Source organism: Leucoraja erinacea, chromosome 8 (genome assembly GCF_028641065.1).
Source record: "Leucoraja erinacea ecotype New England chromosome 8, Leri_hhj_1, whole genome shotgun sequence".
Taxonomy (NCBI): domain Eukaryota; kingdom Metazoa; phylum Chordata; class Chondrichthyes; order Rajiformes; family Rajidae; genus Leucoraja; species Leucoraja erinaceus.
In genome coordinates, this window is record NC_073384.1 from 15,935,424 (window position 1) to 16,223,781 (window position 288,358).

The 288,358-nt window shown below is 43.5% G+C and overlaps 3 protein-coding genes across 5 annotated transcripts in view; 1 reads left to right on the forward strand and 2 right to left on the reverse strand.

Annotated features, from left to right (window-relative positions):
- Positions 1 to 4,572: 4,572 nt before the first annotated feature.
- LOC129699352 (metabotropic glutamate receptor 1-like) lies at positions 4,573 to 190,883 on the reverse strand. Its single transcript, XM_055639051.1, has 8 exons — positions 190,085 to 190,883; positions 149,051 to 149,300; positions 60,836 to 61,071; positions 49,814 to 50,060; positions 38,938 to 39,106; positions 38,573 to 38,699; positions 35,931 to 36,861; positions 4,573 to 6,573 (listed from the first exon to the last, which is right to left on the reverse strand). The coding sequence occupies exons 1-8, from the start codon at positions 190,809 to 190,811 to the stop codon at positions 5,763 to 5,765; spliced, it is 3,498 nt and encodes a 1,165-aa protein (XP_055495026.1). The 5' UTR covers positions 190,812 to 190,883; the 3' UTR covers positions 4,573 to 5,762.
- Positions 190,884 to 235,039: 44,156 nt separating this feature from the next.
- On the forward strand, positions 235,040 to 271,950 carry pcmt (protein-L-isoaspartate (D-aspartate) O-methyltransferase). Its single transcript, XM_055639052.1, has 8 exons — positions 235,040 to 235,235; positions 248,112 to 248,216; positions 250,909 to 250,940; positions 259,917 to 260,021; positions 260,595 to 260,715; positions 266,800 to 266,885; positions 269,125 to 269,335; positions 271,110 to 271,950. The coding sequence occupies exons 1-7, from the start codon at positions 235,055 to 235,057 to the stop codon at positions 269,302 to 269,304; spliced, it is 810 nt and encodes a 269-aa protein (XP_055495027.1). The 5' UTR covers positions 235,040 to 235,054; the 3' UTR covers positions 269,305 to 269,335; positions 271,110 to 271,950.
- A 7,708-nt stretch (positions 271,951 to 279,658) lies between these two features.
- Positions 279,659 to 288,358, reverse strand: part of lrp11 (low density lipoprotein receptor-related protein 11) — a 28,489-nt gene continuing 19,789 nt past the window's right edge. For 2 of the 3 annotated variants that reach the window (XM_055639053.1, XM_055639055.1), the window contains exons 4-8: positions 287,351 to 287,470; positions 287,050 to 287,247; positions 281,931 to 282,101; positions 281,638 to 281,730; positions 279,659 to 280,630 (exon numbers count right to left, since the gene is read on the reverse strand). In XM_055639053.1, coding sequence (XP_055495028.1) covers positions 280,476 to 280,630; positions 281,638 to 281,730; positions 281,931 to 282,101; positions 287,050 to 287,247; positions 287,351 to 287,470 — 737 coding nt within the window. In that variant the 3' untranslated portion in view covers positions 279,659 to 280,475. The remainder of the gene's footprint in view (positions 280,631 to 281,637; positions 281,731 to 281,930; positions 282,102 to 287,049; positions 287,248 to 287,350; positions 287,471 to 288,358) is intronic. The other variant, XM_055639056.1, reaches the window with a different exon arrangement.

A 288,358-nucleotide genomic window follows, 5' to 3' on the forward strand; every position in this document is an offset into this window, starting at 1 on the left:
CTGAGTTCCTCCAATTGTTTTCTTTTGTCCTTGAGTATTTTTTGCCATTCCTTGAGATCATGGCTGATTCACGACCTAACTTGACATAGCTACCAAGCACTAAAATGAACTATTGTAGAGAATACCATAATTCCATGTTATAGCTTCTGGATAATATGTTGGGGCATTTTGCTTTCAGTGTGGACTCCCCTGAGTTCTACATTGATTTTGAGCAGCCTTATATATATGGGACCGTGGGTTTATTGCAATTCTGTGACCATGGTAGGATTTCTTCATAAACTGTCGCGGGATTATCGGTTTGACCTCTGAGATGTGGGAACTTTCTGGAAAAGATGATCAGGAACAGAATTAGCAGTTACTTGGACAATTGTTGATTGATAAGGCAAATTATGAAGGTATGTTTTGGTGAGGTAACATTATGGTTGGTTTAATATATATGGACTTACAAATGGGATTTACTAAAATGCAGCATGGTAGGCCCATAATTAAGAATGACTAGAGAAACTGCACTTGTTCTCCCAGAAGGTTGAGAAGGGTTCTTAGGGAGGTATCTAAAATCATAATCAGAAGAGATGGAGAGGAAAAGTTCCCATTGGTAAAAAGAGTCCAAAGAAATATAATTGGCAAGTAAGACAAAAGAAGTAACATTTTTGAGCAGCAAAGGTTTCAGGTCTGAAATGTATTGAGTGCATTTTGGAGGGATATTTAATTGTGACATTGTAAAGAGAAATTAATAGGTAATTGAGAGAAAACAGGCTGTTGAGAAGATGTGGGGGGCTGTGATTCTTTGGATAACTCTTACACAGACTTGTTATAGACATAATGGACCACTTTCGACATAATTGACCACCAGGGGCGCCGGGGAGATGGCAGCTCTGCTGGCAGTCTGTTCGTTTTTTCTTTCTTTTTGTTATTTTTTAGTGCGTTAAAAGTTTGTTTTAATGTTCTTCGGTATGTTTTATATGGGGGGAGGGGGGAGGTGATTGGGGGAAACTTTTTTTCAAATCCTTACTTTCCCGGAGATGTGATCAATTTTCAGATCACATTATCCAGGCTCTGCGGCCTACCATCGCTGGAGCTGGAGGCCTCCTCGGACTGTTGTGAGTCCCACTGCGGGGCGCGAACTTAACATCGGAGCGGATCCCTTGCCTGGGATCGTGCCCACCGCGACCACCGTGGACTAACCATCTAGGGCTCGCAGTCTCGGGAGAGGCTAGTCGGGAGCTCCAACACTGTGGAAGACTCGACCAGCCCTGATGCGAGGTTCGATCGCCCGGTGCGGGGGAGCTGACATTCCCCCGATGTGGGGGCAGATCACCTCGATGCGGAGGGCCCAAACGCCGCCGGCTGCGGGAGTGAGGACCATCCCATCAATGGAGGGCTCGAGGCCCCCGACTGAGGAAGAACAAAAGGAAGGACTTGAACTTTATTTCGCATTCCATCACAGTGAGGAATGTGTAGGAGTCACTGTGGTGGATGTTCATGTTAAAATGTGTTTTTGTGTGATTTGTTGCTTTTAATTGTATGACTGACCTGGCCAATGAAATTCCTACAAAACATACTTGGCGAATAAAGTATGATTCTGATTTATATTTAGCTGTCTGACGGGCAACCTTTTCACACATAGGGTGGTATATGGAACGAGGTGCTAGAGGAGGTAGTTGAGGCAGGTACTATCACAATGTTTTATGAAGCATTTGGACAGGTACATGGATAGGATGGGTCTACGAGGATATGGGGCAAACACTGGCCGATAGAACTAGTGTAGGTGGGGTATACTGGTCGACATGGAAGGGCCTGATTCCATGTTATATGGCTCTGTGCTGTGTTTTTTTTTCTGTTTGAAAGAAGCTTCGGAGTAATCACAGGTAAAACGAGGACTTACATACCCACTTTCATGACATCCCAAAGCATTTTCTTCTACTAAAGTAAGGTAGCTTAGGAATTGCAATGGTCATCAAGCTCGAACAAGTATTAATGTGAGGTTCAACTAGTCTCAGAAATGTTGACAGACAAATATTGGCCAGGACCCCAGGGGGGTCCCAATATGAACAGGGCCCTGAGATCTGTGGATGCACCTGAGAAATTCCACAACATTCAGTCCAAAGCAACATTGCTTCTAACTGAATCAAAGCCATATTCTGTTGGATGTAAATATTCCTTTATATAGAAGATAACAATGTACCACATTTATATTGGAAAATTGTGAAATCGCCCCAGTAGCACAATGTTTTTCTGAGGAAAAAATGTCAGGTGTGAGATTTTTGAATTGAGGAATATCACCTTACATTGGGGAACATTGCAAATGCTATGGTCAGCATTTCAAAGCACACACAGCATAAATTAAAAAAACCCCATCTATTTCTGGGCAAAATTACTCAAATTTGTACTCTCAAGCTGTGGAATATTCTTACTAATGTGTTTTCATTTTCACAAAAGGTCCTTGTAGAAAGTTTTACACAGAAACAATTCAGACTATTAGAAATCCTAATGACAAATGAAATAAGAAATAATATGTTGAACTGCATTTTCCTCCAAAATGCATTGAACGTCTGTCTATGTGACAAGTGTTCTATGTGCCATTGAGCAAGTTACAGCAGAAGCATGATACCTTTGATCACTTTAATAACTACTGTACATGGAAGATCGTTGCCATTTAACAACTTTGTTCAAGATTCTGGGGAAATCACTAAAAAAGCACGGCTCGGAATGCAAAGATCTTCTTTGTTTACCCACAAGCTCATTTACTTAGACTCTCTTTTGTATGGAAACTGTACAATAAAAATTTAGCACTTGTACTGAAACCAGATAATTGGAAATGAGGCGGTGGATTGTACTGCTGTTTAGTTTAGTGTCGTGTGAAAAGCTTTCGTTGCATGCTAACCCGTCAGTGGAAAGACAATACGTGATTACAATCAGTCCGTCCACTGTGTATTAATACATGATAAAGGGAATATGTTTAGTGCAAGATAAAGTCCTACTTTGATAGTCCCTTCATGTTTTTGGATTGGATTGTTTGGAAGTCTGTTCCTAATTGCTGCAGTCACACATGGAAAAGCTCTTAATTTCCATTTGTTATTATGTGTCCACATTTTCCATTTTGATTTGTCAGAGTGCCATTTAGAGATAACGGTAGCCTTGGTAGGATATCAAAGTCAAGACTCTCTGGATCAGGTCTTTCACAAGGTAATAATTTACCTATTTACTTAGTGAATCAGTGCTGACTTGTTCAATTTTACTGTAAATTTATGCAACTATTGTGCATTTTCTACATTCTATACATGCCCATTATACATCACCACAAAATATTATCAACAATTATAACAATCACTTATATTTACATGATATATGTGAAATAGTATAATGTTCTAAGGTGCTTCAAGGAAGCATTATGAAACAAAATTTGACATGAAGCCACATAAGATATCAGTGCAGACATTGGTCAAAGAGATAGGAGTGACTTGGAGAGATAAAGAGAAGGGGCTCAAGGAAGGAATTACAGAATTGAGTGTTCTGATAGTTGACCAAATAATAGTGGTGAAGCAAACTAAAATCACCCAGAGTTGGAACAGTCTGAGGCTACTGTAGAGATCAGGATGAGACCAGGGCCAGATTTGATAAAGGGAGAAAATGTTAAAATAAAGTTGTTGATAGCCAACTGCATTGAAGGACAATGCAGGTCAGTAAGCATAGTGGTGATTGGTGAATCCAATAGTGCAGGTTGGGGCATGAGCAGTTCTGGATGACCTTTACTTTTACAGAAGGTAGAAATGGGGGAGGTGATCAGCAAGATGCTGGGATATTGGTTTTGTGTTGTAACAAAATGGGAGATGTATAAGCAGCCAGAGAGCCCAGGCAGGAGAGCTAAGAAGATGGAAATAAGTAGCCTTCTGGTGTGGATATTTAGTTAAAAGCACAATATAAAATTAAATATGACAGACCAAATGCATTCACTCTCAGGTGATTGTCAGATGGATGGCGTTGATGTCTGGTCAATGACTAAGGAATATAGTTTGCAACGGAGACCAAAGAAAATGGTCCCCAACTTCCTCATGTTCAATTGAAATAAATTTATGCTCATCATGTCCTGGATATCTGAGAAGAGTGTTAGGACTTAGAGAAAGGAGGGACAATGATGAGTTGAGTCATTGGCATCTGCATGGAAATTGATTTGGTGTTGTTGCCAAGAAGTGACAAGTGGGTGAGAATTAGGAAGGGGTAAAGTAGAGACCTTGGCGGAGAGCAGAGGTGATAGATGTGAGGCCATTGCAGATGATTATCTGGCTTCTGCAATAGAATCAGGAGAGATTCATTCAGCTGGAAGGCATGAGTGGAGGATGGTGTGGCCAACTATGTCAAAATCTAGAGAATAGGCAAAAAGGACAACCAACTGTAGTCCAAGCTTGCTACAGTCCTGTAGGATTTGCAGAACAAATATACTTAGGAAAACAGTGCTGTAGATGCGTTAGTTTTACCACTATTTCGGGTCATCCATACCAATTTGACAATGGATTGATAGACCCCCCCCCCCCCACACACACACACACACACACACAGTTTTCCAGCTGAGTTGACAATGTTAAAAAATACATTAACCACCAGGTGTGGCATCATTGGGTAGGCCTACTTTCCTCAGCCATTTTGAATTGTCCTTGAACCAACAGTCTTCCATTTTAGAGAGTGGTTTATTGTCATTCACATTGACCTGGCTTTGGAGTCATGTATGGACCATACAGGTCAGGGCTGGAAGTTCCTTGCCTACTGAGTATTTCAACCCATGTCAACTTCTTGTGGCATTTCTCATGATTGGAATAAATAAAATTCCCCTTAATCTTGTGATAGACGAAGAGCTCAGAGACCCAATATCTGGTGAAAACACATCCTTTTGTAACGGAGTGTTTAAGGTGGAGTATGGCTCATAGCGAAGTGTCCATTATACAACAAACAAAGTTGTTTGCTCATAAAATAAAATTAGTTTAAAGAGCAGAAGACACAAATGACAGCAACTTCTCAAAATAAAGGTGGAATAATTTCCCCAGGACAATAGTAGTGAGGGATTGCTTCATGTACATTATGTGCTCCGCCACTTGCAAAATAGGTCACAAAGCCTGAGTAACAGGGAAAGCGCCCAATTACTTTCGCTCCATTGCCATTAGATGTAGCCTATCTTCAATCATAACCAGTAACATCACCATCCTCTGGAGAAAGTAAGATAGCTGACATTGCCTTTGCATTGGGACCTCAGTGGGTTAAAAAACAAAATAAAACCCGAAGGTTTTAATTGAATTATTACCGAAGAGTTGATCTTCAGTTTTGCTTTATAAATATGTTCCAGTCCTTGCTACCCAATTAACAAACAAGAAGCAAAAAAACAGTGGCATTTAACTGACGGGTGGTTTAACGGGTTGCAACAGTGAAAAGATCACTATGTCCAGCAATTATAATCTAACAACCAAGCTGCATGAGAAAAAGATATGCAATAAAATAGGCTTTTTTTTCCCCATCATCTACACAATAATACTTTGGAAATTATTGTTCAGAGTTGTGCAGAATGTAGACATTTCCCATACCCTGCAGGGGAGCCTTACCCACAGAATTACAGGTAACCAATGGAATGACACATGCTGGCTTTCTTCTCAATTTTCAATCTCTTTATGAATTGCACTGTGGCACAAGGTAACCCCTTCCTTATGCCTCAACCCCTGGCTATGTTACATTGAAATTCTTGGCAACTTTGACTCTGGGCCACAGGAGTTAAGCCTTCACAGGGTGGAGGAAGTTTGTTTGTAGTCCCTCAGAATGACTGAAGCGTAGGTTACATTCGGCGGGGAGCACAGCACTGATTCGGAGATGGGCGAGCTGGGAACCGAGCTGCCGGATGCCACCGAATCTCTGAAGGGAGAGGGTGGTGTGAGTGCCGGAGAGTCCTCCAGGGTAAGTCTGTTAGGGGTGGGCGGCGCATCCTGGATCTCGGTGCTGTCGTACATGAAGTCACCTATGAGGTCGAATGTTTCACATTCCTCTTCCACGGGTGAGATGGGTTGAGGGCTGAAGGTTGTCATCTGCAGTGGGAGCACATCCTGATTGAGCTGGTACAGCAGATTCATCCCGTTACCTGACACTGGCACAGCATGCATTGAATTAAGGTCAATCATGTTGGGTTTAAATGTATTGCCCACTCCGTGAAATTGATCCATGACCGACCGCTGAGAGGAAATACCTTTTTGCATTTGATCAGAAATGAAATAATCAGAGTCTTCCAATTCTTTAAGCTGTGTGATAGACATTGCTCGTCTCTCTAACATCATGTCTGGACTATTAGGAATGTCAGGCCTCAAAGGATCATTTTCATCCTCTTCCTCGACATTATAAAGGCCTTTTGTGCCGACGTCAGAGAAGTTGAGGGTTTTGATCTGATTCTGATATGGTTTGGTCAGGGGTTTGATAACAGCGGTCTGATTAGAGGCACCATCATTGCTCTTCACGTGGACAGAGAGTCTATGCCACATGTGCTGTCCCTTCGCTGGCCGTCCTGCCCCTGGTTCAGACCACGACACAGACTTTCCATTGGAACTAAGGAAAAATGTAAATACCCAGTTAAAACTTTTTTTGTGGTGAAACCTCTGCTGATTTCAGCTTGATATTTCAATTACCATCCTCATAAATTTTCAAAATGGATTGATATTGCTTTAGAAGGGGGAAAAAAAAACATATTATGTGGAAGAACAATAGAGTACAGAGAGTCCCAGAACCAGGTCCATGATGATCTTGCATTGAAAGTCAGATTGTGACGCATGCAAAACACATTGTGCAAATAGTATTATTTCATTGTCTGCTGTTATTAGGCAAGAGGCCCAATAACTTCACAGAAACAATGTCCTGATGCCACCAGTAAAGCCAAAACCCAATGGAATTTGGCTCCCTATCTCTGTCGGTTTATTACGACTGGAGTAAGATATTATAAATTAATCTTAATAGATAGCATAGTAGAAGTTGACCAAGCTCTTCCTTAATTAATTTTCATTAATCTTATTGACTTGAAATTTATAATTATAATGACGGTGACATTATTAGCTGTAAGTATTCTGTGAATTTGATTCAACATATACAATTAAGTGTAGAAATTCAGGTATTATTGTCAATGATACTGTGCTCCTGCACAAGCAGCCCTGGTGCAACCTCTGCAGACATTATTGGAAAGTAAATGAATTTTATCGATGTGAATGTTGCTGTACGCGCTAAGACTTGTTGAATCGTATAGATTCAATCGTATAGGATCTTATAGAAATGTGTAAAATTATAAAAGGACTGGTCAAGCTAGATGCAAACAAATGTTCCCAATGTTGGGGAGTCCAGAGCCAGGGGCCACAGTCTAAGAATAAAGGGGAGGCCATTTAAAACTGAGGTGAGAAAAAAAACGTTTTCACCCATGGAGTGGTGAATTTGTGGAATTATCTGCCACAGAAGGCAGTGGAGGCCAATTCACTGGACACATTTAAAAGAATTAGATAGAGCTCTAGGGGCTAGCGGAATCAAGGGATATGGGGAGAAGGCAGGTTACTGATTGTGGATGATTAGCCATGATCACAATGAATGGCTCGAAAGGCCAAATATCCTCCTCCTGGACCTATTTTTTATGTTTCTATGAATAGAATTTTAAACAGGCATACCAAGACATATTTATTGCTGAGCGTCCTGGCACAGAGAGACTGATGTTATGTATGGATTGTCATCTGAGCATATGAATTAGGAGCAGGAATAGGCTGCTGACTGCTCCATCATTCAATAAGATCACAACTGATCTGAATTTAACTTCAACTCCACAATGCCGAATATAATGTGATAATTTTTCACCACTTGTATATCAAGTACGGTATATATTTACATCTGCCTGAAAAATATTAAAAGACTCTGCTTCCACCACCTTTTCAGAAAGAGATTTCTGAAAACTTCTGATCTCCAAGAGAAAACATTAATCTCGCCTCCAGGTTAAATGTGAACTATTTTAAACAGTGAACCCTTCGTTCTAGATTCTCCAACAGAGAACACATCCTCTCCACATTTATCTTGTCTTGCACACTATTCTATTGTTTAAAATTAATGAAAAATATGCTGTCAACAATTTTTAATCTTTCAGCTTCTACCCCATTTTCATGTGCATGTTCACAGAGGCCCAGGGACCTGACACCAAAATTGGCAACGTTCCAGAGAAGGAGTCTGGTGGACGCCTCTGATTGGTAGAAGAGGACCGGGTTTACATTTTTACATTTATGCCTTCAGGTTAAGGATTCTGGGAGTTAAGGATTCTGGGAGTTGAGTGTACAGTATTTATTAGTAAAGTTTAAAGGATAAAGTTTTGCGTTTTTAATATTTAATATAGAGTTAATTTGGGAGTAAGATATGTCAGCGGAGATTGGCCCCGTGGTTTGCTCAGCCTGCAACATGTGGAAGATCTGGGATATGGTCGGTGTCCCTGGTGACTACGTTTGCAGGAAGTGTGTACAGCTGCAGCTCCTGGCAGACCGCATTGAACGATTGGAACTGCGGCTGGATTCATACTGGAGCATCCACGATGCTGAGAAAGTCGTGGATAGCACGTACAGCGAGTTGGTCACACCGCAGGTAAAAGGTAAGAGGACAGAAAGGGAACGGGTGGCCAATACCATTTTGGATACTGTTGAGGGAGATGGCTCACCAGGGGAATGCAGCAGCAGCCAAGTTCATGGCACCATGGGTGGCTCTGCGGCACGGGGGGGGGGGGGGGGGGGGGGGGGGGGGGGGGGGGGGGGGGGGGGGGGGGGGGGGGGGGGGGGGGGGGGGGGGGGGGGGGGGGGGGGGGGGGGGGGGGGTGGGGGGGGGGGGGGGGGGGGGGGGGGGGGGGGGGGGGGGGGGGGGGGGGGGGGGGGGGGGGGGGGGGGAGTGGAAGGGCAATAACAATAGGGGATTCAATTGTCAGGGGAATAGATAGGTGTTTCTGCGGCCGCAAACAAGACTCCAGGATGATATGTTGCCTCCCTGGTGCAAGGGTCAGGGATGTCACTGAACGGCTGCAGAACATTCTGGAGGGGGAGGGTGAACAGGCAGTCGTCGTGGTGCATATTGGCACCAACGATATAGGTAAAAAAAAGGGATGAGGTCCTACAAGATGAATTTAGGGAGCTAGGAGATAAACTTAAAAGTAGGACCTCAAAGGTAATAATCTCTGTATTACTACCAGTACCACGGGCCAGTCAGAGTAGAAATAAGAGGATATTGCAGATGAATACGTGGCTTGAAAAATGGTGCAAGGGGGAGGGATTCAAATTTTTAGGGCATTGGAACCAGTTCTGGGGGAGGTGGGACCGGTACAAACAGGACCTGGGCTGGAATGGAACCAATGTCCTTGGGGGAGTGTTTGCTAGTGCTGTCGGGGAGGATTTAAACTAATGTGGCAGGGGGATGGGTACAAGAGCAGAGAGGCAGGGGGGTGTAAAATGAGGGAAGAAGCAATAGGTAGCAAGGTGAAAAGTAAAAGTGGCAGGCAGACAAAACCATGGCAAAAATCAAAAAGGGCCACTTTTCAACATAATTGTATAAGGGATAAGAGCATTGTAAAAACAAGCCTGAAGGCTTTGTGTCTCAATGCAAGGAGTATTCGTAATAAGGTGGATGAGTTGAACGTGCAGATAGCCATTAATGATTATGATATAGTTGGGATCACGGAGACATGGCTCCAGGGTGACCAGGGCTGGGAGCTGAACATCCAGGGATATTCAATATTCAGGAGGGATAGAGAGAAAGGAAAAGGAGGTGGGGTAGCGTTGCTGGTTAGAGAGGAGATTAATGCAATGGAAAGGAAGGACATTAGTTTGGAGGATGTGGAATCGGTATGGGTAGAGCTGCGAAACACTAAGGGGCAGAAAACACTGGTGGGTGTTGTGTACAGGCCACCTAACAGTAGTAGTGAAGTTGGACATGGTATCAAACAGGAAATTAGAAATGCGTGCGACAAAGGCAAAACAGTTATAATGGGTGACTTCAATCTACATATAGATTGGGTGAATCAAATTGGCAAGGGTGCTGAGGAAGAGGATATCTTGGAATGTATGCGGGATATTTTTCTAAATCAACATGTAGAGGAACCAACGAGAGAGCAGGCTATTTTAGACTGGGTATTGAGTAACGAGGAAGGATTAGTTAGCAGTCTTGTTGTACGTGCCCCCTTGGGCAAGAGTGACCATAATATGGTTGAGTTCTTCATTAGGATGGAGAGTGACATTGTTAATTCAGAAACAATGGTTCTGAACTTAAAGAAAGGTAACTTTGAGGGTATGAGATGTGAATGGGCCAAGATTGACTGGCAATTAATTCTAAAAGGGTTGACGGTGGATATGCAATGAAAGACATTTAAAGACTGCATGGATGAACTACAAAAATTGTTCATCCCAGTTTGGCAAAAGAATAAATCAGGGAAGGTAGTGCATCCGTGGATAACAAGGGAAATCAGGGATAGTATCAAAGCGAAGGATGATGCGTACAAATTAGCCAGAAAAAGCAGCATACCAGAGGACTGGGAGAAATTCAGAGACCAGCAGAGGAGGACAAAGGGCTTAATTAGGAAAGGAAAAATAGATTATGAAAGAAAACTGGCAGGGAACATAAAAACTGACTGCAAAAGTTTTTATAGATATGTGAAAAGAAAGAGATTAGTTAAAACAAATGTAGGTCCCTTGCAGTCAGAAACAGGTGAGTTGATCATGGGGAACAAGGATATGGCGGACCAATTGAATAACTACTTTGGTTCCGTCTTCACTAAGGAAGACATAAATAATCTGCCGGAAATAGCAGGGGACCGCGGGTCAAAGGAGTTGGAGGAATTGAGTGAAATCCAGGTTAGTCGGGAAGTGGTGTTGGGTAAATTGAATGGATTAAAGGCCGATAAATCCCCAGGGCCAGATAGGCTGCATCCCAGAGTACTTAAGGAAGTAGCTCCAGAAATAGTGGATGCATTAGTAATAATCTTTCAAAACTCTTTAGATTCTGGAGTAGTTCCTGAGGATTGGCGGGTAGCAAACATAACCCCACTTTTTAAGAAGGGAGGGAGAGAGAAAACAGGGAATTACAGACCAGTTAGTCTAACATCGGTAGTGGGGAAACTGCTAGAGTCAGTTATTAAAGATGGGATAGCAGCACATTTGGAAAGTGGTGAAATCATTGGATAAAGTCAGCATGGACTTACGAAAGGTAAATCATGTCTGACAAATCTTATAGAATTTTTCGAGGATGTAACTAGTAGCGTGGATAGGAGAGAACCAGTGGATGTGGTGTATCTGGACTTCCAGAAGGCTTTCGACAAGGTCCCACATAAGAGATTAGTATACAAACTTAAAGCACACAGCATTGGGGGTTCAGTATTGATGTGGATAGAGAACTGGCTGGCAAACAGGAAGCAAAGAGTAGGAGTAAACGGGTCCTTTTCACAATGGCGGGCAGTGACTAGTGGGGTACCGCAAGGCTCAGTGCTGGGACCCCTGCTATTTACAATATATATTAATGATCTGGATGAGGGAATTGAAGGCAATATCTCCAAGTTTGCGGATGACACGAAGCTGGGGGGCAGTGTTAGCTGTGAGTAGGATGCTAGGAGACTGCAAGGTGACTTGGATAGGCTGGGTGAGTGGGCAAATGTTTGGCAGATGCAGTATAATGTGGATAAATGTGAGGTTATCCATTTTGGTGGCAAAAACAGGAAAGCAGACTATTATCTAAATGGTGGCCGATAAGGAAAAGGGGAGATGCAGCGAGACCTGGGTGTCATGGTACACCAGTCATTGAAAGTAGGCATGCAGGTGCAGCAGGCAGTGAAGAAAGCGAATGGTATGTTAGCTTTCATATCAAAAGGATTTGAGTATAGGAGCAGGGAGGTTCTACTGCAGTTGTACAGGGTCTTGGTGAGACCACACTTGGAGTATTGCGTACAGTTTTGGTCTCCAAATCTGAGGAAGGACATTATTGCCATAGAGGGAGTGCAGAGAAGGTTCTCCAGACTGATTCCTGGGATGTCAGGACTGTCTTATGAAGAAAGACTGGATAGACTTGGTTTATACTCTCTAGAATTTAGGAGATTGAGAGGGGATCCTATAGAAACTTACAAAATTCTTAAGGGGTTGGACAGGCTAGATGCAGGAAGATTGTTCCCAATGTTGAGGAAGTCCAGGACAAGGGGTCACAGCTTAAGGATAAGGGGGAATCCTTTAAAACCGAGATGAGAAAAACTTTTTTCACACAGAGAGTGTTGAATCTCTGGAACTCTCCGCCACAGAGGGTAGTTGAGGCCAGTTGATTGGCTATATTTAAGAGGGAGTTAGATGTGGCCCTTGTGGCTAAGGTGATCAGAGGGTATGGAGAGAAGGCAGGTACGGGATACTGAGTTGGATGATCAGCCATGATCATATTGAATGGCGGTGCAGGCTCGAAGGGCCGAATGGCCTACTCCTGCACCTAATTTCTATGTTTCTATGTTCCCTATTGTTTTTGTAAAATGTCCGAAAAGATTAAATTAAATGAGTGCTCTTTTACAGGCTCTTTGTGGCCGATAAAAACTCTCTAATCTTACCAGACATTCTAGGGAGGAACTGCAGATATTTGTTTAAATCAAAGACGGTCACAAAAAGCTGGAGTAACTCAGCGGGTTAGGCAGCATTGCTGGAGAAAAGGAATAAGTAACGTTTTGGATCGAGACCCTTCTTCAGACTGAGAGTCAGGGGAAAGGGGAATGAGAGATATAGATGGTACTTGAGGCAAATGAATAGAAGTTATGCAGAAAGCAACGATAATCAAAGAAACGTGGAGCCCACATTGGTCCATTATTGGCTGTGGGATAGGTGATAACGAATTAATACTGACAGTGGAACTCAACAGAATGATAATAAAACTTGTATGATGACTAGGGTGGGGGAGGGGCAGAGAAAGAGGTGATGCAACCGTTACTTGAAGATAGAGAAATCAATGTTCTTACCACTGGGTTGTAAACTGCCCAAGTTCAGTTGTTTGATGGCACAACTGTTGCCAAAGTTAGGGCCATTACAGACCCTGTAAAACCTTTTTTTGACAAGTCAGGTGAGTGCAGTCTCCCTTTGCCACTGTTTGACCATTAAGTATGCACACTGGAGGCTTTCATGCTACCAGATGAGCAGAATTTCCAGACAATTGGATACCTTAAAACCTCAATGTGTTTTAATTCACATTTTAAACAACATCATAAGACATTGAAAGGGCAAGTTATAACTGTGTCCTGGTTAGTTTCAAGAGAAATGGGCCTGGTGAGTGAGAGTGAAGCACAGGAACTGGGCACTGGGTTAGTCAGAAGGGGGAAGAGATTCAAGAGTGTCTTGATTGTCATATGTCATATATGTATTGTCATATGTCAGAGAAAGCATATCAGAAATTCTTACTTGCAGCAGCACAACAGAATATGAGTGTGGCATATATTACCCGGTGAGCTAGATGGCAAACCATCGTTGGATAATGGATTTTCTACTGCAGCTGGGAATTTTATCATTGGGCACAATGAACAATTTACACTCACAGTGGTCTTTGGAATAAACGTTAACAATTTTCTTAAATTCTTCTCTTTACAAGTGAAAATGTCCTGTTTCATTCAATTTTATCTCTCATTCATGCAACACAGTTTCTACAGAGCACTGGAAGACTGTATCAAGGAAAGCCAATCCTTGTTTGCCTTTCACCTTGTTTGTCTTTGCCCCTTTCAATTCCATCTATTTCTACTTTGCACCCAACCAGTCAAATAGGAAGTTATGTGTCCACTTGTTTTCCCAGCTATCGATCATGCTCACCATTCATCCTCCATCTACTTATTTATTATCATCTCTCCACAGTCAAATCTTGGTTCGTACAGCTATCCGTTCAACAAAGGTAGACACAAGGTAAACTTATGCGGTCAGGCAGCATCTCTGGAGAAAAGGAATTGGTGACATTTCAGGTCAAGACCTGTTTTCAGACTGAGGAATAGGTAACATTTCAGGTCGAGACCCTTCATAAGACTGAAGAAGGGTCTCCACCTGAAACGTCACTTATTCCTTTTCTCCAGAGATGCTGGCTGACCCACTGAGTTACTCCAGCTCTTTGTGTCCATCTTCGGGGTAAACTAGCATCTGCAGTTCCTTCCTACACATCCTGTCCATTCAACAATTTTATTTCCTTGGCTCCTTTATATTTATTCTCCCATTGGTTGTTTAGGCAGGCAGTCAGCAATTAGGATATACAACCAGCTAGAAACGCAATTATGCTAGTTTATCGTGAATATGTTTCAGTTTAGTTTATTATCGCGAGTGTACCGAGGTACTGTGAAAAGCTTTTGTTGCGTGCTAATATATACCTCTAGATATCAAATCATCTAGGCCATTGAGTATACATTTGTTCGAACATTACTTCAGACAATCCACCCATTCAACCAAGCATCCAACAATCCAGTCTAATATCCAAATAGATAGCCAACTAGCTATCCAACCAGATATCTTCAAGGGTATCCAAGGTTATTCATCAAGATGGATAGTGAGCCATATTTCTGTTCAACAATCTAGACACTGATTAATCCAGTGAACAATGCTCCCATTCAGCTGGGAATTCATTTATCCCACCAACTGTCAAGTAAATCATTCAACCAATTAGTCCACAAACAATCTATTCATCCACTTAGCTGGTCATAAATCAATTTATGCACGTCCAATTAAGCTGTCAGCTATATTTGGGTCATTCAGTTACACCTTGACTAATTAGCTGAACTACTGGTAAACCTAGTTTATCTAATCTGTATCTATTGAGTCCTTCCCCATCTGTCTGAAATATCCAGTGCATACACCTGACAGGCCAATCTATTTACCATCCATCTATGTGTCTGTCCACTTGGCAACAATCCCCTCAGCCTGCCAGCAAATTAGGTGTAAAGCGAAATACTGAGCCAGCCACCTGTTTGTTTATCTAGCTTTTTTGTCCTTCAGCACATTGGCTTATTCATTATTTCCAAACACACAACTGTCCATCCAGTTATTGGAACTAGTGAGTATCTTTCTGTGGATTTAGTCAATTTGCCACAGATGGTCACCCATTCCTTCTCTCCAGAGATGCTACCTGTCCTGCTGAGTTACTCCAGCTTTTTGTGGCCATATGTGGTGTTAGCTTGTTGTCGTCCTTCTAACCATATCCCAATAGTCTGTTCATCCATTTATCAATGCATTTTATACACTTCATCTCTCCATTAACCCATTGAGCCTTTCATATTTCCATCCTACAAATGTGAAATATGCCCATTCGTAAGACTAGCCAGTCAATCAATGATCCAGTCGCCCATTCTTCTCTTTATTTATTCCACCTAGACATTGAAACATAGAAAAATAGGTGCAGAAGTAGGCCATTCAAGCCAGCACTGCCATTCAATATGACCATGGCTGATCATCTAATATCAGTACCTCATTCCTGCTTTCTCCCCATATCCCTTGATTCCTTTAGCCCTAAGAGCTAAATCTAACTCTCTCTTGAAAACATCCAGTGAATTGGCCTCCACTGCCTTCGGTGGCAGAGAATTCCATAGACTCTCTGGATGATAAAGTTTTTCCTCATCTTAGTCCTAAATGACCCACCCCTTATTCGTAAACTGTGACCCCTGGTTCTGTGCTCCCCCAACATCAGGAACATTTTTCCTGCATCTAGTACAGGGGTTGGGTGCCTGCGGCCTTAAGGCCTTAAGGCCGCGTGCGACTTTCTAGGCCATTAAGTGCGGCCTTTTGAATGAATCCAAATTTTGTAGAACAAATCCTTTTATTTTTATTACTATGTTTTTGTTCGTCTTTTGTTATTTTTATTTTAATCTTAAAATGAACATATTTAAAATACCAAAGAGTAAAAGGAGATTCAACGTAATAATCCTCTCTGCACGAAAAATGCTTTCTTGCTTTTCAACCACTTATTGCTGCAAATCTACATTCTCCAACCTAACCTAAATCAAGACGCCCTTATGCCCCTGTCCCACTTAGGAAACCTGAACGGAAACCTCTGGAGACTTTGCGCCCCACCTAAGGTTTCCGTGCGGCTCCCGGAGGTTCCCGGAGGTTTTTGTCAGTCTCCCTACCTGCTTCCACTACCTGCAACCTCCGGCAACCACCTGCAACTTCCGGGAACCTGATAGTATCTCCTGACGAGGGTTCGAGCATGAGTGGCCCGTGTTTAGGCTGACGCCACAGCACACTCTTTCATGCTTCCATGGACCATCCCAGCTGTGTCAAAAAGAGGAAGTGGACGATATATAGAAATCTACAGCACAGAAAGAGGTTTCCTTAGGCCTCTGCCCGCTGTTAGAACAACTATTTTTTGACTGCCTTGTCATTGATGGTAGGAAAGATCGACTGTAATAAGAGCTTCCGCCTTCTTCACTCATTTGGTTGCTGAATTACAAATCCAATTTAGAGGCTGAAACAGATTCCTCCACTAATCCTTAAATCTGTGGAGTCCAATTATTGACCTCTACTGAGGGAACTGGGTTTTGCCTACGCCCTTTGTCTGGGCCTCTCAAAATACTTTCCTCGGTCTCCATTGTTCCAAAAGAAAACAACCCCACCCGTCTTCATAACATTGCCCAATCATAGCAATGAACTTTACATTAGGCCCCAGAAAGAAAGGAGATGGAATTGTGTGTTTGAGATATAGGTTTCTTGTGGGTGTGGTGAGGATGTGGTGGTATTGGAGTGAGTTGGAGGTGTGGTGTGGTAATAGGGTAAAGGTGGGCGTGGGAGTAGATGCGGTTTGGTGGAGGGGAGGTTGTGGAGATGGGTTTGGTTGGGGTGGGTTGTGGTGGAGACATTCTGGGGTAAGGGGTTGATGGGCATGCGAGTAGGATAAAGATATAGTAGGATGAGAGAATGTGCTGAAAATGTTGGGGATGATGGTATTATGGGTGTGACGGGGCAGTGACCCTTATAGGCAGGAGTGGGAGCAGTGATAGTGAAGTTGTTGATTAAGCCATTATTTATTACATGCACACAGTAACATGGACAGAATGCAATGCCGTGAATGATATGCCAATTAGATACCCTTTAATTATAAGCACTGAATCAATCACATAGCACCTGCATCCTCACTGAACATCTTCTGTTTTACATCAGAAAGATAAGTTCTGCCTATCAGTATATTACCATCAAAACTTTCCATTTCAGCAGCACTGGGCTGACCATAGAGTGAGGTGGGAAGCAAGCCCCAGCTGTGACTCCAGAGGTAACATCCTTGCCTCCATCAGAAATTTTCAGACAGATTCTGCTCCTTGAGAGTAGCTCCAAGAATCTTGACACCATCCAGATCAAAGCCCTGTGTTTATTTGGCACTCCATCACCCACCCTAATCCTTCACTCACTTCACCAACGTTTCATTGTGGCTGCGGTGTGTGTCTTCCACAAAATGATCAGTTACTACTCACCCAAGCTCCTCAAACGCAGACTATACCACCGAGAAGGACAAGGCATGGGAACACCATTACCTGCTGCTTCCCCTGCAGGCCATACACTGTCCAAATGTGGAAATATATTGCTGGTCCTTTCTCAACACTGAGTTTAAATCCTGGAACTCCCTCCCCAACAGCACTGTGGAAGCACTTTCATCAGGACTGCAGCCTTCAAGAAGGCTGAGGGTCATCAATAAAGTGAAAAGCCACAGTCCTTTCTCTTGGGTGGTGGCATCTAAAACTAGAGGGCATAGCTTTAAGATGAGAGGAGAAAGATTTAAAAGGAATCTGAGTGGCGAGTTTCTGGCTGAGATGACAATGCATACATGGGACGATCTGCCAGAGGAGGTGGCAGCAGCGTGTACAATTTCAACACTTAAAAGACAAGTGGACAGGTACTTGCATAGGGAAGTTTTGCAAATGTTTGAGGCAGACACTGGTAGGTGGGAGTAACTCGTTTGGGCATGGATGGTTTGGGACGAATAGCCTGTTTCCATGCTGTACAGCTCAGTGACTCTAGGAAGGTGGGTAGGCATTATCTATTCGGGCATTTAGGCATAAGCAATAAATTTTAGTTTAGTTTAGTTTAGATATACAGCATGATAACAGGCCCTTTGGCCCACACAGTCCGTGCTAACCAGCGATCACCAACCTAGATGCAGGCTAGATGCAGGAAGATTATTCCCAATGTTGGGGAAGTCCAGAACTAGGGGTCACAGTTTAAGGATAAGAGGGAAGTCTTTTAGGACCGAGATGAGAAAATCATTTTTTACACAGAGAGTGGTGAATCTGTGGAATTCTCAGCCACAGAAGGTAGTTGAGGCCAATTCATTGGCTATATTTAAGAGGGAGTTAGATGTGGCCCTTGTGGCTAAAGGGATCAGTGGGTATGGAGAGAAGGCAGGGATAGGATACTGAGTTGGATGATCAGCCATGATCATATCGAATGGCGGTTCAGGCTCGAAGGGCCGAATGGCCTACTCCTGCACCTATTTTCTATGTCTATGTTTCTATACACGAGCTCTATTCCTACACACAAGGGACAATTAGGCATAAGCCAATTAACCTACAAACCTGGGATGTGGGAGGAAACCGTAGCATCCGGAGAAAATCCACATGGTCACAGGGAGAACGTATAAACTCCGTACAGACAGCACCAGTAGTCAGGATCAATCCCTGATCTCTGGCGCTGTAAGGCAGCAACCCTACTGCTGCATCACTGTGCCATCCTTAGTGCTGGTCTTGTGAATAACACTTAATATCAATAAGTAGAATATGAACACAAAACTCTTGGCTGTCACTGAGGGAGTGCACTATTGCCAGAGATGACTTTCAGTAGATACTGTAAACCGGGGCCTTCCTACATTCATAGATGGACTTAAAAAAAATCCTCCGATAGTATGAAGAAAAGTATTTCTCCCCTGGGTTCTGGCCAATAACTGTACCAAAACAAAGGGCTGAAGAAATTGCTCGTTGTGAAATCCTGCACAAAGTGAATATGAGAACCACATTTCTCCAAAACACTTAATTGGCCATGAAATATTTTGGTCATTATCACTTGCAGTTATCTCTTTCAGATAACTCAGTGAAAGGTTATCTGAAATCTCAATGCTGAACCGCTGGTGTGGACTCTTATACATTGGCGAGACCAAACGTAGACTGGGCGATCGCTTCGGTGAACACCATCGCTCGATCCGCCTGGGCCTACCTGATTTCCTGGTTGCCAAACACTTTAATTCCCCATCTCATTCCCACATTGACCTTTCTGTCCTGGGCCTCCTCCTTTAACCAAGTGAGGCCAAACGCAAATTGGAGGAACAGCACCTCATATTTCGCTTGGGCAGCTTATGACCCTGAGATATGAATTTTGTTTTTTCTAACTTCAAATAACCCCTCTCTCTCCATCCCACCCCCACCCAGGTCTAATTTCAAAGTCTTCTTGTTGAGTTTCCTTGTCTGTAACTCATTTTCGCCTAACTCACAGCTTACAATGGCCTGTTTTCCTCATCATCGTTACTTTTTTGCATATTTTTCATCTACATCTCTCTATCTGACCGTTTATATCTCTCGTTTCATTTTCCCCTGACTCTCAGTCTGAAGAAGGGTCTCGACCCGAAACATTACCTATTCCTTTTCTCCAGAGATGCTGTCTGATCCGATGAGTTACTCCAGGCTTTTTGTGTCTAACTTTGATTCAATTTGGAGATTGATAATGTTCTTTTTACAAGGTCGCAGGAGTCACCACCAGCTGATCACAAGGAAGTATATTGCAAGAGGTGCAGAAGGCTGAGATCAGGGCACAATAAGGTACAGTACATCACAATACCGAGTGCAGGTCCCAAAGGTCGAGAGACTGACTTCATCACCAAGTCTTTAATTAGCACTCTCATTGAGGAAGACATTCCTGGGAACACAATATTGTTAAATAAACATGTACAGTAAAACTCCGATAATCCTGCACTCTCGGGGCTTCAGTCATGCTGGACTAGCTTTTCTGGACTTTTGAATGTTATTTCTTTAAGTGCCCAAGAGACTGCAGAGAGTGATGGACTCAGCCATGTCCAGCAAAGGCACTGCAGTCCCACCATCAAAAGCATCTACAAGAGGTACTGCCTGAAGAAGGTGGCACCTATTATCAAGGAATACCATGCATGCTGTTCCCTCTTCCCACTGCTACCATAAGGCAGGAAGAACAGAGGCCTGAAGTTCCACACCATCAGAACAGCTATTTTCCTACAACTATCAGGAACTAACTCACACAACCCTAATCTATGGCGGCAACAAAACATTTACAAATGACCTCTTGCACAACTAAGAACTTATTTGAAGGTACACAAAAATGCTGGAGAAACTCAGCGAGTGCAGCAGCATCTATGGAGCGAAGGAAATAGGTAACGTTTCGGGCCGAAACCCTTCTTCAGACTGATAGGGGGTGGCGGGGAGAAGGAAGGAAAAAGGAGGAGGAGGAGCCCGAGGGCTGGGGGATGGGAGGAGACAGCTCGAGGGCTAAGGAAGGGGAGGAGAGAGCAAGGGCTAACAAAATTGGGAGAATTCAATGTTCATGCCCGCCGGATGCAGGCTCCCCAAGCGGAACATGAGGTGCTGTTCCTCCAATTTCCGGTGTTGCTCACTCTGGCAATGGAGGAGACCCAGGACAAAGAGGTCGGATTGGGAATGGGAGAGGGAGTTGAAGTGCTGAGCCATCGGGAGGTCAGGTAGGTTCTTGCGGACTGAGCGGAGGTGTTCGGCAAAATGATCGCCCAACCGCCGCTTAGTCTCACCGATGTAGATCAGCTGACATCTAGAGCAGCGGATGAAGTAGAGGAGGTTGGAGGAGATACAGGTGAACCTCTGTTGCACCTGGAAATAACTTATTTGTCTATTTTTGCAGTCTTTTCATAATAATAATAATAATAATAAATTTTATTTTCGGGCGCCTTTCAAATCTCAAGGTCACCTTACAAAGATTAAACAGAAGAGAAAAAAAACATATAGTCGGAGAAAAATAAATAATAAGGACATCATCAATACACAAATTAAAGATAGAAATCGCTCCAAAGACACAAAATAAAAAAAAATGAAAAAACACAATGTGAAGAGGGAGCAGCGGCAGCTAAAGCGCGCCAGCGTCCACGCTCTCTTCCGACAGCCATCTTGGACACAGACTAACAAAGTACCTTACACACAGAAAAATCATCCCCCCACAGTGGTTACCACTGTGGGGGAAGGTACAAAAGTCCAGTCCCCAACCCCAGTTCTCCCAAAAGTCAGGCCTATTAAGGCCACCGCTGTTGCCTCAACGGAGGCCCGATGTTCCTGGCCGTTCTAGCCGGGTGGTCTTGCCCCGGCGTCGGGAGAGTCCTCACAGTGGCTGGGCCACCTGGAACGGCCACTTCCTAGCAGGGGATTGTCGGCTTCCGAAGCCGATAAGGACGCACCGTTGGAGCTCCAAGGCTCCCGATGTTAATGTCAGCGCCACCCGCTCCGCTCCGCAGACCCGCAGCCCGGAGGTGTTGTTCTCGGCGGTCCAGCTCACCGGAGCTCCAGCGCATCGATCCAGCGCGGCAACCCAGGCAAGGCATCGCCCACTCTGCTCCGCGATGGCGCTCCAGCGCAGTGCCGCCACCGAAGCCGAGGTGCTGGGCGGTCCCCACCAGGAAACGGCGCTCCAAGCCCGCTGGTAGGCCACGAGGACAGGTCGACGGGCAGCCCAGAGAAAAAGCTGCCTCACCTTCCAGGTAGGGACCTAGAAGTAAGGTTACCTCCTTCCCCCCAAAATAAGAAGTCGATTTCTCCGAAAAAACGACGAACAAAACTAACTAAAAACTGAAAAAAAAATGAATTAAACGGACGGCTGCTGATTAGCAGCCATTCCCCAAGATGGCTCCTCCTCCTTGTTTTTTTCATGTCTTGTAGAATCTATGTGTAATTTATATATAATTTGTTTTTGTGTGTTGTCTATGTGTCTGTGATGCTGCTGCAAGCAAGTTTTTCATTGTACCTGCACCTCACTGTACCTATGCATGTGACAAACTTGATTTGATATCACTTTTATTTTTACATGTTACATAGCGGCATTATAAATTTGCCAGTGAATTCAAGTAAGTTTAAAGGGAGTGGGAAATATACAAGCATTCTAGATCCTCAAGATCGACACAAAATGCTGGAATAACTCAGCGGGACAGGCAGCATCTCTGGATAGAATGAATGGGTGAAGTTTTGGGTTGAGTCTGAAGAATGGTGTTGACCCGAAACGTCACCCATCCCTTCTATCCAGAGATGCTGCCTGTCCTGCTGAGCTACTACAGCATTTTGTGTCTATCTTCGGTTTAAATCAGCATCTGCAGTTCCTTCCTACACATTCTAGATCCTCACTTAGACTCCAAACTGCCTCATCCTCTCGACCAAACGTGTTCTGGGCCCCGTCCCCAGCGCCGGACAGACACACGCAGCCCACGGTCCAGATCCATCCCGGGTCACACTTCCCGATCACATTCCGCACCCCCTGCTCACATTCCGGTCCAAACAGTGAGACAGATGCCAGACCATCAGAACTTCCCATTCCCGATTAGCAGAGTTTTACAGTAAATAATTGGAGGGACAGAAATGCAGTTGGTTGTGCGAGACTCTGATAAAGTCGGAACCTGTGCTAGTTTTTTCATTCAGAAGCTTTATCTGCACACCTTCATATTGATCTGCCCAAACAATGCCCATGGTGTCAGTCACAAGTCACGACCAGCAGTCCTGACCATGTCAGGAGGTCAAGGGCTCATGTCCTAGTCTCAACACTGCAGCGCAGACTGTAACTCTAGTGCAATACCATGGGAGTACCGCTTTGTTGGCAGAAGCAGCCTTGCAGATGAGCTGTCCGTATCAGGATGAAGATAAGCACAAAAGACTGGAGTAACTCAGAGGGTCAGGCAGCATCTCTGGAGAAAAGGAATAGGCAATGAATCTGGTCGGAACCCTTCTTTAGACTGAACGTCAGAGAAGATCAGTACAAAACAGTGCCGGCAACAGACGACAGGGCGGCATGGTGGAGTAGCGGGTAGAGTTGCTGGCGTACCGTGCCAGAGACTGGAGTTTGATCCTGACTACGGGCGCTGTCTGTACGGAGTTTGGAGGTTCTTCACGTTACTGCGTGGGTTTTTCCCGGGTGCTCTGGTTTCCTCCCACATTCCAAAAACGTATAGGTTTGTAGGCTAATTGGCTTCGGTAAAGATTGTAAATTGTCCCTAGTGTATGGGATAGTGCTAGTGTATGGGGTTCGCTGGTTGGCGCACACTCATTGGGCCAAAGGACCCATTTCCATGCTGTATCTCTAAACTAAACTAAACTAAACTAAACTAAACTAAACTAAACTAAACTAAACTAAACCTCATGGAGTCCATAATGGCCCATTATTGGCTAGAGAAGATATGCTAATAACAGGAATACATGGCTGGAAACACTGGAACGAGTAGGATGACTAGGGTGGGGGAGAAAGGGGGAGTGGGTAAAGAATACAGGAGTTACTTGAAATACGAAAAATCAATGTTCATATCACTGTATTGTAAGCTGCTCAAGCAAAATATGAAGTGCCGTTCCTCCAATTTGCATGTGGCCTCAGGCTGCAACTGGATTGCAACCTTGTCATGGTCGGGGAGCTTGTGTGTCTCAGTTACCCCTGGAGCTATGCCAGCGGGAAATTCGCCTCCTGTTACGATCTCCCATGCTGGACAGGTCGAAGGGTAGAGGCGAGACGAAGAGCAATGCACTGGTCCTCCAGATTGGAGGTTGAGCACAGGGCTAACAACCCTGTCTCGTTAAACAAATATATCACCGAAACAGCAACTGAAGGAATCAACAAGGAGTGGATGACCTTCGTTGCTGCCCTACATGCCAGGAGGTATAATAGGCAGTAAGTAAGTAAGCAAGTCAGGCGAATCAGGACCCTTGCGTGACTTCGTAGATGAATGTGAAAAGTCACATGGCATTTTTCACCATGGACATGGAATGTAATCTCACTTGATTTGGCCAAAGTCCTTCCCTCAATCATTTTTTTTACATCTGCTTACAGGTGTCCTCGGGTTACAATCGCCCAAGTTATGGATATCCCTCCATTCAAACGTGCTGCCATAATATTATTAAATGATAAAATCCAACTACATATATACATCTGTTCCTCTCTCTCTCTCTCTCTATGCCCTCCTAGTACTTGCTCTTTGCTATCAGTCTTATGTGATATTGATTCATTACAATATTGTGGAGTTATGGTTACCACATGAAATGATTTTTGTGTATTTTCCAACATGGATAAAATCGACTTACAGACGTCAGCCGAGATGAGCCCACTCATTACTGAGGGAAATCAGAATTTACTCATTCTATTGGTGGGACCTTACTGTTCGAAACTCACTTTCTATGTTTCCAACATTGTAACTGTGATTCTTCAATGGACATAAATCTCTCTGGGTTGGTGCTAAATAAATGCAGTTAATTCAACTGGAATGCTGGAGGATGCAAGAAAACCAAATAGAAGTATAAGATATTATACAAGGCAGAGATAGTATAGACAGAACCTTTATCCCAGGATGGAGAATTCAAATACCAGTGGGCAAATCTTTAAGTTGAGAGGTGCAAAGCTTAAAGGAGATGTAGGAATTAATTTACACCGAGAGTGGTGAGTGCCTGGAACACGCGTCCAGGGTTGGGGGTGGAGGTGATACAATAGTAGCATTTAAGAGACTTTGGGATAGCAATATGGATATGCAGGGAATGGAGGGATATAGATTATGTGCAGGCAGATAAGAATTAGTCTTAGCAACATGTTCGTCACATATTATAACCATATAACAATTACAGCACGGAAACAGGCCATCTCGGCCCTACAAGTCCGTGCCGAACACTTATTTTCCCCTAGTCCCATCTACCTGCACTCAGACCATAACCCTCCATTCCTTTCCCATCCATATACCTAACCAATTTATTTTTAAATGATACCAACGAACCTGCCTCCACCACTTCCACTGGAAGCTCATTCCACACAGCTACCACTCTCTGAGTAAAGAAGTTCCCCCTCATGTTACCCCTAACCTTCTGTCCATTAATTCTGAAGTCATGTCCTCTTGTTTGAATCTTCCCTACTAACAATGGAAAAAGCTTATCCACGTCAACTCTGTCTATCCCTCTCATCATTTTAAAGACCTCTATCAGGTCCCCCCTTAACCTTCTGCGCTCCAAAGAATGAAAACCTAACTTATTCAACCTTTCTCTGTAACTTAGTTGCTGAAACCCAGGCAACATTCTAGTAATCTCCTCTGTACTCTCTCTATTTTGTTGACATCCTTCCTATAATTGGGCGACCAAAATTGTACACCATACTCCAGAATTGGTCTCACCAATGCCTTGTACAATTTTAACATTACATCCCAACTTCTATACTCAATGCTCTGATTTATAAAGGCTAGCACACCAAAAGCTTTCGCTACCATTTACCATGTACGTCCTATTTTGATTTGTCCTGCCAAGACTTGGCACCTCACACTTATCAGCATTAAACTCCATCTGCCATCTTTCAGCCCATTCTTCCAAATGGCCTAAATCTCTCTGTAGACTTTGGAAATCTACTTAATTATCCACAACACCACCTATCTTAGTATCATCTGCATACTTACTAATCCAATTTACCACACCATCATCCAGATCATTGATGTACATGACAAGCAACACAGATCCCTGAGGCACCCCACTAGTCACCGGCCTCCAACCTGACAAACAGCCATCCACCATTACTCTCTGGCTCTCCATTCAGCCACTGTTGAATCCATCTTGCTACTCCTGCATTAATACCCAACAATTGAACCTTCTTAACCAACCTTCCATGAGGAACCTTGTCAAAGGCCTTACTAACGTCCATATAGACAGCATCCACTGCTTTACCCTCATCAATTTCTCTAGTAACCTCTTCAAAAAATTCAAGAAGATTAGTCAAACATGACCTTCCAGGCACAAATCCATGTTGACTGTTCCTAATCAGACCCTGTTTATCCAGATGCTTATATATATTATCTCTAAGGATCCTTTCCATTAATTTACCTACCACTGAAATCAAACTAACAGGTCTATAATTGCTGGGTTTACTCTTAGAACCCTTTTAAAACAATGGAACAACCATGCACAGTACGCCAATCCTCCGGCACTATTCCCGTTTCTAATGACATTTGAAATATTTCTGTCATAGCGCCTGCTATTTCTACACTAACTTCCCTCAATGTCCTAGGGAATATCCTGTCCGGTCCTGGAGACTTATCCACTTTTATATTTTTCAAAAGTGTCAGTACTTCTTTTTCTTTGATTCTCATAGTTTCCATAGCTACTCTACTTGTTTCCCTTACCTCACATAATTCAATATTCACACAGAGAGTGGTGAATCTCTGGAACTCTCTGCCAAGAGGGTAGTTGAGTCAGTTCATTGGCTATATTTAAGAGGGAGTTTGTGGCCCTTGTGGCTAAGGGGATCAGAGGGTATGGAGAGAAGGCATACGGGATACTGAGTTGGATGATCAGCCATGATCATATTGAATGGCGGTGCAGGCTCGAAGGGCACATGGCCTACTCCTCACCTAATTTCTATGTTTCTCCTTCTCCTTGGTGAATACCGAAGAAAATAAATTGTTCAATATCTCCACCATCTCTGTTGGCTCTGCAGATAGTTGTCCACTCTGTCTCTCTAATGGACCAATTTTATCCCTTGTTATCCTATTGCTATTAATATAGCTGTAGAAACCCTTTGGATTTACTTTCACCTTACTTGCCAAAGAAACCTCATATCTTCTTTTAGCTTTTCCATTTTATTTCTTAAGATTATTTTTACATTCTTTATACTCCTCAAGCACCTCATTTATTCCATGCTGCCTATAATTATTGTAGATCTTTCTCTTTTTCCGAACCGTGTCCAATTTCCCTTGAAAACCATGGCTCTTTCCAATTTTTACTATTTCCTTTCAACAGAACAGGGACATAAAGATTCTGTACTTTTAAAATCTCCCCTTTAAATGTACTCCATTTATCTTGTACATCCTTCCCATAAAACAAAATGTCCCAATTCACTCCTTTTAAATCCTTTCACATCTCATCAAAGTTAGTCTTTCTCCAATCAAAAATCTCAACCCTAGGTCATGTTCTGACCCTCTCCATAATTATATTGAAAGTAATGGTATTGTGATCACTGGATCCGAAGTGCTCCCCACGCATACCTCCGTCACCTGACCCGTCTCATTACCTAACAGGAGGTCCAGCACTGCCCCATCTCTAGTGGGTACCTCTATGTATTGCTGCAAATATTGTGAGCCGATAGGCCTGTTCTTGTACTGTTCTGTTCTATGTTCTATCTATTTCTCAATGCCCACATTTTGTGAGGCTCTGTGTTTATCCTGACCAACTAACTGATTGGATAAGCTTCAAACTGAATTTGTCTTGTCTCAATATGGTTTATTTCCTCAGCATCTACTTCCCCAGTGTTATCCTTTCCTGATCTGCAGAAGGACTAATTGTGCTGTCCATCCTGAAACTTCAACCACCTGTTGGGACATTGCAGGCACATAATCTCCCCAGAGTGAGTGAGTTACAGGTGAATCTGGGGCAGATGGGGCTGCCTCGTCCTACTGACTTGTTGCTTTTGGGGTGAAAATGGAGGGGGTGAAAATGGAGGGTACATTTGCACTGCTCCTAAAGCCTCTGCCTCACAGCTCCAGCTACCCATGCTCATTCCTGACCACTGCTGCTATTTGTGCGGAGTTTGCACGCTCTTCCTGGGTTTCCTCCGGGTATTCTGCTTTCCTCCCACATTCCAAAGATTAAGGATGGTTAGGTTACTTGACCATTGGGACATATCCCTACTGTCAATAGATGGTTGAATCTGGTGGAGGTGATGAGAATATGTACCAGGGAGTATTAATGGGGGATAGACACAAAATGCTGGAGTAACTCAGCGGGACAGGAAGCATCGCTGGAGAGAAGGAATGGGTGACATTTTGTGTCAAGACCCTTCTTCAGAATTGATGTCAAGGGAGTGGGCGGTGCATAGATAAGGAAATGTATAGATAAGGAAGTGTAAATTGGGAAAGCAAGACAAAGGGAATGGTGATCAAGGAAAATGTAGAATAGATCATTGTTAGTTGGGAGAAGGTAACAGAGATAAAATGTAGTAGGAGACAGCAAGACTGGTCTGAGAACTGAGAATGGGGAGGGGATGGAGAAAGAGAGAAAGCAAGCGTTACTTGAAGTTAGATAAATCGATGTTCATACCGCTGGGGTGTAAGCTGCCCATGCGAAATATGAGGTACTGTTCTTCCAATTTGCGCTGGGCCTCACTCTGACAATGGAGGAGGCCTGGGACAGAAAGGTCAGTGTAGGAATGGGAGGGGGAGTTAAAGTGTTTTAAACTAGCATCTGCAGTTCCTTCCTACAGAATTAATGGGGGAATGGGGTTGCACTGTGAGCTAGCATGGACTCACGGGCCAAATGGCCTTCCTCTAATTATAACTATAAAGGAGCTGCAGGCCAAGTGTGAGAACAACTCAATAGCCAGCACCCTAATTCCATTCCCACACTAGACATGTCACAACTTGATTTGAGTTGAGGCAGGTGTGTGGATTTGAATGTTGCCCTCAAGGCTACCAGCGACTGATTTCATAGTGGTTCAGGTGGCCTAGGGAACATCCTCAGATTAGACCTCACTGGGGCCGGGCTAATATTTGCTCACATTGTGTCCACGAGCCAGCTGATGAGATGAGCCACTCTGCACATAAACAGCGAGTGCTGTGTGTAGGGAGGAACTGCAGAAGCTGGTTTACACCAAAGATAGACACAAAATGGTGGAGTAACTCAGCGGGTCAGGCAGCACCTCTGGAGAAAAGGAATAGGTGACGTTTCGGGTCGAGACCCTTCTTCAGACTGAGTGCGGGGAGAGGGATATAGAGATATGAAGTGGTACAAAGAACAACAATTTGTGAAAAGATCCTTGGTGCCCTGGCTATCGTTTATCAAACCAAGAGCAGATAATGGGGTTGTTCTTTGCACTTCTTCATACCTCAATTTTAACTCTCTCCTAACTCGCAGTCTGAAGAAGGGTCTCAACCAGAAACGTCGCTCATTCCTTTTCTCCAGAGTGTTGTTGTGTACTGTGGTAGCAGAGATCTATGTCCATCTCTGACCCTGCAGATCCAACATGCAATTCCTCACCAGACCGTACAGGGATATTTTGCACTGACACAAGTGACTCAACTGCACAATCCCGTACATCTCTGGTTGAGGACAGGGTCTGCAGGATCAGAACTCCTTGCTACTGAACGAATGGAAGGAGCCAGGCAGCCAATAGCAACTGTGCTTGCACCTTCACATCCATGCTACATGACTCACCCTGCACTCCTTCCTCAACCTCTCTCTATTTACATCTTTCGGGCCGTGTGTAGCTGTGCTCGGAAGAGGTGGGGATAGTGATGCAGGTGCTTGTTCGGGGACACTGCACGATAGGAGACTGTTCTTCCATTCCTGAGTAAGCAGACAAAAAAAAGTGTCAAATAACTCCTCCCTATTGCACCAACCGCCCTCTCCCGCCCCTCTCCCAGCCCCACCTCCAATTATGTTCTGAAGTTCTTGGGTTTGTCAGCAGATGCTACGGTGGCACCTGTATTTCTGCATTCCCTATACTGTGACACCAAAGGAGTGCCACACTGCCGGAGATACGTCCGTCAGATGGTACGTCAAACTGTGGCTCTACCTGCCCTCACGGATGGACTTCACAGTTATTTAACACCACTATTTGTGAAAGTAGCAGTGGGATTTCCTTGGTGTCCTTTATCCTTGAACCTTCCAACCACAGAGAGTGGTGAATCTCTGGAATTCTCTGCCACAGAAGGTAGTTGAGGCCAGTTCATTGGCTATATTTAAGAGGGAGTTAGATGTGGCCCTTGTGGCTAAAGGGAACAGGAGGTATGGAGAGAAGGCACGTACAGGATACTGAGTTGGATGATCAGCCATGATCATATTGAATGGCGGTGCAGGCTCGAAGGGCCGAATGGCCTACTCCTGCACCTATTTTCTATGTTTCTATGTAAAAGCAGATAATGGGGCGGTTTATTCCCTGGAAGATTGTGGGAGCTTTCTATGCAAAATAGCTACTGTGCTTCTTTACTCTCAAAGTGACCACAGACAAAAGTAAGTCTCAATTCTGTTATGTTACGAGTTACAAAAAGTGCTGTGTTCTAAATGAAAAAGACTTTCTTCGTCTTGATGCCATTTTAAAAACTATTACTGTGTGGAAAGGTTTTGAGAAGAGGTTGGCAATTCTGAATCGATCGTGCATCCAAGGTGTTCCCAGTCACACAGTGATCCCTGGGGCTGTTTCTATTATGACAATGTGAATTTGGGTCACCTTCTGTTGCCACAAATGAAACTTTCTTTTCCACATTCCTGATTAACGGCTTCACCTTGAATATGAGAAAGAGTGCTGTCTTAGCTTGACTGGGCGCGTGTTGGTTTTAGCTGTTTACTTGCCTCAGCTTCACACATATCTTCAAATCAAGTCTCATCATTCCCACCCCACCGTGCTCCATCCCTTCAACCCTGCCTATAATATTCCTTCCCTACCCCTGTAACCCCTGTTCACCCTAGGTAAATTAAAAACAAAACGGTTCTGTCTCTAATATTAATTTTCCAAGTACATATTTATATTGATATGTGATTTTTTTTTCATGATTTACTAATGTGACCTGGTCAGTTTTGAATTGGGGATTGTGAGAGATAATCAGACACAAAATCAGAGGGATGACCAAACTTTTACCTCCTCCCAACTGACGCATGGGAGGCCTTTACCACAGCTTTTTCCAATCGTACAGCGGCCATTAACACCCACAACAGGACCATCAGAGGAAAGGGTCTTTAGACCCAAAGCATCAGGGAAAACCCATGTGCTAAAGGGGAGAACATGATAACTCCACACAGACAGCACCGGTGGACAGGATCAAACACTGGATCTGTGAAGGAGCAACACTACCTACTGTGCCTCCATGCTTGAAAGTGCACACCACCAGACCCAGGAACAGCTTCTTCTCCTCAGTTATCTGCATTCTGAAATGTCCTTCCATAAGCTAGGATACAGTCCTATTCACCTCTACCCCATTGCAGACATTAGACTTTGTCTATGTAACTGGTGTACTACAATGCTATATTCTACACTCTGCATCTTCCACTTGGTAGTTGTACTTGAGTTCAGCTAGATTGTATTTATGTATAGTATCATCTGATTTGTTTTGCATGCATGCCAAACAACGCTTTTCAATGTACCTCAGTATACAAGTCAATATAAACCTAAACTTAAACTTTGCCTATGTGTAGAATCACTTGAAATTAGTGAATTAATCTCCCTTATATTTTTGTGAGCAACTCCAGAAAAATACCACAAAGGCATTAAAACACTTTGTAGGTTGTACTGATTTTCGAATTTTGTTTAGATAGCAGAGAATGTTGGAGAAAAGGCAAAAGGCAGTTTCACTGAGCAGGGGTGGTCATAGGCCTAGACATTATGTAATTAAAACCTCCAGCAATCTCTCCAGCCAGACTCTGCAACCCTCACCAGGCTTTGGATAAAATAAAGAAAGAGAAACTGTTCCATCTGCCAGCAAGGTCAGTATCAGTTGGACACAATTGGCAGAAGAATGTAAAAGAAAATAGTTTTTGTAGTTTGGAATGAATTGCCTCAAAGGGAATAGGAAATTTAAATAAGAGAAAAAAAAATCCCTGAGTTACAGGGATCAACTCAGGGCAGTGCACACTTTTTACAGACTACAACAGAACTTGATGATGTATCTTCGAATCATAGATTTAAATAGTACGGAAACGGGCCCTTCAGCCCAATTTGGCCATTCCGACCAAGTTAATTTACTTGAGCTAATCCCATTTGCCTGCGTTGGCTCATATCCCACTATCTTTCCTATCCATGTATCCGTCCAAATGTATTTGAAATACTGTAACTGTATCTGCCTTGACAACTTCCTCTTGTAACTCACTGACTGCCTTTCGCAGCTGTGCTGATGCACCCTGTATTTTTGTGAGAGTCATTGGGTGCATCAAGGTTTTTTCTCCTGGGTCACTGAGGTGTTGGAAGACTTTTCCAGTCTTGCAGTGCTGATAAAATTGTAAGTCATTGTAAGTCATACCTTCAAAGACAGTATTGATTGATGACCATGAGTGTTGTTTGTTGGTCACAGAGTGTGTCATGTGAGAGAAGGATGCTACGGCCACTGAGTTTGATCCACATGACTACCTTTCCTTTTTCCCTGACCCATTATGTGCAAGAATGTTTACATAAAGTGTGGTTGACCTGCTCCATTTCCGTGGGTTATGTTCAAGCAGGGAAGAAGGTCTGAAGGTTTATTATCTATAAGGAGAAAACGCAACCCGAGTCTCACACCTTCTGCTCTAATCTCCAATCCTTTGTCCCAATCATCTGCCTATCAACCCCCCCCCCTCTCTCCTCACCTGTGCCCATCTATTACCTTACATGCTTTGTCCTGCCTCTCTTCTCTTTCAGCTTTCTACCCCCTCCCCTCCCCCCCATAATCAGTGTGAAGAAGGGTCACCTATCCACGTCCTCTAGAGATGCTGCTTGACCCGCTGAGTTACTCCAGCACTTTGTGCCCTTTTGGGCACAACTCGATGTCAGAGCTATTTTTGGCCCATACTTTGCATCAGTAACTGGCCCTGCATCATTACACGATATTACAGCAATCTTACATTTGAAACACTTTCAAAATATCAGTGGTATCAACATTTCAATGGTTAGTTACAGCCTGGATACAAGCTGCTCTGATGTTACAATTTAAGCCTCCTGTCTTACATATGCTCCTGAGTGTGAGCATATTTTGTAAGTACCCTGGGCATCTTTGTTGAAAGGGTATGCCCATGCTGAACAAATTTAGCTAATACTTTAATCTACGGCACCACAATAATCCCAATTTGTGTCAGGAATCAGATATAAGAAAAGATACAAAATACTGGAGTAACTAAGTGGGTCAGGCAGCAACCCTGAAGAACATGGATAGGTGACATTTTGGTTCCTATCCATGTTCTCCAGGGATGCTGCCTGACCCGTTGAGTTACTCCAGCATTTTGTGTCTTTCCTTGGTAAACCAGCTTCTGCAGTTCCTTGTTTCGACAGGAATCAGATATTTGTACCTTGCCTTCCAAAGGTTAACTGAAAAAACAACCAGTAAGATGAGGTTCAACAAGAAACAGTAAATAACTTTTCTCTGCAAAATGTGAACACAAAAATCAGCAATAATGTCATGCCAGTAATGTACAAATTCTCATCCAAATCACCTTGTTTCCCCATCTGATTTTGCTTGGAATCTGGTGACAATTTACTCTTGCAAGTTCTCTTTGACTGTTGATACTCCTGAGTCTATCTTATCTTAATTAATAACTGTTTGTGTGGCTGTGTCAACCACATGGCCAGCCAAATAATACCAGAGACCTCCCAACACAGCTGGTGTAAAGAGAATACCAGAGAGTTCCCATCACAATGGCTGAGATGGAAATCGGTGCAACAGGCTGAACATTTGCTGATTGTGAATACAAATATATATCTTCCAACCAAACAAGTAGCAGTGTGTGAACGTGCACCTCAGTCCTTGTGTTGGGGCAGATCAGGTTCACTGTGATGTCTTCTCCTTCCTTAGCTGAATATTACTGTACTGGACTCACATTGAGAACTTGGGAATATTTTATGAAAGTGGCCATTGATGAGTGTAATGGGGGAAAAAACAGATTAGTTTAAAGCATCAATGTTAGGTGCTTTTTTGAAAAACGATCAATATAATGGTGGTGGAGAATTGAAGGAGATTTGAAAACAAGATCTAACTAGTGGAGGGAAGAAGGGTGCATGAAACAGGAACAAATAAATTAGTATGTGCAGGAAGGAACTGCAGATTTGTGTTTAAAACACAGATAGACACAAAATGCTGGAGTAATGCAGCGGGGCAGACAAATGAAGTAGTGGTGTTTTATGACAGAGAGGGTACAGAAATTAAAAGATCAGGATGGATGATGGGGAGAGTTGAGGTGTGTTAAGAGGGTGTGAACAGTAGATTGCTGGAGTCTTCAGTTGACCTGATGTCAAGGACACAATGGTGAACCAGCAGTGGGATTTGGGACAGCTGATAGAGAGACATGAGTTGGAAGCCCACATGGCAACTGGGGGACTTAAATTCAAGTAATATTTTTATTTAATCTAGAATTTAAAACTAAAAGCTACTCTCGGGAGCAGTAAAGTCCAGGATTGTTGTAAAATCCCATCTGATTTACCAGTGTCCTTCAGGGAAGGAAGCAACGCACTTGACTCTGAACCCCCTCAGCTCTTTTACTTATGGAGAATAAATGCTGACTTGGCCAGTAATGCTCTTTACTCTCCTTTGAGGTCCATTTTATGAAGTAATAAATATCTTTTTTAAATAATATGTTTTGGTACAGGGTGAGGGTGCTATTATAGTTGAAGCTTTCTGTCCCTTGTTCCTGGTATGAAATCTGACCCGCTAGGAGTGTTTACCATGATATTACGCACAACATTTAATTAGGAAAATCCTGAGAAAAAGTACATTTGATTCTCTACGGTAGACAAAAATGCTGGAGAATCTCAGCGGGTGAGGCAGCATCTATGGAGTGAAGGAATGAATAGGTGACGTTTCAGGTCGAGACCCTTCTTCAGTTTGAATCTCTACAAGCACGTCTGATGCAGGCAAAGAGTTGCAGTAGTCGGACCATTTCCACTAGTACAGCAGGTTTAAAGTTCTCTTTTTATAAAACGGCCACCTGACAAGAATAGGAAGAATTTTCCTTCATTGGTTATAGAGCTAATGAGAAGAGGTTGGGGGTCATTAATTTAACACAGACATCCGGAGAAGGAGGAGGGAAGAGAAAAAGGTTCTTCACACGCAGGCCTGGATAGACTCGGCTTCACATGCAGGACTGGATAGACCCGGCTTGTACTCGCACGTATTTAAAAGATTGAGCAGGGATCTTATAGAAACTTACAAAATTCTTAAGGGGTTGGACAGGTTAGATGCAGGAAGATTGTTCCCGATGTTGGGGAAGTCCAGGACTAGGGGTCACAGTTTAAGGATAAGGGGGAAGTCTTTTAGGACCGAGATGAGAAAAACATTTTTCTCACAGAGGGTGGTGAATCTGTGGAATTCTCTGCTACAGAAGGTAGTTGAGGCCAGTTCATTGGCTATATTTAAGAGGGAGTTAGATGTGGCCCTTGTGGCTAAATGGATCAGGGGGTATGGAGAGAAGGCAGGTACAGGATACTGAGTTGGATGATCAGCCATGATCATATTGAATGGCGGTGCAGGCTCGAAGGGCCGAATGGCCTACTCCTGCACCTATTTTCTATGTTTCTATGTTTTGCCCCATGGGATGGTCACAACAGTGATCTTTAACCAGACAAGTGACAGGTTGTCCACTGCATTCCAGAGCCAACTCACACCATGGTCAGTGGATACTGAGCAATGTCTGCTTCAGGGATGGTGAGACCAGCATGGTGTAAGCTGCCAGACAGCTGCAGGAACCATGAACCAGGAGATGCGCTTCCTACAGCATTGGTCCGAGTGGACTATACCGCTACAATTGTTTAAATATTTACTTTTGGGATGTGGGCATCAGCTGCATCCAGTGGGCCAGGTAGGTAAGGTACATGCCAGCCAGGTAAGATATTATCCCTGAAGATGAGTGAATCAATTTGAATGCCAATTACCCAGTTTAACACAATGGAGCTACGGATCCCAGTATCTTGTCTTCTGCATCTCTGTACTGTCCCCACAACAGAGGCATGCATGACTGAGTGAGAGGAATGATTATACATTAAAACACAGGGCTCTCTCAGTGCAAGGCTGGAGCTCCTTACCTCGCGTTGCTGGCGGTAGTTTTCTTCCTTTTAAACATGTCGAGCAGGCTGTTGGACCTGCAAGCCACCTTCCCGTCACCCACGTGCATGCGCACCACATCCGAGGTGGTGAACGCACTGCGGACATTGCGCTCAGGCTTGGCGATGATGATGTAGATCTTTGGCGTGAACATGCAGCCCAGGGCCACCGTCACGCTTAGACTGACCGAGAAGCTGGTGGTGATGATCTTATAGTTGCTGCCAAAGTAGATGGGGATGAAAGCCAGCCATATGATACAGGTTGTGTACATGGTGAAGGCTATGTACTTGGCTTCATTGAAGTTGGCGGGGACGTTCCTCGTCTTGAAGGCGTAGTAGGTGCAGCTCATGATGAGCAGCCCGTTGTACCCGAGGGGAGCCACCATGCCCAGGTTGCTCGTGTTGCATATGAGGAAGACCTCGTTGATGCTGGGGTAGGAAAGGACAGGGTTAGGGGGCTCCAGAATCAGCAGCGTGACCACAATGGTCAGCTGAACGCTGATCAGTATGGAAGCAATGATCAGCTGGGCCCAGGCGCTCATGAACCTGGGCTTCTTCGTGCAGATCTTCTTCTTACTTCCGGCCAGGATCCTGGCGATGCGGTTGGTTTTGGTCACCAAGGCGGAGTAACACATGGCGGCCGAGAGTCCCACCAGGACCCTCTGGAAATAGCAGGAAGCCAGAGTCGGCATGGCCAACAGTGTGAACGGGCAGATGTATCCCAGGAAGATGCCGGCCAGGATGATGTAGCAGAGCTCCCGGCTGGAGGACTTAACCACCGGTGTGTCCCTGTATAGCATGAAGATGAGAGTGACAAACATGGTGGCAAGGATCCCGAGGCAGGAGAAGATCACGGCGATAGCAGACTCCACATCGCTCCAGTGCAGATGCTTCACATCAAGCATTTGACAAGCTGTGCAACAATAGAAAGAAATAAAAGGTCAAAATAATATTTAAAAACTATTTAATATTTAAAATCGGATCTTACAGTTGCGAACCATTTTCCTTTCCCATCCTATTCGGAAAACAGACCTTTCTGTTATGGACCTCTTCCATTATCACATTCTAACTCGAGGAACAGCCCTTATATTCCACTTGGATAGCTTATAACCCAACAGTATGATCATTGAATTCTCCATTTTTAGGTAAACTAACAACCTCCCCTCATTCTCTTCCTCCTCCTCTCCCCCCCCCCCGCCCCCACACAATGTGCCCCTCCCGAGACTCGCACATATTTCTCCTCTCCCCTCCAACTACATTCCTTCCATGGCTTCACAATTCACGACTCTTCAATCCTTTTGTCTCACACATTTATTTTCTCTCTGGTCTTTTTCCAACCATTTGCCTATCAAAACTCCCCCTTGCCTGTGTACACCTGTTACCTGCCATGCTTTCCTCTCCTCTCTTCCAGCATTCTTCCCCCTCTCCATTGCAGAAAGTGGTGAATGCAACCCAGACCATCATGCAAACCAACCTTCCTTCCACTTACTCCATCTACACTTCATGCTGCCACAGAAAGGCCACCAGCATAATCAAGTATGGATCTCACCCTGGTCTCTCCCTCTTCTCTTCCCCACTCCCCCAACAGGCAAGAGGTACAGAAGTTTGACAATACATACGTCCAGATTCAGGGATTGATTCTTCCCAGCTGTTATAGGGCAACCAAACCATCCTATCACCATCCAGAGAGCAGTCCTAACCTACAATCTTTGGAGACCATCAAACTATCTTTAATTGGATTTTATTGAGCTTTATCTTGCACTAAACATTATTCCATTTACCCTGTATCTGTACACTGTGGATGGCTTGATTCTAATCATGTGTAGTCTTTTTGGCGACTGTGTGGCATGCAACAAAAAATGTTATCGCTGCACGCTGGTACACGTGACAAGAATATACTAAACAAACCACATAACAAACAACTATAATCAGTCTGAAGGAGGATCCCAACCCAAAACATCATCCATTCATGTTCTCCAGAGACACTGCCTGACCTGTTGAGTTACACCAACCCTCTGCATCTTTATTTTAAAAATTGCTTATTTCTTTAAGTGATTTGCTGCCAAATTTTAGTTAAAATGTTCCTGTTAAGAATTTTGGTGCTAAAATGTTTTTATTTTACTTTTTGTGCACATTTTCAACACCTTATAGCATCTCAGGTTGAGGTCTTTTATTCTTGTTGAATGGCTGGGAAAACGGGCCCATTTTTAAAACATCTAAAGGCCCATCAATCTAGAAGAACATGAAGACTCTCAGAGTGAATCTGGGCAATGAAGCCAACAGCTGCTCTCATGGACTACTCATCTATAATAAGATACCTGGCATGAAGGATTATCAAACTCCATGATCCTGTTTATGGATCACTGGATGACGTGAGAAAATCCTGATTTGCCAACCACATTCAAACGCATAGTGATCAAAAGGCAAAGTGCTGGAGGAGTTCAGTGGGTCAAGCAGCATCTCTGGAGGTAATGGACAGACGACTTTATTCGAAAGTTGAGAAAAGATCTTCTCATTGCCCTGGCTATTACTAATGGAACATGGGACCTTCCACAGCCCCCTGAGATGTCCCATTGCAGGGGTGCTGCCCATATCTCAGGCCAGTTCCCTGAAAATGTTGTTACCTGTGAGGTCATGGTTCGGCCACCAGCCCAGATCACAGGCTCTGCACGTGAACTCATCCTGCATGTATTCATTCTCCTTGCATGTTGTGCATATCCAGCAGCAACTCACCTCCCCCTTCCGGATAACCTGCCCAAGGCAGAAAGAAAGAGAGAGAACACCTTGGTAGAACATGAGGAAATGTTTGGAGTCACCTAGCAGTACAGGAGAGAGGAGAGAGAGTGACCACTGACAGAGTGAAATTACTTTTTTACTCCAGGTTCCCATTGAATAAAAGGGAAACAAAATCCAATTGGAAGCAGTAGCTGATCCCAGCAAGTTGGCCAACCATCAGAATGGCTTGTGGCCCAACGTTGGTTGAACTCACCTTAATCTGTCCTATGGTGCATGGTTCACTACAGACAGAACGCACCATCTTGGTCATGTTCATCTGAAGCTTGTTGTCGTTTAGGTCCAGCAACCCTTCGTACCAAGTCCCTATGTTCACGTAGCCGTACAGACCATTCTCTGTAATTTGAAGATTCATAATATCATACCTGGCAATTTAAAGAAGAAGTTTAACTGGGACCGGTACTCTCTGGTGTGGATTTCTGTAGTGACCCCATTGTGGGGAAGGACTTCACTCAATGAGAGTGCGGGTCCTGAAGATAGGCTCTAACTCACACTCTCTTTCAGGAAGACTTCCCGCTGGCTGCACAAGGTTGTTGAATAGAATAAACATGCACAGTAACGCTCCTGTAATCTGGTGGCCATGGGACTTCAAATCTCCAGACTATTGGAAATTACTCCAATTAAAGGGCAAACATTTTCATTTTTTGCTCAGTGGTATAATAAATTTCCCAGCGAACTTCTAGACCCCACCACTGACTCTTGTAGTTCCATGCATGTTTGTCCACAAGCACTGGCAGCTTTATCGTCATACGCTTCTACCAGACCATGATTAACTCTGCAAGAGTTCCCTGGAGAGCACTGGCAGAACAGTACCGCAGCTCATCCATGGAGTTGTTCTCATCAACTGCTACTGTGTGTCACCACCCATTAATGAGTGATCTGCCCCTGCATCAATCACCAACATCACTGGAAGACCAGTTCCCTTCGCCGTGACCATGTGTTCGCCAGTGCTTGGGTTTGTGCCGCTGTCAGTGAGCGTAACATCAATTCCTGATGTGTCTAATGAGCTTTCAGCACCCTGATAGTGGAGGACCCCTCTCTGTGGCCGCTTTCCACTGACCATTCTGGCCTTTCTTGCCTTTTAAGGTCAATGGGACCCAAGGATCTCCCATGAAAGGGACCTCACAGATCACCAAAGGAACATTTCCACATGTTCCGTCTCCAAGACAACGGGAAAATCTGCTTGTTTTCCTTGAGCTCCCAAGTGATCCAATACCTCTCCTGCTTGCAGTTATCACAGGTCTACTCATGGAAGCTCATGCTCTATTTTCCTCCCATCTTCCTACTCCCTCGAGGCAACATCCAAGAATGGGATAATATGTTTTTTTTTTTGTTGTTGTACACAGAGACAATTTGAGGTGGAGCTTTTAGCAGAACATACCTTACTGAAGGCGGTTTAACTAACAACTGAACTGCAGTGCCCGATGAGCAATGTATTCAGGTCAAATCATGTGGCACATATAGCATTTAAAGATAATGTTACACTTACACATTTTACATACACACCTCTTTAATAGAACCTCAATTGAATTGGGTTTTTAGTGGATGAATAGGTTAAGATGGAACTTAAATGATATCAAAGCAAAATTGCGTGTTACTTAGATACTGAGAGTCTGAACAAGCTACATGTAGGGAAAAGAAACAAAACATAAAATGCCGAACCCACTCAGTATCTCAGCTGCAGGGAGAAGAACCTGGCACAGGATCTGGTTTGTCTCTTCCCCCACCTCCCCAAACCCAGCTCAATGACTGCTGAACTCATCCATGCCTTTGTTGGAACCAGATTCAACTAGTCCATTGTTTATTTAGGCAGCTTTTGTCCTTGAATACTCATTAACCTTCACTCACCTTGAGCCCCATGCACACATCACATCTGTGTCTGGTGACCAATGTTGGATTGTCATCTGGTACTGCCTCATTTTAAAGTTCAAATTCAGTTTCCTCTGCTCCGAACAACTCCAAGAATGTTCTGTTCCTTGACCTCTAGTCTTTTATGCACCCTCATTTTATAACCATATCACAGGAGACTGTGCCATCAGTATCTGCCCAACCCCTTAGAACAACTATTTATTTCTCGATAATGCTCCACCTGGCTTCGTCAGACTCTTTAAAGCCTCTCTCTTTGATCAAGTGTTTAGCTTTTGGTCAATGGCCCTTATGTTTTCTAAGTGCAGCTCAGTGTAAACTTGGTGTCGACCAGCATTCCCGGGTTGTATATAAGTGCAAATCATCATTGTGTGTTTCCAGCAATATTCTGTTTCTGCTTGCTATTTCACAAAGACACAATGAATGTGTGAGAGAAACTCTTTTCTGGGTGATAATTGGATCAGAGATGTGAGAGGATACCAGATAAAATGTGTGGCTACATCTGGAATGAAACCGAACTGATAATTAGTGCGGATATTCAGTTCCCATATATAAAAAATTGGAACAAAGTTCCAAAAAACTTTTTTTTTTTGCTCATGAATTAATGCAGCCATGTCTCTCCATCGTCTCAAATATTTACCATGAAACAAAAGTGAAGGCGTGTTTCATCTCCCAGAATGGGTGCTGCTTGACTCTTTGAAGGTCAGGTCTGACTGTTCAATATTCCTGAATAGGAACGAACTACAGATGCTGGTTTACACAGATGATAGACTCAAAATGCTGGAGTAACTCAGCGGGTCACACAACATCTCTGGAGAAAAAGAATAGGTAGCGTTTCGGGTCGATATCCTTTTAAAGTCTCTATCTTTCATCAAGTGTTTAGCTTTAGGTCACTGCTCACCCATTCTCCCTCTGAACAAGGGTCCTGACCCGAAACGTCATCCATTCCTTTTCCACAGAGATGCTACCTGATCCGCTGAGTTACTGCAACATTTTGTTGTCTACGCTCAATAGTCTAAGTACATGTTGGTGCATGGCTTGGAGCAGTGGTAAATGAGCAAAGGTGCGAAGGAGCACATGGTGGTGGGCAATGTGTCTTGTTTAGTTTAGTGGAGAGAAACAGTACAGTGCAGAAACAGGCCCTTCAGCCCACCGAGTCCATGCCGACCGGTGATTAATTGTAATTGTAATTGTAAATCTTTATTGTCATTTCCTGAGTATTCGCATACCCAGAGGAAACAAAAAAACGTTGCTCAACCAGTGTCCATTCAGTTTGCATTAAAAAATAAATAGGAATTAAAATTAAAAAATACATGTCATGAACAAATTTAACACTCTACTAAACATTCAACAGCCGTTCTGACCGGCAGCGGCACAACAGTGGCTCTGCTGCAGTGTGGGGGTTTGTGCGCAATACTTGGCAGGGGGAAAAGTCCATTTAACAGTCTTATAGCCTGTGGGAAGAAGCTGAGGAGCATCCTGCTGGTTTTGCAGCTAATGCTCCTGTACCTCTTCCCAGATGGGAGGATGGAGAAAATGTCATGCGATGGGTGGTAAGGGTCTTTGATGATGGAGATGGCTCTGTTGATACATCTCTTCTTGTATATGTCCAGCAGGAAGGGGAGTGGAGCACCAATAATCCTGCTTGCGGTCTTCACTATTCTGTCCAGTTTGTGCCGTTCGTACGCCTTGCAGCTCCCGAACCAGGAAGTGATGCCGTATGTCAGTGTGCTCTCGACAGTCCCCCTATAAAAAGTCCGTAGGTGTGTGGTGGGGAGGCCTGCTTTACATAGTCTTCGGAGAGGGTGAAGTCGCTGCTGGGCTCTCTTGACCAGAGCTGTGGTGTTGGCCGTGGACGTCAGGTCATCAGACAGATGTAGTCCTAAGAACTTTATGCTGCTGACCCTTTCCACATCAGCTCCGTCGATGTGCAGAGGTGTTTGGTGTTGTTTCCCCGCCCTCCTGAAGTCAACCACCATCTCCTTAGTTTTTCCCACGTTAAGAATGAGGTTGTGGGATTTGCACCAACCTGTGAGCAGCTCCACCTCCATCCTGTACGCCGATTCATCATTGTCACTGACACTATCCTACACTACCATACACATTACCATACACACTAACACTATCCTACACATACAATAAGGACAATTTACAATTTTACCGAAGCCAATTAACCTACAAATCTGTACGTCTTTGGATTGTGGGATGAAACCGGAGCACCCAGAGAAAACCCATGCAGGTCACGGGGAGAACGTACAAACTCTGTACAGACAGCACCCGTATTCGGGATCAAACCCGGGTCTCCGGTGCTGCATTCGCTGTAGGCAGCAACTCTACCGCTGCGCCACCGTGACTGCCACCATGACTTGTGTTTGGGTGTGTGAAAGGGCAACAGAAATCCATGGATATAATTCTTTTTTTCTCTTCTCTACATTTGGCACATTCAATGCAGCATTGGAAGTGCATATTTCACTGTATTGCAACCTTGAGCTTCACTAAGGCATTGTGTAATGAACAAACGTGAGTGTTGTTGACGCATTGTTAGAGAATGTATTGAATTCATGGCACAATGTACGCAGAGAAAGCCTTGTAACAATTGTGTTTACTGCCAATATGTTTTGAGTAAAGTATATATTTGAAATAAGATAAGCCAATGAACAGTGATGTTGCCCTGGATACATGCTGAAATCACTGCAATGAACAGCCAGCAACAATTTTGAGTGCTGCCGCCAGTGAATCAGACAGAAGATAGACACAAAATGTTGGAGTAACTCAGCGGGACAGACAGCATCTCTGGAAATGTTTCGGGTTGAGACCCTTCTTCAGACTGAGTCAGGGAAGAGGGAAACTAGAGATACGGAAGGATAAAAATAGAATGTAAGATGCAAAAAGGGCAGATTGAAGCAGATAATGGTCAAAGTCAGACAGATATGGTTTAATTATGCAATGAGTAAATCGCGTGCTCAATTCTTGAGTTTCATAGATATAAAGTTCTTTATTCCTCCCAACTCATGCAGGCCATACTGTAGAATTGTACAGCACAGGAACAGGCCCTTAGGCCCACAGTGTGTTTGCTGAATGTACTGTCAGATTAAAATAATCTCTTTTGCCTGTCTGTCATCCATTTCCCTCCATTCCCTACATATCCATATGTTTCTCTAAAGCCCTGAAATTGCCACCATCGTATATGCCTCCACAAACACCCCTAGCAGGGCATTCCATGAACCCACAACTCTATGTGTAAAAGACTTGACCCACGCATGTAGTAGCGAACTGGGTCTAAAAATATTGGTTGTCAGGAGACAAAGGGGGCCCACTTGATCAGGGGGCCCACTTGATATAGGGGGCCCACTTCATCAGGGGCCCACTTGCCATCGGGCAAGCTGACACCCTGGCCAGTCCGCCACTGCACGCATGTCCTTTAGACCTTGCCCGTCTCACCTTAAAGCTACCCCTTCTCGTCTTTGACATATCCGCCCTGGGTAAAAGATTCTTACTGCCTGTCCTATCTATGCCTCTCATAATTTTATATACTTCTATCAAGTCTCCCCCCCAGCCTCCAATGTTCCAGAGAAAGCAATCTAAGTTTATCCAAGCTCTCCCTATAGCTAATACCCTTCAGGCAGCCTCTAATAGTTTTTAATTATTTGTGCACGGGATCCCAAACTAACACTTTATTAAGTTATGATTATATGATTCAGTTTGGAGAAGCAGTAGTTTGGGTGGAAGATGGGAGATTGGTCAGGGCATGACTAAATTAGTTTAATCTGAAGGGATCTTTAAGCATGGATGGTTCTCCAGTAGCAGATGGGCAGAAGGAGTGACACACATAGATAATGATACAGAGGTTAAAGCAGGCGTAATGATGATAGAGCAAAAGTGAGATCATGAGCTTAGCTCTTTCAGATAAGCGAGATTGTAGCCATTCTGGGCCAGCCTGACACAGCAGGCATGGAGGGAAATGAACTGGGGGCGGGGTTTGAGTTCAGTTTATTTATTTTATTTTAGAGATACCGTGTGTAAACTGGCTCCATGTCTCACTGCATCTGCGCTGACCAAACAATCACCCATACTCTAGTTCTAACCTACATACCACGGGCAATTTACAGACACCAATTAACCTACAAATTTGCACATCTTTGGAATGTGGGCGGAATCCAGTGCACCCGGATAAACCATGCAGTTGCAGGGAGAATGTGCAAAGGGAACGTGCATAATCTTTTAGGTGTAGGGTTTAGGTTTATTATTGTCACATGTACCGAGGGACAGTAAAATATTTGTTTTGCATTCTATCCAATCGGATCAGATACTATACATAAATATAATCAAGTCAAACTCAAGTACAAAATGGTTGAGCAAAGGGGAAGATACAGAGTGCAGAATATTATTCTGAGCACTATAGTGCACCAGTTCCACAATGTCCAATGTCCGCAATGGGGTAGAGGTGAAAGCAACGCACCCTAGCTTATGGACGGACCATTCAAAAGTCTGATAACAGAAAGAAGAAGTTATTCCTGAATCTGGCGGTGTGCGTTTTCAAGCTTCTGTATCTTCTGCCAGACAGGAACGGGGAGAAGAAGGAATCACAGGGTTGGGACAAGTCTTTGATTATGTTGTTTAAGAAGGAACTGCAGATGCTGGAAAATCGAAGGTACACAAAAAAGCTGGAGAAACTCAGCGGGCGCAGCAGCATCTATGGAGTGAAGGAAATAGGCAACGTTTCGGGCCGAAACTTTGCCTATTTCCTTCGCTCCATAGATGCTGCTGCATCCGCTGAGTTTCTCCAGCTTTTTTGTGTTCTTGGATTATGTTGGCTGCTTTTTCTGAGGCATTGTGTAGTGTAGATGGAGTCAAAGGACCAAAGTCAAAATGTTTACCTTGGGAACATCGTGATGAGTCCAAGTTCAGGTGAATGCACAATGTACAGTGATTAGGAGTGACAGCTCAGAGTTGAAAAATGTAACACAAGTTAAAAGAGGATGAAAAACAGTAAAAAAGGAAGTAACCATTAACTATGAGGCCAGCAGTGAATCTAGATTTGGCTGATGACATTTCTAAATACTCCATTAAAATCAACAATGGACACTACATGGAGGGTATGATTTCAAAATTAATATTTGCATGAATATGTACAATTTATTGTGTGTTTTTTTGGTTACACAGTAAGGTGAAAAGCCAAGAATGCAAAAGTATTGATCATTGTACACTGTACCTCTTGAGATTATAAATATTATTAAATTAATCTGTTTACCTGCTTGTGTGATTTTGTGCAATGTCTGTGACTGGAAGGCAATTTCTATCAGATGATGATGATGATGACATGATTGAGATACCACCCCCTCCCCCCCCCAAATGTTAAACACTCCAGCTGATATATTGGATATAACATCCAGCCACAACTAATAAATCCTACGTAAACCACCACGAGCAACATATTTGAAATAAACTATGCTCCAAGAAACTGTACTTTCCAAATAAATATTGAAAAGTAAATATTTCCAACCTTACAGTCATGAATAATATATTAGGCTGAGAAATCACACGTATCCCAAAACGATCACCCGTAAAAATCCATTTCAATTAAAGGTACCAAATAGTACATTTTAAAAAACGTCCAAATTTGGCGCATATAAAACTCCCAAATAAAGTGATCGCTTTGAAATGGTGAAAGGGAAGAGGAGGTGTGAAGTGGTAGAAATTGTGAAGCTGAGCTGCCCTGCGTTCGGTGTTGATAATGAGGTCACTTCTGCACTGGAGAAATTTAATGCAGATTCAGTGATTACTTTGCAGATTGCCTGCATTCACTCCACAAGACTTCCGCTGCCTGCCACTTTAATTTCCCATCCCATTTTCACTCTGATCTCTAACTGTGGCCTCCTGCACTGTTGCAACGAGGTCCAATGCAAGCTTGAGGAAGATCACACTTCATCTTCCATCTGGGCACATTGCGGTCTTCTGGACACCATATTGAATTCTCCAGCTTTAGGTATTTCACTCTTTCTGTCTTTATCAGAACAGGTTATTTCTGGCACCCATCCATCTTTGATTGTGGTTCAGTGTTATTTACTTCATTGCTGTAATCTGGCTTGTTGGGCATGCCCCACAGCCCTGCTATCAGCAACAAATAACAAAGACCATAGAGCATAATCCAAATCATTTGGTCTCACCCAGTCAGAGATATGTCCTTTGTTCCACCCATCTCTCCACCACTTTCTCTCTGACTGAAATCTAACTTGTTTTCCCTCTTTCCCATTTTTGATGAAGAGTCCAGACTTGAAATGTTCATTGTTTCTCTTTCTGTAGATACCACCTGGCCTACTGAGCATTTTCAGTATTTTCTCTCTTTATCTCAGTTTTACAGCATCTGAAGATTTTTGGGAAGTTTTGTTGAGGAAGGATATTGTCAATTCGTAACCACAAAAGAGATTTGTTGAAGAACAAGCAGAGGGCTTCCCCTCTCCCCTCAGGTAAATGGTACAGAAGTGTGAAAATGTATACCTCTAGATTCAGGGACAGTTTCTTCCCAACTGTTATCAAGCACTCATCAAATAGAGAGCGGTCCTGAGCTACTACCTACCTCATTGGAGACCCTTGGAATATCTCTAATGGGGCCTTACTGGACTTTATCTTGCACTAAACACTATTCCCTTTATCATGTATCTGTACACTGCAGATGGCTCGATTGTAATCATGCACTGTCTTTCCGCTGACTGGTTAGCATGGAACAAAAGTGTTTCGCAGTACATGGAAACATAGAAAATAGGTGCATGAGTAGGCCATTCAATATGATCATGGCTGATCATCCAACTCAGTATCCTGTACCTGCCTTCTCTCCTTACCCCCTGATCCCTTTAGCCACAAGGGCCACATCTAACTCCCTCTTAAATATAGCCAACAAACTGGCCTCAACTACCTTCTGTGGCAGAGAAATTCCAGAGATTCACCACTCTCTGTGTGAAAAATGTTTTCCTCATCTCGGTCCTAAAAGATTTCCCCCTTATCTTAAACTGTGACCCCTTGTTCTGGACTTCCCCAACATCGGAAACAATCTTCCTGCATCTAGCCTGTCCAACCCCTTAAGAATTTTGTAAGTTTCTATAAGATCCCCCCTCAATCTTCTAAATTATAGCGAGTACAAACCAAGTCAATCCAGTCTTTCTTCATATGAAAGTCCTGACATCACAGGAATCAGTCTGGTGAACCTTCTCGGTGACAATAAATGAAGCTAAACTAAACTAGGGCATGGCATATGTACTAATTGAGCACTTTTCATCTTTATCAAAGGATAGGTGCTGCCAAAGTCATTGTGGCTGAGATTTTGGACAGGCTGAAACATTATAGAAGGGAGGTTTTTAGAAAAGTTGGCAATACTTATTGTAAATTAATAACTAGGTTCAAATTTGCTGCACCTCAGCTTCTCCAAAGCAACTCCAGCAACCCATGTTTCATCCTGGCCGTGTGTGTGGAGACTGCAGTGACCACGTGGGTTTTCACCTGGATGACTTGGTTTTCTCTGACGATCACAAAAATGTGCCAGTTGTTGGTAAATTAGCTGGTGTAAATTATCCCTGGTGGAGGTGGATGACAGGAGAATTGGGGCAAGGAGTAGGTGCTAGTCATCAAGATAAAATAGGTCACAGGGAAATACATGAGGAAATGGAAATGTGGAACTGACGGTATTTCTCTGAGAGCTGGCTTAGATATAAATAAATGAATAGCTTCCTTCTATGTTGTACAAAAGCATGAAAACATGGGAAGTATGAGATTACTGAGGGCAGTAAGTATCAAATGGTTACGGACATTACAGATGAAATTTAATGTAGAGGTGCAAAAATTATAAAGTTGGTAGTTTGAGTGGAGATAATGAGGAGCCTGGAGGATGCAAGACAGAGTAACAGTAGCAGAAAGGCCAGGATAGAAACATAGAACATAGAAATTAGGTGCAGGAGTAGGCCATTCGGCCCTTCGAGCCTGCACCGCCATTCAATATGATCATGGCTCAGTATCCCGTACCTGCCTTCTCTCCATACCCCCTGATCCCCTTAGCCACAAGGGCCACATCTAACTCCCTCTTAAATATAGCTTTGTTCCGGGAACAGGATTGAACAGGATTGCTTGTTCTCAAATCATTGAAGATGGCAAGGCAGGTTGAGAAAGGAATTGTGTTCTTGGAGCGGCGTAAATTGAGACAGACACAAAATGCTGGAGTAACTTAGGCAGCATTTCTGAATAGAAGGAATGGGTGACGTTTTGGGCCGAGACCCTTCTTCGGACTGATAGTCGGGGAGAGGGAGACATTGAGATAACGAAGTGTAAGGTGTGTGAACGAGACTTCAAAGGGGATGAGGATCAAGGAAATGGTAGAATAGATCATTGTTAGCTGGGAAAAGTTGACAAGAAGCATACAAAGATAAAATTTAAGCAAGGGGACAGTCAGACTGGTCATAGAATAAGGAAAGGGAGGGATGGAGGGGGAAAGCAAGGGTTATTTGAAGTTAGAGAAGTTAATATCCATACCGCTGGGGTGTAAACTGCCCAAGTGAAATATGAGGTGCTGGCCCTTCAATGGTAAATTGAGAAGGTGATTTGAAAGTAGTCATCAAAATCATGTACAGTCAACAAAGCGTAAATAGATAAACTGTTCCCGATGATGCAAATGTCAACAATCAAGCACATAGATTTGAAGTGAATGTCAAAAGAACTGGGAGGGACATGAGAAAAGTATTTTTCACAGAGCGAGTCGTCAAGATCTTAGATTCAGTGTCTCAAAGGCAAGTGAAATCACGTTCAATCAGCTCTTTCAACAAAGGACCTGGATGGATACTTGAGAGCGAATAAATGCAGGACCGAGGAGAAAGAGCTTGGGTTGGAACCAATTAGATTGGGCTGAATGGCCTCCATTGATGCTTTAACGAGTCCCAATGAATGAGTCCCAAATTGATACATTTCAACAGACTCCTCCAAGTAAATACCCCCTAAATATGCCAAATAAACCCCAAAATAAACCTCTCAGATAATACTTTCTCAAGTAAACACAATATAAATGATGCATTTCAAATAGAGAGTTCAAGGAATTCATGACGATTAAACAACCCATTAAAACAAGACTAAATGCACAAACCCAAAATTACACACACAATAAACAACTCAAATAGTGTATTCCAAGTAAAAAAAATCAAGTAACCTTACTGAAAGCTGATTCTTACCTTGCTGGAGAATCTCCATTTTCATCAAACCATACTTCCTCACCAGAAACTCCAATGAAGGAAGTCTTTATTATAAAATTGAGTAATTTGCTACCATCAATGGGCTGCATTGCATCACATAGTCCCAGGTGACCTGGACAGAGAGATTTGTGCATGTCATGCAATCCGTGAGCCATGGCATAAATCGCATTAACGATGAAACCCATCTTGGTGTCTTGTACGTAATTTTCTGCTAGACTTTCATTCCCTGAGGAAGAGAAACAGGCTTTCAGGTGTGACACACTTCACAATTGTATTCGATTAGTGCTATTTTTATTGACACACCCGTTAGAATAAATGGGAAGACAAGGTAAATTAGAAGTGAGTGATTTGGGGATGCCAAGCTTGTCATTGGTAATGTTGTTGATGGATTCCATCTGGGTTGTTCTGTTATGGGTGAGATGATGATTGATAGTTATTTCTTCACAATGCATGGTTGCATGTTTCGTCACAAACTCATTTTTTTTCCATTAGTACTTGTGTACTCCTTTCGATTGAGATAAGAGATTGACATTGAACAGAGCAGAGTGAATAATTGACCCAAGAAAATGTTGGATGGAATAGCATGCACAATATATTCGATTTGCATCATATTGATACAGGATTTAGTTTCCACTGGGAAATTCTCTTGGTTGGGAAATTAACCTCTGGGAAATTCTCTTGATTGGGAAAGGAAGGGGAATTAATCTCATTTACTTCTGTCCTTGATCTCATCAAAGTGCTTTATAGACTGCTTTTTGGAAGATAATAAAAAAAATCATGTGAAAGCATTTGCGATATTATAACATCCAATGCATTCAATCACCCCTTTATTACTATTGTGCCGAAGTCATAATACAATATTGCCTGAATATTCGGCTGTATGATGAACAATTGATCATAGGCAATGCAGGTTCCACTATGAGTGGCATGGTGATGCAGCTAGTATAGTTACTATCTTGCAGCTCTGGAGACCTGACTACAATCCTGACCTCGGTTGCAGCCTGCGTGGACTTTAGACATTCGCTCTGTGAACATGTGGATTTTCTCCAGCTACTCTGGTTTACTCCCACGTCCCAGGAATGTGCAGCATGAAATTGTCCACTGCAAGTTACTTCTGATGTGTATGTTAATGATGGAGGGGAGGGGGGGGGGGTTTATGAGAATCTGGAGACAAGAACAAACATGGGATTAATTTAGTGCAAATAGGTGGTTGATGGGTGCCACAGATTGGGTGAGCCAAGGGCCTATTTTCAATTGTAGGAAGGAACTGCAGATTCAGGGTTACACTGACGATAGACAGAAAATGCTGGAGTAACTCAGTGGGCCAGCATCTCTGGGGAAAAGGAATTGGTGACGTTTCAGGTCGAGAAATTTTCTTCAGACTGAGTGTCAGGGGAGAGGGAAACTAGAAAAGTTACAAAGTACAAATGAATGAAAGGTTTAAGAAAGAACTGCAGATGCTGTAAAAATCAGCGGGTGAGGCAGCATCTATGGAGAGAAGGAATAGGCGCCGTTTTGGGTCGAGACTCTTCTTCCGACTGAAGAAGGTATGGCTTTGATTTGCTCTTTTCATACCTTTCATTCATTTGTTTTGGTATCTTTTCATACCTCTGGTTTTCCTCTTCCCTGACTCTCAGTCTGTAGAAGGATCTCGACCCAAATAGTCACCTATTCCTTTTCCCCAGAGGTGCTACCTGGCCCGCTGAGTTACTCCAGCATTTGTGTCTATCTTCAGCCCATTTTCTGGTTGTATCTATCTATATCTCCAAGACAGACCTCTGAGGCTATCGTATTAAAAACCCACGATTTTTCGAAATAGCATTTGGTCTTGCTCCACCAATTTAATGTACATTCAGATTCAAGAGTACTGCTGTTTTAGTTAACTTTCCATTCTCAAACCAGTGTCCATAAATATAAGGTAAACACTGATAAATATAGTAACATAAAGAATGCATGAGAACCCAACAATGTCAAGAATGGTTACAATAAGAATCTTGCTACCACACCTGGAGTATTGCGTACAGTTTTGGTCTCCTAATTTGAGGAAGGACATTCTTGCTGTAGAGGGAGTACAGAGAAGGTTCACCAGACTGATTCCTGGGATGTCAGGACTTTCATATGAAAGACTCGGCTTGTACTCACTAGAATTTAGAAGATTGAGGGGGGATCTTATAGAAACGTACAAAATTCTTATGGGGTTGGACAGGCTAGATGCAGGAAGATTGTTCCCGATGTTGGGGAAGTCTAGAACAAGGGGTCACACTTTAAGGATAAGGGGGAAATCTTTTAGGACCGAGATGAGAAAAACATTTTTCACACGGAGCGGTGAATCTCTGGAATTCTCTGCCACAGAAGGTAGTTGAGGCCAGTTCATTGGCTATATTTAAGAGGGAGTTAGATGTGGCCCTTGTGGCTAAAGGGATCAGGGGGTATGGAGAGAAGGCAGGTACAGGATACTGAGTTGGATGATCAGCCATGATCATATTGAATGGTTCGAAGCGTCAAATGGCCTACTCCTGCAACTATTTTCTATGTTTCTACAAAGCATTACTGAGCCAGTAAGGGGAAATTTAATGAAGAGAGCATTCTGGATGCAAAAAATGTGAGACAAGATAGGATGGGGGTTGGGATTTGTGTGTAAGGTCAGCATTGGTATTGATCGTTTAATTCAGAACAGCTTGTACATTACAGCTCTGCACATTCCACATACCATGCTCAGATTATTAGAGTTCCTGAATAGCTTGTTTATAAATGGATGTCAAATCGTTCCACAGTTTTGAGGCAGATACAGAGATTGTCTCATAGAGAACCGATGACAAAGAAAGTAAATCACTTCCACAGCTGGTTAGTTCTGTGATTCATTATGTTGTGATTTCTGACTGACAGTAATGTTCCCTTTCTCTTGGTGCTGGCTTTCCCCACTGCAATATCTTCATAAGTGTACCTTTTTTCATTTGGCATAATGGAAGCAAGGAATTAGGAGAATTGACCCCTGATTGCCCACGGTAATGATCGAACAGCATGGGTTTGTGTCATTGTTTCGTCAGAAGTGTGTCGCATTAAGATATCAGTAGATGGTAAACCTTCAGAGAGTCTCCATTTCACCACCCCATCAATTCATGGCTGACAAGCATTTTAACCCAAACATGCCCACTTTTAGATAGACACAAAAAGCTGGAGTAACTCAGCGGGTGAGACAGCAACTCTGGAGAAAAGGACTAGGTGACGTTTCAGATTGAGACCCTTCTTCAGACCAGCCCACTTTTAATTCTGTAACTCTTAAATGTGCAGTGCAAACCTATTTGTAGCAGTCCTGAAGATTCTCAGCTGATCTGTAGCATTAACAACTCACTGGCATGGACACACGATAGTCAAGTCAAGTTAAGTCACTTTTATTTATATAGCACATTTAATAAACAACTCTCGTTGACCAAAGTGCTTTACATTGGTGGAGGTACTAACGTTATACAACAGTGGTTCATAGATTAAGTACATGCATAAATACATACATATAGCCCTCCCTCAGAGGACGTCAAGAAAGGCTTGAGAGTAAAGATGAGTTTTAAGTCTCGACTTAAAAGAGTCGATGGAGGGGGCAGTTCTGATGGGAAGAGGGATGCTGTTCCACAGTCTAGAGGCTGCAACCGCAAAGGCGCGGTCGCCCCTGAGCTTATGCCTAGACCGCGGGATGGTCAGTAACCCCAGGTCGGCCGATCTGAGGGACCTGGAGGTGGTGTGGTGGGTGAGCAGACTTTTGAGGTAGTGGGGGCAAGCCCGTTAAGGGCTTTGTAAACATAAAGAAGGATCTTGAAATTGATTCGGAACCGCACAGGGACCAGTGGAGAGAGGCCAGGATCGGGGTCACGTGGTCCTTTTTTTGGGTGCCCGCCAGGAGTCTCGCTGCAGCGTTTTGGACCATTTGCATGCGGGACAGGGAAGATTGGCTGATGCCAGTGTAAAGGGAGTTGCAGTAATCGAGGCGGGAGGAGATAAATGTGTGGATGATCTTTTCGAGGTCATCAAACTGGAGGAATTGTTTATTTTAGCTATCATTCGAACTGGAAGAAGCTAGCTTTACCACGGCATTGACTTGTTTGTCAAATTTCAACACTGAGTCAAATATCATGCCAAGGCTTTTGACGTGAGGTTTGAATAATGGGGTAAGGCTTCCAAGTCAGTCTGCTATTGTTTTGATTGAGTCCGAGGGGCCGAGAAGGATGACCTCAGACTTACTCTCGTTTAGTTGGAGGAAGTTCTGGGCCATCCATAGCTAACAATAGACTGCATATGCTGGAATCTAAAGCAAAATAACAAATTGCTGGAGGAACTTGAGAGGGGTGTGGCATCAAACAGCACTCACGGAGGCAACAAAATGCAGGATACTGACCCAAAATGGCTCCTGAGGCAGGGTCCTAACCCAAAATGTCAACCATCTCTTTTACCCAATGGATGCTGCTGAGTTGCTGCTGCAGTTTGTTTTTTTGTTCCATTCACTGGCATGTTTTCTTTGTTTAAGAGGACAGGAAAGTTTGGATTCTGAATGTACTCCACGACGCAAAAGTGCTTCCTGTTTTCCCTTTGGAATATCTCCTCTCTCATGTTAAGATGATTCCTTCTTGCACCGCACTACTCCACTACTGTAATACTGTCCTCTCTAAGAAATCCCTTTAACTTTTAATCACCTTCCAACAGCAAAGGAATAAAAAGCGAATCAGTGCAAGAGATCTTCATAAATTGCTCCTTTAAACTCAGCTTTTTCATTGTGCTCTACAGCAAGTTATTTCTGTGTAGCCAATGATATTTGGTTTAATTTCATACATACATCTGTGTCCCCATCACTGGGTCCAGGTTGGAATGTTTATTTAAAAATTGCAAAATATTCACTGAGTGCATTTTAAAAAGAGTAATGGCATCTAGTATACCCACAATCCTCTTGAGAGTCTGAATCTTGGGAGTTTATCTACTGCAAAGACTTGCTTTTAGAATGCACAATGTCAAGCCTACTGTGAGTCTGTCTCGAGGTGAAGAAAATATCACTTTTCATTTTCCGTGCTTGAATAGTTAGTATTTTGTACTCGATTCTGACAGACTTCAGAATAATCCAGTAACAGTCTATGCGCAAAGCGCCACCTTATTTGTCAACATAACAGTACTTCAAAAAGTAACATCACCTTGTATTTATATAGCAATTCCTGCAGTGAAAAAAACAGCCTGCAGATGCTTCATAAAGGTGTGAATTTTCTAGTTGTAAAACACTTGGGGACATGTTGCAGGGCTAAATAAATAAAGGGTTGCTCTTCACTTCACATCTATGTTGTTCATTCCACACAGCACTTCAATCTTGATTCACATTTCATTCAGCAGTTTGTATTTTTCTCAAGAATAAATAAAGGCTTGTTCCTCACTTCACATTCATGATGTTCATTCCACTCAACACTCAACAGTCTTGATTCAGTTCTTTCAGCGGTTTGTGTTTTACTCAGGAGTCCATTCGGTGATTTATGTGAATTAGTTGTCTGAAATTAAAGCTCTGCATCTCAGGACAATTCTCGTCATTTCACCCTGAGTTCTTCCACTCATCAACATCCCTCTGTTTTCAGGGTGTCCAAACTTGCATCTAACATTGCAAGCATAACTAATGGCTTCTTAAGATCACCCTGAATTCTATTAGATAGTTTATTTACTTGCTAACAGCTGTGAGCTCATCTTCAGTTTTGGCTTAAGGTTGGTAATCATACCCAGCACCTTTTCCTTTTCAGTCTTTGCAAATGTTTTTCATGTAGTTTTGATTATGATTTTGTTCAGTTCTTTCCCAGCTGTATAAATTTATGAATCTCTGACCAGTAAGGTTCGTCTGATATATGTTAGGGTTGATATAAATACTGTAAAGCTTTTCTTAGTTGAGCAGTTATCCTGGAGTTATGGCTCAAGTACTTTGTGTTTTAATTGTAATTTAACTATGTTTTAGCATAACTGTACAACACAGAAATAGACCCTTCGGCCCACTGCATCACTGCTGACCATGATAAGCAAGGGAGTAAAAGGCTTCTGTGATAGATGGGAATGTAGAACTGTGGTTACCATTAAATCAGCCATGATTATATCAGATGGCTTGACACAAAATTCTGGAATAACTCAACCGGTCAGGCAACATCTTTGGAGAAAAGGAATAGGTGTCAAACCCCTTCTTCAGACTCTCTACTACGATCAAACCCCTACTCCAGCATGTTGTGTCTATCTTTGATGTAAACCAGCATGTGCAGTTCCTTCCTAAACTATTAGATGGTTTGGCAGCTTCAGAGGCAATGCAGCAATTCCTATAACCATATAACCATATAACCATATAACAATTACAGCACGGAAACAGGCCATCTCGGCCCTACAAGTCCGTGCCGAACAAATTTTTTTCCCCTTAGTCCCACCTGCCTGCACTCATACCATAACCCTCCATTCCCTTCTCATCCATATGCCTATCCAATTTATTTTTAAATGATACCAATGAACCTACCTCCACCACTTCCACTGGAAGCTCATTCCACACCGCTACCACTCTCTGAGTAAAGAAGTTCCCCCTCATATTACCCCTAAACTTCTGTCCCTTAATTCTGAAGTCATGTCCTCTTGTTTGAATCTTCCCTATTCTCAAAGGGAAAAGCTTGTCCACATCAACTCTGTCTATCCCTCTCATCATTTTAAAGACCTCTATCAAGTCTACCCTTAACCTCATGCGCTCCAGAGATTAAAGACCTAACTTATTCAACCTATCTCTGTAACTTAGTTGTTGAAACCCAGGCAACATTCTAGTAAATCTCCTCTGTACTCTCTCTATTTTGTTGACATCCTTCCTATAATTGGGCGACCAAAATTGTACACCATACTCCAGATTTGGTCTCACCAATGCCTTGTACAATTTTAACATTACATCCCAGCTTCTATACTCAAATACACTATACACATACTTCTGTTATGTATGTTCATGTGCAAATTGAGTTTTTCAGGTGGACAGTTGGACAGTAAAATAGTTACTTTGGTGTTAAGCCTTTTTTTCTAACATTTAACTAACATTTAACTAACACTGTCCCCCTGTGAGCAGTTCTCAACACATCATAATACCTTCTTGTGGTAAGAAAGGAAAATCTATTCTATTTTACTGCCTGATTCTGCTGTTTGGTTGGATATTTTACATGTGTGCTTATGCAAATATAGCAAGTTTGAACAGGAACCTAACCACCGGAAATGATGTTCATTCAACTGTGGCCAAAATAGAAATTCTATCTCACAATGGTTGACCTTCTGGACTTATTTGTAAGGTTATAGTCAGATAACAGTTTGTTATTGAAGCATGTAAAATAGTATCAAGGAACACTATTCCCACTATAGACAATAGACAATAGGTGCAGGAGTAGGCCATTCGGCTCTTCGAGCCAGCACTGCCATTCAATGTGATCATGGCTGATCATCCCCAATAAGTACCCCGTTCCTGCCTTCTCCCTATATCCCCTGACTCCGCTATCTTTAAGAGCCCTCTCTAGCTCTCTCTTGAAAGTATCCAGAGTAACGGCCTCCGCCACCCTCTGAGAGTCACAGATTCACAACTCTCTGTGATAAAAAGTGTTTCCTCGTCTCCGTTCTAAATGGCTTAGCCCTTATTCTTAAACTGTGGCCCCTGGTTCTGGACTCCCCCAACATCAGGAACATGTTTCCTGCCTCTAGTGTGTCCAAACCCTTAATAATCTTAATAATCTTATATGTTTCAGTAAGATCCCCTCTCATCCTAAACTCCAGAGTGTACAAGCCCAGCTGCTCCATTCTCTCAGCATATGGCAGTCCCGCCATACCACAAATTAACCTTGTAAACCTACGCTGAACTCCCTCAATAGCAAGAATGTCCTTCCTCAAATTAGGGGACCAAAACTGCACACAATACTCCAGGTGTGGTCTCACGAGGCAGTGTACAACTGTAGAAGGACCTCTTTGCTCCTATACTCAACTCTTGATATAAAGGCAAACATGCCGTTCGCTTTCTTCACTGCCTGCAGTACCTGCATGCTTACTTTCATTGACCCCCAGATCCTGTTGTCCTTCCCCTTTTCCCAACTTGACACCATTTAGATAGTAATCTGCCTTCCTGTTTTTGCTACCAACGTGGATAACTTCACATTTATCCATATTAAACTGCATCTGCCATTCATCTGCCCACTCACCCAACCTGTCCAAGTCACCCTGCATTCTCATAGCATCCTCCTCACAGTTCACACTGCCACCCAGCTTTGTGTCATCTGCAAATTTGCTAATGTTACTTTGAATCCCTTTCTAAATCATTGATGTATATTGTAAATAGCTGCGGTCCCAGCACCGAGCCTTGCAGTACCCCACTAGTCACTTCCCGTCATTCTGAAAGGGATCCGTTAATCCCTACTTTTTGTTTCCTGTCTGCCAATCAATTTTCTATCAATGTCAGCACTCTACCCCCAATACCATGTGCCCTAATTCTGCCCACTAATTTCCTTTGTGGGACCTTATCAAATGCTTTCTGAAAGTCCAGGTACACTACATCCACTGGCTTTCCCTTGTCCATTTTCCTAGTTACATCCTCAAAACATTCCAGAAGATTAATCAAGCATGATTTCCCCTTCTTAAATCCATGCTGACTCGGACCGATCCTGTTACTGCTATCCAAATGTGTGGCTATCTCATCTTTGATAATTGACTCCAGCATCTTCCCCACCACTGATGTCAGGCTAACTGGTCTATAATTCCCTGTTTTCTCTCTCCCGCCTTTCTTAAAAAGTGGGATAACATTAGCTACCCTCCAATCCACAGGAACTAATCTTGAATCTATAGAACATTGGAAAAGCATCAACAATGCTTCCACGATTTCTAGAGCCACTTCCTTAAGTACCCTGGAATGCAGACCATCAGGCCCTGGGGATTTATCAACCTTCAGTCCCATCAGTCTACCATTTCCTGCCTAATGTGGATTTCCTTCAGTTCCTCTGTCACCCCAGATCCTCTGGCCACTGGTATATCAGGAAGATCGTTTGTGTCCTCCTTAATGAATACGGATCCAAAGTACCTGTTCAACTAATCTGCCATTTCCTTGTTCCCCATAATAAATTCACCCTTTTCAGTCTTCAAGATCCAACTTTGGTCTTAACTAATTTTTTCCTCGTCACATACCTAAAGAAGCTTTTACTATCCTCTTTTATATTTTTGGCTAGCTTACCTTCGTACCTCATCTTTTCTCCCCGTATTGCCTTTTTAGTTATCTTCTGTTGCTCTTTAAACATTACCCAATCCTCTTGCTTCCCGCTCATCTTTGCTACATTGTACTTCTTCTCTTTTATTTTTATACTGTTCCTGACGTCCCTGTCAGCCACGGTCACCCCTTACTCCCCTTGGAATCTTTCTTCCTCTTTGGAATGAACTGATCCTGCACCTTCTGTATTATTCCTTGAAATACCTGCCATTGTTGTTCCACTGTCATCCCTGCCAGGGTATCTTTCCAGTCAACTTTGTCCAGCTCCTTCCTCATGACGCCATAGTCCCCTTTATTCCACTGTAACACTGACACCTCTGATTTACCCTTCTCCCTCTCCAATTGTAGATTAAACTTGTCCATATTATGGTCACTGCCTCCTCATGGCTCCTTAACCTCAAGTTCCTTTATCAAATCTGGTTTGTAACATAACACTAAATCCAGAATTGCCTTCTGTGGGTCTCATTAGCTATATATGCGATTTTGATTGGAAACTAGACAACTTTCATGTAAAAGTTACTTTGGAAAATGACAAGCAGAAAAAAAAGTGGTGGTTTGGATTTAATTTAATTTAGTTTGTAGATACAGAATAGAAATAGGCTTTTTGGCCCATCGAGTCCACGCTGACCATCGACGACCCGATCACATGAGTTTTTGTTATCCCACTTTTTCATCCACTCCCTACTCACTAGGGGCAACTTTACAGAGGCCAATTAACCTCCTATCCCAGACGCCTTTGAGATTTGGGAGGAAACCACAGAACTTGGAGGAAACCCACACAGTCACAGGGAGAACGTGCAAACTCCACAAAGGCGGCTCCCAAGGTCAGGATTGAATCCGGGTCTCTGGCACTATGAGGCAGTAACTCTCCCAGCTGCGCCTCTGTGTCACCCAGCATTGGGGACAAAAACACAGCATAGTGGACCAGAAATTGTGTTTCTATGTAACCTTCCCACAGTAATCACACACCATTATTTCCTAAGAATGCAGCTACTAGTTTAACTGTGTGTAGCCAATGTACTGATGAACTTATGAATTCAGCCACCATTATTCTGTAATTTTTCCACCACAGTCATTCCCACCTTACCTCTCTCCAATTTGGTTGAAGATACACAAGTTTGAAAGCACACACACCAGATTCAGGAACAGTTTCTTCCTCTCTGCTATCAGACTACTCAATGGTCTTCCCATAAGCTAAGATGGAGTCCTAATCTTTACATTCACATCATTGCAGACATTGAACTTTTTCGCTGTAACTAAAACGCTACAATGCCGTATAATTGTAATCTGCGCTGTGGTATTTTTCTCATTGTTCTACCTGTTATGCTTAGTTATGGCTTGATTGTACTCATGTATAGAATGATTTGATTTGACTGGATAGCACGCAAAGAAAAGCTTTTCAATATATCGCGATACAAGTGACATTAATAAACCAATACCAATATCTAATGGGACCAGCTTGGATGGGTATATTGGGTATCTTGGACGTTGGGCCCAGGGGCACGTTTCCATGCTATATGACTATAACTATTGAAAATACTTTTATTTTTGAAAATCATGCAGGAAACATAACTTTGTTATTGTATTTAAATCACTCTAGTCCCTAACCCCCTTACCTCCATTGTCACAATTGTCTCTACAACACGATTTTCTATAACACAAGGTTTTATTTAGGAGCACAACTATCATGTATAACGCAATACCACGTGGTGCTGTGAGGCAGGAGAGAGCACTTCACATACCTGTACAGAGTCTTTTGAAGGCTCGGTTCTCCTGAACGTGCCCCTCCAAACGGCACTGGAAGCGGTGTTGCCAGAATTCGGGGAACCATGGGTTGCGGATATTGGTGTCAAGTTTCAGCTTCAGGAAATAGTCGTCAAACCAGGTGACCTCAGCGGACTGCAGTTTAATGGTGATTCCTCCCACCGCCTCTTGCTCGTAGGACTCAATCACCTCCTCGCGGTCCGCCCATCCGTCACTGCAATGAGAAAAAGCGAGTCAAGTCAAGAGTCAAGCGAGCTTTATTGTCATGTGTCCCAGGTAGGACAATGAAATTCTTGCTTGCTGCAGCACAACAGAATATGTTAACATAATACAGAACAGGAGATAAAAGTTCAGTGTGTCTATATACCATAGACCATATATATATATATATATATACACAATAAATAAACCGATAAAGTGCAATAAGCTGTTATGGTTCAGAGTTTGTTTGATGTCATGTTTAATAGCCTGATGGCTGTGGGGAAGAAGCTGTTCCTTTACCTGGATGTTCCAGATTTCAAGCTCCTGTACCTTCTTCCCGATGGCAACGGAGAGATGAGTGTGTGGCCAGGATGGTGTGGGTCTTTGATGATGTTGGCAACGACTACGAAAGATCCCTTAGATGGTGGGGAGGTGGTCAGAGCCGATGATGGACTGGTGATCCTGGTGACCGATGATCGCATCCACCGTTGACCTGTTGTAGCAGTAAGCGAACTGCAGTGAGTCAAGGTTCTTTTTGAGGTAGGAGTTGATATGTGCCATAATCAACCTCTCAAAGCACTTCATCACCACAGACGTTGGTGCAACTGGTCGATAGTCACCTTGCTCTTCTTGGGCACCGGTATTATTGATGCCCTTTTAAAGCAGGAGGGAACCTCAGACCTCAGAAGTGGGAGGTTGAAAATGTCCGTAAAAACTCCAGTAAGTTGGTCCGCACAGGTTTTTAGAACACGACCGGTATACCATCAGGTCCACGCGCTTTCCGAGAGTTCACCCCCCTTGAAGGATCTTCTGACGTCGGCATCTGTGACTGTGACTGAAATACCACAGGGCGAATGGGGGCTCGAGAAGGCACATCAGTGTACTATCTATTAAAGCGTGTGTCAAACGCATTGAGCTGTTCAGGGAGTGACGCTTTGCTGACATTTGAGCTGCCTCCTGATTTTGCCTTGTAGGAAGTGATGGCATTCAAGCACCGCCACAGTTGCTGAACATCCGTCTCATCCTCCAGCTTGGAACAGAAGTCCCTTTGGCCTTTTTGATGGCTTTACCAAGGTCGTATCTGGACTTCTTGTCTGTATCTCCAGACCTGAATGCCTGGGATCTGGTCTTCAGAAGAATGCGGACCTCATGGTTCATCCAAGGCTTCGGGTTAGGAAACACTTGGAAGGTTTTTGTTGAGATGCAGCCCTCCACACATTTCTTTATGAAGTCTGTAACGACTGTGGCGTATTCATTCAGGTCCGTTGCCAAGTCCCTGAACATTGCCCAGTCTACAGACTCCAAGCAGTCCTGGAATTGTTCCTCTGACCCCCCCCCCCCCCCCCCCCCCCCCAATGGCAACGGAGAGATGAGTGTGTGGCCAGGATGGTATAGGTCTTTGATGATGTTGGCAGCCATTTTGAAAAATGACTGCGATAGATCCCTTCGATGGTGGAGAGGTCAGAGCCGATGATGGACTGGGCAGCGGTCACAACTTTCTGCATTCTTTTCCGCTCCTGGACCTTCAAGTTGTCGAACCAAGCCATGATGCAACCGGTCAGTTGCTGAAGTGGGACTCAGGCATTTGGCCCTTCATGCCCTGCCCTGCGCTAACATGTATTCAGAACCAGGCTCTTTTTTCTCTTCCACTCCCCGCCATTCTAGGCCACTCAACCCAGGTAAAAAAATGAGTGTGGAATTCCAAACTCCATACAGTTTTATGGAACTACTAGACCAAGTGCTGACCCATTGGGTCTGTTCTACCACTCACCCGTCCCCTACCCTTAGCCCCCACGGGAGGCGTGGTCCTCCAGCTTAACCCATTGGTGAAGGTAGGGTTCAAGCACTCCTCAGCAAAGATCATAGCCCGTGAGCCTACCTCAGCACTGAAGTTGAAAAAAAATCCCAATCCCCAATTGCAATACCAAATGATCATCCCCTCCTGAAGAGGAGGGGGGGGGAAGAGGAGGGGGGGGGGGGGGGAGAGGAGGAGGGGGGGGGAAGAGGAGGGGGGGGGGGAGGAGGGGGGGGGGGGGAGGAGGGGGGGGAAGAGGAGGGGGGGAAAGAGGAGGGGGGGGAAATAGGAGGGGGGGAGGGGGGAGGGGGGAGGGAGGGGGAAAGAGGAGGGGGGGAAGAGGAGGGGGGAGAGGAGGGGGAGAGGAGGGGGATGAGGAAAGGGGGAAAGGAGGGGGGAGAGGATGGGGGAGTGGAGGAGGGAGAGGAGGTGGGGGAGAGCAGGTGGGGGGGAGAGGAGGGGGGAGGGAGGGGGAGGGAGAGGTGGGGGGGGAGAGACAGCTGTGTCTTTTGAATAACATGGGGGAGGAGGGAGAGGGGGGGGGGGGGGGGGAACGTCACTCGCAGCATGCAGATCAAGACGGCAGCACGCAGACCCATTGTGACATCATCAGCCAAAGCTAGCCATTTTTTTTCAAATTATTTTTCAGATTTTTGAATATTTTGATTAATAACTCGAGAAATAATGCATGAGTACTTCAGATAAAGCGATTTTGGACTCCACGGGATAAATCTCGATAAATCTCGATAAAATCGGAATATGCAAAAATGTTACCGTTAGCGCGTAGTTTTTTCGAGAGGATGTGATCACACACACACACACACACACACACACACACACACACACACACACACACACACACACACACACACACACACACACACACACACACACACACACACACACACCCACACACACACACACACACACACACACACACACACGTGGGCACAGACACATCCACATACAAGATCAGGGTTTTAATAGTTATATGGATTTGCTTCACACAAAACTGCTGCTGAATCCTTGGGTATAAAATGGGTCATGGCTGCAAGAAATTATATCCAGAATTGGAAGGAATGGAATGACCTAAATAGCGAAAGCTGCATGAGGTGCTCGGTGCAACAGTATTTTCAAATCGTTATGATGTCAGATCAGTCAAGAATTAAATGGAACAGCGTGCAACTTCACTGTAAGTGTTTAATTAATGATAGGTTCACTGCTTTCACTTGTATGGTTCTGGAGACTTGCTAGAACGATAATAGGAGCATAACGGTTAGAATAGGTTGCTTAAACCGAAGCATATTCCCTTTAGTTTTGGAGGTTTGGGAACAAGTTAATCTAGCATTTGAAGGTTTTGATGCATGGAATGTATATCTTCTGGTGTAGGAATCCATGAAAAGAGGGAACAGGATGAGAGCAAAACCACAGAGGAATCAAGTCAGGAGGTATCAGAGAAGCAATGTTTAATACAATCGCGATCGAGCAAACTCAGGCTCATCTCGAGAAGTAAATACAAACAGCAGGAACATTATTTTGAAATTTCGTAGAATATGTTTGGACCAAATGTTTGGAGTGTCATGCACTGTCCAGGTTTCCATGTTATAAAAATACCATGTTGTAGGTACTGGAGAGTGCATGAAAAAAGGTCCATAAGGATATTATCAGATTTGAGAGGATATGGTTACAAATGAAGGATGAGCAGGTCAGGGCTCTGGAGAGGGGAAGCTGACAGCTGTCAGTACTATGGTCTCTGTGATTATGATAGGGTTTGACAAGATAGACAGAAAGAAAATGGGGATAAATTGGATAACACTGGATGATGGTATTGGAGCTAAAGAAGAGAGATAGATGTCTTATGTGCACAGGAGGCTGCCAAATATTAAAATCCCACGTATGCAACTCAGACCAGCTCCAGACACTGGTCAATGCAGTGCAAGTCAAACAACATTCACATACCGCCTTTCTCCCTCGCACTCTATTGCAAATCTCACACCCACATTTCCCAGCTTTCACAGGCTTGCTGACTATTCAACCATAACCGGTCATCAGGTACACACTTGCCCAACATCCAACAGCACATTTTCCTTTCTCTTGCAGGACAAAGGTGGCAGATAATCACTAGCAGAATATGTGAAGTGATAGAGGACGGGCACCATTTACTTGCATAAAGGATATGTCCTGTCCAAATGGGACGCCTAACCGTGACCAAGGGTGCCTCACAGTGATGTGGCTAAGACCGGCGAGCAACTACTCTTCAGAAGTCCCTCCTCCCTCATTCAGCAGTCTCTGCTCTCCCAATTATTGACAGTGTAAGCATGCAATGTTTTACTCTCCTTGTTCCTTTCCACCTTACCTACAACCCCATCACAATCCTACCCTTGTACTTTTCTCCAGGCAATGGTGGGTGGACCATATGACAAAAAATACTTACTGCAATCAAATTAACATGACCATCCAGCAGCTCAGACACAGATCCTGCAGGTAACCGAAGTTAGCACAGAGGTGGGATCAATGCATGGTTGGTCACTGAACGTTTATGATCTGGAGCTTGGCAGATGCAAAGGCGAGTGCGAGACACATGTATGGTCCCACATTGAACTTCAGGGAGAGAAATGTGCTTTGGTTGCAACATCTCTGAACTTTAATAATGCAACCTACAATGCAGTAAAAACAGGCACAGCACCTTGGGAGCCCCTAACCCTGGCATTCATTCTGCCTGCTGCTTGTCTCCATGAGAGAATGAGATACATACTGTTCTCATGGGAACAGAGAGCACCTATTCCTAGCCTTATGTAACTGATGGTCATCTGGAATTTGTTCGTAGTTTCTCCAGCGACCGCCCAGAAGGATCCCAAACATAGCAGCTGTGACTTTAACGCTCTCTGGCAAGAGGTTCTCCAATAATTCTGTGGAGAACATTGTGTCAGGACCATGTGATATACTGCATGCCCATTACCTTTATCCCACTTCTCTGTCCAATGCCTCTGCCCTGATGAGAAATAATACGTGCCTGGGAGCAACTTTGATATCAAGTCAATTCATTTTTTGGCAGAACTCTCAATGTAGATTTGCAAACTCATATGAATCCTGCAATTAGCATGCCCTTGATGAGTTAGTCAACAGGAATTGATCAGCAACCAATGCTGTAGAAGGCATCCTGTCAGCTATTCAGGTGTGTGAGTTGACACCCGACGATAGTTGCAATGCTGAGTTCCAAAGTCCCATCAATGCTGTGTTGTCTGACCATGAACTGTAACTACATTGCCCACTTCTGTAACTGTTAGTTCTGCATGTGCCACTGTTCATACAATGATGGTACTCAGGGCCTTGCATTCCTAATTCAAACCTATTTTGCATGATAATGCCAGAGAGATGGTTGCCGCAGTACCGATTTTGCAACCAACGTTCCTCATTGAAGAAGGACTGCAACATGGAGTCCATTGCTGTAAGAAAATAATAATTAAATATCATGTGGTGTTCAAACATCTTTAAATATAATGTGGTGTTCAAACATCAAAGACTGGAAAGATCTTTGAACAAGGAGTAGCTGTGTTAAATGGAATAGATGCATTTAAGGAGCAGTTAAATAATCATGTCCTAACTATGTCAGTCCTACTCATCTGTTCACAGCAAACACACTTTAATATTCTAGCTTGTTAATTCCTATCTTATGTTCATTCACTTTATTATCTCACCTTTTTGAATCATTTCTCACTTATTCCTTAACAAGTTATTCTCTTTCAAGGTTCAAATTCAAATATATTTTTCCAAAAATTGATAAGCTGTGCTCACTAAAGCTTTTAGCTCAGAATTCAATTTGCTGGAAAATATAATTGCCCTTATTTTTAATATCGAGATGATAATGCAATACTACTGTAGAAGAGGAAACTTCTGGGCACCCAATCATTATGTTGCAGAACATTTTTGACCGCTCCACCGTTATCCTTGTTCAATTGGCAGTTCATCCTTACCTTAACTGCGACTTTGGTGAGGTGGCTAATGCCCCTGTCCCACTTAGTAAACCTGAACGGAAACCTCAGGGGACTTTGCGCCCCACCCAAGGTTTCCGTGCGGTTCCCAGAGGTTGCAGGTGGTTGCTGGAGGTTGCAGGTAGTGGAAGCAGGTAGGGAGACTGACAAAAACCTCCGGGAATCGCACGGAAACCTTGGGTGGGGCGCAAAGTCTCCAGAGGTTTCTGTTCAGGTTTACTAAGTGGGACAGGGGCATAACTGTGCGCATTAATCACCAGTTAATGATGTTGAAGAATTTTTGGTAAATGATGTTGAAGTACTTTTCTAATTTATAATGGCACAAAATGTCTCCAATCCTGGAAGGAATCAATTTAAATTGCTGATCCACATTCCAGAAGATAACAAATTGTGGTTGAAGTCTTTACATTAAATTTTTTTTTTTTGGTAAATGATATGTAGAAATTTGTAAATCATTAATTTGCTGCTTATTTTCGCTTTCTGTCTATTTTCTTTTTTAATCCAAATCTTACTTGCTTCTACTTCTCACTCAGAGAGATACAGAACAGAAACAGCCCTTCAGCCCATTACATTTATGCTAACCAACAACCATCCATTTATTATAATCCCATTTCTCCTCACACTTTTTATAATCTCCTGCCCGATTCTACAATCTACTCCACAATGTACAATATTCAATTAACATACCAACTCACATCTGATCTTTCAAATGTCACATCTCAGCCACTGTGAGGGGGTGGGGGGGGGCAGGGTTGGAAGAAGGGGAGAACAAAGGGGAACCTGGCGTGAATACCTTGGGTATGCAAGCAAAGAACTTCACTGTAACTTGTCAAATATGACAATAAAGTACTCATTCATTCAATTAGAAGATAGTCAAGTCGAGTTTAAGTTACAAGCAAAAGCTTACTTGCAGCAAAACAGGCATGTGGACTCAGACAACACAGAACAAAACATCTACATAAAATTCACAAGACAGTGAAAAGAAAGATTAGAAAAACAAGACAATAGTGCAAAAACATTAAAAATGTCCATGGGAGTGCAAGAGATAGTCTGTAGTGTTCCATTGCCAAGGTAGAACTGGTGTTATGCAGTTCAGCTCATGAACCTGATGACTGTGGAAAGTAGCAGTTCCTAAACAAATGAGGCTTCTGTACCTCCTGCCTAATGGTAATATCAAGAACAGGGCATGGGCCTGATGGTGAAGATCATTAATGATTGATGCCGCCTTCTTGAGGCAGCACCTCATGTTGATACTTTCAATGGTGCAAAGTGCTGTGTCCATGATGGACTGGACTAAGTCCACTTTGCTCCGCATGCCTCTTGCATTTCTATGCATTGGAATTGCCGTACCAGCCCATGATGCTACCAGTCAGGATACTTTCTGCAATGCATCTGTGGAAGTTTATGAGAGTCTTTGGTGACATGGTGAGGCTCGCTAAACATCTAAGAAAATGGAGGAGCTGGTGCATCTTAGTTTAGTTTAGAGATGCAGCACATAATTCCTCTTCACCAAATCATGCAATGTCCTTGCTGCCTGGTTAGCGGATTCTACCTAACTCATATGGGAGATTTAAACAAGTTTACACTCTAAGGTGAGGGAAAATCTAATCAATGCGATGCACTGCATCATAGTCATTGAGTCATACAGCACGGAATCAGGCCCTTTGGCCCAACTTGCCCATGCCAGCCGCGGTGCCCCATCTAAGCTAGTCCCACCTGGCTGCATTTAGTTCATATCCCTCCAATCCTTTCCTTTCCTATCCATGCACCTGTCTAAATGTATTTTAAATGCTGTTGTAGTATATGCCTCAATTACCTGCTCTCACATGGTTCCACATACCCACCACCCTCTGTAAAAAGAAATTGTCCTTCAGGTTCCTATTAAATCTTTTCCCTCTCACCTTAAATCTATGTCTTCTGGTTCTTGATTCCCCTACTTTGGGTAAAAGACCATCACCCATCTATTCTCCTTATGACCTTATAAACCTCTATAAGATCACCTCTCAATCTCCTGCACTCCAAAGAATAAAGTTCTAGCCTGCCCAATCTCTCCCTATTACTCAGGGCCTCAAGTCCAGGCAACATCCATGCAAATCTTCTCTGTACTCTTTCCAGATTAACAATGTCCTTCTTATAACAGGGGCGGCCAAAACTGAACATAATACTCAAAGTGCCGCCTCACCAATGTTTTGTACAACTGCAGCATAACATCACAACTTCTATACTCAATACCCTGACTGATTAAGGCCATTGTAATAAAAATCTTGTTTACCCTGTCTACCTAAGAAGCCATTTTCAGGGAACATTTTCGACCTTCACCCCTTTTAAAACAGGGTTGCGATTAAATTTTACATTCTAGTTAGGCAATGAGTCTTTGGAACTCACTTCCCCCAGATGATGAGTCTTTGAATAATTTTAAGTGCGAGGTTGATAGATTTTTTATTTAAAAATTGGGAATACATGGTTACTGGGATTAACAGGAGAGTGAAGGTACAATTATACCAGCCATGACCTTATTGAACGGCAGAGCAGGTTGAAGGTCTGAGCGCTCCAGCTCCTAATTCATGTGCAAGCATGTTCCACAAACTTTGGACATGACTGTTGCAATGTTTATCACTGTGCATTTTTCTTGTACTCTTGCAAAATTAGTTGCACTTTTTTGCCCTACTTAAAATGTAGCTGGAACCTTGGGTATAAAATGGGTCAGGTTTTGTGAGGAAACACTTATATAACCAAAATCATATGAATAGTTAATGAGCAAGAGCTAACTAAATAGCACCCTGCAAGATAGTTTGCAGGTACAGCAGATGAAAGGAGAGGTAAATGGAATAGCAATGCACTGTGCAAACCTCGACCTTGTGAGGGTTTGATATTCTCACCGTCTTGTTTTTCAGTTAGTCCAGTGAGACTGGGGCTAAAAGCGTTAAATCATAAGATCAATTTGCACAAATTGGCTTGCATTGTCTTCTGAGTCACAGTTTTACCAGCATAATTCCCAATAAAATATCTGTTTCACTAACTCTAATTCACCATAAATGTCTTCCTTCATTGAAATACGATCAGAGATAATTAGTGCCTGCATTGCTGACCAATACCTGCAATTTAATAATTCAATTTTAAATCGAATCAAATTAATTTCCAAAGGATTCTATAATTGGCTCGTCCTTGAAAATGGACTTGGGTATTGTGATGTGGGACTATCCTGCTTCCATTGCTTCAGATGGGGTAACATTGTGCTGTTGGCTCATTGCCACTGTTGCAAAATATACTGCTGCCAGCTATGCCATTGAACGGTTCCTCAGCAGGGAACCAACATTATTAGCTGCAACGTGGTATGTGCAGCCAGCCTGCATCTCACAAAGGGGAGATGATGCTTTGCAGCTGTAACCCTAATGGAAGTCAATGTGGAACTCATCCCCATATGGAACAAAGACATGAAGCAAGCAGATGCCAGGAGAGTCTGACGCTGTTTAGGACTTGGTGAAGTGATTTGCAGTCAGGTGGGACTGGTCAAGAGGAAGGGAATGGGGATGGAGCTCGTAGAAAAGTCCCAACAGGTAAGGGAACCAGATAATCATCGTAGTCAATGGCAGGAGCCAAGCCCTGGGGGAGTTGTGTGCATTGCTGTAGAATTTTCAAGGACTTCACAGTGAAGACAACTGTTCGAGGATGTAACTAGTAGAGTGGATAAGGGAGAACCAGTGGATGTGTTATATCTGGACTTTCAGAAGGCTTTCGACAAGGTCCTACATAAGAGATTAGTATGCAAACTTAAAGCACACGGTATTGGGGGTTCAGTATTGATGTGGATAGAGAACTGGCTGGCAGACAGGAAGCAAAGAGTAGGAGTAAACGGGTCCTTTTCAGAATGGCAGGCAGTGACTAGTGGGGTACCGCAAGGCTCAGTGCTGGGACCCCAGCTATTTACAATATATATTAATGATTTGGAAGAGGGAATTGAATGCAACATTTCCAAGTTTGCGGATGACACGAAGCTGTGGGGGCAGTGTCAGCTGTGAGGAGGATGCTAGGAGGCTGCAAAGTGACTTGGGTAGGTTGGATGAGTGGGCAAATGTATGGCAGATGCAGTATAATGTGGATAAATGTGAGGTTATCCACTTTGGTGGCAAAAACAGGAAAGTAGTCTATTATCTGAATGGTGGCCAATTAGGAAAAGGGGAGATGCAACGAGACCTGGGTGTCATGGTACACCAGGCATTGAAAGTAGGCATGGAGGTGCAGCAGGCAGTGACGAAAGGGAATGGTATGTTAGCATTCACAGCAAAAGGATTTGAGTATAGGAGCAGCGAGGTTCTACAGGGTCTTGGTGAGACCACACCTGTACAGGGTCTTGGTGAGACCACACCTGGAGTATTGAGTACAGTTTTGGTCTCCTAATCTGAGGAAAGACATTCTTGCCATAGAGGGAGTACAGAGAAGGTTCACCAGACTGTTTCCTGGGATGTCAGGACTTTTATATGAAGAAAGATTTAGAAGATTGAGGAGGGATCTTATAGAAACTTACAAATTTCTTAAGGGGTTGGACAGGCTAGATGCAGGAAGATTGTTCCCGATGTTGGGGAAGTCCAGGACAAGGGGTCACAGTTTAAGGATAAAGGGGGAAATCCTTTAGGACCGAGATGCGAAAAATATTTTTCACACAGAGAATGGTGAATCTCTGGAATTCTCTGCCACAGAAGGTAGTTGAGGCCAGTTCATTGGCTATATTTAAGAGAGTTAGATGTGGCCTTGTGGCTAAAGAGAGCGGGGGTATGGAGAGAAGGCAGGTACAGGATACTGAGTTGGATGATCAGCCATGATCATATTGAATGGCGGTGCAGGCTCGAAGGGCCGAATGGCATACTCCTGCACCTATTTTCTTTGTTTCTATGTTTCTATGTATGCATCGTCAAATGCCACAATCCTTCAACTGCATTGCAGCCTCACACCGTGATCTTTGGAACATGTATCACTCACCATCAGCACCTGGAATCAGCGAATGCTCAACATTTATTTGTTTACTTCACTCTCCCAAACTCAACACTCCTGTTGAACCTCGCAAACACCTCCCAACTCACACAAAATTGGTGGTTAATGAACAGTGGCAGTCCACAACGCAGAAACATTCCTTGGCCCTTTCCACCCCTCGTGGGACAGGGTGGTGAAGGACCCGAGACAGAAGGAGCTCATTAGTGAGGGACAGGTTTAGCTATTTGTCTTCAGCCTCAGAGTAGAGACAATGCTGACTTCAAATGGTCCATTGCAGAGACAGTGGCAAACTGCAGGATTAAAGTAATAGATGAAATTTAAAGTTCCACTCGGGCAGCTGGAAAAATTAAAATCAATAAGGCTGGCATAAAAGGTAAGATTAGTAATGTTGGCTGTGAAATAACTGGATTTCCACCTGATGCATTAGTATCCTGCAGAGAAAGGAGATTGGCCAATCTAACTTGTCTGGCCTGTTTGCGATTGTAAAAACCAGTACCAAAATAATTAACTATTCCCTAGTGCAAACTAACCAGTTATCTCAGACAAGTACAGAAAACAATAATGAGAATTAAAGTGGATGTATTGACTGGTAGTTGATTCAGATTTGTCACCGGCACAAGCACCCCAGTCAACCACAACAAGATCTCCTTGCTAACATCAGGGAAAGTATTTAAATTGGGAGAACTGTATCTTAAACAAGTCAAACTTAATCTTGTCATGCTCACAGAAACATACCCAGATCATAAGATGTGATAGCACAGTGTTGCACTAGCAGTGGAGAGGGGCCCTAGGTGTCCTCAGTCAACTCCAGATGCCATAAACTCCCAAGCTATCAGGTCATCTTTGGGCAAAGAAGCCATCTTACCATTCCTCCCTCAACTGATGATTCCATGCTGTTCATCTGCTGGAACCTTGGAATGAACGTTGGAAGTAGTATTGTAAGAATGGCCATTGTACAGGAGATGTCACTGTCCATTATAACCATTGATTGAACTGATAAGGTTTGAAAGCATAGCAGGCAGTGAATCCACCAACACTTACCTAACCATGCTATAGATTAGTGTTGCCACTGTTCATGCTTGTATAGAAAGGATTGACCGCGTAAGAATCTTTAAGGAAACAAGACACCAACCATCTTTGCACTCTGTGCCATAATTTAAAATCCAATAAATTCAGAACCAAACACTCAGAATTGATCACTTCTGTCAGCAGCAGCAGCAGAATTGAGTTGTACAGCGATGTGCAACTTCATCTGCTTAGCAAATCCATCATCCAGCTATCTATCTATCTATCTATCTATCTATCTATCTATCTATCTATCTATCTATCTATCTATCTATCTATCTATCTATCTATCTATCTATCTATCATATCTCTATACATAAAACTCTCTTCTCTTGGATGAATATTTATTTGTTTGTGTGTAATCACATCTTCGCGAAAAAACGACACGGTAACGGTAAAAATTTCCAGTAGCGATTTATCCCGTGGAATCCAAAATCGTCTTGTATGAAAATTTCAGGCTTTATTATTCGAGTTTTTACTGAAAATGTTCAAAAATCTGAAAAAACGTTGAATTTAAAATTTGACTATCTTTCGCTGATGACATCACAATGGGTCTGCGCGCCGTCCTCACCATGCGAGTGATGTCACCACTCCCCCATCTCTCCCCCCTCCTCCCCGTTATTCAAAAGATGCTGCCGGAGATAAAGTCGGGCCCTGCACTGAAGCCACTGAACTCGCAGTCCTTTGGTTGCCGGCCGCATGCAGCTCCCTCTCTGCGACCGCTATAGTGAAGGAGACATCGAGACCGCGGCAGTGAGGCCTCACGACAATAGGGCCACGTTGGTGATAAGGCATTGCAATGGCGGTGAGGCCTCGCGGAGATGGAGCAGTGGTGATGGTGGTGGGGGAAAGGAGAGGGAAAGAGAGGTGAAGGAGGGATTGGGGAGGGGTGAAGGAGAGGAGAAAGATCCTGGGGAGATGAGGAGGGAGCCTGGTGGGATTGAAGGAGAGGAGGGGCAGGGAGGATAGTTACCATGTCAACACTCCCTCCCTTGCCCCCTCCCACTCTACCCTCCCTCTCCCTCTCTACTCCCTCCCCATCCACCCTCACTCCCACCCACTCTACCACCTTCCCCACTCTACCCCCCTCCTTCTCTCTCCCTCTCCCTCTCTATCCTCCCTCCCCCAACTCTACCCCCTCCCTCTCTGCCCCTCTCCCTCTCTACCCCCCGCCCCCTTCCTCTACCCTCTGAGTGGTGGAATATTGCGTTGGGGAAACGGGTTGCGTTGGGGGAACGGGTGAGTGGTGGAATATTGTATTGGGGAGCAGACTCAACTTGGTCTAAACCTCTCATCTTGTTTGTTTGTTTATATCCATTGCATGATTTCCGGAAACCACCAAACCGGTACACTATAGCGCTACAATTTTTGGTCCACCTTACTCACCATTGTCCTGCAATGTGCTTTAGCCAAGTTTCATTCAGATTGATGGTAGATTTTACAAGTTATTGACATTTTAACTTTTACAAAACACACTTTACAAAACCAGTATTCCACTTGCCCTGCCCGTCAGCCGTGTTCGACATCACAATGACGTCACATTGTGATCCAGAATTTCATTTACATGAAAAAATGTTTATTGACATTGATTTAATTCTAACAAAAACTCAATTTTAAACAAATTCTTCCATTTTCATTAACAGCAAACATTGTGTTTAGGTTATTTTAAAGAAAAAAAAATGATTTTCATTAAGAATTTCATTTTTTTTTAAATCACGATTTTCATATTACTAAAATTCTCATCTTGTTTGTTTGTTTGTTTGCGTGTGTGTGATTTCCGGAAAACCCACCAAAACCATACACGATAGCGCTACAATTTCTGGCCCACCTTACTCACCATTGTCCTGCCGTGTGCTTTAGCCAAGTTTCGTTCAAATTGATGGTATATTTACAAGTTATTGACATTTTAACTTTACAAAAACCACTTTACACAACCACTTTTCCACTTGCCCTGCCTGTTAGCCACGTTCGACATCGCAATTATGTCACATTATGATCATGAATTTACATTAAAAATCGTGAATTTCATTGACGTTGATTTCATTATAACAAAAACTCTGTTTTAATTATATTCTTCCATTTTCATTAACTGCTAACATTGTGTTTAGGTTATTTTAAAGAACAAATGCAATTTTCATTGAGAATTTTATTTTTTTAAAACATCGCGATTTTCATTGTGGAGTGAGTGGGATAGGGGGAGGTGAGGATTGGGGAGGAGGGGGATAGAGGGAGAGGGGGTAGGGAGGGGAGAGGGGTTATGGAGGGAGGGAGTGACTGAGGATAGGGGAAAGGAGAGGGAGGAAGTGGTGGAGGGGAGGAGGAGAGGGGAAAGAAGAGGGAAGGTGAAGAGGAATGCTGGTGGATGAGGGGGAATGGAGGAGGATATGGGGTAGTAAGAGGGATGGAGAGGTAATGGATGTGGGGAGGGGGATGACAGTGGAAGGGGGTAGGGGAGGAAGCAGAGGAGGGTTTGTGGAGGGTGGGCAGAGGGAGGATAATGGAGGAGGGTTATAGGGGACTGGAGAGGGAGGGTGATATGCGTTCACATTGATCTTATATTTTACAGGTTATTGCCATTTTGAACTTTTAAAATGTCGCAGTCGCGCTCCCACTTGCCGGCCACGCCTGCGCAGTTGTGGGAGGATTGCCGAGACTTGCGTCACAACGAGGATATCTGGCGACACAACAGGAACCCGTCAGCTGCACTGCGCAGTTTGCTGGAATATTGCATTGGGGAACGGGACCCAACGGGTCCCACTTGGTCTAGTTACTATTAAAGCCAAGGGGACAGTCGTGGTTCAATGAGGAACAAGAGCTTGCTGTAAGGTGCCAACTTGATGAATTTGTGCTAGAGTACTGACTACCTGACTGCTCAACGGTGAAAGCAGCATGCAGAAAAATGTGCTCCGCAATCCGACAATTAATGGATTAGATCAAAGCTCTGCAGCTCTAGCAGTCCTAAGGCTAAATAAACTATTGTGATTCTCTGAACATCTTCATCATCAACAATGTTGGAATTGAGTATCACACCCCGCCATTTTCACCCACAGCCCTTAATATTAAGAACTGGATTTAAAACCCACAAGGGTGGAATGGTGGCGCAGTGGTGCCTTTCAGCGCCAGGTTCGATCCTAACTACGGGTGCTGTCTGTACGGAGTTTGTGCATTCTCCTTGTGATCTGCGTGGGTTTTCTCCAGGATCTGTTTCCTCCCACACTCCAAAGACGTAGAGGTTTGCAGGTTACTTGACTTGGTATAGTTGTAAATTGTCCCTAGTGCGTGCAAGATAGTGTTAATGTGCAGGGATCACTGGTCACCCCAGACTCATAGGGCCAAAGGGTCTGTTTCTGCACTGTATCTCTATAGTCTCCAAAGTCTAAACGTCTTATTTCAAAGATGTACAATGAGAATCAATGGGAACACTCCACTGTTTGAAACAATCTCTTGCGGTAAAGACGGTGGTCAAGATAGCTCAGCTCCAGGGCATTGCAGGAGGATCTTCACAAGATAGTGCCCCTGGCCACAGTTCCTTCAATTGTTTTTAGCAAATATTACTTCACAGAAGGAGGCCTTTTCATCTCTTCAAGTCCACACTGGCTCAATAAAATAATTCTGGCTCAATAAAATATATTTTAAATTGTCATTTCAAAGGTCTAAGGTCAGAAGAACATTTGCTGATGACTGCACATTATTCAGTTCCATCGGCAGGTCCTCAGATAATGAAGCAGTCCATGTCAACACATACTAAAAGCTGAACACCCTTCAAACAAGTTCCATTGTCCACAATGACGTTCCATTGTCCACACAAGTGGCACAATGGCACAGCAAGTAGAGCCAGTCTTGCAGCGCCAGAGATGGGTTCAATCCTGACTTTGGATTGCAATTTCCTCCCACATTGCAAATACATGCAGGTTGAGGTGGGTTAATTGGCCATGGTAAATTGTCACTGGTGTGTAGAATCGGGGTGATGTAAAGAGAGTGGAGAGGATAAAAATATGATTAATATAGGATTATTGTAAATGGGTGGTGGATGGTCAGCATGGATTTGAGGGACTGAAGGACTTGTTTCTCTGCTATATCTCTCTCTGATTCCATGATTCGCATGTCCACCTCCAACAATGGTTTGGATACAGTGGATGTGGAGAGGATGTTTCCACTACTGAGAGAATCTAGGACTAGAAGCCATAGCCTCAGAATAAAAGGGCTTACCTTTAGAAAGATGAGGAGGAATTTCTTTAGTCAGAGGGTGGTGAATCTGTGGAATTCATTGGCACGGAAGGCTGTGGAGGCCAAGTTAATGGAAATTGTTAAGGCGGAGATTTACAGATTCGTGATTAGTGTCAGGGGATTTTGGGACAAGGCAGGAGATTGGGGTTGAGAGGGAAAGAGAGATTAGCCATGATTGAATAACGGGATAAACTTGATGATTCCATTGGCAAAATTCTGGTTCTAAAACTTTGTGAACATGAACAAAAGTATCAAACTGCCTCCTGTTGACATTCAACAGTTTTTTTTCTTGGGTATGCCAGCAGTATACTGGGACTACCCACATCTGAAAGGAAAGTTGTCGGTCTCATATGATATTGTGATGTAAATCCAACTACTCCTCAGAGGTCTACCCTGAAGATCTGCAGCGTGTGGTGAGCTGCAGCAGCTGAAGACTCAAGGGAACAATTCCAATCCCTTGACTGTTCCACAGGGCCCATCCGATGTCGGGTAAGGCCCTGAGATGGCAGGGCCCATGTCCTTGGAGAATCATCCCACGTCAGTCATGAGCATCTGAGACCAATCTAGATCCATGCAGGGCTCCCACTGGCTTAAATAATTTCTGTTTTACAGGCACTTTCTATGACAATGTCAGCTCTGGTCTCACTGCCAGGGTTTACTCTTTACAAATAGGGATGTAAAAATGAATGTCATCAGGTCATAAGTGATAGGAGCAGAATTAGGCCATTCGGCCCATCAAGTCTACTCCGCCATTCAATCGTGGCTGATCTATTTCTCCCTCCTAACCCCATTCTCCTGCTTTCTCCCCATAACTCCTGACACTTTTACTAATCAAGAATATATCCATCTCTGCTTTAAAAATATCCATTGACTTGGCCTCTTCGGCCTTCGATGGTGAAGAATTTCACAGAATGTAAGGGCCTACTACTACATAAAGCTTGTGCTGTCAAGGACAGGGTTTTTGAGGCAGCGTTTCCAACTTCCTGGCTTGAGTGAGAGGGATATATTTATCTTCTAAGTATTTAATAGCTGGCTTTTTAAACAAGACATTTCAATGTCAGCAGTCTTAACCAAATATGCACTCTACTGTGTGGGAGGGCCAGGACAGGCAAGGGCACATGGAAGGCAGCCAAGAAGGAAAAGCACTAGGTCAATAATTCACACCTCCATCCAATATTTCACACTTTGATTATTCATTTGATTTGGAATTCGAGTCATAGAGTGTCACAGTGTAGATACAGGCCCTTCGGCCCAACTCGCCCACATCGGCCAACAATGTCCCAGTTACACCAGTCCCACTTGCCTGCGCTTGGTCCATATCCTCCAAACTTAGAAACATAGAAACATAGACATTAGGTGCAGGAGTAGGCCATTCGGCCCTTCGAGCCTGCACCGCCATTCAATATGATCATGGCTGATCATCCAACTCAGTATCCCGTACCTGCCTTCTCTCCATACCCCCTGATCCCCTTAGCCACAAGGGCCACATCTAACTCCCTCTTAAATATAGCCAATGAACTGGCCTCAACTACCCTCTGTGGCAGAGAGTTCCAGAGATTTCACCTTCTGCGTGAAAAAAAAAAGTTCTTCTCATCTCGGTTTTTAAAAGGATTTCCCCTTTATCCTTAAGCTGTGACCCCTTGTCCTGGACTTCCCTAACATCGGGAACAATCTTCAGGGAACATCTTCCTGCATTCTAGCCTGTCCAACCCCTTAAGAATTTTGTAAGTTTCTATAAGATCCCCTCTCAATCTTCTAAATTCTAGAGAGTATAAACCAAGTCTATCCAGTCTTTCTTCATAAGACAGTCCTGACATCCCAGGAATCAGTCAAACTTGTCCTTTCCATGTACCTGTCTGTTTCTTAAACAATGGGATAGTCCCAGCCTCCCTACTCTGGCAGCTTGTTCCATACACCCACCACCCTCTGTGTGAAAAAGTTACCCCTTGGATTCCTATTAAATCTTTTCCCCTTCACCTTGAACCTATGTCCTCTGGTCCTAGATTTCCCTACTCTGGGCAAAAGACTGTGCATCTACCTAATCTATTCCTCTCATGATTTTGTATATATAAAATCTTCCCTCATCCTCCTGTGCTTCATGGAATAGAGACCCAGCCTACTGAACCTCGTACACCCTCTAGTCCTGGCAACATCCTTGTAAATCTTTTCTGGACCTTTTGTTTTGTGCAGCCAAAAAGATGCTGTGAAGGCAGCAGAAGGAAATTTTTCACACAGAGAGTGGTGAAACTCTGGAATTCTCTCCCGCAGAAGGTAGTTGAGGTCAGTTCATTGGCTATATTTAAGAGGGAGTTAGATGTGGCCCTTGTGGCTAAAGAGATCAGGGGGTATGGAGAGAAGGCAGGTACTGGATACTGAGTTGGATGATCAGCCATGATCATATTGAATGGCGGTGCAGGCTCGAAGGGCCGAATGGCCAACTCCTGCACCTATTTTCTATGTTTCTATGCTTCTATGAAACCTGTGGAACAATAGATGAGTATGGAATTGTCCATGTAAATAATCTCTTTTGATCACCTGGTACCTACTTTGTGTGATCCTCTGTTCTTCATCTTCCTTATAGTTCTACTGAAAACATATACAGTGCATTCAGAAAGTATTCAGACCCATTTCACTTTTTCCACATTTTGTTACGTTACAGCCTTATTCTAAAATGGATCAAATTCTTTTACAGACAATACCCCATAATAAAAAAACATGTGTTTAGAAATGTTTACAAAGTAATTAAAAAGAAATAACTGAAATATCACATTTACATAAGTATTCAGACCCTTTAATTAGTACTTTGTTGAGGCACCTTTGACAGCGATTATAGCCTCAAGTCTTCTTGGGTATGGTGCTACCAGCTTGTCACGCCTGTATTTGGGTAATTTCTCCCATTCTTCTCTGCAGATCTTGTCAAGCTCTGCCAGGTTGGATGGGGAGCATCGATCCACAGCTATTTTCAGGTCCCTCCAGAGATGTTCGATTGGGTTCAAGTCCGGGCTCTGGCTGGGCCACTCAAGGACATTCACAGATTTGTCATGAAGCCACTCCTGCATTGTCTTGGCTGTGTGCTTAGGGTCATTGTCCTGTTGGAAGGTAAACCTCCGCTCCAGTCTGAGGTCCAGAACACTATGGAGTTGGTTTTCATCAAGGATCTCTCTAAATTTTGCTCCGTTCATCTTTCCCTCAATCCTGCCGCTGAAAACATTCCCACAGCATGATGCTGCCACCACCATGCTGCACCGTAGGTATGGTATTGGCCAGGTGAAGAGCCATGTTTCCTCCAGACGTGACGCTTGCCATTCAGGCCAAAGAGTTCAATCTTGGTTTCATCAGACCAGAGAATCTTGTTTCTCATGCTCTGAGAGTCCTTTAGGTGCCTCTTGACAAACTCCAAGCTGGTTGTCATGTGCCTTTTACTGAGGAGTGACTTCCGTCTGGCCACTCTACCATAAAGGCCTGATTGGTGGAGTGCTGCAGATATAGTTGTGACCAGCTCTATGAAGAGTCCTGGTGGTTCCAAAGTTTTTTCATTTAAGAATGACGGAGGCCACTGTGTTCTTCGGGACCTGCAATGCTGCAGAAATTGTTTTATACCCTTCCCCAGATCTGTGTCTCGACACAATCCTGTCTCGGAGGTCTACGGACAATTCCTTTGTCTTCATTGCTTGGTTTTTGCTCTGACATGCACTGTCAACTGTGGGACCTTATATAGACAGGCGTGTGCCTTTCCAAATCATGTCCAATCAATTTAATCTACCACTGGAGGATTCCAATCAAGTTGTAGAAACATGTCAAGGATAATCAATGGAAACACGGTGAACCTAAACTGAATTTTGAGTGTCATAGCGAAGGGTCTGAATACTTATGTAAATGTGATATTTCAGTTATTTCTTTTTTAATTGCTTTGCAAAAATTTCTAAACACATTTCGCTTCTTCATTCTGGGGTATTGTGTGTAGATTAATGATAAAAAAAATGAATTGAATCCATTTAAAAACAAGGCAAAAGCATAACAAAATGTGGAAAAAGTGAAGGGGTCTGAATACTTTCTGAACGCACTGTACATAGAAAACACCCCACATATCAATGGTGGGACATAGAAAACAGGGATAAGTAGTGATCTTACCAAACAATGGGCAGACTCTATGCACCATATGACCATTACCTATTCCAGTGTTAGCAAGGTCGGCAAAATATTATCAGTAGTGCCCACTGAAAAAAGGTTCATTATCTAACCATTAACAATGGGATATTCACTGATAGTTACAGAGTGTTCAATTCCAGCAAATGAAGCAGCCCATACCTGCGTGCACCAAGATCTGACCAACACTGACTCGAGAAATGGTGAATGGTAAGTACATTCACGCCTCAAAAGTACCACTCAATGACCATCTTCAACATGCTGAGCATGAGGATCAGATGCAGCTTGTAACGGCACAGTGATAGAGCAGGATATTGACAACTGCGCCTGGACAGGCTGACCCCGCAACTGCAATCGACGACAGCGGGCTTTCATGGCCAAATTAAGACGCTACATTACTAACAAATTTGAGTTTGAAGGATATAAGATTATGTAGGAAACGTGTCAACTTTTGTCCGCTGCCTCCGTGTAATCTACTATACTTACACTTGTACTTGGGTATGATTATGCTTATATACAGTAAGATTTTTATTAAACTATACACAAAAAACGGAATTCCCACATACCTACGCACATGTGACAATAAAGTACCAATGATCCCCAAGACCATCAACACCCTGGGAGTTGCACTGTCCAGAACCATGACTGGACCAGTCACATAAATAGTGCAGCTGCAAGGACAGAGGTCTGATATCCTGCAGCAAGTAACTCACCCCTAAGACTTTCTCCACGTCCAAGATATTAAGCTTGCCGCTTGCCTGAGTAAATTAAGTTCATTACTAAAGACAAAGGTATCCTTCACTCAAACTCTAGTATATATTCTGATAAATTTCAATTACACTTGAAGATGAGTAATCCCCAGCACTAGCCTTGCATCAGTTGTATCAAAGAAGAATACAATAAATGTGGGCAGGAGAATCAGCCTGTCATACCAACTCCTGGATTCAATAAGCCCATAGATGACCTTTTAATTCAGCACCACTTTCCATACCCTTTGATTCCCTAAATATGAAATATGGTATGTTAGCTTTCATTGCAAAAGGATTTGAGTATAGGAGCAGAGAGGTTCTACTGCAGTTGTACAGGGTCTTGGTGAGACCACACCTGGAGTATTGCGTACAGTTTTGGTCTCCAAATCTGAGGAAGGATTATTGCCATAGAGGGAGTGCAGAGAAGGTTCACCAGACTGATTCCTGGGATGTCAGGACTGTCTTATGAAGAAAGACTGGATAGACTTGGTTTATACTCTCTAGAATTTTAGAAGATTGAGAGGGGAGCTCTTATAGAAACTTACAAAATTCTTAAGGGGTTGGACAGGCTAGATGCAGGAAGATTGTTCCCGATGTTAGGGAAGTCCAGGACAAAGGGTCACAGCTTAAGGATAAAGGGGAAATCCTTTAAAACCGAGATGAGAAGAACTTTTTTCACGCAGAGAGTGGTGAATCTCTGGAACTCTCTGCCACAGAGGGTAGTTGAGGCCAGTTCATTGGCTATATTTAAGAGGGAGTTAGATGTGGCCCTTGTGGCTAAGGGGATCAGGAGTATGGAGAGAAGGCAGGTACGGGATACTGAGTTGGATGATCAGCCATGATCATATTGAATGGCGGTGCAGGCTCGAAGGGCCGAATGGGTACTACTCCTGCACCTAATTTCTATGTTTCTATGTTTCTATGTTTACCTCTCTTGGCTAGAGACTTTCAAATATTCACTGCCCATGGGATGAGACAATTTCTTTTCATCTCTGTTTTAAATGGCCGAGTGCTTATTTTAGGATTATCAAGACTCTCCCAGGACAAGCACTATCTCCACACCTACCCAACTGAGTCCTGTTAAAACTTTGTATGTTTCAATGAGGTCACCTCTCCCAAAGAGTGTAGGCCCAGTATAATATTTCTCTCACTGGGCAAATCCAAAGTCTCACAAATCTATCTGCTGAGTAGACAATAGACAATATACAATAGGTGCAGGAGTAGGCCCTTCAGCCCTTCGAGCCAGCACCGCCATTTAATGTGATCATGGCTGATCATCCCCAACCAGTACCCCGTTCCTGCCTTCTCCCCATATCCCCTGATTCCGCTATTTTTAAGAGCTCTATCTAGCTCTCTCTTGAAAGCATCCAGAGAACCTGCCTCCTCCACCCTCTGAGGCAGAGAATTCCACAGACTCACAACTCTCTGTGAGAAAAAGTGTTTCCTCGTCTCCGTTCTAAATGACATACTCCTTATTCTTAAACTGTGGCCCCTGGTTCTGGACTCCCCCAACAGGAACATGTTTCCTGCCTCTAGCGTGTCCAAACCCTTAACAATCTTATATGTTTCAATTAGATATCCTCTCATCCTTCTAAACTTCAAAGTGTACAAGCCCAGCTGCTCCATTCTCTCAGCATATGACAGTCCCGCCATCCCGGGAATCAACCTTGTAAACTTACGCTGCACTCCCTCAATAGCAAGAATGTCCTTCCTCAAATTAGGGGACTGAAACTGCACACAATACTCCAGGTGTGGTCTCATTAGGGCTCTGTGGAACTGCAGAAGGACCTCTTTGCTCCTATATTAGACTCCGCTTGTTATAATGGCTTTCGCTTTCTTCACTGCCTGCTGCACCTGCATGCTTACTTTCATAAACTGATGAACAAGGACCCCCAGATCCCATTGCACTTCCCCTTTTCCCAACAACACCATTTAGAGAGTACTCGTTGTACGTGGATTGACTGCCACATTTCCTATACTCACCACATTAGCTGCACTTCATAAAGTACATTGTTGCCTGTCACAGACTTGGGTATGTCCACAGGGTGAAAATGACATGATACAAATCAAAGCCTTTCATTTTTTATGCTGATTTTTTCCAGCAATTTCTGTTTTTGTTTGTGTTTTTACCCTCGGCTGTTTGCTGTCAATGCACAGCAATCAGACCCATACCCTACCGTCATCTTAAAGAAAAGAAAGCTTCACTCATCTCCTGACAATTGTTGGTATGTTGAGCTCTTGGGTCCACGACTCAAAGGTGGGAACAGTGAGCAGTGCAATGGCAAGTCAGATCTTATTAATGAACTCATATCTCTGATACCCTCGAAACCTTTCTACCATAAGTTCATTAGTCAGCAGAGTTAGGTCATTCGGTCTATCGAGCCTACTCCGCCATCCAATCATGCTCGATCTATCTTTCCCTCTCAACCCCACTATCCTGCTCCCCCCCATAACCCTTAACACCCTTTTACTGATCAAGAATCTGTCAATATCCACCTTAAAAATATCAACTGGCTTGGCCTGCACAGCCATCCTGGCAAATGCCACAGATTCACCACCCTCTGTCAAAATAAATTTCTCTTCATCTCCTTTCTAAAGTTATGTCTTTTTATTCTGAGGCTATGCCGTCTAGTCCTAGACTCTCCTATTAGTGGAAACATCCTTCCCGCATCCACTCTATCCAGGCCTTTCACTATTCTGTAAGTTTCAATTAGCTTTCGCCCCTTCATCCTTCTAAACTCCTGCCGGTACAGAACAAAAATCCTGGAATAACTCAGCAGGTCAGGCAGCATCTCTGGAGAAAAGGAATAGGTAACCTTTCAGGTTGAACCCTTCTTCAGACTGAGAGTCAGGGGAGAGGAAAATGTCTGAAGAAAAGGAAGATGTGCCTATCTTCACTGTATGACCAGCTGAGTTACTCCAGCATTTTGTTTATCTTCAGTGTTAAACAGCATCTGCAGTTCCTTCCTACACACACAGCGAGTGCAGACCTGATGCTGTCAAACACTCATCTCACGTTAACCCAAACAAGAATAAATCAAGCGCTGGAAAGTCGAGGATTTTGGGTGAAAGGAATTGTTAATGTTTTGGATTGAGTCCTTGCAATAGGATTACAGCATTTGCAGCATCTTGTGCCAGGGACATGATAGAACACTCTCTTCCTGCCTGAACGAGTGATGTTCCAGTACTGAAGGCTTTTTTTTTGACAGCATGCCACTTTTTATTAGGATTCATGGTTGTGTTTTGAAAGAGGCTTGGTTGCTTGCCCCGCCTCACAACTGCCGACAAGTACTTAATGAAGGGCTGTCAACTTATTGGATTCCAGTTAGCCTATGATAAAAGACTATAAATATAAATAATTGCCTACCCGTTCAAGTTAATGAGTCTGATTTCAACATTGCCTGTGTGGAGAGTGGTGAGTCAAGGTCAGGTGCATATCCAGGCGGGAGGCAGGAGAGTCAATGAAGTGAGAGGTCCCCCCAACACCGGCCACTCCTGCGCATTTTGCCACAGCGCGCACTGTCCCGTGCTCTCATCCGTGTCATTTGCTGCCCCCCTCAGATTGGGAAGGAATATGTTGTGGTTTGCTTTGAACTCTCAGGCAAGCATACTCCATCCAGGAAAAAAACAATAACTCGCAGATGCTGGACGTTTACAATAAAAATAGAAAATGCTGGAAGTACTCATCAGGCCAGGTCCATGGGAAGATAATCTCCCCAGACCTTTTGGAACTGGGAAGTAGAGTTGCTGCCTTGCAGCGCCAGAGACCTGGGTTCGATCCTGACCTTGGCTTTTGTCTGTTTGGAGTTTGTACTTTCTCTAGCTATTCCGGTTTCCTCCCACATCCCAAAGACGTACTTTTTAAAGTTTACTGTCTTCTGTAATTTGCCGCGAGTGTGTAGGATGCGAAGGTAGCATAACATAGGACAGGTGTATGGGTGATCGATGGTCAGTGAGGTAAAGGGCCTGTGTTATGAGACAAACGAAAATTCTAATTTACTTAAACTTTATTTAAGCTTTAAGCAACTAATTTCTGTAAAACACAACTTCAAAGCGCCTGGAAATTATTGCAGATTCCGCACGCCTCACCGACCCAAGGCCCCGCACACGCGCACACTTCATTCTCACCTCCTATCTATAAGTTGAGATGGTCAGGAGGTTTAGTATGTCTCATTGACCATCGCAGCATCAGGAGATAATGGTGTTTCAATAGTTGGTGGTACACATATTGTTTGGTCATCAACTTCACTCATATTGTTATTTACATTTTCAATTTTAGAATTACTTACAGAAGTTTTCATTGGGGATGATGGGAGTGTTGAAGGAAGTTGTCGATTAATATTATCAAGGAGTGATGGAGCTGATGGAGAAGACGAAGGTCACAAAGTGAGACAGTTGACTGACATCCATCCTGATACTTGATAGTTGCATAAGAAGGGTTGACATCAGTCAGTTCAACTTCATCAACAAAAGGCTCATTCTTATTTGATCAGACATACCAAGGAAGCAACACAGGCCCAGGGCTAGTCAACCATGATGGCAGAGAAGTACCACTAGAAAAACGCCATTTGAAGTTAAAGAACCGCTCATGTGGAGTAGTATTGGTAGCAGTTGACAGTAGAGATCTATCTGATGGAGTGTAATGCATCTGGTAGACAACATTCCCACTGCTGATCTGGTATGTCATTTGACTTTAAAGGCAGTTTCACTGCTTTCCAAATGATACCGTTATTCCTCTCAACCTGACCATTTCCAATAGGATGATATGGTACTTGTTGCAATTCCTTTATTAGAAAGGTAGTCTTTTAAATATTTTGACATGAATGAGGTGCCCCTATCAGAATGTATGTAACTTGGAAATCCACAGAATAAAAATAGTTGATCTAAACATTTGATAACCGTAGCAGCTGACATATTTGGACAAGGAAAGGCAAATGGCAATTTTGAATATTCATCAACATGGTAAGTATATAAACATTTTGAGAGGAGGATGGGAAAGGCCCTTTGAAGTCAATACTCAAACGTTCCATAGGTTGAGTAGCTTTGATCAATCTTTCTTCAGGACGGAAGAACCTTGGTTTGAATTCAGCACAGATTCTACATGAAGCACACGTCGTCTTCACATCTTCTGTAGCGAAAGGTACATTTTTGGAATGAACATAGTGTAACATATGAGTGACTCCAGGATGACACAGCCCATTGTAAAGATTAGTGAGTGCAGAAGAATGAATAGAGGCACAAAATGCTCAAGTTAATGTATCCGGAGCAACGTTATCCTTACCAGGGCGGTACTCAATTGAATAACTATAAGCAGACAATTCAATCCACCATTCATGAATTTTACTGTTTTTAATCTTCGTTCGTTTCCAATTATCCAGCATAAAAGCCACTGAACGCTGATCTGTTATCAAAGTGAAGCGCTGGCGAGCAAGGAAATGACTCAATTTCCTCACTGCTTCAATAATTGCTGGAGCTTCCTTTTTGACGGGTGGGTAGTACAATTCACTACCTTGGAGAGTACGAGACATGAAAGCCACTGATCGTCCTCCTTGATTTAATGTTGCTGATACTGCTAAATCAGAGGCATCACATTCAACAACAAAGGGGAGATCCTCATCGATGGAGTGTAATGTTGCAGATTCCAATTGTTTCTTTAAAGAAGTAAAGGCACCAATTGCTGTAGAGTCAAGGCGGAAAGATTTTGCTCTCATCAAAGGATAAATGTTGTCTGAAAAATTTGGTATCCATTTAGCATAATATGCAAACATACCAAGAACCCTTCGTAGAAAGTTTAATGTAGCTGGAACAGGTATCTCTTGGAGTGGGCAGAGTCTTTCTGGATCATGCTTGATTATATCATTTCCAACCCACTAACCACGAATATTAATTGATGACAGTGATGTTATTGACTTAGCCTCATTTAATGTTAGATTTTTAGAATGTACAACTTCTAAAAACTGTTGTACATTTTCGTCATGTTCAGCTTGGTCTTTTCCTGCAATAGTTATATTATCAAGATAAGGGAAAGTATCTTTAAGGTTTTCCTGTTCAACAAGTCTGTCCATCTCTCTCTGAAAAACAGCCACGCCATTAGTATGATATATGATATGCCATTTATTGTCACTATACATGTACAGTGAAACTGAAAGCTGCTCGTACTCAGTGCATACATACAATTTTACACAAAAAACAAGAAACAGAAAAAAAAACAGAAGGGAGATGGGGGGGGGGGAATAGGTGCACAAATTCTACGGCGCTACATACATATATACATATATACAGATGGAAGTCCGTGTTGGGCGGTGTAGTCAGTGCATGTGTGGATTTGAATTTATGGTAGATATAATTCTCGGGAAGCAGCTATTCCTGAGTCTGTTTGTCCTGGATTTGATGCACCTATAGCGCCTTCCAGAGGGCAGCAGGTCGAACAGTCCAAACGCAGGATGGGAGCTGTCTTTGGTGATCTTCTTTGCCCTGCTAAGGCAGCGGGGGGTGTAGATGTCCATCAGGGAGGGGAGAGGGCAACCAATGATCCTCTGCGCTGTCCTGGTTACCCTCTGAAGCCTCTCCCTGTCTGCCATGGTGCAGCTGCCATACCATGCTGTAATGCAGTATGTCAGCAGGCTCTCGATGGACGAGCGGTGCCCCAAAAGGTTTACCCCAGAGGGGTAGTTACCCCAAAAGGAACTCTGCAGTAGTGGTATAATTTCCCATTTGCTTCAAACGCAGTGTATTTCTTCTCTGATTCTTTCAAAGGAATTTGGTAGTAAGCACTTTTTAGGTCAAAAGTAGAGAATGTCTTATACTTTGCTAATGTGTTGATAATCTCTTCTATATGAGGGAATGGATATGCATCAAGCTCCATGAACTGGTTTATAGTTTGAGAGTAATCAATGCAGAGTCTCTTTCTATGTCTCTCCAAGGGATCCTTAACCATGACAACTTGTGCCCTCCAAGGGGAAGAGCCGGGTTCTATCAATCAATCAATCAATCAATCAATCAATCAATCAATCAATCAATCAATCAATCAATCAATCAATCAATCGATCACTTTATTCATCCCCGAGGGGCAATTTAAAAGGGCGCATTACAGTAGCTTTATAATAAAAAAAAAGAAAGAGACACAATCAACGAAGAGACAAACATTCAAAGCTACTCTCTGCACCTACCGGTCGACTGCACGAGCAGTGACCCGGCAAGGATTGGGTTGTCAGCAGCGATACAATAATAAAGAACACACAAAATGTAACATAAACATCCACCACAGCATTCATCACTGTGTTGGAAGGCACAAACATTTGGCCAGTCCTCCTCCATTTCCCCCCCCCGTGGACAGGACCAGAGTCCAGAGTCAGACCAGGATCGGCTCTTCCTCACCGGAGACCGCGGCTTTAAGTTGTTGTAGACCGCTGGCCGGCGGTCAAGATTTAAAGTCTCCGCCGCAGCCAGAAGCACCGCAGACTGCAGGGCCGGCGGTCGAAGCTCCCCTCCAGGGGTGATGGTAAGTCCATGCCGGCCCCGCGGTAGAAGTTGGCCACGGGCCGGCAGTGATGGCTTCTTCTTCCCCCGGGTCCCCCACGAGGGATGTAGACGCCGCACCAGCTTCAGGCTGCCGGCTGTCCCGGGCCAGCGAAACGGAGCGCTCCCCTCCAGCGAGCCCCAGCGAGGGCTTACCCGCTCCACGCCGAGAGTCCACGCTGCGCCCACCGCTGAAGCCCCGGGCACGTCTCCGGGAAAGGCGAATGACACCTTCTCATAAAAGATTAGTTACTTCTGTGTTGATAAAGCTTTTGTTATCTTTACTAAAATGTAAAGAAGTTAAGTGTGACACACTTGTAACTTTACTTATTGTTTAATGATCACTCAGGTTAGACACATTCCAGCACTGACTGCTTGCAGTCTATAACCGTGCTGGAACCAAGAGAGGGAGGGAGAGATAGAGAGAGTTATTATACTTGATAGCTAAGGCGAGGTTAGTGGTACTGAGGTAGCTATATTATTGGTTGCATGCATGGACCAACTACATCCTTCCCCTTAGAAATCACAAACAAAATTAGAGCTGTGGCAGTGTAATTGCACAGAGCATGCGAGTTTAAGCAAAGTCGCCGTAACGAACAGGCGGCTTGACAATGTGACCCGAACGCGTGCGTACAACGCCTTCCCCCCGCCCCCCCCCTTTGGAAAGAAGAGAAGGTGTAGCAGAGGCAGGCGAAAAAGTTAAAGCAGGATCAAGCGCAGTCGAAGCTGGAAAGGCAGAAGGGGGAGATGAACTTTGAGGAGGTGAAGAAACCCGGCCAAAACCTGGCAGCAGAGGAGAAGGAGAACGCAGAGGAGGAGGAGACAGCAGCAGCGGAGGGGTAAGCGGCATGCGGGGAACAGCAGGGCGTTCGGCAGCGGCAGGCTGGAACGGCAACGGAGGAGCATAAGGACCCGCAGGTGCAGGCTTCGGCTCGTTCACAGCCAGCAGGTGTTGACGGCTCCAACGATAGACAGTCCCATCGTAGTCCACCAGGTAAGATCTGGGGGAGTCAGCCATACCGACCACGGTCGCGAGGCGGGAGTAGCCGGTGGTAGTCTGCATCCGAACAACTTGGCCGGGCAGTAGAGGCAACAGCGGGCGGCAGGACTTGTCATGCGACCATCGTTGACCATCATGCTTCTGGTCACTCCGCTGTTGGACAGTGGCTGGCTCGAGCACTTTGGGTAGCAGGGCCTGTTGGGCGATTGGCATGGGTGGTCTTGTCATCCTCGACATCAGACGCTGGGCAGGGGAACCCATGGCTGGGTCCCGGGAGATGTTACGTAGGTTAAGCAAGCCCAGGTAGAAATCACAGTTGGACAGGCGTGACTGCTCCAGCAGAGCCTTAGCACTCCGCACAGCCCGCTCGGCCAGGCCATTACCTTGTGGATACTCAGGGCTGCTGGTGTAGTGATGGAAGTTCCAGCTGGCAGCGAAAGCCTTGAATTCGGTGCTAGTGAATTGCCGGCCGTTGTCGGTCTGTAAGCGGAAGGTGGCGAAGTGCCTGCGCAGTTTGCTGATGATCATCTCGGAGGTGATGGAGGGAAGTATGTCCACCTCGAACCAGTTGGAGTACGAGTCGACCAGGACGAGAAACTGCTTGCCCCGCCATTTGAATATGTCGGCAGCCAGCGATGTCCAGGGCATGGTAGGCGCTGGCTGCTGCAAAAGGGGCTGGTGCTGCTGGTGTGGGGTGAGGTTGTTGCAGGAGGGACAGGAGGACACTCTGTCCCTGATGTATTTGGCCATACTGGGCCAGTAAAATTGTCCTTGGGCATGAGAAATGGTAGCATCGACCCCTGGGATGACCGCTGTGGGCTGCATTGAATTATAGATCGTAGAGAGAGGCTGGGACCACGACCTTGTGGCCCTTGACGATAACACCGTCTTGGATCACCAGTTCATCGTGGACTAGGAAGAAAGGCTGGGCACCCGACGGCAAAGTGGTGCGCCTGTCGGGACACCCGCGCTTGATAACAGCTGCGAGCTGCTGCAATGCAGGGTCAGCGGCGGTGTGCTCGGTCAGGCACTGTAGCTGCTTGGTTGGGACAAAGTTGACGTTCAGTACCAGCAGGTCCTCCTGCTCGTAGGGGTGACGGACACAGGAGGCTAGTGGGGCATGAGACAGGGTGTCGGCCACATGCATCTCAGTGCCCTTCTTGTAAACGATTTGGAAATCAAAATGCTGGAGCTGCAGCATCATGCACTGCAGCCTGGCGGGGGCAATATGTATCGGTTTGTTGAGGATAGTCACTAATGGCTGGTGGTCGGTTTCGACTGCGAATTTGCTGCCGAAGAGGAAGTCTTTGAACTTGGAGCAAGCGAACACCACCGCCAGGAGCTCCTTCTCGATCTGAGCATACCGTTGCTCCGTGTTGGTCATGGTCCGTGAGGCATACGAGACCGGTAACAGCGATCCGTCGTCGTAGAGCTGCAGGCAGGCAGCACCTAGTCCAAAACGAGAGGCATCACAGGTAACAACAATGGGACGGCGCAGGTCGAAGAATTTTAGAGTCGGGGTACTGGTCAACTTAGACTTCAGCCATGCGAAGGCCTGCTGGTGTTGTGGAAACCAGGGCCAGGCAGTGTCCTTTTTTGTTAGCTGTCTCAAGGACGAGCTCAGTTCACTGAGGTTGGGGATGAACTTCCCCAGGTAGTTGACCATGCCCAGGAATCGTTGCAAACCGAGGACGTCGGTGGGGGCTGACATCTGGGAGATTGCATTTGTCTTTTGCGGGTCGGGCTTCAGACCATTAGAAGTGAAGATATGCCTGACGTAAGGCACTTTGAGATTTCTCTATTTGAAGGAATTGTAGTTAGATTTAGTCGAGACACAACTTGTTCACTTATAAAACTTTGTGAACTGCCAGAATCAAGTTGTACATTAAATATATGTCCATTTAGGATACCGTTGTAGCTGCATGAGACAAGCTCTGAGGAATGCAGCTGTAATTGCACATAAAGAAGGCATATACATGGCAGCAGTCACACTTTTAGTAGTTGCTTTGGACTTGCATACTCTAGATTAATGTCCCTTCTTGCCACAACTATTACAAGTTGCCTCTCGAGCAGGACACATCTCTCTATTATGAATATTACCCCAGCAAAAGTAACACTTCCTTTTTGAATAAGTATATGCTGCAGCAAGGGCACATTTATCAGTAAAAATTGTTTCAGCTTGCTCCATATTAGTACTTGGGTGAGATTCTTTTGTAGTAGTTGCATCAGAATACACATTAGATGAGCCATAAGCATCTGAATTTTTCTGAGCCAAGTCAAATGAGTAAGCTTGATTGTAAGCCGACTGTAGATCCAAGGTTTTGTTTTCTAATAGTCTCTGTCGTATTAAAGCCGATGCCAAACCAGTGATAAAAGGGTCCTGAATAAGTTCCTGGCGATATTGATCAGCTGTACCTGCTTTGAAGGCACAGTCTTTGAAGTTTTGTAAAAATTCATCAGGTGACTCACCAGGTTTTTGTTTACGAGTAGCAAGGAGGTGTCGAGCAAATATTACATTTGGTGTCTTAACGAAGAGTCTGCTTAGTACATCAATAACAGAATCATAAGTTGTGCATTCCTCTATGTAATCATATACATCATAAGAGACAGAGATTATTAATGTCCTGAATTTGTCTGGCGCATTGTCGCCACACTCATCAAATAAGTTATTTACTGCACGAAGCAAGTGCTTCCATTCCTTTGCAGCAGTAGGTGAGTTGGGATCCAGATCCAAGCGTTGTGGTTTCAATAGTTTCTCCATCTCGATGTCACACTACTTAACTTCTGAAGTTGAGTTGTTTAAATTGTTGTGAGACAAACTAAAAATTCTAATTTACTTAAACTTTATTTAAGCTTTAAGCAACTCTTTTCTGTAACACACAACTTCAAAGCGCTTGGAAATTATCGCTGATTCCGCAGGTCTCGCCGGCCCAAGGCCCCACACATGCGCACACTTCAGCCTGTTTCCACGGTGTATCACTAAGCTAAAAGTTCAAGACTTTTCGGAACAGGGAAGGAGACAACAAAAGATTTTGTATGTCGCAGGGGTATCTCTGATGGGGTACAATCAGGATGACCAGGGGGATAAACTGGAGACAAGGTTATCTAGTGAATTAATGGATAGGAGCACATAAAGAACGAGAAGTTGTGCAAAAGAGATAACCGTTGTGAAAGGCAGATCTGGAGGAGATGCCTAGTATGCTACCACAGACTACATCAAAGCATATTACAAAATTGGAGCGACAGACTGTTGGAGTACTTGAAACATTGAGAGCTGATCAGAGAGAGGTTGCATAGATTTATCAAGGATATGACGTGTCTTACAAACCTTATTTAACATTTGGAAGAGATAACATGGTAGATTGGAGGTAAATTATTTTTTTTAGAATGCACTTGACAGGGATCAAGCAGTCTTTTAAGAAAAATGAAAGCCTGTGTAACTTGAGGCAAGTTGTATATTGGATAGGAAATTGCAGAAGGGAGTCAGAGAATAGGGATAATGGGCACCCGTTCAAAATAGCAGGACGTGACTTGTGCTACATCTAGGGATCTGCTTCAGGGATTTAGCTGTTAGCTGTTTTTTTAAATAACTTGGCAGGTGAAAGGATAGCCAAAAGTCTGCAGAAATTCCAAAGAAAAAAAATCCCATCCTACCCAACCTATCCCTATAATTCGGTCCATAACTCATGCAGGAAATCTGAAACCAAAGCACAAAATACTACAAATACTCAACTATCCAGATGGAATCGGTGGACCAAGATGGCCATCCATATATTTTAAGGGACACAATATTCTCACTTCCTTCCACGACTGTGCTTTATATGAACACAGCGAAAATGGTTTCTAACCAACGTTGTAAATCTTAAAGCTTGGAATGACAATTTATTCTATAGTATTAAATCCAATAACATACTTTCATCATATCCGGAATCTTCCATTATAATCAAGTCTTTTCAAGTAATGTGTAAGTACAGTTTAGTTTCAGAAAACTTTTCAATAGTGGTTTCTGTTTTATTGGAAGATTAATGTCTGATCTCTTGTGGGAATTGACAGTGCTGCTTTCTGTACTGCATGTGCTAAGTATATTTCTGTCCATCCCACCACTAAGTCTGCAGATTTAAAATCCCTAAAGGGTACTGCTATATTCCGAACGGCAAAATGAATAACAACTTACACGCACTATATACAAATTATATCCAATCCTCGTCGCCAATTTTGTTATATTCTGGACGGCAGAATTAATAACAACTTACACACAGGTTGCCTGGATCACGAGAGAGAGTTTTATTACCCAACATTCCCTGCTTATTTACAACACCAACTCATTAACATATAAATGAATATGTATGAATACATTACAGGTATTACTGCACAATTAATCATACAAATAAAAACAAGACCAGCTCAGTTGCAATGCTAGGGGAGAGAGTGAGTGATAATAGACAATAGATGCAGGAGTAGGCCATACGGCCCTTCAAGCCAGCACCGCCATTCAATGTGATCATGGCTGATCATCCACAATCAGTACCCTGTTCCTGCCTTCTCCCCATATCCCCATCTCCGCTATCTTCAAGAACCCTATCTAGCTCTCTCATGAAGGTTTCCAGAGAACCGGCCTCCACCACCCTCTGAGGCAGAGAATCCCACAGCCTCATAACTCTATGTGAAAAAGTGTTTCCTCATCTCCATTCTAAATAGCTTACCCCTTATACTTAAACTGTGGCTCCTGGTTCTGGACTCCCCTGTGGAATCTGTGGAATTCTCTGCCTCAGAAGGTAGTGGAGACCGATTCTCTGGATGCTTTCAAGAGAGAGTTAGATAGAGCTCTTAAAGATAGCAGAGTCAAGGGATGTGGGGAGAAGGCAGGAATGGGGTACCGATTGTGGGTGATTAGCCATGATCACAGTGAATGGCGGTGCTGGCTCGAATGGCCTACTCCTGCACCTATTGTCTCTACTTTGTGTAAGACGTGAGTGTTGGCAGGTTTGTTGGAAAGACCAGTCCCCACCTTGCCAGCATTTCATTTAGTCATTGACTCATCAGCTACACTGGGATACATATCATTGGAGCCCTTGGGTTCTCCAGCCAACCTGGTGAATCTTAACAAATAGAATGCCATTTTTCAGTATTAAGCCCAAGAATATAATTGGATCATAGCCTAATGCTTTCTTGTTTGAGTAAATAGGCAGATGTTGTTGGTTTTTAAGCATCCATCAGTGTCTTGTAAATAAATAAGTAACAGATTTCTCAAGGTGCAGATTTCTGCTTCTGCGGCCTTTCAACCCCCCCATCAATCTAGAGATCACTCAGTCAGAATCCTCCTGACATCCAGTCACCATCCTTTATCCAACTAACAGTTCCAGCAAAACTGGCTGACCCTCTCTGAATATCAGTGCAAACTCCAATCATCCCCAACACCTCTCTCTGCAATCCACCTCAGATCTTGCAGGAACGGTGGCATTAAGCTGGAGAGAGTGCAGAAGAGATTTGAAATGATGTTGCCAGGAATCGAGAGACTGAATTTTCGGGAGAGGTTGTGCAGGATGGGCCTCTTTTGCTTTGGAGCTGGGGTGATCTTAGGACTGAGGGGTGACTTATAGAGGTGTTTAACATAATGAAGGGAGAAGATAGGGTAGGGGAATCAAAAACAAGAGGACAAAGGTTTAAAGTGAGAGGGGAAAGTTTTAATAGGAACCTGAAAGGCAATTATTTTTCACCCAGAGGGTGGTGGATATATGGAACAAGCTGCCAGAGGAGGTAGTTGAGGCAGGAACTATGACAGCACTTTAAAGGTACGTAGGCAGGTACCTGAATAGGAAATGTTTAGAGGGATATGGGCCAAATGATTGCAAATGGGACTAGCTTCGATGGGACATCTTGGTCAGTATGGACGAGTTGGGCTAAAGGGCCTGTTTCTGTACTGCATGACTCTATTGCTGATTGAATCTATTAGCATTGGGTATATCCACCATTTTATACTGGTACACATACTTGCTTTCACCTCTGAAGTACTGCCAGGTGGATCCAAATGAGCTCTATTCAGTTATGAGCTGGGAAGTTTTCACTGGTATCTTGACCCTTATTTACCTGGACCCCATCATTATTGAAACAGCTGATCTTGTCATTGTTCTTTTGTTGTTGTAAAGGTGTGTACAATCAACTCTAAAGGGCTTGTCCCACTTGGACGGCCTAATCCACTAGTTTTGAAGACCCTAGACGAGTTGAGAAAAATATCAAGGTCGTGTTGACACTCCAAAGTAAAAGACCTCCTAGGACTATGTCTACAACCTCCTAGGACTATTTCTACAACCTCCTAGGACTATGTCTACAACCTCCTAGGACTATGTCTACAACCTCCTAGGACTATGTCTACAACCTCCTAGGACTATGTCTACAACCTCCTAGGACTATGTCTACAACCTCCTAGGACTATGTCTACAACCTCCTAGGACTATGTCTACAACCTCCTAGGACTATGTCTACAACCTCCTAGGACTATGTCTACAACCTCCTAGGACTATTTCTATGACCTTCTACGACCCCCCTTGACCTCAGTCTTCCACACCTAAGACCAACTATGACGAGTGGAAAATTATCACATTATAAAATTATGTCATGTTTGCATTATTTTTCTCGGGCCAGTTACCGACCTACGACTACCTACGATTATCTACAACTACCATCACGGCCTACTAGGACCTACCTACGACCTACCTACAAGTAAAAAGTATCATTTTTTTCCACGCCGACCTTTTTATTACTCGTGGACATTTTTTATCAGGCTGGGAAAAATGCGGCGACCTACTTGAGGCCACGAGTACGTGGAGAACAGGTGATTAGGAAGAGTGACCTACAACCTCCTACAATCTCGTACGACCCTGTGGCGACCATGATGTGAGTACAAGTCAAGGGCAAACTTGGCAGAGATCACCAATTAGGACGTGAAAGTGGGACAGGGGCTTAACTTTTTAGAGATAGTGTGGAAACAGGCCCTTTGGCCTTCCTAGTCTGTGCCGACCTGTGATCACCCTGTACATTAGCACTACTCAATAAGGACAATTTACAGAAGCCAATTAACCTACAAAACTTGTATGTCTTTGGAGTGTGGGCAGAAACTAGAGCACCTGGAGAATACCCACATGGGGCTCACGGAGAACGTACAAACTCTGTACAGACAGTAACCATAGTCAGGATTGAACCCAGTTCTCTGGTGCTGTAAGGGAGCAACTCTTCCACAGCGTCACCCCAATACACACATTCTTTTCCTCGGGGTTGGGGTGTTTAGAACTAGAGGGCCAAAGGTAAAGGTGAGAGTGGGGAAAATTTAAGAGAAAACAAATTGGCAACCTTTTCACAAGAAGGGTGATACACATGTGGACTGAGCTGCCAGAGGAAGTGGTTGAGGCAGGTACAATAACAACATTTAAGAGATATTTGAACAGACACGGCTAGAAAGGGATTCGAAGGATTCGAGTCAAGCACATGCAAATGGAATTAGCATGGATAGGCATCTTGATTGGCATGGACAAGCTGGGCCTAAGGGTCTATTTCCACACCATACGACTCTGTGACACCCTCTCTCACTCCACCCCACAACAATAAGCAAAGCCCGTGGGAAAACACTCATTATGTGTCAACTCTGCAACACATGTCATTTGTATCTTCTTAATCGTTTAATCATCTCATCCAATTTTATCTCCAGTAAGCAGACATAAATTTAAATAAACTACCTTAGGGGGACAAGATCCTCCCTGTCAATATTTCTTTATTTGGTGAAGTGGCAAGGCAGCCTGTCACTGAAGTTGCATTTGTATTAGTCCATCCATTATCATACAGTGGCTACAGCACAGGAGGCTATTCAGCCCATTGCGTCGGCTTTGGCTCATGTTGTACACCAAGATATCTCATCTTCTATACCTTTCACGTTCAGCTACCTGTTTCTGCTTCATAGCCTTGCAAACCTTCTCCACTATATATAATCCAAATTGTTCTCTGCTTGCTCATATTCTCCCTTTGGAGAGGTGCTAGGTACATCTTAGGCCCTTTGGCTAATTGCTTTGCTTGGGGAAACTTTATCTCCATTTTGGAGCCTACATGAAAGCAATCCTCTCTTGGTTGTAACAGGTGATTGGGTAAAGTAAGTAACAAGAAAGCAATAGGAAACACCTTATCTAAACTAATATCCCAAGCCTGGCAGTTTTGTTCAACTTTTACCCGCCTCTCACTCATCCCCCAAACATTCTCCATCGAGCAATTTAGAACTGAAAGTAGCATTTTGCCCAGCAGGCTGCAGCAGGGAAAATGTTTCCTTTTGTTGGAGATTGAATGGGGCCCAGAGTAGCCGCTTTTCAAAAAAGTGGTTGGCCAATTGGGGCTGAGCACTGATCCCTGAGACAACCAAATAATCAGAGCCTTTGAAGCCAAATGTGATTTGTTTATTCCCACGCCATGTTTTCTATTTACAGTGCCATCCATAATGTTTGAGACAAAGAACCATCATCTATTTATTTGCCTCTGTACTCCACAATTTGAGATTTGTAATAGAAAAAGTCACATGCGGTTAAAGTGCATATCGTCAGATTTTAATAAAGGCCATTTTTTATATATTTTGGTTTCACCATGTAGAAATTACAGCAGTGTTTATACATGGCACCCCCATTTTAGGGTGCCATAATGTTTGGGACACAGCAATGTCATGTAAATTAAAATGTCATGTTTAGTATTTTGTTGCATTTGCACACAATGACTGTTTGAAGTCTGCGATTCATGGACATCACCAGTTGCTGGGAGTCTTCTCTGGTGATGCTCTGCCAGGCCTGTATTGCAGCCATCTTTAGCTTATGCTAATTTTGGGGGCTAGTCCTCTTCAGTTTTCTCTTCAGCATATAAAAGGCATGCTCAATTGGGTTCAGATCGGGTGATTGACGGTCACTCAAGAATTGACCATTATTTAGCTTTGAAAAACTCCTTTGTTGCTTCAGCAGAGTGTTTGCAATCATTGTCTTGCTGTAGAATGAACCGCCGGCCATTGTTTTGAGGCATTTGTTTGAACTTGAGCAGATAGGATGTGTCAGATTTTAATAAAGGACATTCTTGCCATAGAGGGAGTACAGAGAAGGTTCACCAGACTGATTCCTGGGATGTCAGGACTTTCATATGAAGAAAGACTGGATAGACTTGGCTTGTACTCGCTAGAATTTAGAAGATTGAGGGGGGGTCTTATAGAAACTTACAAAATTCTTAAGGGGTTGGACAGGCTAGATGCAGGAAGATTGGTCCCGATGTTGGGGAAGTCCAGAACACAGGGTCACAGTTTAATTTTTTTTTTTTTAATTTAACCAGGAGAAGTCTCATTGAGATTAAAAATCTATTTTACAAGAGAGTCCTGGCCAAGACAGGCAGCAGCACAGTTCCACAGTTAGACAATAATTTAAAAACAACAGAGAACATATAAATAGAGTCACAGTCAGAACATCATCAAACAAAGCATATACAGACAGAAGAGCCCGCTTCAACATCATTAATAAGTGATTTAAGTCTGTTTATAGAAACCAGCTCCTTAAGTTTCAGTTCATTCTGCAGCTGGTTCCATGCGAAGGGAGCAGCATAACTAAATGCCCTTTTCCCCAGTTCAGTACGGACTTTAGGTACAGTTAGTAAGAACAAGTCCTCAGAGAGGAGCTGATAAATTCCTGTGCTTTTTCGAATTACATACTTCTGCAGGTATGAAGGAAGAACACCGAGGATAGTCTTATAAATAAGGATATGCCAATGATGGAGTCTGCAGGTGGACAGGGCAAACCATCCAACTTGAGCAAACAAAGAGCAGTGGTGCGTGAGGGTTTTAAAATTAGTAACAAATCTCAGTGCTCTGTGGTAGACCGTGTCCAAAGACTGTAGGCATTTTGAAGAAGCATTCATATATAAAACATCACCATAGTCCAACACAGACATAAATGTTGCAGCAACAAGTCTTTTTTTGGCTTCAAAAGAAAAACAAGATTTGTTTCTAAAGTAAAAACCTAATTTTATCTTTAGTTTTTTCACGTTGCTGGATATGAGGTTTAAAAGAGAGAGAATCGTCAATTATAATTCCCATATATTTATATTGAGACACAGATTCAATCACAGAGCCCTGCAAAGTGGTGTAAGGGTGAGGTCCGAGGGCTTTGATTTAGCTTTAGTGAACAGCATGAGCTTTGTCATGTCAGCATTTAAACAAGTTTTAAATCACACAGGTTACGTTGCACAGTGTTAAAAGCAGTTTGGAGCTGACAGAGAGCCTGATTTAGGGTAGACGCAGAGCAATATATCACTGTGTCGTCAGCATAAAATTGAAAATTTGAGTTCGGAGCTTTATGATCTAGACTAAGGGTAAGAGGGAAGTCTTTTAGGACCAAGATGAGAAAAACATTTTTCTCACAGAGGGTGGTGAATCTGTGGAATTCTCTGCTACAGAAGGTAGTTGAGGCTAGTTCATTGGCTATATTTAAGAGGGAGTTAGATGTGGCCCTTGTGGCTAAAGGGATCAGGGGGTATGGAGAGAAGGCAGGTACAGGATACTGAGCTGGATGATCAGCCATGATCATATTGAATGGCGGTGCAGGCTTGAAGGGCCGAATGGCCTAGTCCTGCACCTATTTTCTATGTTTTTCCCCATGCGATGGTCACAACAGTGATCCTTAACCAGACAAGTGACAGGTTGTCCACTGCATTCTAGAGACAACTCACACCATGGTCAGTGGATACTGAGCAATGTCTGCTTCAGGGATGGTGAGACCAGCATGGTGTAAGCTGCTAGACAGCTGCAGGAACCATGAACCAGGAAATTTGCTTCCTACAGCATTGGTCCGAGTGTACTATACTGCTACAATTGTTTAAATATTTACTTTTGGGATGCGGTGCAGACTCGAAGGGCCGAATGGCCTACTCCTGCACCTATTTTCTATGTTTCGACGTGTCTATACATTGCAGATTTAATTATGCTACTACCATCAACAGTTGGATCATCAATGAAGATAAGTGACCCAGTACCTTCAGCAGCCATACATGCCCAGGCCATAACACCCCCACTTTCACAGATGAGGTGGTATGCTTTGCATCTTGGGAAGTTCCTTCTCTCCTCCATACTTTGCTCTTGCCATCACTCTAGTATAAGTTAATCTTTGTCTCATCTGTCCACAACGCCTTTTTCCAGAACTGTGGTTGCACTTTTAAGTACTTCTTGGCAAACTGTAACCCGGCCATTCTATTTTTGCAGCTAACCAGCGGTTTGCATTTTGCCTCTGTATTTTTGTTCAGGTGGTCATTGACAAATCCACACCTGATTACTGAAGTGTGTTAATGATTTGTCGGACAGGTGTTTGGTGATTTGTCTTTATTATAGAAAGAATTCTTGAGTCATCAGCTGTGGAGGTCTTCCTTGGACTGCCAGTCCCTTTGCGATTAGTAAGCTCACCACTGCTCTCTTTCTTCTCAATGATGTTCCAAACAGTTGATTTTCGTAAGCCTGAGGTTTGGAAGATGTCTCTAAATGTTTTATTCTTGTTTCTCAGTCTCATAATGGCTTCTTTGACTTTCATTGGCACAACGTTGGTTCTCACGTTGATAAACAGCAATAAAAGTTTCCAAATGTGATGGGAAAACTGGAGGAAAGACTTGGTGCTGAGAACTCTCGTATACCTGCATTAAGGAGGCAATTAAACACCTGAGCAATTACAAAGGCCTGTGAAGCCATGTGTCTCAAACATTATGGTGCCCTGAAATGGGGGACTATGTATAAACACAGCTGTAATTTCTACATGGTGAAACCAAAATGTATAAAAATGACCTTTAATAAAATCTGACAATGCACTTCAACCACATGTGATTTTTTTCTATTACAAATCTCAAATTGTGGAGGACAGAGGCAAATAAATAAATAAATGATGTGTATTTGTCCCACACATTATGGAGGGCACTGTATTAGCAAATCCTCCATCTATATCAGTATAGCACCAGCATAAAATCTTCTGATTTTATTAGGCAGTTTCACATGTGACACATTATTAAAAATCTTCTGAAAGTCCAGGTTCACCACATCCTCGCTTCTCACTTTATTCCAGTTACAACTTTAGAAAAACCTAAATAGCTTTGTCAAACATGTTTAATTCAGTTTAGTTTAGAGATACAGCATGATACATGTCCTTCGGCCCACCGAATCCGCAACGTCCAGCGATCCCCGCATACTAACACTACTGTACACACACTAGGGACAATTTACATTCATACCAAGCCAATTAACCTACAAACCTGCGCATCTTTGGAGTGTGGGAGGAAATCAAAGATCTTGGAGATAACATACGCAGGTCACGGGGATTACACATAAGCTCCGTACAGACAAGCACCCCTAGTCAAGATCAAACCCGGGTCTCTGGCGCTGTAGGGCAGTAGCTCTACCACAACGCCACCCTGTCGCCCACGTGTTTCCTTTCATAAATCCAAGTCGACTCAGCCCAACCAATTATTACTTGTAAAGCTGTCTGCTATGAATAACTTAATAATAGATTTCACCATTTCCACCCCCCACCCCCAAATATCAATGTCAGACTTACTCTGCAATTCTCCTATTTCCCACTTCTTCTTTTCATAAATGGTAGTGTTAGATTTACAAATTCAATTCAAATTCAAATAACAAATTATAAATACTAGAATTTATGGAATTTTGGAAAATGATAATCGGTTCATCCATTTTCTCTGAAGCCAGTTCTTTCCCAACCTTGGAATACAAAGTTTGGGAATTTATCAGTTTTCAGTCGCATTTGCTTCTCAATTTTATTTCTTTCCTTCGCTGGTTTTGTTCAGATTCTCATTCTCTCTAATCCTGTTGTTCCTCACTATTTCTGATGGTTTTTTTACTTTCTTTCTTGAAAACCGAAACAAAATTTGGTTTAACTTCTCTTCCATTTTTCTGATATAATTTATCCTATCTCAATCTGTAAGGTTGCTTTTGTTAATCTTTTCACATTTACATATCTTTGATATTTTTAACATGTTTTGTGAGATTATTTGGGCATTTGCTGTTCCTTTCCTTATGAATTTATTGGTCCTCCTTCGCTGAATGCTGAAATATTCCCTATCCCAAAATTGAGTGTTCTTTTGCAACATCAACTTATAACTTTTAATGAATACCATTTTTAATTTAACTTAGTAACCTGGGGTAAAGCACTTCCTCTTTTGAATTTCAGTTCCATAAAAGGGTTATATATTTCCAGTCAACTATATATTAATTCTTTCAATATTAGTCATTGCTCTTTTAATATCAGACCTTCTTATCAAGTTCCCATCTGGCACTAAACTCACACGTCATTCCTTCATATTTTCCTTTGCTTGGATTTAGCATTCAGTTTTCAGACTGAACTAAATCGCTTTTAATCTGTATAAAAAATTCTATCAATTTGTGATCATTTTTCTCTGAGAACCTATTTTAGGTTATTAATTAACAATTTCTCTTTGCATCATTTAGACTGATCACAATACAAACGCCTGATTTATGGATATCCCATACATTTGAACGAGCTCCCATAAATATTACTAGTATCATACAAAATCCAGTCTCAAGATGGAATTTATTTACATCTAACCTCTCCACAGTAATCAGGTACCATTGTCTCTTAAGAACACAGGCTGCTTGTCTGACAGGAGGCTTCTTAATAGAGTTGCCTCGGAAACTGGGCAAGCAATTGGTTCTATTGATATGTTTAGGAAGGAACTGCAGATGCTGTTTTACATTGAAGATTGAGAGAAAATGCTGGCGTAACTCAATGGGACAGGCAGCATCTCTGGAGAGAAGGAATGGGAGATGTTTCGGGTCAAGACCCTTCTACAGACTGCAGAAGGATCTGACCCAAAACGTTACCTATTCCTTCTCTCCCGAGATGCTGCATGTCCTGCTGTGTTACTCCAGCATTCTGTGTCTATCTTCTTGGTTCTCTTGATACCTGTGCAACAACACTGTATTAGGCAACGCATCATACATAGATACTCCAAACCCATCAAAACCAGACTTTGAGGTTGGACATTCTGATTGTGTGCCATTGTAACTTGGCAGGGGAAGACAATAAGTACATTTTCATGTTAATTAGCCCCTAGCCATGCATGACAATAATATGGTGACTTTTTTGTATTTTATGACTGTGGGACACTATTGACTTGCGGACGTCTGTAAAAACTGAACCGATTTGTAACTCGTGGATGACCTGTATTAGATTTTAAATAGTTGTTAACTAGTTTGGTTCCTCAACATACTGAAAGAAAGCAATCTCTGACAAACACCATGAAGTTGTCCTCCACACACTTACTGTTCACGTGGTTTACCCAGTTTATATGTAGGTTCAAGACGCACATGTTAATTTCAATATTACTCTTGAATGTACTTCTGATTTTCTGATTTGTGCGATGCTCTCCAACATCACAGTGATTACATCTTCTGATTTCTTCTTCTCTTCTTCACACCGGATGTCATCACCTCTCCTCTCCACCTCCGCACCATTTCCTCTCCATACTGCCCCACCTTCTTTCCTCCACATCTTCCTGCCATCTCTCCTCTCCATAGTCTGCCCTCCACTCCTCCCAATCACCTCTACTCCCCACCATCTTTCTTCACTTCTGCACCATGGGCACCCTCCACTCCACCAGCACACCTCACCATCATCTTCCCTCCACACATTCACATTATCTTCCTTCTACACATTTCCACAATTTCCCATCTCCATCTCCTGAGCATCTCTCCCATAACTTCCCTCCTCTTCTGCACCTCCCCAACAACACTCTTCATCCTGTTTGCTGTCACACACTGCTATCGATTGGTCAATGAACCAAACTTTGTTCTGCTGAATACTCATAAGAAAGGATTCCTGTAGGGTACTACCTCATAGTACTATCTCATAGATAGCACAGTTGGACCACCGATTTTCAAGCAAAAGTTGGTCGCGCTGCCCCCCTCTCTCTTAATCCGGACTAAATCTGCCCCCCCCCCCCCCACAGAAGTCCCCCCCGAAAATATGACATCTAGGTTGAGTGAGGCGGCCGATCTCAACCTCATCGGGACTTCCGCACCGATGGGTGGGTTGATTTGCCCCCTGCGGCCAGGTCTCAGTAACTCTGGCCCGGCCAGAGCCGGGATGTCCATTCCCATAGATGACTTCTGCGGCCGACATTGCAGCCCAGTATCTTGGCCCCTAAGGCTGTGACCTATGTTGGTCTGGCATAGCAGATAATCCAGAAAGGCACTGGAACCAAGTGTGCCAGAAAATCGGTAATGAACGTAACTAGATACTTCCCCACATACTTTATTTTCGTGATGGAGTGTGAACCAATTGGATTGATACACGATTTCGATCAGGCTTTTTACATGTTGAATTTACTCCAATTTTGGGACATTAGCATAGCTTGGCTTGTTGGTAAGATTGGCAACTGACAGTGAAGTGGGAATATAGGGAGTAGTGTTAAGTCTGTACAAAACCTGGATAAGATCTAAGAGCACTGTGTGGTATGTTGGCTTCACACTGCAGCAGGGACATTGAGGCGTTACACAATGTGAAATACTGGTTTGTTAATAAGCAACTTGATGTGAGGAAATTCAAGGAATTTACCTTGTCAGAATAGTTTGGAGCGCCAGAGATGTGGCTTCATCGTGACCTTGTCTGTGCAGAGTTTGCACGTTTCACCTGCGACGGTGTGCATTTCCTCCGGGTGCTCCGGTTTCCTCCCACATTCCAAATTGCCCCTTAGTGTGTAGTGAGTGGAAGACCAAGTGGAATAACAGAGAACTAGTGTCAACGGGTGATCGAAGGTCAGTAGGAAACTCGATGGGCAGAAGGGCCTGTTTCCATGCTGTATCTCTAAACAAATTAAAAATAGCATGTGAAACAAAACCAGGTGACTTTAAAGGGAGCACAGGAAAAGAGATCCTGTGGGATCTGAAAGGGAATGTGGACTGGGGCCTTGGTGAGTCTGTAAAGAGTGAGTTTAAAAGAAATGCAAGCAATAGGGCACCAACGAGGGAGCTCAGGAGACATCACCCGTTGGAGCGAGAATCTGAACCATGAAGAATTCAAAAATATCAGATAGGAGATAAAGGGAATTGTACTGTATTGTAAAGAGGAAGCTGGACTGGTTCCTGGCTGAGCAAAGAGCACGTCTGTAGAAGGTGAGTGGCCATTTGGAAGGTATCGCTGGAGTTTGGAAGGATGAGGGGGTCCTCATTGAAACTTACTGAACAGTGAATGGCCTGGATAGAGTGGATGTGGAGCGGATGTTTCCGTTAGTGGGACGATTTAGGACCAGAAACTCCAGCCTCAGACTCAAAGGACACACCTTTAGAAAGGAGATGAGGAGGAATTTCTTGAGTCAGTGAGTTGTGAATCTGTGGAATTCATTGCCATATAAGGCTGTGGAGGCCAAATCAATCGATATGTTTATGGTGGTGATTGATAGATTCTTGATTAGTACGGGTGTCAGGGGTTATCGGGAGAAGGCAGTAGAATGGGGTTGAGAGGGAAATATAGATCGGCCTTGATTGAATGGCGGAATAGACTTGATGGGACGCATTGCTTAATTCTGCTCCATGAACTTAGGTATTCTAGTTTCATGCCCTTGACTGGTTTCAGAGGCATATTTTAGGAGTATTGTTAGTTTACTTTACAGAGCCAGGGATTTTGCCTGCTTCTTGTATTCGTCGGGGGATTGTGGAAAATGGGAAGGGGGCTGATTGTGGTGGATAGAAACATTTAGTTGTTCCACTCAGCATTGTAAGTGCTGTACTAATGTACCTGTCAATCCTCGGGCTGTCAAACTATCTCTGTGATGGGAACATGCACAGGGATACTTGATTAGCACTGGTGAATTCTGCCCCAATTTACACCCATAATATATAAGCTCTCCAACTGGAACGATAAGTGTTTATTTAATATTATTCAAAATTCCTGACCAGATGGCTGCGTGCAAAAAAAAAAAAAAAAAACATTCTCTCCAAATCCGGAACTGTTCACAGTCTGTGGGCTGAAATCATTTTCCAGGTTAAAATGTGAATTCATTTAATAACTTGCCTGAACATATACCGTGATCAGGGACCTGGGGATGTGAGCTACATTTCACTCGTGCACAGAATTGGGTGTAGGTTATCCAGTCCACACCCTCGAGAAGGAGCTCGCCCACCGATCAGAGATTTGGACAAATTCTACCCGTATCTTCGAACCATCGTGTAACTTTGAGGGGACACAGGCAATGATATGGTGAGTAATGGGAATGTGTCACCAACACACACATCCCTCCTCTCCTTCCCATTTTAGTACAAATAAGTGTTCACACCACCACGGTTCATCCATCCATCAATAATACCTATTCCCCAGACAACATTTCTCCTGGAATATCAAGGTGATGCCACACCTGCCCTTTTTCGGCTTCCTTTCCTATCCACCAGGGACCCAAACATTCCCTCCAGCGACTCACTTGCACTTCTTCCAACCTGTGGACTGTGTTCAGTGCTCACAATGTGAAGAGTCAAGAGTGTTTTATTGTCATATGTCCCAGATAGAACAATTACATTCTTACTTGCTGCAGCGCAACAGAATATGTAAATATAGTACACACACACACACACACACACACACACACTAATATATGTACACCCATATATACACACACACATATGTACGCACAAAAAAACCCCCAATAATAGCGCAATAATGACAATAATACTATTGTAGTTCAGAGCTACAATGTGGCTTCCTCTCTAGTGGAGAAGTCAAATGCAGGTTAGATGACCACTTTGCAGAACACCTTGTAGACACCAAAGATTTATACCAAAGATAGACACACAAAGTGAGTCTCTAGAGACAAAGAGTGGGTGATGTTTCAGGTCGTGAACTTTCTTCAGACTCTTGTTAGTTTAATTCATCACCCCACTCCCACTCCAACCTCTCCGTCTTTGGCCAGTGAAACCCAAACATGAGCAGCACCCCAGCTTCTAACTTGGCATATTTCAGCCTTTCCAGTCTTAACATTGAATCAAACATTTGAGGCAATTGGCTATTCTAACCTCACATTTCTTGTGTTTTGGTGATTTTTCTCTCCTCTGTTTTATGATTTAAATTATATTTGTCTTCAATCAACACCTTCTCCAAAGGCCCATCATCAACTTCTCTCATCCAGCACCACCACCATTGTGCTATTCACTCTACCCTTCTAGTCCTCACACTATCACAAACTCTCACCTTTGTTCCCTCTGCTCTTCCTTTAATTCAGTTCTCTGCACTTACAGGTAAAACGTGTATGAATAATGCCATCTGGCCCTTTTAACCTGAACTCCATTGATGAAGATCATGATTGCCCTTTACCTGCATTCCAAAGACGTACAGGTTTGATGGTTAATTGACTTGGTAAATGTTTTAAAAAAATTGTCCCTCATGGGTGTAGGATAGTGTTAATGTGTGGGGATCGCTGGTCGGCACGGACCCGGTGGGCCGAAGGGCCTGTTACCACGCTGTATCTCTAAAACAGCACTGTTTTATGGCAGTAGCCTTACATCCTTAATACACAGAAATATGTCGACCTCGGTTAATTAGGAAAGATGAATCCATTTGGACGTACTCTCAAGTTTAGAAGAACGCGAGGTAATTTTATTGAAAGGCACAGAAATCTAGACAGTAGATTGCAAGGGTTGGAAGGTAAAACACGGCAGATTTCAGAAATGTGAATAAAAGCAGAGAATTCTGGGGATATTCAGCAGATCAGGCAGGGACTGCAGAGAGAAAACACAGCTGTTTCAGGTCAATGAGCTTTTGCCTGGACTAGGAAAGAGAACAAAACAACTGCATGTGTTAAATTAATGGGTGGGTGGAGGTGGGGAGAACAGAGGAAAGGTCTGTGAAAGGGTGCAGCCAAAGGTTGTTCAGATGACAACTGCTTTTGGTATCATCTGAGTAAGAGAGGGAAATGAATGCTCGTTGCTCATCTATCTGGAAGAGATACAAGTAGAGGAAGGTGAATGAGGCCAGATGGAGGAACACAGAAGTTGCTGCAAATCGAAGAGAATAATGGAATCTCTGAATAGTGAGATGATATTCACCCAGTTGGGATTTCAGAACCAAGATTCTGATTGTCAGCCATTAAGAACTGAGATTAAATGACATTTCTTCTCCCAGACCATAATGAATCTTTGGCATTCTATCCCAAGTTAGAGATGGATCTTTTGACATCATAGGGATCAAGCAGCAGAGGATCAGTGGAGGAAAGTGGCATTGAGGTAAAAGATTTGAAATAACGTTGAATGGTGGAGCACGTGTGAGGGGCTGAAAGGCCTCCTCCTGCTTCTATATCTTATGTTCTTTTTGTTGGGAGGTGAGAATGGACTTGCAATGGTGACGAGATAGTAGGGAGATCAGGAACGTTGCGCTGATGGGAATGTCAGGAGGTGTGATGGAGAGATGGTGGGGAGGTGTGGAGAGGTAATGAAGAGATGGCAAAGAGAACAGGAGAGATGGTGGTGTAGAGGTCAGGAGAGCTGATGGTGATGATGGGACAGAGAGAGGTGATTGTGAGATGTAGGGTAGATCTGGTGCCGTGGAGAGGTGATGCGTAAATCGAGAGATGTGGTGTAGAGATGGTGGTGAGGTAGTGGGCAGAATTGGACATGTGGTGGTTGCGGCATGGCCAGTGGTCAGGAGGTCTAGCTTCGAGCTCAGCAGAGATGGCAGGCGAGTTGGAAAAGGTGATGAAGAGGTGTAGAGAGTTCAGGAGAGGTGGATTGTGTTCCAATAATAGCAGGTGAAGTGGTAGAGTGGTGATGAGCAATGGAGAAGTTTGAGGAGTAGTAGCCCATCTTTCAACTAGCCATAATATAACAGTTCAACCAACAGTTCATGATTCAACTAGCCATGAGCTCAACAGATTTAAGGAGGCACAGTGGTTAACGTTGCTATCTCACAGGTCCAGTGACTTAGGTTCGATCCTGACCTTAGGCGCTGTCTCAATGCAGTTTGCATGCTTTTCCTGTGACCATGTGGATTTCCTCCTACATCCTAAAGGCATGCAGGTTAGTAGGTTAATTAGTCACTGTAAGTTGCCCTATTGTGTAGTTAAGTGGTAGACTAAAGGCAGTTGATGGGAATGTAGGAAGAATAAAATGCAATTGTTTTAAATGAAAGACTCAATGCTCGCCCTGCACAAAGAAATTCGCTGTTGACATGATCCCTCTAATCCAAAATTGTCACACCATACTGCAGAATTGGACACCAATGCATTGTAACCATTTACACTGACAAAGAGTCTGTTTCTATGCTCTATGACTCAACTTTGATTTAACATGGAGACTCTGCCACTTCTGGTTTGTTACAGGCAACAATAGTCTTCGTTAACTAGCACCATGGAGATCCTACACACTAACGACCATTTGAATTTTTTACCGAATCCAATTAACCTACAATCCTGTACGTATTTGGAGTGTGGGAGGAAACTGGAGCACCTGGAGAAACCCACGCGGTCACGAGGACAACATACAAACTGTACAGTCAGCACCCATAGTTAGGATCTCTGGCGCTGTAAGGCAGAAAATTTACCGATGTGCCACCATGCCACCCATAGCCGTAAGAAAATTGGAAGACTAGGGACTAGTGGGATGCCGCAAGGCTCGATGCTGGGACCCCAGTTATTTACAATATATATTAACGATTTAGTAGATGGAATTAAATGCGACATCTCCAAGTTTGCAGATGACACAAAACTGGGTGGCAATGTGAGCTGCGATGAGGATGCTATAATGCTGCAGGGTGACTTGGATAGGTTGGATTGAGTGGGCAGATGCATGGCAGATGCAGTATAATTTGGATAAATGTGAGGTTATCCACTTTGGTGACAAGAACAGGAAGGTAGATTATTATCTAAATGGCGGCCGATTAGGAAAAGGGGAGGTGCCATGAGGCCTCGATGTCCGTGTACATCAGTCACTGAAAGGAAGCATGCAGGTACAGCAGGCAGTGAAGAAAGCTAATGGCATTTTGCCCTTCACTGCGAGAGGATTTAAGTTTAGGAGTAAGGAGGTCCTACTGCAGTTGTACAAGGTGCTGGTGAGACCACACCTGGAGTATTGTGTGCAATTTTGGTCTTCTAATTTGAGAAAGGACATTATTGCCATTGGGGTAGTGCAGCGTAGATTCACCAGGCTAATTCTCGGAATAAAAACATAGAAACATAGAAAATAGATGCAGGAGAAGACCATTCGGCCCTTCGAGCCTGCACCGCCATTCAATATGATCGTGGCTGATCATCCAACTCAGTATCCTGTACCTGCCTTCTCTCCATACCCCCTGATCCCTTTAGCCACAAGGGCCACATCTAACTCCCTCTTAAATATAGCCAACGAACTGGCCTCAACTACCTTCTGTGGCAGAGAATTCCAGAGATTCACCACGCTCTGTGTGAAAAATGTTTTCCTCATCTCGGTCCTAAAAGATTTCCCCCTTATCCTTAAACTGTGACCCCTTGTTCTGGACTTCCCCAACATCGGAAACAATCTTCCTGCATCTAGCCTGTCCAACCTCTTAAGAATTTTGTAAGTTTCCATAAGATCTCCCCTCAATCTTCTAAATTCTAGCGAGTACAAAACCGAGTCTATCCAGTCTTTCTTCATATGAAAGTCCTGACATCCCAGGAATGGCAGGACTGACAAATAATGAAAGAATGGGTCGACGGGCTTGTGTTCACTGGAATTCAGAAGGATGAGAGGATATCTTATAGAAACATAAGATTCTTAAGGGATTGAATAGGCTAGATGCAGGAAAAATGTTCCCGATGTTGGGAGAGTCCAGAACCAGGGTTTAAGAATAAGGGGTAGACCATTTAGGACTGAGGAAAAAAAAAATTTCACCCATAGAGTAAAGGCAGTGGAGGCCAATTTATTGGATGTTTTCAGAAGAGAGTTAGCTTTAGCTCTTAGGGCTAACGGAATCAAGGGATATGGGGAAAAAACAGGAACGAGGTACAGATTTTGGATGATCAGCCATGATCATATTGAATGGCGGTGCTGGCTCGCAGGGCCGAATGGCCTACTTCTGCACCTATTTTCTATGTTTCAATGTTTCTAAGATTTCTGAGCACAATGGGGGCAAGAGCGAACATGAGTGATGATAATTGTGCTGAACCCACAAAACATTCCAGAGTCCATGGCGACACAGGACCAGGCTCCGGCAGTCACGACGCTGCAGGAAGTAGAACTCCGCACACTTCCACCCTCGGGGATACAGCACTTGCCTTCTGTTGGCAGAAGCGGGTCTGAAAATAGCACTGACACCATTTCAAATCACAGTGAGAGCTGTACAACAGCTGGAAAGTAGGGCAAGGACTATGAGGATGCAATACTTATTGGAAAGAGCTAATTACTGAGTTCCATCTGCAAAACAGTGCCTGAGGAGATACAGGGCAGGTAGATTAGTTCCAACTGACCTCTGTCAGGAAATGCAGCAAAATCTGAAACACCAAATTTAGAAATTAAACCGTCATTATCATTACTCTGAAGGTCACCCCATTCTGCATTTTCTTTTTGATTCTATTATCAATTCCCCCTCCAAGATTTTTGCTGAGTTTCAAACTGGTTGGAATGAAAGTGATGCATGTCCCATAATTTTCTCGGAGCGGTCTATTATCATAACTCCTGCCGCTGATTTGTACAGGTCTGGTGGGAGATGAAAGCAAAATGCAAGTCAAATTTAGCTCCCTTTTTAATTGAACAGGTTTGCATTGGCTGTTCACTTGCGCTGCACCTGATTTTCATTCACTTCAACAAGCAGTAAGTTGAAAAAATATTGTACGGGGCCCTGACTCTAACTATTTCAATTGGACCTGAAGAGAAAAAGGCAGTCAGTTCAATGAGAAGAAAAAACCACAGATGCAGAGTCAATGTTTGAAGTGGAAGAAGAGATCTTCAACTTGAAATAGAGTCACAGGGTCATACAACATGGAAACAAGCCCTTCGGTCCAGCTTGCCCAAACTGATCCACATGCCCTATCTTCACTGGTCCCACTTGCCTGCATTTGGCCCATATCCCTCTAAACCTGTCTCAACTAACTCCCCATGCAGCTTGTTCCATACACCGACCACCCTTTGTGTTAAAAAGTTACCCTTCGGATTCCTATTAAATCTTTCCCCCTTCACTGTAAACCCATGTCCTTTAGTTTAGTTTAGAGATACAGCGCGGAAACACGCCATTCGGCCCACCGAGTCCGCACCGACCAGCGATCCCCACACATTAACACCACTCTACACATACTAGGAACAATTTTACATTTACACCAAGCCAATTAACCTACTAACAAATACGTCTTTGGAGTGTGGGAGGAAACCAAAGATTCCTTTGGTTCTCGATTCCCCCTCTTTGGGAAAGAGACTCTGTGCGTCTACCCGATCTATTCCTCTCATGATTTTCTACACCACTGCAAGATATGTTACTTCTGTTGTTACGTCTTGTTGCTAAATGTTACTTTGTTCCCTCTTCACAGATGCTGTCTGTCCAGGTGAGAATTTTCTATTATCATTTCAGATTTCCAGTTTCTGCATTTTTAAAATGATTTTCATTGTTGCTTTCTCTGTTTGAAGAAAAGCTCACTTTTTCTCTGAACTCCATCATTGCCTGATGTACTGCATACTTCCAGAGCTCTGATTCTGGTTTCAGCAGCAGCTTTGACCTACATTACATCGCTTTAACATGTCTTTGCTTTCTCTCTGCAACTGCTCTCATTAGTCCATTCATCCCATGGCTCCATAAGCATTGAAATCACCTGGGCAAGCCTGACCTCATCTTTTGTCCTCCCCGTCCACTCTGAATTTTAAAACCAACTTGTTTATGCTCTTTCCCAGTTCCAACATATTTTTAAGGGGGATAGGTTCTTGATTAGTACGGGTGTCGAGGATTATGGGGCGAAGGCTGGAGAATGGGATTGAGAGGAAAAGATGGCTCATCTATGATTGAATTGCGGAGTAGACTTGATGGTTCAAATGGCCTAATTCTGCTTCTAGAATGTATGAACTTATGACATAGTGACATCAGCTCTTCCCACAGATGCCACCTGACGTGAGTGTTTCCAGCATTTTCCGTCTTGATTTTATACAAGAGACAGTTTATAATGGGAATGTCACATTATGGGGGGCAAGAATTCCTAAAAGTGGAGTGCCTTAGAAGGCAAAGTGACTCAGAAAGGTCAACGAATAAGAGGCAGGTTTACAAAGTTAAGAAAATGAAAAGAAAGTGATTGTGCAGCCCCATTTGGCTTGGGTAATGGGTACCCATGGAGGAGGTGGGACTGCTGTGAGATGATTGTGAAGATCTTGGTTTTCTGTACTTGCCCACGCTCGTTGACGTGACAGATATGTCAGTCAAATGACGGCATTGGCAGAAGTGCTCGCCACATAGTCAACGTGAAGATAAAAGTACTTTCATCATACTGAAGGCATCCACCCTCACGTGTTCCAATATCATCATGTTAAAGTGGTAGATCAGATCTGGCAGCTTAAAGCCCAGCATCCATTAGGTGCTGTGGACTGTCAGACACAGTGGACATCTATACCAGAGCAATGGGCTGCATCTCTGCCCCACCATTATTATCAAGCCAGGGTCTAAGCCCTGATTCAGAAGGGAATGCTGAAAAATCAAAAGAACCATCAAAACCCTTAAGACAGCGGAATATATGTCATCAAGAAACTTCACCATCCAGGCCACGCCTTCTTCTCATTGCCACAGTGAGATAGGCCGTGTAGAAGCCTGAAGTTCCCAACAAACAGGTTCTGGGGGAGTTACTTTCCTACAACTATCTGTTTTTTAAATGGACCTGCCCAACCCTAAAGGGCCTATCACACTTAGGCTATTTTTAGTCGGCTGTCATAGTTGTAGCAGGTTGCCGAAAAACCGGCAACTGGACCCCCCTTTGAGCTTAAGTGGGACAGGCCCACTTAGAACACTACAGCCACCTCTCGTACGACCATGGACATGTTTTCTAATTGTGTTTTTGCACTTATGACTTTTTTTTTGCACATTTAATATTTGCTCTCTGTTGTATAATTAAATATAATTTATGTGTTCACGAATTGACTGAGTGTACAGTATGTGCCTGTGATACTGCTGCAAGCAACATTTTCATTGTACGTGCACCTCACCATCCTTGAGCATATGACAATAAATTTGACTGCATTGAATCAAGTAAATTGATTGATGCCATCAGGTTAATTCCCAGGATGGTGGGACTGACAAATGATGAAAGAATGGGTCAACTGGGCTTGGATTCACTGGAATTTAGAAGGATGAGAGGATATCTTATAGAAACATATACAGAACAATTCTTAAAGAATTGGACATGCTAGATGCAGGAAAAATTATCCCAATGTTAGGGGAGTCCAGAACCAGGGATCGCAATTTAAGAATAAAGGGTAGGCCATTTAGTACTGAGATGAGGAAAAACGTCTTCACCCAGAGAGTTGTGAATGTGGAATTCTCTGCCACAGAGGGCAGTGGAGGAAATTCACTGGATGTTTTCAAGAAAGAGTTGGAGTTAGCTCTTAGGGCTAAAGGAATTAAGGGATATGGGGAAAAAGCAGGAACAGGGTACTGATTTTAGATGATTAGCCATGATCATATTAAACGGCGGTGCTGGCTCGAAGGGCCGAATGGCCTACTGCTACAACTATTTTTCTATGTTTCTATCATTTATTAGACTAGACTTAAGAGATACAGCTGGAAACAGGCCCTACGGCTTATGCCAAACAGCGATCACCTTATACATTGGGACTATTTTACACACTAAGGACAATTTACAATATACAGAAGCCAATTAACCTACAAACATGTATGTCCTAGGAGTGTGGGAGGAAACAGGAGCACCCAGAGAAAACCTATGTGTTCACAGGGAGAATGTACAAACTCGGCATAAACAGCACTTGTAGTCAGGATCAAACCCAGGTCTCTGACATTATAAGATAGCAACTCTACCACAGTTCTGCTACCTGAATATTCTGATTATATTTTGCAGGAGCAATTTGGTGCAATTGAGGACTTGCTTGGTTCTTTCAGAAACTTTGGGGTGAACTTTGAGGACAGAGGAGGTAAGGCGATACGATTTTCTTCTCATTGTGAACCAGGCTGGTCTTAAAAACAATTTGGCATTTACATGGGCTCGATCTTTTAATTCCAAATTACTTCCCAATTGTCATTGTGTAATTCAAACTCGTGTGTCCCAATTACTTGTTCAGCTATCTGCATAACTAATCAAGTAACAAATCTACTCTGCGCTGACATTTCCCTCTGTTACATTTCTTTTTGATATATTCTGACCACGATCCAATCAATGAATGTTAATTAGAACATAATGTTTATGCATCAGGAAATCGCCTCATTCACTCGCAAAAAAAGAGAACAGCATGCAGGACCGACTTGTTTTCATTTCTCAAAATTGGAATTAATTGGAAGTTGATTGTAATGAATAGGAACAGGTTCATACATGCCTCGCTTAATAAGGTCCTTTTGTGATACTCTGCACAGCTGTTGATTAAACTACAATGTTCCCGATTAGAATGAATGCCAGTTCAGTTTGATAGAAGTTGCCCAAAGGAACTTGTACAACCCCTTGCCTTCACTGAACCTGGACAGGACAGTGGCACCTAAAATGGACACAAAATGCTGGAGTGACTCAGCGGCAAAGGCAGCATCTCTGGAGAGAAGGAAAGGGCGACATTTTGGGTCGAGACCCTTCTTCAGACCCGACCCTATTCGGGACTCGATTCGAAATATCACCCATTCCTTCTCTCTGGAGATGTTGCCAGTCCCACTGGGTTACTTCAGCATTTTGTGTCTATCTTCAGTTTAAACCAGCATCTGCAGTTCCTTCCTATACGGACAGTGGCACCTAGTTCATATTCATTGTATAAAGGTTTCAGTGATGAAGGAGGCAGTGGAAGCAATGGATACTTAGGCATGGGGTTAGAGGGGATTTCAGAGGAACCTTTTTTTCCCCCAGGGTGGAGTGGGTACTTGGAATACATAGCCTGAGGGAATAATGGGAGCAGAGTCATTGGCATCATTTAAGTGGCTAGGCAAGCACTTGTATCGCCAAGTGCTAGGGGATGGGATTAAAATGGATGGGTGCCCACTGGTCTATGGGGATGTGGTGGGCCAGATTACATTTTTCCATGTTGTATGACTCCAAATGCAAATTTGAATGTTATTCTTCGGAACAAAAAATTTTGGATTGTATTAATTTCTCAAACGACATGTGGAAAATGCAAAAATCTTGTTGGGAACAGGAGACTGAAAATTGGACCATTGGGTTTCAAAGTTCTCCACCATGGTTCTATTTGATGATAGGAACTGAAAGCTGTGAAAGATTGACAACAAGGATACTAGAGAAAATGTGGTAGCCAAATTGGCGTCAGGGCTCAGGTTACCAAGAGGGGAGAGGGGTAGCTGGAGCCACCAAGAACAAAGGGGGACCATCATGACTATAATGATTACTTTGTAACTATGTCTACACCAGATACGTGCCGACTCTTTGCGTACTTTGTGCATTGTATGCAAAGGCAAACTTCACTGTTCCTAGGTATGTGTGACAATAACGCATACAATCATTGAATCATTGAAGGTTAGTGTAGGAAATGGTGCTGAGTTGGAAGATCACCCATAATAATAGTGACAGGGCAAATGTGATGGGCCTAATGGCCTACTACGCCTCTTACTTATGTCTACTCTTACTCTTCTGTGGAATGGATTTTCCTTCAAACATTTACCAGAAATATGTCCTTGGACAATGTATGGTTAAGAAATATCTACCAAATACTACAAAACAGATTGTGCTGTAAATGGCAATAATTAAGTTAACAGGTGCGTTTACAGAGCTGTAATCCTTGTCCCAACTGGATCTGTTGTTGGTACTTTCTGAATATACCCTAAAGCCAACACTTCAGTGCTGCACATCTAATGATATCAATCCCTGAGGAACGGGGTAGATTTCTGGATCTGTGATAGCGAAGGAGGTGCTGACATGACTGAAACAGCTGTGTAAGTTTGAGGCAGTAATATAAAACTGAATTTTGTCTCATCCCCTTTTGTCCTGATGCCTTGCGAGTTTTGAAGCATCTGGTTCTCAAGGGCTGAAATGTTAGCTCATGAGGAATTGAATATTCTCCAGCGGCAACGTCGAAGAAAAGATGTCGGCTGCAGCTTTGACCCAAATATTCAGCCTCCCACACTATGTTGTTTTGAAATGATACTTGTTAGAACGCTAATTAAGCAGCATAAACCAGAACATTAAATAAAGAGCATAATTTCTCACTTCTACTTACTTTTGACTAACTGTTGGGGGAGGTTGTTTGTAGGTGGTGCAGCGGTAGAGTTACTTCCTTGAGGGCCTGTCCCACGAGCATGCGATTGAATGCAGTGAGTGTGACCAAACCGGAAGCGGGGGCCGCGCGGAGGTGGAGTGATCCCGTACGAGTTGACGTGAAGTTCGAGCGACGTCCGCGGAAGTTCGCGCTAGGCGTAAGCCGTCAAGAAGGTGTGTATGCCCATCAAGGCTGTGCGTACGGCCTCAATGCGGCTGCGGGCCGGCAGGCCGTTGCCGCGCGGAATTTTTGCACAGTTTCAGTTTTTCGGAGCCCTGCGCGATGTCGGGACCAGCTCCGCACAACTCCATACGGCTCCGGCGATCGAAGTGGGACTGGCCCCGCGAGGCCGTATGGCTCAAGCGACCACGTTAGATCGCGCTTGCCGCATGCACTCACATGCTCGTGGGACAGGCCCTTTATAGCTCCAGAGAACCGGGTTTGATCCTGACTATAGTAGGTATCCACCCAAGAGTTAGCTAGAGATGGGTGGATACAGGTGAGGAGGGGTTGACTTGCAGATAACAGTCAGGTAAGGTGGGGAGGTTGGTCATGGAGACAGCGGCTGGGAAGTAGTGAAGTGGAGAACAAAAGGCTGCAGGTTTTGGAATCTGATAGGAAAGCAAGATGAAGATTGGAATTGAATTAGTAGAGGGGAAGAACAAAGGGATCCAATGGAAAAGTGTGGGACAGAGGGGGAGGAACAGGGTGATTTGCACTGAGGGGTAAGGTGGAGAGAAGGGTATGCGTGCGAGAACCAAGCTGAATAGGAATCATTCCATTGCATTGACTTGGTATAATTGTAAATTGTCCCTCGTGTGTGTAGGATAGTGTTAGTGTGTGAGGAATCATAATCGGCATGGACTCGGTGGGCTGAAGGGCCTGTTTCCGTGCTGTATTATTGCCCCTGGATGGGCGTGAGGAGTAGGGACAGGCGTTATCCCTTCAACGTTACGGGAGAAGATGCTTCAGGAAAGGGAAGAATGGATGTGGTGGAGTGAGCATACCAGGGAGTCACAGACTGAACACTGAATTGTCTCATTTCAAGTAACCCGGTCACTCTCTGTCCCTCTCTCCCCTCCTATCTACCCTGGTCCACATGTGTCTCCTCAAATCATCCATTGACCACGGCCATTCTCAAAGGAGCTGACTATCACATTTAACCTTCACCAGATCCACAGACCAGGAACCTTAATGCCTGCACACATATCTTTAGACTTCAGAGATACAGCGCGGAAACAGGCCCTTCGGCCCACCGAGTCCACTCCAACCAGTGATCGCCCACGTACACTAACACTAGTCCTACTCACTAGGGACAATTTACAATTTTACTGAAACCAATTAACCTACAAACCTGTACGTCTTTGCAGTATGGCAGGAAACTGGAGCACCAGGAGAAAACCCATGCAGTCACAGGGAGAATGTACAAACTCTGTACAGACAACTCCCGTAGTCAGGATCAAACTCAGGTCTCTGGCACTGTAAGGCAGCAACTCTACCATTGCGCCACTCCTAACAGCAGATTGGCTGTAGGACGGCATCTGAATCATTCTGTGTACACACTGGAAATTACTAATCCCCATGTAATTTATAACCCTCTGCTTTAAGGTAGAATTATAAAGCCGCATACATTCAAACACAATGTCCACATCATCCTGTTGTGCCAAAAGCAAGTGTTATTTTTTGAAGTTGTTAAACATATAATCAACTTCTCTTCATAACAATAGAGAGTCTGGGGCATTATTATCAGTCCAGAAGGCAGGACAGAACATGTTGAAATAATTGGAATAATACAAATTTATACTGTTAAAAGAGAAAAATGCACAGATTAATAAGCTGCTTTATGAAGATTTGTTCTAAACAGTATTTGTTGAAACACTCAAAAAGGGGAGAGAAATAAACTGAAGAGCAGACATGTAAGAAACATAGAAACATAGAAAATAGGTGCAGGAGTAGGCCATTCGGCCCTTCGAGCCTGCAGCGCCATTCAATATGGTCATGGCTGATCATCCAACTCAGTATCCCATACCTGCCTTCTCTCCATACTCCCTGATCCCTTTAGACACAAGGGCCACATCTAACTCCCTCTTAAATATAGCCAATGAACTAGCCTCAACTACCTTCTGTGGCAGAGAATTCCACAGATTCACCACTCTCTGTGTAAAAAAATGATTTTCTCATCTCGGTCCTAAAAGACTTCAGGGTGTCATTGGTTGGCTGAGAATGGACATTGTATTTAGTTTAATTTCCCTTCGTTTAGAGATACAGCACGGAAACATGTCCTTCGGCTCATCAAGTCTGTACCGACCAATGATCCATGCATATTAACACTGTCCTACACACACTGGGAATAATTTACAATGTTATCAAGCCAATTCACCTACAAACCTGTTTATCTTTGGATTGTGGGAGGAAACTGGAGCACCTGGAGAGAACCCACGCAGGTCACGGGCAAAACGTAAAAACTCCTTACAGACACCAACCGCAGTCAGGATCGAACACGAGTCTCTGGCGCGATAAGGAAGTGACTCTACTGCTACGCCACCATGCAGCCCAAATATCACAGCTCTGTAGCTGCTGCATGGCACCATGAGTATTAATAGAACTGCCTGACTGGATAAGATAGAACAGGGGGCAAGAGCATCCTTGTAAAGGATTGGAGCTCATGTTCCCCATTGTGCTTTATGCAAGTGTTGGCACTGCAATACTCAGTCAAGTTATTAATAAAAAGACTTGACTTAATTGGGGCCTTTTATGACATCAAGTTATCACAATGCTTTATTGTCAGTGGAGCATTTTCTGAAATATAGTTATTGCTGGAAAGTAGGACATGAGAGATCTAGTTTGTGAAGAGCAAATCGTAGACAAGCATCGGTGGGGAAATGAGCTGAAGTAGTGTTTTACTTACATTATTTGGAGGATAAATATGGTGCTGGAAATACTGCAACTGAGGGAATTAGTGTTTAACTGACAACCCAACCCTTGTATCTGTGGATGACACGTTCCAGCTAGGCTCAACATGAACACGGCGTGTGTCCATAAAGTTCAGGATAGGCAAACTGGGAGAAGATCTTAAAAATCAGTTTTCATGAATTACCAGACTTTGGGTCAAATCTGGTCAGACCCCAGATACAACTAGCTTGTTTCTCAAAACAGTACCACAGGGTCTTTCAAGTCTAAGTCAGTTAGCAAATGGGGACTGGGTTTAATGCATCTAACAAAAGCACGCACCTCTTACAATGTATTACTTCCTCTCTACCTCATTTAAACTTCACACTTGGAAGCCCTTCTTCAACCCAGCTATATTCAAGAAGTTCTAAACCTTAAGGTTTGTCGAAGATAGACACAAAGTGCTGGAGTAACTCAAGCATGTAATCATGTAAATGGCTCGATTGTAATCATGTATTGTCTTTACGCTGACTGGTTAGCACACAACAAAGGTTTTCACTGTACACGTGACAATAAACTAAAGTAATTCAGCGGTTCAGGCAGCATCTCTGAAGAAAAAGGATGGGTGATGTTTCGGAGCCCAAAAAGTTACCCATCCTTTATCTTCAGAGATGCTGTCTGACTCATTGAGTTACTCCATAATTTTGTTTCCATCTTCGGTATTTACCCAGCATCTGCAGTTCCCTTCTATTAAGGATTACCTGCAACCATTCTTTTGTACTTCTGGTTAAAAGTATAGAAGAAGAAAATATAGATCTTGGACCAGGTTATTTAATTAAAATTGCAAAAAAAAGTTTTATCTACTCCTCGGTTCATTATTAACGTTATAACATACCGTAATAACAAGGTAATATAGCAACGTCAATGTCTTTAACATTTTAATGATAGAATTAGGGATGCTGAATGATTTTAAAAGCTATTTAATCATGCAATTTTTAAAAACTTGTGAGTTAATTGTGCTTTTAGTTGCATTGTTAAGCAATAATAGAAAACTAATTTTTCAAATAATGCAAAAGAAAAACACGTTGCCCTTGAATTGGAGAAGAGAATGAAATAATAGAGGTTGAGTGCGTATGTGTTTGGGGGGGGGGGAAGAGAGGAGGATGAGGAAGAGACAGCTTTGGAAGGGATTAGGGCAGGAGAACAGACCAGCTCCATTTTTCAGTTGACAGACGAGAGTTCCATCTCCATGCCCGGCAGAGACAGGAATTTCACTGCGCTTCACCCTCCCTCTGTGCATATATCTTAATTCCCCCTTCCTGTTTCTCTCAAACTCCCTCTTCCTTAGACTCCCTGTCCTCCCCTCAGCAACCCTGTCATCTTAGGAGCTGAAGCTGTACTACTTCCAACCCTAGATGCCTCAGGAGAAAAGTATTTTTACTATCTTGGCACAGTGGCAGTATGGTGGTACAGTGGTAGAGTTGCTGGCTTACAGCGCGAGAGACCCAGATTTGATCCTGGCTACGTGTATCGAGTTTGCATATTTTCCCTATGACCAATTGAGTTTTCTTTAGGTGCTCCAGTTTCCTCTCTCATTCCAAAGAGGTCCAGGTTTGTATGTTAATTGTCTTTTGTAAATGGTCTCTAGTGTGTAGGATAGAACTAATGTACACGGGTGATTGCTGGTCGGCATGAACCTGGTGGGCTGAAGGGCCTGTTTCCATGTTGTACCTCTAAACTAAATGAAGCTAAACTAAATTAAATTTCCTCATCCCTGTGTGATTGCAGTCAAATCTCTCCACCGTTTCCATGTCCTTAACATTCTTTCAAAATTATAGGGTCTGGAATTGGACTCAATACTCTTGATTATTCGAGGTTTAATATTGTGGCATTATTCTCTTCAAAACCATCTGCAGGTGAAATTGATATTTTAAAGGGTTCAAGCCAGATGCTAGCAAGCTCATGTTTCATAGTTCAGGATTGCCATGGCATATTTGCCAGCTTGTCAAATGAATTGTATTGCAGTTTAATGATGTGTGTAAGTAGAAATTCAGAATCCTTTTGTTTTATTCTGTAGATGGTTAAGAAAGATAATAATGCACTCAAGCAACAATTTTTCATTATGTCATAAACAAGCATTGTAGAAACTTGAAACTTGAAATAGAAGCAGATAATGCTGGAACTTGTCAATGGCAGTCTAGTGACTGCCAACATGTCTTGCCCAATAAAATAGGAGCAGCCCTTGCTGTCTGCCAGTGTTGAACCCAAAGCTGAAAGCTGTCAGATGCCAATTTCACAACATGATTCATTCAAGGTTAATTTCTGAAGATCTTTTATTTACCTTAGGGGACAGAAGAACTAGAGGAGCTGAGACGTATATGCCATTATATGAGACCACGTCAGATCTATTAGCTAAATCAATACCTGTTTTTTGTCCACACCGTTTCATACCATGGTTTATATAAATATATCTATACATGAGTTCACAAGTGATAGGAGCAGTATTAGGCCATTTGGGTCATCAGGTCTAGGCTGATCGATCATACCCTCTATACCCTATTCTCTTGCCTTCTGTCCATAACTCCTGACACCCATGCTAATCACAAATCTATCTATCTGCATCTTAAAAATATCCATTGACTTGGCAATGAATTCCAGAGATTCACCACCCTCTGATGATTGACCCATCACTGGTGAGTATAGAAGAGGGAGCTATGAAGGATTGCTGGGATGAGAGTGTAAATAAATGATTGAAGAAGATTGGCCTGTGTTCATTGGGGTTTTGGTGAGACGGAGGGTTAGGAGGCAGATTGATTGGGTGAGTGCTATGATGCTTCAACGAACAGGCAAGATTTAAGATGAGACTCTCATGATTATGGGTCAGTGATTTAGGACTGGAATGAAATTTTCCTTACCCAAGTGATTAAGAAGATTTGGAATTTCTGCCTCAAGAAGGCCTTGGATGGGAATATTCAAGGTGAAGTTTGACAGACTTTTGGATTTTATGGGCATGTGTAACAGCAGTTAGGAGGTTGATTTTGTGGCTTAGGATCAGCCATGAATCAGCTTGTATTGTCAGGATTACTCTAGCTTCCCCCTCTAATTGCCTTAAGAAATGGCAAACTTCTTCTCCACTGTATGCACGTGGAATTATTTCCTGAAGCCAACCCTGTAACTGTTGCTGTCAATTATTTATACCATGCCCCTGAGACCACAACTGGCAGAAAGAGTTTCTCTCTATCCAACCTCCCAATTTCCCATTATGTCTTGAGTAGCACCCAGGATAAATCTACGCAGTCACAGTGAGAACATGCAAGCCCAACATAGGCAGCTCAAAATGTCAGGACAGAACCCGTGTCACTGCTGCTGTAAGGCAGCAGCTATACTAACGACACCATTGCAGCCAACGTTGGTGAGAGTAAATTCCACACAGACAGCATCGGTTGGGGGCGCTACGAGTCGGCTGTCCTGCCAGCAGCGTGTTCATTATTTTGACTTTTTTTTTAATTTTTAGTGTGTCCAAATGTTTATTTTAGTGTCTCTCTGTATGTCTTGTGTGGGGGGTGGTGGGGGTGAAAAGGGGGAAACTGTTTTTCAGCCGCTTCCTCGATGGAGAGGCGAGTTTTTCCATGTTGCTTCTTCCCTCTCGCAGCCTAACAGCTTGGATTGGAGCAGCCTTTCCCAGAGTCGAACCCAGAGCTTCAGCAGTGGGTGCAGCATGGACTTTTCCATCGCGGAGCAGGGATGAACCCTTGCAGGGGGTTGCCAGAAAGGAGTGCTCCGATCGCTGGCCTGGTGACTTTGACATCATGGGGCTGCGGTCTGCGAAGTTTCTAGCCGCGGGCGTGGCATGGGTTTACCATCCGGAGTCCGGGATCCCTTGTTGGGGATCGCCGGAGAACAACTCCACCGCCGACCTGTGGCCTATAACATCCTGAAGCCGCGGACTCTCCAGTATGAAAGTGGCAGAGTTCGGCACTCGAAGCAGCGGAGAGTGTTCGACCGTCCCACGTCGGAGTTTCGATCATCCAGACGAGAGGGCTGGACATCAAGCCATTCGTAACGGCGACTACAGAGGGTTTATGGCCCCAACCACGAATTAAGAAAAGGAAGAGAACTGAACTTTTTTGCCTTCCACCACAGTGACGAATGCTGTGGTGGACGTTTGTGTTAAATTCTATTGTGTAATGTGTGTTTTTTTTCAACTGTATCACTGCATGGCAAATTCATTTCACTGCACCTTAGTTGGTGCATGTGACGAATAAATTTGACTGACTGTGACGAAGTGAGACAGCAACTGGAGTATTGTGTGCAGTTTTGGTTCCCTAATTTGAGGAAGGACATTCTTGCTATTGAGGAGTGCAGCGTAGGTTTACAAGGTTAATTCCTGGGATGGTGGGACTGTCATATGCTGAGAGAATGGAGCGACTGGGCTGTACACTCTGAAGTTTAGAAGGTTGAGAGGATATCTTAATGAAATGTCCAAATTGTTATGGGTTTGGACATGCTAGAGGCAGGAAACATGTTTTCGATGTTGGGGGAGTCCAGAACCAGGGGCCAGAGTTTAAGAATAAGGGGCAAGCCATTTAGAACGGAGGCGAGGAAACACTTTTTCTCACAGAGAGTTGTGAGTCTGTGGAATTCTCCGACTCAGAGAGCGGTGGAGGCCGGTTCTCTGGATACTTTCAAGGGAGAGCTAGATAGGGCTCTTAAAGATAACAGAGTCAGGGGATACGGGGATACTGATTGTGGACGATCAGCCATGATCACATTGAATGGCGGTGCTGGCTCAAAGGGCTGAATGGCCTACTCCTGCACCTATTGTCTATTGACTTTAACTTTGATCAGAGGTCAGGATAGGTCACTCGAACTGTGAAGATTGTACCACCCCCACAATTACAGCTAAATTCCAATCCTCACAAGCATCCTGAATTTTACAACACCTGTTTTGATTAAAAAATTGGCTGTAACACTCACCTATCTGCTTCCCTAGCATTAGGTAGCAGGTCATTCCACCAATTGCTTTTCCACCCATGGTACTGTGAAGCTTGGGTTTTAATTGGTTTGCTACAAAATATTCTGTCTACTTGAGCCCTTTCCAACTCCACCATGCCACATATTCTCCAGCTGCGCTGTTTGATGCTGTGTTCTATTCCACGTCCAGTGATTGTAATCATGTATTGTCTTTCCACTGACTGGATAGCAAGCAACAAAAACTTTTCACTGTACCTCGGTACATGGGACAATAAACTAAACTTAAACTCAAGGTCCACACTCTGGTATCCTGCACATTGGCTAATTTGGACAGATTTATTCACCCTTTTTATGTTCAACTTTCCTGAGTGCTTGTTCCTTTCCTGCACTATCTCATCTGGCAGTTGACGTAAGTTCCCTCTCTTATTTTTATATAGTATTCTCACTTTTAAAGCAAAAATTGAAAAATAAAACTGCAATGGTAGATATTTCAACTTTTAAAAACAAAAAGAGAAAATACTGGAGATATTCAGCAGTTCAGGCAACATGTGCGGAGAGGAACGTTAACTCTGTTTCTCTTCCCACAAATGTGGGCCATTTAAAGTGTTTTACTGCCACCTGCTTTATGGCACAGTGTTGCAACTGGGAAAGCTGTTACCTCACAGTGCCAGTGACCAGGGTTCAGTCCTGACATCAAGGACTTTCTGTGTGGAGTTTGCATGTTCTCCGTGCGACCACATGGATATCATAAATGTGAGGGTTGTTGGGTTATTTGGCCACTGTAAATTAGCCCTAGTATGTCGGTCAATAGGTGAATCCGGTGGAAGTTGATGGAAATGTGGGAAGAATTAAATGACATTTGTGGAAATCGTATGGACTGGATGGGCTTTAAGGTCTGTTTCTGTTTAGAATTACTCCATGTCCTGGCTGACTGTCAAAGGCTATGGGCCATAGCAGGGAGGCACGGTGGCGCAGCGGCAGAGTTGCTGCCTTTCAGTGCCAGAAACTTGGGTTCGATCCTGACCTAGAGGTGCTGTCTGTACGGAGTTTGTACGTTCTTCTTGCCACCGTGTGGTTTTTCTCCAGGTGCTTCGATTTCCTCACACACTCCAAAGACTCCAATTTCCTCCCACACTACAACAGTTTGGAGGTTAATTGGCTTCGATAAATTGTAAAATTGTCCCTGGTGTGTAGGTGTACGAGGATATCGCTGGTCGGCGCGGAGTCGGTGGGCCAAAGGGCCTGCTTCCCGCACAGTATCTCTAAAGTCTAAAGCTCATAGAGTGAAGTTACAGGTCAGCTCTGGCTCACTGAACAGTGTTCAGCCTGATGGATACAACCACGACCTGCTGTCCCTATTCCTATGTTCCAAAATTAATGTTCTCAACCGGCTGACTTGAAGCCTGAAGCCTCAGCTATTCTTCGGGGCTCGGGTCTATGATTGACAGGCGTTGAAGCAGAAAACTGTCATGTCCCGAGGTGCAGAAAATATGTGTAATTGCCTATGCTGGGAAGCATTATTCATGCAGCAACCAATAAACTGGATACGAGTGGATGAATAGAGGGACCTATTTCTTCATAATTAGGATTTGAACTCACATTCTCCCATTCACCTTTGCCTCAGTGCTAATTGGCTTCCATTAACTCTCAGCGGCAGAATGCCTCAGTTCCAGAATACCCCCCTTCTGTTCAAATCCCACCATTGCCTTTGCCCCTCCTTTCTGCACATGACCAGCAACCTTCCAAGATTTCCCACCTGAAATGAAAACATCTGGAAAAACTCAGCATGTCATGCAGCGTCTGTGGAGGGAGAACTAAAGTTCATTTCAGTCCATCAGTTCATGTGAGCTTAGTTTCCAGTTCTAATGAGGTGCCTCAGGATTGAAACGTGAACCCTGCTTCACTCTACCATACATGCCGCCCTGAGTATAAACAGTGCTTTTGTATTTTTTCTTGTTTCCTATATTTCAGATTACAGGCAGCACAGTGGTGCAGCACCAGAGACCCGGGTTCGATCCTGACTGCAGGTGCCGACTGTACAGAGTTTGCACATTCTTCCTGTGACCGTGTGGGTATTCTCCGGGTGCTCTGGTTTCCTCCTACATTCCTAAGATGTACAGGTTTGTAGGTTAATTGGCTTTTGTAAATTGTCCCTGGTGCTTAGGATAGAACTAGTCACTAGTGTATCAGTGATTGCTGGTCGGCACAGGCTGAAGGGCCTGTTTCCACACTATCTCTAAATGAAACTAAACTAAATTTAAGGTATACAGATCCTTGATTAGTACAGGGGTCAAGGGTTATAGAGAGAAGGCAAGAGAATGCGGTTAAGAGGGAAAGATAGATCAGCCATGATTGAATTGTGGAGTAAACTTGATGGGCCGAATGGCCTAATTTTGCTCCTATCACTTATGACCTTATGAACAACCGTAGAATTTGTCTTCACGATATCTTCCATTTTCTACTTCTGACCTCTTGCACATCCCTGATTGACATCCAAACCTTCACCAACCTGTGCCCCAAATGTTATAATTCCCTTCCAATCCTCTCCAGCTCACTCCAATACGATAACATTCCTCAATATCCAGGAGTAACTTTAGGAATCTTCATGTCAATGTTATGTAAGGGATCAGCGCTGGAACCTCCGTTATGTGTGATATTTACAAATGACTTGGATGTAAATATATAGGGAGGAACTTGTAGATGCTAGTTTAAACCAAAGATAGACACAAAAAGCTGAAGTAACTCAGCGGGTCAGACAACATCTCTGGAGAAAAGGAATAGGTGACCTCTGAAGCAGGTTCTTGACCCAATAGATCACCAATCCCTTTTCTCCAGAGATGCTGTCTGACCCGCAGAGATAATCCAGCTTTTTGTGGCTTTGGGTGTAAATGCAGATGGGTTGGTTAATTAGTTTGGAGACAACACATAAATTGGTGGGGTTGCAGACAGTGAAGAAAGCTGTCAAAGGACACAGCGAGATATGGATCAGTTACAGATATAGGTGGAGAAATGGCACATGGAGTTTAATCTGGACAAGTCCAAGGTGTTGCAATTTGGAAGGTCAGATAGAAACATAGAAACATAGAAATTAGGTGCAGGAGTAGGCCATTCGGCCCTTCGAGCCTGCACCGCCATTCAATATGATCATGGCTGATCATCCAACTCAGTATCCCGTACCTGCCTTCTCTCCATACCCCCTGATCCCCTTAGCCACAAGGGCCACATCTAACTCCCTCTTAAATATAGCCAATGAACTGGCCTCAACTACCCTCTGTGGCAGAGAGTTCCAGAGATTCACCACTCTCTGTGTGAAAAAAAGTTCTTCTCATCTCGGTTTTAAAGGATTTCCCCCTTATCCTTAAGCTGTGACCCCTTGTCCTGGACTTCCCTAACATCGGGAACAATCTTCCTGCATCTAGCCTGTCCAACCCCTTAAGAATTTTGTAAGTTTCTATAAGATCCCCTCTCAATCTCCTAAATTCTAGAGAGTATAAACCAAGTCTATCCAGTCTTTCTTCATAAGACAGTCCTGACATCCCAGGAATCAGTCTGGTGAACCGTCTCTGCACTCCCTCTATGGCAAGATGTAAGATATACAGTTAATGGCAGGACCCTTAAAAGCATTGATGTACACAGGGATCTTGTGGCCATAGTCCATAGTTCCCTGGAAGCGGCAAAACTAGTGTGGTAAACTAGGTGAATGGGATGTTTGCCTTCATTGGCTAGAGGAGTGGGCATAAGAGTCACGTTGCAGCTTTAGTTAGGCCACATTTGGAGCATTGTGTGCAGTTCGCCCCACCCCATTGTAGGAATGATGTGGAGAGGGTGCAGAAGTGGTTTACCAGGATGCTGCCTGTATTAGAGGTTGGACAAACTTGCATTGTTTTCTTGTTCATACAACACAAAAGGATGACATTTGGCCCATTAAGACTAAGTCTCATCTCAGAGCAATCATAGCAATCCTATTCACAATGTAATTCTCCTGCAGCATATTTTTTCTTACGTGCCATTTTTCTACCTCCCATCTATGTACCAGGGAAAATTTACAGTGGCCAATGACCAATCCATATGTATTTCGGATGTGGGAGGGAAATACAGGCAACATCCTGATAAACCACTCCTGCACTCTCTCCACTTAATTCCTGCAATGGGGTGAGCCGAACTGCACACAGTACCCTAAATGAGGGAGCGAACAGGAGCCCCCTGGGGAAGCTCACACAGTCAGAGGAGGAATGTGCAAACTCTACACAGACAGCACCGGAGGTCAGGATCAAACCCAGGTCGCTGGAGCTGTGAGACGGCAGCTCTACCAGCATTTCCAGTTTATCCCAGTTTGCAGGGGAGAACTGCCACTATTTTCCTACAAAACCTGCAGCAAAGTGTTTGCACAGAATTTTTTTTTAAATATTAACATTTAAAAATCATGCAATTGCTGTTTGACTCCAGTAATAATAACTTTGCTGAGAAAAGACGTAATGGCACAAGATATAAGAAAATACAACAAAACCGATTTGGGCAGATTGTGTGTAGGCGTACAATGCACACGAGTGCCATGGGTCATTGACTTTACTCTTTGCCAATGATTTCAGCTACTCCTAAGCTACTGTCTCAGGCAATGTTACAGAATCACTGACATACTACAACAAGATGGGAGGCCATTCACTCCATCAACTCCATGCTGGTAGTTTGCAAGTGCAATACATTTCACCCCAAATTCCTGTCATAAGCCAGCATCCCTGAATTTTTTTTTTAAACTTTTAAATACTAATCCAACTCTTGAATGAGCATCACAATTGCATTAAATTCTGCACTTCTGCCCCCCCCCCCCTCCCCGACAATGCAACCCTGACCCTAACCACTTCCTGGCTAAAAGGGTTATTTTTCCAGTTGCTTTTGCCAATCACCTTCATTCTAGTTCTCAATCTTTTCACCAGTAGGAACAACTCCTCTCAGTCTTGACGAAGGGTCCCAACCAGAAAAGTCGCCCTCTGCATTTCTTTCCACAGATGCTGCCTGACCCGTTGAGTTACTTTGCCTTTTCTTCATAATTCTCGAATCTGCAGCCTCCTGTATCTACAGCTCCTCCCCATTTACTCAGTTTATTCTGTTTAAACCTCCCATGATTTTAAATGTTGCTGTGACTGAAGGGCTTGCTCGGAGAGAATGGATAAGCTGGGACTATTTCCCCCGGAGCATAGGAGGCTGACTGTTGACCTAATGGAAGTATATAAAATCATAGATAAGGTGGATGCTCAGACTTTTTCTTAACTAGAGGGCTTAGGTTTTGGGTGAGAGGGGGAACATTTAAAGGAGATTTGAGGGGCAAGTTTTTATCACAGAGAGTGGAGGGGGGTATGTGGAATGAGCTACCAGAGGAAGTGCTCGAGGTGGGTGCAATTACAATGTTTAAAAGACATTCAGACAGATAAGTGGATCAGAAAGGTTTATAGGCACTAGCTCAGGGAGATGCTTTGGTCAAGATGGGCTGAAGGGCTTGTTGCCGTACTATTTACTGACATCTAAAATGGTTAATATCTGTTCATCTCCTGAATTCTGCATGCCTGATTCAATTAACACCCTTATTTTATGCCACAGGAGCACACACAGTCAAATGAATTATGTTCTGAAATTGTACTCCCACATCACTTAGTAACACATAAATACCAAATAATATATATTTGCACAATCTCCAAGATGAAGATCTAAATTGGCAGGCAATTTGATTCTACTTGAAGTAATAAGTATCTGCTAGACAGAAGACAATGTTTGTTGTCTCAGCAAGACTATACAACTATTTGGAAGAACTGGCTCTGATAGGCAAAGATCCCTATTCTCCAAATAGAAATTGTTGGCACTGCATATCAGAAATAGCCCTTTTAAACTGTCACGTCTTTCCCAAATCTAAGCTGTGGTTTAGTGTTGTGTTGTTGCCTTGGATGCAGAGGTGGTGAGTTTCATTTCCATTCCAGAGAGCTTGGCACATTAACAGATTCTGGTCCATGATGGCATGATTCCTCCCTTAAATCTGTTCAGTACAAATTGAATATACTTGATTGGCTATGATCTGCTCCGAGACATTACAAAGTCATGAAAGGTGCAAAATAGGGGTAGAAATGCAAGTTCTGTACTTCTCCCAATTCATGGAATCCATGATTTCTACAAAACAACCTTAATGGGGTCATCACATTACATTCTGAATGTGTTGCTGCACAGGTTTTGCAAGGTCTCTGTAAACAGGTTTATGTTCATCAGTCAGTTCAGTTGGACCAAGTCAGGATCAAGAGGGTAAAGATGATTATTGGCAGTGCATGCTGAACAACACTCTTGTGAATGTATACGATAACTATTCAAACCATAGGACATGTGAAAGGGAGCCAGCAGCTTCAGAATTTCATAGCCTATGGTTCTGGAATGAGGCCAGCAATCTTGACGTGGGGGAATTTGAACTTCACCATGACTAATTCTAATTTCCAATTCATCTCATAAAACTATTAACCTGGGATGGGAAAATAGCCACAAAACTGTCAGACTGGCATAAAAATAACTCATAGTTCTATATATATTCTTTCAATCCGATTCAGCTTGGTCTCTAAATGGTCCATTCCATAACTGCTGTTACTCTGAAGTCACTATGTTTCTATGTTAATCAGAAATTCAGGACATAACAGGCCAGATGTGCTCGAATTGGCCAGTGACTTGTATTCACCGCGACCACTCCATGAAATATAGGATCTGTTCATCTTAAAGATAGACACAATGTGCTGGAGTAACAACGCGTCAAGTGCTCCCCTCCCCAAACAACCCCCACCCCCAGAACTAGGCCCATTACATTCAGTATGTCCATGGCTGGAAGGAGATTGTGTGAGGTTACATGTGGAAAATGAACTGACGTGTGCAAGCACCACGGAAGGAAGGAAAACTGACCGAATATCTTAAGCAGGTGCAAGGGGAAGAAGACAAGGCAGTTTTGTACACTCTGATAAACAACCACATAGGCACCATCAGTGAACGTCCACTTTTACCCTAATGGTCAGCTGAGATAGAAGATTCATCCCAACACCAATTCCCTATGTACTGAAACCTCTGTTTTCCCATCTACACCATCCTTCTGTTCACTTTGATCCCGAGCTTGAGAGTATTACTGCAGCAATTCATGAGCAAGCCTTGCATTTGTATGGCATCTTCCAATACCTTAAGATGTCCCAAATTTTGGATGATCAGCGATGAATGGCATGGCATATTTGAATGGCAGTGCTGTCTAGAATGACCAAATGGCCTACACCTGCACCTCTTTTCTATCCTATGCTTCTATGTTTCAAAGTGCTTTTTGTCCACCCCAACAACTTTAAACTGCAGTCACTACCACCACACAAACACAGCAGCAATGCAGCCATAGAAATAAATGCAGGGACTTCCGGTGGCGCCATGCTGGACTAGCAGTCGCAACTTTTAGCTCTGCTGCTGTAAAATCACGATTTTTTGCGTTAAAATCGGGTCTGGAGGTCGGGACCAATTCAAAAACTCACCGGAGCCCCGGGACGTCGCGCTGATGACGTCATCAGTACGCGCTGTGATTTAAAATGGAGGATAAAGGATTTTAAATGAAAAAACTGTCTTCAGCTCAGAGCCCTCAGAGAACAATCACAAAACTGCTGCAAACACAGAAAACTGAAGAACAGACCTCTGAAGTGGATTCTGGAATAGCTACAAGATCCAAGACTGAGATGGCTACTAAGGAGAAAAATGAAATGGAGGGGATAAAGAACTCAGTAAGAGAACTGAGAAAACATATTGAGGCTGGAAACTCAAAAATGATGGAAAATATTAATGTTAAATTGTGTAATGAAAATATGTCGAACATCAATGCTGGTAATCAAAAAGTTATTGACTGCATTGGCATTATACAAAAACGAATTGAGGATGTGCATGAAGAGCTAATGGGAGAATTAATAAAGGGGAAGAAGAAACTAAGAAGAAGTTTGAGGCTGTGCATGTAATTGTTTCTTCACATGTAACTGAAATAAAAGACATGGAAACAATTGTTGATCAATGGCTGAAGATATGCAGGGAATGAAGCTAGAACTAGACAGCCTCAAGAGTCAACTGGCAAAAGTCTCAGATAAATGTCTTGATCTCGAAGCTCGCTCACGACGCCAAAATGTACGAATACTGGGAGTAACAGAAGGGGCAGAGGGGGAACAACGCCCGTGAGTTCACTGCCAACTTAATCAAACATGTACTCAATTTACCTGTAGAACCGGAAATTGAAGTGGCACATCGAATACCTAGATTTAAGCCAAGATCACAAGCAGATCCAGCCCACCCACGACAGATCATAGTCAAACTTCGGGACATTTCAGCACTTGAAGAGCTGATGAAAAAAATCAAATATGGAGTGAAGATGACCTTTGGAAACGACACTATCAAACTCCTCCGGGATTATCCCTATGAGGTCGTGCAAAAGAGAAGAAAGTTCGAACAGACAAGACAGATTCTCCATGGAGTTAAAGATGTCAGATGTGGCATTTTTTATCCGGCCAGGATGCGCATTACTTTCAAGGGAAAAGAGAAAACTTTCACTAATTCGGACGCATCTTATAAATATGCCCAAGAGATTGTGGCAGAAACAGAAGATTAATCACGGCAGTGGGACGATATGGGCAGTTTCTTTCCTTTTATTACTTCACAGAGAACACCTGAAGATAAGGGGAGAAACACCATTCTCTAAAAGTTTAAAATGGAAGAGCATTTCCACGTGCGCTGGTCTAGACACCTTATCTCCTTTGGATGCTTTGGAATTCAACTCAAGGACATTCTTTGTTCAAAATGAAGGAAAGACTGATAAGCAATGCAGAGATGAACAGCAGAGACGAATGTGGAAAACACCACAAGGACAAATGGCGGTTTAAGATCTTAAAACAGCTTTACAAAATATAGAGAATTAATAATAATTAACAATACTAATATAGAAATATAAATGGAAACTAACCCGAACTATATAATGGGCAAAATGTAATAATCTGCTAATAAGGCTGACTAGCGCGTATATAGAGATAACAAATTTTAAAATTAAAGTAGATAATACTGAAAGGTTAAGTGTTATGTAGTTCATGTGGAGAAGGGAGGAGACTCAGGCACCTGGCATAATTCCAGGAGCCTGTTTCTGGTTAACCCTTACAGCTAACAGCTTACTATTATCAAAGATATAACTAATTATAATTAATTAGTAGATGAAAGTGTTAGATATATAAATTTCATAGTAGCTGAACACAGATCTGATAAGTCTGAATGAAATATATATATATATATATATATATATATGTGTGTGTGTGTGTGTGTGTGTGTGTGTATATATGTGTGTGTGTGTGTGTGTATATGTGTGTGTGTGTGTGTATGTATGTATATATATATAGTGTAATTGGGTGAAATATAATTGATTTTGAAATGGCACCGCCTTCTTAGGTTTAGAGTAATAAAAGGAGCGGAGCTAATTGTACAACATCAACTTCGGATGTCGAATAGATGTCGATTCCCACAGACGCATGGGACACTCATTACAATGTCGAATACTTCAGACACTGTAATTTTACTTGTTCAATTTTTTTTTTTATCACAATATGTCACTACAATGTGTTTTTTTTTTCAAGGAAAATCGCAAAAGGGATCTACCAAGGAAGTTAATAATATAAACGCCCCCCAAATATCCAGAATCCTGAGGTATGGATGCACCATAATAAATAAGGGTATTAAAATCAAAGAAAATGCAAGATGATAAACAAAAGAAAATGGGAGGAATCACACTGTGTAGCTGGAATGTAAGGGGTATTATTGAACCAATTAAAAGGGGCAAAATACTAGCTCAGTTGAAATCATATAACACGGACATTACTTTTCTGCAAGAAACGCACCTTAAACATCAAGATCAGATGAGATTGAGGGCGAATTGGATAGGTCAAACATTTCACTCCTCATATACTTCGAAATCCAGATGCACCACAATTATTATTCGCAAAGGAATACCATTCAAATCAAAGAACATTATATCAGATAAGGAAGGGAGATATCTTATAGTTACAGGAGAGATCCATGCTACGCCAATCACTTTGGTAAACATATATGCGCCCAATTTTGATAATCCTCAATTTTTTAATAAAATCCTGAATACAATCGCAGAATTTAACTACCAAAATGTTATAATTGTAGGAGACTTCAACTGTGTTTTAGATCCGTACTTAGATAAATCGATGCAAAAACAAAGAGGTAATATGAAATCTAAAACTAGTGAACTCTTAAATACATATATAAAAAATACAAATATAGCAGACGTCTGGAGGATTGCGAATCCGACTGGAAGGGAATACTCTTTTTATTCAATAGTACATAAAACATAATCACGTATAGACTACTTCCTAGTGGATACAAAACTAATCCCTTATACTATGAACCCCAAATATCACACCAATACGATTTCAGATCACTCCCCCGCTAACTTTCGTTTTAAAATTGGAAGGAATGTCTACGAACAAATCGTTCTGGAGGTTTAACTCACAAATTCTGAAAGACCCACAAGGGAGTATATACCTAAAAAAACAGATGGACCTATTTTTTGAGACAAATGATACACCAGATATGTCGCCCACTTTATTATGGGAATCCTTCAAAGCATTTATTAGAGGAGTCATTATCTCGTATCAAGCTTTTCAAAACAATAAGAATAAGAATGAACAAAGTCAATTAGAAGAACCATTCAGACAACTAGATAGAGATAATGCTAAAGACCCAACTATGGATAAACATAATAAAATTTTAATACTGAAATTTAAGCTAAATAAATTATTATCAGAGAAGATTATAAGATTATTCCAAATTACAAAACAAGAACATTTCGAATTTGGGGATAAACCCCATAAACCTTTGGCACGCCAACTGAAAAAACAGGAAAAAGATCATGCAATTTTAAAGATTAAACCAGATAGAGGGGAATTATTAACACTACCTAATGATATCAATAAAAGATTTGATCAATATTATAAGAATTTATACACATCGAAAACGCTAATAGACAATAATAAAGTTTCAGAATTTTTGGACAATTGTAACCTTCCAAAACTAGAATTGAAGGAACAAGAGGAACTGGGAGCACAAATTACATCTAAGGAAATAGAGGACACAATAAACACACTTAAGAATGGAAAAACACCAGGACCAGACGGATTCAGTAATTAATTTTTTAAATGTTTTTACGACATAGTTACACCACGTCTACAGAAAATGTATACATACGCTTTTAAAGTACAAATCTTACCTGAAACACTAGCAGAATCAACGATCACATTAATTCTTAAAAAAGATAAAGATATAAAAGAACTAGGCTCATATAGAGCTTTGTTAAATACGGATCAAAAAATATTAGCGAAAACACTAGCTAGAAGACTGTCAATATTTTAGTAAATTAATAAATGAGGATCAAACGGGATTTATACCTAAGAGACATTCATTTAATAACCTAAGACGTCTGTTTAACATAATGCACTCTCACAAACCTCAAGAACAAGAGTTATCTATCATTTCATTGGACGCAGAAAAAGCGTTTGATCAAGTAGAATGGGATTATATGATTAAAGTATTGCAAAAATTTCAAATGGGAGAGAGCTTCATTGCATGGATAAAATTATTATATAACAAACCCACGGCTAGAATATTAACTAATAATATACTATCTATGAAATTCCAATTAACAAGGGGCAATAGACAAGGATGTTCATTATCACCGCTGTTATTTGCTCTGGTAATTGAACCTTTAGCTGAAAAAATTAGAACACACCCGGATATTTACGGTTATAATACAAAATATTCAAATAACAAAATATCCTTATACGCAGACGATGTATTAGTGTATATCACAAAACCCCAAATCAGTTTGACAAGGTTCCTCATGGAAGGTTGGTTAAGAAGGTTCAATTGTTGGGTATTAATGGTGGAGTAGCAAGATTGATTCAACAGTGGCTGAATGGGAGATGCCAGAGAGTAATGGTGGATGGCTGTTTGTCAGGGTGGAGGCCGGTGACTAGTGGGGTGCCTCAGGGATCTGTGTTGGGTCCACTGTTGTTTGTCATGTACATCAATGATCTGGATGATGGTGTGGTAAATTGGATTAGTAAGTATGCAGATGATACTAAGATAGGTGGGGTTGTGGATAATGAAGTAGATTTTCAAAGTCTACAGAGAGATGTATGCCAGTTGGAAGAGTGGGCTGAAAGATGGCAGATGGAGTTTAATGCTGATAAGTGTGAGGTGCTACATCTTGGCAGGACAAATCAAAATAGGACGTACATGGTAAATGGTAGCGAATTGAGGAATGCAGTTGAACAGAGGGATCTAGGAATAACTGTGCATAGTTCCCTGAAGGTGGAATCTCATGTAGATAGGGTGGTAAAGAAAGCTTTTGGTGGGCTAGCCTTTATAAATCAGAGCATTGAGTATAGCAGTTGGGATGTAATGTTAAAATTGTACAAGGCATTGGTGAGACCAATTCTGGAGTATGGTGTACAATTTTGGTCACCCAATTATAGGAAGGATGTCAACAAAATAGAGAGAGTAAAGAGGAGATTTACTAGAATGTTGCCTGGGTTTTCCCTTTGAGAATAGGGAAGATTCAAACAAGAGGACATGACTTCAGAATTAAGGGACAGAAGTTTAGGGGTAACATGAGGGGAAACTTCTTTACTCAGAGAGTGGTAGCGGTGTGAAATGAGCTTCCAGTGGAAGTGGTGAAGGCAGGTTCGTTGGTATCATTTAAAAATAAATTGGATAGGCATATGGATGAGAAGGGAATGGAGGGTTATGGTATGAGTGCAGGCAGGTGGGACTAAGGGAAAAAAGTTGTTCGGCACGGACGTGTAGGGCCGGGATGGCCTGTTTCCGTACTGTAATTGTTATATGGTTATAGGGTTATATGGCTGATCGTCTCTCATCAATAAGCCGTGCCTGCCTTCTCCCCATATCCCTTGACTCCACTAGCCCCTAGAGCTCTATCTAACTCTCTCTTAAATCCATCCAGTGACTTGGCCTCCACAGCCCACACCGTAGGATCTTTCATGTCCGTTTAGTTTAGTTTAGAGATGCAGTGTGGAAACAAGCCCTTCGCTCAATACATGCTGCCTCACCTGCTGAGTTTCTCCAGCATTTTTGTCCAACTTACAAACCTGCACATCTTTGGAATGTGGGAGGAAACTGAGCACCCAGGGAAAACCAGGAGCACCCAGGAGAATGTATAAACTCTGTACAGACAGCACCCGTGATCAGGATCGAACTCGGGTCTCCGGCGCAATGAGGCAGGAACTCCACCACTGCGCCTGCTGAGGAATCCATCTTGGTTTAATGTCTCATCCAAAGGACCACAGTTCTGCACGGGTTTTGTCTCCAGAGTGGGGCCTGATCCTATAACTATCTGATAAAACCAAGGGTATCAGCAATTGATCATTGCTGGCATGTACACCTGATTACTCACTCTAACAACTCATACTCAAGCTGGGGTCGGTTGGTTCATTGGCCACTGTAAATTTCTTGCAGTGTGTATGTGAGTGAGAGGATCTGGAAGAAACCAATGAGAATGATGGGAGTATAAAATAGGATTTGTGTGGGATTGGTTTGTGAATAGAAACATCGAAAATAGGTGCAGGAGTAGGCCATTCGGCCCTTCGAGCCTGCACTGCCATTCAATCTGATCATGGCTGATCATCCTTCAGTATCCTGTACCTGCCTTCTCGCATAGGTGCAGACTCAGTGGGCCGAAAGACGCGTTTTCCATGCTGTATCTCTGAAATCTAAGGAATCCTTTCAGCTCCCTTTCCATTATATCTTGAAAAGTTCCAGCAGCAACTATTCAACAACAGAAATGTCAAGCAGATTAGTTACTGCATGAAGGCCACGTGCAAGGTGCCTGGGTACAACGTTGAATAATAAACAGTTAATGATCTTCATCACAAACCGATGTGACAAAACTGTTATATTGAGATCAGTCTTCAGTCTGGCATGATATGTAAATGTTTCAGTGTAACTCGAGGCACTGTCAGCCTGACAGAACCCCTTCTCTGGTGGGCAGCAGAACGATAGAGGGGATGAGAAGAAATGTTTTCACAGCGTGTGTTGACATGCCCTGGGCCTCATAGAATCTGATTTGAGTAAATCCAAGAAAAAAACAGTAAACTGAGGGGGATCTGGACGAATCTAAGATGTGGGAAAACAACAGGGGGTTAGAACGAACTGGATAGTTATTTCGAAGAATGTGCAGTGAGGCTGAGTTCTTCTATGTTCGGAGACTAAAGAGAGTGCAGATGTTGGAATCTGGAGCAGAAAACATTATGCTGGAAGAACTTATGCTGGAAGCAGGTTGAGCAGCATGTGTGGGGGGGAAAGGAATTATGGCTAGGTCCTCATGCAGGTGTTCGACCCGAAACATCGACAGTTCCTCCCTAACCCCCACCTTCTCAAGCAGGTGTTGCTCATAGAAACATAGAAAACAGGTGCAGCAGTAGGCCATTCGGCCCTTCGAGCCTGCACCGTCATTCAATATTATCATGGCTGATCATCCAACTCCGTATCCTGTACCTGCCTTCTCTCCATACCCCCTGATCCCTTTAGCCACAAGGGCCACATCTAACTCCCTCTTAAATATAACCAATGAACTGGCCTCAACTACCTTCTGTGGCAGAGAATTCCAGAGATTCGCCACTCTCTGTGTGAAAAATGTTTTTCTCATCTTGGTCCTAAAGGATTTCCCCCTTATCCTTAAACTGTGACCCCCTTGTTCTGGACTTCCCCAACATCGGGAACAATCTTCCTGCATCTAGCCTGTCCAACCCCCTAAGACTTTAAGTTTTTGTAAGATCCTCCCCTCAGTCTTCTAAATTCTAGCGAGTACAAGCCGAGTCTATCCAGTCTTTCTTCATATGAAAGTCCTGACATCCCAGGAATCAGTCAGGTGAACCTTCTCTGTACTCCCTCTAAGGCAAGAATGTCTTTCCTCAGATTTGGAGACCAAAACTGTACACAATACTCCCAGTGTGGTCTCACCAATACCCTGTACAACTGCAGTAGAACCTCCCTGCTCTTATACTCAAATCCCTTTGCTATGAATGCTAACATACCATTCAATTTTTTCACTGCCTGCTGCACCTGCATGCCTACTTTCAATGACTGGTGTACCATGACACCCAGGTCTCATTGCATCTCCCCTTTTCCTAATTGGCCACCATTTAGATAAAAGTCTACTTTCCTGGTTTTGCCACCAAAGTGGATAACCTCACATTTATCCGCATTATACTGCATCTGGCATGCATTTGCCCACTGACCCAGCCTATCCAAGTCACCTTGCAGCCTCCTAGCATCCTCCTCACAGCTAACACTGCGCCCCAGCTTCGTGTCATCCGCAAACTTGGAGATGTTGCATTCAATTCCCTCGTCCAAATCATTAATGTATATTGTAAATAGCTGGAGTCCCTGCACTGAGCCTTGCAGTACCCCACTAGTCACTGCCTGCCATTGTGAAAAGGACCCGTTTACTCCTACTCTTTGTTTCCTGTTTGCCAGCCAGTTCTCTATCCACATCAACACTGAGCCCCTAATACCATGTGCTTTAAGTTTGTATACCAATTTCTTATGTGGGACCTTGTCGAAAGCCTTCTGAAAGTGAGATATAACACATACACTGGATCTCCCTTATCCACTCTACTAGTTACATCCTCGAAAACTTCTATAAGATTCGTCAGACATGATTTACCTTTCGTAAATCCATGCTGACTTTGTCCAATGATTTCACCACTTTCCAAAGGTGCTGCTATCCCATCTTTAATAAGCAGTTTCCCCACTACTGATGTTAGACTAACTGGTCTGCAATTCCCCGTTTTCTGTCTCCCTCCCTTTTTAAAAAGTGCGGTTACATTAGCTACCCGCCAATCCTCAGGAACTACTCCAGAATCTAAAGGGTTTTGAAAAATTATCACTAACGCATCCACTATTTCTGGGGATACTTCCTTAAGTACTCTGGGTTGCAGCCTACCCGGCCCTGGGGATTTATCGGCCTTTAATCCATTCAATTTACCTAACACCACTTCCCAGCTGTTTGTTGGTTTGATGGTTGGTGTGGACTCGGTGGGACGAAGGACTAGGTGAGCAATATTATTTGCCATCCAGAAAAATGCGGGTGATGCTATCGAAACAGATAAGACTCTATGGGGCACGACAGAGTAGCTGTTGACAACACACCACCAATGGGACAATCTTGGATGGGGGAACATAGTAACAAGAATAAGCAATGATCATTCAGGGGTGATGGAATTTTTTCTCACAAACGGTGGGAATTATTTACACCAGAGTAATGGCGACTGGACCATTGATGGGGTTTGAAGAGGGAGTAGATGCATTTTGAAACAATACGCCATCAGACATAGGAACAGAATTAGGCCATTCTGCCCATTGAGCCTCCTTCACCATTCAATCATGGCTGATCTAATTTTCCCACCCTTTCCATTCTCCTGCCTTCTCCCCGTAACCTTTGACACCCTTACTAATCAAGAACCCGTCAATCTCCGCTTTAAAAATACCCAATGTCTTGGCCTCCACAGCTGTCTGTGGCAATGAGTACCACAGATTCACAGATCAGGGAATTGAGGCCACAGGAAACGGGCGATGAAAAGATGAAGCTCTGGGAAGATTTGGCATGATCATATTTTCTCATATTCTTTTGTTTTCATGTTATAGGACTCAATTATGACAGATATTTTCAAGAATTTTATTTCAGATAAAGGAAATAACATTAATACCTAAACCAAAATTTAGTTCTGATCTAAATTCAGGATGTAACACATAGAAATAGGCCATCATTTTCCAGCATACTTGTTTTACATTCCTCACGGACGTCGAATGAATTTGCTTGAGAATAAGCAAGTGAATGGTACAAGTCAATGAGTCTGCTGCTAGTTCCCAGTACAAAGCAAATCAAACACACCCGCTGAGCAGCAAACAGCACTGGAAAGACTTTGAAATGAAAAAGAACCAATTAAATAGATCAGGCACAACTGTCAGATCTCGCCCACATGAGAAACAGAGGCAGACGTACATAAAAAACGAGCAGACTATGAAAGAGAAGGATGAGTGTAGCTGATGAAAGCCTTCGTACAGTATTTGCTGCATGTTTGTGCAAGGCAAAGTACATCTTGCAGAGGAAAATGGAGCAAATCGAAAGATGCTCACAATTCAAGGTAAAACCTGCATCGTAGTGTAATGGCTGACACACTTGCCTAGAAGAGTGAAATGCAGAAATAATTTCCCCACCACTATTGCACCATGGCTGCAATGCATACTGGTCACTTGATATATGGAGGCAAGGCATGGGAAGATACCATTCTCATGTGGACATGGGATTGGAATAGATGGGCAAATAGGTGGGCATGGGTGTGATGGGCAGTGGGTTCTCTTTCTGTGTTCTACAACATGAAGTTACACTTCATCAATGTGCCATCCTTCCTTGGCCCACATCTTAAACCTGCGACCTCTGTCACTAAGAAAGACACGGCCCACAAATGCACGGAAGCATCATAAGTATCAAGATACTCTGTGGCACGTGAAGCTTCCACATTCGGACATAATCACTGTGACTCCATCGCTGCTGGGTCAATATTCTCAAACTCTTTACCTGGCTGTGGGACCTTCTACATGAATCTCAGGTGAATGAGACAACTCACTGGCATCCTTAATGTTAACTGTGCTGGCAACCTAGCTCATTCATTGTCCTCTCGGATACCTGTAGGGATGGACCAGTCTATTCTGCGCTGTTGAAAGATGTGGGGAAGCAGCTGACAGGGGGGAGTTTCCCCATCACTCCATATGCCAGTAGTGGCCAACTCCTGTGCCCCATTTGGAACAGCAAGCAACACCACCATGTCCATCAAGCCCCTGATTCACACTTCACATCTTAGTCGACAAAGTGCCTGTGTGCCTCATTTAAGCCTGTGACATAACAGAATTTCAACAGATCAGTTACAGTTTTGTTTATTGCCACGTGTACCAAGGTACAGTGGAAAGCTTTTGTTGCATGCTATTCAGTCAGTGGAAAGACAATACATGATTACAATTGAGCCATTTACAGTGCACAGTTACATGATAAGGGATTAGCCTTTAGTGCAAGGTAAAGCTAGCAACGTCCGATCAAGGATAGTCAGAGGGTCACCAATGTGGATGACTCAGTTGCCCGATAACAGCTGGGAAGAATCAGTCCATGAATCTGGTAGTGTGCATTTTCTATACCATCTGCCTGATCGACGAGGGAAGAAGACGGAGTGGCCAGGGTGCGACTCATACTTGTTCATGCTGCTGGCCTTGCCAAGGCAGCTTGAGGTATAACTAAGATCAGCCCAGTTCCATCTGTGATCAGTTTTTAAAGGCATGACACTGCCCATGGAATTATAGTGACAAACAATTTGCTGGTAGGCAGTGTTAGCTGTGAGGAGGATGCGAGGAGGCTGCAAGGTGACTTGGATAGGCTGGGTGAGTGGGCAAATGCATGGCAGATGCAGTATAATGTGGATAAATGTGAGGTTATCCACTTTGGTGGCAAAAACAGGAAAGTAGACTGTTATCTGAATGGTGGCCGATTAGGAAAAGGGGAGATGCTACGAGACCTGTGTGTCATGGTACACCAGTCATTGAAAGTAGGCATGCAGGTGCAGCAGGCAGTGAAAAAAGTGAATGGTATGTTAGCATTCATAGCAAAAGGTTTTGAGTATAGGAGCAGGGAGGTTCTGCTGCAGTTGTACAGGGCCTTGGTGAGACCACACCTGGAGTATTGCACACAGTTTTGGTCTCCTAATCCGAGGAAAGACACTCTTGCCATAGGGGGAGTACAGAGAAGGTTCACCAGACTGATTCCTGGGATGTCAGGACTTTCATATGAAGAAAGACTGGATAGACTCGGCTTGTACTCGCTAGAATTTAGAAGATTGAGGGGGGGGGATCTTATAGAAACTTACAAAATTCTTAAGGGGTTGGACAGGCTAGATGCAGGAAGATTGTTCCCAATGTTGGGGAAGTCCAGAACAAGGGGTCACAGTTTAAGGATAAGGGGGAAATCTTTTAGGACCAAGATGAGAAAAACATTTATCACACAGAGAGTGGCGAATCTCTGGAATTCTCTGCCACAGAAGGTAGTTGAGGCCAGTTCATTGGCGATATTTAAGAGGAAGTTAGATGTGGCCCTTGTGGCTAAAGGGATCAGGGGGTATGGAGAGAAGGCAGGTACAGGATACGGAGTTGGATGATCAGCCATGATCATATTGAATGGCGGTGCAGGCTCGAAGGATCGAATGGCCTACTGCTGCACCTGTTTTCTATGTTTCTATGAGCAACATCTGCTTGAGAAGGTGGGGGTTAGGGAGGAACTGTCGATGTTTCGGGTCGAACACCTGCATGAGGACCTAGCCATAATTCCTTTCCCCCCCCACACATGCTGCTCAACCTGCTTCCAGCATAAGTTCTTCCAGCATAATGTTTTCTGCTCCAGATTCCAACATCTGCACTCTCTTTAGTCTCCGAACATAGAAGAACTCAGCCTCACTGCGCATTCTTTGAAATAACTATCCAGTTCGTTCTAACCCCCTGTTGTTTTCCCACATCTTAGATTCCTCCAGATCCCCCTCAGTTTACTGTTTTTTTCTTGGATTTACTCAAATCAGATTCTATGAGGCCCAGGGCATGTCAACACACAACGTGAAAACATTTCTTCTCATCCCCTCTATCGTTCTGCTGCCCACTAGAGAAGGGGTTCTGTCAGGCTGACAGTGCCTCGAGTTACACTGAAACATTTACATATCATGCCAGACTGAAGACTGACCTCAATATGACAGTTTTGTCACATCAGTTAGTGATGAAGATCATTAACTGTTTATTATTCAACGTTGTACCCAGGCACCTTGCACGTGGCCTTCATGCAGTAACTAATCTGCTTGACATTTCTGTTGTTGAATAGTTGCTGCTGGAACCTTTCAAGATATAATGGAAAGGGAGCTGAAAGGATTCCTTAGATTTCAGAGATACAGCATGGAAACACGTCCTTCGGCCCACTGAGTCTGCACCAACCAGTGATCCCGTATATTAGCACTATCCTACACACTAGGGACAATTTACAGAAGCCAATGAAACTACATACCTGCACGTCTTTGGAGTGTGGGAGGAAACCAGAGCACCGGGAGAAAACCCATGCTGTCGCAAGGAGAACGCACAAACTTTGTGCAGACAACACCCGTAGTTAGGATCGAGTCCGGGTTTCTAGCACTGTAAGGCAGCAGTTCTACTGCTGCGCCACTGTGCTGTGCTAAATTCACGTTGACAAAAAAGTTCCCAATTCACAAATTGACAAATCTATAACCTTGAGTTATAAGATGAGGTTGAATGGCCTACAGGCTGCAGCCCACTTGATAACCTAGGTCCAGGGCTTTTTCATGCCACCTGAGCCCATAATCTAAAGTGATACTTCCAGCGCACTAGCGGTTCACTGCCTTGTGACTGAGGCATTAAATAAAGAGTCCTCATGAGAAAGACCCTATCTCCCCATCTTCAGAACAGGCCTGTGACATTACTTTGAACAGTAACTGGGGATTTCTGAGTCTTAAAGAAGGGTCTTGCCTTGAAACATCATCTTTCCATGCCCTTCAGAGATGCTACCTGGCCTGCTAAGTTACTCCAGCAATTTGTGTCTAGTTTTAACTGGTAACCTGGCTGAGTGACCAATGTCTCCAAGAAGCTTTATTCCTCGATCAGGATTTTAATTGCTGTCTGTCCCACTTGGGCCGTCATTTACACGACAGGCCGGTAGTGACTGACGTCCGATGGTCGCGCGCGTCATCACGCGTCCGCACAGCCGTCTGGAGCAAGTGATGTAATTTGAAGATGGACACAAAATGCAGGAGTACTCAGCGGGACCGGCAGCATCTCTGGAGGGAAGGAATGGATGATGTTTCGGGTCGAGACTCTTCTTTAGTCTGAAGAAAGGTCTCGACCCAGAATGCAAATTTTGTGTCTACCTCCAATCGTCTTGGCCCTGCTCTGGGAGTAGGAGTGCGGGTGGATCCGGGTCCGCAACGGCCGTGTGCCCCAGGCCGAACTCAGCGATCGTTTTTCTGCTTCTGCTGCTGTTGGAGGCGAGACGTTGCACTGAGCCAGGGTCTTGGCCCTGTCCCATTTTGGCCGTCAGTTACGCGACAGGCCGGTGGCGCATGAAGATTTTGTTCGAAGTCCACACTCCTCGTTGCCACTCCACATTCCTCCACACCACTCCATGCGCCCGTCCTGCGCTACTCACACGCTACCCACACTCTAGCAGATTGTGTAAATGGCATGCGAATGACAGCCAAGTTTTTCCTGGCCAAAGTCAAACTCAAATGCCGCAAAGATATAATGGTTTTTAATGGTGGTAGATTGGTACAATGGTTCTTTGGTTGTTATTAATGAATAACCATTCCACAGTGGTAAATTCTGTTATTGTGTTGTTCCAGCCACAGATTTGCTCCCTTGTTGCACATTTTTATGAATCAGCAGACCGAGGTATTATTCCTTCCACCTTTGGTTGACCTGTTTGCAAGAGATAGATGCTCTATTCCGAAAGACTCAGGAGACGATCCCAGACAAATCCTGGGACAAGACTTACAACAGTAAGTCTTGTCCCAGGAAGACAGGCCATCAACAAATGCCAACGAAGGAAGAGCTTGCTTTTATTTAGTATCCTGTAATCACATAGGTACACAGTCTCAGCCAAAGTAGTTCTTGCAAAGTGTGATCACTGGAAAATGGGTGGGAAATGTGGTGGGAGATACTAATCTCATCTTGGAACTTCTGAGCTTTTTTAAGTGCTCTATTCAGTGGATACAATGATTTGTAAAATATCCTACCTTTACAGCAGAGAAAGTCTTGCAGCTTTACTGCACATAAGAGCACTAAATACATTTCCAGCACACCAGAAGGATTGCTAAACTGATATGTGATACATTGTTATAATTTGTTTTTTTCTATATTACCATCACACAGTTACATCAGGGTGGTGTATATACGTTTTTGTCACAAAGAAATACCAAGCAGGCAGATAATAACACTGTTGCGCTGTGAAGCAAGAGGATATATAATAGCTCCATCACAAACTACAGAGGAGGTTTATAATGCCAAGGCACAGTAAAAGCTGAAGCACATGAAACAATCTGCTTACCTGCCGATCAGCAGGAACTCTCCAAGTACCCCAAGTCTTCTCATTGCTATCAGCAGACCTCTTACTGTCATTCCCTCACAGAAGCAGACAACAACTCTCGCCTTCGGCAGCCTTTCCCGTAACTTTCTCAGCAGTCGGTCAAACACTTTCTCCCCGGCGTTGCTGTAGATTTTACCCGAGTGTGCGATGCAGAGTCCTTCCTGTGTTGCTAACTCCTTGAAGGCCTCCATCCCACTCTCTCCGTAGTTCCCTAGGGAAACAAAGATGATGTGATTTTGATTGAAAATCCAGGTGGATTATGATGATAGACACAAAATGCTGGAGTAACTCAGCGGGTCAGGCAGCGTCTCTGGAGAAAAGGAATAATTGATATTTTGGGTCAAGACACTTCTTTAAACTATTGATTATGGTGACGTGATGTTGGGACGTATGCATGACAGGCTTCATCTTTTATGTGTTCGCCCACCTCTGATTCAGAAGGTATTGGCTTCAAGTCCATATTTGAGACAGATACTTGTGTGCAATGGAGAGGGGTTTACATTGTTGAAGTCTCTTGGATAAATTGCTGAACGGAGGCTCGCTTGATCTCTAAGGTGTACACAAAAGATCCATTGACAACTAGCAACGGTTTACTTCCTGATGATCTGGTCAACATTCATCATCCAACAAACTTTGCAAAAAGATGATTGAGTTTGATTATTGCATTACTGGTTTGGGCCATTTCCTGTCAGCAAATTAGTTATGTTTTCTACGGTGGCAATACTCCAAAAGTATTCATCGGACATTTAGGAGGACCCTGAAGTTGTGAACAGCATTGTACAAATTCACATCAGCCATCTCCAAGTCCAAAATATCGAGCAAATGAAAGCTGAATCATTGCTTTGTTATTCCCCGATACATTTCACTTAGTTTAGTTTGGTTTGAAGGTGCTGCACAGAAACAAGCCCTGTGGCTCATGGGATCCAGGATGACCATTGATTATCACACACTAGTTAGTTTCATGTTATCCCACTTTTGCATCCTACACACTAGGTGCAATTTACAGATGCCAATTAACCTACAAACCTGCACTACATTCTAATGTGGGCAGAAACCAGATCATTCGAATAAAAGCCATAGATCACAGTGAGCACATACAAAATCTGCATAGAGAGTACCGGTAGTTAGAAACATAGAAAATAGGTGCAGGAGTAGGCCATTCGGCCCTTCGAGCCTGTACCACCATTCAATATGACCATGGCTGATCATCCAACTCAGTATCCTGTACCTGCCTTCACTCCATACCCCCTGATCCCTTTAGCCACAAGGGCCACATCTAACTCCCTCTTAAATATAGCCAATGAACTGGCCTCAACTACCTTCTGTGGCAGAGAGATCCAATCCCTTAAGAATTTTGTAAGTTTCTATACGATCCCACCTCAATCTTCTAAATTCTAGCGAGTACAAGCCGAGTCTATCCAATCTTTCTTCATATGAAAGCCCTGACATCCCAGGAATCACTGGTGAACCTCCTCTGTACTCCCTCTATGGCAAGAATGTCTTTCCTCAGATTTGGAGACCAAAATTGTACAAAATACTCCAGGTGTGGTCTCACTAATACCCTGTACAACTGCAGTAGAACCTCCCTGCTCCTATACTCAAATAGTTACGATTGAACCCAGATCTCTACCGCTGTGCCACTGTGCTGCCCTTGTAATGAGCACTTCAGTCATTTGGCGCAACACTGCTGCGCACATTAAGTTAAAGGGAATGCGAGAAAAATTAATTACTTTTGTTTGGTTTTCACTTCATGCCTGTCCCTTTAAATCCAGGAAGAGTTTGTAAAAGTTCTGATTCACGCACCAAACTTAAAACATTCCAATCATGCACACTTCATTAGTAATTGGCTAAAGAGAGAAAGCATTCGATCTTGAGCTGCGATGTGTGATTAGTTGTGTTGGCAAGTATTTGATAGCTGGGACGTGACTGGCAGTTCATTTTAAGCAAGACAGCTGAGATGTGCAAAGTCCAGAAAGTGGCAGCAACTCCCCACATGAATTGTTTCTTCTTGATGCGGGTGAAGAGGGTTGGAAATGTGATGAGGAGGTGGTTAAAACAAAAATCTAATGAAAAAGACATGTAATCTCACAGAAGCACCGTTAGTTATGTAGCAGGTTTAAAGGGGAGCACGTCTCAGGGGCATAAGCAGCCAAAAATAGATGCTGTGCAAAATATTTTAAAGAAATGGGAGTGTTGTAAATGATTACACATGACTGAAAGAATCGATGGGTGGTGTGGCAGAAAGGGTTAAGGAAGAATATACGGTATGAAATATCTTAAAGGAAGGTTGAAAATGATAATACTTTACCAGAAGCTGATTAATTATACCGCAAACGTCGAAGAAAGTTATCTTTCAAACCTGCTTCCCATTAAACCGGAGGATGACATGAGATTGTAATCTTCACCCCCCCCCCCCCCCCCCCCCCCCCCCCCCCCCCCCCACCCTTGCTTGTCAAGAATCTAACTAGATCAGCCCAAACAATATTCAAAGGCTATATTTCATAAGTGACAGGAGCAGAATTAGGCCGACACATCAACCTCCATTCAATCATAGCTCATCTATCTCTCCCTCCTAACCCCATTCTCCTGCCGACTCCCCATAACCTCCAACACCATAAAGGTGTCATAAACCTTTATGTCACCATAAAGCTTTCCTTAATTTCCATAATGGAAAAAAGATGTGAAGAATTTCAGCTCTCTGAGATTTAAAAAAAAAAAAACCCTTACCTCTGTCATCATTGGACCACCCATTATTACTAAATTATGCCCACAAGTTCTTGATTCTCACATGAAGAAACATCCTCAGCACATCTGCTCTGTCAAGAACCTCTCGGGTCCCCTCTACCTCTTCTAAATGCCAGGAGATTCAACGCGTATTCCAGTCTTGTTTAAGAGGGAGTTAGATGTGGCCCTTGTGGCTAAAGGGATCAGGGGGGTATGGAGACAAGGCAGGTACAGGATACTGAGTTGGATGATCAGCCTCAAAAGGCCAAATGGCCTACTCCTGCACCTATTTTATATGTTTCTATATCTTCCAGACCCATCTTCAGGAAACTTGCTTTTTCTGTCCACATCAGAATTAGCCATTTCTGTTGTTATATGATATCTTGTATTATGCTGTTTGGAGCTCTATCTAAATCATGTCAAGATACATTCATTTTGTACAAAATGAATGTATTGTGATAGTTCCACAATTAATTTAACTTGGTTTATTAGGTACAAATTCCCCATTGCAAATAAATGCTATTTTATGCTGCCCATTCAAATTTGTCTTAATCAATAATTCACTAATAAGCCTGAAGAAGGGTCCTGACTTGAAATGTCCCTCCACAGATGCTGCCTGACTTATTGAGCTCCTCCAGCAGTTTGTTTTTAGCCTCTTATGTCCCCCAACTCACTAATAATGATTTTGTAATAACTGCCTTGCAAATAGAAACCCAATGTCTTATGTTACTTCACCGACCCTCGTAAAGTAAGGGAGTGAAATGACCAATTTTCCAATCTTAGGGATCAACTTTTGAGTCAGTCGAAGTCTGAAAAGTTTTTGTGCACGTTGTAGTGAGTTTGGTGATTCTACAACTGGTGAACTACAAAGACCACTGAATCGTTTTGCTGGATCCTCGTGACCTATGAATTGGCCAAATGTCGGAAGAAACTCAATGTAATGATTTGATCAGTTCTGTCTGACATCTGTGGTTCACCTCCTCTGAAGATTAACGACCATCAACAGAGAACAGTTTTACTGTTTCGGGAGCATCCTCCATTTATAATGTTGTGATTAAACTCACTAAAGTCTGCATCGCTTTGGGATGTTTGACCAATTGCCAAAAGAATGAGCAAGGTACATCTCTGAACACCATAGATAGACACACAATGCTGGAGTAACTCAGCAGGACAGGCAGCATCTCTGGATAGAAGGAATGGATGTATTTTCTGGTTGAGACTACTTCAGACAGAGTGTGGGTGATGTTTTGCGTTAAGACCCTTCTTCAGACTGAGGGTTTGAACACCAAGGTACGTGTCCATAAGGCTGTTGCTACATACAGACTGACTGACAGCTTTGTACTGTATCTTGCCACATTTTGAATCTTCACTATTTTCATCCCCATGTCTGCAGTTCTACCTTCAAGTGTACTAAACTTTGAAGATCAAAAAACACACAAAACTACTGAAGTAACTCAACGGGTCAGGCAGCATCTCTGGAGAACATGGATAGGTTATATTTTGGGTCGGGATCCTTCTTCAAACTGATCCGCATTCTAGAAGATCAAAATGGACTAAAATTAGGTTGGGAATTCTATCTTATCACTAGGAACAGAGTAGAGAGGGTGGAAAGGTTGTGCTGACATTTTCAAACAAGTTATCAGCTGAGAAAATTTCTGATGTGCTTGTTTATACACACACAAATACCTGTCTCTGCTGTAAGACATCCATGTCTGATCTTAGATCAGTTTTTCTTTCTTGTTCAGATACTAAGCTAGGCTCATCCCACAGCACTGCATTTTACACATCTTTGTTTGTCTTGTCGCCATCTAACTGCTCCCCTTAACCCATTGTGTGTAGGATGGAACTGCAGATGCTGGTTTACACCAAAGATAGATACAAAATGTTGGAGTAACTCAGCGGGTCAGGCAGCATCTCTGGAGAAAAGGAATAGGTGACATTTTGGGTTGAGACCCTTCTTTGGAGCGAGTCAGGGGAATGGGATACAAAAGGGAAACATTCATTTGTTCTAAATCTCTCTACATTGCCAGCTGCAGTATATATCTTGTTTCCCTTTCCCCTGACTCTCAGCCTCACCTATTCCTTTCCTCCAGAGATGCTGCCTGACCTGCTGAGTTACTCCAGCATTTTGTGTCTGTCTCATTAACCCATTAAGTGGATGACCTCCACAATTTATTCCTCTTGTAACCCTGACATCTTATCACAGGTATTCCCTTTGTTTTATCTACCCGTTCCCCCATCTTCTCCACAATTTAAGACAAAATCTTTTTCCCAGTTCTGATGTTGGTCTTTGACCTGAACTGTTAATTCTGTTTCTCTTTCCACAGATGTAGTCTTGTCTGCTGAGTGTTTCCAGCATTTTATCCTTGTGATTCAGATTCTCAACAACCACAGTTTACTTGATTTTCATTTATTTTCTCTGAGTCTCTGCAGAATGGCTATCACAAGTCAATGTATAAACGCCAACGATGGTATTAGGATGTCTGTTGGCTTTTAACATTTTAAAATGTCAGAAACGTCACTGGAGTAATAGCCATTCATTAGCGTTTCCTAATGCTGATGAAACATTTTTCTTATCAAACCATTTTTATTGTGCTAATGGTCGAAAATAAATATTTCCTTTTTCACCGAGTCACTGTTTCTGTAGCAGGCAAACTGGGTAGTTCAATTAAAGGAAATACTTTGTCAAATTGCCACAGGTATTATAAAATAAGGAAGTTTGAGGGAAAGCTCGGTAACATGGATAGAATTTACCACATTCTGGGTTATTGCTCTGGTGATTTATGTTCAAAATCAGCTAGAGTTGAAGAGCAGGAGATGTTTAAAGTTGAGGAATAGTTTTCCAGAGAACTGTGGGAAAAGTTGGTCACAAAAACAGAGAACAGTACATGTGAGCGGATGTGATAATTATAGGTCAAAGCTCTGTAAGGTTCAGGATCCTGTTAGCGTACAAAATTCTGCCGTATTTTACATTGTATAATCTCTTGCAATTTCATATAACATCCTATTCGTATTCAATTTCCTTACCACACAGAGGAACACCATTCAGCCCATATAGACTTTGCTGGATTTTAAAGCAATCCCATTTCCCACCTTAATGGTAGCCTGTTCTCCAACAACATATTAACATCCCCTTGATTCTCTCACCAGCCATCTACACCAGGGATAATTTACAGTGGCTAATTAACCAACCAGGACATCTTTGGGATGTGGGAAGAAAGGACAAACCAATGTGGTTATAGGAGAACATGCAAGCTCATACAAACAGTAGTGGACATTGGGTTGAATCTGGTTCACTGGAGCTGTGAAGTGGCTACACTTCTTGAGGCACCACTGATATGCCCCTTTTGTATTATTCATCTTGTATGTTTTAATGTTATTTTATTTGTTGCATTTTCTCTGTCTTAATAATGCTTTGAATGATTCCTGCATTGTGCATCTCGACCTAGTTATAGAAACATAGAAAATAGGTGCAGCAGGTGGCCATTCGGCCCTTCGAGCCTGCACCGCCATTAAATATGATCATGGCTGATCATCCAACTCAGTATCCTGTACCTGCCTTCTCTCCATACCCCCTGATCCCTTTAGCCACAAGGGCCACATCTAACTCCCTCTTAAATATAGCCAACGAACTGGCCTCAACTACCTTCTGCGGCAGAGAATTCCAGAGATTCACCACTCTCTGTGTGAAAAAAGTTTTCCTCATCTCGGTCCTAAAAGATTTCCTCCTTATCCTTAAACTGTGACCCCTTGTTCTGGACTTCCCCAACATCTTGAACAATCTTCCTGCATCTAGCCTGTCCAACCCCTTAAGAATTTTGTAAGTTTCTATAAGATCCCCCCTTAATCTTCTAAATTCTAGTGAGTACAAACCGTCTATCCAGTCTTTCTTCATATGAAAATCCTGATATCCCAGGAATCAGTCTGGTAAACCTTCTCTGTACTCTCTCTATGGCAAGAATGTCTTTCCTCAGATTAGGAGACCAAAACTGTACGCAATACTCCAGGTGTGGTCTCACCAAGACCCTGTACAACTGCAGTAGAACCTCCCTGCTCCTATACTCAAATCCTTTTGCTATGAATGCTAACATACCATTCGCCTTCTTCACTGCCTGCTGCACCTGCATGCCTGCTTTTAATGACTGGTGTACCATGACACCCAGGTCTCGTTGCATCTCCCCCTTTCCTAATCAGCCACCTTTCAGATAATAGTCTACTTTCCTGTTTTTGTACCAAAGTGGATAATCTCACATTTATCCACATGATACTGCATCTGCCATGCATTTGCCACATCACCCAGCCTATCCAAGTCACCTTGCAGCCTCCTAGCATCCTCCTCACAGCTAACACTGCCCCCCAGCTTCGTGTCATCAGCAAACTTGGAGATGTTGCATTCAATTCCCTCGTCCAAATCATTAATATATATTGTAAATAGCTGGGGTCCCAGAACTGAGCCTTGCGGTACCCCACTAGTCACTGCCTGCCATTGTAAAAAGGACCCGTTTACTCCTACTCTTTGCTTCCTGTTTGCCAGCCAGTTCTCTATCCACATCAATACTGAACCCCCAATACCGTGTGCTTTAAGTTTGTATACTAATCTCTTATGTGGGACCTTGTCGAATGCCTTCTGAAAGTCCAGATATAACACATCCACTGGTTCTCCCTTATCCACTCTACTAGTTACATCCTCGAAAAATTCTATAAGATTCGTCAGACATGATTTACCCTTCATAAATCCATGCTGACTTTGTCCAATGATTTCACCACTTTCCAAATGTGCTGCTATCCCATCTTTAATAACTGATTCTAGCAGTTTCCCCACTACCGACGTTAGACTAACTGGTCTGTAATTCCCCGTTTTCTCTCTCCCTCCCTTTTTAAAAAGTGGTGTTACATTAGCTACTCTCCAATCCTCAGGAACTACTCCTGAATCTAAAGTTTTTAATAATTATCACTAATGTATCCACTATTTCTGGGGCTACTTCCTTAAGTACTCTGGGATGCAGCCTATCTGGCCCTGGGAATTTATCGGCCTTTAATCCATTCAATTTACGTAACACCACTTCCCGGCTAACCTGGATTTCACTCAGTTCCTCCATCTCATTTGAACCCCGGTCCCCTGCTATTTCCAGCAGATTATTTATGTCTTCCTTAGTGAAGACAGAACCAAAGTAGTTATTCAATTGGTCTGCCATGTCCTTGTTCCCCATGATCAATTTGCCTGTTTCTGACTGCAAGGGACCTACATTTGTTTTAACTAATCTTTTTCTCTTCACAAAGGTCAAAAAGGCGAGGGAAACAATTGGGCTGCAGACACCCGACAACCAAAATTCATCTTGCGAACACAAACCTGTCAAAAAGGCAAGGCAAACAATTGGTCCGCAGACACCTGACAACCAAAATTCATTTTGTGAACACAAATTTGTTAAAAAGGGCTGCAGCCACTTTACAGCCGCATCGAGGGGACTCACCGTGGAGCAGACATGCGTTCAGTGTTATTTGCAGCTCAGAGAGCTGTGACCTTCTCGCTTCCTGGTCTGGCAGAGACTGAATGAGACACGACACTTCCTGGTTTTATAGTCCCTCCCCCTGCCGCCAGCGGGGGCAGCAGAGAGAATGGGGAATTTTGTAAAAACATTAATATCTCTCTCATTTTTCATCGCCGGAAAAAATCCTCCACACTCATACGGCGGAGGGGGGCTCTGAGCAAGGTGGCAGCTGTAGGTGGCGGCGTTATCTCGGAAATCGCAGCATAGTCGGCCAAAAGCGGTCAAGATCAGAGATTTAGTAATATATAGATAGAGCTCTAGGGGCTTGTGGAGTCAAGGGATATGGGGAGAAGGCTGGCACGGGTTATTGATAGGGGACGATCAGCCATGATCACAATGAATGGCGGTGCTGGCTCGAAGGGCCGAATGGCCTCCTCCTGCACCTATTTTCTATGCTTCTATGAACGACTTTATAACCGATTGATCAAGTTTTGTTGCTCTACTGTCAATGAAGTCAATGAAGGATGGAGGACCAAACAACTATTTCTCTATTGAGTGAAAAAAAACACTGCAATGCTGGGGATCTGAAATAAGAACAGAAAATTGTCAGAAACACTCAATTCGTTAGGCCGCTTCTCGAGAAAGAGAAACAGTCAATGTTTCAGCAGACAAAATAATCTGATAAAGCTGCAGGGATGGAGAGGGAGGAGGGGGGTGTCTCTGATAGAGTAAAACCTGGGTGACCAGAGGGATAAACTATAAAGAAGGATATTTGATCTATAAGAGAATGGAAGCAGTGCGAGGGTAAGAATACAGACCAAAGAACATGGACATAAGAATGTAGGAGTATGACATTTTAGTTTAGTTCAGAGATACAACATGGTCTATGCCAACCAGCGATCAACCATAAACTAGTTCTATCCTACACATTACAGACAATTTACAAAGCCAATTAACCTACAAACCGGAGCACCAGGAGAATCGGAGCACCCAGAGAAAACCCACGGGGTCGCAGGAAGAACATGCAAACTCCGTACAGGCAGAAACCATAGTCAGTATCGAACTCGGATTTCTGGTGCTGTAAAGGGCCTGTTCCACTTTCACGACCTAATTCACAACCTCTGCTGAGTTTGCCCTTAACTTAGACTCGCAGCATGACCGTCATGAGGTCGTAGGAGGTTGTGATGCTAGTTGTAGGTACTCGTGGCATTAAGTAGGTCTGGGCGTTTTTCTAGCCTGATGAAAAATGTCCATGAGCAAAAAAGGTTGTGAATTAGGTCGTGAAAGTGGGACAGGCCCTTAAGGCAGCAACTCTATCGCTGCACGACTGTGCCGCTCAAAGGGCAGCACAGGAAGATATTTATCTATTAATATTCTCATCTTGTGTGCCAAATATATCCATGCCTTGGCACTTCCACAACCAGCAATGGCCAAGGTAGGCCCTAGTCTGAAACATCACACTTTAATCCCAATCACCACCATCAACATTCATGAAGATGGTGCAGGACCATGACACTTCCCAGAGAAGGATCTACCACCATCCGATACAATCACTCCACTCTTCTAACCCTAACTTTAGGAAGCCCATTAGTTACAGAGGGGTTATTAAGACAACCTTTTCACCAGCAAGCTTCAAGAACTGGAGAGGGGGCAAGGAACACTGTTATCCCTCACCTCCACAACTTTGGAGTACTCTACACCAAATGTAAGAAATCGATCAGAAATTGTATGGAATGCTCATGACTTCCCTCTACATGTTCAACTAAAAGAAATGTTCTTCAAGTGGCACGACACTGTCAAGTTCTGAATATTTAAAGTTCAGGGATTTTCCCACTGAACTACATCTCTACTCTCTCCATCACTGGCACCATATATCGGGAATATCTACAGACTACAGAGCACAGTATGTCAATTTATCAAAGTTGACCAGGAATACCCCCTTGCTCCACAATCTCAATCACTGGGAAAATAACAAAAGTAGTTTCACTGTAGAAACATTATGTCAAATGTAGGAATACCCCTTCTAATGCGATTGCCACTGACACATGGACTGCAACAACGCACGAGGTCACACATACCCAAGGCAACCAGCAGTGGGCAATAAATGTGGCCAAATCCCTGAAACCCTTAAATATTTATTCTCTTGATTAAGGGTGTTAGAAGGCTACGGATTTGGATCATTTCATTCAATGCACCTTCTGCATACAACTACAATACTCCCAACAAACTGACCCATCACCATTTTCACCTAAACAGCCAAGGGTAGGAAATAAATGTTGCCTTTGCACACAATGCCCCAAAAGTTCCCATTTTAAAGTCACACAGTACATTATATCCACAAATTTCCTCAGTAAATTCCAGTGTCAGGGACATACCTTTTGGCGTGTCTCATCCAAATGGACTTTTCTACCTGTAATCGAATTAGCCCACATTATAACCTTGTCCTTCTACACCTTGTCTATTTAAGTGCCTGTTTAAATACCTGTTAAACATAGTAATTATATTTGCTTTTGCCTTCTCTGGCAGTGTATTCTCAATACCAACTGCTCTCTGTGTAAAAACACAACCCTCAGTTCCCTTTTAAATCTCCATCCTCTCAGCTGAAATGTCCTCTTGTTTTTAGGCCCCTACCACTGGAAAATATTTTCAATATCTACCTTATTTGTGCCCCTTCCAATCCCTGATTGGTAGCAATGAATTGGCTTATAATCTTATGTATTTATTCAATTACAACTACCTTAATAATGGATTGTCATAACAAATGAGTCCTATGTATGTGGAAATTCATCCCTGATTGGTAGCAATGAATTGGATAATCCTTGCTAATCAACCTTTGGAGTTCACCCCATTGAATTTTTGGTAACTGCAATTGCATCCATTTGCCAGAGGGGGCAGCACAGGTCCTCCACCAGAAGGAGTGTGTAATTATAGCCTCACTTAATCTGATGGAAAAGAGGACATTCAACTTTATAATGGGAATTTTGACAACAATGATAGATTGTCTTGAATTTTTTATGACGTTAGATGGACCTATAAAACACCAGGGAAACAATCACATCATATCAGAAATGGTTCATTTTGAGTTCTCAATTAAAAATAATTTAATTGATGGTGTAAAAATAAAATTTAGACAGCCACATGAGAAATGCCATTTCATTAGCTGGGAGCTGTCAAAGTGAGTTTTAAATGAACCTAAATTCTTTTCAGTCAGTGTGCACAGCTGATTTCACAGCTCACAGGGAGGAGATTTTCGATCCCAGCCTCCCAATTGTTCAGGGCTTGAACTTGCAAAGTCCTGTTGCATGAGTTGTGATCTATTAGTCAATTTTACTGACTGTGCTAAGGAGCTGAAATGTGATCAGAGTGCACAGAATCTCTGTCACCCCAAACCCAATCCCACAGTGTCGACCAATGGAATTATACAAAAGGACACAAAGTGCTGGAGCAAGGTTTAAAAGTCTGAAGAAGGGTTTCGGCCCGAAACGTTACCTATTTCCTTCGCTCCATAGATGCTGCTGCACCTGCTGAGTTTCTCCAGCATTTTTGTGTACGTTTAAAAACATTTAGACAGGTACATGGATAGGATAGGTTTAAAGGGATACGGGCCAAACACAGGCATGTCAGTCTAGTGTGGGCAAGATGAGACATGCTGGTCAGTGTGGGCAACTTGGGCCGAAGGGCCTGTTTCCACACCGTGTGACTCTGACTCTTTATGACTCCATAACAGCAGGTCAGGCAGCATCTCTGGAGAACATGGATAGGTGATATTTTGGGTCGAGACCCTTCTTCAAACATTGTTGGAGGGGTGAGAGAAGAAAGCTGGACAAGGGGAGAGGCAGGGCAAAGTGTGACAAGTAGTAGGTGGACGTAGGTGCGAGTGGTTTTTGATAGGCAGATGGTTGGAACAAAGGCCAAAGATAAGGGCAGGAGTTGTGAGACAGGTTTGAAGAGTTGTGGACTGAGAAGCCAGAGGGAGGAAAGTAACTTAAAATTGGAGATTTCATTGTGGATTTCATTGAGTTGTAAGCTACAATTATATATTGCAGGAGGCCACTTATTGATGATACCTCTGCCTACCATTATTGGATCAAACCATTTTGCCTCACTTCCCTGCTCTTTGCCCATAGTCATTTAATATTTGCTTTTTTGATATTTAACCAATTTAATTTTTGTATGTTGCTACTGAATCTGCCTCCAGCATGTTTTCTGGCTTAAGATCATGAAAACATGAAAAATTGCTGCATAAAAAAGAAAATCTCCTTGTCTCCCTACAGAATGTTTTACCAATTACTTTAAATCAAGGTCTTGTGGAAAGTAAACCTCTTGCCAGTGACATAAATTTTGCTTCAGTTTATTCTCTGAGATACCTAGGTTCATTGGCATGGACAGTGTTTATTGCCCATCTCTAATAAGCCTGGAGGAAGTGGTGGGGAGCCATCTACTTAGATCACTGCAGTCTTGTGATACAAGTAGTCTGACTAAACTTTTGGCAAAAGAGTTCCAGGATTTAGAACGTGGATGACGAAGGGCCAGTAATACATTTCCAAGTTAGGATGGTGGGTGACGTGGAAGGGAACCTGCCAATGGCGATGTTCCCTTGTCCTTGGTCGAAGAGGTTGCAAGTTTTCTCCCAGTCCACTACATCAAAGTTGTTTGTAAGCCTCCATTTAATGGAGCGGCACAGAGGCGTAGCAGTAGAGCTGCTGCCTTTCAGCTCCAGGGACCCGGGTTCAATCCTGACAACGGGTACTGTCTGTACATTTGTATGTTCTCCCCGTGCCCTCTGTGGGCTTTCTCTGGGTTCTCCAATCTCCTCTGACGCTCCAAAGACTTACTGGTTTGTCGGTTAATTGGCTTGGTAAAATTGTAAATTGGCCCAAGTATGTGTAGAATAATGCTAGTGTATGGGGATCGCTGGTTGCCATGGACGTAGTGTTGAAGGCCCTGTTTCCGTGCTGTATATCTAAACTAAACTAAACTAATCTCGTAGCTGAATCCTACATAGGCTGTGGGCAGCCCATTGTATGGTGACAAATACCACTTTAAATTGTTTGTTTTAATAAAAAGGTATAGTTTATAGAAATTGTTGATCTAAATTGACTTTAATCAAAAATTACCATTTGGCTGTACAAATAAAAGCTAGAGAAATGGCTCAGCTGTGAAGAGGAAATAACTGAGAGTGAGAAGGTATAAATAGGAAAGTAATCATTTTGATCAATCTGAAGAAGGGTCCCGATATGAAACATCATCCACCCTTTCCCTCCACAGATGCTGCCTGACCCATTCAGTTCCTCCAGTACCTGATGTTTTGTTGCAGATTCCAGCATCTGCAATCTCTTGCATTTCAATCATTATGATTGCCTTGTCATTATGATGACGTTACTTAGATGAAAGTGTGGTGGTCGAATAGGTCTTGCTTGTAGTTAGCTATAGTTTTGCTTGTTTACTTGACCACTATGTTTTTTGGCATGTGTTGTGCACAAATGCATACATATAATTTAGTACAAAAAAGGAGGAGGGGGGGGGGGGGGGGGGGGGGGGGGGATAGGTGCACAATTCTGCGGTGCTATATACATATCTATAAAGGCAAAATGGTGAAGGATGAATAGGTAGTATTCTTAGGCAGATGTTTAACGATTATATTAAATATTAAAAAAATGTTTTAAAAATATTAAAAATTACAGTTACAATACACAGTATAGTTCCAAATTTCAGTATGTGGATAGAATAGATGGAAGTCCGGGTGTTGGGCTGTGAAGTCAGTGCATGTGTGAATTAAGAGTAGTTATGACTTTCGGAAAACAACTATTCCTGAGTCTATTTGTCCTAGATTTGATGCACCTATAGCGCCTTCCAGAGGGCAGCAGGTCGAACAGTCCAAACGCAGGATGGGAGCTGTCCTTGATGATATTCTTTGCCCTGCTAAGGCAGCGGGAGGTGTAAATATCCATCAGGGAGGGGAGAGGGCAACCAATGATCTTCTGTGCTGTCCTAGTTACCCTCTGAAGCCTCTCCCAGTCTGCCATGGTGCAGCTGCCGTACCATGCTGTAATGCAGTATGTCAGCAGGCTCTCGATGGACGAGCGGTAGAAGGTCAGCAGCAGGTTAGAGTCCAGGTTGTGCTTCCTGAGAACCCTCAGGAAGTGCAGCCGCTGCTGAGCCTTCTTGATGACCGCTGTCGTGTTGTCTGTCCAGGAGATATCAGCAGAGATAAGGACGCCGAGAAACCGGAAATGTTGATGGGTTCTGTTTAGCATTCCGGGAAAGACTGAGAAACTCTCCTGGAAGTGTGCAGAGAGCATCCATATTGGCATGGACAGGAAGAGGACAGGAGGATGCTGGAACTCCATCCAAGAAACACATTTGTTCACTATTGTAAAATAAATTGGTGGTGTGATCTGTAATTAGTAGTGGTGCCTAAGTGAGGGAGCTGCAGCCTAGCTAAGCATTAGGTGGAGATGTACTTGGAGGTGTGTTTGAAGATAGCCCTGAATGGTGTGCAGATTGTGGAAAGTGGCAATGCGGAAGTAAAGTTACTGACTCTCTAGATTGTGTGGGAGACACCCACAATTAAATGAGCTCATGGAGGTTACAGAGAGAAATCCAGGTAAAGGTGCACATCCAGGCTGTCACAAAGAGAATTGGACAAGGTTAACAGGAGATGGTTGCAGTGCGAGGATGTTATCTGGTGACAGAGGAACTGGGTTCTTCGTCAGGATATCATGATAGCCTGAAGAAATAAAAATGTCTTTATAAATAATTGGTAAGTCAATTGGCCACTGTAACTTGGTCCTTGTGTGTATGTGATGAAACAGTTAAATGGGTTTGGGTAGGATTAGTGCAAATATAGATGATTGATGGTCAAAATTGATGAGTCATAAGTATTATTTCCCTGCTGAACATGTGAATCTGGATTTGGGGCAGAGTACCGTGTGATGCAGTAAGAAACTGTGAAGGGTCTTTACGTCATCTTAACCCTCTTTTTAGATCATTTCCCTTCGCCTGTAGCCCATTCCAGTCCTACAAGTCTTTGAGATATCAACACCCCTCCAACTTAAATCATTTTTGCACTGCCCACTTAATGACCATCCCCATAGGTATGGAAATGCTCTCCAAACAACTCGCCTCTTTACTCATTTAAGTCTCTCAGTAACCTGCTTTTGTGACCAACTTTTTGGCTGCAGTTGGGGCAGTGAGGAGGCAATAGGGTACGACGCAGAATACAGTTTGTGTTGGTCCTTTAAATAACGTGGTTGAGGGGGGTTGGTAACCCATGGGCTTGGTTTACATTGAGTGAAAAACACAGGTAGGCAGTAGCACATTGAAAATCCAATTTTTGACAGTAATTGTGGAAATGAGCGCTGAGCCGAAGATGGCACCATTAGATCCACCTCCGGAAACAACTCAAATGGATTTGGACTTGATGTGCCTGGTCTAATTGGGTGGAATTTCAACAGGCAAAGGTTGCCCTTGTGTCAATTTTCTACAGTTTCTTGGCCATCCTGAGTTAGAACTGCAGGTTAGAGCTTTGTTTAAGTGACAGCATCAGCTCTATCACTGTGGCACAAAATGGACGATGTAATCAGGTGGGACTTGTGGCAAAAGTGCCACTGATTCAACCATAGTTAACATCAACAAATTACAGTACATTGAAGATAGCCACAAAATGCTGGAGTAACTCAGTGGGTCGGGTCAGGTCTGGAGAAAAGAAATTGGTGAAGTTTGGGGTCTCGACCCTCTTCAGACTGACATTTTGGGTCAAGACCCTTCTTCAGATGCACCAAATAAGCGACGCAGAATAAAGCCATTATGGTCTATATTGCAATATTTAATCATTAGCAAATATAATGGGAATTCAAGCTCATTAGATACACAAATGCCTGCAATTTGCATGAATCTTGAGCATAAAAATAAATTGAAGGAGAAAGTCAGCAGGTTAGGCCATCTATAGAGGGAAATGAATGCTGCCTGACCCACTGAGTTCCTTCAGAAATTTATTTTAGCACACAAGCTCAATGGAGTTCAGCTCAGCTCAATTTGAAACAGCTTTTTTGTTTTCTGACAGGACCTCCTCTTGGAAGCTTGTCAACTCCTGAAGTCATGCATGATATCTACACTTTGCCCACCAATAAATCATCTGTGAGGCAGCTGCCTTCATTCCAGCATTTGGAAGGATGACTGAGAGTAGGTTTGGCTGATTTAACACCCTGGGATGAGACATCTTTCAGGCAGTTTTCCTACAATTTCATTCAGATAATTGCAGTTAAATGAGATGAATCAGAGGAATTTTGGCATTGAATTTTGGCCTTTTTGTAAAAACCTTAATTTGCCTACTCCTGGTCCATCTTGATCTTTCTGCAACTTCCTTTAGTATGTATCTTCTCAGCTTCCTCTGTAATGCCTATCCTAACACGAGTTCATTTCACCTTCCACCCCTCTTCACGCAAATCAGCATTGGTTTCTGACTGGGCAACACCTTTACATTGTAACAATTCTATCATAGTCACGACACAGTTTTCCAAATCCCCTTCAGACTTTCCCTGCGTAACCTGGATCACCACTCACATCCCCAAGATCCTGACAAAGGACCTTTGATCCTCCCTGATCTGCTGAGTGTTTATTATGTAACTCCATGTCGGCCTGAGTTCATACTCACGATTTCTCTCCAACTCTTTCTACTGCCCTACATCTCCATTCTCCTTTAAGAATGTCTTAAAATATATCCCTTTGTCCAAGTCTTTAATCAGCTCAATTAATTGGTTATTCTATGGCTTAATATCAACGTTTGTTTGCTTTCACTGCTGTGAAGCGAATTGTGGCATGTGTCAATGTGCTGAGTTACACATGAATTCTGAAAACAGCCACAACAGAAACAAACCAGCAACCTTCAGACCCCTCCTCGGATATGTTTATAAAGATCTCTTTGACTGACATATAGTGTGAATCCCACTCATATCAGCAACATCAAAAGCATTTGCACTTCAATACCCTTTAAGGAATTTGACTGTTGTTCCTGTGCTGTGGAGTAAGGTACGTTTGCTTTTGTTCTCTATAAGATACTTTGTGCGACATTGATGGAGCCAACTGAAATATTGATGATACCTGGTTCCTTTGTCGTGCCTCCTTTCTTTGCCTACTTATGATCTCTGTACTATAGATCTCTGTACTATAAGGATTGCCCTCCAATATTTTGCTCTTACAGTTTTTAGCCACATACTGGAAAGACAACAGCACTGCTACGAATCCCATACCATCCTCTCTGATGCCTTCTCCTCTCAGTCATCAATTTATGTTGATTCATAATGGTGGTGACCTGTACCTTTGATCAAAATGTCTGAGTTATTTTTCCATTACACTGACACACACCTGTAGAGTCTTAGCCCACCAAGTTCTTAACAACCATCAAGCACTGATCCTATTTTATTCTTCCCATATTCTCATTAAACTCCCCAGATTCTGGTACACTAGGGACAATTTACAATGGACAATTAACCTGCCACTCTGCACATCTTTGGGATATGGGAGGCAACTAAAATGCCCAGAGGAAGAAGCCCTCACAGGTCATCCTCTCTTATGTTTCATCACCTGTAACAGCCTTTGCCCCAGTTCCACTGATGAATCCACATCCACACCTTTGACATCTTACCAGGACTATTCCTGTGCTTCCCAGGTAGGCTTGTCCAATTCCAGATGAATCAAGTCATAGATTCAGCATGAAAATTGGCCCTATGGCCCATCAAGAACCTATATTTATGAATCCCACCTTAACCAATTTTATTATTTCACCACATACATACAAGGAGCAGGTTACAGTGGCCAATTGACTTGCCAACTATTTATAAAGACTTCTTTAAAATTTCACTAGACTAAGGGGGACCCGTTGGGTCCCAGTTTTACACGTGAGGGCTGGTCCCCCAACGCAATATTCCACCTCTCCACCAATTCCAATATAATAATAATAATAATAAATTTTATTTGCGGGCGCTTTTCAAAGTCTCAAGGACACCTTACAGAAATTAACAAAAGAGAAAAAACATATAGTCGGAGTAAAATAAATAATAAGGACATCACCAATACACAAATTAAAGACAGAAATCGCTCCAAAGACAAAAAATCAAAAACACAATTGAAGAGAGAGCAGCGGCAGCTAAACCGCGCCAACGTCCACTCTCCCTTCCGACAGCCATCTTGGACACAGACTAACATATTAACTTACACACAAAAAAAATCATCCCCCCACAATGGTTACCGCTGTGGGGGAAGGCACAATGTCCAGTCCCCATCTCCAGTTCTCCCAAAGTCAGGCCTATTGAGGCCACCGCTATTGCCTCTATGGAGGCCCGATGTTCCTGGCCGTTCTGGCCGGGTGGTGTTGCCCCGGTGTCGGGAGAGTCCTCTCAGCGGCTGGGCCACCTGGAACAGCCGCTTCCTAGCTGGGGACCGCGGCTTCCGAAGCCGACAAGGCCACGCCGGTTTGGAGCTTCCAGGCTCCCGATGTTAGAGTCGGCGCCGCTCGCTCCGCTCCGCAGACCCGCAGCCCGGAGGTGTTGATCTCGGCGGTCACAGCTCACCGGAGCTCCAGCGCGTCGATCCAGCGCGGCGACCCAGGCAAGGCATCGCCCGCTCCACTCCATGATAGCGCTCCAGCGCTGTGCCGCCACCGAAGCCGAGGTGCTGGGCGGTCCCCGCCAGGAAACGGCGCTCCACGCCCGCTGGTAGGCCACGAGGACGGGTCGACGGGGCAGCCCGGAGAAAAAGCTGCCTCACCGACCACGTAGGGACCTAGAAATATTGTTACCCCCTACCCCCCACATTAAAAAGTAATTTCTCCCACAGACAAGGCACAGGACTCAGTAAAACTGCAAAAAAAAGTGAATTAAACAGACAGCTGCTGGTTAGCAGCCGTTCCCCAAGATGGCTCCTCCTCCATTTGATATAATATACACACACAGACTCACACACACACAGACTCACACACACACACACATACCACACACCCTCCACCTCACACACGCCCACATACACTGACTCACACACACACACACATTGACACACACATACGCACTCATAGTCACATACGCACTCACACTCATACACACTGACTCACATACCATATATATGACAGTAAACTTTCTTGAAAATACTCACACAGCTAAGCACGGCCTCTCCACTGTGGGACTTCCGCAGTCAGCGGCACTTCCTCAATCAGCGTAACCTCTGCACTTACTGGAAATTATACAATCAACGCGACCTCTGCACTCGCCGGAAATTACACAATCAGCACGACCTGTCCACTAAGCAGAAGTCACGAAATGAGCGGGACTTTTGGACTAAACACAGTCAGACCTAATAAAGCATTTATTCCTTCCAAATACAGTCGGACCTAATAAAGCATTTATTCCTACCAAACACAGTCGGACCCAATAAAGCATTGCAGTTTCAAGCACAGGCAAGGCAGTAGGCCAAACAACTCATGGCATTGTCATTTAATTTCATTTCCAATTAAGCATTGGACTTTCAAGCACAGGAAGGGCGGCAGGCCAAATATCTCATGGCATTGTCATTAAGGGCTAACAAATCATTTATTGCAAGTACATTGCAGAATCACAGTTCAGTTGATTCACAGCGTAGAATGACAGTCGTGGCCTTTCCCTCGCGATCTTGCATAGTGACTGACTCACATCCAAGAATCCGGGGTTTTATAGTCCTGCCCCCCCCCCCCCCCCCCGGAAGGCATGTTACCTTCATCACGGTGATTGACAGGCGAGAGGACCAATCAGTTGATCTCAAGGTTTTTTAAACACTCATAACTTTTTTATTTTGTCATCTGATGTCTTTGACCTGGGTTAACTCCTGCTACCTTCACATTTCCCGTTAAAAATTACTTCTCACATTGCCCACCTAGAGCTTCACACTGAAACCTCCCCCAACTTTGGTGCTCACTTTAGATATTGTTGCCTCCACTGTTGGCACCCTTGCTTGTAGCCACATGGAGCCTAAAGCTCTCCAATTGCTTCCCAAGACCCATCATCCTCTACACTTTCTTAAAACCTACCCTTCTTGACCATCCTTTTTGTCCACCTCCCGGCAAACACCTCTTGTTACTTTTTAATGAACAATCTGAAACATCTTTCGCTTTAAAGGATGCTTCTAAATTCTAAAATGAGATTTTAATGATTCAAAGCAGAAGATTTTACATTACACATTGAATCAGTACCACACGCAGATCTCTAATCCCTCTGTCTTGGCACCATCCTGTCAGCTTTTGTCAGGCTGCTAAGACATTTTTTGTCTAGACTCCCCTACTTTCTGAGACACCACTTTCTTTTCTCCTGTTATTCGCCCGTCTCTTCCAATTGATTGTCAAATTAAGAAATGCAAGTTGTTCCTAAGTTAATGAGACTCGCTGGCAAGATTCTCTGTAACGAGTGGCCAAATCAAGAGCTAATTTACATTTATTTCCAGTGATATGTCACAGATGAAAGATACACTGGGGGAAGGAGGGAATGAGGAGAAAGAAACACTTTTACATAGAGATCTGCAACACATAGGCCATTAAGTTGGGGACGCAGTGAAAATAAATCACCACTTTGGGGAAATATCATTTATAGGGTCCTTTGGGAACGGCACTGACTGGGTTTCTCCAGGAGGAACAGATGTGAGTTCGATATGGCCTCATTCTCTGCTGTGACAATTCAATGATGCCATGGAACAAGGGAAAAAGCCACACTGACCAGGGAAAAGCTCCATCCTTTTGCTCCTGGTGTCTGCACTGCCTCAGTGAGTAGCCCTCTTCCTGCTGAGTGGAAATGTCTGGATTCAATTATCTTTAGTTTAGCTTAGTTTAGAGATACAGTGCAGAAACAGGCCCTTCGGCTCACCAAATCCGCGCCGACCATTGATCCCCGCACACTAACACTATCTGATACACACCAGGGATAATTTACAATTATGCCAAGCCAATTAACCTACAAACCTGTACGTTTTTGGGGTGTAGGAGGAAACCGGAGATCTTGGAGAAAGCCCATGTAGGTCATTGGGAGAATGTACAAACTCCATACTTAGGATCAAACACGGGTCTCTGATGCTGTGTGCCAGTAGCTCTGCTGCTGTGCCACCATGCCGCCTTTTTGATGATATCTGACTTATTACTTGCTCGAACTTCTGAAGGACCACCAGGGAAAGCATTGAGATCTTCACATCTCTTCAAGGAAGCCAAGCAAAATAGGCAGAAGGAGCATTGCACCTCTCAAGTTGCTTAGTCCCCCTACCTCCTGTGGTAGACCCCTGAGGTCCCACACCAGCCACCTAAGAGCCAACCGAACTTTGGAACAAGTCACCTTCAATTCCAAATGACTTCCTAAGCATAATAGGAGAAGAGGGAATATAGTACCAAATAATTGAAACACTTGGGGCATACAAAACTTCCTCTCTCTTGCAGTCTTGCACTCCATTGGTAAGAATCATAGTTAACTCTATCATGAATCAGAGGAGGCATGATTAGCATCTTCAAACCACATGTAAAAACTCCTACTGTTTTTGTTATAGCTGCTGCAAATTATCCTGCATTTACATCGTTTGGTAACTGGAACACTTCTTACTATCAACTTTTGCTCACTGTTGGATATTTTCTGACAAGGCAGTAATGAACTCAGAAAACCTGTGAGCGCAAAGTACATCTCACACAACCATCTATATCGGGAAAGTGGAAACGCACCATTGAAATGAGCCTTGATGTGCTAGTAATTAAAATACCAGTTAATCAGCTCCAGCTTAATTTAATCATACATTTATTAAAGTACCAGTCTCCCAAGATGCCTTATAACAAAATGAGAATTCAGAATGTCTCCATGGAGATTAACCTTCTGGATGTGTCTTGCAGTGATTGTGCTGTATCTGTGCTTGTGCCCTATCAATTTCCAGTCGCCTGTTTGCCTGTTTCAAATTGGTTCCTTTCTTTGTTTTTGTGCAGGTCTGTGAGATATTCTGTTTGCTTATGATCTAGCAATTTTCCTATCCTTTGTCGTTGGACTGCCTAAGTGATACGTCCACTACTTGATGAGCCGACTTGGGAGAGTCTATTTTAATCACACTTACGTTGTTATGTTTAGCTTTCAAACTTGCACTTTCTTATTCTCTTCTACATACGTACGGGTATTCAGCTATTGTGAAGGGCACAATAGATTGTCATAGAATCATACAGCACACAAACAGGCCTTTTGGCCCATCATGACCATGTTGGCTATTAAATACCCAGCTATACTGACCCCATCTGCCAGCACTTGGTCCACAGTCTTCTAGGCCTTGGTGATTCAAGTACTTGTCGATTTACTTCAATGTTGTGATAGTACCCATCTCCACCACTTCCTCAGGCAAAGCATTCCAGTAGTCTTTCCTCTGTATTAGAAGCTGTAGGTTGACTTGAGCCCAAAATCTAGGCTGAATGCCCCAGTGCTTTCCTGAGGGACGGCTGCACTTTTGACAGTGCCAGGTTTCTGATGAGATGTTAAGTTGAAATCTTGTGTGTCCTTTCAGGAATTATTTTGAAAGTGAGAATAGGGGTGTTCCTCTTTATCAACATTTACCTTTCAGTCTTCTTCACCAATAATGTTTTTTTCTCATGTTTTGCCCCATTACAGCCCGTGGGAGCTTTTTTTTAAAATATAATTTACTTATTAGAAGTAAGTACAATAATGTGGCATCTTTTTTTAGGTGCAAAATATAGATTGGCATGTTACATTTTATGTACAGCTTCCTTTTTTTAAATGAAAGAGAGACTAGATAATAGAGAATAGAAAAACATGTAATTGATAGTGCGTGACAAAGAAAAAGGAAGAGAGAGAGAGAGAGTGGGGAAAAGAAGTAAAAAAAAGAGAAAGAGAAAGAGTGGAAAATAGGAGATAGGAGATGAGTATTTATATTCTTGACCATCTTTCACCCAGTCCTAAAACAGTTGTTTTTATGATTTTGTGGCACTGTATGCTTCCAAGAAGTCAATAAATGGAGACTCTTTAAGAATTGGTCCATGGGAGCTTGCTGTGCATTTTTCTCCCTGCTACATTCAATTTACCACTATAGCAATTGCATTACAGAAACTATTTCATTTGGCTGTATAACACATTGGGATCCTGTAGTCATGAGAAGCAGCCTATGAATACAAATTTTTATCTCCACAGACAAGCAAACAAACAGATTCAAACCCGCTGAAAAAAACAAATAAGCTGATTTATTAGAGCTGCTGCATCATAGTGCCAGGCATCTGGCCACAGCTGCTGACTGTGTGGGGTGCGTACGTTTTCCCTGTGACCTTGTGGGTTTCCTCTGGGTGCTGCGGTTTCCTCCCACTTCCCAAAGACGTGGGCTTGTAGTTAAATAACCTCTGTAAATTACCCCTAGTGAGTGGTTGAGAAAGTGGTCGGTGTGGACTTGGCAGGGCGAAGAGCCTACTTCCACGTGGTATTTCTAAAACTAAGGAAGTCATGATGCAGCTTTATCGGACTTTGGTTAGGCTGCATTTGATGTTTTGTGTGCAGTTCTGGTTGCCCCATTACAGGAAGGATGTTGGTGCTTTGGAAAGGGTGCAGAGGAGGTTTTCCAGAATTATGCCTGGATTAGGGTGTATTACGTACAGGGAGAGGTTTGTTAGACTTGGATTGTTTTCTCCGGAATGCCAGAGGTTCCAAAGAGACCTGATGGATTATATAAAATGATGAGAGGCACAGAAGGGGTACACAATCAGAATCTTTTTTCCCAGGATGGAAAAATCAAATAGTAGTGAGCATAGCTTTAAGATAAAAGGGGCAAAGTTTAAAGGAGATAAGTGGGCCTTTTTTATTACACAGGGTGGTGAGTGCGTGGAATGCTGAGAGTGAGGGTTGAAGCAGATATATTATTCTCATTTAAAATACTTTTGCATAGATGTATGGCTATGCAAGGAATGGAGAGATTAAGGTTATGTGCAGGTAGATAAGTGATGGTTTTGGAATCATGTTCGGCACAGACATTGTGGGCCAAAGGGCCTGTTCTTGTGCTGTATGTTCCATGTACTAACATCAAAATAAAAAGGAGTAAAATTAAAAGTTATCCTAAACTCCGCCCGACCACAGTCAATCTGAGCCCTACCTGAACCCGGAAGCTTTTTAATGTTTTCATACCTGACCCAAACCTGGCACATTTTATGGTGTCCCTTCAGGCTCCAAATGGATTCTCAGGCTCTAACAAGGCAGGCTAGCACAGCAGAGAATCCTCCTTGAGATACTAAATCCAACAAGTCTTAATGCTGTGAATTTATATCAATCTTTAATAACTTAGGATGTACAAGAAAGTTTCTGCTTGATAAAACAGAAGAGTTTATGCCAACAACTTAAGCGTAAGATGCAGTAAAGTAATAAAATTGCACAACAGGGGACCATTGAGCCCACTGTGCCATGAGGAGCTATTTGGTCAGCCTTCTCCCCAGTTTTATCACCATTGTTCCTGCAAAGTACCTAACCATTTAGAAAATTGCTGTCAAAATCACTTCCACCATCCCTTCAGCCAGCTTATTACTGTTCATCATATCTTGCTCAGTGGAAATATATTTGCTCACAGTCTGCGGCTTTTTCTGTGTCTTAAATTTCCAATCTGTCTCTTCTTGTCATGAAAGTATTTCAGAATTAATTTTCCCTAACAGATCCAGAATTTTCTGCACTTATTATTTCTCCTGAGATGACCTAGTTTCTGGGGACGGGTAGTGAGTGTATTCAGGTCAGGGAGTGTGTCTTCTTCCAGCATCGACCGCATACTCTTCAGATTTTAGTTTAGTTTAGAGATATAACATGGAAACAGGCCCACCGAGTCTGTGCCGACCAATGATCATCTGTTCTATCAGACAAACTAGGGACAATTTACAGAAGCCAATTGACCTACAAAGTTGCATGTTTTGGGAATTTGGGAGGAAACCAGATTCTTGAAAAAAAACCCACACGGTCACAGGGAAAATGGGCAAACTCTGTACAGACAGCATCTGTAGTCAGGATCGAACCTGGGTCTTTGGCACTGTAAGGCAGCAATTCTACCGCTGCTCTACTGTGCTATCCTATTGGAGGGAAAATGCTACAAATTGTGAGCACATTGTCGACTTCATGACTTGGATCAGCAGAGGGTGAAACTGGTAACAAATTACCATATGTTTGTTCAATATTGAAAACATTAATTGGCGTTGAAATGTTAGAGTAAGTGGTGGCAGCTAATGTTTGTAAAACCAGTCCTCGCATAAAACCCTGCTCCCCACAGAGTTCTGCCCCATTAAGAATCACAGCGCTACATCAATAGTGGCTAATGCCATGTTCAGATGAGGCAACTAAGTAGTGATTCATTAGTGAGTTGGAAACAGAGTAGTGCAGCTAGTACAACCTCCGCCTCACAATGCCAGAGACCTGGGTTCAATCCTGACCATCGGTTCTGTCTTTATTACCGTTGCAACGGCCCAGGTTTTCTCTGAATGCTCCTCCCACATCCCAAGGACATGTGGGTTGGTAGGTTAACTGGTAGGTAAATTTCCCCTTAGGAGGAGTTGATGAGAATGTGAGGAGCAAACTGCATGGACTGAAGAGCCAAGCTGTATCTCTCTGCCTCTGAAATAGGAAGATCCTCCAGAGTCTCTGACAGGAGGGTGAGGCATAAGAGCCCAGTGCCATTCCTAACATGCTGGTGCAGCAGCGTTAATGTTCTTTTGTATAGGGACATATTGGGACAGAATGAAATTAATGAAGATTGAGTAGAAAATGGGTGGTTGATGTTCAACATTAAATTGGTGGCTGTATGGCTTGTTTCCATGTTGTATATTTCTCTGACAATGCTTTTGACACCATTGACTCTACACCAGAGTTCCACTACCATTCCTGGTGAGATGCTCACAGCCAAGAAGGAGCCTTGCATGGCTCCTGTCAGGCACCGCAGTAATGTTACTGTGAGGATTCTCTCTCAATTCCAATAGGTACCATCCATGGCATTAGACCCTTCAGCAACCCCTCTCTCACTGCTCCAATATCTCCCGCATGCTGTGGCTCTTTGTTGGATGCCCGCTGGGCACCGGAATACTTGTGCCACCCACATCGGGGTGATCCCTTAGTGCAGGGAAAACTGGACCCCATCACTGATTCATTCTGAGACTACAGCCAAGGAATCCGTAAATGTTTGGACAGATCCAGTTAATTATGACTGAGCAAGTCATTCGCTACCATTGAAACCGCGAAACAGTCCATAAGGCCATAGATGTAATGATCGCAGTTTGTTTGCCAGTAATGAGATGTCTATTAGAGACATGAACAATGGAACTGTCCAGCATTCAAAGTAGTTTCACCACAGACAGGAGATATTCTAGATTAAATACGAAGCATTTAATCTCACACTCAATTAAAATTAGCTCCTAATGCAAATTTCCTTTCTCAGATTCAATGGGTGCTAGCTGCAGACCTCTCGAGACAACATTTTTAAGATACATTAATAGTTTTGAAAATATAATTCCTGCTTAGAGGACAATGTTTAAATACCCAAAGGCATTTGGAAGATATATCCAAAGGGATTTCATCATCAATGATCTGGTACTCCAATAAATGTATCTACTTAAATATAACCCAGAGTATCTATATTACTAAATCTCTGTTCTTGACCGCTTTTGGCCTTCTGTGCTGCGATTTCCGAGAGAACGCCGCCACCTACGGCCGTCATTTTTGGCCATCTCGCTCAGAGCCCCGCTCCGCCGCATGTGTGCCGAGGATTTTTCCCGTCGATGAAAAATGACAGAGATATTAATATTTTTACAAAGTTCCCCATTCTCTCTGCTGCCCCTGCTGGAGGGAGGGGGAGGGACTATAAAACCAGGAAGTGGTGTGCCTCAATCAGTCTCTGCAAGTGGTGTGCCTCAATCAGAGCTCTGAATAACACTGAACAAATGTCTCCACAGCTGTGAGTACCCATAATGTGGTTTGAAAATGAAAATATGGTTAGTTTGAGGGGAAAAAGCACTGCCTGCAAATGGTTGTTTGGGTTGAAGTAAAAAGGCACCCTCTCTCTCTCTCTCCCCTCCTCTCTATCCCCACCTCTCTCTCTCCCTATCCCTCTCTCTTTCTCTCTCCCTTTCTCTCTCTCTCTCTCCCCTCCCCATCACCCCCCTCTCCCCCCCCCCCTCTCTCCTCTCTCTCCCCCCTCCTCTCTCCCCCCCTCCTCTCCCCCCCCTCCCCCCTCTCTCCTCCCCTCCTCCTCTCTCCCTCTCTCCTATCCCCCCCTCTCCTATCCCCCTCTCTCCTCTCCCCCCTTTCTCTCTCTCCCCCCCTCTCTCCTGTCACTGTGATGGATGTTTATGTTAAAATGTATTTTCTGTGTTCCGTTGGTTTTTATTTGTATGACTGACTTGGCAAATGAAATTCCTCGTATGTTGCAAAACATACTTGGCTAATAAAGTATTATTGTGATTGCGATTGCAATTGTGTGATTGTGATAGCTGATGCGGTAGACTATTTATGTCCCTCTACATTTTATTTTCCACTGAACAATATTAAACTTGTTTTTTAAGAACTTTGCGTTGAAAAGAGGTGAAGTCGTCCACGGAAAACAATGACACATGTTTTGTACCAATCTTGAACAAAAGGTGTGTTACATTTGAAAATGATGCTTTCTTCTGTTCAAAATTTCTGTCACCAGAGTCGTGTTCTCGTGACCTGTTAAAGCAGCCCATCTGCTTTTGGCATGAAACTAAACTGAAAGTTAATTAAAATGGAAATGATGTGAGATACAGATCAATGTCATTTCTAAGTCAGCCTCACAGACCAATGATTTGCTGTTCAATAACATGGGAACAGTATTAGCCACTCCTGTTCTCCAGGTCACTAAGACTATTAACTCCACCCAACTACCTTGCATTCATGAACATTTATAAGTTTGCCCAACAAAAATAAATCTGAGGAAAGGTCAACAACTCGAAATTTGAATCTGCTTCCAGATGCTGCCTGACCTTTTGAGTATTTCTGGCAGTTTCTGTTTGTATTTCAAATCATCAGAATATTCAGCATTTGGCTCTGCTAACAATTTATGGTTTACTTCTGACATTTCCAAATGACCCACAGCCTCAGCAATTTATTCTGCGCGAGAATGCCAGGTTTCTTGTATTTACTTCTTGAAGTTAAACCACTTGATATTAATGCTGAACAGATTAATGTAACTTTAATATAATGTGCCCTCACTCAACAAGCTTATCAATCATCGTCATAAAATCATCAGAGAGATAGAGCATGGAATCGGACCCTTCGGTCCACCGTGTCTAACCAGGCCATCTAGCACCCACTTACGTGAATCCTACATTAATCTACATTCATATTCTCCCCGCAGTTTCATCAGCTCCCCCAAGATGTTTCTACTTATCTACACATTAGAGACAATGTAAGTGGCCAATTAATATAAAAGTTCACGTATTTTTGGGATGTGGTAGGAAACACGCTCGTGACTGTGTAGCCGGACATAGTGCGAACTCCATTGTCAAGTTCGCTGACGACACCATCGTTGTGGAACGAATTACAGATGGTGATGAGTCATAGAAGTGAGACCGATCGACTTACCATATGGTGCCAGCACAACAATCTGGCATTCCATATCACCAAAACCAATGAACTGATTGTGGACTTTGGAAGAGGAAGATTGAGGACCCACAATCCTGTTTACACCAATGGAACGATGGTGGAGAGAGTAAAAAACTTCAAATTCCTGGGAGTGCATATTTCCGACAATCTTTCCTGGCCCCAGAACACTGATGCAATCACAAAGAACGCACATCAGCGCCTCTACTTCCGGAGAAGATTACAGAGATTTGGTACGTCAAAGAGGATTCTCTTGAACTTCTACAGGTGCACAGTAGAGAGCATTCTGACTGGTTGCATCGTGGCCTGGTTCGGCAACTTGAACATCCAGGAGCGGAAAAGACTGCAAAACGTTGTAAACACTGCCCAGGCCATCACCGGCTCTGACCTCCCACCATTGAAGAGATCTATCGTAGTCGCTGCCTCAAAAAGGCAGCCAACATCCTCAAAGACCCACACCATCCTGTCCACACACTCATCTCACCACTGCCATCGGAAAGAAGGTACAGGAGCCTGAGAACTGTAACGTCCAGGTTGGGGAGCAGCCTCTTCACGACAGCCATCAGGCTATTAAATACTACAACCTCAAAAGCTATGAACTACAATAGACTATGATTATTATTATTGCACTGTTATAGTTTGTTCTTTTTTTTCTGTGATTTTGTTATATTATTTATTATGATTAGATATTCTGTTGTGCTGCAGCACGTAAGAATGTCATTGTTCTATCTGGAACATATGACAATAAAACACTTCTGACTCTTGATGTGCACTCAGAGGAAACCTGTACAGTCGAACAGAAAATGTACAAATTACACACAGACATCAGCTGAGGTTAGAAATGAGCCTGGGTCTCCAATGCAGAAAGACAATGGCTACATCACACCACTGGCTACACCACAATACTGAGAGAATATTTATCTTTCTTTGAGTACCACCATGTATAGGTTTAGGTTTATTATTGCCACATGTCCTGAGGTACAGTGAAAAGCTCACTGTCCAATCAAATCAGATAATATTATACATAAATCCAATCAAGCCAAACTCAAGTACAATAGGTTGAGCTAAGGGAAAGATACAGAGTCCAAAATATAGGTCTCAGCATTGTAGCACAATTTAGCAACAACCAGTTACATTGAAAAAGTCCGATGTCCGCTATGAGTAGGGGAATCTGACAGTACCCTAGCTTATGGATGGACCATTCAGGTCTGATAACAGAATGAAGAAGATGTTCCTGAGTCTAGTAATGTGCACGCTTTCAAGCTTCTGTATTTTCTGCCGGAAGGGATCAGGGAGAAGAAGGAATGACCAGGGTGGTACATCTTTGATTATGCTGGCTACCTTTCCAAGGCAGCGTAAAGTGTAGACAGAGCCAATGATGGGGAATCTACATTCTGCAATCAATGTGATAGACTAGGCTACATCCATAACTCTCTACAATTTATTGCGGTCTTGGGCAGAGCATTTTCCAAACTAGGCTGTGATGCAACTGGAAAGTACGCTTTATATGGTGCATCTGTAGAAGTTTGTAGAGTGAATTTCTTCAGTCTCCTGAACAAGTAGAGTAACCATTTCATTAGAATTATTTCAGCCTTTATTGCTGTAGGGTAGAGGTGCTCAGAGTTGTGTGACTTTGAAGGAACATTTACAAGCACATTAATCAATTAAGGCCCATGATTACTGGATGTCCTGCATACAATCCCGAAACACTCATATGCACACTATATGGTAAACATATAACTGTAGATATAGCCAAGCCCTCCTAAAATCTTCACCAATTAAAGGCCCAGTGCATTAAAAACTCACCAAAGCCACCATATTTAGGTGTGGTAGTAGCACAGTTTGTAGAGCTGCTGCCTCATAACTCCAGTGTTTTGGGATCAATCCTGACCTCCGTTGTTCTCTAACCTTACACATTCTCCTTGTGACGTCATCCCCCCCCCCCCCCCCCCCCCCAAATGCTCCAATTCCTCCCACATATCAAAGACATGCAGGTTGGTAGGTTAAATGGTTAGCAAAAGTTGCCCTTGCTGTGTAGGCGAATGGTTGAATCTGTGGTGAATTGTTCGGAACAACAAAATGGGGCCAATGAATGATTAGTGTAAATGGATACTTGATGTATGGCGTGGACTCAGCGAGCTGAATGTCCTTGCTGTGTGACTATGAGTCTATCTTGTGTGTGCATTTAACAGCCTGGCTGTCAGTTGATGTATAGCTAACCCTCTGGAAACCAGGTACATGACATTGGTTTCTATATTGAGACAGTAATTCAAAATAATTCTTACTTTTTGGAGAATAAGTTGCTTTTGCCTGTTCCTTTTCATCTTTGATTTTTCTTTTTAAATGGCAATCAAATTGTGGCATATTAAACTTCCATATTTACCTCCACTGCTGGGCACAAAGAAGAATCATCATCCTCTCTGGAAGAAGCCTGAAGTCTCTGGGGAAGATTCCACCGTTTTCTACCGCGGGTCCGGTATGGATCTGCTTGTAGGGAACTTTTCTTCGGCCGCCGGCCTGCGGCCTACACGTTGTTTTTGCTCTATTGGACGCCCGCAGCAACGGCTGCGGAGGGTTCTGTGTGCCTTCCACCACAGTGATGAATTTGGTGGATGTTTATTAAAAAATTTATTGTATTTTTGTGTGTGCCTTTACATGGTTTCGCTGGACGTAGGCACTTGCATATAATGTGAAAATATAACCGTATTGTATAATCTAGTATTTTGTATGATTTTCTGTGTGCATTTTATTTGCTTTTTAATCCTGGCGTAAGCATTGGGGAAATATAGTATTGTATAATCTAGTATTGTATGATTTTATATCCTAATCAGAAATTGGGGAACTTAAACAGATGCAAGTTGAATGTAAAAGAGCTGCTTGAGACTGGCTGGATTGCTCTGCTCTAGAGATTACAACCTGAGCATATAATTATTCTTCTCCTTCCGTCAATCTGCTCTCAGCGTTCGCAAGACCAAGGAGCTGACTGGTGACTTCAGGAATGGAAAGCTAAAGGAACATCAATGGGACAGCGGTGGAAAGAGTCAACAACATCAATTCCTGGACATACACATCTCCGATGATCTGCCCTGCACCCAGCACATTGAAAGCTCACCCAACGCCTGTGATTTGAGAAGATTCAAAATGCTACCAAATACTCTAACCGACCTCCACGGGTGCACGTTGGAGAGCATACTGACTGCTTGCATCATGGCCTGGAACAGTAATTTGAAGTCTCAGGAATGAAGGAGGCTGCAGAAGATGTTGCCATTGCCCGGTCCAACAAGGGTGTCATCCTCTTCATCATTAAAGGGATCGACAGGAAGTATAGGCCACTATAGGGATCAAAGGGGTATGGGCCAAACAAGAGAAGGTGGGACAAGTGTAGCTGGGTCATGTTGGCCGGTGTGGGCAAGTTGGGCCGAAGGGCCTGTTTCCACGCTGTATGACACTATGAATCCATGACTCTATGAAGTGCTTCCTCAAGAAGGAAAGTAATATCCTCAAAGACACACACCACATTGGCTACGTTCTCATTTCACTGCTACCATCAGGTAGAATGTACAAGCGTTTGAGAGCCGTAACCTCTAAGTCCAAGTCTCCATTCAATCATAGGTCTCTTGAACCGCCCTGCACAGCTGTACAGCAGCACCAAACCACTGCAAACTTTGTATTAAGATTGCAATATGTACCTTTGCTTGTGCTTTCCACAAGCAAAAATAACTGGTCATTTATTGGGGTGTATTTGCATTTAATGAACCTGAATACATGCAGCAAGTAAGAATGTCATGGTTCCAATACTGGTGCATATGACCATTAAGCATTCATGACTTTTGACCTCGCAACATCAGTGGATCCATTTCTGAGGTAGATTGGTCAGAGCCGAACAATTGTTCAGTTACTTTGATGGAATGGAAAAATGAAATGCTCAGCAGGTCAGGCAGCATCCATGCAAAAAGAAACAGGATTAAAATTTCAGATCGATGACCTTTTATCAGAACCGTTCATCAACTGAATGGTCTTTAAATTGAAACGTTAGATCTGTTTATCTTTCTACAGACGCTAGGATTTCCAGCAATGTTTGTTTCTATTTCAACTTTTTAGCATCTGTAATGTTTGGCTTTTGGGTGTGTGTTCTTTAATCATCTCTAAGGAAGGACAAGAAGTTCTCTACTGAGAACAGGCAGATGGTAGGATAATGCACTGCCTTACTTTACACAACTGAACCAACTCTATCTATATAATTAAAAGTCTCATCTTGACCACTTCCTGTCTGCGCTGTATATTGATTTTAGAAAAATAAGATTTTTGGCCATCTTACTCACAGTCCTCCTCCGCTGAGCAGGCCCCAAGAATTTTTCCCATCTATGAAAAATAAAATAGTTATGAGTGTTTAAAAATCCTTGAGATCCTCTCGCCTGTCAATCACCGCGATGAAGGTAACGACCCTTCCGGGGGGGGTCAGGACTATAAAACCCCGGATGCCTAGACATGACTCAGTCACTCTGCAAGATCGCGAGGGAGAGGCCTCAACTCGCATTCTAAGCTGTGAATCAACTAAACTGTGAGTCTGCAATGTACTTGCAATAAATGATTTGTTAGCCCTTAATGACAATGCCATGGGTTGTTTGGCCTGCTGCCCATGCCTGTGCTTGAAACTGCAATGCTTTACTAGTTCCGACTGTGTTTGGAAAGAAATAAATGCTTTATTAGGTCAGACTGTATTTGGTTCCCAAGTCCAACTCATTTCGTGATTACCGCTTAGTGGACAGGTCGCGCTGATTGCATAAATTCCAGTGCGTGCAGAGGTTGCGCTGACTGTGTAATTTCCGGTAAGTGCGGAGGTCACACTGAATGCGGAAGTGCCGCTGACTGCAGAAGCCCCAAAGTGGAGAGGCCGCGCTCAGCCGTGTGAGTATTCAAGAAAGATTACTGCCGTATGGTCAGTGAGTGTGTATGTTTGTGAGTGTGTGAGAGTGTGTGTGTGCGTGGGAGTGTGCGTGGGAGTGTGCGTGGGAGTGTGCGTGGGAGTGAGTGGGTGTGAGTGGTCTCAGTGACTGAGCTGTCACCCTAAGAATCCATTCGGCCCACAATGTCCATACTAGCCCTCTAGAACCCAGTCCCTTCAGCCCACACCATGATAGTGCTCCAGAAAGCCCCCTCCCCATCCCCCCCCCACTGGCCAGCTATATTGGAATTGGTGGAGAAGTGGAATATTGTGTTGGGGGACCAGCGTGAAGTGTGAAGCTGAGACCCAAAGGGTCCCACTTAGTCTAGTTTTCATTAAAATGCAAACAGTTCCTTGCAAGAACTTATCAACTGGAAAATTAAAATACAAAAACATGTAGTTTTAATGCAGTCTTATTACAACTCAGCATCATTAAGCCTAACATGAAAACATCTCGCTCAGACCATTCAGGCTCAGCTAATCAAGACTTTTACTCATGGGATAGAGAAAAGGAAAGAAATTCTAAACTGATGCCTTCCACAGTTCTCCAGCAATAGATTGCTTGGGCAACCTGCCCATCACTTATGCCAGTACCTTGATCGAAATACCTTTTTGACATTTTGCATTTATTCATCTTTCAGAATATCAGTGTTACAGGCAGGTCCAAAGCTTACGGTCCATCCCCAACTGCCCTTCAGCTGAGTGACTGACATGGCCATTTGATAGTGATCCACGTTGGGTCTGGATTCACTAATCGGCCAGACCTCCAGGGCATCAGTCAACTAGATTGTTTTTTAAGCAAAAGGTTTGGCGTCTTCTATATTAAGGACTAGTTTTTTTTCGCCCCAAGTTCCAGATAATTACTGGAATATAAATTCCACAGCTGCCAAGGTGGGATTTTGAACTCTGGACTCTTACCTGTTAATCTCAGCGTTTGAATTACTGGTCTGGTAACTTAATCAGTGAACCATCACCATACCCATGGAAGCAACAGTATTTTAATAAGTCCCCTGCTTCATGCAATTCATTAAAAGCATCCTTGAATTATAAGTACAAACGTCTCGAGATTTTTTCAACAACCAGCCTCATCTGATCCCACCTCGATAGTGGCAGGGACAAAATTATTCCAGCTTAATCCCCATTTACCCTGTAGGGGACCCAATCCATCTTTGGGTTTTTAAATATATGGTTGGATAGATATGCTGGAAGTCTCAATAACCCTCTTTTGCACTTATTTATATGACAAATGTATTATGTGTTAAACCACAGTTTAACTTCCTCTAGAGTGAATATTTATTTTCAATTCTGCAATGACAAATGATTAAAAAAATATATTTGATTGCAATTAGAATAATGGATTGGTTCACTGAAGTCAGTGAAGTAGCCTGTGTGGGCTTCTTGCCAGCATATATCGAGCAAGATGTACCCTTTCTTATTAAGAGTGATTGATTACACAAAATATTCATCTAATATTGTACACGGTAATTTTCTTTCGATTACAAAGGGTTCTCTGAATTGTGTACTAGGCCCAATTTCAATGTTTCAGTGGTGTTATAGTCAATGACTACCTCAGAGGCATATTGAATAATAGGTGACTATTGTCAATACATTAGAGCTTATTTATAAATTCCAGCACCAGGCATTTCATATCACCCTAAAAAGAAAATTAATATTCAGTATGCATGCTCTCAGTATTGCGCTCATCAGTAGGAACTAATAGTTCACTCGTGATTTTCCATTTATTAATGCTTTCAAAAGGAAAGGGTAAATTTCCTAAATTGCAGGTGCAAATTCAAACTGGCTGAGACTCTGATTGATTTAGACATTTGGACAAAAGCATCTAACAATGAGGACCATTAGAAGTTAGAATTTGTGGAGGGGGGGGTGTGTGGGGGCGGCAGGGATGTGCGGGGGGGGGGGGGGGGGGGGGGGCTGTATGGGAGCGGGGGAGGTTGCGGGGAGGGGTTGCGTAGGGGGGGGGGGGGGAGGAGTGTGTGGGGCGGGAGTGAGTTGTGGGGAGAGAGTGGTGTGTGTGGGTGGGGGGGGGGGGGGTGTGTGAGCTTGGAGAAAAGATGGGGAAGAGCCATGGGGGAGAGGGGGACATCACGGGGGGGAGCCAGCGAGGGGGACCAGAGGGGTGGTGTCTGGAATTGTTGGTGCGATGGGGGCACTGGTCGCTGGTCGTTCTCCTCTGCCAGGATCAGAGTCTCTGCTTTCCATTTGACGACATCGGCGACTCTGGGCTGGGCTGGGCTGGGTCGCCCACGTTGGGCTGGGCTGGGTCGGGTCACTGACGCTGGGCTGCTGCTTGGGGCTGGGCTGCTGCTTGGGGCGGGGCGGCTGCTTGGGGCGTGGCTAGGCTGGGTCGGGTCACTGACTGTCACTGACTAAGTTTTTTTGGCCTTCCATCACAGCAATGTGATGGATATTTATGTAAAATGTAAATTGTGTTGTGTCTGGGGTCTATTTGTTTGTAATGTATGGCTGCAGAAACGGCATTTCGTTTGGACCTCAAGGGGTCCAAATGACAATTAAATTGACTCTCTTGTCTTGTCTTGTTGCTGGGCGGCTGCTTGGGGCGCTGCAGGGCGGCTGCCTGGGGCGGGGCGGCTGCCTGGGGCGGGGCGGCTGCCTGGGGGCGGGCAGGGTGGCTGCTTGGGGCGGGGCGGCTGCCTGGGGCAGGGCGGCTGCTTGGGGCGTGGCTGGGCGGGCTTGGGGCGCTGCAGGGCGGCTGCTTGTGGCGGGGCGGCTGCCTGGGGGGGGCGGCTGCCTGGGGCGGGACGGGGGCGGCTGCTTGGGGCGTGGCTGGGCTGGGTCGGGTCACTGACGCTGGGCGGCTGCTTGGGACGGGGCGGCTGCTTGGGGCGGGGCGGCTGCTTGGGGCGTGGCTGGGCTGGGCCCGGCTGCCTCGGGTCCCTCTGAAAGTCTGATTGGAAACCTCCGTCGGCCATCCTCGGCTCCAGTAAAAACCCGATAGTGCTGGAAGGGACGGACCATCCCAGGGAGTGACAGGGGAAGAGACTAATCCACGCAATGCAGATGGGCAGGAGACGAGAACGATCTGCGCACCCACGTTTTTTAAATATTTTTAAACCTCGCTCACTTTTATGACATTCAACCAATTGGAACAAAACTTAGTGCACTCGCAGCACAGGAGAACGATGTGTGAACTGGCAAATAATTGTAGCGCTATCATGAACCATTTTTGCGCAAATAGAAAAACCGCCAAACCGTAAGTTAGATCAGACTTTTAGTTATGTACTAGACCAAGTGCAGACCCGTTGGGTCTGCTCCTCCAATGGTGTGATCCCCCAACCCAATATTCCACCATTAACGTGTCTCCTCCAATGGAACTGAAGCCGTTCCCAAAAGTAAGATTCAAGCACTGCCCTGCCTCCCTCAGCAGTGGATTTAAAAAAAAATCCAATGGCACCTCCCCTGCCTGCTGCAGCAGTGAAAAGTTCAGAGTGTTCCTGTCTTGCAACTTTGTTTCGAAGTGTGTTGGAAGCTGACATGTAAATGGAGAAGCCAGTTAATTTTGAAATACTTGGGGTGGGGGGGGGGGGGGGGGGGGGGGGGAGGGGGATTTGATTAAAAACGTGTACTTCAACACGACAAAATGAAATGAGGAGCGGATACTTAGAAAGAAAAGCGAAATCTCTACCGAAATGGAAAAAATCTCGGAGATTGAGCGTCTGGATTGGGCGTGGCAATGAATCAAAGGAAGAAATGCAGCCGGCAGCCGTACATGCAAATGGATCCATTCCGATTGGACATCTGCGAGCATCGGCCATTCCGATTGGACATCTGCGAGTATCGGGCACGAATCGAAAGGCAGGAAGGGCGCCGGACGGCAGTCGGTCGGATGGCCCCAGAGTTTTATAGATATACTAGACCAAGTGCAGACCCGTTGGGTCTGCTCCCCCAATGGTGTGATCCCCCAACCCAATATTCCACCATGCACCCGTCTCCTCCAATGGAACTGAAGCCGTTCCCAAAAGTAAGATTCCAGCACTGCCCTGCCTCCCTCAGCAGTGGATTTAAAAAAAAAAATCCAATGGCACCTCCCCTGCCTGCTGCAGCAGTGAAAAGTTCAGAGTGTTCCTGTCTTGCAACTTTGTTTCGAAGTGTGTTAGAAGCTGATAGGAAGGAGCAGCCGTCAACGAATCAAAAGGCAGGAAGGGATCCGTACTGCAGGCGGACGGATGGATTTGAGTTTTATATATTAATAGATAGATAGATAGATAGATGGATAGATATGTGAGCAATGTAAGCACTGAAAACCCTAAAGGCAACATGCACACTAAGGGATCATAAGGTTGGCAGTGAGGGACACAGACCCAGTCTGAAGAAGGGACCCAATTCGAGACATCAGCTGCCTATTTCACTCCACGATTGCTGTATGACTTGCTGAATTCCTCCAGCAGTTTGCTTTATGATGCAGATTCATGCTCAGTTCAAAAGAAAACCCGCAGACAGCTGACAATTTATTATTTTAAAGTGTGAGGCACAGGGAGATGAGTGCGAGTTGAATGAGAAACTAAGTGGAGGGCAACATAATGATGTGAAAATTGTGTGCATGTTAATATTGGGGCTGGAATAGTGGGATAAACAAGCCCTTCTTGATCATTTCTGTGCGGAGAAGCTAATGTATCTTAAGATACCCAGATACAATGGCAGAGGCATCCTACTCTAGTATAAAATAGACACAAAATGCTGGAGTAACTCAGCGGGTCAGGCAGCATCTCTGGAGAAAAAGGTTGGGTGATGTTTTGGGTCGGTATCCTAATTCAGACCCACTCTCAGTCTGAAGAAGGATCCCGACCCAAAACGTCACCCACCCTTTTTCTCCAGAGATGCTGCCTGACCCATTGAGTTACTCCAGCACTTTGTGTCTATCTTCGGTATATACCAGCATCTGCAGTTCCTTTCTACACTAGCATAATCCTGGATTATCAATAGGGTCCCCTGGCCCAGCCATGACCCTACCCCTATGGATCTCATATTGCAGGAGGAGATGCTCTCTTGGAGAGTATTCCAAACTTTTATTCAGCAGAGGCCATTTTCCAAATCCATGGTGAGTAAAACAGAAAATGGGCGAAAGGCAAAACCAGTAACTCTACATTCCGTCCGTTACACACTTGCATTGGAAGTATGTCGCTGTTCCTTCAGCACTGAGCCCAACGACCTATAATTTGCTATTGAACAGCACCATGGAGGACCTTCACCACAGGAACAAAGCAGCACAAGTGAAGTGTTTACCCCCACCTTCTCTGGGGCAACTGGTAGTGGGCAATAAAGTCTAACCTTGCCAGAAATGTTCATTCATTTTTGATGAGATGAGTTAGATTTTAGTTGTGATGACAGATTTTTTTAATTGCCAAAAATTAAATTTTATGCAGTTGTAGGATTTTAAATTCATACTGCCACTTCCTTCTATTTCAGAGGTCTTGCATGAGGTGTTAAATGTGACCCTTGTTTGAGAATGGGTTGGAATCCAGTCAGGAGGCCACCTGGCCTTCCAATGGAAACTCACCTGGGGACAGGGTAGGGCTGTGGTAGGACACCCTGCAATGTGCCCACTGCACTGTACCTTTGGCAATCTCCTGTCAGTGTCCGAAACCTAGGCCATTGTATTACAGGGACAGCACAGGTAAAGGGCACCTCAGCTTAATAGCATAACTTGCGACTTTGGAGACTCAGACTAGAATACATCCTGACACTTCTCTCTCTACAGATGCTACATGGCCCGAGGTCATAAGTGATAGGAACAGAATTAGGCCATTCTGCCCATCCAGTCGACTCCATCATTCAATCACGGCTGCTCCATCTCTCCCACTTAACCCCATTCTCCTGTCTTTTCCCCTTAACTCAATTACCAGTTCTTGGTGTGGTCCCAATGGGACAAGTACAAATGGGCAAAAAAAATGTTGGGCATGGCTGTGGTGGGCTGAAGGGTTCGGTTCAGTGCTGTATCACTCCATGACTAATATTTGCAGCATCTACCTGTTTTATTAATATCAATGTCAATCAGCATACATTCTTTACTACTCGGCTTGAAGTTATACTTTCAAGAATTTACGCGTGTAATGGAGGCAATAACCTAAATAACACCAGGTACAACTACTTTCAGGAACATCTATTTTCCTGCAATTATCAGGTTCTTGAACTGACCTGCTCAACCCTATTCCTACCTCAGTAATGGAACACCACTCACCACATCTTGCACTCCCATAGACTTGTCAAATCTTGTTTGCACCAATGTCTTGTTTTTGCGCAGTCTTTTCAGTTTTGTATAATTGATGAATAATTTATATTTTGTACGCTGTCTGAGTGTGTGGCTGTAATGTTGCCGTAAGCAAGATTTTCATTGTCCTTGTACCTCACCGCAGTTGGGCATTAGATACTAATCTCAGTTTGACTTGGACCATAAATCGTCGGCGAAGTTATATTATTAACCTAGGTCTTTTGTAACTTTTTGGGCGCCAGCAATGTAGTGGCTCTTGTACTGCCTTGGTGAGGTCTGCTGTGTGATCTCATCAGGTTTAGTTTAGATATACGAACTCTAAATTGTACTGTTCTATGCCAAACAAAGCATTTCACGGCACCTGGGTACATGTGACAATAAACTATAATTGAATTGGCCTGTGGAATTGTCAGATAAGTTGGGAGGGAGGTGGGGTGCGTGATCTTTGCACAGAACCACAGCTGCTCCACATATACCAGTTAAAACCGGGAAAGCAACACAACACAATCTACTGCATGAACAATCGGAACGTTCATGGATTGTTTCCCCCTGTTTCTGTTTATCCAAGAATTGCGAGACCACGGGCAGAATTCAACGCGATAGCGTTGAACAAAGTTAGCTGAAGTTTAGTTTTGAGATACACCGAGTCCACGCCGCCTAGTGATCCTCGCACACTATCCTACACACACTGGAGACTATTTACAATTTTACCAAGCCAAGTAACCTACAAACCTGTAGGTCTTTTGGTGGAAACCGGAGCACTCGGAGAAAACCCACGCGGTCACGGGGAGAACGTACAAATTCCGTGCATACAGCACAGGTACAGTCAGGATGGAACCCGGGTTTCTTGGCGCTGTGAGGCAGCAACTCTACGGCTGCGTCCATGTTCACGCAATGGTACAAGTTAGTCTCGCACCAGCTGCTCGAAACCAGAGCGCACCCACACACACACACTCACGCAGACCAACTCCACTTTACCTTCAGTGTGAACTGCAGAGACGTAGGTCCAATTGTACCTCTGTACGATGTCCAGCATTGCTCGGGCTTGCAGGGTATCTGAAGGGACAACACGCAGGAAGTACTGAAAGAGCGTCTTGTCGCTCAGGTCGATGCTGGTGGCGGAGTAGGCGATCTGCGGGATGTTGAAGAGCTGGAGTAGGTTCTGCACCTGAATGGCCACCGAACTGGAACCCGGGCCAATAACCCCGGCGATGGGGGTCTTGGTTTTGGCCCCCTCCACTGGCCCTTCCAGGCACTGGGTCAGTCCATCCCTCTCGTTCCGCATCGAGATGAGGGAGTCGCGGATGAACTCAATGCTCTGCTCCAGGGCAACGGAGGAATGCCAGCAAGAGTCCCTGATCTCGCAGCCCAGTGTGATGTTGGGCAGGAGGTTACGGTTGGCGTTGATCTTATCCAGAGTATGGAACATGGCTTCCACCCGCTGGATCCCATACTGGTCCCGTATTTCTCCACACTTTCTCTCCGCCACTTTCGCCGCCGGGGGTTGGTGATGGACGGAGAAGAGAGCGCCGATGATCACATCGCCGTCTTTCCGAGCCACCGAGCGCTGGTCCGTGTTCATGGACAGGAGAACTCTCTTCCCCACTTCGTGCTCCTTGGCGCTGGGCGACAGCGGGAGAAAGAGCAGCCACAGGAGCACAATTTCCAAGCAAGGACGCTTGCTGCCTTCCACGCCGCTCTTCATGGCTATCGTCTCACCGGGCACATTGGCGCCAAGCGTTCACCGTCTGCAATGGGCATTCAGTCGGTGGGAACACTGGAAGAAAAAAAGTCAAGAAAGAGTCAAAAGTGACATTGAGCATAGAACCAGCTGCAACTCTCGGTAACGCGAAGGGGAGGGGGGTTGTTCGCTAGTACGAATGTGTTGTGCGTTAGTTCCAGAGCTGAAACATTAACTGACGACAGCCATAAAAAGCTGGAGTAACTCAGCGGGTCAGGCAGCATCTCTAGAGAAAATTAATAGGTGACATTTCGGGTCGAGATCTTTCTTCAGACTGAGTCACGGGGCAAGGGAAATGAGAGATATAGACGGTATACAGAACAAATATTAACTGTTCATCTTTCTACACACATGCTGCCCGCTGCCAGTATTTTCTTACAGCTCTTGGTAACAACCTTTGGCAGTGGATCGCTAATGCACCCAAGTTTTCTTTTTGGTGATGATTTAGGAATGGCAATTGTAGATCAAATAGCTAAACCGCGAGTGGGTGGTAGGCAACTCGGCCGCGAACACCGAAGTATCTGCATCCGACGATTTCTAATCTGGCCGTAGATTGACTACACTTTGGGCATTGCGGGATTCACTGGTAACACAACCACGGTCGATTTACATGTAAATGTGGGCAGGGCAGACTAAAGACATCACTCTCCAGCAACTATACTGTACAAATATATTTAGAATCATCAACACAAAATGCCATAATTGCAAAATAAAAGTCATCTAAAATTAATCTAAATGGTTACAAGATATATTCCGTAACTATTCTAACCGCAACGTAGAATAGAACGAGGGGGTTTAAGGCAAAATCGCGCACTGTAGCCTAGTTACACCAAGATCATGCTAGTAAACCAGTGGCTCTCCTTAAAAATCTCTCCAAATGAAGCCGCGTTTACCGAGTTTAAAAAACATAGTGTTTGATGCTAGTTTTCCCCGTTTGAACGGAAGATCCCGTTAACTGTACTTTTGAACGCGGTGTTTATGATGGATGCAGAATCTTGTCTAGGTTCTTACCAGGCATCTTCTGGATATATCAGCACCAAGGACAGCGCAACTCAGCCAGGAAGAATCAGCCGGTAGCTGTCTCCCAATAATAAAGCGAGGCGGAGTCGGGAAAGGAGATGAGAAACCTACCTTTGATCGTCGCAATGACCACACGCCTCGCGAACCACCAACACCTTATCTTCTGCTCGTTCTCAAGTCGCATTCGGGCTGGTCTATTGCATGAAGCTGGTTCGCTTCAACACTTCTGCCCCCTGTCTTACACTCCACTTCATTACAGAGCTGAAATCAGGTCATCTCTACCGACAAAGTTCCAGTGTACCGTGCTAAAAGCAGAGGGATGTCGCTCACAGTGGAAACATGTTTACCCGAAAGGTCCCAAATCATCGCATCTCCCGTCTCCTGACACCGACCGGGTGAATAGTAATATCTGCTCGCGCAAACTTTGCCACCAATACAATTGTTTTCACAAACTTGCTCTGAAAAGCGATGTTCTACATCACTTCAGTAGAGTGGGTCACAGCAAGCTCTCGTTAAAGTAAAACCCGAGATTGAATGACCTGGTCTCCAATAGCAACTATTCCCTACGGTTAGAAATGTCCCAATTTCTCAGTATGCCGGTAATGCGATAGAGTAGAACTCAGCGTCCTAAAGTCTGATGCCCCTGAAGTCTCAATGCCTATTCAATTAGTAAAGACGATTCATTAAGTCAATTGTATATAACACAAATCTGCACAATAACGGGCATTAGATTAGATTAGGATATCATATATATATATATATATATATATCCTAATCTTAGGCCCGTTTGAAAGCCACTGGTTAGATCTCAGATGGAGTAATGCGTCCACTTCTGGCCAATGCCCTCCAGTGCCAAGGTACTGGTGAGCGAGCAGGGGAGATGTATCACAGTGCTGCCGCGGGATTCTTACACAGGTTAGAGCAAAACCTAATTAAAACGCTCAAAACAATGTTGGCTTTGTGGAAAAAAAAGTCGTTTGTGAGAGATGTCGTGCCATCGAACAGTACATAATAAATATAATCCTAGGTTCCTGGGAAATTTTAATGAGAACCTGAAAGGTAACGTTTTTACACAAAGGGTGTATGTATGGCATGAGCTGCCGGATGAGGCAGTTGTGGCAAACACCATCGCAACTTTCAAGAAACATTTAGATAAGTACATGGATGAGACATGTTTGAATGGATATGGGACAAAGGCAGGCAGGTAGGATATGTGTAGATAGGGCATGTTAGTCAAATTGGACCGAAGGGCCTGTTTCCACACCGTACCACTCTATGACTCCAATTGTTTTTTTAATTTTAAAACGTCATTGAAAGTGTCAGAGGAAAGATGAGGAAACATTTTCATGCAGTGTATGAAGGTCTGGAGTGCATTTCTGGCTATAGATTAAATCCTAACGTTAAAGGCAATTAGGTATTATCTCGAAAACTGGTGGAAATTGAATGAATCCTGGGTTCCTGGGTGGTAAGGCTGAAAACAGGGGAAGGTCCAACCATGGTCTTCCACCGAGATTTTAGAGTCATAGAGTCATACAGTGTGGAAACAGGCCCTTCGGCCCAACTCACCCACACTGGCCAACAATGTCCCAGCTACCCTAGTCGCACTTGCCTGCGTTTGGTTCATAACCCTCCAAACCCGTCCTATCCATGTACCTTTCCAACTGTTTCTTAAACAATGGGATAGTCTCAGCTTCAACAACCTCATCTGGCAGCTTGTTCCATACACCCACCACCATCTGTGTGAAAAAGTTACCCCTCTGATTCCTACTAAATCTTTTCCCCTTCACCTTGAACCTATGTCCTCTGGTCCTCGATTCCCCTACTCTGGGTAAAAGACTCTGTGCATCTACCCGATCTATTCCTCTCATGATTTTGTATACTTCTATAAGATCTCCCTCATCCTCCTACTCTCCATCGTATAGAGACCCAGCCTACTCAACCTCTCCCTGTAGCTCACACCCTCTAGTCCTGGCAACATCTTCGTAATTTATTTTGAACCCTTTCAAGCATGACGATATCTTTCCTATAATATGGTACCCAGAACTGAACACAATATTCTAAATACGGTCTCACCAATGCTTTATACAACTGCATCATGATCTCTCAACCTCTATACTCAATCCTTTGACTATTGAAGGCCAAAGTGCCAAAAGCCTTTTTGACTACCTTATCTATCTGCGACTCGACCATCGTGGAACCATGCACTTGTACTCCTAGATCCCTCTGCTCCACAACACTACTGAGAGGCTTACCATTTACTGTGTAGGTCCTGCCCTTGTACAATGTCCCAAAATGCAACACCTCACACTTCTGTGTATTAAATTCCATCAACCCTTCCTCCGCCCACCTGGCCAATCGATCCAGATCCTGCTGCAAACGTTCAGAACCATCTTCACTATCTGCAATACCACTAACTTTTGTATCTTCAGCAAACTTGGTAATCTTGCTCTGTATGTTCTCATCAAAATCATTAATGTAGATGACAAACAGTAATGGGCCCAGCACCAAATCCTGTGGCACACCACTAGTCACAGGCCTCCATTCTGAGAAGCAACCTTCCACCATCACCCTTTGCTTCCTTCCATGGAGCCAATTTGCTATCCATTCAGCTATCTCTCCTTGCATCCCATGAGATCTATTCTTCCAGAGCAGCCTACCATGCGGCACCTTGTCGAACGCCTTACTAAAGTCCATGTACACAACATCTATGGCTCTGCATTCAAATGCCTGTATATCCTATCCCTCAGAATACTCTCCAGTAACTTACCACCTACAGATGTTAAGCTTACCGGCCTATAGTTCCCAGCATTTTCCCTGCTGCCCTTCTTGGAAAGAGGCACAACATTTGCCACCCTCCAATCCTCTGGCACCTCTCCTGTATTTAACGATGACTCATAAATTTCAACCAGGGCTCCTGCAATTTCCTCTTTAGTTTCCCGAAATGTCCTCAGGTATATCTGATCAGGTCCCTGAGATTTGTCTACCTTCAAACACAACAGTACCTTCAGTACTTCCTCGACGGTAACCCTAACTGCTTTCACGACACTTCCAGTAACTGCTCCAATTTCCTCCATCCTACTGTCTTTCTCCTCAGTAAATACAGATGAGATTGAGTACCTTGCCCATCTCCTGTGGCTCCACACAGAGGTTGATCGCTTTTATTTCTGTGAGGCCCCACTCTCTCTCTCTCTCTAGTTACCCTTTTCCCCCTAATATATTTATAAAATCTTTTGGGGTTGTCTTTTATATAAAATCTTTTGAGATTGCCCTTTATAGTATTAAAAACGTGTCAGAGGATTAGAACACAGTAAATGTTACACATCAGTTTAAAATACACTACATGCCACCAAGGCATGTATTGACATTGGAAATATTTCTTGGAGGAAATAGACCGAGACCAAATGAATTGGGATCTGAAAAAAATTGTATGAATGAAAACCAGGGATATGTTCATGACAAACGCTGGCCTTATGGAGAAAAAAAAAGATGGGGATATTATAGATGATGTCGTCTACATGGACATAAAATGTTTTGAATATAGAACTGCACAGCACAGTAACAGGCCCTTCAGCCACAAGGTCTCTGACATACTTGATGAGTTAAATTAAACTAATGCCAAGTCCAAGTTTTATCGGCCTGCAGATGATTGTTATCACTCCATTCCCTGCACATCCACGTGACTCTCTGAAAACCATTGTCATATCTGCTTCCACCACCACTCTTGGCAGCATATTGTAGATCTCACCACTATGTGTAAAAAAGAAAATCTTGCCACATCTACTTTAAACTTCCCCACTATCGCCTATATGTTATGCCCTATAGTATTCAACATTTCTACCCTGTGAACATGGTTCTGATGGTCGACTCTATCTATACCTCTGATAATATTATTTACTTCCATCAGGTCTGCCCTCAGCCCCCGACACTCCAGAACAAACAATCCAATTTTGTCCAACCTCTCCTTGTAGCTAATACCCTCCAAGCCAAGCAACATTTTGCTAAACCTCTCTGGCATTCACTCCATGTCTCCATATCCTTCATGTAATGGGGCAACCAGAACTGCACATATATTCCAAATTTGGCCTAACCAATGTCCTTTGAAGCTGCAGCATTACAATGTGACTCGTGTCTGACTGATGAAAGCAAGCATATCAAACAACTTCTTTATCACTATCAATTAGCACTGCTACTTTCAGGAAGCATGGATTTCCATCCCTCTGTACATCAATACTGTTAAGTGTTCTGCCATTATACGTTCCCCTCCCATTTGCCCTCCCAATCACAAGACCCCACACTGGCCTGGATTAAACTATCTGCCATTTCTCTACTGATATCTGCAACTGATATATATCCTGTTGTGGCTTTTGACAGTCTTCTTCCTTGTCTGCAACTCCCTCAATGTTTGTATCATCTCCAAACTTACTAACCAACCTATATATGTTTTTGACAAAAGTCATTAATATGCATCACAAATATCAGAGGTTTCACACTAATTTCTACAGAAAACTACAGGCCACAGACTTCCAGTCAGAATAACACCCTTTGCGACTGACCTCTGTCTTCTATGGGTAAACCAGTTCTAAATCCAAACGACCAAGTCATTGTGAATTCGAAAATAGTAATCTGGATCAGCCTGCCTTAGGGACCTGGTAAAGTGCCTTAGATTTATATAGTCAACATCCATTACCCTACCCTTATCAATAACATTTATTACCTATTCTAAAACTCAATCAAGTTTGTAAGCCATGACCTGCCCCATCAAAAACCATGCTGATTGTTCCTAATTAGCTTGTTTGAATTACGTAAATCATATATCTAAAAATCCTCTCCAACAGCTTCCTTACCACTGATGTGAGGCTCGCAATTTTATAATTTCTTGGATCATCACTATTTCCTTTCTTAACCAAGTCTACTTTCCAGTCCTCTGGGACCCCATCTATCTCTCCTCATGCTTCTCCAATAACCTTGGTTGGATCCCATCAGACCCTGGGGATTATCAATCAATCAATCAATCAATCAATCAATCAATTAGCCTTTATTGTCATCTTGCAAAGCAACAGTTGTACAGTGCAAAATGAGAAGACGTTTCCCAGGGAATACCGGAGCATCGCACATAAAACTTAAACATTTCACACACAAATTAAAAACAATAAAAACAATCCAGTCCCTGATAAAACAGTACAAATAGTTAAAAAGTGCAGGTAAAAACAGCAACATTAAAATACGTAAAAACAGTCATAAATTGTCCAGGGCAGCTGATTTAAGTGGCCAGTGCCAGAGTTATTAAATTGTCAGTGCAAAAAGCAGCAGAATCAGGTGGAGTGACTGTTTAGCAGCCTCACAGCCTGTGGAAGGAAGCTGTTTAGCAGTCTTGTTGTCCTGGCTTTGATGCTATGGTATCGCTTGCCTGCTGGCAGGATGCTTGATGCTCAAGAGCCACACCACCTCTTTGTCGATTTGAAAATGCCCTAGAATATGAGTATACCCCAAACTGATCTCACTGTACTCCATAATCTTCTCCTTGTTGAATACAGATGCAAAACATTCATATAGTACCTTGACTACATCCTTTGACTCCAAGGCTACATTCCCTCCCCTATCCTAGAGTGGCCCCTCTTGATAGATACCCTCTAGTTTTTAATGTGTGTATAAAATGCCCTGAGATTCTCCTTAATCCGATTTTACCAATGAGATTTCATAGCCCCTGTTGCCCCACCTACTTCTCTGTTTGAATTATTTCCTGCTTTCTTAATATTCCTCAAAGACCCTGTCTAATTTCATCTTCCAAAATCTTACACGTGCTTCCTTTTTCCTTTTAATTAAATTTACAACTTCTCTCCTTATCTTGACTTTCTTACAAGGTTCCCTTACCTTGACTTTCTAGTCCCTCCTCCTTCCTGAAATCTGGTCATGAACTCTGAGCAGCCGGCCTTTAAATGACACCCACATGTCAGATGTGTATTTGACCAATAACAAATATTCGCAATTTATTCTCCCTAGCTCCTACGTAACAATGCTGTAATCTACTTTAGCCCAATTTAGTATCATTCCCCAAGGTCCGGACTTATTCTTGTGCATAAATATCTTAATATTTGTGGAGTTGTTCTTACTGTTCTCAAAATGCTCCTTCACTGAAATAACAGTCACCTGGCCAGGTTTGTTTCACAATACAAGTTCAAGAATGGCGCCTTCTCGAGTTGGACTATCCACTGTTCTAAGAAACCAAATTCTGCCTCGCCTAAGCCTCTTCCACTAATGAAGTCCCAATCAATATTAGGGAAATTAATGTCATCCACTATGCCAAACTTATTGCTCTTACATTTTACTAGAATCTTCTACAGATCTGTTTTTCTTACAATGGATAATGGGAGATCTATTATGAAATCCAATCAGAGTAATTGCTCAAAAGCTCCTGTATGTCCTCTGAGTGCAGATGTGAATTTCTCCCTAATTAGTAATACTCCTCCACCTTTATTAACTCCTTCTCTATCTCGTCAGAAACATCAAAAGCTTGAGTTGCCAGCCCTGTCCCTTTCACAACTAAAAGCATTGTAATTGCCACAGCATCACAGTTCTTTTGATAAATTATCACTGAATACATTTGTTAGCATAGATGAAAAATGTGCAAAGAGACGGAGGGTAGTTATCGTACAGTCATATAGCATCCTTTTGCCAAACTCATCCATGCAGTCCAAACTATTCCCATTTGTCTATATTTGGTCTATATTTCTCGAAATCATTCCCATCCTTTTAAATCCATACAGGCTTTTAAACGTTGTAATTGTCTTTGCATATTCCTCTTGCAGCTTGTTCTCCCTACCCATCACCCTTTTTGTGAAGAGGTCGCCTCTCAGTTCCTCTTTAAATCTTTTCCTTCGCACCTTAAACCTATGCCCTCTGGTTGTGGACTCTCCTACCCTGGGAATGAAAAACTGCGACTATCTACCCTGTTTCAGCCCCTCACTGTTTTGTAAACTTCTGTAAGGTCACCCTTTGTCCTGAATGGTTCTTTTTCTTACTGGAGGGAATTTTACTGCAGTCTCTCGTGGGGAGAAAGTATGAGACTCATTGTTCTCTTTGATGTATACTAATGATCTACATTTCATGTGCCGGTGCTGCTATCAAGGTCAAATTCAGGGTTACCTTCAATCTCAGTAACTATCCATCAGGATCCCTGCAGGCAGCCTACGTAAGTATATCTAACATTTTGCAGCTTTCTGAATTTACAACCACCTTCTTTTAAGTCTGAACCTGATGAAACGAGTGTCGTGATGGCAGGGCAGTGGAACTGACGTCGAAGACCAGCCACAATCCTGATGAATGTCAGTACAGGCTCAAAGGGCTGGAAGGGCTCTTCCTGATCATAATTTTATTGTTCTTATTCCTTTCCATAAATCAGTGGAAGTAAAGATAGATAGAATAGAGCTAGAGACCTGCAACTACATTATCTTGTGTCTCCCTAGATGGAATAAAGCTATTGAAAAGTCGTGAAGGGTTTTGATGTAAAAACCAAGGAGAAATGGTCTCCAATGGCAGAGGACACAGATTTAAGACGTGAGAATAAGAGGTGACATGAAAGGCAACATTCACTCAAACAACTTGAAAGGAAGAAAATCATGGGAATCTCTTGCCAATCTGTTAATGATTTAGCCAACCACACTCTAAGAATGTAAGGAGGAGAGCATGTTCAATATGGTGCAGGTCTTTGATATTATTGGCTGCTTGCTGTAGACAACAGTTCTTGAAGATCTCGTCGATGTTAGAAAGGTCAATAACCTGGATGGATCAGGCAATGCCCACCAGTTTTCTGGAGCCTTCCCCATTCTTGAACACTCGAATTACCAGATCAGGCTTTGATACAGTCAGTATGTTCTCCACCGTACACTTGTTGACGTTTGATAGAGTATTCAGAGATATGCCATAGTTTCTGAAACGTTTGTGGAAGTAGAGGTATTGCTGAGCTTTCCTTGGAATTGCATCAATGTGCTGACCCCAGGACAGATCATCAGAGATGTGGTTTGAACTTGAACGTGTTGACTCTCCACCACCATTCTGCTGATGAAGAAGATGCCTGAACCCTTGGCTTTACCTTCCTGAAGTCAAAATCAACTTGTTGGTCTTGCTAACATTGAGAGCATGATTAATTATCTGACACCACTAAACTGGATTATTCATCTCTCTCCTTCCTGTACTTTGACCCGATGTCATTCATCCAACAATTGGCATCAAATTTAAAAATTGCATTGGAGCCGAGTCTGGCTACAGTTGTGGGTGTGGATGAAGAAGGGCAGGGGACTAAGCACGCAGCCCTGAGGTGCTCCTGTGCTGATGGTTGGCGAGGAAGTGTTGTTCCAAATTCATACTGGTTGAGGTCTGTTGATGACAAAATCGAGAGTCCAGCTGCATAGGGTAAGCAGGGAACCAGTTCCCAGATTTTGACAATGAGTTTGCAGGGATTGATGATGTTGAACACTGAGCTGTAGCCTGGCATAAATGTTCCTATTGTCTAAGTGGTTCGGTGCAGTGTGGAGAGCCAACAAGCCACTGTTGATCTATTATTGTGGAAGGGAAATTGAAGTAAGCCCAGGTCCTTGCTAATGCAGGAATTGATTTGCTTCATAATGAAAATCTTGAAGCACTTCATCATAATGGACATGAATGCCACCAGTTGGTAGATCCCAAGGCATTGGAGCAGAATTAGGCAATTCGGCCCGTCGAGTTTGCTCTGCCAATTGATCTTGGCTGATCTATTTTTCCCTCTCAGCTCCATTCTCCTGCTCTCCCCCTGTACCCTTTGACATCCTTTCTAATTTAAGTAGTTGGGTGATAGTCATTGCTTCCAATGGATTTTCAAAACATATTTATGTTACAGAATTGTCATTTTTATCTTCCATCAAAATAATTGACCCCAACCTCTGACAGATAGTGTGACAAAACATACGTTAAATTATACCATTATAGTCTTTTAGATGTCCATTCCTGTGCTGGATGATATTGTGTAGCAAGGCTTCACTCATGTACCCATGACCTTGGTGCTGCTCCCTCTATCTGCCTTCTGGTGCAGGAGGTTCCACCCACTGTTTTAACCTTCCTTCTACCTGCTGGACACCTCTGCCCCACATCCAGTGGTAATATGGCAATGCCACAGCTGTTTGCATCACACATCAGTATATTATATCTAAACAAATGCACGTGAACACGCAAATACAACATGCATCACATGCAAGCATGACTGCATGGCAGTCTGAATCTTCTTCTGCCAGTGCTGTGGCCTGCCAAGAAACTGCAGATGCTGGTTTAAACCAAAGATAGACACAAAAAGCTGGAGTAACTAAGTGGGTCAGGCAGCATCTCTGGAGAGAAGGAATGGGTGACATTTCAGGTCGAGATCCTTCTTCAGATTGAGAGTCAGGGGAAAGGGATAGGAAAGGGAAACATTCATGTGTTCAATTTCTCTCTATATCACCGTCGATACAGTATCTGTCATTCCCCTTTACCCTGACTCTCAGCTTTTTGTGTCTATCTTCAGCCTACCATTATTGTTCAGTACCAACCTGTTGAGACATTTGCCAAAGAATCCAAGCCAACCTATAAATCTACTGTGAGCTCAAGGTCAGCTGTGTCAAACCGCAATGCTTGCATGTGATCCATGTTGTATTTGCTAGCTCACGTGCATTTGTTTACACATGATATGCAGGCGTGTGCATAGACGTGGCGACCTGCCATATTACTGTGGTGCTATGGGGTCTTTTATTACAATAACATTGTATGGTTATAGATGAGAACACTAATTGCAATCTGTTAAGCACTGACCAGCAGCAGGTAACCGACATATTAAACCAGTCAATCTGCCGAGCACTCAGGTGAAACACTCCAGGAGATCTCTCTCTCCATACCAATCGTCACTGAAGAATATATTTAAACCCTACTTCCGTAATTGATTTCTGTACACTTTTAGAAGAGCACTTAGAAGGTAATGTATTTACAAAACAAATGTAGAAAAGCCTACCTAGCAATTAAAGTTCACATCCTTACCGCAATGTGCAACTGTTAATTTAATTGAAATGTCAATGGGAATCTTGTTGCAGCATTTGATTCTGCTGGGTGTCTGTAAGATATTCGCAGTGCAATGCGCAGTTCAAAATGTAGCTCAGTCTGTTTCAGAAAAGATAGCTTTTTATCAACCAAAGCTAAAGCATAACAATTAAACTGGACAGGAAGGAACACGTGAAACAAATATGGAAAGGTCTTACATTCAGCAGCAACAGCAAATAGTTGAACTATAAGAGATTGCAGATGCAGATTCTTGAGCAAAACACAAAGTGCTGGAAGAAGTTGATAGATCAGGCAGCATCTGGGGAGGGAATAGACAGACAACGTTTCAGGCCAGAACAGGTCTTCAAATTCATTCCGAAGCAATAACAGCAGTTAGTGATTATGAAACACTTTAAATATAGTAAGTCATTCCAGATATCCTCACTAGAGAGTAGATGACATGGAATTGGCACAGTAGCACAGCGGTAGAGTTGCTGCCTTACAGCCCCAGACACCATGGTTCAATCCTGTCTATGGGTGCTGTATGTGCGGAGTTTGCATGTTCTCCCTATAACCACGTGGGTTTTCTTCGGGCGCTCCGGTTTCCTCTCAGGTCCCAAGGACATGCGGTTTTGTTGGTTAATTGACTTCTGTAAATAGTTGTAGGATGGAACTAGTGCATGTGATTGTTGGTTGGGTGGACCAGGTGGGCCGAAGGGCCTGATTCCATGCTGTGTACAAAGAAAAGACCTCAGGACAGGTGACCAAATGCTTGGAGTAGCAATTAGGTTACAAGGAAAATCTTAGAGGAGAGCAGGAGTTGGAAAGGGCAATTAGTTTGGGAAGATTGTGGCAGAGCTTGGGGCTTAAGCAGCAGTTCCAACAATGGAGAGAAAAAAGGGGTAAACACCAAAAAGGTCAGAGTTGCTGGAGTATTTGGAGGGTTGGACAAGGTCACAGCAGTATGAAGTGGTGGGAGAGATTGAAACACAATGATGAAGATTTTAAATTCAAGCTTTGAAGGATTGGGAGGTCATGTGGGTCAGAAAGCCCAGGGATGAAAGCAGAGCAGGAAATGCTGCTAGCTGGGATAATGGCATTGAGGTGTTGGATTGGCTTCATGAAATGTTGCATATGGGAAGACAGCCAGGAGAGCATTAGAATAGTCAAAGTCAGGAGGTAGAAACCTGAAGCAACCCAATGGCATTTAGTATTTAGAACCCAAACCAGGGCATAGAATAATGGAGAAGAAATTGCAGAACACTGTCCATGGTGAATGCAGCATAAAGCTGGTTAATGGAACAGGGCAGCACAGTGGCACAATGACAGAGCTGCTGTCTCACAGCACCAGAGAACTGTGTTCGATCCTGACCTCGGGTGCTGTCTGTGGAGTTTCCACGTTCTCTCTGTGAGCGCATGGGTTTTCTCCAGATGCTCTAGTTTCATCCCAAATTCCAAAGACGTGCAGTTTTGTAAGCTAATTGGCTTCCGTAAATTGCCCCTAGTGTGTAGGATATAGAATAGTAAGATTAAACGAGTACTTACCAGTGCGAAGTTTGATCTGTATTTTATGAGGAGTTACGATGAGGGATTACGTGAAGAACTCGCTCAGTGCACAGGTGCGGCATACTTCGAAGCAGCGGTGTGGAATCACAGATAGACACAATATTTGAAGTAAACATAGTAAAGATTAAGGAGACATCAGTTTACTAGTTTGATCTATGTAATGAGGGTGGGAGCGGAGGGCACGTAATCCCTCATCGTAACTCCTCATAAAATACAGATCAAACTTCGCACTGGTAAGTACTCGTTTAATCTTACTATTTTACTTCGGAGTCACGTGAGTGACTACGTGAAGATTTCAAAGGTCTGTGATTTCAAACCGTGTAACAGTTTTAATTTCACTCACTGCCGAAGTTCTTGAGGGAGGAAGTGTTATCGTAATCAACCAATGGATCTGCTTTCTCAAGAAACAGAAAGGTATTTATTAACAATAACAACATAAATAGCTCCCCTGAGCTTAAATTAAATATTTGCAGTTTGTAATATTCTGTCTGCAATTAAGTCAGGCTTTATCAACGGTTTACAATAAAAATATTCTGAACGTCGTTTCCCTCGACCATCCTGCCGTATTGAGGATGTGGTCAACCGGGACGTCCATTCGTTCAGCCGCTGATATCGATGCTGCCGTAGTGGAATGGGATTTAAATGTATTATTGTCTATTCCGGCAGCTTTCAGTACCTGTTTGAGCCACCTTGAAGTGGTTTGGCTCGTTACCCCGTCTTGGGATTTCTTGTGGTTGACCCATAGGGCTTTTCCTCTCCCTCTGAGATTGTGGGTTGTGTCTATATATTGTTGTAGATGGGTCACCACACTCAACCTGGACTCTGGTGGGTAGGCCCGGAATACCACCAGTGAATTGGGCGTTCCTGGCCGCTTTGTTTTTACCAGACCTAGAATGATGAACGTGATGCGGTCTGGGGTGATCACCGTGTTATCCAGTCTTAGTTTAATGGAGTGACTGGACTCTGTGAGCGGATACGAGAGCCATAAGCATGAGCGTTTTAAATGTAGATTGCTCAAGACTGAGGGATCTAGCTGGTGGCCATCCTCTGAGATATGTCAATATCACACTGATATCCCATACATGGGTATACCTGGGTTTTGGGGCTTGTTATTGTAAATGCCCTTGATAAGTTTTATCATCAGTGGATGGGATCCCATGCTCTGCTGTCCTGCTGTTTTTAGATAAGCAGACAGGGCGCTTCGTGCTGTATTTACGGCACTGTAACTCATCTTTTCATCATGGTGTAGATGGCCCAGGAACTCCAGCACGTCAGTGGTTGAGTAGTTTCGTATGTTGTCCCTGCGTCCTGGCAGTATTTTTCCCATGTTTGCTTCTTGGTGACTGTTCGCAGGGATGCCGACATGGTGTTGATGGTTCATTTGTAGAATCCCAGTCCCTGGTAAGGTCTATTCAATCCTACAACCCAGGAGTTAGATGTTTTTATGGCATGGGTGGCTTATGCCTGATACTGGGTGAGTCAACAACCGTGGTCCACTAGGGAAATCCATAGGTGACTCGACCACCATGTTATGATGAACTGGGAACCATGGCTGTGTAGGCCGGTCGGGCACCTTCAATATCCCAGAGGCAGATTCCATCTGTATTGCGAAGTGCCCGACTGATGAGGCAGAAGGGAGGGAAGCAAAAGCAGAAATTCCCCCAATCCAGCGTGTAGGCATCTACCGCTGCTGCCTCTGATCTGGTTCCTAAGTCACATACATAGGTAACTGGTGATTCCGTCTTGTTGCAAACAAATTGATATCTGGCGTTCAATATTGCTTAATAACTTTAGCAAATATTTTGGGTTTGACATCCATTCGATGTTATCATAAATTTTCCCCCGTGACCTGGTGTCTGCCACTGTGTTTTAGCTTACCTAGGAGATAGGCAGCCGATAGTTAAAAAATGTCTTTCGACACACCATTGCCAGATCTGTTTGACCAATTTGTTGCACGATAATGATTTTATGCTCCCCATATGGTTGATATAAGCCACCACCATAGTATTATCAATCCGTAACCGCACATGCACGTGCTGCATTTGAAATGCATATGCTTTTAACCCATAACAGGCGACCACCATTTCCAAATAGTTGATGCCCAGTGTGTGTAGTAACGATGATTCTGAATTGGTCCATCTGTCACCTGTGCTGGATATGGAGTTAGTTGATCCCCAGCCTAAAGCACTGGCATCGGTTTTTAATAACCAAGTTAGGATTGGTGATAATAATAGGGCTGAAACTGTGCCAAACATTGTCTGCCCACCACTGTAATTCTGATATAGCTTCAGTGGGCAAATTCATGATTTGATTATAGTGACCCGAGCACCTTGGCAAAGTAACAGTCATATGGATAGAATTGATATTAAAGCCCAGATAATCCATGGTAGTTAACGGCTTCAATTTTGATTTATCTGGGTGTAGGACGAACCTCAGTGTTTCAAGGAGCTGTTTTGTAGCTAGAACTGCTGCCACAGCTAATTCCTTTGTTTTTCCTAATATGAGGATATCATCCAAATATGCCATGATTATGCTTTTGTTTTCTTAATATTTTCATGGCTATTTTTAGTATTTTTGTAAATAGTCTAGGGCTGAGGTTAGACCATTGGGAAATGCTCTATACTCCCCATAGTTGCCCCATCCAGATAAATTTTAGGTATCTACAATGATCCTTGTGTATGGGTATTAGATAGTAAGCATCTTCAATATCAATGCTTGCCATAAAGTATCCTTTGGAGATCAGATGTCTGGCAGTGACAAACGTCTCCATCTTGAAGTGTATATACTCAACAGATTTATTTAGTGATGTTAGGTCAATGATGATGCGACATCCACCATCTTTTTTAGTTTTAGTGAATATATTCGATACAAATTCCAATGGTTCATGTTTGGTTTTTTCCATGATCCCTTTTGCAATGAGCCTTTCTAGTTCAGCTTGACCTTCTCGCTTCTCTTTCTTAGAGGGAAAAATGCCCTTTGGGCGCATGCTGAACTGGCGGTAATATGCCCAATTTGAATTCAATTTTGTATCCACTAATACTGTTGAGTATATATTTGTTATTTGTGACAGTACCCCATGCTTTTTTAAAAACAAGTGTAAATGCCCCCCAGTTAGTAGAGCACCCTTATTTTGTGTAAGCTGGCAGGAACCAGACTACCTACCTCCATGTTCATTGTTTCTTCATGAAGGGCTCCGTTTTGCTGGTATGCTGGGGCTGTCGGTGGGGCGGCGCATTTTCCCTGGGGTCCGCTCCAGGCCCATGTCTTAAAAAAGACCTTTGGGGGTAATAAGCAGCGGTCCCCGAGCTTTCACCAGTCCTTGGATGTGGGTGTTGACTGGTGGATGCCGAGGGGTGCTGCCAGCTGGGTGTTGGATGAGATGTCCTGCTCGTTCCCGGGCCTGCCCTCATGAGGCCCACAGGTTTAGCTGCCTCTCTTTCCGCTGCAGCAGTTTTGCATAGCCCCGCATATTTGGGGTTGAGGGCAGGTCTTATATTGTCCTGCCTTAGATTGTTGATCTCATTCTGTGTATTGCACATTAGTGCTAATACTTCTGTTGGCAGGTGGTCATGTTAGTATGTTCCGTGGAACGAGCAAAGGCGGTGATTTCGATGTTAGGAGTTTCAGAATTCGCTGCTTTTTTAGCTCTTGACTGCGAATCTGCTGACCCAGCTGCCTCCAGATTTGACCGTTGACACTCTTTACTTTTGGTGCCTCTCAATTCTCTGGCGCTGTACTCTTCTAAAGCTTCTAGAAAGGCCGTCTCCTGCAGGGCTTTGTTGGAAAGATGGTTGATACTGGCTGCCATCTGGGTTCCAGTAGTCTTCCTGCGCGTGGAGGTGCCATATAGTGGCCCACGACACCCAGCAGCTCTTCATGATCCTGCTCCCCTGGCATACTCCTGCTCTCGTCCGCCTGCCCTTGTTGTAGACCAGCCCAGCCCTGGTCTCCCTTGCTAGCCTCAAAAGAGGGAGCAGAGGGGTACTGTAAATACTGTGGAGGAGGTATATGCCCTACCTTTGTGAGATCGTTTTTCCCTGAGGTTTGGTCTTATACCTCTCCTCTTTGACCAGCCTAGCTCTGGTCCCATCAATCCCTCGACAAGGGAGATGGCTAGTGCAATAGCACTGGGGTGGGAGTGTTAGCTCCCTTGGCATTCAGCCAGTGACCCCTCGTTTTTCTGGAGTTTGTTAGCTCCATGACCTCCTCTGGCTTGGGGAGACAGACATACTTGTTTTTTGCTGTCTCCAGCCTGTTTCCAGAGCTTGAGGAAAGTTGGTTCTGTAGAACCTGTATTTTTGGTAAGGTTTGTCTTACCTGTTAATAGAGGCTGCCTGCCGTTTTCGGGCGGCATTCTAGCGGTTCCCGGGCGGCGATTCTCCTTGTCGGGAGTCTGCAGGGGTTGCCGGTCGGGTTTTAAATTTCCCTCCGGTCCGCTGCTGTTAATCAAACAGCTGTTCAGCGGACCGGCATCAGCGCAGCACCCTGTCCGAGGTCCGCAGCGTGTGCGGTCCCGTTTACGCCTATCCCCCTCCACTGTCGGCTCCTTCGCTGGAGTCGAACGGGGGCCGCTTCCTCTGCTGCTTTGCTCCCCCTGGAGCAAAAAACACAAGGCCCGATTAAGGTAGGTACTTACCTAACGTTCCTTATTTCAGGCTAGTTGACGGGAGCGCCCGACTCCCGTCTGGGCCGCCGTTGCACAGCTGGACGTAATGCCGCACCTGCGCACTGAGCGGGTTCTTCACGTAGTCACTCACGTGACTCCGAAGTAAAATTAGTGTGCAGGTGATAGATGGTTGGCATGGACTCGGTGGGCTAAGGGGCTTTTCCCTACACTGTAAACCTACAATAAACTGATGAAGATGAATAAATACAAATACAAGTATTATCTGAATGGTGGCCGATTAGGAAAACGGGAGATGCAACGAGACCTGGGTGTCATGGTACACCAGTCAATGAAAGTAGGCATGCAGGTGCAGCAGGCAGTGAAGAAAGCGAATGATATGTTAGCATTCATAGCAAAAGGATTTGAGTATAAGAGCAGGGAGGTTCTACTGCAGTTGTACAGGGTCTTGGTGAAACCACATCTGGAGTAATGCGTACAGTTTTGGTCTCCTAATCTGAGGAAATACATTCTTGCCATAGAGGGAGTACAGAGAAGGTTCACCAGACTGATTCCTGGGATGGCAGGACTTTCATATGAAGAAAGACTGGATAAACTTGGCTTGTACTCGCTAGTATTTAGAAGATTGAGGGGGGATCTTATAGAAGCTTACAAAATTCTTAAGGGGTTGGACAGGCTAGATGCTGGTAGATTATTCCCGATGTTGGGGAAGTCCAGAACAAGGGGTCACAGTTTAAGGATAAGAGGGAAGTCTTTTAGGACCGAGATGAGAAAATCATTTTTTACACAGAGAGTGGTGAATCTGTGGAATTATCTGCCACAGAAGGTAGTTGAGGCCAGTTCATTGGCTATATTTAAGGGGGAGTTAGATGTGGCCCTTGTGGCTAAAGGGATCAGGGGGTATGGAGAGAAGGCAGGTATGGAATACTGAGTGGGATGATCAGCCATGATCATATTGAATGGCGGTGTAGGCTCGAAGGGCCGAATGGCCTACTCCTGCACCTATTTTCTATGTTTCTATATTTCTATGTAAACTAAACTGTTAGGTAAGCTCTTTGGAGCTAAGGGAAATTAGGACCAAGCCCACAGTGATAGTAGGCCCACAGCAATCCTCTTATTTAGCAGATGGTTGCCTGAAGTAAAGAGAGACCTTGGACTAAAGCGAGAGAGTCCCTATGTACCCAGCGTGCTGGGAGATTGAAAGAAGAAATTTTGTATATCATGTATTATATATAATGGTTGCTTATTAAATTACAACCTTGTGGAAAGTAATTGCTTTCCATGTTGAATACCTTAGTCACATACAATTTCATTAATAATAGATAATATAAGTATAGAAAGAGTGTATGAAAATAAATGTCTTGGTGTGATCTTAGACCACAAAATCTGCTGGAAACCCCATATAAACCATGTCAAAGCAAAACTGGCAAAGTCTATAGCAATATTGGGAAAATCAAGACACATTCTGGACCACAAATTACATACTCTGTATAATACACTCATATTGCCATATCTGCATTACTGTGTGGAGATATGGGGTAACACCTACAAAACCAACCTACAGCCGTTATGCACATTACAAAAAAGAGCAATAAAAATTATAAATAACGTTGGATATCTTGAACATACCAATGTATTATTCTTAAAGTCACATACATTGAAGTTCACCGATCTGGTTAAATTTAAGACTGTGCAAATCATGTACAAAGCAAGAAATAATTTACTTCCAGGAAATATACAAAAACTCTTTATGGAAAGACAAGGTGGGTATAATTTGAGAGGGGAACATAATTTTATAAAACTCAATGTCCAAACTTAAAAGTATGTGCATAGCAATCTGTAGGGTGAATTTGTGGAATGGTCTGGAACTGGAGATACAAATTAGCACAAACATAATTCAGTTTAAAAAGATGTCCAAAAACACTTTTTTTTAAAGGATATTGGGATGAGGATAGGTGGTTGTGAGTGGGATATTTGTTATACTGATTGTATTGGGAAGGTTGTTTATAGGGTGATGGGTTGTATATATGACTAAGAGATACTGTACAGTTATTTATTTTCTTTTTTTCTCTTTTTTTGTATGGCTGTAAATATTTGATTAGTGTATAAATGTAAATAATTTGGTGTACATATGGTGTACATACAACTGCTAAATTTGTATAAGATAATTATAAGCAGTTGAATAAGGGGTGGGAATTAATAAGCTTTGGCTTCTTCCTGCTCCTTTTCGGACACATACGATTTCATTTATTTATAGATATTGTTTATGACACTTTATAAATATTCTGGTTTTGTTTTTTTGTTTGCTATTTCACACTTGCTTTTTATTCTTTTATTCTGTTCGAAATAAAGAATTAAATAAATTCATATTCTCTTTGATTTTCCTGTTATAGTAAGACTCTCGCATCCTATTGTTTGTTAGAATTTTAGGATCTTCATTCCTTCCAGAAATGGGATTGAAACTGGACTTACCTATCACCAAAACAAGTCACCAGCAGGTGCTATCTCACTGGCTCTCTACTCTGCTCTGGCCCTTCTGGATAACATAAATACATATGTCAGGCTGCTATTCGTCGACCACAGCTTGGTGTTCAACCCAATCATTCCCTCCAAATGCATTGCCAAGCTCCAAGATCTAGGCCTCTCTATCTCCCACTGCAATCTACCTCATCAGCAGACCTTAATCAGTGCAGATCAGTAACATCTCCTCCTCATTGACCATCACAGCAGGTGTACATCAAGGGTGCATGCCTAATCCCTTGCTCTATTCTCTTTAAGAGAATAGTAATGCAAGTGAGAATTTCATTGTTCTATCTGGGACATATGACAATAAAACACTCTTGACTTGACTCTACACTGATGACTATGTGGCTCAGCACAGCCCCAATGCCACATATACATTTGCCAATGACATAATTGAAACAAACTAATCGTAATTCAGCAACGGAACACAATATATCACCATGCACTACCATGGACTTGTTTATGTTGTGTTTTAAAATTAATGTTCACTTTAGCACACTTATTTTTTGTTTCACAGTAGTAGATAATGTAGGTATAATTACATTCTGTGTGTTGTCTGAGCCAACATGCCTGAGATGCCACTATGAGCAGGCTTTTCGTTGTAGATGTACCTCACCATACTTGTGCATTTGACGATAAGGTTGACGACTTCCAAGAAATAACTAGAGGCATTACATGTGTAGCCAGTCCTCCCGTCAATTACAAAACAAATCTTGATCCTATACTATAAACTCAAAAATATCTGGTATGACTCAACTACATCCACCCGAGGGGGCAAATAGATGCTTGGTTTAACATCTCAGTAATTGACATAGGCACAAATTGTACTCAGTTGTTTACGCTGGGGGTTAAACCTATGATCCTCCCACTCCAAAGCAAAATTACACTAAGCCACATCTGACAATCATTAAAGTCTTGGACTGTTTTTCCATGTTAGACGTATTACATAAATGATAATTAATTTTGCTAAAGAGGGCAACGAAGTTAGCAAATCAGACTACATGTTTGCACGGGCAATTTTTAACTATAACCGTGGACAAGAGTAAGTAAAATTAAATACAAACATCAAATATATAAAATAAACATTTGTAAGGTGCAAACAGTAATGATAGAGATGTGGGAGTAACTGCTGTTCTGTGGATGTGGATACTGAAGACAAACGTGCTCCTTGTGTGAAGGAGGAGATCATTAAAAGACTCCCTGCAGATGAGAGATTGTGTTATGGAACTGTTCATATCAGTTTATGAGGTTAGATGGAGCCTTGGTTCAGAGTGACCATGCAGTGTTCCCTTAGTATGACACCAGTTAAAACCCAGGTTTTGTTTTCAGTTCCCTGTAGCGGGACATCTTTGACGTACACGGGAGTGGTACAAATTTAATCACAGATGACACGGTAAGAGGCAAGTGAATGGATGGGAAAGGTGGAGATGAAGGGAAAAGTGAGTGTGGAGAAAGGGAGAGGAGAAGGAAAACATTCGAGTCTGATGAGGAGCAAGTAACGGGAGTGTAAATGAGAAATCTTCGACCAAAAGCATTAACCATTTCTCTTCCCACAGATGCTGCCTGATCTGCTGAGTGTTTCCAGCATCTTCTGTTTCTATTTTACAAGTCATTATTCATTTTGCGGACTGCATACAGAAATTCCATTTGTTGGGCGGAGGCATGCAGCGGTATTTAAAGGGTATTCAACGCACGCACCAAATTCAGGGGCAGTTTCTTCCCAGCTGTTATTAGGCAACTGAATCATCCGACCACAACCAGAGAGCAGTGCTGAACTACTATCTACCTCTTTGATGATTCTCGGACTATCCTGGCTTTACCTTGCACTAAATACTACTCCCTTATCATGTATCTATACACCGCAACTGGATAGATTGTAATCATGTATTGTCTTCCTGCTGACTGGTTAGCATGCAACAGCGTTTATCACTATTACTTGGTTCATGGGACATTAAACTAAACTAACTAACAGGGGTAGAGACAGGATAGGATGAAGTCAGAAGACTTTGCTTAGGTCAATTGTGTTTATGGACCAAATACCTATTTGCTGGAAGTGGCCTGAGTTCCAATGTCTTTTGAACTAATTGGAGGCTATGAGTGGAGAATAAAGTTTCTATGAGACTGCCATATGTATCATCAATTGGGGATCTTCTTTTTACATCCTTCAAATAACATTGGAACTTACCTCTTGAATCTGTCATGTGTAAAATACCATCTGTTGATTCAATATCACTGAGTTCTTGAGGCCATTTGTTATTTTATTAGATATTTGATAGTTATTAATACAGATATGACTAACATGGCACCAGGAAGTATAAAATGCATTCAGGACAGAGAGCAGAAAAAGGGAAAGACTGTGATAACTTGTTGTTCATTGAAAAGATTTGACAAACATACACGGCATACCAGCACTATGAATACAAAAATGCTGGAGAAACTCAGCGGGTGCAGCAGCATCTATGGAGCGAAGGAAATAGGCGATGTTTCGGGCCGAAACCCTTCTTCAGACTGATGGGGGGTGGGGGGGAGAAGGAAAAAGGGAGGAGGAGGAGCCCGAGGGCGGGGGGATGGGAGGAGACAGTTCAATGGTTAAGGAAGGGGAGGAGACAGCAAGGGCTAGCAAAACTGGGAGAATTCAACGTTCATGCTTCTGGACGCAAGCAACCCAGGCGGAATATGAGGTGCTGTTCCTCCAATTTCCGGTGTTGCTCACTCTGGCAATGGAGGAGACCCAGGACAGAGAGGTCGGATTGGGAATGGGAGGTGGAGGTTGAAGTGCTGAGCCACCGGGAGTTCAGGTAGGTTCTTGCGGACTGAGCGGAGGTATTCGGCGAAACGATCGCCCAACCTCCGCTTAGTCTCCCCGATGTAAATCAGCTGACATCTAGAGCAGCAGATGCAGTAGATGAGGTTGGAGGAGATACAGGTGAACCTTTGTCGCACCTGGAACGACTGCTTGGGTCCTTGAATGGAGTCGAGGGGGGAGGTGAAGGGACAGGTGTTGCATTTCTTGCGGTTGCAATGGAAAGTGCCCGGAGAGGGGGTGGTACGGGAGGGAAGGGAAGAATTGACAAGGGAGTTGCGGAGAGAGCAGTCTTTGCGGAAGGCAGACATAGGGGGAGATGGGAAGATGTGGCGAGTGGTGGGGTCACGTTGGAGGTTGCGGAAATGGCGGAGGATTATTTGTTGTATTTGCCGGCTGGTGGGGTGAAAGGTGAGGACTAGGGGGACACTGCCCTTGTTGCGAGTATGGGGATGGGGAGAGAGAGCAGTGTTGCGGGGTATGGAAGAGACCCTGGTGCGAGCCTCATCTATGGTGGCGGAGGGGAATCCCCGTTCCCTGAAGAAACATAGAAACATAGAAATTAGGTGCAGGAGTAGGCCATTCGGCCCTTCGAGCCTGCACCGCCATTCAATATGATCATGGCTGATCATCCAACTCAGTATCCCGTACCTGCCTTCTCTCCATACCCTCTGATCCCCTTGGCCACAAGGGCCACATCTAACTCCCTCTTAAATATAGCCAATGAACTGGCCTCAGAACGAGGACATTTCCAATGCCCTGGTATGGAACGTCTCATCCTGGGAGCAGATGCGTCGTAGGCGGAGGAATTGGGAGTAGGGGATGGAGTCTTTACAGGGGGCAGGGTGGGAAGACGTGTGGTCCAGATAGCCATGTGAGTCAGTTGGTTTGTAGTGTATGTCGGTCAGAAGTCTGTCCCCAGCGATGGAGATGCTGAGGTCAAGGAATGGTAGGGAAGTGTCGGAAATGGTCCAGGTGTATTGGAATGCCGTATGGAAGTTGGTGGTGAAGTGGATGAAGTCAGTCAGTTGTGTGTGGGTGCAGGAGGTGGCCCCAAAGCAGTCGTCAATGTAACAGAGGTAGAGGTCGGGGATGGGGCCCTGGTACGTATTGAACAAGGATTGTTCAACGTACCTGACAAAGAGGCAGGCGTAGCTGGGGCCCATGCGTGTGCCCATAGCTACGCCTTGTGTTTGGAGGAAATGGGAGGAGTCAAATGTAAAGTTGTTGAGGGTGAGGACCAACTCCGCTAGGAGGAGGAGGGTGTCAGTGGCTGGGTATAGGTTGCTCCTCTGGTCGAGGAAGAACTGGAGGGCTTTGAGGCCATCCTGGTGGGGGATGGAGGTGTAGAGTGACTGGATATCCATGGTGAAGATGAGGGGGTGAGGGCCTAGATAGTGGAATGCGCGGAGGCGGCGGAGAGTGTCTGAGGTGTCTAGAACATAGGTGGGAAGGGATTTGACCAAGGGGGATAGGATGGAGTCAAGGTATGTGGAGATGAGTTCGGTGGGGCACGAACAAGCAGAGACAATGGATCTGCCGAGAGAGCCGGGTTTATGGATTTTGGGGAGAAGGTAAAAACGGGCCGTGCGGGGCTGGGGAACAATGAGGTTGGAAGCTTGGTCGGGCAGGGCGTGGGAATTGATGAAGTCGGTGACGGTGCTAGATATGGTGGCCTGGTGCTCGTCAGTGGGGTCATCGTCCAAGGGTAAGTAGGAGGAGGTGTCCGAGAGTTGGTGCGTGGCCTCAGCTTTGTAGAGATCGACGCGCCAGACTACCACGGCACCTCCCTTGTCGGCTGGTTTGATAACCCAATCTGGGTTTTTGCGGAGTGATTCAATGGCAGTGCGTTCAGAGGGGGAGAGATTGGAGTGAGACAGGGGAGTGGAGAAGTTGAGGCCGTTGACGTTGCAGAGTTTCTCCAGCATTTTTATGTACCTTCGATCTTCCAGCATCTGCAGTTCCTTCTTGAACAGCATTATGAATACAATTGATTCACAATTTATGTAATCTAAACTATTGATACATTGATACTTGTGACAGTAAGAATTGTTTTCTGAGTTGGGATTGAGGAAAACGTAAGGAACTGTAAATATTATCCTCGTTAAATGGTGTTACCTGATACCAATAACTTTAATGGAGAAGTAATAACACTTACTGATGTGGGAAGCACCAATACTGAAAGGTATTGCTGTAGCTATGACAGTTTTATTTTTTTTAATGGTGGAATCTAGGCAATGCTGGTAGTGCTAACATTTACTGTCCATCCCTAATTGCCCTTTAGAAGGTGATGGTGAGCCACCTTCCTGAACTGCTGCAATCCTTCTTTCCACAGTGTGTTCAGAATGCAATAATTTACAATCAGTGGTGTTCCACTCATGGACTGTTATTATTTACCAGGATAAACTTTGTGCTATACCAATGGACCTATGTGGATCTTCGAGAAATTCTAGTCTCCTTGTACATTGATTTCATGTGAACTGGCAGCTCAAAGAGAAACTGCTTCTTCACGAATTTTAGTTGGAACTCTCTGCTGTGCTGTCCTTTATCACCTTGTTTCAGCAGGAAGAACCTCTTGTGAGTAATAGCTCCTCAGAGGTGGCATTGGACAGGATCTATCAGATCTTTCTATGCCTTTGCATGCCGGCCACCCAGCATAGAAGTGACAAACCTCTGATCCAGGATAGTTTCCAAAGGTCTTTGAGCTGCATTCTCTGCAAGATTGCCAACATTTTTCTATCACTTATTGTTTATCTTTACTCATTTAGCAGCAAGTTATGAGATGGAGCACTTTGGAACATGAATCAAGCCAATCATCATAAAAGTGGAGTTCCTACGCCAATTAAGAAGAGTCACGTAGTAAAGATCCTTATGGTTCATTAAAGGCATTATTTCATGACTAAAATGGACTGAATCGGTGGATAAAAGGTGCGAAGAAAGGGATATAACTTTATGCCTGTTTCTTCCTCTGTATTTTGATTCATTTCTCTCTGAAGCATTATTTCTCCTGTATTTGTGCGCAGTGAATGCTTCCAGGCAACTTCTGAAAGCTCAAAGTGTTTAAAATAATTTCATGAACTGGAGATTAGACCACAGCACCATCTATTGGGTTCCTTCAATTACTTTCCCAGGCTGTTGTACAATTCATTTTTAAATGTACCGTTTTGGGTATTTTTCTTCCTTTCAATTAATTTGGTTTGATACTTCCTATTTTCGGAATCGACAGACTTATCAATAGTATTCTGTCGAATTTGTTGTCCCACAACTGAAATAGGTTCCTACAGCAATACACAACCAAAAAATGTGGTCACGAGGCAGCCTCCAGGTAAGAATGAATTGTCGGGGCCTAAAAATCCTCACCTCACCAGCATCCACTTGTCCACAGAGTCCCTAAAAAAGGGCAAAATTTCTTTAGGAAAGGGACATGAGGGAATGAGATAGAATAGCATTCTATGTGATAGAATAGCATTCTATTCCATAGAATAGCTTGGCTTGCATTTCAGTTCTCCAAACTACACCTTCCAGCACAAAGATCTCTTGATCCATTGCAAGAACTGGACAGCTTCATCGGGAAAAGGGATGTACAGCTGTCTTTCTCATGGTAAACTCTTTGTGGTACTCGCTCAGGGCAGGCAGGGAGCGCTGAGGAGCCATGCACCTTTCTTTACTCGCAGGACAGTTTCAGAGACAGCTTGAAATTACTGGGTGTGCACATCTCCGATAATCTGTCCTAGGCCCAGCACACTGATGCAATCACAAAGAAAGCTATCCAATGCCTCTACTTCCTCAAAAGTTTAAGGATATTTGGCATTTTGCAAATAATCTGTTGGACTTCAACACTGGTAGTTTAGTTTAGTTTATTGTCAAATGTACTGAAGTGTAGTGAAAAACCTTTGTTGCGTGCAAATCAGTCAACGGAAAGACAATACATGATAACCATCCACAGTATCCAGGTACATGATAAAGAGAATAATGTTTAGTGCAAGATAAAGTCCAGTAAAGTACAATTAAAAAGTCAGAGGGTTTCCAATGAGGTAGATAATAGCTCACGACTGCTCTCTAGTTGTTGACACGATGGTTCAGTTGCCTGATAGCAACTGTGAAGAAACTGTCCCTGAACCTGGAGGTGTGTGTTTTCACATTTCTGTACCTCTTGCCTGATGGGAGAGAAGAAGGGGGTGAGACTCATCCTTGACTATGCTCAATTATGTCCTTGATTGGCCTTGTCAAGGCAGCATGAAGTTTAAATTGTCAATGGAAGGGAGGTTGGGTATTATGAGGGGCATTGGTAGGATAAAAAGTCAGTTTTTCCCCCCCAAAGAGCAGGGACATTTTGAAATAGAAAGAACACGTTTAATATGAAAGTGGAGAAATTTAAAGGAGATGTGTGACGTGTTTTAAATACAATGGGTGGTGAATATCTGTTGCCAAATGAGTTAGTGGAGACAGAGACAATTTTGATGTTGGAAATGAATTTGGGCAGGTATTCGGATAAGAAAAGCATAGATACTGACAGAGTGCTAAAAATAAATGGTGTTCGTATAAACAGGCATCATGGTTGATGTGGGCGAACAGGACCAAAAGGGCCCATTTCAGTGATGTACAATTCTATGTGTTGAGAAAGGGGTGGAGTGGAGTGGCTAATGGATAGGACTGAGACCAAGTGACTGAATGACTCAAAAGAGATGCTACTAGATGAAAGATCATGTTATTCCACCAGGTGGCGCTTCGATGGCAGCCTTGCCTACAGTCTGTCTGGCCTTTTCGTCTTTTTTTTGTTATTTTTAGTGTGTTTTAAAAGTATGTGTTAATGTTCTCTGGTTTGTTTTAAGTGGGGGATGGGCAGGGGAATTTTTTTTTTCAATCTCTTACCTTGCCGGAGGTGTGATTGTTTCCGGGATCGTATCTCCAGTCGCTCTACAGCCTAACATCGTGGAGCTGGAGGCCTTGCTGAGGACTGACTTTGAGCCCTATCGCGGGCCCCTCCATCAGAGCCGATTCCTTGCCTGGGATTGATGCTCCAACCGCGGCCTGTGGACTTTAACATCAAGGAGCTTGCAGTCTCAGGTAAGGGACCGACGTCGGGAAGCTCCAAAAGCCGCATGACGTTTGACTAGTCAGGCGCGGGGGAGCTGAAATCCTCCCCCGACGCAGGAGATTGATTGCCCCAATGAGGAGGCCCACTGCCGGCCATGGAAGTAAGATCGTCCTGTCAAAGGAAGGTTAGAAGCCACCGACCGCTGGAGGACAAAGAAGGGAGAGTTTGAACTTTATTTTGCCTTCCATCAGTGAGGAATGTGGAGGAGTCACTGTGGTGGATGTTTATGTTAAAATGTATTTGTGTATTCTGTTGCGTTTTATTGGTATGACTGTATGGCAAATGAAATTCGTCATATGTTGCAAAACATACTTGGTTAATAAAGTATGATTATGATTAAGGAAGAGGATAGTTAATCACTATAGAGGATCCGCTCCCTGTCAGCCAGCACCTCTGTATGTTATACAACTCAGTCTCTCCTGTGATGCCTTTGGAAGTAGTTGTCTGGAATGCTGGCCTTTATAGCCATTCCACCAGTTATAATGGCAGCCCAGAAGCTGTAACTGACAGGCGGTTATTCATTTCTCAGTGCGGCCTAGCAGTGTGGCATTAATCTGTTATTTCAAAAATACTTCCTAGGCTTTAAAAATCCAACAGACATACACCTAAGTTATGAAAAGAATTATATAAATAGTTTCTTTTTTATTCGGTTATCTCCAATAAATGCAGGTCTGGCCTTTAATTCTAAAGCAGCGAACTCGTCACTTGCCATAAAAATGAGGGAAGAAGATTAGACTTTATTGCTTTCCATCACATTGAGGAATGTGGGGAATCTGCTGTGGTGGATGTTTATGTTAACTTTTATCTAGTGTATCTTGTTGCTTTTTTTTAGTATGCCTCTATGGGAATACGAATATCACTGTACCTTAATTGGTACTTGTGACATTAAAATACCTTTGAAACCTTTTCAATTCCACTGGACGATTGCTAATATTAATACTACTGACTATCACATTGCCCCAGCAGATCCAAGTACATATTACTCATGCGTACATTACTGTGAATATTCTTTTGATATTTCAGTTCAATATCATTTGCCATTAGTTTAACTCTTGGCCCACAATGTAATATCGCTATTACTCACTGTAAAATTACAGAGGAGGTTGGCTGGCATTAAAATTGGGTTGAATTTGCTTTCAAATTAACCATCAAACCAATGCATAAATTTGAATGGAAAGTTAGATTGGCAATTAAATGCAACAATCTGAGGTCACAGATGCAATGATCCACTTAGCTACATAATTGGGTTCCCATTTAAAAATATTAAAATGTATTTACAAGGTAGTTATAGACTAAATTGAATGCTGGAAGATGGATTTGTTCATTTCAGTTTAAGTACACAGCTGGTAGAACTGCTGCCTCCCAGCTCCAGTGAACCTGGGTTCATTCTTAAACTCCAGTGCAACCTGTGTGGAGTTTGCATGTTCATAGCTTTCTTCTATGTGTTCCAGTTTCCTCTCACATTTCAAAGATGTGAAACATAGAAACATAGAAATTAGGTGCAGGAGTAGGCCATTCGGCCCTTCGAGCCTGCACCACCATTCAATATGATTCAGATTCAATTTCAGATTCAGATTCAATTTTAATTTTTCATGGCTGATCATCCAACTCAGTATCCCGTACCTGCCTTCTCTCCATACCCTCTGATCCCCTTGGCCACAAGGGCCACATCTAACTCCCTCTTAAATATAGCCAATGAACTGGCCTCAACTACCCTCTGTGGCAGAGAGTTCCAGAGATTCACCACTCTCTGTGTGAAAAACGTTCTCCTCATCTCGGTTTTGAAAGGATTTCCCCCTTATCCTCAAGCTGTGACCCCTTGTCCTGGACTTCCCCAACATCGGGGACAATCTTCCTGCATCTAGCCTGTCCAACCCCTTAAGAATTTTGTAAGTTTCTATAAGATCCCCCCTCAATCTCCTAAATTCTAGAGAGTATAAACCAAGTCTATCCAGTCTTTCTTCATAAGACAGTCCTGACATCCCAGGAATCAGTCTGGTGAACCTTCTCTGCACTCCCTCTATGGCAATAATGTCCTTCCTCAGATTTGGAGACCAAAACTGCATGCAATACTCCAGGTGTTGTCTCACCAAGACCCTGTACAACTGCAGTAGAACCTCCCTGCTCCTATACTCAAATTCTCTTGCTATGAAAGCCAACATACCATTCGCTTTCTTTACTGCCTGCTGCACCTGCATGCCTACCTTCAATGACTGGTGTACCATGACACCCAGGTCTCGCTGCATCTCCCCCTTTCCCAATCGGCCACCATTTAGATAGTAGTCTGCTTTCCCGTTTTTGCCACCAAAATGGATAACCTCACATTTATCCACATTATACTGCATCTGCCAAACATTTGCCCATTCACCCAGCCTATCCAAGTCACCTTGCAGTCTCCTAGCATCCTCCTCACACCTAACACTGCCCCCCAGCTTAGTGTCATCCGCAAACTTGGAGATATTGCCTTCAATTCCCTCATCCAGATCATTAATATATATTGTAAATAGCTGGGGTCCCAGTACTGAGCCTTGCGGTACCCCACTAGTCACTGCCTGCCATTGTGAAAAGGACCCGTTTACTCCTACTGTTTGCTTCCTGTTTGCCAGCCAGTTCTCTATCCACATCAATACTGAACCCCCAATGCCGTGTGCTTTACGTTTGTATACTAATCTCTTATGTGGGACCTTGTCGAAAGCCTTCTGGAAGTCCAGATACACCACATCCACCGGTTCTCCCCTATCCACGCTACTAGTTACATCCTCGAAAAATTCTGTAAGATTCGTCAGACTTGATTTACCTTTCGTAAATCCATGCTGACTTTGTCCAATGATTTCACCACTTTCCAAATGTGCTGCTATCCCATCTTTAATAACTGACTCTAGCAGTTTCCCCACTACCGATGTTAGACTAACTGGTCTGTAATTCCCCGTTTTCTCTCTCCCTCCCTTCTTAAAAAGTGGGGTTACGTTTGCTACCTGTCAATCCTCTGGAACTACTCCAGAATCTAAAGAGTTTTGAAAGATTATTACTAATGCATCCACTATTTCTGGAGCTACTTTCTTAAGTACTCTGGGATGCAGCCTATCTGGCCCTGGGGATTTATCGGCCTTTAATCCATTCAATTTACCCAACACTACTTCCCAACTAACCTGGATTTCACTCAATTCCTCCAACTCCTTTGACCCGCGGGCCCCTGCTATTTCCGGCAGATTATTTATGTCTTCCTTAGTGAAGACGAAACCAAAGTAGTTATTCAATTGGTCCGCCATATCCTGGTTCCCCATGATCAACTCACCTGTTTCTGACTGCAAGGGACCTACATTTGTTTTAACTAATCTCTTTCTTTTCACATATCTATAAAAACTTTTGCAGTCAGTTTTTATGTTCCCTGCCAGTTTTCTTTCATAATCCATTTTTCCTTTCCTAATTAAGCCCTTCGTCCTCCTCTGCTGGTCTCTGAATTTCTCCCAGTCCTCCGGTATGCTGCTTTTTCTGGCTAGTTTGTACGCATCATCCTTTGCTTTGATACTATCCCTGATTTCCCTTGTTATCCACGGATGCACTATCTTCCCTGATTTATTCTTTTGCCAAACTGGGATGAACAATTTTTGTAGTTCATCCATGCAGTCTTTAAATGCCTTCCATTGCATATCCACCGTCAACCCTTTTAGAATTAATTGCCAGTCAATCTTGGCCAATTCACGTCTCATACCCTCAAAGTTACCTTTCTTTAAGTTCAAAACCATTGTTTCTGAATTAACAAAGTCACTCTCCATCCTAATGAAGAACTCAACCATATTATGGTCACTCTTGCCCAAGGGGCCACGCACAACAAGACTACTAACTAACCCTTCCTCATTACTCAATACCCAGTCTAAAATAGCCAGCTCTCTCGTTGGTTCCTCTACATGTTGATTTAGATAACTATCCCGCATACATTCCAAGAAATCCTCTTCCTCAGCACACCTGCCAATTTGATTCACCCAATCTATATGTAGATTGAAGTCACCCATTATAACTGCTTTGCCTTTGTCGCAAGCATTTCTAATTTCCTGTTTGAAAGCTGGTAAGTCAATTGTCCATTGTAAATGACCATGAGTGTCTGGGTGAATGGTAAGAATCTGGATAGGGAGGGGGAGATGGAGTTGATTGGCATATGTGGAGTATAAAATGTGGAGTATAAAATGGGATTATAGTGCATGATAGCATGGAGATGGTAGACTGAAGAACTTGCTCAATGGTTGCACACACATTCTTCTTCCTGAAAAACTGAAGCTCCATTCCTTTGGATTTTAATTAATTGCGTTGATTTAAAAAGTTAAATTACTTACTTAATTTTTCCTTTCTCTTTATTTTAGTTCACTCTTGAGTACTTCAGAGTGCTTACTATGGATTGGAGGTTTTCAGCTGCAGGGAGAGGTTGAACAGACGGATCATTTTCTCTGGAACATTAGAGGTTGAGGGGAGACTTTGTGTAAAATTACGAGAGGCATAGATAGGATAGACAGTCGGAACCTTTTTTTCCCATGGTGGAAATGTCCAACACTAGAAGGCATAGCTATAAGGTGAGGAGGGAAAGTTTAACGGAGATGTACAGGGAGAGCTTTTTACACTAAGAGTGGCGGGGGCCTGGAACGCATTGCCAGGGGTGGTGGTGGAGGCAGATAGGAGAGTGGCATTCAAGAGGCTTTTAGTTAGGCATGAAGTGCAGGGTTTACAGGGATATGGATCGTGTACAGGCAGATGAGATGAGTTTAACTTGGCATCATGTTCTGCACAAACATTGTGGGGTGAATGGCCCGTTCCTGTGCTGTACTGTTTTATATTCTATGAACCTAGAATAGAGAAGTCCTGAAATGTATTCCATCAGCACAAATTCAAGCCCATTGGAGCTGCTGGAACATTTAGATTCAGTTAATTAAATTGGTAAAAACTGGAATGAAAAGCTAGGATCTGAAAGTGTGAGCTGAAAACTAATGGATTATTGTGAAAAGTCAATTTGATTTACTGCCGTTCGAGCCCAACCTTTATCAGCTTCCAAGTCCACAAGGCTGTGTGTGTGTGTGTGTGTGTGTGTGTGTGTGTGTGTGTGTGTGTGTGTGTGTGTGTGTGTGTGTGTGTGTGTGTGTGTGTGTGTGTGTGTGTGTGTGTGTGTGTGTGTGTGTGTGTGTGTGTGTGTGTGTGTGTGTGTAGTATGATATCTGGGCACAATCTGGTTAATAATCCCTATTTTCTTCCAAACGCTAGGCCACAGACTTGCCATTTTCATAATATCCTACTCACATTTTTCCCTTGGAGGCAATAAACATCTTCCCGTCGCATTTCTACCTATATTTCTGAACTTTTTGATCCTAGAAATTATAAAAACAGTCCGAACTCACCGATTTTGAGAAAAAAAGATCCGACTGATGTCACGATGCACTCGCACAGCAGGACGGGACACTCCGGGAGGGAGGGGCTCTCCAGCGCTCGCGGTGAACGAGGCATGGCGGCGGCTGCCGGTGCCCGACACCCAGTACCTGGTCCTCGAGCTGGAGTGAGAGCCGAGCCTGGGGCTTGGGATGGGGCCGTGACCCGGGCCGAGAAAGAAGCTGCCACTGGAACCAAGAACAAGCCATGGTTAGGGACGAGCCCGGAGATGAAGTCGTAGCATGCATTGTAGCCCAGGCGGTGGCCGAACTGACGGCTGGAGGACAGCCAGGTGCCTGGGGCAGGGAACTGCTCTACAATCTGGGGAGGTCCTGGGGCAGGGAATGGGTGGAGGGAGATGGGGTGGGGAGTGGGTTGGTAGATGAGGGGGTGTGGAGGAGGGAGATGGGGAGGGATGGAGGAGGGAGATGCCCCCTCCCTATCTACCCTCACTCCCCCTCCCTCTCTCTCCCCCCTCGCTTTCTCCCCCCCTCGCTTTCTACCCCCCCCTCGCTCCCTCCCCCCCCCCTCGCTCCCTCTCCCTCCCCCCCCTCGCTCCCTCCCCCCCCCCCTCGCTCTCTACTCCCCCCCCGCTCTCTACTCCCCCCCCCGCTCTCTACCCCCCCTCGCTCTCTACTACCCCCCTCGCTCTCTACGCTCTCTCTACCCCCCCGCTCGCCTCTACCCCCCTCGCTCTCTAGCCCCCCCTCGCTCTCTAGCCCCCCCCTCGCTCCCTCTCTCCCCCCCCCCTCCCTCTCGCTCTCTACCCCCCCTCCCTCTCTACCCCCCCTCCCCTCTAACCCCCCCCTCCCTCTCTACCCCCCCTCCCTCTCTACCCCCCCCCTCCCTCTCTACCCCCCTCCCTCTCTACCCCCCCCTCCCTCTCTCCCTCTCCCCCCCCTCGCTCTCTACCCCTCCCCTCCCTCTCCCTCCCTCTCTACCCCCCCCCTCCCTCTCTACCACTCTCCCTCCTACCCCCCGCTCCCTCTCTACCCCCCCTCCCTCTCTACCCCCCCCTCCCCTCTCTACCGCCCCTCCCCTCCCTCTCGCCCCTCCCTCTCTACCCCGCCCCTCCCTCTCTACCCTCCCTCCCTCTCCTTGCTACCCCCCCTCCCTCTCTAGGGATTGAAGAGGGAGGGTGAAGATGAAGAGGAGGGAGTGCTGGGCGATGAGGAGAAATGAGCTGCGCCTGCGCAGTTGGGGGCTATGCGTGAGTGGTGCAATATTGCGTTGGGGGAACGGCTTACGTTGGGGGAACGGGTGAGTGGTGGAATCTTGCGTTGGGGGAGCAACAGTTTATAATACTAAAACTCTTCTCTTGTTTGTGTGTATGTATAAGTGTGTGTGTGTTTGATCTGGGCATAATCTGGTTAATTCCTATTTTCTTCCTAATGCTAGGCCACAGCCTTCCCATTTTCACACATCCTACTCACATTGTTCCCCGGAGGCGATAAACATCTTCCCGTCACATTTCCACCTATATTTCTGAACTTTTTGATCCTTGAAATTTCAAAAATAGCCCAAATTTACCAATTTTGAGAAAATAAATATCCAACTGAGGTCACAATGCACTCTGGAGGCAGGACAGGATATTCCGGTAGGGAGGGGCACTCCAGCCCACGCAGTGAACCAGGAGCGCGGTGGTGGATGCCGGCCGCCCGGTGTTGGAGAGGCTGCTGCCGTGGGTCGAGCCTGGCGACTGGGCCTGGTCTGTAGCCGAGTCTGGAGCTGGAGTAAGAGCCGAGCCCGGGGCTTGGGACAGGGCTGTGACCGTGGCCGAGAAAGAAGCTGCCGGTGGAACCAAGGATGAGCCTGGGTCCAGTGTCAGGGACGGTGAAGTCGGAACCTGAACTGGAGCCCAGGCGGCTGATGGCCGGAGGCTGCTGCTGGAGCCAAGGGCGAGCCTGGGTCAACAGCCAGCGCGTTGAGAGTATGAGAACCATGCTGAGTTCCAGGCCCTGGCGCTGCTTGGAGCCTTGGGTTGGTCCTGGGGCAGGGAATGGGACGGGAGGAGGATGAGGGAAATGAGAAGGAGGGAGATGGGGTAGGGTCTCTGCCCCTCTCCCTCTCTACCCCCCCCCCCCTCTTCCTCCCTCTCTACTCCTCTCCCACTCCCTCTCTACCCTCTCCCCCTCCCTACCGGAATGTCCTGGGGAAGATGCTTGAGTCAATAATCAAAGATGTTACAGTAACACATTTGCCCTGGTGAGACCGCACCTGGAGTATTGAGTGCAATTTTGGTCTCCTAATTTGAGGAAGGACATCCTTGCTATTGAGGGAGTGTAGCCAGTAGATTTACCAGGTTAATTTCTGGGATAGCAGGACTGACATATGATGAAAAAATGGGTTGACTGGGCCTATATTCACTGGAATTTAGAAGGATAAGAGGAGATCTTATAGACACATATCAATTTCTTAAAGGATTGGACAGGCTAGATGCAGGGAAAATGTTCCCGATGTTGGCGGAGTCCAGAACCAGGGGTCACAGTTTAAGAATAATGGGTAGGCCATTTAGGACTGAGATGAGGAAAAACATCTTCACGCAGAGAGTTGTGAATCTGTGGAGTTCTCAGCCACAGAAGGCAGTGGAGGCCAATTCACTGGATGTTTTGAAGAGAGGGTTAGATTTAGCTCTCAGGGCTAAACGAATTAAGGGATATAGGGAAAAGCAGGAACGGGGTACTGATTTTGGATGGTCAACCATGATCATATTGAATGGCAGTGCTGGCTCAAAGGGCCAAATGGCCTACTCCTGCACCTATTTTTCTATGTTTGTATTACTCACTTTGACCCCTAACACTTTAGACACTTTTCTCTCCAGCAACATTCCTCCCAATCTACTTGGTTTAGGATACACTTGATTATATGCCTCACTCATGTAGATTTTCGACGTGCTGCAGACTGTGTTATGACATTTGGGTCTCCAATTTATCACAATATTGAATGCAAAAAGTTGTGGAAATAAAATTCAAAGGCAAGTCTATCTAACAGCTAACAGTGATTATAGTAAGTTTCTTTTCAATATGCAAATAAAAAATAGAATCTGGAAATTGCAATTTAGATAACATCTGTGGAAAGAGACTCGGAGATAATGTTTCAGCGTGAAGATCTTTGGTGAAATATTAATTTTGGGGGCTTTTTATCTCTTGGCTTGATGTTCATCGTACATAAGGGTCAGTCATTAGACATGAATATTACTTTCCTGGAACGACACTTTTAGGATTCAGCTGACATTAATGTTAGTGTCTGGAACAATGCCACGGAGGTTCAATTGACATTAATGTTATGCCCTATGACTTATGCTGCTGGGCCTTAGCCAGCATTAAAATTATCTTCACAGTCTTTTCTCAAGGGTGGGGGAGTTTAAACCTAGAGGGCATACATGTAAGAGGAGAGGGGGAAGATATAACAGGAACCTGAGGGGTATCTTTTTCACATAGAAAGTGGTGCATGCTTGGAACGAGCTGCCAAATGAAGTGGTAGACGTAGGTACAATTAAGACACTTGAACATATATATACATGGATCTGAAAGGTTAGGAGGGATATGGATCAAGCGCAAACAATTGTGACTAGCTCGGAAAGGCAACTTGGTTGACATGGAGAGTTGGGCTGAAAGGCCTGATACCATGCTGTATAGCACGATGACTATATACAATGCCACAGCGGAGAAGCTGGTATTAATGGTGCAGATCACAGCCTCTCAATTATTTCACTGATGCTATATTTAAGGCGGAAATATTAGCACAGATGATGTATTGAACTGCTAGACTGAATGTAGATAATGACTTGGCGTGATTGCATTCACTGTATATATTCTGAATAAAGTACATTTTTGGATAAACAAAATGGATGGTGCATATCTTTTGCCTGATGCTAATGCTAATATCAAGACATAGAACATCGAACACTACAGCACAGGACCTGGCTCTTTGATCTACAATGTTTGTGCCAAACATGATGCCGAGTTAAACTGATCTCAACTGCACATACATGATTCATATCCCTCTATTCCCTGCACTTCCATGTACCTAATCAAAATCCTCTTAAACACCACCATCGTATCTACCTCCACCACCGCCGCTGGCAATGCTTTCCAGGCCTCCACTGCTCTCTGTGTAAAACAAAAACTTGCCTCGCACATCTCCATTAAACTTTCCCCCTCACCTTATAGCTATGCCATCTAGTGTTGGAAATTACCACCCTGGGAAAAATGTTTCTGTCTACCCTGTCTATCCATCTCGGGGCGTTCCACACTTCCCTGCACAATTTCAGCTCTGGCACTTTCTGTTCTGTTAAAGCTAACTATGACTGATCCCGTGTTGTACTGGTCGACTCAGAATTCTATGCGGCAGTGCGAATTTCTTCAGAATTGCCCGACCCAACGCATACGTTTGGCACAGCCTAGGAGTCCCTGTTCAAAACCACAGGTGAAATTGGATGCTGGGTGACAGGGTTAATAATTATTTGTAATTATTTATATATTATCAAAGTCTTTAGTTGTCATTTTAGATGATGAATACATTTTTTACAGTATTTCCATGTGAATTATGGTAAAAAAAGTTTTTAAGAAAAATTGTTTAACAAATATTTTTAATCAAAATGACTGTGATAACAACAATAGCTTCAGGAGTTGGCCAACCTGATGGGCAGGGATTCACTTGCTATCAAAGCCATCTTCATCTCCTCCAAGACTTCTGTTTTCTAGACCCCCATTCCCTCATCTTCACCATAGATGTCCAGTCACTCCACACCTCCATCCCCCACCAGGAGGGTCTTAAAGCCCTCCGTTTCTTCCTCAACCGCAGAACCAACCAATCCCCGTCTACCGATACCCTTCTCCACCTAGTGTAGCTGGTCCTTACCCTCAACAATCTTTCCTTTGACTCCTCCCATTTCCTCCAAATCCAAGGCGTAGCTATGGGCACACGCATGGGCCCCAGCTATACCTGCCTCTTTGTAGGGTATGTCGAACAATTCTTGCTCGAGGCGTACCGTGGCCCTATCCCCGAACTCTACCTCCGCTACATTGACAACTGCATTGGTGCTACCTCCTGCACCCATGCAGAACTCACTGATTTCATCCATTTCACCACTAACTCCGGCACTCAAATTCACTTGGACCATTTCCAACAGCTCCCTATCGTTTCTTGACCTCATTATCTCCATCACAGATAACAGACTACTGACCAACATCTCCTACAAATTCACTGACTCCCATGGCTATCTGAACTACATTTCTTCCCACCCTGCTTCCTGTAAGGACACCATTCCCTACTCCCAATTCATCCTTCAGTGCCGGATCTGCACCCAGGATGAGGTGTTCCACACCAGGGCATCGGAGATGTCCTCATTCTTTAGGGAACAGGGGTTCTCCTCTAGATGAGGCTTCACCAGGTTCTCTTCTAGAGCTTGTAATCATAACAAGTACAGAGTCCCCCTTCTCCTCACCTTCCACCGTACCAGCCTTCAACAGAGAATCCTCCGACATTTTTGCCACCTCCAACGGGATCCCACCACTGTTGGATGTCTTCCCATCTGCTCCCCTTTCGGTTTTCTGCAGAGACCGCTCCCTCCGTAACTCCCTGGTCAATTCGTCCCTTCCCACCCAAACCACCCCCTCCCCTGGTACTTTCTCTTGCAACTGCAGGAAATGCTACACTTGTCGGTTTACCTCCCCCCTCGACTCCATCCAAGGACCCAAGCAGTCTTTCCAGGTGAGGCAGAGGGTCACCTGCACTTCCTCCAACCTCATCTATTGCATCAGCTGCTCTAGGTGTCAACTGCTCTACATTGGTGAGATCAAGCGCAGGCTTGGCGATCGCTTCGCCCAACACCTCTGCACAGTCCGCTTTAACCAACTCGTTCTCCCGGTGGCTCAGCACTTCAACTCCCCCTCCCATTCCGTATCTGACCTTTCTGTCCTGGGCCACCTCCATGGCCAGAGTGTGTCCCACCGCATATTGGAGGAGCAGCACCTCATATTTCGCTTGGGTAGTTTACACCCCAGCGGTATGAACGTGAACTTCTCCAATTTCAGGTAGTCCTTGCTTTCTCCCTCCTTCCCCTCCCCTTCCCAGCTCTCTTACGGCCCACTGTCTCCTCCTCTTCCTTTCTTCTTCCTGCCCCCCCCCCACCGCCACATCAGTCTGAAGAAGAGTTTCGACCCGAAACATCACCTATTTCTTCGCTCCATAGATACTGCCTCACCCGCTGAGTAATAAATGGCTAATAAATGTTTTGCTCCAATGTTATTCACAACGTGTAACGACACAGCAGGCATTAATGATCATTGAACAGGGGAAACAGAACAGAACCACGTACTGGGGATACTGAGAATTATTTCTCATTGATCCAACTTTGTTTGCCAGAAATTGATCCAGCAGCTGCATAGCTCCCATGTACCTCTTCCTCAGATGGGAGGATGGTGAAAATAAAAAAAAGTCATGCGATGGAGTGGTAAGGGTCCTTTAATGATGATCAAGCTGCAGTAGCTGCCCATGCACAGTTAGCTGGCTTGCTGAGTATGGCTCTGCTTGATTGTTGTATCTCTTCTTGTATATGTCCAGCATGAAGGGGAGTGGAGCACCATATATTATCCTGTACAAGGAACTGCAGGTGCTGGAATTTTGAGCAAAACAAAGTGGTGGGGTAAGTCAGTGGTTAAGAAGGAACTGCAGATGCCGGAAAATCGAAGGTACACAAAAATGCTGGAGAAACTCAGCGGATGCAGCAGCATCTATGGAGCGAAGGAAATAGACAAAGTTTCGGGCCGAAACCCTTCTTCAGACTGATGGGGGGTGGGGGGGCGGAGGGGGCAGGGAGAAGAAAGGAAAAAGGAAGAGGAGGAGCCCAGGGGCTGAGGGAGAGATAAGAAGGGGAGGAGACAGCAAGAGATAATAAAACTGGGAGAATTCAATGTTCATGGTCCCAGGTTGCAGACTCCCCAATCGGAATATAAGGTGCTGTTCCTCCAATTTCCGGTGTTGCTCGCTCTGGCCATGGCGGAGACCCAGGACAGAGAGGTCGGATATGGAATGGGAGGGGGAGTTGAAGTGCTGAGCCACCGGGAGGTCAGGTTGGTTATTGCGGACCGACGGAGGTGTTCGGCGAAACGATCGCCAAGCCTCCGTTTGGTTTCACCGATGTAGATCAGCTGACATCTAGAGCAGCGGATGCAATAGATGAGATTGGAGGAGATGTAGGTGAACCTCTGTCGCACCTGGAACGACTGCTTGGGTTCTTGAATGGAGTAGAGGGGGGAGGTAAAGCGACAAGTGTGGCATCTCTTGCGGTTGCAAGGGAAAGTAAGTCAGTGGGTCTGGCAGGTCCAGTGAGGGAATGGATAGGGAACCTTTCGGGTCAACTCTTCTTCCTATTGAAATTTAAAGTCAGGTCAGATTTCTGATTTACTCCAGCACATTGTGTATTAATGAGAGTGCATTTATTGCAGGTCAGTGACCCAAAATGTCAACTATTCCTTTTCTCCAGAGGTGCTGCCTGACCCGCTGAGTTATTCTGGAGAAACATGAGTGTTGCTTGGGAACAAAAAGACTTAAAGTATCTGAAACAATTTAATTGATACGTCAATCCAAAAGGCTGGCATTGCAGGCTTCTCGTGATGCCTTGAACATACCAGCATCATATTGCATCAAATCCAAACTGCTAAGAAAGAACAAAAGAATCTGCACGTCTTGTTCCTCCCCTTTCGACTCCATCCACTGGAAGTAGGCAGGACCACTAGCAATCGGAATACCTGTTCCAACTGTTTCAGAAATGCCAGTGAAGAGATTGGGCTGATGGTATGATGCAAAGCTCAAGGACACCGAGCAGTTTGAACAACTCAAAAGGGATACCATCACGCACATAGCTCGCATCAACAAGACCTTGCTACCAGGAAAACCCAAGCTGTGGCATATTTGGCATACTACCAAGAATCATGTGGCCTTTAACTATGTATGAAATCTCCATCAACACAGTGGAAAAGCTGGAAAGAACGATCAGCACACATGTGAAATATCGGCTTGCATTTCCACGATGCTTAAGTGCTGTCGGACTGTACGGGAGTTGGCATACGTTGTGTAATCGACAGTTCCATGGGAAGATGGTGTTGAAGAAGCTTATGAGAGGAAAAAGACCAAGTACACTGAACAACCTTCACAGAATGGCCCAAGATTTCCCTGTCAAGTCTTTTGACCTTTCTATAACCTGGCTCCTGGGCGCTCCCTCCACAATCAAATCATTATCAAATGCAGAAAAAAAGCAGCAATGTTTGGATCCCAAAACAATTGGGCTGCAAAGAGGAAAGGAGGGTAGGAGCAGGGGGGTGTAACTCCATATTTCTGCTTGGGTGGGGGAGTTTAAACCTAGAGGGCATACCCCAGCGAGGGGTATGACATAGAAAGTGGTTCTTGGAATTTGCAAATGAAGTGGTAGACATAAGTACAATTAAGCCATTGAGCCCTCTGGAGATGTTGTGGGCTTATCCCCTCCCCTTCCCAGACTCTACCCTACCTTACGGCCCACCACTGTCTCCTCCTCTTCCTTTCTTCTTCCTGCCCCCCCCCCCCCTGCCACATCAGTCTGAAGAAGAGTTTCGACCCGAAACATCACCTATTTCTTCGCTCCATAGATACTGCCTCACCCGCTGAGTAATAAATGGCTAATAAATGTTTTGCTCCAAGAGTGTTCTCTGGATTCACACAGAGTGTAGTTGACACAGCAGGCTATTTTAATGATCCCTTGAAGGGGATCAGTGGAGAACAGAACAGAGTTAGATGAACAGCACGTAGGCTCGAAGGGCCGATGGCCTACTCCTGAGAATTATTTTTCTCCTATTAGATCCACTACAGTTTTTGTTTGGTCTCAACCAGCATTGATCCTTCCTATATCATGGATAGCAATGGTCAGTAGGGTCTGAACCTGAAATGCCTATCGTTCTCCAGCTTTCTTTTGAGTGTTTTTTTCTTTTAGCCTCAGTCGGTTCAGGTCAGAGACACAGGAAGCAGGAAAATGAATGGCACCAACATAGTGTACAAAAAGTGTTTACAGTAAAAAGCCACAAAAAAACTAAGAAGGTCAGCCTTGTACAACACTTGGGCTTCCAGACTGCAAAACTGGAGGAAGGAGTAGCTCATAACAGTTAAGTCAGATGGTTGGACAAAGGACAGAGATTAAAAAGGGTAGGAAATAAAAGGATTGAAGAGTTGTGAACCCAGAGGAAGGAGTGTGGGTGGAGGAGAGAAATAGAAACAAGTCTAGCTGATACACAGGGGAGGAGGGTGTGGGTAAAGGGGGGTGTTGCGAGAAATGGATGTTAGATGTTACCTAGTGTTGGAGAATTCAATGTTCATACCGCTGGGTTGTAAGCTATCCAAGCAGAATGTTAGGTAGGGTTCCTCCAATTTGTTCAACAATCTGCCTCTGCCTATCTATACTCCCACCCCATCCCTGTATTCACCTATTACTGGTCATGCATTGTTCTGCCCATCCTCTCTTCCAGCTTTCTTTCCACCCCAAGCAATTAGTCTGAAGGGTCCCACACCGAAACGCCACCTATCCATGTAGAAATAAAGAAAATACTTTACACCAAAGATAGACACAAGATGCTGGAGTAACTCAGCGGGTCAGGCAGCATCTCTGGTGGAAAAGGATAGGTAAAGGGTCCCAACCTGAAGCATCACGTATCCTTTTTCTCCAGAGATTCTGCCTGACCCGCTGAGTCACTCCAACAACTTGTATACATCTTCATCTATCAAAGTTCTCCAGAGATGCTACCTGACCAGTTGAGTTACTCCAGCCCTTTGTCATTTCTTTGGTAGACCAGCATCAGCAGTATTTTGTTATTGCGTGTGGTCTCACTCTAGCAATGGAGGAGGCTCTGGACAGGAAGGTCAGTATGGGCGGTCACAGTGGCGCAGTGGTAGAGTTGCTGCCTTACAGCAAAATGCAGCCCGGGTTCGATTCCGACTCAGGTGGAGGCAGGTTCTCTGGATGCTTTCAAGAGAGAGCTAGATAGGGTTCTTAATAATAGCGGAGTCAGGGGATATGGGGAGAAGGCAGGAACGGGGTACTGATTGGGGATGATCAGCCATGATCGCATTGAATGGCGGTGCTGATTTGAAGGGCCGAATGGCCTACTCCTGCACTTATTGACTACCGGTGCTGTCTGTATGGAGTTTGTACGTTCTCCCCGAGATCTGCGTGGGTTTTCTCAAAGGTCTTCGGTTTCCTCCCACACTCCAAAGAGAACATGTTTGCTGGTTAATTGGCTTGATTAAAACAAATGTAAAAATTGTCCAGTATAAAATTACCAACCTCCAGTATAGTCCCTGGTGGACTCTTCGGAAATAATGACCACAAGGTACAAGGTAAGGTCCGTATGGGAATTGGTAGTGAAGGAGGTCGATGACACCTGGATGAATGCAGCAATAGGCACAATGCAAACTCAATGGGGGCTCCAATGGGACAGGTTACGTCATCACAGCTCGAGGATCCGCCCCCCTCCCCGCGCGCGGAGCCGCTGCCCCAGCTGTTGTAGACGTCACCGAGCCGCCCCACGTGCTCAGGGACGCCCCGCTGTGCGCGCGCAACGGCAGCCTCCCCACCAAAAGCCCCGCAGAGTCTCACAAGCCACGCCGATTCCGCACCGTAGAAACCAAAGATCTTTGGTAGAAACCAAAGATTATAGAGGATTATAGAAGAGTATAGAGTTCCTCTATAATCTTTGGTAGAAACTGCTGCCGGTGGGCGAGCTCGACAGCGCCGCTGAGGGTGGAATTAAAGCAGTTTTTGAATTAAAGCAGCCGCGCAGCTACACGCCTCCCCTCAAAGATCTTATAGCCTGATATAGGATCTTTGCCTCCCGTAACCAGATCTTTGCCTCCCGTAACCAAAGATCTTATAGCAGAGCTCTAGGATCTTTGCCCGTAACATCACTGAGGCAGGCGGGGCCAGAGGCGTGCGTCTTGACATCACTGAGGCAGGCGGGGCCAGAGGTGTACGTCTTGACATCACTGAGGCAGGCGGGGCCAGAGGTGTACGTCTTGACATCACTGAGGCAGGCGGGGCCAGAGGTGTACGTCTTGACATCACTGAGGCAGGCGGGGCCAGAGGCGTGCGTCGTGGCGTCATGGAGGCGGGCGGTGACGTCGCAGGGGCGTCGACGCTGGAGGCGATCAGTATTGTGGGTAGAGCGGTGTGCACAGGCGTGGTGCTGACGGCGGCCTTGTACCTGCTGCGCTCTCTGTGTCACAGCATGGCGTGGAAGTGCGGCGGAGACAGCCAAGCCGAGCTCGTCAACAACCTGCGCAGTGAGTGCGGTCTGCCTGTCTGGCGGGTGGGGCGCGGACAGCGGCACATCAGAGCCAGACGCCGCCGCCTCCCCAGCCTCTGGTTACCGAGGCTGCGGCAGCTGCGGCTGCTGTAGGATCTCCGCCCACCGGGGTTTGTAGCTCCTTGTCCCCGCCCGCTGGAAGGGGGTGTGTGGCGGTTTATTCAGCATGCAGTTGGTGTAGGGGCCTGGCTTGCAATGGGGAGGGTCTCCAATCATAGTCGTAGAAGGAACTGCAGATGTTGGTTTACCGAAGATAGACACAAATTGCTTTGATCTGTCGTTTTCACACCTCACCCATCCATATATCTGGACCCTCTCCCCTGACTCTCAGTCTGAAGAAGGGTCTCGACCCGAAACCTCACCCATCCCTTCTCTCCAGAGATGCTGCCTGTCCGGCTGAGTTACTCTAGCATTTTGTGTCTATCTCTGATCCGTCTGCGAGACTGGGCTCGGCTTCTAGAAGGGCTTTACAGGTTGGGTTGGGCAGGGCAAAGCCCGACCGATCGTAGCAGGCGTGGCCAATTTGGCTGGTGACAATGCGGGAAGTGAAAGGGACTGGAAGATCAAACATGTACAAGTGCTGGAAATCTGCAATAAACGTATTAGACGTTGTAAACACTCAGCAGGTCAGGTGGCCCTCTCTGGGGAGAGAAGGCGAGCTTCCTTCGTCAGCCGGATCAATGTTACTGCGGTGGACTGCGACGTTGCAGTTTTGCGGTGATCTCCTGCGAGTCCCTGGTGCAATTAGATGAAACCAGTCCAGACTTAGTTGGTTACTGTGTAGGAAGGAGCTGCAGATGCTGGTTTACTCCGACGATAGACACGAAATGCTGGAGTAACAGTGAGACAGGCAGCATTTTTGGAGAAAAGTAATAGGTGACGTTTCGGGTCGAGACCCTTATTCAGACAGTTGGTTACTGTTGTGTGGCACAACACCTATCCACAGTATGTCTTTTTTGGTTTTGGTTTCGTGGTGCTCCAAAATATTCCAAATGGAATTTGTCACTGGCACGGGTGATCTACCTACACCTACACAATCCACTCAATTAGTACATACACGCAGATAGTAACTAACCCAGTAATAACTGCTACCAATTTTGTGTCTTTCTATACTGCAATGCTTGATGTTTTGAAACGCATTGGCTCATGGGCATGTCAATAGATGGATGCCTGTTTTGTACATATTAAGGTAATTGAGGGATGTGCAGGTAAATAGTATGATGTGAGGTAAAATATCAGTCATTATTTGATGAAATTATGTAGAATGTGTGAGGGATTGAAACACTGATTTCTGCATTTCTTGTATTATTTTGTTCACTGATTAAGCTATTTTCAGATATTGCATTCAATGAAGAAGAGAAAATCTGATTGCTTGTGCGTGAAGTGACAGCTCGATGTCTATTGCAGTATTGGAATGACTGAACATAACTGAGAGGATAGCTGTTGATGCATAGTTTTGAATAACTATTGTACAGACCCACAGTAGTAATTGAGAAAAAATATGATGGTATCCCAACATACTGTTTTGCTACTTTTAAGTGACAGTTCAAAAGGGATGTACTCCTCCTTTCACACAAGTCAGGGATAGCAAGGGACTGTGGAGAACAGTTTGCAGACTAACAACTTTCCTATCACAGGGTAACAAAAACTGAACACGATACTCTAAAAGTGCCACCGCCAATGTCTTGTACAAGGTGAGAGCCTGAAGGTGCTTTGCAATTAGCATAGAGCTGTTCAAATATTGGAAACACAGAAGCCTCTTGGTACACAATGAGCTGCCAAGAGAGTTTATTGTCATGTGTCCCAGATAGGACAATGAAATTCTTGCTTGCTGTGGCACAACAGAATATTGTCGGAATAAATACAGAACAGATTAGTGTGTCCATATACCATAGAATGAAAATATATGTATATATGTATTTACAACTTTTTGCAGCCTTTTCCACTCCTGGACGCTTAAGTTGCCGAACCAAGTCACGATGCAACCGGTCAGTATGCTCTATACTGTGCACCTGTAGACGTTCGCGAGGGTCCTCCTTGACATACGGACTCTCCGTAATCTTCTCAGGAAGTAGAGGCACTGATGTGCTTTCTTTATAATTGCATCAGTGTTCTGGGACCAGGAGAGATCTTCGGAAATATGCAGTGGGTCGAGGTTCTTGTCGAGGTAGGAGTTGATATGCGCCATAATCAACCTCTCAAAGCATTTCATCACCACAGACGTTGGTGGTGGTCGATAGTCATTGAGGCACGTCACCTTGCTCTTCTTGGGCACCGGTATTATTGGTGCCCTTTTAAAGCAGGTGGAAACCTCAGACCTCAGAAGTGAGAGGTTGAAAATGCCCATTAAAAACTCCAGCCAGTTGGTCCGCACAGGTTTTTAGAACACGACCGGGTGTACCATCAGGTCCAAGCGCTTTCCGAGGGTTCACCCCCCTGAAGGATCTACTGACATCGGCCTCTGACTGACTGAAATACCATCACGGCGAATGGAGGCTCGGGAAGGCACATCCATGCTCTCCCTATCAAAGCGTGCGTAGAACGCATTGAGCTCGTAAGAAAATGATGTTTCGCTGACATTTGAGCTGCCTCCTGATTTTGCCTTGTAGGAGGTGATGGCATTCAAGCCCCGCCACAGCTGCCGAACATCCGTTTCATCCTCCAGCTTGGAGTAGAGGTTCCTCTTGTAGACCTCTATATCTCCAGACCTGAATGCCCGGGATCTGGTCTTCCGAAGAATGCGGATCTCATGGCTGATCCAATGCTTCTGGTTAGGAAACACTCCGTTCTTGTTGGGATACAGTCCTCCATACATTTCTTTGAAAGTCTGTAACGACTGTGGCGTATTCATTAATTAATGTCCGTTGCTGAGTCCCTGAACATTGCCCAGTCTACATACTCCTAGCAGTCCTTGAGTTGTTCCACCCTCCACCCACCCCCCCACCCAGCTCTGTACAGTCCTCACCTCTGGGGATGTTCGAAGCGAGGGCGAGAGATAGAGAGATAGGCATCCTACTTGGTCGTGTAGCAGTTGTCGAGGGTGTTTGGTCCTCTGGTGCTGCAGGAGACACGTTGGTGGAAGTTAGTGATCAATTTCTTAAGGTTGGCTTTGTTGAAGTCCTTGGCTATGGTGGTAAATGCCTCGGGGGTAAGCCGTCTGGTGCTTGTTGACCATGGCGTGCAGCTTCTCCTGTGCCAGATGGACGTCTGCCTGGGGTGGGGTGCAGACTGCAGTCAGGCTGAGGGAGGTGAATTCCCTCGGGAGGTAGAAGGGATGGCACTTCACCACCAGGTGTTCCAGATGCGGAGAGCAGGAATTATATAGGACTGCCACGTCTTAGCACCACAAAGAGTTGACCATGAGGCAGCAGGATACTGAGATAACGAGGAAGCAGGTGGTGATAACCCCCTATTTAGGTCAGAATATTTGAGTATCATGTTATGGCGGAGGTCCTCAGTTACAGCAACTCTATTTTTAGAGCTTTTAAACGTGTTAACCCGAGCAGCATTTGTTGCTTTGAATATTCATAGATGCAATCATTCTAGTTAAGCAATTCTTGGTGAATTGTTCTTGAAATAAATAATTTCGATTGAGGATTAGTGCCCAAGCTGACTTTGTGAAAATTGTGACATTAATTCCACCGGTAATGCCTTCAGCATGGGATTTTTGCAATAAATGAATGAATAAGTTTATTGGCCTAGTATATATACATACAAGGAATTTGCCTTCGTGCTCCGCTTGCATGTAACAACATGGCATACAGTAACAATTAAGAATGACACATAAAACATTAAACATTCATAATAAAACATTATAGTTTAAACATGTGAATTAAATTAAATACCAGAGCAAAAGGAGGCTGCAGACTTTTGGTTATTGAATAGAGCTGCAACTCGCAGGGAAAAAAGCTGTTTTTATGTCTGGCTGTGGCGGGTTTGACAGTTGCCTTTCAGAGGGAAGTGATTCCACGAGTTTGTGGCCAGGGTGAGGGGTCAGAGATGATCTTACCCGCTGGCTTCCTGGCCCTAGCAGTGTACAGTTTGTCAATGGGGGCAAGGTTGCAGACAACATCCTTCTCAGCTGATCGGACGATTCGCTGCTGCCACTGGATGTCGTGCTTGGTGGCTGAGTCAAACCAGGCCATAATGAAGACGGTGAGGACAGACTCTACAATGGCAGTATAGAATTGGACCATCATTGCCTGTGGCAGATTGTGTTTCCTTAGCTGCTGCAGGATGTACATCCTCTGTTGGGCCTTTTTAACTGTGGAGTCCATAGTGGCCCCCCCCCCCATTTCAGGTCCTTGGAGATGATGGTTCCAAGGAACTGCTCCACAGATGTACATCTCTGGTGATCGCTTCGCCATTTTACTAACCAACTTGTCTCCCGGTGGCTCAGGACTTCAACTCCAAGTCCAAACTTACTGTCCTGGGCCTCCTCCATGGCCAGAGTGAGTCCCACTGCAAATTGGAGGAGCAGCACCTCATATTTTGCTTGGGTAGTTTACACCCCAGTGGTATGAACATTGACCTCCTATTCCAGGTAGTCCTTGCTTTCTCCCTCCTTCCCCTCCCCTTCCCAGCTTTCCCACAGCCTACTGTCTGTGCCTCTTCCTTTCTTTTTCCTGCCCCCCCACATCAGTCTGAAGAAGGGTCTCGACCCGAAACGTCGCCTATTCCTTCGCTCCATAGATGCTGCCTCACCCGCTGAGTTTCTTCAGCATTTTGTCTACCTGTGGTGTTGTTAACGGTGAGTGGGGGAGGAGAGGCGAGGGGGAGCTCTCTTAAAGTCTACTATCAATTCCACTGTGTTAAGAGCATTGCTACGAAGGTATATAAAGGGGAACCTGTGCATAACTCTGTTGTTCAAGAAGGAACTGCAGATGCTGGAAAATCGAAGGTACACAAAAAAGCTGGAGAAACTCAAAGGATGCAGCAGCATCTATGGAGCGAAGGAAACGTTTTGGGCCGAAACCCTTCTTCAGACTGCATAACTCTGATAATCCACTACCTGATTATTCTGTTAGTTTCGCATCTATTCTAACTCGCTTAGTTTGGTTCCTCTGCTCTCTTAAACTCGCTGGTGACTGTGCCTCTTATGCTCCTTACAATTGTTTCATTATTTTACTTCATGCATGATTTGACTGGATAGCATGTAAAAACAAAATTTTCACTGTATCTCGGTACATAACTAATGGAGTTTAATGCAGATAATTGTGAGGTTTTGCATTTTGGCAAGTCAAACAAGGGCAGGAAAGAGAAGAACTTCTTCAAAGTGGACATACAGCTTTTTGTGCCTTCTTCAAACCTCATCTGCAGTTCTTTCCTTCACATTTTGTCTGCTGCACTGCAAAATCTCTGAAGAAGTTATCCTCCTTGCTCTGATGAGAGTTCTGCCACATCCTCTCTCACTGCTCCCCCTCTGTGATACCTCCTGCTCTCCGACTCTATGGTCACATTTTAACCCAGGCTCTCTCTCTATCCCTCCTCCACCCAAATCACACTAGCTTCTCGTTTTCACCAAACAAACAGCTAACAATGGTCTGTTTCCTTTATCATCATTACTTTTTTTGCATATCTTTCATTCCTTGTACTTTATCTCTCAACATCATCGTCCAAATCTCTCATTTTTCCCTTATCCCTAGCCAGTCTGAAGAAGGGTCTCGACCCGAAACGTCACCCATGCCTTCTCTCCAGGGATGCTGCTTGTCCTGCTGAGTTACTCCAGCTTTTTGTGTCTATCTTCGGTTGAAACCAGCATCTGCAGTTCCTTCCTACACATAGAAATCTAAATCAATGACAGTTATAAAGAGCCTCGGGAATATTGCTAGCAGAGTTTTATTACGAGTGCAGTGAAAATTCATCAAATTGATTCCAAGATTGGCAGATTTACAATATGAAATGAGACTAGGCTTATTGTTACCAGAGTTCAGAAGATTGATTGATCCCATACAAGCGTACAAATTTATTTCAGGTCACTGCAGGGAGGATGATTTTCCTGCCGTGGAAATCTGCAACGGTGGTTGGGGGGGCGGGTCACAGTCTCTGAATGAGTGATAAACCATTTAGGACCAATGCAAGGATCTTTTTTTTTCATGCTGAGTGGTGAATCTTTAGAGTTCCCTTCAGACTGTGGAATTCAGTTCATACGTAATAAAGTTCTGGATATTAAGTGAGTTGAGCAATATAAAAGTACTGCTGAGAGAGATCAGCTTTGATTTTGATGAATGATGGAGCATGCTGAAATGGTAAAATAGTCTGCTACTGATGCTATTTAGCCTAAATATTACACCTGCAACTAAATCTGTATCAGTCTGAAGAAGGTCCAAATCCAAAGTATCACTCCCTCCACAGATACTGCCTGACCAGCTGTTTTTTTTTTTTTCTTTGCTCTACTAGATCTATAATCTGAAGAGTGGCATGAAGTGTTGGAGTAATTAAGCAGGTCAGGCAGCATCTTTGGAGAAAAAGGATGGGCGATATTTCAGTTCGGGCGAAAAACTGGTCCCGACCTGAAACGTCACCCGTCCTTTTTCTCCAGAGATACTGCCTGACCCGCTGAGTTACTCCAACACTTTGTGTCTACCTTCGGTATAAACCGGCATCTGCAGTTCCTTTCTACACGTTAAGATCTGTAATTTTTCTAGCTTGGGTTGTGAAGATTGTGAAGATTTCTTAAAATCTATTTTCCCCAGCTGCTTTGTACTAAAGGACTTTCCTTCTCAGCACATGCTTAGAGACAAGGATCTCAAAAATGAACACCCCATCCTCCCTTGCTCTATTAGTTATTGGATAGGGGACTTGAGTCTCTTTTTAAATTTGGGGTTTTCCAGTAAATTGTTGAGCCTTCACTTGATTATTTGCTTGTTGACCTAGCTAGCTAAAGTGAGGACTGGTTGATCCATTTATATTGGACAGTGCATTTTTTAAACATCTCATGCAGATGATATCCTTTCATTTTGGTAGATAATTACTGTTTGAGCCTCGCCTTGGCTTGCTTGTGTGCACGCTAAAGTTGTCTGTTTATTGTGCATTTACGTGCAAATATCGATCAATTAAGATCTAATGTTGCCTAGATTTCATGAGAAATTTCTTAGAATTTATATAATTGTAGCTGGAATTAATATCTTGCATTTTTCAGTTTGATTTTTGTTTAAAGCAATCTTGATGAACCTTGAATGTTTTCCATGTGGATGGGGAAACTTCTACTGATGTTTATTGACTAATTTATCTGAGAGTACTATGGCAGTCCAACCCATTGCAAACCATTAGACTGCTGGTTCTGCTTGCTAGTTGGTCATAATCCTTTAACTAGGCTTAGACCCCCTTATTTAACGTCCCGTCTTAAAACAGCCAGCGGATAGACACAAAATGCTGGAGTAACTCAGCAGGACAGGCAGCATCTCTGGACAGAAAGAATGTGTGACATTTTGGGTTGAGACCCTTCAGACCGAGTGTCAGGGGAGAGGGAGTTATGGAGATAAGTTACAGAGTTTCAAAGATGTTAGAGATAATACCTTTATCTCTGTAACTCCCTCTCTTCTGACGCTCGGTCTGAAAAAGGGTCTCGACCCAAACATCACCTTTTCCTTCTGTCCAGAGATACTGTTTTGTCGATCTGCAATTCATTCCAACAATTAACAGCCAGTGGAATGTAGATAGAGAACCCTTGCTTTAAATCCTGCAAATGCCATTGATAATTGCCTCCAGTGGGTGAAGGTTAATTAAAAAAAAATGAGAATGGTATAATATTGTGGCAGGTGTGGTATTTCTTCACTGGAATCTTGTACAGACACCCTCCGATCTAACCTGTCATTGTGTGGAATAGTCATTTAATTTTGTGATTTAGGAGAGCAGTTAGCTAATGTTGTTTATTGGAACCATTTTTTGAAGCCTGGCATATAAAAAATATTTGAACTGACTGAGTACAATAGGAATGAAGAAACAAGTGCAGAGCAACAATGCTTGTTTTATTTTGCTTCCCAGCTATAATGCAGATTATCTTGCATTATAAATGGGTTAAGCTGAAAAGTGAAATAAAAATAAATCCTTGTGGGTTGATGAGTGTTGTTAAACAGAATTGTAGGCTGTTGGTGCCACTGAGCTAAAAAAACAGCCATCACATTGACTGGTGATGCACATCTGTTCTTGTACTAAAAGAGTTCCATGTGTCTCTTTTAGTAGCTTCAACTATGATGTTTTCTCATGGGTTTAAAACTGGGAAGACAAAGGTCTTTGACTCAATTTTGAAATTGTAGATAAAGTGCTCACCAGATAAAGCTGCCCTCAAACATCATCATTGACCAAGCAAAAGAGAGAGCATACACATTGAATATGTGATATGGGTAGCAAAACCATGCTACGGATATGGAGACGGAAACACACTGTTATAAAAATTAATTTCTTAACTGTTCTACTGGCATAACACCATTTTCCACATACATAAATGGACCTTAGATGTTTATTAGTTCTGCAGTATGTGATTTTAATCAAATCATAATTTCAAGCATCTAAAATTTTGCAGGGAATGGCTGATGTTATTTAAATGCGCATTGTTCCTGCCTTAAATAATAGATAATAGACACAGGAGTAGGCCATTCGGCCCTTCGAGCCAGCACTGCCATTCAATGTGATCATGGCTGATAACCCCAAATCAGTACCTCGTTCCTGCCTTCTCCCCATATCTCCTGACTCCGCTATTTTTAAGAGCCCTATCTAGCTCTCTCTTGAAAGCATCCAGAGAACCTGCCTTCACCGCCCTCTGAGGCAGAGAATTCCACAGACTCACCACTCTCTGTGAGAAAAAGTCTTTCCTCGTCTCCGTTCTAAACAGCTTACTCCTTAGTCTTAAACTGTGGCCCCTGGTTCTGGACTCCCCCAACACCGGGAACATGTTTCCTGCCTCTAGCGTGTCCAAACCCTTAACAGTCTTATATGTTTCAATGAGATGCCCTCTCATCCTTCTAAACTCCAGAGTGTACAAGCCCAGCTGCTCCATTCTCTCAGCATATGACAGTCTCGCCATCCCGGAAATTAACCTTGTAAACCTACGCTGCACTCCCACAATAGCAAGAATGTCCTTCCTCAAATTAGGGGACCAAAACTGCACACAATACTCCAGATGAGGTCTCACTAGCTCTCTGTACAACTGCAGAAGACCTCTTTGCTCCTATATTTGATTCCTCTTGTTATAAAGGCCAACATGCCATTCACTTTCTTCACTGCCTGCTGTACGTGCATGCTTACTTTCATAGACTGATGTACAAGGACCCCCAGATCCCGTTGTACTTCCCCTTTTCCCAACTTGACGCCGTTTAGATAGTAATCTGCCTTCCTGTTTTTGCTACCAAAGTGGATAACCTCACATTTATCTGCATTAAACTTCATCTGCCATGCATCTGCCCACTCCCCCAACCTGTCCAAGTCACCCTGCATTCTCATAGCATCCTCCACACAGTTCACACTGCCACCTCTCTTCATCCAAATCATTGATGTATATTGTAAATAGCTGCGGTACCATCACCGAGCCTTGCGGTACCCCACTAGTCACTGCCTGCCATTCTGAGAGGGACCCGTTAATCCCTACTCTTTGTTTCCTGTTTGTCAACCACTTCTCTATCCGTGTGTTCAAAATGGAACTGCAGATGCTGGAAGATCAAAGGTACACAAAAATATTGGAGAAACTCAGCGGCTGCAGCAGCATCTATGGAGCGAAGGAAATAGGTGACGTTTCGGGCCAAAACCCTTCTTCAGACCCTTCTTCGTATATATTTACGATTTAGACTAAGGAATTAAATGTAACATCTCCACGTTTGAGAATGGTACAAAGGTCAAGTCAAGTTTATTCGATCAGTCTGAAGAAGGGTTTCGGCCCAAAACGTCACCTATTTCCTTCGCTCCATAGATGCTGCTGCACCCGCTGAGTTTCTCCAGCATTTTTGTGTACCTTCACTTCTCTATCCATGTCAGCACTCTACCCCCAATACCATGTGCCTTAATTTTGCCCACTGATCTCCTATGTGGGACCTTTTCAAATACTTTCTGAAAGTCCAGGTACACTACATCCTCTGGCTCTCTTGTCCATTTTCCTAGTTTCATCTTCAAAAAATTCCAGAAGATTAGTCAAGCATGGTTTCTCCTTCATAAATCCATGCTGACTCGGACCAATCCTGTTACTGCTATCCAAATGTGCGGCTATCTCATCTTTTATAATTGACTCCAGCATCTTCCCCACCACCGATGTCAGGCTAACTGGTCTATAATTCCCTGTTTTCTCTCTCCTACCTTTCTTAAAAAGTGGGATAACATTAGCTACCCTCCAATCCACAGGAACTGATCCTGAATAAATAGAACATTGGAAAATTATCACCAATCCATCCACGATTTCTAGAGCCACTTCCTTAAGTACCCTGGGATGCAGACCATCAGGCCCTGGGGATTTATCAGCCTTCAGTCCCATCAGTCTATCCAACACCATTTCCTGCCTAATGTGGATTTCCTTCAGTTCCTCGGTCACCCCAGATCCTCTGGCCACTACTATATCAGGAAGATTGTTTGTGTCCTCCTTAGTGAAGACGGATCCAAAGTACCTGTTCAACTCATCTGCCATTTCCTTCCCCATAATAAATTCACCTTTTTTGGTCTTCAAGGGTCCAACTTTGGTCTTAACTAATTTTTTCCTCTTCACATACCTAAAGAAGCTTTTGCTATCCTGCTAGCTTACCTTTGTACCTCATCTTTTCTTCCTGTATTTCTGGTTTTTAAGGGAAATTGGACACCTTGTTCGGAAAAAGAGGGAGATCTACAATAATTATAGGCAGCATGAAGTAAATGAGGTGCTTGAGGAGTATAAGGAATGTAAAAAGAATCTTAAGAAATAAATTAGAAAAGCTAAAAGAAGATATGAGGTTGCTTTGGCAAGTAAGGTGAAATTAAATACAAAGGGTTTCTACAGCTATATTAATAGCAAAAGGATAATGAGGGATAAAATTGGTCCGTTGGAGAGACAGAGTGGACAGCTATCTGCAGAGCCAAAAGAGATGGGGGAGATGGCGTATTGCGCATGTTGTTCCATTGTTTAAAAAGGGTTCTAAGAGTAAACCTAGCAATTATAGACCTGTTAGTTTGACTTCAGTGGTGGGCAAATTAATGGAAAAGATACTTAGAGATAATATATATAAGCATCTAGATAAACAGGGTCTGATTATAAACAGTCAACATGGATTTGCGCCTGGAAGGTCATGTTTGACAAATCTTGAATTTTTTGAAGAGGTTACTAGGGAAATTGACGAGGGGAAAGCAGTGGATGTTGTCTATATGGACTTTAGTAAGGCCTTTGACAAGGTTCCTCATGGAAGCTTGGTTAAGAAGGTTCAACTGTTGGGTATAAATGCAGGAATAACAAGATGGATTCAACAGTGGCTGAATGGGAGAAGCCAGAGGGTAATGGTGGATGGCTGTTTATCGGGTTGGAGGCAGGTGACTAGTGGGGTGCCTCAGGGATCTGTGTTGGGTCCTTTGTTGTTTGTCATGTACATCAATGATCTGGATGAAAGTGTGGTAAATTGGATTAGTAAGTATGCAGATGATACCAAGATAGGGGGTGTTGTGGATAATGAAGAGGATTTCCAAAGTCTACAGAGTGATTTAGGCCATTTGGAAAAATGGGCTGAAAGATGGCAGATGGAGTTTAATGCTGATAAATGCGAGGTGCTACACCTTGGCAGGACAAATCAAAATAGGACGTACATGGTAAATGGTAGGGAATTGAAGAATACAGTTGGACAGAGGGATCTGGGTATAACCGTGCATTGTTCCTTCAAGGTGGAATCTCATATAGATAGGGTGGTAAAGAAAGCTTTTGGTATGCTAGCCTTTATAAATCAGAGCATTGAGTATAGAAGCTGGGATGTAATGTTAAAATTGTACAAGGAATTGGTGAGACCAAATCTGGAGTATGGTGTACAATTTTGGTCGCCCAATTATAGGAAGGATGTCAACAAAATAGAGAGAGTACAGAGGAGATTTACTAGAATGTTGCCTGGGTTTCAACAACTAAGTTACAGAGAAAGGTTGAATAAGTTAGGTCTTTATTCTCTGGAGCGCAGAAGGTTAAGGGGGGACTTGATAGAGGTCTTTAAAATGATGAGGGATAGACAGAGTTGATGTGGACAAGCTTTTCCCTTTGAGAATAGGGAAGATTCAAACAAGAGGACATGACTTCGGAATGAAGGGACAGAAGTTTAGGGGTAATATGAGGGGGAACTTCTTTACGCAGAGAGTGGTAGCGGTGTGGAATGAGCTTCCAGTGGAAGTGGTGGAGGCAGGTTCATTGGTATAATTTAAAAATAAATTGGATAGGCATATGGATGAGAAGGGAATGGAGGGTTATGATATGAGTGCAGGCAGGTGGGACTAAGGGAAAAAAAGTTGTTCGGCACGGACTTGTAGGGCCGAGATGGCCTGTTTCCGTGCTGTAATTGTTATATGGTTATATGGTATTGTCTTTTTTATTATCTTCTCTTGTTCTTTAAACATTACCCAATCCTCTTGCTTCCCGCATATCTTTGCTACGTTGTACTTCTTCACTTTAATTTTTATACTGTAATATTCAAACATTTAGATCTACCGGGGTCTGAAGAAGCGTTTCCGACAAATAACGCTTGTCACCTATTCCTTTTCTCCGGAGATGCTGCCTGACCCACTGAGTTACTCCAGCATTTCCTTCCTTCCTACACACTTGAGATCTACCTTGTTTCCTGGGATGTTTGAAATAGTACCTAGTGGCAATGCACTGTTGCTCCACATTGAGGGAAAATTGATTCCATTAATTGTTTCTCTTTTTTGTTTACAGAAAATGGAATAGTCAAGACCGAGAAGGTTTATCAAGTAATGTTGGCCACTGATCGTTGCCATTATGCAAAGAGTAACCCCTACACAGATTCCCCCCAGTCGATAGGTAAGTATTTCCAAAGGATTTTCCTTTCCATGAATAATGAACTGGATCCTGCCACCAAACCCCATGTGCACATTTTTGATTCAGCTCCAATGTTTCCACCTGCGACCTAGTGTTGGCAGCTGTGTACTGTTGCCTCCATGCCTTGTGTTCAGAAATCGTGTAATGTGTCATTTTGAATTGGTACTTCTAGCCGCAAAGGGTGTTTTTCTCTTTTGTCCCCAAAACACCCTTGTTAGAAATGAAATTGCGAATATAAATATTCTGTTGTTTCATCTCTTGTGCATGACTCGGTGCTGGGACCCCAGTTATTTACCGTATATATTTACGATTTAGACTAAGGAATTAAATGTAACATCTCCACGTTTGAGAATGATACAAAGGTCAAGTCAAGTTTATTCGTCACATACATATATGAGATGTGCAGTGAAATGAAAAGTGGTAATGCTCGCGGACTTTGTGCAAAAAGACAAACAAACAAACAAACAACCAAAAAAACTACAAACAGAATGGAACAGAATCACATATTATTTTACATATTAAATATTGTGGGTGGAAGGAAAAAGGGAAAAAACAACACTTTTATTAAGAAAAAGCAGTAGAGTGGTACAGTAAAATTTAGTCCCTGGTGAGATAGGAGCTTACAGTCCTAATGGCCTCTGGGAAGAAACTCCTTCTCAACCTCTCTGTTCTCACAGCATGGCAACGGAGCCGTTTGCCTGACCGTAGCAGCTGGAACAGTCCGTTGCAGGGGTGGAAGGGGTCTCCCATGATTTTATTAGCTCTGGAGTTGCACCTCCTGATATAGTTCCTGCAGGGGGGGCGAGTGAAGTTCCCATAGTGCGTTCGGCCGAACACACTACTCTCTGCAGAGCCTTCTTGTCCTGGGCCGAGCAATTCCCAAATCAGATGGTAATATTTCCGGACAAGATGCTTTCCACAGCCACTGAGTAGAAGTACTGGAGGATCCTCGGAGACACTGAATTTCCCCAATTTCCTGAGGTGGTAAAGGCGCTGCCTTGCATTACTCACGATTGCTGCGGCGTGCGATGTCCATGTCATATCCTCAGAGATGTGGACTCCCAGATATTTATAACGGCTCACCCTATCCACAGTATCCCCATTTGACAGTGTGAGCTTTGGAGCATTTGCCAGCATCTCCTGATTGCATGGACCAGTACTAATTTACTATGCAACTTTGATGTGTCTGGCTTATCAGACTTCAAATTAATTTGCTATTAGCTTATTTTTCAAGCTTGCTCTCACTTTATTTATCTATTTTATAAAATTACAAAATTCAGCAAGATATAACAAGAGAAAACTGCAAAAAAAGTAAAAAAGTTAGCTCACAATTGGAAATAAGTTATGCAAAAATGTTCCATTGTCAAAGTAGAATTGCCGATTATACAGCTTGCTTCAAAAATCTGACCGCTGTAGGAAAATAGCTTTTCCTAAAGCTGAGGTGCAATTTCAGGCTTCTGTAACTTCTGCCCAACGGTAGCAATGAGGAAAGGGCATGGTTCAGACGGTGATGATGTCTGAGGATAGATGCTGCCACCTTTAGGTAATGCCTCATATAGATGCCGTTGACAGTGGATGATGGACCGGGGTTTGAGTCTACCACACTCTGCAGCTTCATGCATTCCTGTCCATTGGAATTACCACACCAGTGACATAACCAGTCAGGATGCTTTCTACAGTTAATGGGAGAACTTCATACATGAAAATAAATCTAAGCAATTTGATGGTCAAGTGCACTAGAATACAAATGTAGAACTAGGCACATGGTTTGGGAAAGTATTAGACAATAGGTGCAGGAGTAGACCATTTGACCCGTTTGAACCAGCACCATTCAATGTGATCATGGCTGATCATCCTCAATCAGTACCCCATTCCTGCCTTCTCCCCATATCCCCTGACTCTGCTATCTTTAAGAGCCCTATCTAGCTCTTTTTTTAAAGTATCCAGAGAACTGGTCTCCATTGCCCTCTGAGGCAGAGAATTCCACAGACTCACAACTCTCTGTGTGAAAAAGTGTTTCCTCATCTCCATTCTAAATGGCTTATTGTATCGGGCATTTCAATCTTCATTCTTGCATCACTCACCTCCTCAGAGTTAGAAGTAAATAATGTAGATATACAGTTTGCTCATATTTCAATGTGTAATCTGATTGAAAATGTGTAAATAAACATAGAAGAAATTAAGAATGATTTTAGTATTGAGTAGATAGAATTCTGTAAGACTTTTGTAAAATGTTACATGAATTTATGGAGACACAAGGAACTGCGGATGCTAGAACTTTGAGCAAAACACAGTGTTGGAAGAAGTCAATGGGTCTGGCAGCATTTGTGGAGGGAATGGACACGTGACATTCCAGACTGGCCTGAAGAAGGGAATTGACCTGAATTGTCAACTTTCCGCAATGCTGTTTGACCCACTGAGTTCCTCCAGCATGTTGTGTTTTGCTTAAATGGAGTCATGTTAATCATCCATAAACTAGATTAAATGGCAGAATGGTCTCAAAGGGATAATGGACGGTTTGTTTCATTTGCTCTGCGGCCAGGTTGTTACATTACACTCCATTAACAAACATTGAAATACTGTGCCTTAGGTCCTGTAAGTTGCCGTAGATTGTTTTCAGGTTCATATTTGTTCAGCACTTGCCCATTAACATCCTTTACTTTTTTTTCCACAGGTTTCCAAGCTACAATCAGTGCCCCACATATGGTAGGTGTAAATTATTTCCTGGTTTAGTTTTACCTTTGTAGTTATGGTTTTGTGTACCAGTTAGATAAGTCACAATTACTTCAGCTTAAGCTCTCAGCCTCATTGCTTACATTATCTGAATGTGGCATGAATGGAATGCCAAAACTGATCCTAGATTTGCTTTCCTCACTGTGAAGACAGCTTTCATCTGAATATGGCAATAGGAAATGCTGCCAAAGCTAATGACAATGGGGATCAAACAGAACATTCCCCACGACTGGAGTCGCACAAGAATTAAAAGACGATTTGAGTCAGAAGCTGAACATTTCAATCGTTAAACATTAATTAAAGCAATGGGTACAGGGAACCGTGGATGTCAAGGAATATCAAGGGTTGGATAAAAAGAGACAGGATAAATAGAGCAGGTTTTAAGAATGAGAAAAGGACGACCACTGTCGAGATTCCAAAAAGTGTAGGGAGATGCTTAAAAAGAAAATTAAGAAGACAAAAGTGTAGTTGGGGTTACAGCATCTCACTGGCAGACAAGGTTAAGCTAACTTCAAAGGCATGTTATAAGTATGTTAAGGACAAATAAATGTCTGGGGAAATTGTTTGGTCCATTAGGGACAGCATGGGTGTGGAGCCAGAAGGTATAGGTGAAGTCCCAAACAAATACCTTTCATTGGTATTCATAAAGAACGTTGAATTTGGAGAACGCAATAAAGGGGAGGGTGACATTCTCGTGCAAGTCTCCATGAGCAAAAAAAGTGCTCGATGTTTTCCCAGAGCCAGATGAGATTTATCCAGGGCTACTATCAAAGTCAAGGGTATAGATTGCTATGGTTCTGTCTTGAGATTTTTAAATCTTTATGACCACCAGTGAGATACCAGATGACTGGAGGACTGCAAATGTGATCCCTTTCCAAGAAAGACAGCAGAGTAAAGCATGGTAATTACAGACGTGAGGGTAATATCACTAGTATGGAATTCATTGGGGAAAAAAAATGAACAATGTGATTAATGATCATTTGGAAAGGCAGGGTTTTTATCAAAGGCAGATCTTTTCTGACCAATCTGGATTTTGAGGAGGTAACAGTGTATTGATGAGAGCAGCCCATTAGATGTGGTTTATATAGACCTCTAAGTGCCTTGGCGAGGTCACAGATGGGAAAGGGTTAGGGCCTGTGAGTTTGAGGGCAAATTTGATCCAAATTTGGTTTTGCAGTTGACAACAGAGGGTTGATGGTTATTAATGTAAATGGATGTGGTGTTCCATTGGGATCAGTGTGGGAATCCTTACCATTTGTAAAATATGTGAATAACTTGGATCTGCGTGCAACAGGCAGGATCAGTAAATTCAGAGATGGCACAAAGATTAGTGGAGTTGTCAGTGTGGAAGGGTCATCTCAGGCTACAGGTTGTTGATATGTTGGTGAAGTGGGCTGTAAAATGGCAGATGTAATTTAATCCTGTGAGGTGATGTATTTTGGGAGCACTAGTGAGTCTAGGATTTACATATTTAGGAGCAGCAGGAACTGGTATACAAGCCTGAAGATTCTTGAAGGTGGCAGCTCAGGCAGATAATGTGATTCACAAGGCATTAGGGATGCAAATCTTCAGCTGAGGTATTGAATACAAGAACTCCAAATTTACACAACACCAATCAGACCTCGACTCGAGTCCTGCGTGCAGTTCTGGCACCACATTATTGCAAAGATTTGACATTGCTGGCAAAGTGGCAGGGGAGTTCCACTGGAATATTGGTTATGAGGAGAGGCTGGGTCTGTTTCACTGAGGAGGAGGTTAAAGAGGAGGGATGATTCAGATATGGATATGGTTGACTGCAAGAAGCTTCTTTCTCTTCCCCCTTCCTTCTCCCACTCCCCACTAGAGGACATGGATTTCGGAATCTGGGGGGATTTCACCGAGATAGTGGTGACTGGTTTGAATGTATTGCTGGAGCTAGTGTGGAACCTGATTCACTGACCGCATTTAAGTGCGCAGATGAGTACTTTGAATTGCGTAAGCATAGCAGTCTATGGGGCAGGTGCCTGAAAATGAGATTATTATGGATGGATACCCACCGGTCAGCATGGTGTGGTGGATTGAATGGCCTTTTCCCATGCTATACGATTGACTGTCTAGGAAACCAGAGCCTTCACTTGTTGCAGTATTGAGAATCAGACTATTGCTCATAATTCAAATCATAGCTAATATGTATTACATAAATTCTATGACTGTTGGCTAGCAAACAACTTCCCCACGCCACCCCAAAAATAAAATCATCCACCACATGCAAAACAATGTCAAAAATGTTGTGTACTTGCCGCTGTACAGGTTTGGAACTAAAATAGAGCAAATTTAATTCCACCTACAACAAAGCAGTGCTAAAACCCGTTGCTGGTGTAACTCAACAGGTTAGGCAGCTGCTGACCTGACTTGCTGAGTTAGTCCGACATTGTCTTTTGTAATCCAGTATCTCTAGTTTCTTGTATCCACAAGAAACTTGACAAGTGCACTACTCTGCAGCTGTGTGATCTTGGTATTTATTGATGATACTTGTTTGTTGGGAATAAAGCAAGCTGGTGCCTTGAACCACAGTTGAACGTCCAACAGCACTCTGTCAAGTCATTAATAATGGAATGGTGGCACAGTGCTGGAATAACTCAACGGGTCAGCATCCCTGGAGAACATGGATAGCTAACGTTTCAGGTCGGGACCCTTCTTCAGATTGCAGAAGGGTCCCTAGCCAAAACAACAACTAGCCATGTTCTCCAGCAATGCTGCCTGACCCGCTGAGTTCATTACAGCACTTTGTGTCCTCTTTTTGAAACCAGCATTTATAGTTCCTTTTTTCTACTAAATGATGAAATGGTGATGTATTACTACTAGTTCAGTGCAGTATGACTGAGAAGGGTGGGTTTTGTCTAAGAGCTGCTGTTGGGCAGCCATGTTGAATTGTTGCAGATGGTGCATTTTGAAGACTGTGCCTGTTTGGAAAAAGGTTTAGTTGCTAAATGGGTTGCTTTAATCCTGGATGGTGTTAAACATGAGAGGGGTTTAGACTGGACTTTTTTCATCCAGGCAAATGAATGGTATTCCCTCAAACATAGTTGGAAGATTAATCAGAATACTCCTCTGACCTGTTTTTGTATTGGTAATATACAGTGGCTAAGATTAGAGGTAGATTGAATAATCTTGTCGGTAATAGTTATTGCTTGGCATGCGGTTTGATAATCGCCTATCGGTTATCAGCCTATGCCTGATCTTTATTTGGGTTGAATTGCAGTTGGGTTTCTTCATCATCCAAGCAATTATAAATGGAACTGAGCATTGCAATCAGTAAGTGACTTTGCATCTAACCAGGTAGTCGGTAAAAGGTAGTAAACATTTAGGTCTCAATTGGTGCCGTGTTTTATTTCAGTAACAACATTCTCGCATCAAGAATAGGTTGCAATAACATCTCAATTTCTTTAAGCTAGCTTTGACTCCAGTAAGGATAAAGAATTTACTTATTTTCCCATTGACTCCATTTTACCTACAAGTCTTTAATTGCATGCTTGGTCAAGTGGTACTTTTAGTCTCTTGCTTTGCATTTGCAAATTATCTTTTTACCTGGGTGTGGGTCAAGGTTGTTGAGAGATCTTTTGGTTAGTGCATAATATAGATTAAACATTAGTGCATAAATGTGCTTGTGGATAACTTCCATCTCTGAGAGCAGACAGGAATGTGGAGTACGGGAGTAATTGGCCCCATTTGGAGTTGTCTTGTCTGGCCTATATAGCTCTCTTCCTCCAAGGCTATGGAAGCTGTCTTTAATACATTGCATTTTTGGTAAGTATGGTGAATGTCTGGAATATCTGGGAATATGGAGTTGGTATCTTTCTCCACCTGGTTCCATCTGCTCATCATCTTCCACTCCCCCACACCCCACCTGATTTCACCTATCACTGACCACCCTTGCTTCACCCTTCCGTCTCATCCCTTTCACCTCTCTGTACTGTACAGCTTCCCTCTCCACTCAGTTTTAACACAGGTCTCAACCTGGATGCTGCTTGACTCAGTTCCTTTAGCTTCATTTTCATATCTCCATTTTCCAGCATCTGCAGTTGCTTGTGACTCTAATTTTTGTCTGTATTGATGATGTGTAGGGAGATTACTCTTTCTGGTAGCTCCAACATTGTGTGTACCAGGTCATGAGAAAATAAATCATGGCTGGTCCAAGTCATGATCAACTGGATCCTGTGGATGTTTAAGAAATAACTTCAGATGCTGGAAAAATCAAAGGTAGACAAAAATGCTGGAGAAACTCAGCAGGGGAGGCAGCATCTATGGAGGATGGATCTTGTGGATGGTGCTATTGACTTGCTGAATTTTGTGGATCTTTACCATTACTGGAGCTTCGCAGTGTGATGGAGAGTGGTACTCTGGACAGGTTCAATGTAAGATCAATCGAAGGAGAATGAAAATTGGTAATGTAGGAGGTGCCATTGCTCACCTTTGGCCTGAGGTCAGTGGACGAAGTCTGATGTCCATATGAAGGATATTCACCACCACCCCTAACTGATTTTTTTTTTTTTTAATTTAACTTTTTTTTCCCTCTTTCTTGTTTATCATATTGTTTCCAGTGTACTATGTTTACATATTCTGTTGTGCTGCAGCAAGTAAGAATTTCATTGTTCTATCTGGGACATATGACAATGAAACACTCTTGATTTCACAGCTTTGCACAGCCCCTTGTACATGCAGCACGGTGGTGTAGCGGTAGGGCGACTGCCTTACGCCGCCAGAGACCAGGGTTCGATCCTGACAATGGGTGCTGTCTGTACGGTGTTTGTACGTTCTCCCCGTGACCTGCTTGGGTTTTCTCCGAGATCTTTTGTTTCTTCCCACACACCTACAAACTACAGGTCTGCAGGTTAATTGATGATGTAAATGTAAAACTTATCCCTTGTGTGTGTGTAGGGTAGTGTTAATGTGCGGGAATCGCTGGTCGGTGGGCCAAAGGTTTGTTTCCGTGCTGTATCTATCATCTAAATTAAACTTGTGGTGGGTCTGACTGACTGGGCAGCAGATGTCCACCTGATAGCTGTGCTTAATAATTTGAGTCTGATTTAGGCATGTGCTTTTGTGGCATTTCTTGAAGGGTTTGTTGAGCTGGGTGTGCCTTTGTCATTCTCTTATTTAAACTGGTGCCAACAACATTTTTCCTAGCAGGTTGGTGCATTGTAGTGACTTGTTTGGACATTTGGGGTAGTTAAGGCAATGAGATTGAGGCGAGTTTGGAATTATAGGTGCATGTATCTAGCTCGGAAAGGATGAGATTTTCATCCCCGAGGATATTAGTGATTTGTTGTCAATTATCATTAGGAAGAAAGAGGAAGAGAAAAGGTATGGGAGAAATATCTTGATGTCTTTGACAATGGGTTGGTATCACAGAGGTCCACACCAACCAACACAAGGATTGCAGAGTTCAAGGTGGCTCACCCAATGCCAATATCAGCCACATCCGAAGAACATCCCATGGCAGCAGAGGTTATGTAAAGCCCTCCGGGCGTTCCATATTCATAGTGGACAAAAATGCTGGGGAAACTCAGCGGGTGAGGCAGCATCTATGGAGCGATGGAATATGTGACGTTTCTGGTTGAGACCTTTCTTCAGACTAATGTGAAGGTGGGGGGGGGGGGGGGGGGGGGGGGGGGGGGCGGCGGGGGGGGGGGGGAAGGAAAGAAGGGGGGGGGGAGGCGGAGACAGTAGGCTGTGGGAGAGCTGGGAAGGAGAGGGGTAGGAGGGAGAAAGCAAGGACTATTTGAAATTGGAGAAGGTGAATGGAGAAGTCAATGTTCATACCGCTGGGGTGTAAAAGTGACACGCAGAGAGATGGGGCGGGGGGGTTTATGTTGCCCTGCAGGACTTTAGGTGGCCATTGTCAACCGTTAATTTCCAGCCCTCCTTTTTCTCTGGAGATGCTGCCTGGCCCACTGCGTTACTCCAGAACTTTGTGTTTATCTTTGGTATAAACCAGCATCTGCAGTTCCTTTCCACACTGCCCAGGTTTAACCGTGGCTGTGTAGTCTGCTCGTCCTCCATGTGACTGTAATTTTCTGCCACATGTCAATGATGTGGTTTGATGGATTAATATGTGACTAACGTTTGCCTCTAGTGTAGATGGATAGTAGAATTGTGGGGAGAATAGGTCACGGCAAAACATGGGTGATTGGGTCTACTCTATGCCAACATGGATCCAACGGCTATCTGTCCTCTTATGGCATAAAAAAAATGTAGAATGGGTCTTTACATCTTATGATGTTTAGTTTGGAGATACAGCATAGAAACAGGCCCTTCGGCACACTGTCCGCGCTGACCAGCGATCCTCGCACATTAACACTATCCCACACACGCTAGGGACAATTTGCACTTACGCCATGCCAATTAACCTATAAACCTGTACGTCTTTGGCGTGTGGAAGGAAACCGAAGATATCGGAGAAAACCCACCCGGGGAGAACATGGGGAGAACGTACAAACTCCGTACAGACAGCACCCGTAGTCGGGATCGCACCCATGGTCGGGATCGAACTCTGGTCTCTGGCGTTGTAACGCTGCAAGGCAGCAACACTGTGCTGCCCGAGTGAGTGAAGTTTGTATGTAATATGCATCCTCTCATAATGAAGATGTATTCTTTTGAAGATGTACATTGATGTCAGTACAGTGATTTGGTAAAAGAGCCGAGAGCGAAAGTGTATTGGGGATGGTTTGTGTTCGCAGCCATCAGAAGAAAATGTGATCTCCCACCCTCTAGTGGATGAATACAGTATTACTAGCCCAGCTAGTATCGGTGTATGGTTAGAAACATTGCATTGACACAACAGATTTTGGCTTCTTTGGATTGTTATTAGAATATCTTTTCTCCATCCTGCTGCTGCAGACAAGTCAATGGAATTATTGTGGGATGTGTGTGTGGGTGAGTGGGTGCGCGCGAGCGATGGCCACCTTTATTGTTTCTGTAGCTATCGTCCACTCTGAGCAGAAGACCTTCAGAGTGTCGTGCACCATCAGGTTAGCGAAATGGCCATGCTAAAACAGTGCAACATGTCCCACAACGTCTTACCTCCAGGAAAGGATGATTTGAGGCCTGGAAGTGTTGTGAGCATGCTTTGGGACGAAAGGGAGGGAGTTTTCAAGACGATTACATTTCAAATATATACTATATATTTCATGCAAAGGCAAATGGAAACTATACATCAAGATTATTTGATTGCCCAGGTCCATACCTCATTTAAATTTAGAATTTTAGGTAACAATTACATTTCAGAGTATAATTTTTCAGTTCCTAGGAAATAAAACCGACTGCTGGAGGAACTTGATGGCCAGGCAGCATCTGTGTCAGCAGAGATAAATGGTGTTTTGTATTGAAGTGCAGCATCAACACTTGAAAAGTGGACCATTCACTGCCTCCACAGATGCTGCCTGATTTGCTGAGTTCTTCCAACTGATTGAAACTTCAGATTCTAGCACCTGCAGTCTCTTGTGTCTCAGTTCATTCGATCTGGCAGATCTGATCCATTTGTTTATCTGGTCCATTTGTTTTACTTAAGTTCTTTTTGGAGTTCATTACATTTATAAAACTGACATTTTTTCTTTCTACGGCCCGCTAAAATGTGCCAAATATATAATGTGGCCCTCGTGCTGATAAGTATGGGGTCCCCTGATCTAGTATATGACTTGTTACAGTCTTAAAATATAAGAACTGTTTCATTTGAAAAACAAAAGAACTCAAGAGTCTGTATGTCATAGACACTACAATGTTATTTTTTTTTTTTACTTGATTCAATCGGGTAAAATGTTTTATTGTAAGGTATAATTTTAAAAAAAATAGTGTGTTAAGGGAAACAAACAAGGAAATGGTGTCAATTCAAGATAAATGGTGTCAATCAAAAAATTCCTGTTTAAAGGATACTTCTCTCAGAGTAAACAAGCAAGGAACAGGTATGTTACCAGTAGGTGCAGGTGTAATATAAAATATTTTCAATATGATGAGTGTAAACAAGCAAGGAGTTTGTGTCATTTTATGGGATGATTATCACATATTTTCTGTATAAATTAAGAAGTGACACAAAAGTAAAATGTAGTATTTTAAGGTACAATAAAAAAATTACAGTATAAATTAAAGGTAAACAGGCAAGAAAACAGTGTCATTTCAAGGTACAGTTATCAAAAAATGTCTGCAGAGGGACATGGGGGTCCCTTTCTCCCTCTTTTTTCATTTTTTTCCTGTCTCATGCCTGATTGTAAATTATTGTTCCTGTGTGGGTAGGAGAGAGAAATATTTCTTGAAAGGTAATTTGATTTTTAACTCTGGCTTCCCAGCAGTAGATCTTTATTGATGGTCTAGTATGTGACAATTGATTAATTTCCTTGTTTGGGTAGGCTAAGAACACGCAATGCAAAATAAAGTCTGGAAATTTAAACAAAAAAACAGAAAATGCTAGAAATACTCCAACCTGAAACATTAACTTCCCACAGTTGCAGCTTGACCTGCTGCCTGTTTCCAGCATTTCGTGTTTTATTTTGGCACACGCAGCTTTCCTTTCTAACGCACAAGTGTTGTTTGCATTAAGCCGATTTTATTTTACGCTGCAAATTTGTCTATTTACTCCCATATTTGTTGAAATCATGCACATTTTTGCATCGAGGAGACGGAAAACTGAATCACCAGTTGATGCGGTTGTATGATGTGGTTAGACCTCATCTGGAACAGTGTTCAGGTCTGAGTACTCGGGGGAAATATTGGTCTTCTCTATTTATACTGGTCTGAAGAAGGGACTCGACCATAAACGTCATCTATCCATTTTCTACATAAAACATAATTTTATGGAAGAGAATGGTTTAACTTGTTTCGAGTTAAGTAACCAATGCTTTTATTTGATACCTGCGGTATCATTAGGTATTTATACTTGATCTCACTGTGTATATTGTGATCTATTGTCTCCACCAGCATGCATATGCCCTGGAACTGCTGCACGATCAGTTGGCTGAAGGAGCTAAAGCACTTGATGTAGGTTCTGGCAGTGGGATCCTCACTTCTTGTTTTGCACGGATGGTAAGTCTGTAGGGATTGTAAACATGGAGATCATTTAGAGATCCTTGCATGCTGCTCATTGTGAGTCTGTTATCAGGAAATGCAAGGGATAGAATATCACATCTGGATAACTAACCTGCCTATTCTTCCCTCTGGGGCCCCGTGTCTTCCTCCTCCCCAATTTGCATCTCTCCCAAATTCCACCTTTATTGAATATTGTTAAATGAATGGCTGATGTGCACACCTCAACACCAGCGAATATTGTAATTCCCTAAGATCTGGTCTTGTTTAAAGTAGAGTCGTTTTTAGGAATATATTGCACCTTTCATCATTATCATCATGACAGCAGTAAAGAGGTTGGTTTCCAATGTGGGAACGAGGTTAGATTGTATGTGGAACGGGGTTAGGTAAGCAAATTCCACCTCTGCTGGACGTCTCTCATTATTTAGTGGAATGTTACTTTTTACTATTTGGCCTCCTGTGGAAATGTGATTTATTTTAGTTTCCTATAATTTAATTTTTATGTTCTGAGAATTGTATTAGCACTAAGAAGGGAAAACTCTCTGAAGTTAAAACAAACCATCTCTTATCCAGGTTGGCCCAAATGGAAAAGTGGTAGGAATTGAACATATTAAGGAACTGGTAAATGACTCAATAACTAATCTAAATAAAGATGATCCATCGTTGCTTACATCAGGAAGAGTAAAATTTGTAGGTGAGTTTTTTGCATGTAAATCTGCAAAGCTTTATATCAGTTACTAGAATAAAATGTGGTTTTGCTTTGCATGATAAATGCCTACATATTTGTTCCATGCTTTATAAAAAAATAAAATAAAAATTTAAGTTGTGAAAAATGTATCATTCTGCACTATATGATGTTTTAGTAATAATTGTGTAAATGCAATTAAGAGCTCGAAACAGAAGTGATCTGTGAATGAAAATCGAGGTAGATAGGTTTGACTGTCATTAGAGACATGGCTGCATAGATAACATAAATTAGAGGCAATATTTAAGGCAGTGCATATGATTAGAAGTTTGGATGGAAATGAAACAATATTAAAGGAAGAATTTATTTCTGGAAATGGTACACATGACCCCTAACAGTGAACACATGGTAGGAGCCTGTCGGCAAAGTTTGGGAATAATCAGTGGGGTATTTGAATCTAAATATAGAGTAGAAAAATTAGATGGGCAAAGGGAGTTGATGTGATCTGCTTGCAGCGAGATCAGAACAGAATGATCTGAAACCAATTGGAGAGCAGATTATACAAGACCTGGAATTGTGCAATGACAGAATGAATTATTGACCTAATGAAAATAGTCCTGATATTAAAATTTGCATTGCATCAGGGAGACATAAATGGGTTCAAGTGTTCTAAACTTTAAAGGGGATTGTGAGGACATGGAATCAGAGCTGATTAAAGTGAACTTGCAAGTTAAGTAATCATCAGTTGAGATGCAGTTGCAAAAGTTTAATGGGATCTTTTAGATTAATTAAATACATTAAAATGAGAAAAACCTTCCTTGGAGGACCCTACCATCTGTGATGAACTAAATTAATGGAAGTAATAAACTAAGAAAATGCATTGTGCAAAGACAGCAAGTCGGAAGATTGGACAAAATATAAAAATTAGGAAAGACGACTAAGAAAGAAGAAATAAGACTATTGAAGGACAAATGTTGACTATTTCTGTATAATTTGCTCATATATGTGCATGGGCAATGTGCATGGGCAATAGACGGGTGATATTCTGACAAATTGGTAATATTCTAATGTTTGTAAGAAAATAACTGTTTGCACTTCACACATTTAAATAAAAACATCACTGAACCAGATATGCATACAATAAGTGCTTTTAAAGTTATTTGAAAAGGAATTGAGTGAATGTTAGCCTGAACGAAACTTGAGTTTGGGGAATTAGTAATGGAAAACAAATGAATGGCGGGTGAATTATATGGGTACTTTGCATTGGTTTGCATTAGAGGATACAAGTAATAGCCCAGGATTAGTTTTAAATTGGGAATTGGAACAGAGGAGGAATTTGGGGGAAATTGCAATGAGCAGGATAGTTGTAGCAAGCAAATTCTTGGCGCTGTCAAGTTCCCCAAGTCATCTTCGTATCTTGAAAGAAGTGTTCCACCTGAGTAAAGATGGATCTTGACCTGAAATGTCACCCATTCCCTCTATCCAGTGAAGCTGCCTGTCTCGCTGAGTTACTCCATCATTTTGTCTATCTTCGGCATAAACCAGCATCTGCAGTTCAGTCCTACACATAATTTATCTGCCATCTGTATGTATTTCAAATATCTATAGAAGCTCTTACTCTTTACATATCTGGCCAGCTCTGATTCAGATTCATATTTTCCTTCAATAGTCTTGCTTATCTTTGCCATTTTTTATATTCTGAGATATTTGATGCATTGGCTTTAATTTTTTTTAATCACCTTTTAGGGAAGATACCATTAGACTGGAAAATACCAAATATAAACTCCCTTATTCAAAACCTGAAGGAGAGAGAAAGAAACAAACTGCAGGCCATTAGTCTATAGTCTATATTAAACTAACCATAGACTTTTTTTAGAACACTTAAAAATCATTATAGCAAAATGAAAAATAAATCATGGTTGACCTATTTTTTAATTTATTTTTTAAATTAATGCATGCTTGGATATCAGGAAGCTAGTGGATGTACCATATTTGGATCTCCAAAACGCATTTGTTACGGTGTTACATCCAAGGTTATTGTAGAAATAAAAGCTGTACTGGCAACAACATTCTCGCACAATAGAAGTTGACAGGAAGCAATACACACCATAAATGGCTGATCAAAAGTTGCATCTAATGGTGTGACTCAGAGATTGGGTGTTGAGGTTACAACTTTGTATAATTTATGAACGCGATTGGAATGAAAGCCCCAAAGGCAAGGTGCCAACTTTGATAACACAAAAATGGGTAGGAAGGTAAATTGTTAAGCAGGTGACTACAACGAGACATAGTTTGAGTGGGCAACAATCTGGCTAATCGAGGAGTGTAATGTTGTCTGTGTTGGCAGGAAAAGTAAAGTGTATATTCTTAATGGGTGAGATTAGGTCATAAATAATAGGAGCAGAATTATGACATTCAGCCCATCAAGTCTACTCTGCCATTCAATCATGGCTGATCTTTCCATTCTAACCCCATTCTCCTGCCTTCTCCCTATAACCCTTGACACCCATACTAATCAAGAATCTATCTGGAGTGCCTTCCATAATGTTTGGGACAAAGATCCATTATTTATTTATTTGCCTCTGACCTCCAAAATTTGGGATTTGCAATAGAAAAAAATCACGTGGTTAAAGTGCACAGTGTCAGATTTTAATTAAGGCCATTTTTATACATTTTATACTCCAGTCTTTCCATCACATTTGGAAACTGTTATTGCTGTTTATCAACATGAGGACCAAAGTTGTGCCAATGATTTCAGTATAGGAGTAAAGAGGTTCTTCTGCAATTGTATAGGGCTCTGGTAAGACCACATCTGGAGTATTGTGTACAGTTTTGGTCTCCTAATTTGAGGAAGGACAACCTTGTGATTGAGGCAGTGCAGCGTAGGTTCACGAGATTGATTCCTGGGATGGTGGGACTGTCATATGAGGAAAGATTGAAAAGACTAGGCTTGTATTCACTGGAGTTTAGAAGGATGAGGGGCTATCTTATAGAAACATATAAAATTATAAAAGGACTGGACAAGCTAGATGCAGAAAAAATGTTCCCAATGTTGGGCAAGTCCAGGACCAGGGGCCATAGTCTAAGAATAAAGAGGAGGCCATTTAAGACTGAGGTGAGAAAAAACTTTTTCATCCAGAGAGTTGTGAATTTGTGGAATTCCCTGCCACAGAGGGCAGTGGAGGTCAAATCACTGGATGGATTTAAGAGTTAGAGAGAGCTCTAAGGGCTAGTGGAATCAAGGGATATGGGGAAAAGGCAGGCATGGGTTATTTATTGGGGACGATAAGCCATGATCACATTGAATGGCGGTGCTGGCTCGAAGGGCCGAATGGCCTCCTCCTGTACCTATTTTCTATGTTTCTATGAAAGGCAGAGAAGCCATTATGAAATTGAGAGACAATAAAACTGTTAAGAGACATCAGCCAAACCTTAGGTTTACCAAAATCAACTGTTTGGAACATCATTAAAAGAAAGAGCACTGGTGAGCTTACTAATCGCAAAAGGACTGGCAGGCCAGGGAAGACCTCCACACCCGATAGAAGAATTCTCTCTATAATAAAGAAAAATCCCCAAACACTTGTCCGACAGATCAGAAACACTCTTCAGGAGTCAGGTGTGGATTTGTCAATGACCACTGTTCATAGAAGACTTCATGAACAGAAATGCAGAGGTTACACTGCAAGATGGAAACCACTGGTTAGCCGCAAAAATAGAATGGCGGGTTACAGTTTGCCTAGAAATACTTAAAAGAGCAAGAGAAGATTAAGTTATATCAGAGTGATGGCAAGAGCAAAATATGGAGGAGAGAAGGAACTGCCCAAGTCCAAAGCATACCATCTCATCTGTGAAACACGGTGGTGGGGTATTATAGCCTGGGCATGTATGGCTGCTGAAGGTACTGGCTCACTTATCTTCATTGATGATACAACTGCAGATGGTAGTCACATAATGAATTCTGAAGTGTATAGACACATCCTATCTGCTCAAGTTCAAACAAATGCCTCAAAACTCATTGGCAGCAGTTCATCCTACAGCAAGACAATGACAAGACACCCAGCAACTGGTGATGTCCATGAATCACAGCCTTCAAGCAGTCATTGCATGTGAAGGATATGTAACAAAATACTAAACATGACTGTTTTCGTTAACACAACATTGCCGTGTCCCAAACATTATGGTGCCCCGAAATGGGGGGGGGGGGGGGGGGGGACTATGTATGAACACAGCTATAATTTCTATATGGTGAAACCAAATTGTATAAAAATGGCCTTTATCTGACAATATGCACTTTAACCACATGTGATTTTTTTTTTCTATTACAAATCTCAAGTTGTGGAGTAGAGGGAAAAAATAAATGATGGGTCTTTGTCCCAAACATTATGGAGGGCACTGTATCTCTGCTTTAAAAATATCCATTGACTTGGCTTTCAAAGCCATCTGTGCCAAAAAAAATCACAAATTCACCACCCTCTGACTAAAGAAATTCCTTCTCATCCCCTTCCTAAAGGAAGTCCTTTAATTCTGAGGCTATGACCTCTAGTCCTAAACTGCCCCACTAGTGGAAACATCCTCTCTACATCCACTCTATCCAAGCCTGTTATTATTCTGTACATTACAATGAGGCCCCCCCCCCCCCCCCATTCTTCTAAACTCCAGTGAGTACAGGTCCAGTGCCATCATACGCTCATCACGAGTTAACCCACTAATTCCTGGGATCATTCTTATAAACCTCCTCTGGATCCTCTCCAGGGCCAGCACATCCTTTCTTGGGTATGGTGCCCAAAACTGCTCACAATATTCCAAATGAGGCCTGACCAGTGCCTTTTAGAGCCTCAGCATTACATCCCTGTTTTTTGTATTCTAGCCCTCTTGCAATAAATACTAGCATTTTGTGTTTGCCTTTTTTACTACCAGTTCAACTTGCAGGTAAACCTTTTGGGAATCCTGCACCAGCACTCCCAAGTCCCTTTACACTTCCGATTTCTAGATTCTCCCCCCATCTGGAAAATAGTCTATGCCTTTATTCCTACTACCAAAATACATGACTCCACACTTTGCTACACTATATTCCATCTGCCACTTCTCTGCCCACTCTCCCACCCTGTCCAAGTTCTTCTGCAGAGTCCCTGCTTTCTCTGCACTACCTGCCCTTCCGCCTATTTTTGTATCATCCACAAACTTGGCCACAAAGTCTTCAATGCCCTCATCCAAATCATTAATATACAACGTGAAGAATAACGGCCCCAGCACCGACCCCTGTGGAACTCCGCTAGTCACTGGCAGCCGGCACCGGAAAAAAAAACCTTTATTGCCACTCTTCACCTTCTGTCATCTAGCCAACCTGCTATCCATGCTAGAATCTGCCCTTTGATACTATGGCCTCGCAGCTTCCTTAGCAGCCTCCTGTGTGGAATGTGTGATTGCAGATAAAGGTTGCAGAGCTCCTAAATGGAGAGGTATCTGGATGCTCTAGTGCATGCTTTGCCAAAAGCTGGTATGCCAGGAACAACGAAGGAAGCAAAGAAGAAAGAAAGCTAACTAAGACACAAATGCTGGAGTAACCCAGCAGGACAGGCAGCATCCCTGGAGAGAAGGAATGGATGACGTTTTGGGTCGAGACCCTCCTACACAAGAAAGCTAACTATGTTGTGAGAGGAATTAAATACAGAAGTAGGAAGGTTATTCTGTTAGAGGTAATGATGAGAATATATATGGAGTATTATGTGGAGCATTGATAGTCTTATTTGAAAATATAATATAATACATTTTAAGGCAGAGGTACACAGGTTTTTGATTAGCAAAGAGGTCAAGATTACGGAGCATATGGGAAATTAGAGTTGAGGTTAAATTTGCATCAACCATTATTGCATTAAATGATGGCGTATGTATTGTATTTAATGCCTAAGGGACAATGGCTTACTACTAATTTGTATGCATTTGACTTTCTTTTAAGTCTCAGAAAACCACACCTATTGCAATTACTTGAACATGTTAACATTTGCTTTCTTTTTTATTAAATGGTGAAAAATTCCTCTGTAATTGGACTTTTTAATTTCAATTTCCATCCTCCCTCCCCCTACGCACACACAGTGGGTGATGGTAGGCAAGGATACCCAGAGGAAGAGCCATATGATGCCATCCATGTGGGGGCTGCTGCAAGTACGGTACCGCAGGCAGTAAGTTCTCTTGAAACTGTTTAATTGAAGTTATAAAACATAGTTATTGCAAACTGAAATTCCCGCAAGTTCTTATGTCCATGGAAAGCAGTGAGAATGGCACCATTAGCATTAATAATTTTTACAAGTGCTTAAACCTTCCAATTAAAGGTGTTAGATTTTGTGTTTGGATCGCAGGGGATTTGAAAATAGTTGATAATATAGGAAAAATGTAACGAGAGCATCTGAGTTGACTGAATTCCCAAGATGTATTTCCTATATTTGGTTGATCCAGGGATCTTATTTGTTCTCGTAGCCAAAGGGTGGACAAAACTCTTAGTGTGGCTATAATTGGCCCAAAGTAAATGTAGTACTTCAGCATCTAAATGTTTCTTCCTCTTCAGTTCAAAAACATTCAGTTATGCTTGTCTCCTTGGGTGGGGGGTGGGGGGGAAATAAGAAAGCTATTGTGCTTCAAACTTGGGACTATTTTGCATGTGAGATTGAGATTTCAGTAATTGTTCAATACCATGGACATTTGAAGCAAGAAAGGATTGTTTATAGTACAGAGATTGGCTTGTCTTTTCAGAAGAGATGAATCCGATCCTGTGCATTAACATCTTTGCTCTATTAGCATTTCATCTAGGGTAGGGACTGATTTGCTACAGTTTTTTAACAGCAAATGTCTTTGATATATTGTTTTAACGTTGAGCTTCCCTATTTGACTGCCCGTTTTGGATCCAGCAAGTGACCAAACTAGGATTCAGTTTCGTTGTCATGTAGTGTACGTATATTTGAAAGTAATATGAAATTTAGCATTGTAGCTTGACCTTCTATAGATTTATTGTTTTCATTAATCTATTGATGCAAAAATGCCTTTGTGGTACAGGTGTACAACCTTTTATCCGGTGTTCCAGAAACCGAAAAGCTCCGAAAACCGGCCATTTTTTCCAGCTCGCGTTTGGCGCCAAACTTGACCCAAAACGACCCACGGTCAACCCAGGTCTGTACTACTGTAGCGGCTGCCTCCTCCCTGGAGACCGGGAGACGCTTAAACATCTGTAAATCATTGCTTAAATGTTAGTCAGTTAGTTTGGAGGGCTTTTATGTGAAGGGGGGTGAAGGGGTAAACTTTAATTCTTAGTCCCCTACCTGGTCGGAGAGGCGGGGAGCGGTCAATGCCTTACCGGGTCGCCGTGCAGTAAGCTCCGCAGCGCTGTGGCCGTTGGGGCTGCGGGCGGCGCCAGTTGTAGCTCCGACCCCGGCAACTCTACCCCTGGCTGCGAGGCGCTCCAAATCCAGCGCGGCCCGCGGCCGGACGCCCCAGCTCCGCGAATGTCGGGAGTCGGCAGCGTCGCAGCGCTGGGATACCAGCGGGGAGCGGGCAATGCCTTACTGGGTCGCCGTGCGGCAAGCTCCGGAGCGCTGTGGCCGCCGACACACAACATCGCGGAGCGTCGCTGGATTTGGAGCCGCGCAGCCAGGGGTAGAGTTGCCGGGGTTGGAGCTCCAACCGGCGCCGCCCGCGGCCGGACGGAGCCCCCAGCTCCGCGGCTCCAAATCCAGCGACGCTCCGCGATGTTGTGTGTCGGCGGCCACAGCGTTCCGGAGCTTGCCGCACGGCGACCCGGTAAGGCATTGCCCGCTCCCCGTTGGTATCCCAGCGCTGCGACGCGGCCGACTCCCGACATTCCCGGAGCTGGGACGTCCGACCGCGGGCGACGCTGGATTTGGAGCGCCTCGCAGCCAGGGGTAGAGTTGCCGGGGTCGGAGCTCCAACCGGCGCCGCCCGCAGCCGGACGGAGCCCCCAGCTCCGCGAGGTTGGGAGTCGCCGACCAGGTAGGGGACTAAGAATTAAAGTTTCCCCCTTCACCCCGACTCCACCACCACCACCATAAAATCCCTCCAAACTAACTGACTAACATTTATGCAATGAGTCTCCCGGTCACCCGGGAGGAGGCAGCAGCTCCAGACTTTTCAAGCCGCCCGCGCTACCTACCTAATCTACGCTAAAAATCTTCCATTCTGAAATCCGAAAATGTCCGAAATCCGACAAGTGTCTGGTCCCAAGGCTTTCGGATAAAAGGTTGTGCACCTGTATTAAATTATTTCTTGCATTTTCTTTCTTTTTCCTCTATCAATCTCTCTTGTATTATCTCTAACTTGTTCTTCCATGTACTCCCTCCCCCAAACTATTTTCTTCCTGTTCTTCCCTTCCCCCCCCCCCCCTCCCCCCCCCCCCCCCCACCGGTGTCCCAGTTACTAGATCAGTTAAAGCCCGGAGGAAGATTGATTTTACCAGTCGGCCCTGCAGGTGGAAACCAGATGCTGGAGCAGTATGACAAACTACAGAATGGCCACATCAGTAAGAAACCGCTGATGGGAGTGATCTACGTGCCTTTAACAGATCAAGAAAAGCAGGTGCCAAAGTGGAAGTGATTCTGCACAACCCATCTTCCTCAGAAACAAGGTGAAGTGTGTGGACTGGAGCAAGCTGCTTTGTTTCTGCGACTTCATTACATCCGTGTAATAAATAGATTGCTTCAGATTTGTATTAACGGTGATGAATGGCAATGATTCATTGATACTTTATTGTCACTTGTACCTAGGTCCAGTGAAATTCTTTGTTTTTGCCTACATTACACAAAGATTCACTACAAATCTGTTGCCGAAAATTAGTCATTAGAGCCTCGATGGTCCACCCTTGCTCTCGGAGGCCTCCCCACCGCTCTCCCACCCCACCCACTGGGTCCCTCCTTGTTCTCGATTCCCACTTCCCCACAAGCCCCTCCTTGTTCTGTGCTGCATGTGCTGGTCCCACACATCCCCTTCTGGTTCCAAGTGTCTGGGGATGGGTGGGAGATGAGGCTCGGATGTCCTTTAGGCAGGTCCAGTGGGCTGAAGGGCCTGTTTCCATGCTACATCTGTAAAGTAAATTAAACTGCTCATGTGGCCCTATGTCCATTGACACCGGTGGCTCGGTGCCGGGGGAGGTCAGGAGGAATTGTTCTCTCCTATACCTGATATCCAGTTAACACAGAAGATACAAGACACTGCAGATGTTGGAGGTTGGAGTCTGGGGCGAAAAATAAACTGCAGGAGAAACTCATAAGATCTGGCAGCATTTGAGTGAGCCGAGTGTTGCTCAATGTTGTATCCATTCTGCCATTGTTCCTTTAATCCCATTTGCCTTGAATTTGTTAACAATTTTGCCCAAATGTCCCATTCTCTCAATTCTGTTGTTATATCTTGATAGATAGGGTCTTGAGGATCAGCTGACCATTGGGCACAAAGAAGCAACTGCAGTCTTTTTGAAAAGCAAAAAGTGATCCCGAAACCAGTTGGTCAGGACAGATATCTTCTGGTATTTAGGCATTATGAAAACTCAATCTCTGTCATTAAAGATAAATGAAGGCTAGATCGAATTGCTTGAAATAGGGACTTGAATTTCCAAAATTCTGTATAGCTTGAAAGTAGTTCCAATCATTACATAGAAACATATAAAATAGGTGCAGGAGTAGGCCATTCGGCCCTTCGAGCCTGCACTGCCATTCAATATGACCATGGCTGATCATCCAACTCAGTATCCTGTACCTACCTTCTCTCCATACCCCCTGATCCCTTTAGCCACAAGGGCCACATCTAACTCCCTCTTAAATATAGCCAATGAACTGGCCTCAACTACCTTCTGTGGCAGAGAGTTCCAGAGATTCACCACTCTCTGTGTGAAAAATGTTTTCCTCATCTCGGTCCTAAAGGATTTCCCCTTTATCCTTAAACTGTGACCCCTTGTCCTGGACTTCCCCAACATTGGGAACAATCTTCCTGCATCTAGCTTGTCCAACCCCTTAAGAATTTTGTAAGTTTCTATAAGAATTACTACATTTAAGCTGCAAAATTCCAGCTAAAATGGATTGACTCCTTGCTACAAAACATTTTTATCTACCGAGATGACTACTGCAGTGTGGCCAAGTTCAGGTAAAGTGAAATTTCTTGGTTAGGTCTCAAATTAAATAGTAATATCTTAATCTCAAACTACTGGGGAACATGATGTTGGCCCGTCGAACCTCTTTTGAGTTGAGGAATTAGGCAACTTCTTCCCACTTCTCGCCACCCTTTACTCGAAACACAATTGTGTATTCTGCTAAATAAAATGTCGTCCCTTTCATTTTAAAATGTAGGTGCTCTTGTGTGCATGTGCTGATTGCGCTCCAGTTTAACTCCTTGTTGTTTTAAATCCACAGGGATGAAATGTGAAGCTTCATCTGTGTGCTCAGAACCTGACATTAATGTGGAGTGGATATCTCCTGTTCTAAATGCTTTGAAAAATGACAGCATTGCAGCTTGTTTTGGACTTACAAACATACACACACTTACACGAACACACACACACACACACACACACACACACACACACACACACACACACACACACACACACACACACACACACACACACACACACATACTTGATGATTGGTGTGGAGCAGTGTTCTTTTAATAGTTCAACAAACTAGCCTGGGAAAAGAGCTGCGTAAAGAGTTGGAAAAAAAATACATTCAGCACTGGAAGTTTTCCGAGGCTTTGTTTAATTTTTTAACTGGCAAGAATGAAGCTGCAGCAAGGAGGGCCAGCAGGTGTGTGGTGTGTGCTCCCCACCCTAACCCCCCTACACCATTTGAAATGAAAAGTGTTCAAATCTAGCACCATTATAATATACGGTATGCACCCATGATCCTGGATATGCAAGAGCTTTCTGTATGCAGTGATAACCAAGCACTAAACCCGTAAGATTGTAGTGCACCGTGAGTTGCCATGCAGACAGTCATGTTTCATGTTCCTGAAATCGAGCCTCCCTAGCACTACAAGCTGATGGCAGCTACTACACTGTTCGCTGTAAAATCATATTTGGACATATTAAACATAGTTTTAAGTTCTGTGCTGCTATTCCACCGTTATTGCTTCACAATTGAATGTAGTGAAAATATAACCTTGCTGTAGGAGCTCTTGGCATTATGAACTGCAGTTCAATTTCCTCAGTGTATGCATTTATTGCTTTGCCAAATAAATTTTAGTGGATGAATTGATTTGTATTTGTTTGAACTATTTATTGTGGGGGTAAAAAAAGTATACATGACAGAACTGCTAGATTTCTGACTCCTGGAAAAAAAAATGCTCCTTTGTCAATATATCCTACTGATCCAAACTCTCTCATTCACTAATCCCTAATGACACATTCTAATTAGATGATCAGTGGGCTCACTTGTATTCAACTCGCTATCCTTATAACCATTTTCATATCTTTTTCTCTCCACCTTTGCCAAGTCCATGTTATCTGTCAACTGGATGACAATTACAGGATGCCGAGGCTCTCTGACCTTGGGTCATCTTTTTTCCCTCCTTGTAAACTTATCTCCCAGTTAGTGTGAAGAGTTTTTTCCTCTCAGGATTTACAACCTCGACACTTGTCATCTTAGAATATGTGGTACTTTTCTTTTGTATGAGATTAAACTGGTATCTTGCCTGCCCTCTGCTGGCTGTGACTGAGTCAGCGTGATCTTTTAAAACACGAGGGTACCTCCCACAGTGTTCGCACCTTGGTTTTATTCCTTAAATGTGATCATTTACTGTTTTTGTGATTGCATTGCACGGTAGGAGTTATTTGGAAAAAAACCAAAGTAAAGTTATTCCCTGATTTATGAAATTGTTTGATTCCTCGAAGACATAAATCCAAAAATACATTTATGTTGTAAAACTTAAATTTTAATCGAAAACTTAAAAAACATCACCATGAATAATTTACAGTATTAGTAATTAACAAAGTGTACAATGTCGGAGGTTGAAGGGAGACTTAATAAAGTATATAAAATTATGTGTCATAGATAGGGTAGATAGTCAGAACCTTTTACCTAGGGTGGAAATGTCCAACACAAAGGCGAGAGGGGAAAAGTTTATTGGAGATTTGTGGGGAATGTTTTTTTTATACTAATGCCTGTAATGCATTGCCAGGGTAGTAATGGAGCAAGATATGATAGTGGTGTTTTGAAAGGCTTTTAGATAGGCACGTGCAAGAGCAGGGAATAGAAGGCCGTAGATGACATGCAGGCAGATGAGATTAAGTAAACTTGGCATCATGTTTGGCACAAACATTGTGGGTTGAAGGGCCTGTTCCCATGCTGTACTGTTCTATGTTCTACTAATGTATTATTATAGAAGTTCCCCAAGAATTGTTGACAGTGGATATAAAAAAGGATGCTTCCTCTTGTGGGAAACCTAGAACAAATTGTCGCTGTTTAAATTAAGAGGTTGTCAATTTAAACTAGCATTCGTTTTGTTGCATCTAGAATTTTGGGTAAGATAAGATTGGGACTGCAACCTCTTTGAGGCAGATTCTAAATATGATTAAATATTACTGCATGTAGTTAAGAATGCGGAGGTGCAGTTGCAATTGTTTAGCCAGTGTTGAATGGTTGGGGGTAGGCTTGAGGCTGAGTGGTCTACTGATTTGTATCTTTGTATGTAAATGGTAGCGTTATATATTGTGAGAGTCACCAGTGTCAATGGTATTTGGATAATTGTGGTAAATCTGGGCATCAATTTGTAACATTGGCAGTGTGCATTCTTTTATCTGTTGCTGGGTAGGTGATAAATGAGGCTTAAAGATGTTGATGAAAATCTGGACAGCTTTTTCATATGAATTCTTGTAGCAACCCAAAGCATTTTTCATCATGCAATCGCTTCATAGCATTGTCCCATGTTTAGATCTTTGAAGACAACTATTGCTCTATGTATCGGGAGGAAGTGGAAGCAGGCCTAGAAGAAGCACAAGCAGATCTCATTCCATATAAACATTCTTGGTAGGAAGTTCCCCCTCATATTACCCCTGGCTTCTGTCGCAGCACAGGGAAACCATGTTCTTGTTTGAATCTTCCCTATCTCAAAGGGAGGAGCTTGTTGATTGTAGAACTCTGGTCTATATCGTCAGGATTTTAGCCACCTCTATCAGGTCCCCCAGTAGCCTTCTGAAGACTCCAGAGTGTAGAAAAGACCTAACTTATTCAACTATCTCTGGGACCAGTGGTGTAACCCAGGCAGGTCATAAAAATCTCCTCTATAAGGGTTATTTATGCTGTGTGCCATCACCGCAGAACCTCAAACAATGGGTAGGTGGGGGCCCGGCGTGTCCCTTGTGTTCAGAGGTGGCAATGTTGAGGCATATTTTGTCAGGATGAAAGACTCGTCTTTCTCGGGGTCGATATACTTCGTGGCATAACCAGATATTGAAGTGCATGGCTGCAGCAATTGGGAGGAGGAGAGTACAGGTTAATTCAGTAGGCATCGGGACTGGGAGTGTAGCAATTCATTTTGTCCGTAAAGGAGATAAAGGTAGAGAAGGGAAGTTTGCAGACAGGTATGACAGGCTAGTTACGGGGAGCCAATGATTGGGAGATGTGGGTTGATTTAGGAGGGAAGGTTGTTCTGCAGGAAACAATTGCTACTAGATTGGGGCCTGATATAGTGTTATGGTCAGTTAGTCAGCGGATAGTGGATAAGGCTTATGGAAAGGAAAAGAAAAGTTGAGCAGCGAGGATGGAGAGCAAGACTACGTCCTGTAGAGGTGTGTTGTAGAGGTTTCACAGCAAGATCAACCACGTCGCTATTTGGAGAGCTAGGAATTCGTGGACTGAGTTTGCATCAGGATGTAAAGCAAATGTCAGGCAGCCAAGCAAGGCAGTAGGTGGATTTGATGGAGAAGAAATATTGTCAGTTGGGGGCAGAAAGGAAATGTATGACATGCAGTACGTGTATTTCTTTAATTGTAGTCTGCAAGTGTATCCCGGTCTTGTGCAAGGGTGATATTTGTGGTGTAACAAGCTTAACGATGGGCTAGGATTAGTGGAAGATAGGATGCAGATGTTTATCATTTGTTGGTGAGCTAGTTGGCTGCAGCTTCATTTATTTAGTTGCTACAGGTACCATAGGTGGTGAGATCAGGTATTGAGGAGGAGGAGGAGGAGTTGTTCTGGGACTCCAGAGCCAACTGTTGAGCCTTCCGGAGGTGTCATGGGCCTAACTCAACGAAACACCAATGAAGGGAGGTGACCACTTGATAACCCCAATATATTTGCATCTAAGGGATTAGTTTTTTTTTTGCATATGGAGTCATTTGTTGTAAGTTGTTGTATTGTTAGATAATACTTTGGTTTTGGGCTTGGTTTTCTTAGTTGAGTGCATATCCTGGAGTTATAGTATGTACTTTGTGTTTTAATTGTAATTGTCCCATGTTCAGATCATTGAAGACAACTATTACTCTATGTGGAAGAATGCTGCTGAAATCTTTTCAATCAATTATTTCCGGGTGGTAGTGCTACTTCTGTGACCTGTTGTTGAAGTCATAACAGATTCTTGCTTGTGGGTTCTTTACCAATCTACCATATCAACCTGGGGTTACACAAAAAAGCTGGAGAAACTCAGCGGGTGCAGCAGCATCTATGGAGCGAAGGAAATAGGCAACGTTTTGGGCCGAAACCCTTCTTCAGACTTCTGAAGAAGGGTTTCGGCCCGAAACGTTGCCTATTTCCTTCGCTCCATAGATGCTGCTGCACCCGCTGAGTTTCTCCAGCTTTTTTGTGTAACCTTCGATTCTCCAGCATCTGCAGTTCCTTCTTAAATACCATATCAACCTGGTCTAGTTCATCAAACCCAGCCATCTCAGTCTTCAGATACTCCATTTGCCTTCCAGCTCATAACGAAACACCAATGAAGGGAGGTGACCACTTGATAACCCCAATATGTTTGCATCTAAGGGATTAGTTTTTTTTTGCATATGGAGTCATTTGTTGTAAGTTGTTGTATTGTTAGATAATACTTTGGTTTTGGGCTTGGTTTTCTTAGTTGAGTGCATATCCTGGGGTTATAGTATGTACTTTGTGTTTTAATTGTAATTGTCCCATGTTCAAATCATTGAAGACAACTATTACTCTATGTGGAAGAATGCTGCTGAAATCTTTTCAATCAATTATTTTCGGGTGGTAGTGCTACTTCTGTGACCTGTTGTTGAAGTCATAACAGATTCTTGCTTGTGGGTTCTTTACCAATCATACTACCATATCAACCTGGTCTAGTTCATCAAACCCAGCCATCTCAGTCTTCAGATACTTTGCCAGCTCATAAACCAATGTCAGTTCTACTTACTCTGATAGTGTCTGTTTATTATTGGGATTCAATCACTAATCATTAGTTCGGTGGGCGGCGCGACTCGCGTCGCAGCGGCCTCTGCAGTCCGTCTGTCTTTTTATTATTTTTTGTCTAGTTTGAATATAGTTTTTATTAATTTTTTTTGTGTATGTGTGTGGGGGGCTGGGGTAACTATTAAAATCTATCGCCTGCACGGAGAACCCGACCTTTTCTCTGTCGGGTCTCCGTTGTCGTTGGGGCCTAGCACCGTGGAGCGGCCTCCAGCAGGAACGACCTGGGGCTCCAGTCACGGAGCTGCGGACCTACTCACCATTGTGGAGCTGTCCGAGTTCGGAGCGGGTGGAGCTGTGGTGGCGCTCGGCTGCGACCTGACCCCAGAGATTCGGAGGGTTACCGCAGGTCTGGTGGACGGTGACACCAGGAGCCCGCGGGTCCTTGCTGGGAGACCGCTTTTCGGGGCTTCCGCAAGGGCGACTTCACCCGCCGGAGTTGCGGGGTCGCAGAGTACCTGGAGCGGGGCCTTGCATCACCGCCCCGCACGGCTTGGAATGGCTGTGGGACTTTGCTAGTGCCCGCCAGGGGCTCCAACAACAAGACCCGGTGCCTTGCATCACCCGGCGCGGCGTTAATGGCCGCGGGACAATTACCATCGCCCGCCGGGGGCTTTGACTCTGGGAGGGGAATGGGGAGTGCAGGGGAGAGATAAGTTTTTGCCTTCCATCACAGCGAGGAGGAGATGCGCTGTGATGGATGTTTGTGTAAATTGTGTTGTGTCTTGGTTCTTTCTTGTGTGTATGACTGCAGAAACAACATTTCGTTTGAACCTCAATGGGGTTCAAATGACAAATAAATTATATTGTATTGTATTGTATTGAATCCCAATAATCAGATTGAGAGTGCTGTTATAGGTGGAGATGGACATGCTTTTAGTTGTGGTAAAAAGATACATGAATGGAGGACACTGACTGTAAAGATTTGAGGCAAAGTGAAAATTCATAAATCCTGCAAATTGAAGGCTACCTGTATAGTACATTGCAGCTGTAAAATATCTTAAAATCAACTTGTCAAAGATGTGAAGAATGCAAATATAAATAGTTGTCAGTCCTGGAGACCTGTGTCGTTCAGCATAACCTTTGCCAACATAAGAATAAGCTAGCTGATAGTATATTACATGGTGCAATCATATTGTGGGAAGCATGCTCATAGCTGGCAGTTTTGTGCAATGAAATTCGGTATTCAAAGGGCTCAGATCAGACATTATTTTAACTATGATCATGAATTCTTTACTGCAGTCCACAAAGAGATATACAGCATAGAAACAGGCTCTGCAGCCCAGCTTGCTCACACCCACCTTTCTGCCTGCATTTGGCCTACTTACTTTACACCTTTCCTATCCTTGTACCTGTCCAAATCACTTTTGTATGTTGTAATAATACTTACCTCACCTCTCTACCTCAACTCTCTGGCAGCTCAGTGCATATATCCACCACCCTTTGTGTGAAAAAGTAGCCCCTCATGTTCTTAATAACCTTAAACCCATGTCCTCTGGTTCTTGATTCCCCTACTCTTGAGTAAAAGATTCTGTGCATTTTCCCTATCCCCCTCGTGATCTTAAACAGCTCTAAGACCCCTCATCCTCCTGCACTCCAAAGGAATAAAGTCATCCTCTCCCTATAGGTCACCTGCCCTGGACTCTTGGCAATACCTTTGTAAATCTTATCTGCACTCTTTCCTGCTTAACAACATCTTACCCATAACAGGGTGATGAAAACTCAACAAAATACTCCAAACGTGGCCTCGCCAATGTCATGTACAAATGTAATAACCAAACTTCTATACTCAATATTCTGATGGAGGCCAATGTGTCACAAGCTGCCCTAACCACCGTCTCTTCTTGTGACATTACTTTAAAAGAACTATGTACCTGGATCCCTCTACTCTACAACACTCCTCTGTTCTGCCATTCACTGTGAAGGTCCTGCCCTGGTTTGACTTCGCAAAATGTGACACCTTGTATTTATCTGTGTGAAATTTCATTAACCATTCCTCATCCCACTCGCTCACCCTATTCAAGATCCTGCTGTAATTTTTGATAAACATCTTCACTATCTACGATGCCATCCATTTTCATGTGATCTGCAAACTTACTAATCATGCCTTGTACATTCTCACCCAAATCGTTGATATATACCTCAAACAGCAATGGGGCCCAGCACCAATCGCTGAGGCACACCGTTAGGCACATGCCTCCAGCCTGAACTTCCAACACTACCCTCTGCTTCCTTTCATGAAGCCAATTCTCTTTCCAGTTGTGTAGTAAAGAACTGCAGATGCTGGTTTCCAACTGGAAAGTGAGGGTAGACATAAAATGCTGGAGTAACTCAGCGGGACAGGCAGCATCTCTGGAGAGAAGGAACGGGTGACATTTCGGGTCGAGACCCTTGTCTGAAGAAGGGTCTCGATCCGTAACGTCACCCATTCCTTCTCTCGAGAGATGCTGCCTGTCCCGCTGAGTTGCCTCTTGCAAATACACTATTGCCTTCACCCAAATTCTCATTCTTCACCACCTGTGCTCCTAGATTTTCTTATGGTAAATGTGGCCCCACCTTGGACGTGCACTAATTTTCCCTTACCCTTACCTTTTTCCTCTACCATCACAGTTTGCAACTCTTCTATCTTTTCAATTCTGGCCTTTGTCCAACCATCTGCTCATCAAAAACTGCCCTCACCTGTGTCCATCTGCTGCTTGCCAGGCTTTGTCCTGCTCATCTCTTCCAGCTTTCTTCTCTTCTCCCCTCTCCTTTACTACCAGTCTGAAGAAGGGTCACCTATCCATGTTCTTTAGAGATGCTGTCTGACCTATTGAGTTAATCCAATACTCTGCCTATTTTTTTTTAAATAAACCAGCACATCTGCAGTTCCTTGTTTCTACATTAAAGAAAGACGAGTTGCTTTGAAGCTAACATGAAGACTCACATTGTTGTGGGACATTCTGACCTTGAGTTGGCAGGATACCAGAAGATTAGAGACTATCTACTATGCAGCAGGTGTCTCACTGCATGTGACTCCAAAGCCTTCCCCTCACCTAATCAACAACTCAATGGTGGGCTGGAGTTGCACCAATTGCTTGGATGAATGCAGCTGCAGCAACACTCCAGACCAAAATAGCCACTTGCTTGGGACCCCTGCACTACATTAATTATTTACTTTTCATCAGTGGAGAGAATCTCAAGTTGCACACTATCCTGCGATTAATTTTGTTTGTTATTATTGACTTAAATTCCTAATGAATCATGTTTCCTGGAGATAGTGCAGACAGATACGCTCAGGGCAATTTAGGCATTGAAATAAGTCCTTGAATTGCAATGTATAGAAGGCTACAGACCTAAAGTATGTAAATGAGTTTGGTGTAGATAGGTACAATGGATTGCATGGATGTGGTGGGCCAAAGGGCCTGTTTGTGTGCTGTGGCAGCTAACCATTCCATTAGATAATAACTAGAATGCAATGCTACGCCCCACGGTCATATTTTTAAAATATATTCAAATGCATGCTTTCAACGGTGTAAAACAAATAATGTTAGTCAATAGATTCATTGTCACACTGGTCAAATGCCATTTATTTAGGATGATCCAGGAGCTGAGGACTATTGATATTCAGTGGAATCGTTAAGGAGGAAACCAGTTATATGACCAAGTTCAACAGGCTATGCACAGAATGAACACATAATACTCCAGACATTCCCTACATTACGAACATCTGAAATTTTGTGTCGCTGACTTGAAAACACGACTTCCCTCCTGATTTTTTTACATTTTTACCTTTGGTTTCCCCAAATGCTGCTGAGCAATCCCAGGAAAAATGATCGGAGAAAAGAGAAGCAGGTGCTATCAATATTGGCATGAATCTACCTTAAAACAATAAGGGAAGATACAGAGCAACCTGCTCGCAATATTATCAGTCAGGGGAAGCTTAGGAATGTGCCCCAGGCCGAAGAAATTATGGTGGGCATGGAGGAACCCGATTTAGCTTAATGGTGGCAGGGAACCTTTTGGTCATTGGCATAGAATGGATTGAGCTCCTTGTTAAAAGGACCACACTTCTAAATGTCAGGAGCAGGAGGTTTAAAAGTTTCAGAACAAGCAATGAACAAGAAATATCTTTATGCCAAGGCTGCTTGTTAGTACATTGTTCTAACAACAGTACTGGTTTGGCCTCAAAGGAGTTTTGAGATAAGGCCCAACATGTTAGATTTGCTGGCATGAATAGGAAGGAATAAAATTGAATGGTTCTACACTGTTCCACGTAATCCTTTAAATAAACACATACATACACACCCACACACACACTGATTTGCTTCACATTGCCGCGATGATCATGATTTGGAGGAGTTACTCTTGTACCTTTCGGTATCACAGATACATGCCATTGATCAGATAGTCAGATTCCTCTGATGTTATGGGCCGGATCTTCCTCAGCTTGCGTTTCACCAGCTGCAGCCGGCAGATGATCATCAACAAGAGTAGGGCGGTGATGGCCAGTCCCAGGGCCAGAGGCAGCACAGCGCCTGCAAGGGAAATGGAGTTGTTCGGTTTCCTGCATGTCCTCAGATCCAACAAAGTTTAATTTAGTTTAAGAGATACAGCGCGGAAATAGGCCCTTTGGCCCACAAGTCCACACCGACCAGTGATCCCCGCACACTTACACTATTCTACACACACTAGGGACAATTTGTAATTATACCAAGCCATGGTCAGGATCGATCCCGTGGCTCTGGCACTGTAAGGCAGCAATTCTAAGGCTGCTCCATTGTGCCATCCCTAAAGGTTGGGGGAAGAATCTCATGGGGCAACGGGGTGGAGTTGGGGCATTAGGGGCTTATGATGGGAAGTGAGGGGTTGAATGGAAATGTAATGGGGGTTAAGGGTTAGTGATTTCAGGTGTGCCAGAATTCCGTGAAGATTGCCTCATGGAGACGATGAGGCAGGCGTGTACAGAATGTACAGGTGACCTGTTCCCCAACAAGCACTGCTGTTTCTCTATCATCCACCTGGCAGATTCCCTTCCCACCCTGCCACCACTCACCTCACAGAGCTCTTCTACCATTTGGCCACCTCACCCCCTTTATTATCCAACTCCTGTCCCCAAATACATTACTGATTATTTCAACTGTTTTAGTTAGCAGATTCAATAACTTCCAAAAGGCTGGAATATTTTTATTTAAAAAAGTAACATTTTGCAGATAGGAATGGGTACAGGTTCTGCATTTGGCTGAATGATTCTCTTTCGATTTCACTCTGGTCTCTGCACTCAGCAATCATGTTAATGGCAAGTGTGCCACCCAACAGTGCTCAACACACGAACATGCATGTACAAAGAAAAAAAACTACAAAAAATGGAAAGATAAAATGAATACAGAAAATGCTGGAAATACGTAACAGGTCAGGCAGCAACTGTGAGAAGAGACGCAGTGCAACCATTTCAAGTTCAAGTCCTTTTGCCAGTTCTGTGCATCTCTCCCCACAGGTGTGACCTGACCCGATTATATTCAGCATTGTTTTCATTTTGACTGACCTGACTCTGGGAGTGGATGCCCTCCTTTTGTGTGGTTGATCATGGTGTCATCTTTACTTGTCTCAGCCAAGATCGGCTCAGGAGTGCCATTTTCTGAACAAACATTGGAAAACAAGTTCAGTAATGGGTTTGTGCCTTCCTACACAATAAAACTACTCATGATGGGGGACATGCAACAGGTATACTGAAAGACATCTAAAAACTGGTTGAGCAATGTAATGAAATGGGAAATACAGCATAGCTAGAAATTAATACTGCTGTAGTAATGTACTGGAAATGGGGGGAGTGTTTACCTTGTGCTTCTGCACAGTGAGTCTTGCAGTCCAGCTCTTGCAGAAAGTTATTCAGATTGCCTTTGCACCCACCATAGGTGAAATGCTTGCAGGTTCCTGAGGTGCTATCAAAATACCAGCGCGGAAGATTGCCGTCACATGGACCCTTAGTAGGAAGAGCTAGGCAAAAATCTACAGATGAAAACAGCTTGGTTTTATGAATGGATCAGTGCTAGGATCTTTGCTGTTTGCGATGTATATTTGACTTGGATGTGAATGTAGGAGGTATTATAAGTAAATTTGATTGCACACAAATTTGTGATGTTGTGGATAGTGAGGAGGATATAGGTCAGATAGAAAATTGGGTAGGTCATTGACAGAGGATGGTGTTTTAAAAGGGGTCTTAGGTAATTAAGAAAATGTGTTTGCAGATGTTTAATATCTAGGATGAATTGCTGGACGGTGGTGGGGTGGGGGGGAATCAGATATAATCATTACATTTAAGAAACACTTAGATAAATAGGCAAGACAAAAAAAAGGGTTCGGTCCAAATGTGAGCAAATGGGATTTTCAATATTTTCGATTGCAACAGCCTAGTAAAAATCGCGTTTTAAACCCGCCCCCTCTAAACAACGCCAAAATCACACACACGGGGTAGGGCAGATGCTCAGCCACGATTCAGGTAGGTTTTGTAACATACCTAGATATAGGTCAGATAGAAAATTGGGTAGGTCATTGACAGAGGATGGTGTTTTAAAAGGGGTCTAAGAGGTAATTAAGAAAAAGTTTTGCAGAAGATGTTTAATATCTAGGATGAATTGCTGGACGGTGGTGGGGTGGGGGTCAGATATAATCATTACATTTAAGAAACACTTAGATGAATAGGCAAGACAAAAAAAAGGGTACGGTCCAAATGTGAGCAAATGGGATCAATATAAATGGGCATGGTGGATTGAAGGGCCCATTTCTGTGCTGCGCATCTCTGTGACTTTCTTCCTACTGCTATCTATGTAAACAATCATTAATCCAAACCACTATATCATTCCCAATCCAACATTTTCTATTTGTGCAGCATATTATATAAAACATAAAACGGTACAGAACAGGAGCAGGCCCATTGGCCCACAATGTCCGTGCCGAATATGATAAGTCCTAAGGTCATAAGTGATAGAAGCAGAATTAGGCCATTTGGGCCATCAAGTCTACTTCTCCAATTATGGCTGATCTATCTCTTCCTCCTAACCCCATTCTCCTGCCTTCTCCCCATAACCCCTGACACATGTACTAATCAAGAACCTGTCAATCTCTGCCTTAAAAATATCCATTGATTGGCCTCCACAGCCGTCTGTGTCAATGAATTCCACAGATTCACCACCCTCTGACTAAAGAAATTCCTCCCCATCTGCTTCCTAAGGGTTCAACCTTTTATTCTGAGGCTCTGGCCTCTGGTGCTAGACTCTCCCACTACTGGAAACATCCTCTCCATATCCACTCTATCCAGGCCAAATAAACTAACGTCCTCTGTCTGCGCATAATCCATATCCCTCCATTCCCTGCACAACCGTGTTCCTATCTAAAAGGCTTGTAAACGCTATTATTGTATCTGCCTCAACCACCACCCCTGGCAGGGCATTCCAGGCACCCAGCATTGTGTAAAAAAAACTTGCCACACACATCTGCTTCAAATTTTGTCCCCTCACCTTAAAGCTATGCCCTCTAGTCTTTGACAGTTCCAATCTGGGGAAAACGGTTCTGTTGTCTACCCTATATATGCCTCTCATAATTTTATATACTTCTATCAGATCTCTCCTCAACCTCTGATGTTCCATGGAAAACAATCGAAGTATTTCCAACCTCTCCTTTGAACTATCTATCTATCTATCTATCTATCTATCTATCTATCTATCTATCTATCTATCTATCTATCTATCTATCTATCTATTAAAACTCTGTGTGTGTCTGTGTGTGTTTATTTGTGGGTGTCAGATTTGGCCTTTGATTCCTTGGTCCGCCAAAACCACACGCAAAAACTCAGAGATTTTTTCCATTTTGCTAGCGAATTCACTTTTACGTTCACTAATGCACTCCTCAAAACATTTGGACATTTTATGTACATATTTTAAAATAAAATCCTTCCCCCCCACTCACTAATTTTGTCGCCTCCCGCTGGCCAGCGACCATAACGGCTGCTGACGCCCGGCTCTGCTCGACAAACGCCGACATTTTTCCAACAACTGGTGCCCGGCCCGGCTCTGTCATGCTGCCTCAAGCCAAACATCGGATGTTCAACCGGGGGAACAGCCAGCGTGACAGAGCCGGCATGTCAGAAGCGCCGAGGATGCGAGGCCTCACAGTCTCTGATGGGTCCGCTTTCACAGATTTTACCGTCAGTGGCCCCCGCGTCCCGCGTTTAACCAGGGCTCTGGGAACTCGCCATCTCATGGGGACGAGGCTTCCAGAGGGAAGGCAGGGACAACTTCGGATCCAGCAGCAGAGTGGCTCCGTTAATGCATTCATTCCACAGTGAGTTCAGTTCGGTAACAAGCACTTGGTTTAGTACCCATTAAAGTAGGCAGCATTCTGATACACCTGTGTGTACCTCTCCAAAGCCTTATCTGAAATGAACATTTTATTAAAGTCCAATACAACGCATCCCTTCTTTTGCTAATCATAACCTCAAATAAACCTGTGTTTGACAAATTTGTCACATGATTTCCTTTCATAAGTCCATGTTGACTCTCCACCATCCCGCGATTATCTCCGAAGTATCCTGTTTCCATATTTTCAATAACAGATTCAACAATCTACCCTGCAAATGATGCCAGACTGACTGGTTCCCAGCTCTCCATTTTCATATTATGATTACTGTTCTCAACGGTCTCTGATTTAACCCTCTGCATTATACGATCTTAAAAAGTCTGTTCCTTCTTTAATTCTGCAACACATTGATCTCAAAAACCACTCGTCAGACACTTGATGAATTCTTTCTCCATACAATTAGTGCTGACTTGGTTTGCTCACTCTATATTCAAAGTTCCCTGTAATTATTACATTGTTCTTGTTACATGCATCACTTATTTCCTGAATTATACCATAACGTGCATTGCCACTACTGTACTTTTGAAAGCCTATTGACAACTCCCTCCAATGCTTTCTATGCCCTTCTCTCCCCTCTCTGGAGTGATTTAACTTCTTGCTTTTCTAAGCTATGATCTTTTTCTCCTCGGTGCTTTTGCCATATTCTTTAATAACAGACCAGAACATCACCCAGCACAAAGCAGGCCTTTTGATTCACACTCTATCTATGATAAATGACCGTTCACTCCCTCTGCTACTGATACACTGTGGCCCAATTTAAAGTGTACAGCAACTCGCCAAAATGGATTATTTCAAACTCCTCCAAATCCATAATCACTACCAACAAAAGAAATAGCAAGAAGGGCATGAACACCCACCCTCTGCAAATGATTGTCCTTTTCACATGACCTCCTGACTTGTTAATGTATCGCTATGTATTTACTGTCACAGAGTCAAAATTGTAGATTTCCAGACAAAATAATCACTACCAGGGTGCCTTCACAATGCAAACCATTGGATCGCAATATCAGGACAAAACAAAAGGTATGTTGTTTATTTAACATTATTTTGCTTTTTGGTGCGACTTTATTTTAATCTTATGATGCAAAAATGTTATTTAGGCCCCATATGAATCGGCCGTGTCTTGCCTGCCAATATGGGCTTAAAGTTTAAGGCAACGGCAACATTCCAATCGATCACATTCCAGAAACATCCACTCTCAAGATAATCAAAATCATTATTTTTTTGGACAATCATGTCATAAGAGCATCTAAATCTATATTTTGTGTTATTGTCTATCCATGATCAATATTTTCACACTAAATATCCACAGTAGAGCTTTAGTCAGATGTATTGTGCAAAAAATAATGATTTTGATTATCCTGAGAGTGCATGTTTCTGGATTAATTTATGGGAATCAAACAGTGTTAAAACACATTTGTACTCCCTGGCTTTTGACCATGCCTGAGACTTTGCTTCTGTTTTTGGTGTTTTTGATGTTTCTTTATTTTACATGTCTTTTCCTACTATTTCTTTTGATTGTTATTTTTGGTGTGTATTAACTTTTTTGTCAATGATTAGTGATGTACAGCATTTTGTTGCAGCTATGTTTGTTTTTAAAGTGCTCTATAAATAAAATTATTATTATTATTATTATTTTACATGTCTTTTCCTACTATTTCTTTTGATTGTTATTTTTGGTGTGTATTAACTTTTTTGTCAATGATTAGTGATGTACAGCACTTTGTTGCAGCTATGTTTGTTTTTAAAGTGCTCTATAAATAAACTTATTATTATTATTATTAAATTCCTTCCATTTGGCATATAAATTCATGACAAAATGAGATTTAAAAATCATGTTATATTGTAAATGCGTGTGAATGGGATCAGTGTTATTTGTTATTTGGATATTTAGGCTATTTAAAAAAAATAGCCTTTTCTTACGAAATGGATAGATGTTTAGATCTAGTATTTGAATTTAGATTAATTTAATTGATTAGATGAATAATTGATTTGATGAAACTGATAAATATGAATTTTGTGTTGGGTATTTACTATTTATTTTAGCGTTTAACGTTATAATTTCTACCTTTTTTTCCTAAAACTGCAAATAATAACTTGTTTCTATTAATGCTGTTCAGACATTTTAAACAGATGTCTCCGAAGAAATGCAAAATTGTCAATCCAAATGCCCAGCAAAAGAGACTGATTTAGACAGCATTCGCAGAAATTATCCGAATTTGGACTACTCCAAGTGTGATGATCTACAGGACATTCTTAATGGGAAAGTAGTGGGCAGAAAGGCATGTCATGCGTGGTTTGAAGAGCAAAAACCTGTAGTTTACAATGCCAACATTAAATGCACTGCTTGGGTGATTGAAGCTGGGTTGCTCACAGTATTTAAATACAAGATGAGCACTTGAATCATTTAGGCATAGAGGGCTATGGACCAAGTGTTGGATGATCGAATTAACAACGAAGGATGTCGACTGGTCATTTTGGATGAGTCAGGCCTGAAGGCCTGTTTCCTTCTGTACGATTCTAATTGCTTCCATTCTCCTACCTGAAAGCCGGCTAGTACTGGGGTTGCCTCTCGCTTCTGTTTTGGATGGCTGCGTCATTTCAGATTCCAGTTGCAGCAATGGTCCTTGGTTTTCGACTAAATCCTTTTGCAAGTTGTGCACAAAGGGCCTCGCGTCGCCATCTCGTCCTGAGGCATCAGGAAGTGTCGTGTGGATCACTGTCTTACGGCCTACATTAACTTTAGCAAAAAAAGCAGTTAAGTGTTTTCTATTTTTCTGTTTCAGTTGATGAACTGAAGGTAAAAGCACCTTGATTCACAAGTACTTGACATTGGCACTTACAGCAGAAGCTTTCATCTGATTTATCAGGGCACTGGGCAATCCCATCACAAGCCAAAGTAATGTCGATGCAGCAACCATCATCACAAATGAACTGGTATCGCGAACAAACTCCTGTACAGTCTGCAAAGACAATTATGTATCAACAGATCCATCAACATCTTATCTTATAATGAACAACAACACAGGAGACTGCCCCATATGGCCCATTTTTTATCCATGCCATTTCCCAGGGGAGTAAACCCAATACTCTGATGATCAATTTCCTTACTTGCCTCTACCCTTTATTTCCCAACACACATGCTCATCAACCTCCCTTTGATTGTTTCTGCTATTAAAATACAATGAGGGGTAATTCTCAGGAGCCATTTAATCCATCAGCAAATCTTTGGGATGTAGAAGGAAACCAGAACGCGAAGGGAACGTGCAAACTCTTCACAGATAGCACTCGAGGTCACAATCAAATCTAGGTCTCTTGAGCTATGAGGTAGCAGCACTAACTAGTGTGCCATAGCGAAAGCGCCATCGAAACAATGAATAGGCTGTTTTCACAACCACTGCTGAGGTGAAGACACATCATTTCCAGATTAATTTTCTCTTTTAATTGTTCTGCACATTCCAAAAACAATGTATTAAGGTAAAGATAACTAATGAGTACAAACTTCTAAATGATTGCACTTGGTTTTTCACTTGTCACCCCATTTATTCTGTCAATTTCACTGAATGAGGTTTTATTTGTTAATTCTCAAATGGGGTTTTGATAGAGCACCAGATATGAGATAATGTCAGTCCTCAGTTTTCTTGAATCATTATGAACAATTGGAAGTGCTGAATGTCCTGCAAGGCCAGATTCGAGGCTAATTAAATGTCCACCCCATTCACTTGGGGGCTTCTAGCCCAAAGGATATTACTGAGAATGTTGATTGTCAGAATGTTGAATGATGTTTGCTTCATGATCATTTTAATTGTTAGTTGCAGACATCTTAAATCTAAATTTAAATTCACAATAGT

What these genes read in the sequence shown, in the direction of transcription:
- LOC129699352 (XM_055639051.1), bottom strand. Translation starts at nt 190,811, where the DNA reads ATGAAGAGCGGCGTGGAAGGCAGCAAGCGTCCTTGCTTGGAAATTGTG. An exon ending in GAGTTCCTGCTGATCGGCAG is followed by an intron (nt 61,072 to 149,050) that starts GTAAGCAGATTG and finishes TTCTCATTGCAG; the next exon opens with TGACGGATGGGCGGACCGCG. An exon ending in GCACCATAGGACAGATTAAG is followed by an intron (nt 38,700 to 38,937) that starts GTGAGTTCAACC and finishes TGCCTTGGGCAG; the next exon opens with GTTATCCGGAAGGGGGAGGT.
- pcmt (XM_055639052.1), top strand. Translation starts at nt 235,055, where the DNA reads ATGGAGGCGGGCGGTGACGTCGCAGGGGCGTCGACGCTGGAGGCGATC. An exon ending in GCTCGTCAACAACCTGCGCA is followed by an intron (nt 235,236 to 248,111) that starts GTGAGTGCGGTC and finishes TTTTGTTTACAG; the next exon opens with AAAATGGAATAGTCAAGACC. An exon ending in CTTCTTGTTTTGCACGGATG is followed by an intron (nt 260,022 to 260,594) that starts GTAAGTCTGTAG and finishes TCTCTTATCCAG; the next exon opens with GTTGGCCCAAATGGAAAAGT.